Below are 275290 nucleotides of genomic sequence, written 5' to 3' on the forward strand. Positions count from 1 at the left end.
GATCCATTCATATCCATTTAACTCACAACCATACTGGAAACAAAATCGATGAGGGTGCCTTTATTACATGTAACAAGTTTACCTGTAGCTTCATGACATCACCACAAGCTGGTGCACCAACCAGGCCTGTCCCAACATTCTTTGAATTCTTATTCAAGGATCCAACATTTCTGGGATTCTCATAGTGATCCACTACCTGTACAGAAGGAATGGGAATAAATCACAATTTGAAAAAATATTTTAACTACAAAGTAAAATTATACCAACAGCTTATAATTAGTAAAAAAATCCAAAAATCAGTTCTCTCTTTTCCAAGATTACCTCTCATAATGCAGCGTTCATTTGAAAGGTTGACGAGCAACTTTCCTAGAGATACATGTCAGAAGCGTGATGTAATACCTGGATGAGTGCAGCTCCAACAACACAAGTAGCTTGACACTAACCAGGTCAAAGCAGCTAGTTTGATTGACATCCCAGCCACCATATTAACATGCACAGTGGCAGCAATGTGTTCCATTAACAAATGCACTGCAGCAACTCACCAAGGTTCCTTCGACAGCACTGTCTGACAGCCACTACCTCAAAAGGACAAGGGCAACAAATGCATGGGAACATCACTACCTCAAGTCACACATGACTCTAAATCAGTGTGACATCAATCTTTTTTCACTAGCATTTGGTCAAAGTCTGAAACTCCCTTCCGAACTGTAATTTGAGTGTTTCAACATCACTGGGCCTGCAGCAATTCTAGGAGGCAGTACACCACTGCCTTCTCAAGGGCAGTTAGGAGTGGGCAAATACTGACCTACCTAGTGATGTTCAGACTGAAAGAATAAACAATCCATCTACTACAGATAAGTTAGTCTTCACGCTTAGCTCTGAAGGGCAAGACCAAAACTACAGAATTCTAACTGCATATCAACATCACATGAAAGCAAACTGATTAAAAAGACTGTCAGCTCCAATTTACTTCTGTTTTCATAAGTACAGAAAGAGACCTGATTACACAACAATGGCTACTCTCTACAACAGAGTATCTGAGCCCTGTACCATAAGGTACAAATGCTTGTGACGCTTTCCCTATTAATTAAGCGCCTTCAGATATTGAAGTTCCATTTCTACAGAGATTCACCCATCATCTGCAGACCTCTGCCATTTTCCACATCAGCCCACACCAATTTCATTTTCCATAAAATTACCATTCTTATATCTTATGGTGTCATCCATGACTCAGTTGGGAGAACATTTGTGTCAGAAGGTTGTGGGTTTAAGTTTCACTGCAGGACTTGGACATAAATATCAAGGTTGATGCTCAAGTGCAGTCCTAAGGGAATTCTGCACTATTGGTGCTGCCACCTTTTGAAAGATATGTTAAACCAAAGCTTGCCTTCTAAAAGATCCCATGAACTATTCCAAAGTAGTCATGATGTGGAGATACCAGCGTTGGACTTGGACTGGGGTAAACACAATAAGTCTCACAACACCAGGTTGAAGTCCAACAGGTTTATTTGGTAGCAAAACCCACTAATTTTCGGAGTGCAGCTCCTTTGTCAGGTGAGAGTTCTGTTCAGAAAGAGGGCATATAAAGCCAAACTCAATTTACAAAATAACGGTTGGAATGCGAGTCTTTACAGGTGAGCAAGTCTTAAGAGAAACAGACGTCAGTGGAGAGAGCATTAAGCGTAGGTTAAAGAGACATGTATTGTCTCCACATAGAACAGTAAGTGAGATTTTGCAAGCCCGGGCAAGTTGTGGGGGTTACAGATAGTGTTGATCCCAGTTGAGGCTGTCCTCGTGTGCAGAACTTGGCTATCAGTCTCTGCTCAGCGACTTTGTTGTGTGTCATGAAGGCCACCTTGGAGAACGCTTACCCAAAGATCAGAGGCCAAATGCCCGTGACTGAAGTGTTCATAGAAACCTTACAGTGCAGAAAGAAGCCATTTGGTCCATGGAGTCTGCACTGACCACAATCCCACCCAAGCCCTACCCCCATATCCCTACATATTTATCCACTCATCCCTCTAACTTACGCATCTCTGGTCATGCTAAAATTGCCTCTTGGTGTCCTATCAACCTAACCCACACATCTTTGGACTGTGGGAGGAAACCCATGCAGACGCGAGGAAAATGTGCAAACTCCACACAGACAGTGATCTAAGCTCGGAATCAAACCCAGGTCCCTGGAGCTGTGAAGCAGCAGCTCTAACCACTGTGGTACAGTGCTGCCAACATTCCAACACTCGAAAACACTCTTGCCTGGTGACTGTCAAGCAGTGTTCATTCACCCATTGTCATAGCATCTGCATCCCCCACGACGATGGCATTGCTGCAACTAAGTACTCAACGCCGACAAATGCCAGCTTCCAGATGCAATTTTACAACTCATCCTGGACCACAATGTCTTCACCTTCAACAACCAGTTCTTCATCCAGACACATGGAACAACCATGGGGACCAAATTTACACCTCAATATGCCAACATCTTCACGCACAGGCATGAATAAGACTTCACCGCACAGGACCTTCAACCAATGCTATACACTAGATACATCAATGACATTTTCTTCCTTTGGATTCATGGTGAACAATCACTGACAACTATATGATGACACTCCATCCCACCAGCAGATTCACCATGGACTATTCTCCGGAATTGGTTGCATTCTTTGACACACGCATCTCCATTAAGGAGAGTCACCTCAGCCCCTCACTGTATCACAAACCCATGGATAACCTCATGATGCTCCACTTCTCCAGCTTCCACCCTAAACACGTTAAAGAAACCATCCCCTACAAACAAGCCCTCCGTATACATAGGATCTGCTCAGATGAGGAGGATCGCAACAGACACCTCCAGACACTGAAAGCTGCCCTCGTAAGAACAGGATATGGCACTCAACTTATCGACTGATAGTTCTAATGCGCCACTGCGAAAACCCGCATCGACCTCCTCAGGCCTTCACGACACAAAACGAAGCCGAGTCGCTCAGCAGACGCTGATAGCCAAGTTTTGCACACGAGGACAGCCTCAACCAGGATCTTGGGTTCATGCCACATTATCTGTAACCCCCACAACTTGTCTGGGCTTGCAAAATCTCAAACTTCCAGTCTGTAGACAATACATATCCCTTTAACCTGTGCTTAATGGTCTCTCCACTCAGACGGTCTGCACCTTTAAGACTTGATTACCTGTAAAGACTCGCATTCCAACAATTATTTTGTAAATTGAGTTTGTCTCTTTATATGCCCTGTTCGTGACCAGAATTCCCACTTACCTGACGATGGAACAGCGCTCCGAAAGCTAGTAGCTTTTGCTACCAAATAAACCTGTTGGACTTTAACCTGGTGTTGCGAGACTTCTTACTATGACCATTCCAACGAGCAAGGACATTATCCACAGTGCTCTGGTCAATATTTATTCCTCAACTGCAAGGCTGCAATCCCTCAGACATAGGGCAATCAGCTTCTAAACTCATCTGAGCCCTTCACTCTAAGAACAGGAATTTGACGTATGGACAAGAGCATACAAATGTTGGAATAGTTAATACATATTGTAATTAAATCTGTAAAAAGATAATTTAAAAATGTTTATTATTCATTAGCAAACAAGCAATAAACCCAAAATGGATCGTTTAGACAATAAAAAGAAACTCAAATTGAATCAAGTTTGTATACACAAATTGGCTCCTGTTTCCATTACAACCATGACCAGACAAGTACTTAATTGGCTGTAAACTGCTCTGAGATAAATGCAAGTTTTTTCTCTTTACACATCCATTCCAATCTTTCACCTCCCTCCCAGCCCCATCCAAAACATACTGTCCCCCTCCAATCTATTCATTTTTCCTTTAATCATAGAATCCCTACATTGCAGAAAGCAGCTATTTGGGTCAATGAGCCTGCCCCAACTCTAAAAAAGATTCCTCCCCCTGCCCTATTTTCATAGCCCTGCACACTTACCTAACCTATACGTATTTGGCAGAGAATGCTGGAAATGAGTCAAGACAGCAAACATAGGATTACTCCATTAGTACACATGACAATTTCAGGGTGTTAGTCCCGGGATAGGGAAGGGTTAGTTAAGGACCCCTGATTAATAACCTCTATCGAGATGTCAGTCCTGGGTTAATGTCCCCCACATTAAGCTCTATCAGGGTCTTAGTCCTGGGGGAAGGGAAGGCTTGGTTAAGGTCCCCCTGATTATCCCCAGTCTTGGGCCCCGCACTGTCTGAAACCTCCCGGCACATACAGTCTCAGCGTGGGAGACCCTCGCATGCCACCGCTGTCGTTTCCACTCGCACAGCCCGGTTTTACCTTCTTGTGGTAGGCGGCGGCGAGGGGTGACCGAGCCCGGAGCGCAAGGCGCAGGAGGAGAGGGCCCGAAGCTGCTGCCACTGCCATCGCTGCCCGAGACCCGACTGCGTCACAGGCCGCCTGTCCACCCGAGAGGCGACGCGATTGCGGCATCTAGCGGCACAAAGGAAGAGACATCGCCACGCCCAATCACCATGGCAACCTCAAAGGGGGCGGGGCGACGTCGTTACGAGACGTCACCGCGCTCAACCACCATGGCAACCTCAACGCGGGGGTGGGGGGAGCGGCATATTCCAACCTCTCCCTGGCCCTTCTTAACAGTGCAATCAATAGCAAAAGATGGACCAGTCATTCCATTATATATAACAACACAACTAAATTGTGCAGCTTAGGTGGATTGGCCATGTTAAATTGACCCTTAGTGGGGATTAGGCCCGGTAAGTCCGTGGGGTTAGAAACGTAGAAGAGCAGGAGGATGCCATTTGGCCTTTCGAGCCTGCTCCGCCATTCATTACTAATTCTCCAACTCAATAGCCTAATCCTATTTTCTCCCCATAACCTTTGATCCCATTCGCCCCAAGTGCTATTTCCAGCCGCCTCTTGAATACATTCAATGTTTTAACATCAACTACTTCCTGTGGTAATGATTCCACATGCTCACCACTCTTTGTGTGAAGAAATGTCTCCTCATCTCCCCGTCCTAAATGATCTACGCTGAATCCTCCGATTCTGGAATTCACCACCATCAGGAACATCCTCTACATCTACCCTATCTAGTCTTATTAGAATTTTATAAGTCTCTGTGAGATCCCCCTCTCATTCATCTGAACTCCAGCGAAAACTATTCCAACCTCCAACCTAGTCAATCTCTCCTCATACATCAATCCCACCATGCCCGGAATCAGCCTGATAAATCTTTGCTGCAGTTCCTCAAGAGAAAAGAAATCCTTCCTCAGAAAAGGAGACAAAAACTGCACACCATACTTTAGGTGTGGCCTCACCAAGGCCCTGTATAATTGCAATAACACTGTTACCATGGGTGGCACGGTAGCACAGTGGTTAGCACTGATGCTTCACAGCTCCAGGGACCTGGGTTTGGTTCCTGGCTCGGGTCACTGTCTGTGTGGAGTTTGCACATTCTCCTTGTGTCTGCGTGGGTTTCCTCTGGGTGCTCCGGTTTCCTCCCACAGTCCAAAGATGTGCGGGTTAGGTTGATTGGCTATGCTAAATTTGCCCCTTAGTGTCCTGGGATGCGTAGGTTAGAGGGATTAGTGGGTAAAATATGTAGGGATATGAGGGTAGGGCCTGCGTGGGAATGTGGTTGGTGCAGACTCAACGGGCTGAAGGGTCTCTTTCTGCACTGTAGGGTTCTATGATTCTATGATCCCTGCTCCTGTATTCGAAACTTCTTGCAATGAAGACCAACATACCATTTGCCTTCTTTACTGCCTGCTGCACCTGTATGCTCACCTTCAACGACTAGTGCACAAAAACACCCAGGTCCCGCTGCACACTGCCCTCTCCCAATTTATAGTCAATCAGATAATAATCTGCCTTCTTGTTTTTGCTTCCAAAGTGAATAGCCTCACATTTATCCAAATTATACTGCATCTGCCATTGATTTGCCCACTCACCCAACCTATTCAGATCATTCTGAAGGATCTCTGCATCCTTGTCACAATTCACCCTCCACCCAACTTGGTATCATCTGCAAACTTTAGATATTATATCTTGTTCCCTCATCCAAAGCATTAATATTGTGGATAGCTGGTCTCCCACCACCAATCCCAATGGCACCCCACTAGTTACTGCCTGCCAATTTGAAAAGCATCCATTAATTCCTACTCTTTGTTTCCTCGCTGCCAATCAGTTTTCAATCCATCCCAATACATTTCCCCCAGTCCCATGCACTTTAATCTTGCACTATGATCTCTTATTCGGGATTTTGTCAAACGCTTCCTAAAAGTTCAAATATGCTACACGAACTGGCTCCCGCTTGTCAACTCTACTAGTTACATCTTCAAAGAATTCCAACTGATTTGTCAAGCATGATTTTCCTTTCATAAATCCATGCTGACTCTGTCTGATCCTGTCACTGCTTCCTAAACGCTTCGCTATAAAGTCCTTGATAATAGATTCGAGAATTGTCCCCGCTACCGATATTAAGCTTACTGATCTATTATTCCCTGTTGTTTCTGTACCTCCTTTTTTGAACACTGGGGTGGCATTAGCTACTCTCCAATCCGCAGGGACTGTTCCTGAGTCTATGAAATCCTGGAAGATGATCATCAATGCATCCACTATTTCTCGAGCCACTTCCTTAATTACTCTGGGATGTGAGTTATGGGGATAGGATAGGATTGTTGTCAGTGCAGGCTCGATGAGCCAAATGGCCTCTTCTGCGGTATAGAGATTATATAATTCTATGAAAATTCTTGAAGGCAGTTCAGAGGAGGTTCATCATATTTATTCTGGGGATGAAGGGGTTGACGTATGAGGAGAGATTAAATAGTTTGGACATGTACTTGTTAGAGTTTAGAAGGATGAGAGTGCGTCTGATCCGAGCTATATAAAATTTTACAAGGGATTAATGAAGTAAATGTAAATCAAATGTATCCTCTTATGAGGCAAGCTAGAACAAGAGGTCACAGGTATAGGTTGTGAAGCAGTAGATTTAAAACTGAAATGAGGAGGAATTACTACTCGCAGAGGATGGTGAATTTGTGGAACTCGCAGCCCCATAGTGTGAAGGAGTCTGAATCATTGAATGTTTTCAAGAGTGAGATAGACATATTTCTCAAAAAAAGGAAAGAGGGATATGGGGAACAGGTGGGGAGGCGAATTTGAGACCAGGGAGAGATCAGCGATGATCCGATTGAATGGCAGAGCAGGTTCGGAGGGCTGAATTTGCCTAATTCTGTTCCAAGTTCTATGTCCTATGTTTCCTATGAATTGCTTTGAATTAAACTTGGCAGGCCCATCAGCGTCTGCAAACAGGACAACGGTTGCTGGGACACTGACTGATTTTGGTTCTGGATTTCCAGCATCTTGTTTAACGCATAATAACATCAAGGTTTTTCAGGGTACAATTAGCCTGTCTCATCTTTGGGTAGATCCGAGTAATAGTCACAGCTGAATTTATCAGCTATGTTTCGCAGTAAACTTGAAATGTGTGGAACTGTTTAAATGCAAAAATAATGAAATGAACTCAGGGGCTTGATGTGAATTATTGTCACGTATTGGGATACGGTTAGAAGTATTGTTTCTTGTGCTGTACTGTTCATAGAGTACATGGTGAAAAGGAAAGAAGTTGCAGAACGTAATGTTACAGGATGTAGAAGATCAATTTTTTGATTTGATTTATTGTCACATGTATTAGTATACAGTGAAAAGTATTGTTTCTTGTGTGCTATACAAAGCACACCATTCATAGAGAAGGAAATGAGAAAGTGCAGAATGTAGTGTTACAGTCATAGGTAGGGTGTAGAGAAAGATCAACTTAATGCAAGGTAAGTCCATTCAAAAGTCTGACAGCAGCAGGAAAGAAGCGGTTCTTGAGTTGGTTGGTATGTGAGCTCAGACTTTTGTATCTTTTTCCTGATGGAAGAAGGTGGAAGAGAGAATGTACTGGGTGCGTGGGGTCCTTAATTATGCTGGCTGCATTGCAGAGGTAGCAGGAAGCGGAGATGGAATCAATGGACGGGAGGCTGGTTTGCATGATGGATTGGGCTACATTCACAACCTTTTGTAGTTCCTTGCGGTCTTGGGCAGAGCAGGAATCATACCAAGCTGTGATACAACCAGAAAGAATGCTATCTATGGTGAATCTGTAAAAGTTGGTGAGAGTTGTAGCCGACATGCCAAATTTCCTTAGTCTTCTAAGAAAGTAAAGGCATTGACGGTCTTAACTATAGTGTTGGTATTGTGGGGTGGGGGGGGGGTGTGGGATGGGAACCAGAAGATTGTTGGTGATCTGGACACCTAAAACTCGAAGCTCTCAACCTTTCCAATTTACATACCAACATAGGAATTAGGAGCAGAAGAAGGCAGATTCATCCCTTCGTGCTTGCTGTGCCATTCAATCAGATCATAGCTGATCGCTCCCTGACTTAATATCAGATAGGTCCATTCAAAACAAGAACATGCTAGGCATACAGGACGGGGCATTGCTCAAAGTGACCGGTGGAGAATGTGCTCGGCCAATTCTAAAGGCAGATAACAGCAACCTCAATTTCACAGCACAGAAGGACACAACCTACTACCATTAACAAAACATGGCACCCTTACTAACATGGCCGCCTCAGATGCCCGCCAGTCCTGATTTCATCATCTTCAATCAACGGTTTGATGAAAGCCCGGAGTCGCGATTTTATGACGTCTTTATTAGCCCAGTCTATCCCTTGTCCTCTGGGGGAAGAAAAATCAACTTTCTGCTGCGAAACGCGGAGTTTTACATCACTCTGAAGTTTTAACTAAAATAAAGAATGATTCTATTAGAGGGAGATGTCTGTTTGGGAATGTGAAATGTTCTGATTTGGATCGGGCGTCGCGGCCTTTCCCGCAGTGGCGGGGATGATGGCGGCGGCGGCGGGGAGTGAGGATCTGGAGCTGGGCAGCGGGGGAGACTCGGAGGAGGAGGAGGAAGAGGAGGAGGAGATGGGAGACTCTTCCGAGGATGAGCAAGAAAACGAGGCGGAAATCCAGAGGCTGGAAGAGCAGGTGCGGCTCCAGGAAACCCGAACCCGCGGGATTTAAACTGAGGCCCAGCCGCAGCTCAGCTCAAACACGCTCCAACCCTACCCCCCTTAGCCAGACCCCCCTCCCCTTCCCAACTCCCCCCTCCGCTCGCCCTCTGACTCTCCCCTCCCCTCCAGATCCCCCCTTCGCCCCCCTCCCCTCACCCACAACCCATCTCCCCTCACCCCCTACCCATCTACCCCCTCCTGCCCCAGATTCCCCCCTCCTGCCCACTTTCCCCAGCCCCACTCCCGCTCCATTCTTTTTCCCCCAGCCCTGCACTTGGACCCGCCCCAACCTCCTTCACTGATTCTTCCCTTTCTCTGTAGTGTATCCACCATGAGGGAAAAAAATAAAACAAATTGATTAAATGTTCAGGAAGTGGGAAATTAAATCCCCTGAAACCTACCTTAAGGATCACTTGGAAAAACCACTTGGCTCATCAACTGAGAACTGGAAATAAAGCCAATTGCCTTTGCTCATCAGTGAAGAGAGAACATATGAACAACAAAGCATTTTATCCCTAGTTGAAAGACTGGGATGTATCTTTGAGCAGCTGTGAACAAGTGATTAAGGAAATGAACAAGAATTCCAAAGGATTTGAAGCGAATGTCTCTTCACACAATAAAGATCCTGTCATCATTGCTAAATCACTGGTTATCCTGATCTCTGCTGAAATTAAGTTTCAGAAATTCAGCACCTTGGTTAGCTTCACAGAAACAGATATTTCAGCTAGTGTTTATTTGCTTTCGCACAAAAAGATTTGAATGCTAGATCTAATCAGCTGGTTTAAAACGAGTGTGTTATATACATCAGACCCTGGCTCTCACCAGTGCAAAGAGCTTACTGTGTTCAGCCACAGTGAAGTACATGATATATATTGGCAGGATTTACTGTTGTCAGCTGAAACATTGCAGAGGGGAGGAAGGATGTGCTGGCCTTGGAAAGGGTCCAGCGGAGGTTCATAAGAATGATCCCTGAAATGAAGATCTTGTCGTATGAGGAATGGTTGAGGACTTTGGTCTGTATTCTTTGGAGTTTAGAAGGATGAGGGGAGAGGGGGATCTTATTGAAACTTACAGAATACTTTGAGGTCTGAATAGACTGGACGTGGAGAGGATGTTTCCACTAGTAGGAAACACTGAGGGCACAACCTCAGGCTAAAGGGACAATCCTTTAAAACAGATGAGGAATTTCTTCAGCCAGAGAGTGGTGAATCTGTGGAATTCTTTGCTGCAGAAGGCTGTGGAGGTCAGGTCATTGAGTGTCTTTAAGACAGAGATAGATAGGTTCTTGATTAATAAGGGGATCAGGGGTTATGGGGAAAAGGCAGGAGAATGAGGATGAGAAAAATATCAGCCATAATTGAATGGCAGAGTAGACACGATTGGCTGAGTGGTCTAATTCTGCTGCTATGTCTTATGCAAGATATCTGTTTAAAAATCCTTTAGGGTTTTAGGTTTATATTCGAAATGTTGACGCTGTGAAAGTTTTCTAAGTTGCTCACCTTATGTAAATAATTTTCACAACTGTTTGCATATTTTGGCTGATTGAGTTTCCAGTGAATAGTAGAAGGTGCTTTATTCTGTGCCCCATTTACGGTCATGTAGCCTGATTGTGGTAATCACCAACTGTTTCTGCCGCTTTCCTGTAGTCAAAACCACTTTTTGACGCCGAAATGGAATTATTCTTAATAAAATGATTCTGGAGACACATAAAGATACAGGCAATTTACAAATATTTGTAATTACTATCTATAGTATATATCGTGTGATCGTGGAGAGGATGATTCCACTAGTAGGAAACACTGAGTGATCTCCCTGCCAAGCTTCAGGAAGACGACAAAATAAACAAGAAAACTGAAAACCTTGCAGTGTGCAGAACAACAGAAAAGATCTGAAACAGAATGCTGTAGATGGTGGAAATTTGAAATAATAACAAGAAATGTTAGGGAAAACTCAGCAGGGCAGGCAGTATCTGTGGAGAGAGAAACAGTTAATGTTTCAGGCTGGGGATCTTTCATCAGAAGTGGGAAATGTTAGCGATTTAATAGACTTTGTGGATGGGACAAGAACAAAAAGAATATCTGTGACAACAGGAGAGATTGAATGGCAGGAGGGTTGGTCTTAGAGGGCCAGAGGGAATGGTGACTGGGCAAGAAAAGAAGAGATATCCCTGGAACAGACGTTCAGTTAACTGAAAGGAGAAAGAACGAAACAAGGAAAAAAATCAGAACAGAGTTAGGATCTGAAATTGCTGAACTCAGCGTTGCGTTCAGAAGGCTGCCGAATGCCTAATTGAAAGATGAGGTGCTGTTCTTCAAGCTTGTGTTGAACTTCGTTGGAACAGTGCATGCAGGCTGAGATGTCAACATGACAGTGAGGAGAGAGTTAAAATGACAGGCCACTGGAAGCTCTGGGTCATGCTTGCAGACTGAATGGAGGTGTTCAGCAAAGCAGGCACTCAATCTGTGTTCAACCTCTGCACGGTAGACAACAACAGCACTGTTCTTGTCAGCGTGTTTGATAACAAATCCACAGTGGGTCTGAGAGAATGGAATGCAACGAGTTCAGAGGGAGACACTGAAGAAAATGAGACAGCCGATGTCATGCCTGGAGTGTGCAATCAAAAGATTAAGAGGATGGCACGCTGGCACAGTGGTCAGCACTGCTGCCTCACAGGGACCTGGATTTGATTCCCAGCTCAGGTCACTGTGTAGGGTTTGTACATTCTCCCTGTGTCTGCATGGGTTTCCTCCAGGTGCTCCGATTTCCTCCCACAGTCTGAAGATGTGCAGGTTAGGTGGATTGGTCTTGCTAAATTGCCCCTTAGAGGACTAGATAGAGTAAATGCGTGGGGTTATGGGGATAAGGCCTGAGTGGGACTATTGTCGGTACAGACTCAATGGGCCAAATGGACTCCTCCTGCACTGTAGGGTTTCTATGATTTCTATGAGGATAAGAGGGTGGAGGGAGAATATTGGGGAGGGGTGGACCCCTGCCCAAAGAAGTGGGCAGGGCGACAGAAGAAGAATTCAATGTTAAGAGAGCTCAAAATTTGTTAAACTGAGGGCAAAGGGTTAAAGCTGAGTCCTTTGCTGAGGACAGGTCATTCAGCATCAGAGGAGAAGTGGTGCAGTGGTTAGTACTACTGCCTCAGCATCAGGGACCCGGGTTCAATTCTGGCTTCAGATTATAGTGGAGTTTGCACATTCTCCCAGTGACTGTGTGGGTATTTTCCAGGTGCTCTGATTTTCTCCAAGAGTTGTGCAGGTTAGGTGGGGTGTTGGATGAGGTGAAGAATGAAATTAAACTTTGGAGCAAGATAGTTCTGAGATGGTGTGAGTTGGTGCTGCTGGAGAGAGAGGTTGTACGTGCATGTGGCAGTGCATGACAGTCTGTGGATGTCAGGATGCAGCAAGGGATGGCACAGGGGTTAGCACTGCTGCCTCACAGACCCTGGGACCTGAGTTTGATTCCCAGCTTGGATCACTGTCTGAAGTTTGCACATTCTCCCCATGACTGTGTGGGTTTCCTCCCGGTGCTCTGAGTCCAAGGATGTGTGGGTTAGATGGATTGGCCATGCTAAATTGCCCCTAAGAGGACTAGCTAGGGTAAATGCATGGGGTTATGGGGATAAGGTTTACTTGGGATTGTGTTTGGTGCTGACTCGGTGGGCTGAATGGCCTCCATCTGCACTGTAGGATTCTATGATTCTAAGATTAAAAAAGATGTTGAGTAGGAATCAAGAATGGCTTACACTTTAAAATGGCTGCTCCTAACCTGCATTCTGAAACTTGCAATTAAATTCCCATCAACAAACATCCCTAACCAAAAATCATTGAACTCTGATTGATTTCATGTTGACTTAACTTAGACTTCCTACTCTTAAAGCTACACAGCTCCATCTTTATAGAAGAATGCATTGTGCATTACACTGTGTAGTAGACCTGCACGATAATGGAAAATAGTGTATCGTTTGACACAGTAATACCAAACTTTTCTGTTTTTGTATAAAACACTTTTTTTTGATGGCTTACGTGATTTTACGCTCCTTAGACCATTGACCAGGATGCTAGATGTAAAGACTTGAGACAAATTGCTTGATTAGCCATAGACGAAGCAGACATCTGTTTGATCTGATGTGTGTGACAATCTGAGAATCAAACACTTGATTTATAGACACTAATCAGTTATTACACTGTTAAATAAAATCACAGATGTGTGATAATACTCTTTAGGACCAACTGGTAACATTGATACGGGGACAGTAGTGATTTATTTGTATTCTGTTTCTTTTAGCTTTCCATCAGTGCCTATGATTACAATTGCCACGTGGATTTAATTAAATTGCTGCGTCAGGAGGGGGAGCTGGAGAAATTACGCTCTGCTCGACAGAAGATGAGTGAACTTTTCCCGCTTACTGAAGGTAAAATTATAATCAGTGTATCTTGCTGAAACCCGGGTTACTTGTAATATCTTTAAATCTTTAAAGGGACATATTTGTAACCAGCCAGCAGCTTAGAGTTTGAAGAATGAACTCACTTTCACGAGATCTTTATTGTAGTTTCGAATTTCGATATTCTGCGACCTGTTTCCTGGCAATCAAGCATGTTCTGATCATGTTTACAAAGATCATGTTGTCATGAATAATATTGTTTGTGAAGATTCTGGCTCTTTGTTAATGGGGAAACAAATGTAATTGTGTTTTGCAGAGCTTTGGCTGGACTGGCTGAAGGATGAAATTCGAATGGCAGAAGAAGCAACTGACAGGGCAAAAGTTTATGAGCTGTTTGAGAAGGCTGTCAACGATTATATTTGTAAATTCCTCCTCTTCACATTTTGTCTGTCAGTCCCAACAGTGAGCAATCACAGGTTTCTCTGATCAAGTCAAACCCCATTCACTAGTGTCTTGCAGATAGGTTGCACCTGTTAGCTGAGCAGAGTGTTCATTCTTTCCACTTCTTCCAGTGAAGAGGGATGGGGAGAAGGAAAGAGAAGTTGGGCTTTCTAAAGTTATTAGTATGTTCCTGGAAATAACTTACAGGAACTGTGCAGTTTCAAAAATTGTGCTGTCCTGAAACTTAGCTCTCCTCTGTTGCATAAATTGAGCTTTAAATTTGGTTCTGGTAAACTGAAAAATTAAAAACTCAAGCAGACAAGTAATCAGATATTTCATTTAACTGGGAGTGATGATATGGTGCTACAACATGATGCAGTTCTCCATATTAGAAACTATTGTAGACACTGTGATCACCATGTTCTTTTCACTCAGATTTTAAACTTGTCAAACTATAGAACCTGCAGAGACCAATAAAAATGGTCTCCAGTTAGTGCACACTCAACTTAGTTGTCAAAGCTGCAAAGAAATCTCCGTGAATTGGTTTGTGATAATTTTGCCGCCATTTCTTATTCTTTAAAATCCTGACATTTTATTATATTAAAACTCATCCCTCTGGACAGAAAGCAGACTTTTGGACAGACTCCACAATGTAGTGGGCATAGTTAATTTGACTATAGAATAACCAGCATGTAAAAGTGAATGAACACTTGGACTCTGAAATAATGCCATGGGATGGATTCAAGTATACAATCACTTGGGATTGTATAAAGTTCCTCTCTAGCATTTTAGTGAGCATATCAGCCTGTCTTTAATAATTACGTTAATGCCTCTGGTAAAAGTAGAAGAATATGAACAAGTAATTGTGATCAGTTACCATGCAACATAATTATAGGGACTAGGTGGACTTGTATGTACAGATTGTTCCATAGTGGAATCAGCAGTGTGCAGGCTTTGAGGTCTGTCTAAGAGACCATACTATGTCTAGCATAATAAGTTTTACTACAGTTGTGAAGTTCAGGAGTGTGCGCTGCTCTATGTGAGGTGGCATTCCCCCTTATTCCTGTGGGAAACCGGGTTTGTTGTGTATGCGACACTTAAATGGAAAATTCCTCTTGATGTGGGCACCTGGTAATAAACGTATGGCTTGTTTGTCAGAATACACGTACTGGTTTAATTCTGTTTTGATACACATTGATGTTGACAAATATTTTTTATTGCAGGTCCTGAGATATGGCTAGAATATGCCCAGTACTCCATTGGTGGAATTGGTCAGCAGGGTGGTATTGAAAAAGCTCGTGCGATATTTAATCGAGCCTTAACTGCTGTTGGACTCCACATGACAAAAGGAGTAGCAATCTGGGAGGCCTTTAGAGAGTTTGAAAATGCTATTTTAGGAACCTTACAGGTGAGAGAATGAAAATTTTAGATTGATAATGTGAACAAATGGTAAACTTGTAAAGACTGTTGCGTGGAGTTAGATACAAACTAGAATCGTAGAATCCCCACAGTACAGAAGGAGGCCATTTGGCTCATCAGGCCTGCACCAAGAACCATCTCACCCAGGCTCTTTCCTGTAACCTCACGTATTTATCCTGCTAGTCCTCCTGACACTAAGCAACAATTTAGCATGCCTGATCAACCTAATCCACACATCTTTGGACTGTGGAAGGAAACTGGAGCACCTGGAGGAAACCCATGCAGACATAGGAATAACATGCAAACTTCACACAGTGATCCGAGGCTGGACTTGAACCTGGGTCCCTGGTGCTATGAGACAACAGTGCTGATTATTGTGCCACTGTGCCACCCCAGGCGAGGAAGAAATGATTCGTTAGTTGTGCAAAAAAAAACGAGATTGTAAACATTGTTTTTTGTTTGAACTATTCATCTATGAAAACCTATTTAAACTGAGGTTTCTTGAACGAAGAACATAAAGAACTCGGAGCAGGAGTAGGCCATCTGGTCCCTTGAGCCTGCTCCGCCATTCAGTAAGATCATGGCTGATCTTTTTGTCGGCTCAGCTCTAGTTATCCACCCGCTCACCATAACCTTTAATTCCATTACTGCTCAAAATATTCTGAGCTAGTTTACTCTCATAATCCATCTTACTTTTCATTATAGCTTTTTTTGTGACTTTCTGTTGACCTTTATAGATTTTCCAATCCTCTAGTTTCCTACTAATCTGCCACTTTGTAAGCATTTTCTTTCAATTTGATACCCTCCTTTATTTCCTTAGATATCCATGGCTGATTATCTCTTTTTCTACAGTCTTTCCTTATCACTGGTATATACTTTTGCTGAGCAGTGTGAAAAATCACCTTAAAAGTGCTCCAATGTTCGTCAATTGTCCCACCATAAAGTTTTTGCTCCCTGTCAACTTAGCCACTTTGCCCTCATCCCACTGTAGTCTCAAGCAGTCAGTGTGAACACATTCCTTTTTGTTGGGAGGGATATCAATACCAGGGAGAATAACTTCCATTTTCAGTTTCCTATTCTGCCTGTAGAGTGTACTTTTAACTACAAACCATAGAGCAGCAGCACAACACATCTCTTTGCCACATTGTCATTCTTGCGCTCTGAAAGTGCCAAATTATGGGCTGTTTTTGGTGCAGATCCACGTCCAGATCAAAAACTGGATTGAAATGGCCCAAGCTCATTTTTAACTGATAAGAAGTATTATTATTATGCCCACACTGGGTTTGAACTTGGTGAAAAAATGTCCACTGATCGATGGCGACACTTGTGCATTATCTACTTAATTCATTAGCTAGGCAGTGGTATTGAATTTTCCTTCTATGGAGAAAGGGAATGAGCTTTTTATTCAGGCATTTAAACCATGTCTGCATTGGAACCTTGAGCATAACTGTGGAGGCTGAATAATTCTAGAATGAGTAGCAGAACTTGAATCTAAGATTGCTAATTCTCATTGAAGTCTTTCTCTAGATAATTCTGTTTCATACCCTGTACCTTGTTGGATTAAAAAATATTAAACAGAAACATTAGTGTTTCACTATATAACAAAAGAAATAATAATAAGAGATTTGTATAAGTGATTAAGAAAGAAACAATGTATACTGAGGTATAGAGACATCGGGCCCAATTTTACCATCGCGTTGTGCCTGTTTTTGGGGCGAAAATCTCGTACAGTTGAGTGTGAGGTGAGTAGCGCGATGCATGCCTACCTCCGCATTGGTTCCCCCTTTAACAAGGCCTGAAAATGGCTGCGATCGGGACCGTGCCCAGAACAGGCGTGACAGCCATTTAAATACATTTTCATGCATTTAAATTGACTTAATAGACTGCATGGCCAACCTTACTGGCACTTCCCCCTTTACCACTGCATTCACCCATCCCAAATTGGTGCAAAACATACGTGCTTCATATAAACCTGATTTGGGTGCTCCAGTTAGTGAGGAGTGGCTCTCTGCTTGAGGTTAGTGGGAGAAGAGGTGGGTTCGATGACTGTCTGTTTGAAATCGGTAGGGGTGGGGGGCAGGGAGAAAGTGGGTTCATCAACTTCTGCTCAAGATTGGTGGGGAGGGGGTGAAAAGGAAGTCCGCTGCCACTCTGCCTGTGATCAGTGGGGGTGAAAGGGGCTCCATTGCCACTCTGTCTGTGATCAGTTGTGGCGGGGGGGGGAGGGGCTCTATGCCACTCTGCCTGTGAACATTGGAGGGGGGGTGCTCTGCTATCACTCTGTCTCTGATCAGTGGCGGAGGGGGGTCCCTACTGCCAGTCTGCTTGAGATCGGTAAGGGCAAGGGGGGGGATCCACTGCCACTTTGCCTGAGATCATTGTGGGGGGAAGGGGGGGTCAGGGTTGCCTGCTGTCAGTCTGCCTGAGATTGGTGGGAGGGAAGGGGGGCAGATACTCATGATCGCTCTGGGTGGCTGGGGTTTGTGGAGGATAAAGGGGTCAGTAATGTTGTGGAGCATGTCTGTGGGGGTCAGGGGGTGGCATTATCTGGCCTGGAAGCAATGTGGCAGGACAGCAGCATTCTATCATTTTTTTTTTCTGCACATGCACAGTTGGGGGCACCGATCGGAACTGCAGGGTTTCAGGTGCGTTAAGCCACACCCACAGGCTTGTGCAGCGCGATTTGGAATCACTGATATTTTTGCAGGCAGATTGCGTTTGGGGGCGCCTCAGAACGGGCCTAACAGTCTGAAATGCTCCCAGTTTCAAGTCCGCCCAGCACTTAAATCAAAATGGTGAAATAGGGCCCACCATGGGCAGTTGGTCAATTGCTTTAAAAGCAGTCTGCTGGTATCAAGGTTTTGACTTTTTCTCCTAATTGTGGTGACATGTTAAATGGTTTACTCTGAAAATAAAATGTTTAATGGATTGGGGCTCAGCTCCATTCCTCCATTTCAAATCCACTAATTGCCAGTTTCATGAAATGAATGTCTTCCCTCTCTCAGCCCTCTGCTGGCAGCGTTTTGACTCCAGAACAACAGGAGATGGTGAATGCACAACTGGACCGAATCCACACACTCTTCAAGAGGCAGCTGGGTGTCCCTTTGCTTGGTAAGGTGCTTTTAAATTTGCCCATGGCTTAGTGCATATCTGTGGGAAACATGGGAGTCATGTTTGATTGATGTAGGGTAGGTGTTAGATAGATACTTGTAACATCTCATAATTGGAGTAAGAGTATGGATTACTTGGAGGCAAAGGGATTCTGCCCACAATGCCCAATGCTTCCAAAAGGCAATCAAAAATTATATGTGTGCGTCAACCTTTTATCATCTTTAACAAGAAGATTAAGTAATCTTATTTTGTCTGCATTATCCACACTTTTCACCAACGGCACTAATTGTTCCTCCAATACCAGGAACCAACCAGTTATGTCAAGCTATCCTTGAATTTTGTTTTTGAGCTCCAGCTTCCTCCACTTTTAATTGACTTTGCAACATGTTCTACAATATTTACAATTAATTCCAAATGACACCTCCCCAGTGAGTTCCAAATGCAGTCAAATAGTCTAGAACTTGTTGACAACTTCAGAAAATAAAACTTTTGTTGTTGCTGTTTCTCCCCATCTTCTCTAATTCCCGCTGGCGTTTCAGGTAGTGCGTTCCAGACCTGAACCATTGTATGAAAGTTTTTCTTGCATCACTTTTACTTCTTTTGCAAAACACTTTAAATCTATGCCCGCTTGCTCTTGATTCTTTAACGAGTGGAAACAGTGTCCTCCTCTCTACTCAGTCCAGCCAGCCCTCTTGTGATGTTTAAACATCTCTATCAAATCTTAGTCTTCTTGTCTCCAAGGAGAACAATTAATTTTGTGGAACCACTGTCTGAAGTCTATACTTAACCACGAATATTTCAGTCTTTTCTTGATCGGATTGCTTACTGCCATATGTTTGTTTCCAAATAGATATGGAGACCACGTATGCTGAGTACTTGGAGTGGGCTGATAAGCCTGATGAATCTGTGACACAAGTGTACAAGAAGGCCCTACAACAGATGGAAAAACGAAAGCCCTATGAAGAAAGTCTGGTACAGTTTAATCCTCTTTTACTCTAGCATTTGAGTCCTGGAGGTGTGCTCTTGTTTAAGGTCTGTTCAAAGTGTATTCTAAAAGAAGTTCACTGTTTTCAAGACCTTGATATTTTTTGCTACTTTGCACATTTTAAATAAAGGTTTGCAATTTGGCAAGTCAGACGGAAAAAAAAGGTAGATTAAAGAGAAAGACAGATGGAGTTTATTTTCAGTCCAGGATCATGTAGTGGCCAGAATGGTTATATTCCATTGATAACTTTATTTAATTTGGAGAGCATTTAGCCACTAATTTTGTTTAATTTGATCAGCTTTGGTCATGTATATGCTTGTGACAAGTAGCTGACGTGCCCAAGCTCTCTGATTCCATATCATTTATTAAAGATGGATATTCTGATTCCCCAGTGGAGCAGCACAATAATATGAGTAAAAAATGTGGCTATTAATCTACTATTTTTCCCCACTTGTTAAGTTCTTGTAAGTGGCCTGTCCAAGGTGGCAGTGGACCAGAAATGTCCTCTGGATGCTGGGAGTGAGAACCAGTCGATCCATAATAGATTTATGCATCTCTTTGAGGCCAGTCTACTTTCCCTTTTTATTTTGGGAGCCTGGATAAAATGACCAGGTTCTGTTTCTGTCAAGGGTTTTAAATGCAGGGCTTGCTGAATGATCCTTTATACTTCTTACTATGGTGATTTGATTTGCCGTGAGAGTTATGTAACACTGATCCTAAAACCTGATGATATATTGATGGACTGCTGCATACATTTACACCCACTTAGGTTGTAAGGCCTTTGTGTACATTTGCATCACAAATGAGTGATCAGAGCCTTGTATTAGAATTGCCCAGCAATACTGTTGTGGTATGGCTTCTAATTTGAGGAATTAAGTGCTGGTGCAGGAACAAAATGCTCTAGATGCTAGAAATCTGAACCAAAAACAGAAGATGTTTGAAATACTCAGCATCATCTGTGGGGAGAGAAACAGAGTTTCTGTTTTTATTCCTGTTGTTATTGATGAATTGGATATTGTACAAGCTAATGCTGCAGTTGCCATATGATGAACACTGAAATATTTGATCTTGGAAAAAAATACACCTAGGATTTATGTTTCCCAAATCGTTTTTGTTTATTCTGTTACAGTTGATAGCAGACCCTCCAAAGCTGGCAGAGTATCAAGCTTACATTGACTTTGAGATGAAGGATGGAGACCCAGCACGGATCCAGATCATCTTTGAACGAGCGCTGTCTGAGAACTGTTTAGTGCCAGATTTATGGGCACGGTTTACCCTGTACCTGGTAAGAACTTTCTCTGAGAAATTGATCTCTGAGTGCTAGTGTGAGCATTGGGCCAGTTTTGATTGTCTTCAGCGGAGCAATTTTACTGGTATTTGTGAATGGACGTTGGCTGAGAGATCAGTATTGGTCAGGAGACAGGGAAAACTCCCCTGCTGTTCTTGAGCTAGTGCTGTGAGATATCTTTCATCCACACGAGGCAGACCTAGCATTAGTTTAATAGAGGCCAGAAGAAATTGACTTTAATGCAAAGGATGATCAATTTAAAGATTGGAGGCAAAAATGCTGACATCATTTAGGAACCAATTGAATATTGTAATGTGAGATTTTCAGATTATTCTGGATGGATGGATTGGCTGATTGCTCTGGGAGTTATGTAACATTGATCTTAAAACCTGATTGTACCTTGATGGACTGCTGTGTACATTTATTCCCATTTAGGTTGTAAGGCCTATGATGGGCTGATTGGCCTTCTACATCTCTACGTACTTGTACGTTTGTGGACTTCGTAAATGTGCATGCTTTCTCCACTAATTAATCTGATGACAAGTACAGTAATGTGTTACACTTTTATAATGGAGAAGTACCATTGTCCATGGAGAGTTAAATGGAATGGTTAAATGCTCCGTGGTCTGTACAAAAAACCTATAGTGCTACCTGCTATCCCCAATTAAATGTTTGCCATTTCAGATTCCCACATCTGAGTTTGTTTGGACTGTAGACAAAGCTTCCCCCTGGTTATCTTGATTGGAAAATATGCAGAACCTCTGCACCATTAATCCAGCATTTGCTGGAGCTTCCTTGATGTGCCATGAATTGACAGAATCACTTGCCAAATCCCCTTGGTGTACAGAGCACCCACCTCACATAACCTACACTTAGTTGGATGTTATTCAGAACCCCTGTTCTCCGATCCACTTTTAAATAAGCTACATGCAGAATGCCCCTTTTAATGGATGAGATATGAAGTGGCTCGCTTCTTTCACTCACCTTTATTAGGACAGTGTAATGTTTCCCTAAGGTCTGTTTTCTCTGGTTTTCAGATTCTGCAAGTATTGTTTCTTATTGCAGACTGAATAAAGTGGATTGACTCCATGTCGGTGAAATGGTGCATATTATGTTAGAAGAGTTCTGGGCTGGATTCTTTCTCTTGTTCTGTACATTATGATGCTGTTTTTCCTCTCTATCAATGATTATTGATTTGATTCAAACTGCAAATCTCTGTTTGCCGTTCCAGGACAAACAGCTGAAGATCAAAGATCTGGTTTTGTCTGCACATGAGCGAGCTGTTCGAAATTGCCCTTGGATAGTTGGGTTATGGAAACAATATCTTCTAGCGCTGGAGCGACACAGAGCCAAACACAAGACGATAACAGGTAACCTTGAACTGAGAACAGTCCATTGCGTTAGAAAAACCTTAGTTTCACTTGGGCAGAGAGAGCAGAATTCCTTCTAACTTCTTTTTATAAATCTTCTCCCTTTTCCATTCAGACTGAACGAGAGGGAGAATTGGAAACAAAACTCTCACCCGTTTGGTTAGGTTTGCCACCAGTCAAGCCATCTGTGGGAAGCTCTTTCGTTGCTTTCTAATCGTTGTGCTGAGTTTATGGATAATTATACTTTTAATTGGGTGATCCATGCCAAAACAAAATATTTTGAACGTTGGAAATCTGAAATAAAAAAAAAATCTGGGAAGGCAGCATCTTGGAAAGAGAAAGAGAGCTAACATTTCAGTTCAAGGATTTTCCGTTAGAACAGAAGATTTACAGTGACAAGTATGGAGACAAGGAATGATGTGGGCGCAGAAAGAATAACAGAGCGGGTACATGATAGATGGAATGCAGGAGTGATTTGATAACAAAAGAGGTGATGGTGCAAGGAATGGTGCACTGGATGATAATTTGACAGGTAGAAAACAAAACAAGGATGTAGTGCCATCGGTCAGAATTGCACAATCATAACAGCTGCTGTCTGAAAAAACAAACAGAGGTTATGATCTCAGTGTGGAGTCCAGAGGCTGTAACTTGTCTAGTCCTTAACCTTGCGTTGAGTTACCTTGGCACAGCATAGGTAACAGAGGTCAGGTTAGGAGAGGGATACAGAACTAAAACGATATGGCCAGAAGTTCATGGTCTTGCTTATAGAATGAAAATGTTCCACAAAGCACTCACTCAATCTGCCTTTCTCTACCAGTGTAGAAGAGACATTGAAAATACATTTGAACAGGTACGTTAATAAGAAAGGTTTAGAGGGATATGGGCCAAATGCAGGCAAATGGGATGAGTTCAGTCCAGGAAACCTGGTTGGCAGGACGAGTTGGGCTGAAGGGTCTGTTTACATGCTGTATGACTCTATGACAAGAGCAATGAGTACAATATAGTAAATTAAAAAAAAATGTAAATCTTTGATTCTTCAGGATGGATTGTGGGAAAGATGAAGGGTGTCAGGAGAAGGTGTGTGGCAAGGTTAGAGGGCACTGAGGATCATTGAAGAGTGGATCAGTGTGTAGCGGAAGACATGTCCCCTTCAAATGTTGAAAGGGTGGGAGGGGAAGAAGTGTTTGGTGGTGGCATCTGGCTGGAGGTGGTGGAAATGGTGGAGGATGGTTGATAGAGTGGTAGGTGAGGAACTCTATTGTGGCTCTCGGAGAGAGGAGAAGGGGAGGGAAGAGAAGAAATGCAGAAAATGGGATGCGTGTGGTCGAAGTCCCTTACTCCATGATGAAGGGAAATCAACGTCAAGGTTAAAGGAGATAAACTGTTCTGAAAGATTGCATTGTTGTAAGGAGTGGGATGAAGAAACTCGTAGAATGGAGTAAGGCCTTTATCGAAGTAGGGTCAGAGGAAGTGTAGTCAAGCCAGCTATGGGAGTCAGTGGATTTATAGAATAAATTTATAATGAATAAGAACGTAAGAGCTAGGAGCAGGAGTAGGCCATCTGGCCCCTTGAGCCTGCTCCATCATTCAATAAGATCATGGCTGATCTTTTCAAGGATTTGTCTTCAGTTACTTGCCCGCTCACCATAACCCTTAATTCCTTTGACATTAATCGCCAATTAGTCCATGCATTTTCTGAATGTAAATGTTTGTAAAGTTTTAGATAATTGACTTACAACATAAATGACATTGCTGTTATTGGTTGCTACCTAAAGGACATAATTTCTATGGAATTTACCATGTTTTTATTGTTATTGGTAGAGACTTTTGAAAAAGCATTAAATGCTGGGTTTATCCAGGCTACAGACTATGTGGAGCTTTGGCAGGCATTTCTGGACTACCTGAGACGGAGAGTGAATTTCAGCCAAGGTAATAACATAATAAATGACTGTCTGCTTCTCCAGTATTATCTCATTGACAGTGTTATCAAACAGCGGCCAAGTGTAAATATGGTAACGACAATAAAATGTTACTGAGAATAGTACCTTCTTTCCTTGGAAATAAGATCTAATTTGAGGCTAGTCAGTTTTTCATTAATTCAGGAAAGTAGAGACATCCTACAGATCTGCTGAAGCTAGATGCAGATTTAAAGTACGAAGAATGAAAAGTTATTTAGTGAAAAGCAGTCAGTACCAGATTGTGGGATGGAAAATATTGGATTTGGGAGAGTTGTTATAATACTGAGGACCTTTCAGAAAAATGGAAGGTGTTAGAGATTGAGGTGCTGTAGTATGGAGTTAAGGTAGGCTGAGATAAAACCTGCTGGTGTGATGAAGTACATGATGGTGAAGAAGGGAGCTTCACTAAGACAGAGAAAGTTTTTGTCATCAAAATTAAGAAGATGAGGTGGGGTAAAGCTGAATGATGTAGTGAGATTAAAAGTAAGTGGTCTTGGTGACAGGGTGACAGCTTTGAGATTCAGCTATGGGATGCACAGCGACTCGAGTTTGTATACAGCCTAGCTGAACATGAGGAAACATCCACATGGTGCTAAGAGAACAGGAATTTTGGTTAGGGTTAAGAACAAGCCTCATGGTCTATGTATTGTTTGCTTGGAAGCAGTTTTGGCTAAGACATGACCTAATATCAGACGAGCTGATATTAGAAAGATGGAGGTTAAGGGGTGACCTAATAAAAGTTTGTAAAATTATGAAGGGTATAGTTAGGGTGAACAGTTGGAAGCTTTTTTCCAGGTCAGATATGACAAACACAAAGGATCACAAGTTCAAGGTAAGGGGCGGTGGTGGGTGGGGGGAGCAAGGTTCAATACAGATATGTTTTTAAACAGAGGGTGGTGGGGGCCTGGAATGCACTACCAAGCAAGGTGGTTGAGGCAGTCAAGCTAGGCTCGTTTAAGACTTGTCTAGATAGTCACATGAACAGACTGGGAATAGAGGGATACAAACGGATGGTTTAGTTAGTAACACATGATTGACGCAGGCTTGGGGGGGCTGGAGGGCCTGTTCCTGTGCTGTATTGTTCTTTGTTCTTTGAGCTGGACAGCAGGAAATTAGTATGGATTGAGTGAAATGATGCAGTGATAGAATTGGATTTCATTAGTGTATGTGGTCACTCAAATCAGAAATGTGGATGATGTCACAAGAGATGTGAAAGGAGAGGTCAGGATGGAAACTTTGGAGGCTCTGGAGGTCATAGGGCAGATGTTGTGTGGGTGGTGGAGAAAGCTTTGTATTTTGAAGATTCATTAGTTGAGTTGGGCAGGTAGCAATGGAGCCAGGTTAGCGCAGCCCTGTGAAGCTGGCATATAGGGGAAGGGTGTTGGAGGAGGTTGGTGAGACAGGACAAGTGAGTACTTGGAGAGATTGAGCATTGCAGGGAGGTACAGGCCAAGGTTATCATCAGTGTCTTTAAGTGCAATCTCAATACTGTGAGCTGGGCAGACACTACATTGAAGAGAATCAAACAGGGAAAGATAGGAATGAAATTGGGTAGCAACAATACATTTTAAATACCTTAGATGTCGCTTATTTCTCACTCAGTCCCCACGCTTGTCACAAGGTTTCTCTCTTTTTTTCCCGTTCCTTGTCATTTTGTTTGAAGATTCCAGTCAAGAGCTAGAGGAACTCAGGTCAGCTTTCAGTCGTGGTGTGGACTACTTGAAACAGGATATAGAGCAACGTATGTTTTCACTTTTATTTTTTAAAAATAAATTGTCAGTTATTTATTACAGGGATTTACTCTCTAGCCAAAAAGACTACTTTGTATTTTAGAACATGAGAAGCAAAAGTGGGAAATGGTCATTCCATCATGATATCATGATGGAAAGACCTATCAGAGCTATCCTTTTATAAATCTATGCTGGCTCTTATTCAGTTATTGCTTTACATGTGGTCTCACAGCTATGCTTTAGAATGGATTCAGTTATTTTACTTGTTATAAATGCTGAGTTAATGAGCGTGTAGTTGCCTAATTTAGAATTGTTAACTTTCTAACTATAGGATATCATATTTCCTTGCTCCTGTGGTGAATTTTTTCAGAACTAGAAACAGGTAAACATATGGAATAAATATGTAGGTAAATAGTTATTGGGCACAGTTGGCTGAATTGCCATCCTGTGTACTGCAATGATTTGTGATGACAGCTAGTGTCCCACATGAGGGATGGCACGGTGGTAGGAACTGCTGCCTCACAGCACTAAGGACCCAGGTTTGATTCTAGCCTTGGCTGAATGTCTGTGCGGAGTTTGTGTGTTCTCCCCTTGTCTGTGTGGGTTTCCTCCACGTGCTCTGGTTTCCTCCCACAGTTCAAAGATGTGCAGGTTAGGTGGATTTGCCATGCTAAATAGCCCCCTACCAGAATGTGTAGATTAGGGGATTATTGAGGTAAATGCATGGGGGTTATGAGATAGGGTGGGATGGGTCTGGGTAAGATTGGACAAGCGGTGTAGACTCAGTGGGCCAAATGGCCTCCTTCTGCACTGTAGGGATTCTACGATCTTCTCTGGTGACTTTCAGAAACTGATAAGATGTATTTCTAACTGAGAACTTTTATTTTGGTCTTGAGTTTATTTTTCAGAGTCTATGGCGTACAGAAATTGAATAGAAAGTTAGTATGATCTTCTGAACATTGCTAGAAAATATTATTTTCCTGGTTCAATTATTTTGACCATGGCTATTTACAAACCTGTTTATTTGCTCTTTTACCATATTATTGGAAGAACATTTTAATATTTCTGATTAAGGATCATTAAATCCTGGAACACGACATTAGTTCTATGTTAGGGCAGTTGTCATTGAATAGGAATTGAATCACTTTAGAGGAAGATTTAAGCAGCTATTACTTGAAGGGTTTGAGAATGAACTGCATTTGCAGCAGTTCAGCTAATGAGCACAGGGATGTTACTGGCTTTATGAACAGTTATAAGTTATATTCTATTATTCAGTACTGCAGCACAAGTTCCTTGCTTAGTAATATGGTGCTTCTATTTCAAATGGGCAAATTTCAGCAGTTTATAATTGTTAATTCCTTCACCATTTGTTAAATGTGTTGATTTTCATCCCTTATATTGGTCAGGAAAGATATTTGACCAGTTGCCACCTATCTACCCATTCAAAAGGTAAATGGGGGGGTTCCTAATTCCATCCAGTATTTCTCCTTGATTTAGGAGTGAATCTGAGTTATTGACTGGAAATTATTTTCAGTCTTTAAATCTGGTGTTTTTAAACTATGGCTGATTTAAAAATTGAAGTAAATTCTGGCCTCCTTGCAGGATTCGGTGAGAGTGGGGATCCCTCATGTACAATTTTACAAAATTGGGCAAGGATTGAGGTAAGATTACACCTGGAACTAGGGAGCTTCTGAGGAAAGGTTCTGGATCCTTTTTGTCCTCGGCTTTGACACTTTGGTTTCTGTATCTCAGCTTAATTTCATAGCTGAGTTCTTAGCCATTCATAATGTCATGAATATCAGTACTAGTCTAATTAGCTAGATTTTTATGTTGTATTTGAATTACACGGACTCCCCAAAAATAAATTAATAAATGCCGTCCATGCTATACCATTGTTATGCTGAACGTTTACCTTTATATTCATCAATCTTTCCTTCTTGTAGCCTAAGCGACTGCTGAAGCAATATGAGCTCGCTTATCTCTGAAAATCCGTGCTGACTCAATACGTGTCCTATATATTAGTTATGCAAGGGATAACTAGGTAATTTGTCAGGCTATTAAAAGTGGAGGTGGTGTTCTGCCGCTGTGTGTCCCTAGAGATAAGAACAAATGGTTTGTGCTGTGTACTTCTGGGTGAGAGCCGCTTTGTATGTGCGTTGATGACACACAAGGTCTACTGCTTGTGTCTCACAATTAGAACATAGAACATAGAACATAGAACATTACAGCGCAGAACAGGCCCTTCGGCCCATGATGTTGCGCCGACCAGTTACAAAAACAATGACCCACTAGCCTATACCAATCCCTTTTCGTCCATAAACCTATCCAGAGATCTCTTAAACGCCCCCAAACTAGACGCATTTACAACTGCAGCAGGCAGGGCATTCCAATCCCTCACCACCCGCTGGGTAAAGAACCTACCCCTGACATCCGTCCTGTAGCTACCCCCCCTTAATTTAAAGCCATGCCCCCTCGTGCTAGCTTTCTCCATCCGAGGAAAAAGGCTATCACTATCCGCCCTATCTAAACCTCTAATCATCTTATATGTTTCAATAAGATCCCCTCTTAGCCGCCTTCTTTCCAACGAAAACAACCCTAAATCCCTCAGTCTCTCCTCATAGGACCTCCCCACCATACCAGGCAACATCCTAGTAAACCTCCTCTGCACCCTCTCCAACGCCTCCACATCCTTCTTGTAATGCGGGGACCAGAACTGCACACAGTACTCCAAGTGCGGCCGCACTAGAGTAGTGTACAGTTGCAACATTACACTGCGACTCCTAAATTCAATCCCCCTACCAATAAACGCCAAGACACCGTACGCCTTCTTAACAACCTTATCTACTTGATTCCCAACTTTCAGGGATCTATGTACACACACACCTAGATCCCTCTGTTCATCCACACTATTCAAAGTCCTCCCGTTAGCCCTATACTCGACACATCTGTTGCTCCTACCAAAGTGAATTACCTCACACTTCTCCGCATTAAATTCCATCCGCCACCTCTCGGCCCAGCTCTGCAACCTATCTAAGTCTCCCTGCAGACTATGACACCCTTCCTCACAATCTACCACACCTCCAACTTTGGTGTCATCAGCAAATTTACTAATCCACCCAACTATACCCTCATCCAGATCATTAATAAAAATTACAAACAATTGGGACCAAGGGGTTTGTTTCTGACTTAGGTGGGGTGGTTTACACTATTATTCATCCCTGAGCTTGAAGGTGATTGGTTTTTGAAAAATGTCATGAGGGTGGTTTATTTGAACCCGGGGATGAAGAGAGAGGTGGTTTATGAAGAGTCTTTGGGGATGAAGAAAGTTTATTTGTATTGTGTATTTGCCTATTGGAAGGTTGACCTGTTATGATTATTGCTCATCCCTTCTTTGTGTGCTTGTAATTTTAAATTCTTTTCTAGGCAAGACTGTGTAAAAATATGCAGAAAGCTCGGGAACTGTGGGATAGAATAATGACCAAAGGAAATGCAACATATGCCAACATGTGGCTGGAATATTATAATTTGGAGCGGTAAGGACATTAGTCTCGTCAATCAACAGTTTATTTCTTCCCCTCCACAAATTTATCTTCCATCCGTACTTGAAGGTACTGTATGACATGAGAGTTTGGGGTACAGGATGTTCTTTGGTACTCTGTCACAGTGGGCATTCTTAACAGGCACAAGTTGCACCCAAATTGTATGAAACTGAGGTCCTAACAGAAAGGACAGTAAAAAGAAAGAGGGCTTGGATACAATAATAATATAAAGATTTAAAAAGGGGATGGGAGCCAAAGTTCAGAGAACATGTAGGCATGACAATAAATACTGAAACGCTATAGGAATTAAAAACAGAATATCTGATGAGAATGAACCAGGACTAATGAAATGTGTATATTATTAAAAATAATTCTGGCCACAGGGATAGAGAGGAAATTAACTGTGGCCTTGGGGAAAATGCATGACTGGGCAAAGGAAGTGAGAGTGGATCTGTGGGTTCCATCACAGGTGCCATAACTGTCACAGCTTGTATGTGTATCTGTATACACTAATAAAGAATTTACTTTATTTTCTGTTCGCATGTTATGATGTTGCAGAGCTCATGGTGATCCCCAGCACTGCAGAAAGGCTTTGCATCGAGCAGTACAATGTACCACCGACTATCCTGAGCATGTCTGTGATGTGTTGCTCGCCTTCGAGAGGGTGGAAGGTGAGTTTGTGCATAATGTAAGTGTCCGATAAAGAGTACCAGGGACCTTAAAGTTTATTATGTGGCTGAACATAAAGTGAGTGTGTGTAATGTGTCAATGAAGTCGTTAACACAATCCTCACTTCTGTTGGCTGAGCAAATTAATATTTGGGCTGAATAAGTGAAATGAGATTTAACTTATTATTTTGCATTGAAATATGTGAAGTGTTATTTCTGAGAGAGTTGTTTCAAAGGCAGTGGATAAAGGGTCTCGTGGAATTCTTCCAGGAGCCTCTTGCTCTCAAGGACCCACAGCAAATACTGTCATATTCCCATGGACTCGTGCAATTGTTGATGTGCTTCTTTGACCCTTTCACAAATATTAAAACTTTACCAGATTCCCTCCATTACTGATATTGACCTATATCTTCATGTGACTGTTTTGGCTAGAATAACTGCTGTGACTATTTCAAATGAGTGTGACAGTATCTTGTTAGAAGACAGATTGTCAGGGCACTTGACAGAATCAAGATCTAAGAACTGATCTCACAGCGGTCAAAAGCTGTTAAGTATAACCAAAGGTGGACTGATTCTATACTCTGCACATTCCTTTCCCAAGCCATGGAACAAATGCCCTTATCCAGGAAAGGTTTGGAACTTTCTGTTGCTGCTTTATGTAGAAATTGAGAGGATTCTGACACATTCTAGCCCCAAAAGTGCTGAATTTTCTTATTCCTAATTTCAATGGCCCATGTGCTTCTGGGGAACAATCTATACTTCATGTTGGGGATCATGGTGCCTTTAAGAGTTATATTTTTCAGGAAGATGATTTATTGCAAAAACCAACTAGCTTCCAGGAACTAATGTGACCAACTGCTTGGGAGATAAATAATAGGAAAAGAATTCTGACAAATGGCAAATGGAGTTTAATTTAGACAAACACGAGGTGATGCATTTTGGTAGATTGAACCAAGGCAAGACTTACTCAGTTAATGGTAGGGTGTTAGGGAGAGCTACAGAACAAAGAGATTTAGTGGTACATGTTCATAGCTCCTTGAAAATGTAGTCACAGGTGGACAGAGTGGCGAAGAAGGCATTCAATGCTTGGTTTCATCGGTCAGAACACTGAATACAAGAGTTGGGACGTCTTGTTGAAGTTGTACAAGACATTGGTAAGGCCACAATTGGAATATTGTGTGCATTTCTGGTCACCCTATTATAGAAAGAATATTATTAAACTAGGAAGGGTGCAGAAAAGATTTACTAGGATGCTATCGGGACTTGATGGCTTGAGTTATAAGGAGAGGCAGAGAGGCATTTTTCTGTGGAGCGTAGGAGGCTGAGGGGTGACCTTATAGAGGTCTATAAAATAATGCGGGGCATAGATAGTCAATATCTTTTCCCAAAGGCAGGGGAGTCTCAAACTAGAGGGCATAGGTTTAAGGTGAGAGGGGAGAGATACAAAAGAGAGGCAATTTTTTTTCACACAGGTGGTGTGTCTGGAACAAGCTGCCAGAGGTAGTAGTAGAGGTGGGTATAATTTTGTCTTTTAAAAAGCATTTAGATAGTTACATGGGTAAGATGGGTACAAAGGGTTATGGGCCAAATTCAGGCAACTGGGATTAGCTTAGGGGTTTTAAAAAAAAAAAGGGCCTATTTCCACGCTGTAAACCTCTGTGACTCTAAAGGGGTAAGCAAGGTGTAATTTATAGGGAGATTACATTGTGTGTGGTTCTGTTCTCAAGCAGTTTAGTTCAGAGCAAGTATGCTGCAGGAATCACCTCCTTCAAACAGAATTCTGTTGAAAGTCTGGGTGCTGGCTAAAAGGGTTTAAACCCCTGACAACTAAAGGATGCTATTAGCAGTGAGTTGGACTCTGGGATAGGCAAGCTGAGAAGATTAAGAGTGCTCCTATATGCAAGAATTCAGAGTTGGAGAACAAGTGGATCAACACTTAGATGAATATTTGAAACAGTGGTTAATCTTCCAATTTCTGATCAGCGTCTTACTTGAGTTTTTTAGGAGAATAAATCAAATGGGCATAGAAGGAAATTTAAATTAAGTTTGGTTAAGAGTACAACTAAGTGTTTTACTTTTAATATCTTTAATGTAACAGAATATTTTGGAATGTAGGTTTTAGTAGTCAGGTTCTTTGATTTTTATGTAGTAGAATTATTTTGATTTAAACAGTGAACCCATGGCTCTATTCTTTTAATAAATACTTGGGTTTTTGGATTTCCAAACAAAGATACTGATCTCTTCTGAGACCATAAGAGTCAGTAAACAGCCCCAATGATTCTGAGTAAATGCAGTGCATAGTTTTGACATTCAGCCATCCAGATGGGAAAAATACCAGGTTCAGTTCCTGCCTCATGATGAATTGGCTGTTTCCTGTCTTTTGTGGAAATATTACAATGCCTACATTCTAAGGCAGAAAAAGCATTGTGTTCCTGCTCCTGATTTGCTATCCAGTGACTTTGGGTGGAAAGTGGGTGTTAGGTAAGGACAGGATCAGTCTCTGCTGCACGCAGTCAGGATGTTACTGTGCAGCAATATCAAGTTCACTCTAATATGATCTCTCCAGATCATTAAGTTTTTTTTTAAAGAGTTGCAAAATATTAAATAGCTGGTTTTCACTCGCTGTCTAGACATGCGCTTGAAAAATAGCTATTTGTATGAAATGCGAGAGGGCTGGAATACCAAACCAGTGTACCAAGCAAAAATAGTTGTCTTCGGGAGAGAAGAGCAGGACATTGTAGACAGGAGAAAGGAAGTCCAAAATCATAATGAACACGCTATTATGACAAACCATCATATTGTATATAATTAATGAAATGTAAGCCTGGCTCAATTAGTTTCACTCTTGTCTTTTAAACCCCGCAGTAAGCTTGAGCATGTTACCTGAATGACACCTTAGTGCTGTGCATTGTCAGTCAATATGTTAAGCTGAGACCCAATGGGTATAAAAGATGTAATATTACTATTTGAAGAAGAGCAAAGAGTTATCCCATAATCCAGAGAATGTTTGTCTTTCACTGAGCATTATTTAAAACAATTATCTGGTTATTTATTAAATTACTCCCACGTCATACAGTACCTTCAATTTGGTTGCCACGTTTGCCTCATAAAGAAGCTATCCATCAAACATAATGCATTGGTTATCATTTGTTTTGAAACATCCTGAGGACGTAGTATATTGCTACATAAATTCAAGTTCTCCCTCACCTTTCATTTTTGTTCTATACTGAAGGTATTCACTCTATATTCCACAGAAACTAACCATGTTTCAGTAACTTTGCCAGGTGGTCCTCATTCATGTGTGACCTTCATGTGTAAGTGAGCAGGTACTAGACCGAAGAAGCGTCACTGCTCAATCAGATCGTACACTCAACCAGCGTCCAACACATACAATCAGCAAATGTCACTTTATAGTAAACAGGAACAGTAACCAAAGCTGATCTTCCTCCTCCAGCCCAGAAGCACTCAGATTAATTGTAGCAGTCTAACCAGTGCTCTGAGGTCAGCTGATTCAGTGTGGTCCCAGTTCTGGGATGATATCTGCTCTATATGTCTCAGTGACTTGGTGGAAAAGATTGCTGAGCTGGAAGAAATCAGGTTTTTATCAAAAGTTTTATCACCCTCTTTTAAACACAAGTCAAAGTTCAATGTTTTGTAACAGCTATGGTCAAGAAATAATGTTGGTTCTTCTTAACCTTCAGTAGTTTTAGAGAAATGTAAGCAGGAGTAATGAAATTCATTCTGAGTAGTAAAACACCTTTTTATCCTTTTTCAGGCTCTTTGGAAGATTGGGACCTAGCTGCAGAGAAGACCGAGACCAGGCTTAACCGAGTTAATGAGCAGAGAACCAAAGTAAGTACTTAGTGAATTGTGTTTTTTATCAGGTGAGGTCAATTTTGGAGATATTAGGAGAGATTCACCCAGTGCTGGGTATGGAATAGTTTCTATTCCATCATGGATTAGTCATGCACTGTAGAACATGCACAGTAATCATTGATATTCATTGAGAGCCTAGCATATAACTTCTGCTGTTAGGGCTGGCTGTAGGAGGATGCACACAGTAAGAAGTCTCACAACACCAGCTTAAAGTCCAATAGGTTTATTTGGTAGCAAATGCTTTCGGGGCTTTGCCCCTTCGTCAGGTGAATGGGGAGTTCTGATCACAAACAGAGCATATAAAAGCACGCATTCAGTTTACAGAATACTGATTAGAATGCGAGTCTTTACAGCTAATGAAGTCTTAAAGATGCAGACAATGTGAGTGGAGATAGCACATCGTGTAGGAGGATGAGCAGGGGTGGCTTCGAATGAAACTCAACCTCTGAATTCATCTTGTGTGTGTTCATTAGGATTGGAAACTTCATTACCAGCGACTAGAGCTCTCTCCCACTTTTGGCATAGATTCTCAGTAATGCTAACTCCCAGATCCAGTGTGTGCAAGTTCGGTGCTGAGTAAAACACCTTCGATGCTGTATATATGCTAACTGACTCTCCAGTCAACACAGCAAACTATTTCTGGACAAAATAGGGAATTTCAGCACATCGTGTATCAAGGAACGTTTTTGTAGCTAACACTTGAGAAATGGTTTGTCTGGTTTAAACTTTTATGGTTGCAAAATCTAACTGAATCAATACTAGGAGACTTAATGTATTGCAGCAGGGTAGTTAATGTTTTAATTACAGATGAAAAGAAATAAAATGTAAATATTGGAAATCTAAAATACAAACACACTATGCTGGAAATAGATACAAGATAATCAGTTAACATCCATAAAGAGAAAAAGCAGGCTTTAACATTTGGATGTGGACCTTACATATGTTATAATCCAGGTCAGAAACTTGGTGTTTTATGAAGTCAGCCTAGACCATAAGTTTTACACTTTGAATTTGGCTAGAGTGAGCATGAGATGTTTCACTTCAGGCATGATTCAAATGACCCAGTAGGGAGCTTTTATCAAACAGTCTATTTAAGAACACAGTTACACCTAGAAAGAAAATTAATGCTAGCTTTTACCAATTACAAAAAAAATCATGATATTGCATAAACCTTAACCATTAAATACACTGTTCCATACAACAAACCTCCTTATTAACATATACCTGCCACAGGTTTAACACAGAAAATAAGAATACTCATGTGATTCTAGACCTTAGTCCTTTGGCTGGAGAATTGAAACTCTGACTTCCTCGTTCTGGAAACTCCCAGCACCTCGAGGTAGAGACAATACTACTGATGGTCTCCAGCCTTTAGCCAACAAACTATTTACAGCAAAATTTTCACTCCAGGAAGGCAAGAAAACTGCTTCCAACATAGCACAATTTCTAATAGGGAGAGAGTCACAGAAATACTGCCTTTCAGTCTGAAGTCCAAACACCTTCCAACTAATCAGCAACCAAAACTTAAAGTAAGAACTCTTGGGAGAGAGAAAAAAAACTGTTCCATCTGACCTGTCAACCATTCTTCCCACAGTACCTCAAATAGGTTGTAACCTTCCAGAAAGTGCATTAGGTCCAGATTAAAAATAAACAAAATCTCATTTAACCCATTTAAGCAGCAATGAAAGGACATCTAACTTGGCAGCCAGTGCCAGAGCATAAACAAAAAGCTTGCTTCCAAACTGCAGGGAGAATAGTTAAAAAATAAAGGCACAGTACCATCACACATTACAAGGATAAGTAGACACCTTAAAACTTTAAGTTAAAGAAGAAAGGGGGAAGAGGGGAGAGCAGATGAGCCACTAAAACGAAAGGAACATACTGCAAATGCTGGAAACTTGAAATAAAAGCAGAAAATGCTGCAAAACACTCAGCTGGTCAAGCAATATCTGTGGTGAGAGAAATGGAGTTAATGTTTCAGTCAGGGTAGTTCATCAGAGTTAACAAGCCAGTTGTGGATGGAGTCAATGGATTAAATCCTTAGTAGAAGATTTTCGGATGATATAAAAGATTATCAGTGAGGTGTTGGAAAGATATAAAAAGAACATTCAACTGGTTGAGAAAATGAAAAGATTTGGACTGATGTGGATAAACAAAAAGTGCTGTAAATGTAGCAGGTCTGGAATTCAAACAGGACGTGCTGATATGCCTAGGGCCATTTGTCCATCAAACAATTGGATCAGTCCTTTGGTGTGCACTGTGTTAAGATGAAAGGTATTCACTCCCATACACCAGCTCTGTCACTCTCCCACATCACCCCACACTTCCACCACCTCCATCCACTAAACCAGTAGCAGACCCACCCCACATGATCAACATTTCCTGTCATAGAGAAGATATAGCAACCTGGCTGGAACACAAACCTCAGGAACTGTATGTCACCTTGTCTGAATGCTGTTTTTAGTAACTTAAAACATGTAATTGTAACTGTTTCTTAGGTGAATGGCACTGGAAGACGGACATGGCTGGATCATACTCCAAGATAGCTAGTGATATTTATTGGCATTTTTGCCCTCACTCGACCAGGCAATCTGGAGATTAGCTGTAAATATTATTAAATGGAAAAAACTTACCCCTTGAGATAAGTTTGATTTTTTTTTAACTCCTATTTTTAATGTTTTGCCCAGGCTGCAGAGAAGGAAGCTCTGCTGATAAAACAGGAAGAGGAGAAAAATATGCAGCGGAAGAAAGGCAGATCTGAAAAGAAAGCCGCGAAAAAGGCCCAGAAACAGGCATTACCTGGAGACAAACGCAAAGCAGATGAGGAGGAATGGGGCACCCAAATTGGTATGGCACCCTGTGAGAAGACTAACTCATGGCTAATGAATGAGCTCCATTCTATATATGCTAACATTTTAACAAGGGGATATCTGGTAGAGTGCATCAGTAATTGGGGCAAGAATTTAATCTGAAACTATAGTGTTCTAACACGGGGAAAGTTTAAGCTTTTGTTCTTATGGAAAATTGCTGCTGTGTCAAATGTATCATAAAATTCCTCAGATTACAACTATATGTTCTTTGAGGTGAAAAAGGGTAATTTAGTGATTACTATGAAATAACTAGAACATTGAAAAAGTGAGAGAAATGTGCATTAACATAATTTCAATTGGATATCTGGGATTGGGAAATTTAGTACTGACCGAGTAATCACCACTAGAACAGAATATTCTAATTTTAGGTACTTTCTCATTCTGCACTCAGGAAAAAACATGACAGACCACACTTTTAGTATTCAATTAGTAGTAGATTTCTTCTGTAGAATAGAATCATGCAGCACTGAAGACAGACCTTCCACTCATTGTATCTATGCTGACTCTTGAAAGAGTAGTTATATTTTAGGAAATGAGAGTTGGTTAGAATGTAGCAGTTTCTTTTTAAAAAAAGTCAGCTTTAGAAAAAAATAAGGAGACAAAGAGGTGTTAGAAGCTCTTGTCCTCCTTTTGAAGAGCTCATCAGCGTCATTTTCTCCACCAGCTCCCTAACCCTTCTCTCATTTTCCCACAAATCTCTTATCTTTTTATAAAATGCCTTTGAAAGTTTGTTGTGTTAAAGGAACTGAGGGTGGAATGTTCCGATTTTTTTCTGTCTGGGAGTCACCTCGGGTGGGAATAGTGGAGTGTATCCCACTGGCTGCACTGCTGACTTTTCCCACCATAATTTTTAAGCAAAAATATCAAGGAGGCAGGTCCCACGTCACGCTGGTGGGGCAGGCCCTGAAAGAAAGGTGCCCTGATGTCAGAACAATAAAAACAGACATCTTTAACAACATAATCAACCAACCATTAACAACCCTTTTGCTTCAGTTTATATTCCCATTGTCCTGCTCCATTTATGACCACAAGAGGGAGATTTCTACTAATTCGTCTTTCAATTTCAGATCAACCAAATAAAAAGCCTCGAGCTGGGGAACTGGAAGAAGCTGAGGAAGAAGATATGTCAACAGAATGTGGTCTGTTTGGTCGTAAAAGCAATACAAAGGTACTGGAGACTCCAGCGCTGCAAAAGCAGAAAGCTGCAGCTGCCACACGGAACAAAGTTCTCCATGATAACACCAAGGATGACCTGACTGTGTTTGTCAGTAATCTCTCGTACTCGATGCCCAACCCCGAGGAGCGGCTGAAGGAGGTATTTGAAAGCTTTGGCCAGATTGCAGACATCCGCCCTGTTTACAGTAATAGGGGACTGTTTCGAGGATATTGTTATGTGGAGTTTCAAGAGGAGAAAGCAGCTACCGATGCCTTGCGGCTGGACCGCCAGGAGTTAGAAGGTCGGCCAATGTTTGTTTCACCATGTGTTGACAAAGCAAAGAATCCAGAATTTAAGGTACTTCTTTTGGTAACTGTGATGTGGTTTTTTCTTTGCTTGTAAACATTTTCCATTGTCTGTGCAATCTTTCTTTCAAGAAGTCCCAGTTGGCTGAAATGAAGTGACCCACTTAACTATAGGTCTGCTTGTATTTCCCAATCCCATTGGCTTGTTTGTGATACGGTTCAAAAGAATATTAGGCAAGAAACTTGAGGTGCAATTCTGATAGAATTCTGCTCTCATTTCATTCTTCTGAGATGTCTCTTTCAATCGTCTCTCAAACCTTTGTTTCTTTGAACATTTTAACAGTGCAGAATGGTGAATTATAGCTAAGAAGACAGACTGGGTAGGCTGTGGAAGGAATAGAGCCAATGTTTTGAGTCAGGATGACCCTTGGCTCTATTCTCTCTCTAAAGATGCTATCAGACCTGCTGAGATTTTCCAGCATTTTCTGTCTTTGTTTCAGATTCCAGCATCTGCAGTATTTTGCTTTTATATTTCTTGGTTAGGCTGGTACTGTTTCTTTGGAACAGAGAAGGCTGAGGGGAGATTTAACTGAAATTATTTTAATTGTATAGAATTATGAGGGGGCCTGGATAGTGAACCTATTTCCTCGAGTAAAGTAGGTCAATAACCAGGAGGGTATTGATTTAAAGTAATTGGTGGAATTAGATTAGAGTGTGGTTGAGGAGAGGTTCTTTTTACCGGGGTGGGAATCTGGAACTCTGCCTTAAAAGGATGATGGAGTCAGAAATCCTCATGGCATTGGAGAAATGCTGTGATTCAGAAAGTAACATCCTCACCCCTGGATCACAAAGTCCTGCATTTAAGGCCCACCTAAAAACTTATGCACTAAAATCAAAAGCTGACTGTTCAGTGCAGTACTGAGGGAGTGCTGTACTGTTAAAGGTGTCATTTTTCTCGATGAGACATTAAACTTAGGCCCAATCTGCCTGGATCCTGTTGGCACTATTTCGATGAAGAGCAGGGGAGATATCGGCATTGTCCCAGTCAATATTTATCCCTCAATCAACATAACATTAACAGATTATCTGATTGTTATTGCACCGCTGTTTGTGGGAGTTTGCTGTGCACAAATTGGCTGCTGCATTTCCTATAATACAACACTGATTACACCTCAAAAATCTTTAATTGACTGTAAAGCACTTTGAAATGTCCAGTGGTTGTGAAGTGTTCCATAACTTTCATGGTTCCAGATGAATTGCTGGAAAGTAGGGTAGGACAGGACATGTCATTTTCAACTGGTACAGACATGATGTGCAAATAGTTGCCTCCATAAATTTCTGAGATTCTACTGTATTATTTTTCCACTTCCTTTGTCACATCTCTAATTTTCCTCAATTATGTTTCCCATACTGTGAAAGACAGCAATGAGGGACTGGTGCATACAAAATTCACGACATTGAACAGATGCAGCAGAGCTTTAAAGAAACTCTTTTTTTTTTCTTAATGTTTTGTGCTTTTTCTCCAGGTGTTTAGGTACAGCACCAGCCTAGAGAAACATAAGGTCTTTATATCAGGTTTACCTTTCTCCTGCACTAAAGAAGAACTGGAGGAGATCTGCAAAGAGCATGGAAACCTAAAGGAGATCCGCCTTGTCACTAATCGCTCTGGAAAACCAAAGGTACCTGTTGCATAGTGGCCTATTAAAAACCTGGTGTGTGTCACTTGCCTGTGAAGTAAAATCGTTTCAGATCTTGAATAAACTTTCAGTAACTTCCCCCTCTGGAAAATTGATGAAAATCAAAGGAACCACATGCCCTTAAGCCTGAGAATTGTAAATGTTCAATCACATTTCCTTACTAATAGTAAATCTTTTCCATGCTCCACTGCTAAGTTGGCCTCATGCCTGTGAACGCTTATGTTGGCTGAAAACTATTTGTCCTCCTTCAGAATCAAGTCTGAGATTTCATCACTCTGATATGCAAAGATACTGGCCAGAAACAACATACATTCATACGTGGGCCTGTTCCCTTCAAGAAAATGAAATATGTTCAAGCCTTGCATCTTTTATTTTGAATTACCCGAGAACTTGGGCGCTTGTAATTCCTTGTTGCATTTTCCACAGCAATACTCTGATCAATTGGGTACGGAGGGATATGGGCCAGGTGCGGGCAATTGGGCCTAGCTTTGGGGTTTAAAAAAAAAGGGTGGCTTGGGCAGGTTGGGCCGAAGGGCTTGTTTCCATGCTGTAAACCTCTATGATAGCCTGTCCCTTTCCTCGTTATGCAAACATACTGAAATTTTTTCTGGGACAAGTAGTGCCCTTCTGATAGGGCATGAGTTGCATACTCGGCCACAATGCTATTATTTCAATTAGAAAAGTAATTGCAACATGAAAATGTGCATCAAAGTGTTTGCCCCAAGCAGCTGTCTTATTGTGCATTCCAGATTTGAAGATTGCACATTTGAGCTCTGCCACCTCTACCTGTCAGCCCAACCCAGGGAATGAAAACTCCCATAAGCTATTTAGCTTTGTGTCATTTGAGCCCATGTAGAGGATTTGTGAAGACCTTTTTCTTTCATTTCTGGCTTTGTACTTTCTGGATCTAAATGTTTCAGCCCAGTATGATGGATATGCATCTACCCCATTAGATTGGCCACTGTTTCCTGTGAATAAGTTATTCCCTCCTGAAGTTTAGTTTTTGGTGTCTGCATAACAGTTCAGTGGCACAGTGGTTAGCACTGCTGCTTCACAGTGCCAGAGACCCGGGTTCGATTCGCGGTTTGGGTCACTGTCTTTGTGGAGTTTGTACTTTCTCCCTGTGCCTGCGTGGGTTTCCTCCGGGTGCTCTGGTTTCCTCCCATAGTTCAAAGATGTGTAGGTTAGGTGAATTGGCCATGCCAATTTCTCCCTCAGTGTATCCGAACAGGTAGTATTAATGTAAGACTACTTGAGACCAATAAAAAACTTTAATTTCACTGATTATTGTTTCAGGGTTTGGCATATGCTGAATATGAGAATGAAGCCCAGGCCTCCCAGGCTGTTCTTAAAATGGATGGAATGGTGGTTAAAGATCACACAATCAGCGTGGCCATTAGTAATCCTCCACAGAGGAAACAGACTAGCAAGGTCGAAACTAGTCGATCGTCTGGCTCTTTGCTCCCGCGGCAGGTGTATGGAGCGTAAGTGCTGATCAAACTGTTGAAACTTGTAGAGGATGATTCAGTTAGGATTGACCACCAGAATTAGTTGCCTCGTCCATTTGAAGAAGATTCCAGAAGTTTATCTCCAACAATAATCACATATGAAGAACATATTTTATAAATGTTGCATTTTGTTTTTAAGGCAGGCTCCTGTTTCATATGTAGCTCAATTATATTTAGTCTGAGTTTTATAGTGATGACAGTGTGAACTGGGACAGGTGCCCAACTATTTCTAACTGGGGAGTAGGTGTATGTGTCAAAATCAGCAATGCAAATGATTAGACAGTAACAATTTTTTCTTTCTAATTATATCTCTTTTTTCCAGTGAATTTTGATAGAGTTTTTCTAAAGAATGTTACTCCTATAGGAACAATAATTTACTTGTGTAAAACTGATCTTTTGCAGTTTGTAGCAATAGGGAAAAAAAACTGAATTGTTGTGGCATGGGATGGGTTGGAACTGGGCATGGACACATTTATAGGCAGAATAAGAACTAATCTTGTGGGTAAATTGTAACATTGGAGGGGCTAGTTTAGCCAGGATTGGTCTGAGCAAGATCAGCATTGGGAGAGGTTGTGTGTGTAGTGACATGACACAAGTGCCAGTGTGAGTTTTGATACAGGTTGAAATGACAGAGGATGAAATAACTAGGGGTACTTCAATAATGAAAAATGTCACTGTTTGAGTATCTTGAATGAGAGGTGGGCTGTAAATGAAAAACTTCAATGGTACCAGATGTTTAAGGGAACAGTTTAGCAGATAGGTTTGGACAAGGGATGTAGTGAAATGTGTAACTGGAGAGTTTGGGGACATGTGGCATCTTAGAACAGCATTTGACATAGCTGTTAAGTTCTGGTCAGATCCTTGATGTCACTGCACTTATCTAAAAAGAGATTAGAGAGAGAAGATATTTTTATGATGGTTTGATATAGTATGGGGGGGTGGAAATGAGATGAAAAATTGTCACGCGATGACAGGAAATGGAGCATACAGAAGACAGGGAGACATTCATTAGAAAGGCAGAACAGCTCCCATCCAAAGTGGGAGCTGACATGGCACATGTGGGTGGCTGAATGGGAGCCTTGACATAAAAATAGAAAACTGAACTAAGTGTGAATGTCGCCAAAAATCCTTTAAATTGGGCTCGAGGATGAAAATGTGTCCAGAACCTGCTGCGTTGTCAAGTTTGGAATTGCATGTTGACCCATGTGAACTCTTCCATTAACACTGATATTCTTCTAGGAGGGGCAAAGGTCGAACGCAACTTGCACTTGTACCTCGTGCATTACAACGCTTGCCTGTATCTGAAGCAAATACTGAAAATGGTACATTGAGGGATCAGGATGGCAACTCGAAAGGTGATTCCTCTATAATGGGAGAGACCAAAAAGATGACCAATGCAGACTTTGCAAAGATGCTGCTGAAAAAATAACTTGTGATTACAGCATACATGGCGAGACTGCTGAAATTCAAGAAAAAAATGTGAACTACCTTTAAGAAACAATTTGCATCGTTGAGCATAAAGCTAAGGATTCTGATGAGCAGTACTGAAATGTAAATAATTTTTTAAGGGTTTGACAAGTGTTAAAAATATCCTTGATGGAAGCTCCATGTTGCTTTTCTCCGTAAGTTTTTTAAGCAGTTGCTCTTATGTATTTACAGAGAATGGCTTGTATGTCTGTTTTATTTACAATATTGTGTTTTGTAACTGCTACTTGGTTAGTTTTAAACATGGGTCCTGGAAGCCACTGTTGTTTCGTGTTTTTTGGCAAAGCACTGTGTATGTTACAGCAGAATCACTGGGACCATTTCATTGTTACTTTGACTACACCTTTTGATATATTGCTGTGAAATTTTATATAATTGCATTGTAATGCAACATTGGTTAAAGATCATGTTTCGGATCCACCAGGTAAAGATCACAGAGGATTAAGATTGGGTTTATAAGAAAAGTTCATTGGTTCAAAGTGAAAGCAATGTGCTTAATTAAAACTGTTTCAAACAAATTACAAATCTAGATTGATAAACAAAATCTATCCTATCACTATTGCTTCTGTACCAGAAATGAGAACTTGTCTGGGGCTCACTCTTGATTTTGTCATGCTTAAGTTTCACTCCAAAGATTTGTATGTAGAATCTTGGTTGATGCTTGGTGCAGTACTGAGTGCTGAACACTCTCAGTCAGACAAGGTGTTAAACCAAGTTTTCCTCTGCCTTCTTGCATGGATGTAAAAGATTAAATTACACTGCTTTGAAGAGCAGAAGAGTTTACCGATATTTATCCTTCAGCCAATAACACTAAAGTGATCTAGTCATTATCATATTGCTGTTTGTGGGACTGTATGTGCAAATTTTTCACAATATTGACTTCACTTTAGAAGTATTAATTTGCTGTAAACCACAAGACTACCTTGAAAGATGGTGGCTCTGTCTTTGACTGCACTTAGAATGGAAGTTACTAGCCTAAGAAACAATATCACTTTGTTTCCCCACTGTCTTCCCAAAAGGGTAGCGAACATCCAGTACTAACATCAGTCAGTCCACATCCTTTTAGAAAATATTTAGAGTGGGCAGGGTATGCAGTGGGAGAGAAAAAGAATGCAAAACTAAAATGATAGCTTTGGCTTGTAAGTGACAACTGGGTAAAATTAAAATCAAATCAGTTGAATGTGGCAGATTCAGTAATCTTCAAGCATATTACAGCTTGTGGAAATCTGAAACAAAAACAGAAAATACTGGAATATTCAGCAAGCAGGAACCATCGGTGAAGAAAGAAACAAAATTGACGACATTTAACATCTGTGAGCTTTCATCAGAACTTGCCTCCTATTATAGGTAGGTTAAGGTGCTGTTGACAATTAGTCAGCCCAATGGATGATGAGGGCTAGAATTTTTCTCACCCCAAATAAGCTCTTTGATCTGCAATAACCCTCAGTACATCATTGGTCATTCTTGTGCTAATTCTTTTGCTTTGTCAAGTATTTCCCAAACCACATTGCAGCAAAACTTGAAACTAGAATTTCAGGCCAGTCACTGTCAAAATAAAATCTGTTGAAGAAACATTTTGGTCATATGCATCCCACCCTCAATCCCTAGTTCCTGTTTACCAAAAAAACCTCAAGGCTATCATTAATGGCAAAATATTTTATTTTTACATCTTAAATACTATATATATATATATTTCTATGTTTTAAGTTGTTTAAATAAGGTCTATTTATACAAAGTGCAATTTCAATTCACAAACATCTCACTGGCCAACTGGGTTATTGTCCAACAAAGTCTGTTCACACTCATCCTTTGATTATAATCCTATTGATTTTGATTTCTCAAGTACAAGATTTTAATTAAAAGACCACTTGAAACAGTGAAACAAGAACAGTTTCTCCTGTAGCCACAGCAACTGATTATTTGAAGGAATAATGTGGAGCTCTCAGTTTCTTAAATAGCAAAATTGCCTGCAACTAACACTCCAGGAATCTCAGTGCTGGATAAATTTCAACAATGCATACTAATAATCTTTTGGCATTTTAGAACTGTGCTTTACAATCTACAATTAGTACTGTTTGGCTTAAACAAAGGACAGAGAGATATATCAGAACACCCGTCCCAGCTTCACCGCATCCTGCAATTTTAGCAAGAACCAGGCTGGTTGGATAAACCCAGTGAAATTCTATAGCTGTGCTAAAAATTTCAAGCCACCAAAAACAAAAAATTTACTTCATGACACTAAACATGAATTCACTTTCTCAAAACAAAGATGCCAGAGTTCCTCGGAGTGAGCTACGTGAGCCAAATGCAAGTAAACAAAAGCTGCTGCCTAGGCAGTGGTGGCAAGAATTTGCAGTTCTTATTTGTTCCCCCCTCTCCTCCCCAAACTCAAGCATTCCAGCCTCTTGCAGATTCTCCCTCTCCAAATTGTGTGCATGACATTTTACTTTGCTGTTGGGGAAATTATATAATCCAATCTGTCACTGTATGCTTCATTTGAATATTGTGAACATAAAGAGCAGGAAAAGATTGGCACTGTAAAATAAACACTTACAATTGGGGATAGAAGAGACAGTGTAGATCAGAAAACAACTAAAAAATGCAGTCCCAGCTTATTTACGGCAACAGAATATGACCAGTTTAAATCACAACCAGTATAACCCAAAATACATCAAATTAGGTTCAAGGCTTTTCTGGCAGCTTTAATCTGTAGATCCATGCTGGTAAGTAACTAGCATTGCAAAAGCAGAAAAACAAACTTGCACGACTAGTTCGGGATCTCCTGATCAAGCCAAGCAAAAGCATAACATGAACAATTGGTCAGGGGGAGAATTTGGCAAGTTTCTAAATGAATTTAACTAAAGTTTAGACTGGCAATGTTCACACTAACTCAACCAGAATCAATAATTAACAGTGTGTTAGTTTTTAATTAGAATTGTTTGTGTATAATCTGAATGGTTGGGATTGGCTTCAGGTAAACCTTTATCAACAGGGTGATCAGCTGTTGCAATCAGCAGTAAGTCAAGTGTCATTTCTGTACATTTTCCAATAAAACGAATAAATGGCCTTACATCTCCCTCGTTGGCCAAGTCTAATGCACTATAATACTCAGCTCGCTGCTCCTTGCGAATGGTGACAGGTGGGTAACCTGCCTGCATCAGAATAAGATTCATAAGTAATCGGGCTGTCCTTCCATTCCCATCTACAAAGGGATGGATGTAGACGAGTTTATAATGTGCAAGAGCAGCAAATTCAACAGGATGTAGACTCATGGCTTCTTCAGAATTTAACCACTGGATCAGCTCCTGCATTTGTTTCCTTACATCCCTTGGATGGGGAGGGATGTGGTGACCCACAAAGACTTGATTGGTACGAAATCTTCCAGCTTCTACAGGGTCAACATATCCTAAAACTCTTTTGTGAATCTCTAAAATATCATCAATATTAACGGATCCGATTCTGGATACTAAAGACTTGTTGAGATATTTCATGGCTGCATCAACTCCTATAACTTCATTCTGTTCTACCAGGCTTTTCCCAGGCACAGCATATCTTGTTTCTATGATGTGCCTAATCTCAGACAGGGTCAGTGTATTCCCTTCAATAGCCACAGTATGATAAATATGATGGTAATAACTTTCTTCCATTACACGATGCAGTGCTGCATTCCCTTTGGGTATCGCCATCAATTTTTTAACTTTTCGGTCAATAATACTAAATTGTTTTTGGTCAATTTCTTCCACCAATGGCAATGTCCTGTCACGGTTGACCAGTGCCTTCTCGTCACACGGAGAAATAGTCAGAGCTTTTGTATATAAGTGGTCAGCCTGAATAACATCCTTTTCCTCTTCCATGAAGATACCCAATTCATTCAAAGCATCAACATAATTGGGGTCCATGTTGAGGGAATGCATGAATAGTCTGTATGCCTTCTCTCGCTTCCCCAGACGTTTCATTTCCAGAGCTTGGTGCAGAGCAGCTTTAGCTTCTAACTGGATTTCTGAAATTAAAAATCAGTTTATAATTTAGATGGAGCCAAATGCAGTGTATTATACAGAGCCTGATCTGTGGATATTTTGTAATAAAATGGTAACACATTAGCCCAATCAGATCCTCAGCCAACTGTAACCCTGCAGACTGCAACGTGTACTTTACAAACATATAAATTGAGAGCAGGAGGAAGTCACTCAGCCCCTCATTCCTGCTCTGCCATTCAATATCATGGCTGATCTGCTTGTAACTTTATCCCTACATTCCCACCCATAACATTTCACCTCTTACTGAACAAGAACCTATCTACATCTGCCTTAAAAATATCCAAAGACTCTACTTCCACTGCCTTTTGAAGAAGAGTTCCAAACATTCATAACATTGAGAAAAAAAATTCTCATCGTTTCTGTCTTAAATGGGTGACCTTTTATTTTTAATGAGTGACAAATATGAATCTGGGATGGTGTGTTGGCTCTCTGGTGCCAGGGTCAAGGATGTCACGGAGCAGATGCAGTAGATTCTGGGGGTGGGTGAACAGCCAGAGGTCACGGTCCACATTGGTACTAAAGACAGAGTTAAGAAGAGGAATTAGATCCTGAAAGCAGATTTTAGAGAATTAGGAAAGAAAATGTGAGATCTCAAGAGCAGTAACCTCAGGATTACTCCCCATGCCATATGCTGGTGAGCACAGGAATAGAATTATTGATTGACTGAATATGTGGCTGGAGATTTGGTGTCGGAGGGAGGGCATTAGATTTCTAAGGCATTGGGACCAGTTCTGGGGCAGGTGTTACCCATACAAGCTGGTACAAGTTACACTTCAATAGGACCTGGACTAGCATCCTCACAGGGAGATTTGATAGTGCTGTTGAGGAGGGTTTAAACTGGCTTGTCAGGAGAATGAAAACCTGAGGGATAGCTCAAATTGGAAGAAAGTAAAGCTAGTAACAGGAAGTAAAAAAGTGGTAAGTGAAATAATGATGAACATTGATTAAGCTTAGAATATGAAATGTCAAAAAGACAAAGTTAAGGGCACCCTATCTGAATGCACACAGCATTCATAGAATCCCTACATTTCCATACTGGCAATTAGATCATAGCCATTAACCTCTATTTGTGCCTTTAAATAATCAAACTTGTTGGGTGGCAGCACATTGACAGAATGGTTAGCACTGTTGCCCCACAGTGCCAGGGACCTGGGTTCAATTCCAACCTCATGTAACTGTGTAGTGTTTGCACATTCTTCCCATGTCTGTTTGGGTTTCCTCCCACACTCCAAAGATGGCAGGTTAGGTGGATTGGCCATGCTAAATTGCCCCTTAGTGTTCAAAAATGTGTAGGTTAGGTGGATTAGTGATGGTAAAATGTGTGGGGTTAGGGCAGATTTGTCAGCCTGGATAAGATGCTCTTTCAGAGGGTCAGTGGACAGAATGGTCTCCCTCTGCATAAAGGGATTCTATGGAATAACCTTATTGTGAAGGAACCTTAAGGGATGAGTGGCCATATTATGAAAGAAGTTTGCACAAGGTTTGAAAGTGAGGTAATTCAATCTGAAGCCAGGGTGTTAAATTTGAACAAGGAAATTATGAATATATGAGGATCAAATTTGTTAAGGTAGATTGGGAAAATACATTAAAATGTTTAAAATACACAGGCAATGGATTGTCTTTGAAGAATTATCATATAGTTTACAGCACGTATACATTCCTTCAAAGCACAAAAACCCAAAAAGATGTCAGTCAATGGCAGTTAACAAATGAAGTTAAGGTCTGTACAAGATTAAAAGTAAAGTTTATTTATTAGTCACAAGTAAAACTTACATTAACACTGTAATGAAGTTACTGTGAAATTCCTCTAGTCACCATAATCCATCATCTGTTCAGGTCAATGCACCTAACCAGCATGTTTTTCATACTGTCAGAGATAACTGGAGCACCTGAAAGAAAGCCATGCAGACATGGGGAGAATGTACAAACTCCACAAAGACAGTGACTCAAGCCAGGAATCGAACTTGGGTCCCTGGCACTGTGAGGCAGCAGTGCTAACCACTGTGCTACTGTAAGAAAAGACCTAACAAGTTTCCAGAAATAGTAGTAATTTTAGAATGCAACAAAGGAGCAGTACAGGGTGATATGGTAGCACAGTGATTAGCACTGCTGCCTCATAGCACCAGGGGCCCAGGTTTCATTCCCGGCTTGGGTCACTGTGCGGAGTCTGCATGTTCTCCCCATGTCTACGTGGGTTTCCTCCCACAGTCTAAAAGACGAGCTGGTTACATGCATTGGCCATGCTAAATTCTCCCTCAGTGTACCCGAGTAGGCACTGGAATGTGACGACTAGGGGATTTTCACAGTAGCTTCATTGCAGTGTTACTGTAATTTTACTTGACACTAATAAATAAACTTTAAACAACTTAAACTGATAGAGGAATGGAAAATAGAATATAAATGCAAACTAGCAAAAAATATAAAAACCACTGTAAAATGTTTCTTTATATGTAAAGCTAAATGATTACTTGTGTCCATCTTCACTGAAGAAGATACAAGCAGTTTCCCAGAATTAGAGATCCAGGGATTAGGGAGAATGAGGAACTGAAGAAAATTATTATTAAGAAGGTTGGATTGTAGGAATTAAGGGGACTGGATGTTGATAATGCGCTGGGACCCGACATTCTACATCCCATTGTGTTGAATGTCATAGCTATGAAGATAGTGAGTACATTGGTGATCATTTTCCAAAATGCAACAGATTCTAGAACAGTTTTTGCAGCTCAGAAGGTAGCAAATGTCAGCCCACTATTTAAGAAGCGGACGAGAAAGAAAACAGGGAACTACAACCTGCTAGTCTTATCAGCAGTAAGGAAAATGCTAGAATCTATTATAAAGTATTTGATAAATCGTGGATAATAATGATCTGATTAGGCATAGTCAACGGACTGATGAATGGGAAATCATGCTTGATGAACCTGTTGGAAATTTGTTTGAAGGTGTCATTAACAGAATTGATAAAGAGAAGTCGGTGGACGTAGTATACCTGGATTTTCAGAAGACTTTTATAAAGTCCATCCGAGGAGGCTGGTTAGCAAAATAAAAGCACATGGAATAGGAGGCAATATGCTGGCCAGGATTAAGGATTGGCTAACAGACTGAAAACAGGGAGTAGGAATAAACAAGTAATTCTCACATCGGCAGGCTGTAATTAGTGGGAAACCACAACAATCAGTATTTGGTACCCCAACTGTTCACAATATATATCAATGATTTAAATGTGGAAACCAAATATAATATTTCCAAGTTTATGGATGACATCAAGCTAGGTGGGACTGCATGTTGCAAGGAAAATGCAAAAAGGCAAAGAGGATTTGGACAGACTTATTGAGTGGGCAAGAACATGGCAGCTGGAATATAATGTGGAAAGATTTGTGGTTATCCACTTTGGTAGTAGAAATGCATGTACAGAGTATTTCTTAAATGGTACGAGTTTAGAAAGTGTAGATATATAGAGGGAGCTGGGTATCCTTGTCCATAAGTCATTCACTAAAAGCTAACATGCTGGTGCAGCAAGCTATTAGGAAGGCTAATTACGTTAGTCTTTATTGCAATAGGAGTAGCAAAATCATGCTCCAATTGTATAGAACCTTGATTAGGTTGGATCTGCACCTGGAATTGTGCTTACAGCTTTCGTCCCTTTGCCTTAGGCAGGATATTAATGTTAAAGAGGGAGTGCATTGAAGATTCACCAGACTTTTTCCCCAGGATGGCAGTACTGTCCTACGAAGACACCTTGGAGAAACTGGGTCTGAATTCTCTAGAGTTTAAAAGAGTGACAAGTGGTCTCATTAAATTCTACAAAATGCACAAAGGGATAGAGAAGGTAGATGCAGGCAAGATGTATTCCCTGGTTGGCGAATCTAGAACCAGGGGACACAATTTCAATACTTAGGACAGAGATGAGTTTTTTTTTTACTCGAGTGTTGTGAATATTTAGAATTTTTAGAGGGCGATGGGAAGCTCCTTCACAGAGTACATGTAAAGCAGAGATTAACAGGTTTCTAAATACCAATGACATAAAGGGATATGGGGATAGTGAGGGGAAAAAAGCATTAAAGTGGATGATCAATCACAATTGTATCGAACGGCAGAGCAGGCTTGATGGGCTGAATGGCCTACTCCTAGTTCTAGATTCTCCAATAACAGGAAACATTCTTTTTACATCCGCTTGTCAGACCCGTCAGAATCTTCAACCAAGGCGTGTTTAATTTTTCTAAACTCCAGTGGATACAAGCCTAGCCCGAATAACCTTTCCTCTTAAGTACCTGATTGTAGAAATCGGGAAAAAATTATCTGCCCAATGAGTATTCAAAGAGTGGCAGAACAAAAAAATGCAAAATTTGTGAACTTTATCTGATGGTTCAGCACAGAACCAGGCAAAGGCACTTAGAACTGACAAATTACAGCAGCTTGGCAAGCAGTAGAAATTGATTGGATAAATGTTGCAGTATTTAAACTTTTCAAAGAAGGTTGGAACTATTTCTTAGGTATCTGCCAAGACAATCACACAGAACAAAGAATGGTGTTCCAAGAGCAATTTGACTTGATACTAGACAGCATATAGATGTCCACCCACCATTGCAGCGGTCATTATATCTGACTGAATCACAACAACAGTCAGGTTGAATGTGAGAGCGCAATTACTTCATTTTAAAAGGGCACTAGATCCTCCAAAGGAAAACTATGCTTCTCACATCGCACTTATTTAGGTTTTCTGTCACCATTCATGCTTATTAACTAGTAAGTGAATCATCCTAAAAATGACTAGTTACCAGTTCCCCAACTGCAGAGGGCATGCCAAGACAATTTCCTGTTCTATAGAGGGTAAATAACAAATTCAAAAGGAAACACTGTCATTTTTAAAGCATAAAATATTTAAAATTCATTTTTAAAACATTATAAAATTCAATTATAGTCACACAGCTTATCAGATAAGCAACATAGTGCAAACTGTTAACATAGTCAATAGTATATGCCAAATGGAAAATTACTTTAGGACACGTGTATAAAAAAATTCACAGATTGGACAGATAGCAGCCATCTGGAACAGTCTACAGCTGAATAATCTCAGCTCTGCAACACTCTGCATTTCTGCTCTCCCTCAGCTCTTAAGTATAATCGATGGATTCTGTTACCTTCAGATCAAGAGGATAGAATAGAATAGAATAGATACAGAATAAAATAGAATTAATGATCAATTTAAATAAATTGCCTGTTAATTTTTCTTTGTGGTGCAAGGGCAATTTATTTAAACGTGTGGGTCTTTTTTGTGCAGCAACTTAAAGGGCCAACCGTGGCTGCTTGATCAGTCTTCCAACTTAAACCTGCATTCATCACAAACTTTACTGCCTGCATCTGAACTTGCATCAAATGCCATTCACACAGCGCTTGCTGACCTACACTGGTTACTGGTCCCTCAGTGTTAAAATTCCCAATTCCCAATCTCTCTCACTTCCTCTAGCCTTATAACCTTTAAAAAAAAGTAATGATGCATTCCTCCTATACTGGTCACTCCAAAAGCTTTGACAAAGGGTCATCTGGATTCAAAATGTCAGCTCTTCTCTCTCCTTACAGATGCTGCCAGACCTGCTAAGATTTTCCAGCATTTTCTCTTTTGGTTCCATCAGCCCCCCACTGGCCGTTGTGTTTCAAACTGTGCAACTTCTGGAATTCTTTCCCACAATCTCTCCATCCTGTTTATACTCCTCTAAGTCTTTCTTCAAAACCTACCTCTTCGAACAAACTTTTGGCCACCCTTTGTCTCAGTGGCAAAAGGTGAAGTTTTGCTCCAATATTTTTATTCGTTCGTGGGATGTGGGCATCGCTGGCTAGGCCAACGTTTATTGTCCATCCTGAGAGCACTTAAGAGTTAACTCAACAAGTCAGACCAGGTAAGGACGATAGATTTCCATTCCCTAAAGGACATGAATGAACCAGATTGGCTTTTATAACAATTGTTTCATAATTGTAAGCTTTCAATTTCATATTTTTATTGAATTCATGTCCCACTGTGGCAGATTTGAACCTGGGTTCCCTGTGTATTACCCTGGGTCTCTGGATCAGCTTTGACAAATGGTCATCTGGACTCGAAACATAGAGTCATGGAAGTTTACAGCATGGAAACAGGCCCGTCGGCCCAACTTGTTCATGCCACCCTTTCTTTTTAAAACCCCTAAGCTAATCCCAATTGCCCACATTTGTCCCATATCCCTCTATACCCATCATACCCATGTAACTATCTAAATGTTTTTTAAAAGATAAAATTGTACCCGCCTCTACTACTGCCTCTGGCAGCTTGTCTAGAAAAGTCAGCTCTTTCCTCTCCCTACAGATGCTGCCAGAGCTGCTGAGATTTTCCAACATTTTCTCTTTTGATCTCTAGATCACGAGTCCAGTGACAACACCACTACCACCATGTGCCATGTAAATGCAGATTTTCAGTGTGGAGGTAAAGGAGCAACGAGTTGCTAAGGGAACAAGAACAGAAAGTGCTGGCAACACTCAGCAGGTCTGGCAGCATCTGTGGGGAGAGAGAAACAAGAATTAAAGACTCTCCTCCAGGCTGGAAACACTGACTGCTCGTTTCTCCACAAATGCTGCGCGTTTCCAGTATTTTCTGCTTTTGTTTCAGATTCCAGCATCCTTCTATTTGTATTTAAGTTGTTGAGGGAACTCAGCACTGAGTGTCCAAGGGCAGTAAGTGTCCAGGCAGAGACCAGGGGAGTCACTGCGAGGGGGAAAGCAACTACTCCATGGGAGTCTCCCTGTGGCTCCTTCCCGCCCTTAACCGGCAGCAAGCAGGGCCCAGCCGCGGATCCCGGTCGCCCCATTAACCCCCCCCCGCTCCTACCTGGACCCACTTTCTGCCGGAGGGACCAGGCCTCCTCCAGCTGGCTCAGCTCCACTCCGCTGTAGGTCAGGCTGAGGCCGGTGATGGGATCCTCGCCCAGGCCCACCTCCAGGAGACGGCATCGCAGCGACCACAGGCCGCCCCGGAGCTGCGGCAGAAGCAGCGCGGTCAGCGAGCCGAGCAGCACGGCGGCCGCCGCCGCCACTGACACCCGCTTTCCGCTCGGGCCCATCGCCAGCACTGCTGCTGGGCTGCCGCTCACCCGCCGCCGCCTCGAGTCATCGCCAGCTTGTCCCGCCCCCCTCACCGCTCATTTGTCAGCTGGCGGGTATTTCTAATCGCTCATTGGCTAAAGCTTTGATTAACATAGGTATGGTCCAATGAAGAACAGAAACGTCGGAAACGCTCAGCCAATCGTCACTCAGGGACCTGTTAGTTATCTGCGCATGCTCCAACTGGCAAAGTTACATCAACAATGGGACGTTTAAAGATGCTCAGTGTTGTAAGTAGGCTGACATTGACATTGCAATGTAAGTTACTCTGAAAATCACCCAGTCGCCACACTCCGGCTCCTGGTCGGGTACATAAAGGGCATTTACCCTAATACCTAATCATCTAACCAACCTATCTTTTGGACATTGGTTACTGGTCCGTCAGTGTTAAAATTCCCATTTTTCCGTTCAAATCCCGTGGAAGGAAACCCACGCAGACACGGGGCGAACGGACACGCACACGCACCCATTCCGAGAATCAAACGCAGGTCCACGGTACAGTGAGGCAGGAGTGCTATGCACTATCCACCACGTCCTGGCATGGTAGTAAAGTCCAGGCAAATCCTCGTCTAGTACACAGTTTGACTTGCTGAGTATTTCCAACATTTTCAGTGTTCCATATTTCCAGCTTCTGCAGTATCTGAGCAATAGGAGAGGTGACAGCCTAATAGTATTATGAATAGACTATTAATCCAAAAATTTAGCTAATGGTCTGGTGAGCTAGGTTTGAATCCTACCAGAGCCAATGATGGAATTTGAAGTCAGTTAAAAAATATCGAATTAAGAATTTACTAGTGACCATGAAACTATTGTTGACTTTTCAGAAAAAACTATCTGGTTCACTAATATCCTTTAGGGAAGGAAAGTTGCTGTCCTTAGCTGGTCGAGACTATATGTGACTATGGAGCCACAGCAAGGTGGTTGACTCAAATGCCCTCTGAAATAGCCTAGCAAGCTATTCAGTTGTAGTAGCATTTCATGATAGTTTACCACCCTGTTTTCAAGGGCAATAAATGCTGGCTAGCCAGTACCACCCATGTCCCACCAGTGAATTAAAAATCCAAGTACAACTTTCATCCTTTTTAAAAGTGCACCTAGCTGAAACTTTATTTGTATCTTGGAGTACTCATCCCCCACCCCTACACCCCCCACTCCAACTTCTTAGTCTGTCCTATTCTAAAGGGCACCATACATTTAAGTCACTGAGCTCAATTTGAGAGTGTCATCCAACAAGATCTAGAGCCTATCCCTTCACTGCCCATACTAGTCCCAAACGTGACAGAATAGAAGAACTGCAGAGAGAAAAATAATCGCACAGAACCAAAGAAAACTATTGCAATTAATTGTGGACTTATGGCAAAAAAATTCTTCTCTTCATTGCTCAGATCCCAACAACAAATTAAAAAAATGTAATCAGGTTTGCTTGTTTGGCTGGGTGAAAATGGCTCGAGTCAAAAAGCCTGTTTGATTTGGTCAGTCTTGTACATGCAAGTCACTTGAATATAATTGACAAATATTGAAATCCCTTTAAGGTTCACAGAAAAACTCAGCTGTTTAAATCTCAGAATCTAATAGTCAAAGCTATTAGCAGCTCAATGGTCAATGTACAGAGGCACTGTATAAATGTATCATTCATTCTATTAAATTGTTTAGGATTATTGCCAGATAAGTACATTAGGAGGCAGGAACTCCACTGAAGTCTGCCTTACTGAGACAGTGGCAATGCCATTGGCAGGGTCACACAAGCCAAATGAATGGCAGCTGCATCCCCAAAGATATCCTCTATGACAAGTTGTACTATTGACACACGACTAACAAGTCACCCTTGTCTGTAATACAAGGATGTCTACAAGCAAGACTCCCAATTACTGGGATTAGAGTAGATGCATTGGAAGCAAAAGGAGGCAATGGCCTAATGGCATTATTGCTAGACTAATCTAGAAACTCAGCTAATATTCTGGGGACCTGGGTTTGAATCCTGCCACAGCAAATAGCGCAATTTGAGTTCAATAAAAAATAACTGGAATTAAGAGCCTTCTGATTACCAGGGTTCACCAACGTCCTTTAGGGAAGAAAATATGCCATCCTTACCTGGTCTGGCCTACATGTTACTCTCAACAAGGAATGGGTAATAAACGTTGGCCAGCCAGCAATGCCCATGTCCCACAAATTAATTTAAAAAAGGCAGAATGGGAAGTCCTTGCACTTGATCAAAGTGTTGGAGGACAAGCAGTCAAGAAAGGAGCAGAAAAGCTTGCTGGTTTTTAGGGAACTATTTGGTCGATGTATTTCAATGCACCCAAGCTATTATATACTATTTTTCTGTGACATGCATAAAATTGAAGCAAACCTATCTTGTGCTTAGAAATGGGTCCAACATTTTATGTAAAAAAAATAAAAAAAATTTAGAATTACTGACCTGGAAGACAGAAAACTGAGTAAATCCTATGAAATATATTGGTAAGTTATTGTATCCAATCAATCCTATTTGCTAAATATTCAATTACCTTGGTTCTTTCAATAAATTTTAGCAATGTCTCATTTTCAGTTGACAAAAATATATTGGAATTAAAATCAATAATATTTCATAATAATCAACTCAATTTCTTATTGAAGTTGTCTTTGATCAACTTGATGTCTGTCATGAGCACAAACCCACCACCGCATATTAGAGTCTTCAATCAAACTACTGATAAATCCACACAAAAGTAGAGTTTGTTTGCCTAACATGAAGTGTACTCTGCCTGTAAAGTCACATGCCTCCATAAATTGACCAAGCCCTGATAGAGTTTAACCAGCTGAAAAGTCACTGATCAGAAATGTTAACTGTGTTTCTTATTATAAAACGTGCCACACTCACTAGCATTTAAAAAAAATTACAAAATTTGCAATGGAAGGTTATCTTTATTCAAAATGCCCATTGTTGGGTATAGTATCTGGAAACCACAGCAATCCCACAAAAGCATCATTAACCTGCTCTCTCCAAATCTTTATTCAAATTGATTAGCATGGTTTGGAGTCCTTAATGTGCACAGTGGTATCAAGGGACTTGGTATGACCAACAGATGTGTAAAATCCCTTGGTATGGGCATCATCACACATTAACAGAAAGTGAAATTTGTTGCATTCATATAATAAGAGGTTACTTCAAAGTCCACATTGTTTATTCCCAAAAAATAAATGAGATGTGTGATGTTAAGGCAAAAATCCTGCAGTAACATTGCTGATAAATGAAATAAAATATTGCTAGATATGTCACAAAAGGCATTGAGATTGTGGATGGCAACACTGCAGGACTGATGGTCATATAATCAAGCTGCAAGTATCTTTTATATCATTCTGAAAGCCAATCCTTAAAATAAGATATAGCTTTAAAAAGTTGGCTCATGTGGACCAAGTACTCTGACTACAGTAGCCAAGATTTTTCTGAGACTAGATGTGAACTTTTCATGAGCTGTTTTGAAGAGCAGAGTAGCAGCAGATTGCCTGTTCGTAGCCACACAATGCATTTGACTGAGGGATCAGAAGGGGTAAATCTGGCCACACATCAAAGAGCAGAAAATCTTTAAGATGACTGAATTATGATAATTGCAAACCATTATAATAACTTACAGAATAACTAGCGGTGACTAAAATTTCCAACTGGAAGAAAACTTGTAGCTCCTTAAACGTTCAAAGGGTCACTCACTATAAACTGTGCAGGCACATTGTCACTATTATGCTATTCAAGATAAGAACATAAGAACATAAGAAATAGGAGCAGGAGTAGGCCATCTAGCCCTTCGAGCCTGCCCCGCCATTCAATAAGATCATGGCTGATCTGTCGCTGCCCAGTTCCACTTTCCCGCCCTCTCCCCATAACCCTTAATCCCCTCTCTTATCAAAAACCCATCAACCCGTGTCTTAAAAATATTTAGTGAGGCAGCCTCCACCACTTCAACAGGCAGAGAATTCCAGAGATTCACCACCCTTTGAGTGAAGAAGTTCCTCCTCAACTCCGTTCTAAACCGCCCCCCTTTTATCTTGAGGCTGTGCCCCCTAGTCCTACTGTCTTTTTTGAGCGGGAAGAGTCTCTCCACCTCTATCCTAAAGCAGTTTCCAAATTAGTGTTTCTTGTATATTCATGAATTAAATTGTTTCTGTGCCCTCCCTTTACCGGATAAACTGGTAAATATTTTACGAAGTAAATATCTGTGCAGGTTGCCAAATTCAATAAATTGCTCATCCTGTTTTGTAATAGGGAGAACTGATTGGTGGGTAATATAAAGAATCTTCATCCCTCAAAGTGCATAACCATTATGAAATTGAAACAGCCAATGGTCTCCCGTTGTATCCAGACATATTACTAAAACTGTTAATTCAAAGCAGAGAATCAAATCTAAAAAGGCAAGCGATAATCTTCTTCACGCCATAAAATAAAGCAACATTAAAAAAAAATCAGACTCTTTAAATTTGCGATAAAACACCATATATGAAAATGACAAATTTATTTAGATTTAAATAAATCATTCTGAGGCTACAGAAGAGTATATGCCATGAAAGCTTACAAACAGGTAAGCACTACATTTTCCACACCCAGCTTTGTGGCATCATTTCTTAAAGCAATTAAAGTCTGGCTTTAAGTGCTACTTTACAAATTCCACTTGAGTGTACAATCAGAAGTATCTACCATTACCGCTGAAGGATAACAGTCACTTTAAACAAAGGATGAGAGGACAAAAAACAGATCAGACTGTTCAAAATAAGTTTTAGCAGCATTTTAACTTCAGTTCTAAACCCCAACGGATGTTACTTTGTGTATTCAACACATTCAATTTGTGTGAAATCGAGCACCAGGATGAGGTGGATTCTTAATTTCAAGTCCGACATGGAAAAACTACAGATTGCAAGTAAAGATGGCATTATATTAACAAAGCAATTAATGTACTGATAAAGTGCAGTCTCTCGTATCATCACTGAAACAGTTTTAATATGAGTTCTGTGTAATTAGTCATGTTATGAGGAGGTCCTACTGTGTTGTGGCAGGCTTACAGTATGGAACTTTTAGTCGCTTTCTTAAAAAAATGTACAAATGATTCCAGGATAAATCAAAAGCACAGCACTGGTAAAATACCTAGCTGCAATTTGCATGAACACAGTTGGAACTGTTGTTTCCCGTTTGTTACAATCAGTTGCTGTTGTCCCTAAATGGATCTTTCACGCTTCTTGGTGGTGGGGAACATGTGGCTGATACGAAGATACCTTGCAATCCAAATTGTGCTGCAATGATTGTTCTACCATTGGAGAATTAAGCAAGAGAGAGGGGGACAAGGAAAGAGTTTGCATAAAATGCACTAAATGATTACCTGACAGCTCATCATTCTTAATGATCCAACCATGAGGTTAATTTTCAAAGTCAAGTGGGGAAAAAGCACTTGGTGTTTTTACCTGTATATCCAACTGGCCCACATTTTTTAATATATATATAATTAAACAGCTCATCTATTAATAACAAAGTAACAAAATTGATAAGAGTTAGCATAAGCTTCATACAAATGCTAAACTTTTAATTTTCTTTACATCTTTGAAAAACGCCTACAGCACTTGCTGCTTTTTAAAACAATATTGGAAAAACATCTCTATTCATGGTGGGGCAAGGAGCACTTAATGTCTTTTAGGAAAGAGTGCTATATAGCTAGCAACAGCATCTTGACCTCTTTATATACAAAGAGAAAAATAAAAAAGTGCTTGCATGAAAAAAATGAAATGACAAGTAGATGTCAAAATATGCATTTAAAACACAATCCCAGAAACCCGTATCATAACCAATGGCACCTATCTAGAACTTCTCGTTTCTTGACCTCCTCTAACCTTCATTCGCATTTCAGAATCACAGCAGAAAAAGGTTAATTCACCAAGCTCAAAGGAAATCCTGTTTCAAATAGTACAGGAAAATGTTTGAGCTTACAATACATTGTGTAAACAAAGCTTAAAATCTCTCATTCCTTCAGTGCCCATCAGTTCACTGTAAATTCATTTTGCTGTAACCATAGGGCATTTATAATACTTTCTGTACATGCCAAAATTCAATTTGTTTTGTAAATAAAAGGAACATAATTAACACTGATCTATTTTAAGATGTTACATATTCAATTAAGCCTGTAGAGGGAGTAGTGTGCTGATGCAATTGCCCAACAAAATTTGTTTACCACTTCTGCAAGTCTAAGGCCTTTGGTTAATACAGTAATATACTGCACTGCCCAATCACCACAAGCCACCATAAAATAAACTTCCAAATAGCTTTAGGTTATTTTATCCAAATATGTCTCCATCCACCACATCCTGTTAGAACTTCCAAGCAACACTGTGCATTCAGTCCTATCTCAAGTGCACAGTAACCAAAGTGCTTGGCTTCTTGTATACCATCCCATAAATGTGCGTGTTTGTGGGAGGAAAGGCATTGCCTTTAGTTTGAAGTAGCTGCAATGGGTTTGTCCAGTTCTATCTCCAGCGTGGACCCATTTGGCTGAAGGCTGCTGTAGCAGGACTTACAGACACGGCTAGGCTCAAAAAGCTGCTGACTCGGCACTGGGATCTTCTGGTTGCAACAACTTGAGCAAAACACATTCCCACAATTCCTTTGAAGGAACAAATAGGCAGTTTGTTAATTAAGGTTGTATTTCATCTTTTTATAGAAAGTTTTGTCAAAAATATAAGGGAATATTAATCAAATTCAGCTCCTAAAAGTAAAGTATTTAGCTTTTGAGCAATAATTAGTGACATTGCATGCACAAGCTTCATAATTACCAATTGCTTTGAAGAAAAGTTAATACAAATACTTCCTTGAATAAAATGGTAACCCTCTTTCAAACTTCCAAGAATCATTTCAGTAAAAGTGCATAAAGCCTAAGTTTAAGTATTTCCCTTCTGATGATTCTGCAACATTAGTAAAGCTGCTCCTCGTAGCAAAAATTCAAAACCCAAAATTTTAAACATATCCTATTTTAATAATTTAAAATAGCTAATTCCAAATAGGGAGGGCATTATTTCAATGCAGAACTCCTACTTTTCTGTTTCTGTTACAAGTTCTCAGGGTAGAGGGCTATGCATTAATTTATATTATCAGGTTGCTTTTCTTTTGGTGAAGTATCAGATTACCTTTCTCTAAAGCTCACACATGACATTCATTTTACTTCCTGAAGGAGGCTGTTTATATAAAAAAACTTTGCACTGGTTATTGAACTGGTGCTCAATCAAGACAATCATATAACGGCTACAGCATGGAATGCACCCATTCGATTCATCGAGACTGAGGCAAAAATTTAGCTATCCACTGCTCCACCCTCTTCCTCATAGCCCTGTTACAATGAAATCAATGAGTTGACTCGCAGAAGGCAAAGTCTAAATGTACTCATGAATGTTGGAAATATGAATTTTTGTGGATTACAAACAGAGGCCTTTCACAAGTATTTCATAATCAATGGCTAAAATGGTCTAACATGAGATAGCATCTTATAATTTCAACAGAGCGCTGTATATCAAATGAGATCTCTCCCGGGGTGGAAAAGAAGTGGCAAGGAAAAGAAGTGGCATCCAAAAGTTTCCAAATTGGGGGTGGAGAGGTGACAAAGAAAATTGAACTTGGAAAGTATAATTTGGTAAAATGTTGTAATCATTTTTGAAGAGCTTTTCAATTTAAACCATTTTATAAACCTCACATCCTTTAGGTTAGATGAGCCACTTAGACCATTTTTATTTAGAAAATGTACAAAAAAGCTGACCTGTTTTGCAATTCATTGGCAAAATTAGGTCTCAAGTTTCATTACACAAAGTACTGGGTGGTCAAACATGCAAATTCAATTAATGAATCAGTTGATAAACACACTTCACACACTGCAACTGTTGGTAATTATCACACATCAGTTATTTGATTACTTCATGGAATAAAAAGGGAAACTCACGATATTGCAACCAACAATCAAAAATAAAAGATCTATTTTGAAGGTTAACATGCAGTACACCAATATTCATCAGCCTAATATACAGAAAGTTGAAACAACTTTTCAAAGCCAGTTGTGAAGATAAAGGCAGATAAAAGATATCTTTCCTGCTGATAACCAGGATGCTATAGCCTTTTAATTAGGTCACAAGACTGGGGAAAGTGTAAGAAGATTGCACAGTAAAAAAATAAACAGAAGTTCAGATTATGTATGGATGTACTAAAGTTGAATAATAACATTACCACGTAGGAGTGTCCCTAATTGGTACGACCTTGGTTATCAAGCTGATTTGAAGCATAATGTGATGAAATGTCAAAATATTATGTGTGGGTTGTGATCAAGCAGAAAAATATTCAAAAGGCTTCATTTATTTAATGTAATTTAATGTGTGTGGTGGAGAAGAATGTTAAATCCAGGTATCTCACTTTTTCTTGCTTAGCAAGCTGCATAATTTTAAAATGGGGAGATGGTTCAGGAGTGCCTGGAAAATACCTAAATTGTTTGCCATTCTTTTCTGAATTTCTAAATTAATCTGAATTTAATTAAGCATGGTTTCAAAATGCTTGGGATGTTCAGCTAATAGGACACAAGTAAATGTTAATTCAACATCACCAGGAAATGAAGACAAACAAGAGACAGAGAAGACTGTTGAAAATGCTCACCATGTGTCATCAACAGGCTCCCTGTCCCTGCAAGACGGAAAAAACAGCTCAGAGGGAAACTAACTAAGGAAAAGGTGCAAATCAGCAGGGTAACAGCGAGGGAATACAAACAAATGAAAAACGATATGCTGCTACTTTACAATGAAAGAAGCATATTAGAAATAACTAAATTACTTTGCCAATAATATCAAGAGGAGGCTAACTCTATGTAGTATTAATTCTCAAAGCAGAAGCAACATTTTGAAAAATCCCTTCCAAAAGATTACTTGTTTAACACTCACTCTAAAAAGAATCAGTGTCATGGAAGATATATTAAGCAACCGTCCTCCAATTATATACTGCACTGCCTTCAATTAGAAAACATTGAAAGGCTTTTGGAAAGATGCAGCTTAATCCGGGATAGTCAGCATGGATTTGTGAGGGGTAAATCTTGCCTCACAAATTTGACTGAATTCTTTCAGGAAGTAACTAAGTGTGTAGATGAAGGTAGAGCAGTTGATCTCGTATACATGGATTTTAGTAAGGCATTTGATAAGGTTCCCCATGGTAGGCTCATCAAGTGAGTGAAGTGGTGTGGGATAGAAGGAAATTTGGCCGGATGGATAAGTAACTGGCTGTCTCATAGAAGACAGACGGTGGTGGTAGAGGAAAAATTTTCAAACTAGAGGCCAGTTACCAGTGGTGTACCACAGGGTCCTCTGCTATTCGTGATTTTTTATCAATGACTTGGAAGAGGGGGCTGAAGGGTCGGTTAGTAAATTTCTGATGACACCAAGATTGATGGAGTAGTGGATGAGGTGGAAGGCTCTTGTAGGCTACAAAGAGACATTGATAGGATGCAGAGCTGGGCTGAAAAATGGCAGATGGAGTTTAACCCTGATAAGTGCAAGGTGATTCATTTTGGTAAGATGAACTTGAATGTGGATTACAGGGTCAATGGCAGGGTTCTGAGGAATATGGAGGAAGAGAGAAATCTTGGGGTTCATATCCACAGATCTCTGAAGGTTGCCATTCAAGTGGATAGAGCCGTGAAGAAGGCTTATAGTGTGTCAGTGTTTATTAACAAGGGGTTTGAGTCTAAGAGTTGTGGGGTTATGCTGCAACTATACAGGACCTTGGCGAGACTACATTTGGAATATTGTGTGCAGTTCTGGTCACCTCACTATAAGGAGGATGTGGAAGCATTGGAGAGAGTGCAGAGGAGATTTACCGGGATGCTGCCTGGTTTGAAGGGTAGGTCTTATGAGGAAAGGTTGAGGGAGCTGGAGCTTTTCTCTTTACAGCGGAGGAGGAGGAGGAGGAGAGGCAACTTAATAGAAGTTTATAAGATGATGAGGGGGATAGATAAAATGGACGTTCAGATACTATTTCCTCGGGTGGATGTAGCTGTTACTAGGGGGCATAACTATAAAAAGTTCATGGTGGGAGATATAGGATGGATGTCCGAAGTAGGCTCTTTACTCAGAGTGGTCAGGGTGTGGAATGCACTGCTTGCTGTGATAGTGGAGTTGGACACTTTAGGAACTTTCAAGCAGTTATGGATAGGCACATGGAGCACAGCAGAATGATAGGGAGTGGGATAGCTTGATCTTGGGTTTGGATATAGCTTGGCACAACGAGGGCCAAGGGCCTGTACTGTGCTGTACTGTTCTATGTTCTAATACTTGGGCACGGTGCAAAAGGGTGGAATCAGGTGACCAAAGGCATGATTGAAATCCAGGCTTTAAGGGGTCCAAAGGCAGGGAGAAAGGAAATGAAGTTAAGGGGAGCTCAAAAAAGTCAGACTGAGACAGGTATCAGTTTAATGGAAAAATCATTAGGATGTCAGAGGCTTTTGAGATGAGCAAAAATGCTGGCCTAGCCTGCAATGCCCACATCTTATTAGCAAATAAAAAAGATAGAGAGAAGGTGAAGCCATGGAAGGATCTGAAAACCAAGATGAGAACATTTTAAAATTTGAAGCTTTGCTGAACCAGGAGCTAGTGTAGGTCAGCAAAGACAAGGGTGATGGGTGAATAAAATGTTTTCATTTTTATGCCTTTTCTCTGTAACATTCTTTAGCTATACAACCCAAGAGCTTGTTTTCCCTCAATTTTAGCCTCTTGTACACTGCAGATTTCCCCAGTCCAACATTGGTGGCTGTGCCATCACTGTCTGGGTCTTAAGCTCTGGAATTCTCTTCCTAAATCTCTCCACCTCTCCCCCTGAAAGATCAATCTTTTTGTCACTTGTCCTCTCAAAAGATGGTGTTCTCCCTGTCAATACTTATCCCTTAATCAACATCACTAAAAAATTTGATTATGTGATAATCATATTGCTGTTTTCAGAACCTTCCTGTGTTTATATACTGGCTGCTGCATTTTCCACATGAGAACAGGAACTACACTGCAAGAGTACTTCACTGATTGTTCCAAAATGCTGTATACTCTGAAAGGTGCTACATACAAACAAGTTCTATTTATCCCCTAATGTGGCTCGGTGTTGTAACATTCCTGTATAGTGCCAGGAGTCCAACGGAACCAATGTGCTACACTGCAATGCAGCTTACTGCAGATGTATCATCCAGAAAGGAAAATGCTTCCCAATACATCTTGCTTCACTGTTGAAGGAAGCCTGATTCACAATGCCACCCACTTCAAAACCTATTTCAACTATTTTATAGCAGGATGGCTAGATCACAAACCATGTTATCAAACAATGCTCCAATTTAAAAACAAAATATTTAATTCATAATAATAACCCCCTACACTCAGGGACAACTGGAAGGGACACTTGTTCAAGCTGGTGTAACAGGATAGTACAAGCATGTAGTGGGATGAAAAAAAACTAGTAAGAAAGATGTGGCCACAGTCCTCTTAAATCAGTCACTGGTTTATAAAGAAAGGTTATAATAGTTCTGGATTTTTTAGTGCTAACTTCTTTGAGTGGGCTGTTTTGTAGCTGCTGGCAACATGCATGCTGATCATGTCTTGTAAATCCTTGAGATATACAGAACCCCTCCAAGGAAATTATGTTCAGTTTGAGAAACATTATAGGGAAAAGCTTTTACTTGTATAATTTTGCCGAGTAAAAAGATCCAAAGGAAATCTGTATGCAGATGGTGAGAATGAATCTTTGAGAATTAAATGGTTGAAGGATCAGCAATGTGATCTCCCAAACGTACAATTACAGTTTTAATTTCTCTACAGCGCAACAAGTTCAGGCCACTTAGCATCAAGTGGTAAACTTAGAATCAGCAAGCTACCGAAATATACATTTGTCATGTAAAATGCCAGTTCCTTTTAAAATTATAGCTAGTAACAAAAAAAATGTTGCCAAGATCATAATGTGGATCCACGCCATGATCTGCATGCTGGTCATAAAGACCACAAATGCACAATTTTCAGTAACCAGTATTGTCAAATACAATGGCCTTTTTTTTCCCTCTGAATAGGTTGTTGTCATTTTCTCAATATGTGCCATGTCACATTAGTTTGAGGTAACTAGCACTCCATTTGAAGGCAAAACTAGACAAAAGAACCCCATTTAACTAAATCTGTACAATTTTTTGTGCATAGTACCTGCAGTGATGTTTTCTACTAGCCAGCCAAAATCGACTTTCACAGCCATAGCACTGTGGGGCCAAATGATCAGGATACCATCGCGTCACCTAGGAACAGACATTGTGAAACCAAGAGAAAAGCAATTTCTGAAAAAGTTATACCACCTTAAACTGTCAAGTTTTGTAACAACATTTTAGATTTCTGATAACATAGGTATAATTCTTATCCCTTTGTGAATTTAAACTGCTGTGTTGTGGGGCAGAGGGGTTGGGAGATACATAGAGGCCAGATAGTATTAGTATCATTCTCTTATAGTGCAAGATATTATCTACCCAGTTCTGTCCTATTCAATATGTATAGACAATTCAATGCACACAGATTCAGGGAGAAGGAAAACCTGCTTCACTAAATTTAAGAACATAAGAAATAGGAGCAGGAGTAGGCCATCCAGCCCTTTGAGCCTGCCCCGCCATTCAATAAGATCATGGCTGATCTGTCGTGTCTCAGTTCCACATTCCCGCCCTCTCCCCATAACCCTTAATCCCCTCGCTTATCAAAAACCCATCAACCCGCGTCTTAAAAGATGAGTTTTTCCTCTAAATAACTTGATTATATTTCAACTACCTTGCTCCCATCATATTTAAAATGTAAACAGATAAACATTTGCTTGGGTATCTATTCTCATTCTGAAATGATCCTTGGGAGCAATGCAGTGTTTACCCAGTTACATCATATGTATTGAACAACCCTTAATTAAGATACAAATTAAAATTAAGTTTACAAAGAAGCTTCATGAAAATTACCAGACGGTGCCACTCAAATATCCGATTTTAATAAATGTGCATTGTAAGTTTTGAGGGAGTATTTTACATGAATAGAGCAGTACTTAGTAAGAATGGTAAGTTACTTGCCATATCTTGGTAATAGCACCCAGCTAAAGATCTACCACTGTGATGCTCCCAGTACAACTCAATTAGACGAACTTAAATGCATTGACATTCCTCCTCCTCCTCCACCACCCCCCGCCCCCCCCACCAAAGAATCGAAACACCTGAATGTCAATGTTATCCCAGTTAAAATACATTCAGTGCACGAATAGGGCAACATATAACCGCAAGTATACATCCAAGTTCACAGTGGTTAGCACTGCTGCCTCAGAGTACCAGACAGACTCGGGTTCTGCCTCAGACGTGGGTTCAATTCCCAGCTTGGGTCACTGCCTGTGTGAAGTCTGCACATTCTCCCTATGTCTGCATGGATTTCCTCCAGGTGCTCTGGTTTCCTCCCACAGTCCAATAGATGTGCAGGGTAAGTGCATTGGCTATGTTAAATTCTCCCTCAGTGTACCTGAATAGGCACTGGAGTGTCATAACTAGGGGATTTTCACAGTAACTACATTGCAGTGCTAATGTAAACTTATTTGTGACACTAATAAATAAAAAGAAGTTCTCACCCACTTCTATGTTACAAAGTATTGCGCAGGTTTTTTTTTTGAGTAGACCAAGAATTAATTTGGCACAGATGATGACACTGGAGCCAAATTAACTTCGCAATCATCCTAAAAATTCTGACTTCTAAATCCTGTATTGTCTTCATTGTACAATTTCTAATGTTGGAAGTTCGCATTCTTCGGTTTCAAAATCCCTGGTCCTTTTCACCTTCTCCTTAATTCAGTTTAATTCTTGACTTCTCATTTTCTTGTGCACTCTATTGTTTCTTTAATCTGTGTAACAGTTCTCAAACTCAGTTTTTAAATATTAGATTAGTGCTATCTACAGCACCTCATCCTGAAAATTACCTTACTTTGCCCTCCACCAATATTTAATCATCAATTGTCCAAGACTTGGATTTATTCCACATCAAATCTATACTCTTTCTTCCTCAAATAGTTTATTTTATCTCGATGTATACATCATCATTTTGGACAGCTTCCATTTTCTTGTTCAAGATGTACTTCTCACCTCCGTGTCCTGCTTTTCCACTTGCTCCCAACTAGTCTCAGAGAATATTTCTGTGCTGCAGCGGGATAAGCAATTCTGATCCATATTGCTCTCAGAGTCTGGGATAGAGGTCTAATTTTGGAACAAAGACAATGATAATGTATAATTTATATCTACAAAAAGTACTTCCATCCAGCACCATAAAAATACATTGTGACAACTAAGTGGGAGATCATTTTCTAAATTGCTAATAGATTTAGAGTTACACAATTTTCAATCAGTGCATTTTATAAGAGAATTAATAGGACTTAGACTGTCAATGATGAAAACACCCAAAAATTTCCTCACAAATAGCAACATTTTTTTACTGAACATAAATCAGTAACATTCTCCACAACTGAGGATTAATTAACGATTGGGTATCTTAGTATAGCAGGAATTCATTGATTGAAAGAATGTTACATGAGCACAGAAAAGGCCATTTGGTGCATTAAGCCCAATGTACCTTTTGTCCTGTGTGAAATTACATATCCCATAATGGCACACAAGTCTGTGTATCTTGAGTTTTTTTAAAAAGCTAAATTTGTTAAAGCTTGTCAGATATAATTTTATTACTTAGTGTTGATAATGGCAGGTTGATACATTTCACTTCAAGCCAATTGAATATAATTCTAAGTCTTCTGCTCACATTGTTAAAATCTGAATTCAGATTTCAGTCACCTCATTGGTTTATTTTCACGTGCATGGTCTATTTATGGAGAGTCAAATTTCAAATAAACAAAGTGTCATCTTCCAACTATGACAACAATCTCACTCCAATAAATGACTGCACTATAAGGAACAAAGAACAATACAGCACAGGAAACAGGCCCTTCGGCCCTCCAAGTCTGCGCCGCTCATTGATCCAACTAGACCATTCGTTTGTAAAGTGCCTTAAGTTGTAATTTGTATAGTTTGTTATTTAGATGTTCAACCTTGTGACATTTAAATCAGTTTTAACTTAAGTGGTATACTGTTCCAACAGTTGATCTTTATTGTCATGTCTTAATAAGTAGAATTGGGAGCAAACTCATTTCATACAGAATTCAACATGACACTTTATTATTACTTGTTTCAGAAGACAATGACCTATCCAAAGGTACAATTCCACCTGTGGCCATTCTACATGTGTAGGATGGAGAGGGTGTGATGACAGGCTAATGAGATGTACAGATTATCACAGCCATGCTTGATCCTACCTTCATCAGATATCAAAACATATATGAACTTTCCAACCGGGATGATTGCACAACAGTGAGCAAGAGACCCAAGGGTTTTTTTGTCTTTAGAATAGAACACAGACAATAGGAACATCCTGATAGCCTTGGATGAGATAACCTAAATCTACATTGATCAGGGTTTAAAGTCTGCATAGCTCCACACCACAGGACATAATACATTTACTTGACAAGTCTTCTGGCTCTTTGAGAAGCAGTGATAGCAAATCAGGTATTAAAATAGCCTCAATGCGTAAGAGGTAAAACAACATTCATTTTCTATCACATTAAATAACTACAATAATACATTAATCAGTGCAGCAGGAATAACTTCCAGGCAGGACTGGTGTTGTACATTGTGAGAAAGGATGTAAATAATACTCAAAAGTATTAGATTACAAGGACAACATATCAATGCTACCTTCTCAGTATCGACCCATCAAATAAAGAATTTGAAGCAATGCTTCAGTGATTGTTACCCAAGACTTCCCATGAGTGAAAAATATTCTCAATCAGAAAAAATATATTACCTGTGGACATTAAGTAACGATCATCATAAGCGTTTTACGCTAATAGTTTCCAAAATTATTCCTGGATGTATACACTATTTTGAAAATACAAAAGTTTAAAAATGTTATGCCAATGGATTTTTAAAAAATTGTCATAAAACCGTATTTTTCACTCAAACAGCCAGTGAACATGGCTTTTGTTGTATCTGCTTCCTAGGAATGTCTAAAAAAATTCCAAAACTGCTGAATATTTGAGCATCATTAGCCAATTAATCAGCTTTTCATGGAATCTTTCGCAATGACATGACATGACATGAGAATGCCTTTTGTCCATAAAAGTACACATTACAAAGACCACTGTTACAAAAATTAAATGTGGTAGTATGCCACAACGAAAAGATCCCAAACATCTCCAAATTTGTCCCACTTCTCTCCTGAAGGTGTTGTCTCTTGTTGGGAGCCAAGCTGACTTGAAGGCAGTAGGATTTCCAACATGCATCCTAATTCCCACGATCACTTGGGGACACTGGCTGATATCTGTCTTTGCAGTATTTTTAACAAGGGCGGCTTGTTCTTTAAATGCATGCATGTTTTTAAAATTTAAATTCGTAATTTTTCTTTTTCCTTCTTCCTTTTCTAAAATGTTATTTTCAACCTTCCTTTTCTTCTCTCATAAAGGCTTTGATTTTTTGCTGGAGTTTCCAAGTGAACGGCTTTAATGCATGTGGCAGACAGAAAGCACTGGGAAGCCAATCACTGACTATCAAAATGGAGCAGAATCCCATTCCTGCCTAAGGTCCATTTTTAACTTGGTATATAGACACGGGATTAAGAGATTCAACATTGTTAGGTATGCCAGAAGGACACAGTACTTGCAGTTGTTTCAGGAATTAGAAAGTTCACACAGAAAAACATGACTCAGTTAAAAGGCAATTAAATAGAGAGAGTGGTGAATTCCCAAGAGCAAGTACTAAACAATTGGAATGGATAAGAATAAAAGCTTTTCAATAAGACCCAATTCTGAAGATTCTACTACCAAGGAATCATCCCGACAAAATAGATACAATTTAAAAACGTATACTGGAGACACTTATTTTCTTCAATACATCATGTAGTTGTTGTATGATGCCTCCATACCTAGCAATCATACTGTTTCCATGTCAGTGACAATGTGCATTTATCAGAAAGTAATTGTCAATACCTATTAAAAAGAGTACCTATTTAAAAAATTTAAGATCAATCTCAATGAGGAATGTCAGAAAAGACTTCTGGATATTAATCAACAACAATGCAGTTTTATTTTCATGTCGCAGGACTTTTTTTTCATTTCAGATTTCCAGCAGCAGCGACATTTTATATTGTAGCACACAGCTTCAATATAAGAACCTGTTTTTAAATCAGAATCATTACTACAGGAGGCCATTCGGCTCAACAACACTCCCACCCAGGTCCTATCCTTGCAACCCCATGTATTTACCCTGCTAACCTCCCTGACACTAAGGGCAATTCAGCATGGCCAATCTACCCTAATCTGCACATCTTTGGATTGTGGGAGAAAACACGTAGACATGGGGAGAACGTGCAAATTCCACACAGACCCAGTACCCAAGGCCAAAATCAAACCCTGGTCTCTGAAGCTGCGCCACTGAGCCAGCCCAAATAGCACTTTAATAGAGTATAGCAGCCAAAATAATTTCCCAGAACTGCTATCAGATAAAAGTTGGCACCAAGCCAAACAGATAATAAAAAAGGAATTGGAATAAATAAGTCTTTTCCCAATTGGCAATAAGTGATTAGTGGGGTACCGCAGGGATCTGTGCTAGGACCTCAACTATCCACATTATATATTAACGATTTGGACAGGGCAACTCAATGTATGATCTCCAAATTTACAGATGATACAAAGTTGGGTGGGAGGGTGAGCTGCAAGGAGGATGCAGAGATGCTTTAGAGTTATTTGGACAGGCTGAGTGGGTATATGCATGGCAGTAAAATGTGGATAAATGTGAGGTTACCCAAATTGGTACAAAAAAAAAAGGAAAGCAGATTACTTGAATGGTTTAAATTGAGGAAGGTGGGTACTCATTGAGACCCTGGTGTCCTCGTCCATTATTCACTGGAAGTAAGCGTGCAGGTACAGCACACAGTAAAGGAGGCAAATGGTATGTCGGCCTTCATAGCACAGGGATTTGAGTATAGGAACAGGAATTTTTACTGCAACTGTATAGGCATCGGTGAGGTCACACCTGGAATATTGTGTCCTTATCTGAGGAAAGATGTTCTTGCTACATGAGTGTGCAGTGAAGGTTTACCGGACTAATCCCTGAGATGGCAGGATTGTCATTGGAGGACAGACTAAATGGGTTAGGATTATATTCATTTAGAAGAGTGAGGGGAGGGGAAATCATATAGAAACATATAAAAAATTCTAATAGGATTAGACAGGGTAGATTCATAAGGAATGCTCCCAATGGTGGGGAGTCCAAAACTACAGGTCAGAGTTTGAGGGTAAGTGTAAATATTTTGGGACTGAGAGGAGGAGAAATTTGTTTGCCCGGAGTGGTAAATCCATGAAATTCACTACCACAGAAAGTAGTTGTGGTCAAACGTTGTGCAATTTCAAGGAGGAATTAGATGTAGCTCATGGGGCTCAAATGGATCAAGAGATATAGGGGGATGGCTGACTCAAGGTATTGAATTTGATGATTAGTCATGATCATAATAAATGGCTTGAAAGGCCGAATGGCCTATTCCTGCTGCATGTTTCTATGCATATAAAGCTTGGTAAAAGGTAAATTTTAAGGGAGAAGAGTGAGAGATGTTGTTTAAGGAAGAAATTTGAAAGCTTAGATCCTAAACTGCTGAAGGCATGGCCATTAATGGTGGAGCAATGGATACTGCAGATACACAGGAAGGTTACAGAGATGGGGAGTGGTGAGGCCCTGAGAGATTTGAATAGCAGGAGGATTTAAAATTCAGTGCATTGTTGGACTGAGAGCCAATACAGCCTAGATGTATGAATTGAACTTGATGCAAGTAGTGTACAAGCATCAGAATTCACACAAAATGAAATTTAGAGTAAAGGTGGGAGACCTGCTGGTGAGCATTAGAATAAACAAGTCTGGATGCAACAAAGCCATGGATGCGGGTTTTCAGTGTTTTTGTGCTGTTAGTATTGGCGTTCATTTGACTGATGCTTAAATAAACCTGATTATGGTCCTAAAAGTAAAAATACAAAAAAGTTTAAACTCTCCCTCACCTATTTACATTCCCCTAACCGATTCTTTCTTTGCTATCACTGCATTTGTCCTCACTTTTTCTCCTTATGCTAATTTTCCATTTTGTCATTCACCATCACTTCCAAAATGCTGAATTTGTCTGTTTTTGGATCTCCTATCATCAATTCTGGAGATGGGACTGATGACCCAACATTTCTTGATCAGAGCCAATTTGTTTCCTAATTATGCCAAGTATTTCAAAAGTTTGCCTATACATGTCATTAGATTGGTAATCTCAATCATTTGAAGTCTTTGAGAAAAACATCAGGCATTTAAATCATTTGATAAGAAACACTGAAGCAAATTCTCTCATCAGCCTTCCATAACAATGCACAACAGTAGCTCTTACTTAGAGAGTTGTTGGTTATGTAATGCATATACAATTCAAATGCATTCCAGTAAATTCTGTAGATCTTTCAAAACTGATCAAACCATAACCCTCCATTCTGAAACTTAAATACTAATTTTATACCAAATGTAAAGAAGCTATTTTATTCAGTACGATCTTCCAATAAATATATACAAACTATTAAATACACAGAAGTAGATTCCAAAGAGTTGTACAAAATAATTTGAAGAGAGTGCTATTGCAACTGTAAAATTTTAGGTGAACATTAGTTAAAATTTGTTAATTGTTTTTATTACCCACGTCAACAAAATAATTGTAATAATTATGCACTCATTTCAATCAAAATGTCAGCACAAAATACAATAAAAACCGCAGAGACATGCATGTACATCATTTGATTTATATTTTGTAAATCTGTATTTTTCATTTATTCTCATGTGATGATCTACACTTGAAAACAAGTAGGAGCAAGAAAACAAGCACACTGCTTAGCCAATTTAAATGGTGAAATTAAATAATTACATTTGGGGGTGACAGGTTCTATCACTCCACATTCCACCATGCTTTGTGTAATAGTGGAAATGACGACCAATTTTAAGTCAGTTTGTCATTGTTTGGAAAATTAAACTCAGAACAACCATCTCTGCCAAACTAAATTACTGGATCAATTTCCTAATAAGCACATTAAAATGATAAGATCCGTAGCCATTTATACCAACATCTAATAAATAATCAATGTTAAACTTTGAGCATTATAAAAATAAAAAGCAAAAATATTTTTAGTTTTAATCATATTGGAATATTTATTGTGCAGTATTTCCCAACAGTTTTGTGGTGTTACATACTGGGAGAGCCCATTTATTTTAAGTCTTGGTTTCAAAATTGTGATGTTCACAATGGTAGGGATTGTGTTGTTATTTAAATTGCAAGCTATACGAAATTTTACATCACTATTTTAATTATAGTATATACATTATTTGATCGTCTTTCTGTTGCTCTGTTTAAATTATCACTCATTCTCATGTCACTATTGTATCACAACTCGGATATATATGAGATGGAAAATTGCCCCAAGACACTTCAGAAGCGTGATCAGAAAATGAACATAAGACAAGGAGACATTAGGATTGGTAACCAAAAGCTTGTTCAAACATATTTGTTTAACAAGTGACTAAAAGGAAGAGTTGGAGAGAGAGGTGCAAAGGTTTTGGAGTTAGTAGAAGATTATGAAAACAAAATATTGTGGATGATGGAAAGCAGGTGGAAGAAAATAAAATTTTTTTACATTAAAGATTTTAGGCAGAATACATTGCCACTCATAGTAGGTGAAAGAGAAAAGGGTAAATAAAAAGAGGCCAGATGGTGGAATTAGAAGTTTGGGGTTTGTAAGATTGAAGGAGGTTAGAGATAGGAAGAAGCGAAGTCATGAAGGAATCTAAAAGTGCCAAAAATAATTTTAAATCTGGAGGTGTTTGGAACCAGATGCCTTACTGGATTTGCAAAGAGATAGTTGAAATATGGCAGGACATGGTGCAGGATGGGATACAGGTAGCAGAGTTCAGAACAAGTAAGAGTTCAAATTTAGAGTGCAGGATGGAAAGCAGCCCAGAGGAGCAATGAGATAACAAAAGACACGTTTGAAGGTTTCTGCAGTATATATGCTGAAGTAGGGGCGGTCGTGCATTACAAATGTTGCAACAGTCACAGTGGCTAGGATGAGGGATGGATTTGTTGATAAGAATATGGCATTTATGGCAGGAACAAAAAATTGTGGTTCTGGTCTTCGTGTTTAACTGGAGAAAATTGTGGCTCAAAGACTGATGTTGACAAGTATGAAATAAGATAGAGGAAGTGAAGATGTTAAACGATTGAGTTGTGTACCAACTGCATACATGTAGAAGCTCACCCATATCTATGGACAATGCTGCCAAGGGAAGCACTTGGATGGAAATGGTCAGGATCACCAAGAATAACCCTTGAGGTACTTTGGAGGAAATGTGCAAAGTTGGTTGAGACAAAAATCAATTAATGAAGGTAATCTGGCTACAAACAAATATATAAGAATGAAATCAAATGAATATAGAAAGAATTTGTATGATATCCTTTGCTGTAACAACAAGTCACTCATCAAGAGCAAACGAAAGCATGAAGACTCTCAATAGACTATTAGAATCCAGACATTGATACAGTTAACCAAAAGCACAAGCCAGTGTATAAACAATGCTATTCAGTGTCACATTGAGAACAAACACCCGAGGTAGAATAGTTATTCACAAACCATTAACATAAAACCCAAACTATCAGATTAAATTGAAAACCAAAGATCTGATAGTTTAATCACAACTACGAGTTGTACACAAGAAAACTGTACAGTCAGCATTTAGAATGTAGGAAAAGAGAAATTTCCTATACTTACCACTTCATCACTAAAATCTCCATTAAAACGCAGAGATGAATTGCTAAAATGCTGGCACTCCAGCCTGCTCCACAGTTCTTGTACCTGTTTTTTCAAAGTTTCTACCTCTTGTTGATGACCTGCCTCTATCTGACGAAGTCGCTGTTGAATAACATCATTGTACGTGGCCAGCCCATCATCATCCAAATGGCTTCGTGTAGGCTGATCTGGGCTTGCTACTGGCTGTTGTTTTCCAGAGTAGTAATGTGGCCACTTGGATTGAGGGTTTCTAAAATGGCCAGATGGAAATTGCAAAGAGCTGCAACTAGCTGCTGAAACCTGTCTACTTAACACCATTTTCCCCCTCAACTCCTCTCCATTTATACAGAGTCCATTAGCTGTGATATTTCTTTGAGTACCACTTCCAAAGTCTGCTGCTTTATCCATTACTGTATTTTCACTATTGACTTCTCCGTTAGGAACAAATCCATCTTTACATTCACTTAAAGACAAGGCACAAGGAGGAGGCTGTGTACTCTGAATGCTTTTATCTGAAGTCCTATGTGGATCAGTTGCAGATCTTGGTTTCACTACCATATCCTGGTTTTCAGGTATAAACTGAGAAAAACTATTTTCAGAGTCTACAGCAGGTACCATGGTACCATTGGCCCTGGTATTCAAAATAAGTTTATTAGAGTAGTTTTGTGGCACTTCCTGCTTTGCTCCATCTTCTGTTAAAGTTTCGGTAGAACTTTCCAAAGTAGAAATCTTCTCCTCCAGCTTGTCTGGAGTGGTTAAATATGGTAAGCAAGGTTGTGTTGCAGTATATTGATTTTCTGTTTCAATATATGAGTCAATAACATCCTCTGCTGCAGTACATGGTTTTGTATAATTTGATGGGTTATCAGTTGCAACCTTATTGAACTCAACATCTATATCAGATAACATTTGATTCTGATTAATAGAGTTTAAGAACCCATCCTGGGTCTCTTCTTCTGAGCTTGAAATAAGCCTAGAAATAGGCTCAGTACTTTTTATTTCATTAAGAGCCAACATTTCTGAAGAGTCTGTGACAAATGTCACCAATTGATTATTCAGGGCACTGTCAAGCTCATTTTCACTACTTAAAACATTTGCGACTTGTTTTAATTCTGTTACAGTTGCATCCTTTGACTGTTCCTCTAACCCGCTATCTTCTTTAGAAGCTTCTTGCAAAATATTTTCAATTTGACCTTCCCCAACACCAGCAGCCACAGAAAGTTCAGCTCCTAAGGGATTCTTTCCCAGTTTTCCCAATTCCAGTACTTCACTGTTAAAGGAATCATCTAGTCCATTCCCATCCATCATTCCCCCTATTCCAACACTGTTAAGTTCCAGTGACTTGCGATGTTCCTGCCATTTCTCATTTAGGCTTGGATCACTGGATCGTCTATTTGCTGTAGGTCCAGGATTATCGCAAACTGTTGTCAAGTTGTCAAATGATCTAGTCTTTGGTAACCTTTGATAACAAAGATATAAATTTAATTAATTAACTACTTAATATATTAGTAATTTATCCTAGTTTCTTTTCACCTACACAACTGACTGGAAAATGGATGTGCTATTAATAGTCAAATAGTGATTAGTAAAAAGGGATGGTAAGCTCAGTTGACTAAAACAGCAGTGCAGATTTATACCAGCGGCACAGGTTCAATTCCCATACTGGCTGACAAAGCTCATGGAGGCCAGTCTCCTTGCCTTGCCTATGCTCAATGTGGAGTGGTGCCCCTCAGGTTATACATCATTTGTCTCTTTCTAGCAGAGAGATGCCTATGGTCAATTGGTCCTTACAAAAAAACCCTAAACATTTCTGTTTTGTTGAGTTGCTAAATGTTATTCAAATAATTATAGAAAAAACTCAAAATTAGTTCTTTCCTCTCTATAAGCCCAACATTATATTCATCAGTAACAAGATTAGGCAGGCTATTTGATGCATCTAGGTTGCTGAGTTAGGGTTTTACATTGTTCATTTGATAAAACTGACCATATTTCTTTCACACATGGAACAGCAAAATGGACCAAATTTTCATACTTGTAAAATGTTGGCACAATTATCCCACAATGCACCCAAATAGCCACGTGCCCTTTGAAGAGCACATCTCGTCAAAGAAACTTTCACTAAAGAAACATTTAAGAAATGCATCAGCATGAAACTAGAGCTGGTTTCATGCTGTGATCCACAGCAGAATCTTTGCAGTTTTCAAATTCATTAAATTTAAAATCTACATTTAAACAGGAGGAAACAACCATTCATTACCTTTGCTGAATTTTAAACAACAATCTCTTTCAAAGAAAACGTCGACTCATTGGTTTCTTTCGGATGCAACAAAGCAGATTTCTGCACTCACCTTCTTTCCCAAACACACTGGGGACGATACTCCCAACCCGCTGTGCTGCTTTAGAAGCGCAGTGGGCCAGGAGACTAGAGTGGAGGCCATTTCATACGCTCCTTGTGTCTCTGGCAGACAGATTTTTGGCATCGCCAGCTCCATGCCAGAAATTGGTGCAGAGTTGCGTAAGTGATTTAAATCAATTTTAAATACTATTTAAATATTAGTGGGCCTGGGATTGAAACCTCCAGGCCTGCTAGCAACAACCCCCCTCCCCAAAGAGGGTCAGATGCCAGGAAGGGGGAGTGCCCTTTGTGCACTGCCACCTTGGAATGCCAGCCTGGGCCCCTGGCACTGCACATGCCCAGGGGTACCTTGGCACTGCCCATCAGGCATAGACGTATGCCAAGCAGACAGGGAGTCCCGCTGCCACACTAAATTTTTGTGTGACAGAGGGAGGCCAGCGATTGGAGCTGGGATTTAGCCTGCTGGGAAAGTCGGTAGCGGGATTGGGAGATTTGGGCTGCGGGGAGGAGATATTGAGATGGACTGGGGTTCAAGGTTGGCTTGAGCATGTTCGGGGGTTGGGGGGGCGGGGCAGTGATGTGGGGGTTGCTGTGCTGGCCAGTGATCGGGAGGCTCCAAGTGTGGGGCCACTGCGCATCATAAAACACTACAGCCACCCGCTGATCTTAGTGCTGACAGATCAGCACAAGTGCAGTGGCCCACACAGCACTATGCTACCAGCCTCTCCAGTGGGAATAGGCCCTGCCCACTGATTTCTGGAGTGATTCACGCTAGTGCACTCAGCAGTGCATAGAATGTGGGAGGTCCATTTTGAAACTCCTGCTGAAAAAAACCCAGCATTACTTACTCCAGTTTTTACATTAATTCAACATTTAAAATTTTTTTGGAAGAATCACCACCATTGTTTTGTTTTAAGGTTAAGGCTTAATGTTCACACAAATTCTTAGGGTCTGCCATTCCTTGGAAGTTCGATCAGTCAAATTGACACTCTGCTCCTTTTTACTTACCTTAGTCGGGAGCTGCACAGTTCTTGTCTGATCTTCCGACTCAGGTGAGAAAAGTGCAGGGCAACAGCGCAATAGTTTGAGAAGAGAGTTGGATCCATCAGAAAAACCATCAATTTTTATTGCAACATAGGCAGGCTCCTACGGCAAATGCCATGCCTTCCTTGCATGCAAAGTTACTGGGAAGGGGGGTTGGGGATTGGCATTTCCCAGAGCATCTTTTAGGGTACCACCTGGGTACAACCCCTGGAGATTGACCATTCTGGCCCAATGTATTTGGTCTAATTTAGCATCCAGATGCGGGCAGTCAACTGTAACAAACATTTAACTGAAGGCAAGTCAACATTAAATGGTTTATTTAAGTGAATCATAAATTATTTGGTAAATTGCCATTATTTATTTAAATTTCTTGCCAATTAAAATTCAATTTAGGTGACACTGTCAATAGAGATACAGCAGAAAGTTGCAATGGGACACATGATAGATGAAGAAGGGTTAAAAAAAACGTGTCTGATGGAGCTCAAAATAGCAAAGTATGAGGTCATGCACTTTTTACCTAAAGATGGATCACAGTATCTTCACAATGGCAATAAGCTAGAAACTTGTGAAGAATTAGAAAATTTGGATGACCAAGAGCTAGTGAACAGGTACAAAAATTAAAGTTAATGAAATAATGACTTATTTCAAAAGGATTAAAATACAAAAAGATTGAAGTTACATTGCAGCTTTTAGAGCACTCCATTTAGATCTCATTTGGAGTACCACATTCAATTCTGGACATTACCTCAGGAAGGATACACTGATCTTTTAGGGGTGCAATACAGATAAACCAGAATTATTCTAAGTGTTAAAGCTCAAAATTAAAGGATTTGTACTTCCTTGAAATTGAACAATTAAGGGGTAATCTAATTGTGATGCTCAAGATAATTAAAGGATTTGATAGGATAGATAGAATTATTTCCTTTGGTGGAAGGAGATAGAACAAGGGAGCATAATACCAGAGTTAGGGCATTTAGGAGCAATGTCAGAAAGCTGCTCTTCACAAAAAGAATACTGCAAATCTGGAACTTCCACCACAAATTGAAATTCATTTTCTCTCTCATGGAAGGCTACTCAAGCTTATGGAACCAACAAGAATAAGATAAGATACAGATTAGCAATGATTGAATTGACTGGCAGAACAAGCTTGAGAGATTGCATTACCTGCTCCAGTTTCTATATTTTAAGGATAAATTAAAATGTTGCCGTACATAGCACCACTAAATGTCAAAATATACATTAACGTATGTCTGTATTTCCAAATTTAAAATATTAAGTCAGCTTTGGAAGAAAAATTAGATTGCCAAATAACTTGGAAGAGTTTTGTGAACAAGAAATCACTGTGAAAGCTGCTTTTCCCAAATGGACAATGCAAATCTGGAACTTTCACTCCAATTTACTTCAAAAGGTTTCCCTTTCTCTGACATTTAGAAGAATGAGTGGTGATCTAATTGAAACATTCAAGATTATAAAGGGACTTGACAGAGACTGAAATATTGTTTCCACTGGCTAGGCAATCTAGAAAAGAGGACAGAATTTCAGGATACTGATCATTAAGAACCTGGATGAAGAGAAATTTCTTTACTCAAAGACTTGTGAACCTTTGGAATTCTCCACTCCTGAGGCCTGAAGCTGTGCCATCACTGAATATATTCAAGGCTGAGATTGACAGATTTTTGATTTCTCAGGTAATCAAGGGAGAAAGTGGAACTAAAGGTCAGCCATGATATGCAGAGACGGAGGAGGCTCAGTATCATCTTCTCCTGCTCTGAATTCATGTTATGTGAGAGACAATTTAATTGTTGCATTTAATATATTTAAGGTAAGGCCATATACACGGATCAGCAGATTAATGACTGAATTTTTGCCAACTGATTGCTTAATCTCACAATATTAGACATCCCTGCTTGTTAACAACACAAGTTGTAATGATCTTACTTCACGTGAGCAGATTCTCAGCTTGAATTTTACCTTCCCAATGGCTGATCTTCAGGGATGGACCTTGGAACTGGATAAGGTGCACAATGGTCATCAGCAGGAGTTGAGGGAGATGAATTGGGGATGTACACTGCACTCCAAAGCATCAAATTCCTTACATGGCACACTGGATGTAGTACCTGGTTTAGAGGTTGAAGCATTTTTATTAGGATATAAATGTTGACCTTCGAACCTTTTAAGATGCTTGTATGCATTAAACAGAATCTAATTTATATTGTATTGTTTTCTATCAAGAAAGATTGAGCACTAAGTATTAACAAAAAAACAAATAAGCAAAACATATACAGTCAAGATCTTAAACGAAATGTGATCAATCTTGATCCCAGGAATGACAAAAACAAAATACTACAAATGCTGAAAATCTAAAATAAAAACAGAAAGATTGTGAATATTCTGCAGATCAGGCAACATCTGTGGAGGAGAGAAACAGAGTTAACACTTCAGGTCGAGAACATGAAAGGTCAACACTCTAAATGAAAATTGTAATCTTTAAGTGTTATTGTTATCAGAGTACAAGAAATGATTCAGTTTCTCACACGTTATTTCTAAGTATTGAACAATGTTAAATTATTACTGTCAAAGATTCTATACAATATACTTGAGTATCCAGAAATGCAACCTCACAGATTCTACAAATCAGAAAGCTCACTTGAAGATAGAATTTTCGATCTAGCATTATCTGACTTACTTCATTAAAAGCGAATGTACTGATACTTGACTCAATCTTCTCATTTCTCCCTACCAGAAACTCAACTTTCTGCTGCTTGTGTTCTTACAACTGGATTTCTTCATTTACCCAATTTCTATTCCTATTATTTCTAAATGGTCCTTTAATGAATACATTTATGAAGGAAATTAATTAGTAGCCTCCACTTCACTGACAAAGTGCTTGAAAAATAATAATGATTGATGAAAATTCCCAAAAGTATTCTAAAAGACACAGGTCAGTTGCAGAAACTGAAAATGACAAGTTATTCATTTAGATGTTTATGTAATAACAAAGCAAAAGCATGCAAACCTTACCACCTAACTGGCTTTCTACATATGCATGTCTTTTACTGAGTAAAATGCTGAATAATATTTTGATGTAATGATAGATAATTTTGTATTGAATTAAAGAAAACAAATTATGTACCATAATCTTACAGAAATGAACGTAAGCAAACGTACAGTTTCAGATTGTGAGGTGTACAGGAGATTTTTAAAGGCTTTGTTAGCAGGCCTCAATAGGGACCAAACAGAGCAGGTTCTTTCCTGAGTATGTTTCTCTTCACGCTCCTTTGCGCTGTTGCACAGGAATGTTCCAAAAAGGCAAGAATATGTGTGCTGCACCAATTTAGCCTAGAATAAGCAAAAAGGAATAAATTAATAAAGTAATTTATGTTCAATTTTAGTCACCTATTCCAGAAGAAAAGGAGTACTGAAAAAAAAACTTACAAGGAATGCTTCATTAAACTCAAACGAACAAGGGAACTGCCTCTGTAGCTGATGGACACAATCCAGCCATTGAAGAAACACAGGACAGCGTTCATTAAGGTCATCGGAGTTTTCACCATGGCCACAGCGATCAGCAAATTTATGACCAAAATCTAGCCACTCTGTTTCCACAAGTACTTGAAAACCCTGTAAAATATGTAGCTGTTTTCATTAAAACTTGTGCAAGTAGCAGTATTACTGGTGGATATTCATTAAGATTTAAAAATTTACCATTGCTTTGATTCTGGAACATGAACAAATATTATAGATAAGTTACTTTTGTTGTTTGTTGTAATAACACGGCCGCAAACAAATTACTCATCTAGCTGATCTGGTAATGTGTTTATAACTCGAATAAAGGAGAATATGCTCAATATTTTCAACATATTTCTGCAAGCCTGAACTAGCCTTTTTTTTAAAAAAAGCCACACAATGTGAAATTACCATTTGGAATTTCAATCTTTTCTTTAAAAACATACCAAACAGAAAACAAATGCAAAGAAAGTATGCGTTACAATAATTTTTATTTTCAATTTAACTGTAGTATTTTCAGAGCAAAACATGAACATTTAAAGTTTAAAAGTTTATTTATTAGTGCCACAAGTAGGCTTACGTTAACACTGCAATGAAGTTACTGTGAAAATCCTCCATTTGAGTCTCGAGTGCATCTCATCACCATTGTTGATGGCACGCAAATATTTTAATCAATCAAATCATTTCCAAATGTGTTCATCCTGAAGATTGTTCTTATTTCACAAGGAAAACATACTTGTTTTAAAGTTCAATTAAACACAGCTTTTAGAAATGTACGTGCTTCGCAATACCGCTAATATTTTCAAACTTGAACTTCCCAGATCGGCAGTGTTTAATAAATTGCTAATATAGCCTTTTAGCATATAGTTCCGATAAAACTTAGCAGACACCCACCTCTATGGTTCTGTAGTAAGGGTCCAGCAGTAATTTTGATAGAGCCACTATTTGTGGTGTTCGGTCCCAGCCATCAGAACAGTGCACTAAAACTGGCCGCTGGTCACGATCGACTGCATTAATTACAAGTAGTGCTGCTTTTAAGAGCATGGATAGATGCTGAAGCCATTTGGTACCTTCTAAAGCTGATAACCAACTGCTGATCAAAAATCAAAACAATCAGGAGTACATTTTAGATTAATTTGTTTCCCTCTGCATCGAACAAATAAGACATTGAATTTCATTATTAGAGATAAGACTTCAATTTGGCCACACCTTGGTTTTTTTTGCATTTAAAATACTTACGTTTTAACTACAACTTGCTAAAACCAATGATTTAAGGCAAAACCGTTATTTTGTCTGATATATAAATTATGTTCACTTTCCATATAATTCAAACATTATAAGCAAAAATAAAACTTAAATGTTTTCCAACCTTTGAGCGAAGAAGAAAAAATTTAAAACTTACTTGGCAGGATCTGGCATCTGTGTGCAGAGAAACCTCAATGACTGAAAACTCTTCCGAATAGAGTGGATATTTGCCATACCCATGAACACTACTTCACAGTTGGGGTAATATTCTGCAAGAGAAATAACATTTGGAAAATGATAAGTTACATATATTTTAAAAAAACTATTTTCTGTAATGCCAACACTTACAACGAAGAATGATCTTATTCTTCCCCACTTGGATTTAATCATTTCTTAGACATATTCCAGGGCTGTTTCTGCCAGTCCACAATTTTCTCCAATGAAGTTTAGTAGCAAAAAATATGCAGGCAAGTGCAATCAGATCTGACGAACAGTGTAAGGCAAGTACAGAAAATGTATTTGTTCTGTGTACAGACCCCAAACCCTTTCCTTAAACTTTAGTGCATTTACCTTCCTGCCACAATACTTCAAACATTGTGTTCTTTATGGGCACACATGCGTACTGTATTTTTTAATGCTCATCTAAGCAATGGGGTAGTGGGGGTGGGGGGTAGCAGCAATTGAGAGACGAAAACGTCTCCAACTCTTTTCTGCCCAGTGTAAGTAAAAGATGTAAAGCCGGGGCCTTGACTTCATCGCAACTGCGGAATAACTCCCCCTCCCACCTCTCAATCCAACAGGGTAAATGTATTTCCACATAATATGCTTCTGTGAAGATCACAAGTTAATAATTAGACTCATTTTACTTCAACCATTCTGAATAAATTATCTAAATGGCTCTTAAAGTAATGCTGGAGATTTTCCCTCCACTACTAGGCAAACTCAAAGTTGTGGTAAGGGAATTGTGGCCAAACCATGGCTTACAAACGAAGTTAGAGATATCAGATTCAAGGAAGAAACATAAATCGGCAAGAAAAAGCAATAGGCCTGAGGATTGGGAGCAGTTTAAAATTCAGCAGAAGAGGACCAAGGGATTGATTAAAAAGGGAAAAATGAGAATATGAAAGCAAAAAGACAGGGGACATAAAAACTGACTGTAAAAGTTTCTATGGGTATGTAAAGAGAAAAAGATGGACAAAAACAAATGTAGGCCATTTAAGTCAGAAATGGGAGGATTCATAACAAGAAATAAAGAAATGGCCAAGGAATTAAATTCAAACTTTGCTTCAGTCTCCACAAAGGAAGACATAAATGATGTACTAGAAGTTCTGACAGGAACAAGTTTTAGTGAGGAGCTGAAGGAAATCAGCATTAGTAGAGAAATGGTTTTGGGGAAATATATGGGATAGAAGGTGGATAAATCTCAAGGTCCTGATAATCTTCATCTCAGAGTACCTAAGGAAGTGACCCTGGAAATAACTGATCCATTGGTGGTTATTTTCCAAAATGTTTTGGACTCTGGACCACAGATTGGAGCCTGCTACTCAAAAAGTGAGTAGAGAGAAAACAGGGAACTATAGATCAGTGAGCCTAACACCGATACTAGGGAAGCTGCTACAGTTCATCAAGGATTTCATAACTCAGCATTTGGAAGGCAATGGTATAATCAGATAAAGTCAGCATGGATTTATAAAACTAAAATCATGCTTGACCAATCTATTAGAATACTTTGAAGATGTAACTGGGAGAGTTGACCAGTGAGGACTAATGGATGTGGTTGATTTAGACTTTCAGAAGGCTTTCGACAAGGTGTCACGTAACAGACTATTACATAAAATTAAAGCATATTGATTGCAGATAATGCCTTCAGATGGATAGAAAACTGGTTAGCAGATAGGAAGCAAAGATTTGGCATAGATGGGTCTTTTTTTGATTGGCAGTGACTAGGTGCAGTTTCACAGGGACCTGTGCTAGGACCCCAATTGTTCACATTATATATTAACGATCTGGAAGAGGAAACTCAATGTATTATCTCCAGATTTACAGATGAGACAAAGTTGGGTAGGACGGTGAACTGTGAGGAGGATGCAGAGATGCTTCAGGCCGAGTGTGTGGGCATCCGCATGGAAGATGCGGTATAATGCGGATAAATGTGAGGTTATCCGCTTTGGTAGCAATAATAGGAGGACAGATTACTACATGAATGGATGTAAAATGAGGAAGTGGACACTCAATGAGAACTTGGTGTCCTCGTGCAACAGTCACTGAAAGTAAGCACGCAGTAAAGGTGTCAAATGGTTTGTTGGCCTTCATAGCAAGGGGATTTAAGAACATGAATACGGATGTTTCGCTGCAATTGCACAGAGTGTTGGTGAGACCACACCTGGAGCAGCATGTGCAGTTTTGGTGTCCTTATCTGAGGGAAGATGTCCTTGTTATAGAGTACAGCAAAGGTATATCAGGCTGATTCCTGGAATGGCAGGTCTGTCACACAAGGAGAAACTAAGTTGGTTAGGATTATATTCATTGGAGTTTAGTAGTGAGAGAGGATCTCATAGAAACTTATAAAATTCTAACAGAGTAGATTCAAAGAATGCTCCCAATGATGGGGGAGTTCAGAACTAGGGGTCAGAGTTTGAGGATAAGGGGTAAACCATTTAGAACAGAGGTGAGGAGAAATTTCTTCACCCAGAAGGCGGTGGAAGTCTGAAATTCACTATCACAATGTAGTTGAGGCTAAAACGTTCTGTGATTTCAAGAAGAAATTAAGATGAGGTCACATGACAGGAGGTTGTAGTCCAAAAAATTTATTTGAAATCACAAGCTTTTGGAGCACTGCTCCTTTGTCAGGATAACCTCACATTTATCCACACAAAGGTTCAACAAAGAACAAACAGCCACGAATGAAACAAAAAGAAACAAATCAGAGCGCCCCCCCCCCCCCCCCCCCCCCGCCCGCCACCATTGGCTTCTGGTAGGCTCACTGGTCAACTTATCAATAGCCAATGCTCAGGGGCAGGGGTCTGACTGGTCAATTTGATCTGTTTTTTTCTGTTTGTGGGCAGAAAAGCAGCTGAACAAGCAATGCAGCTGCCTGTGCAGTGGAGTAGCGGCAGAGGTAAATACTGCTACTAAGAAAGAAAAATTAGGTTGTCAGAGTCAGTCACATCGTGAGAATGCATTTAAGAAAAAGTAAATCCAGGCAAATAAATTAAATGCTATGTGAGAGGGGACTCATGGTGAGTGGGGGGTACTAAAATGTATCAACGTGATTAAAATGTTTGAGGTTCCCTGATGCTCTTGGGAGGTCACAAGGAGTTCCATGACTGGAAATGTTTGGGAAATCCTGTTGCAGGTGGTACACACTGCTACCATTGTTCGTCAGTGGTAGATAGGGTGAATGGTTGTTGAAGGGGTGCTAATCAAATGGGCTGCTTGTCCTGAATGGTGTTGTTGGAGCTGCACTCATCCAGGCAAATACAGAGTATGCCATCATACTGCAAGACTTGTGCCTTATAGGTGGTGGACAGGCTTTGGAGAGTCAAAAGGTGAGTTATTGTTTTTATTAATTACCTGTGAAATACTGATAGATATAAATTAGTTACAGTAGAGAGATAAGGGAGAACATTCATTAAATTTGTATAATAATCAATAGACAACTTTTTGATCCAAAAATCTGCCATTATTAGCCTCCAAAGACTGGTTTGCCATTTCTATAAATCTTGAAATAAAAGTTGGACCAGTTTCAAATGTTCTATCCAGCATTCACATTATTATTCACATTTTCATGCTGACACTCACCAGGGCATTCACACCCACCGCCCTTTGCCCTGTTAGCCACAGCTGCTGCGTATGACCTAGCATCCAATATTAAAAGCTTATGTGGTGGACTGCATAAATTTTCTACTCCAGCTGGATTAGTCATTGAAGAATCTAAAATAAAAAAGACAAGTAAGCCTAGTTCAAAGCAGTGATACGAAGTATGAACAAGAAAAAAAAACCACATCAACAGAAGTGCCACTAAAACAATATGACATTAACCTGAAACACAACATTTATTCTACTGCTCAGCAATGTGCAAAAACAAACCATTACAACTCTTACCAAATTCCCCATCAGACAGGTCACTACCATTAGAAAAATCTCGTATACAGTTTCCATTAACATGTTTGGTGGGACTGCTGTCCATGGCACAAGCTTTTGCAACAGACTGTATTAGGTGCTCATCATCTGCATTCCTCCAGCCCCACCAACTGACTTCTGGCTGACCACAACGTGCTATCACTGCTCCGTTGCCCTGGTGCCTGAAACAGCAGAAAAAAAGTATTTATGAAGTATAAAAGTTTTTTTTATTAGCGGTAATGATTCAATTGAGATTGAGTTTAGATTGAGTAAGTAGATCTGGGAGTTTGACCTTTAAAGACAAATAGATTGGGTAGCATCAGCCTACCCCACACACGGTTCTAGATCACAGCTAAAACAGTGGGGAAACAAAAGAACGCAAGTTTGGTAATTTTTTTTGTTTATTTGCCCGTTTATTTGTAGGGGGAGTAAATAAAAACAAAGAAGTATTTTGTCGACCACAGAACCAGTTTCAGATCAGTAGGATAGATCCAAGAACAAGATGTCCACTTAACATAGTGGAGAATGTTAATAGACATACATGGAACCTGGGAATCCTTGTGCACGAATCACAAAAACTCAGTCTGCAGGTGCAGCAGGTGATCATGGCAGCGAATGGAATGTTGGCCTTTATAGAGAGGGGGATAGAATATAAAAACAGGGAGGTCTTGCTGCAACTGTACAGGAACTGGTGAGGCTGCAACTGGAGTACCGTATGCAGTTTTGGTCTCCTTATTTACGAAAGGATATATTGGCCTTGGGAGTACAGAGAAGGTTCACCAGGCTGATATTGGAGATGAGGGGGTTAGCTTAAGAAGAGAGATTGAATAGACTGGGCCTGTACTCGTTAGAGTTTAGAAGGCTGGGGGGGGGGGGGGGGGGGATCTTATAGAGACTTACAAAATAATGAAGGGGCTTGATAGGGTAGAGGTAGAGAGATTCTTTCTGCTTAGAAAGGAAAACAAAACTAGAGGGCACAACCTGAAAATAAGGGTGGGGCAGTTTAGAACGGACTTGAGGAGGAACTTCTTCACTCAAAGGGTGGCGAATCTCTGGAATTCTCTGCCCACAAGTGGTGGAGGCTACCTCGTTGAATATATTTAAGTCACGGGTAGATAGATATCTGATAGACAAGGGAATTGAGGGTTATGGGGAGAAAGCAGGAAAGTGGAACTGAGCCACTTCAGATCAGCCATGATCTTACTGAATGGCGGGGCAGGCTCGAAGGGCTGGATGGCCTACTCCTGCTCCTACTTCTTATGTTCTTATATAAAAGATCCATGCAAAAGGATAAATTTCCCATTTAAAAAAATGGTTATAATGAATGATTGCTGGGACATGCATTTGTGCCCATGGTCTACTATTTCACTGTTTAAAATCTTGGTTGCTCTGCTCTGAGGAGACGAAGTTCAAGTGTTGAAGTGTAAGAAAGTATCACAAATCTGTTCTATCTTTGTGTAGCAGGGTCATGAGTGCAATTGATCAAAACCAATTGCTATTGGTCTTAAATGGAGATTGTGGCGAAAACAAAATAATGGAAAGAATAACAAAAAAAGGTTAGATTTATTGACTTCTTACTGGGATCTTTGAGGTAATTTTCTGCCACGTTTGCCTACATAAAATTATCTCAACACGACTGTGCTTGCCCCAAAACCAGAAAATCCCACCCAAGGTCAAAGGACATTTCCACGGTCCGCTCCTCATCCTCTATGATTCCCGTGGTGGGCAGAACAGGAAAATTTGCCCCCAGAAAGTAATTCATGAAGTGTGGTGTGCTTGTAACATCCAGAAGACATGGTATGGTATACAAACTTATGTGCTTTTTGCTTGGGCATAGTCACAAAAATGACAATTGTTTAAATAATTGCTAAAACCTTTAGAAAGGCGAAGTGTTATTTTTAAGTTTGGCACCTCTTTGTCTTTCAATATCTGCGATACATCTTTCTTAACTTTTTGTAAACTGATGACCATCTTATAGAGAGAAAGCTAAACACTGAACAGGACAGGACAAGTTAGGTCAGCATGGTAGCAGTCCAACGTAATGTTAAAGTGGTGAAAAGAAGTTTCCAGGTCTATGTGAGCTATTGTTGATGCTTCAAATTCCACATAACACTCAATGTGGAATAAAGGAAACCTTATTTAAGTAAATTAGCAGCATTATCAGCTAAGCTCATTCTTATAAACCAGCGGCAACGAGCTCACTGGCTGAACCTAGACACATGTCTGCTTCTCCAAAAGCAGAACAGTACGTATTGTCAAGACACAACAGTTAGACAAAGTAACAAAAAGGTGTAACTACAGCATTCATCTTCAGCTGAAACTGCACTAACTTTTCCTGTAAAGTTTTTGTAAACTCTCTCTTCAAGAGAAAAATATATCAAGAACAATGTGGTAACAAAATAATTAAGAAAACCTTCCAAAACAGGCACATGGGTACAAATATACCTAGAAAAAAGTAGCATAGGGTTAAAAGGCATGCAAAGCTTGCACCCTTTTGCTTTTCTTTGCATTTGTCCTATCTTTTGATTTTCCATATTCACTAATTATAATTAGTTTCACAATTGCAAGCAACACAAATCAAGAACGCACCATCTCTTAATACTTTCAGCTAATGCCTTACTGTGACAGAAAGGGGGAATTGAACACGAGGTAGCCAAGATATGGGTGTAAGGAACATGAAGAGAATTCTGAGGATAATTTTAATGATTGTGCAAGCAATTTCTCAAATAGGAACTGGACTGCTGCAGATGGGAAAGCATGTATGTAGTGATCTGGGTCAACATTGTGAGTGCCCAAAGCTGCTCAGATGAAATCATCAAGTCAGATAGCCAGTTAAAACTGAAAACAAACTCACCAGAAAAGTGAATATTCACTAAATAGGTGTTGAACTTGAAGTCATAAACAACTGTGCAAGTACAACTTGGATGCATGCAGATGGTTCATGAATTGCAATGTTCATAAGGCAATTGAGGACATCATTATCGCAGTTAGACAGCAGTCTGTAACTGCGTAGTAAAAACAAAAGCTTACACAAGTGCATACCATGCTTGGACAGTACAGTCCCTGTCTGTTCATTTTCAAAGGCATGTTGTCTGGTGAGAAAAATTTATAATCAGAAGAAGTGGCAGAATTGTTTGAAGTACTGGGATGACCAGGTTGCTGTTGATGGACAGATGGTCAGTTCTATGACCTTTTCACATTTCGTATTTCAATCTTTTGTTTTATCATACAGACATTTCTCCCCAAAAGAATGACATGTTCAAATGCACACTTAGTGCTATCAATTATTCACCTGTAGACAACACTTGGAATCCTCTTCCATGATCTAAAGTTTCCAACGCTCTCAAGCTCTTTATCAGTTAACCAAGCTGGTACAAGTAACTGCTGTGGGTAACTAGCACACAACCTGCAAGTTAAGATGAACAATGTTTTACTTTAATGTTGACAGTCATAGAATCATAAAAGCCTACAGTGCAGAAGGAGGCCATTCAGCCCATTGAGTCTGCACCGACTACAGTCCCACCCAGGCCCTACCCTCAAATCCCTAAATATTTACCTGCTAATCCCTCTAACCTACGCATCTCAGGTCTCTAAGGGGCAATTTTTAGCATGGCCAATCAACCTGACCTGCACATCTTTGGACTGTGGGAGGAAACCTGAGCACTTGCAGGAAACCCATGCAGACACGAGGAGAATGTGCAAACTACACACAGACAGCGACCCAAGTCAAAGAATATAAAAGACAGTACATGAAAAGAAACAAGTTTCATTCACATAACATGTCAGAATGTATTCATAGAATAGTTTATCACTTTCTGGAACTTGTTGCATATGAGGATGGAAGAAGTAGAGGTGATAAATGATTTACAAATAAAATTGAATGGGCACTTGAGGGAGATAAATTTGAAGGGCTACAGGCATCAAGCAGGCAATGGGACTTTTAAGATTGCTGTCCATGGATATGGACTCAATAGGGCAAATAGATTTCTTCTGTATTATAACTCATGAAAATTACAGATACATACAGTAACCACATACTATGTATGCCTGTTACACTTATTCAGACAATGATAAAAATGTTATTTCAGACCTTTCAATCATGCAAAATTATCAAGAAAACACAAAGGAAGTTTTGCTACTTGAAAAACATGTCCTTTTGTTAACCTAATTAATAAATTCTAGAATTTATTAACAGACTAAATTTTGTGTTCTGTTCAGGGATTAAATTAATTAACTAATGAATCAACATTAATTTAAGGCAGTTGATAAATTATATGCATCAGGTTCCAAAATGCAATAAAATGTTATCATACAACACAAAAAGACAGTCTGAACCTAATGATCAGAATGATTTTCTACAAAACGTGAAACAACAATGGCAAATCCACTCATACTTTCAATGACTTGCAATAACAGAATCAAATATTTGTGCCCATTTGGTCAACACAAAAGTTGGACAGCATCATGGCAAGCATTGCTGCCTGACAGCACCAGGGAATCAGGTTCAATTCTGGCCTTGGATGACTGTTCTCCCCACTGTCTGTGTGGATTTTCTCTGGGTGCTCCTGTTTCTCTCACAGCCCAAAGATGTGCCGGTTGGGTGGGTTGGTCATGCTAAATTGCCCCTCAATGTTCCAAGATGTATAGCTCAGGGGAGTTAGTTGGGTAAACATGTAGGGTTACAGGGATAGGGGCTGGTTAAGATGTTCTATCAGAAAATCAGTGCACATTCAATAGGCCGAATGGCCTCCTTCGCTCTGTGGGGATTCTATGATTGAAGAATTAAGCAGCATTTATAGGAGCAACAGTTGTAATAATGCTCTTACTTGTATTTATCATTGATGTTGGTAATTCTCCATGCATTTTGCATATCAAAGCACATTCGTTCGACCTCATTTTTAAATCTTGAGGCAACATGCTCACCTGAAATGAATAATGGAAAGATTACAGAAATTGACAACTCAAGGAGCTTTCCCTTCTGTGCCTTCATAAGCTCAGTAACTTCTTCAATTATTTAAAACATTTGTATTTCAAACTTCTGGCATACGTTATCTATTCAATCTTCACTGTGAAGGAGAAAATATAATGATAATTGAGAGAGATATAGTAACAATGACCACAACATTGAAAAATGTGCCATTACTTATCTGGCAGGTATTAGGATCATGATTCCAAATGAGTTAGTAATCTTTTGATACCTTACTCAAATGACTATGCTTCAAAGTTGTGTAGTGTTCATCATTATTTGACCATGGGGCATCCAGAGTTCACTCAATGTCCATTAACAAACATTTTGCAGCAAGGATCTTTGAACAGCGATCAAAAGAAAGGATCTTAGTTGATTTTTTTCTTTTCCCTAATTTAGTGGCATTGAAATGAACTGTACTGCTTCTAATACAATCCTAGCTGAAATATCTAATTTCTTAGAGAGTCAGTAATAACTTTATATTTCAGAGGTGACAGTATATTTTTCAAATAATAATGATTTTGAATTCCAGAGCTGAATTCCAAGTGTTTTTGGTTTAGAAACAGCAACACAGCAAGTGAGGGAAGGAATAGGAGAAAACCATTGTTCATTTTTAATATATTCAAGCAACAAAAGCAGTTTTTGTCAGTCAAATTCACAAATGTTGTTCCTGATAACTGCAACTACTTTGCTATAAAACCACTATTGTCCTGAAGAAAATTGTATGGTGAGGTAATATACTTTATATCCAAATTATTTGCAGAAATTAACACAGACGAACAATACCTGGTCGACATAAGTTTCCATGTTGCTCTTTTTCACTAGCATAAACATCCATACACCAAGCATGGTAAGCAAAGGCAAAGAGGTCTTCTATCCTTCCAGGTGGTCGTATAACATTGCTTATGCGTTTTACCCACTCTTGACATTGTTCAAAGGTAGAAAACTGACACCTGTTCATGTTTTTAATAAAATTGTTAGTACAAAAGGGGTTCAACAGCAACTAGTAAAAATTACAGAAAAATAACATTTAATGCTAATTTGTATGTCATCTATTTTATCCCCAAGACCATTCAACAGGTTTCTTGTTAATGTTCGTTAGGTCTTATATAGCTTAAGCTTAGGCTCAATCAGAGCCATCACCTTTGAATCAGAAGAGTCAAGGCTCTCTCCAGATACATGAGCATATTATCTAGGTCAATACTTCAATGCAGCGCTTAACCAGTGCTAAATCCGAGACCATCTTCTTCATAAGTGGGCATAAAAGATCCCTTGATATTGTCCAAAACAACAAACAAACTTTTCCTGATGTCCAGGTGAATATTTATCTCTTAATTGACAGCATTAAAACAAATTGTCAGACCTTGCCGTGTGCCAACCGGTTGTCACATTTCACTATGTTGCAACAGTACTAACATTAATTTGGGCCAAAGTGGAAAAGGTGAAATATGCTCTTACATGGATAAATTTTCTTAACGGCAAGTATACTGTTTGGTTTTATGAATTTACTTATGAAATTATAATAAAGGCAAAAGACTATTTGCTAATCTTCCTGATTTTTTTTAAAAGAGAAATTTTAGGTTAGTTTAAGTATTAATATTAATTTATATTGCACAACTTAATTTCCTATGGCATTACACACAGGGATTCAAGATGGAGTGTAATGGCAAACGTTGGTATCAAAATTTGATACCAAAATTATATTGGTCATGCAAAAGGAAGGGCTGTTTTGTAGACAAAGTGTGCATAAACAGAAACTTCTAAAATATTACAGACAGGACTCAATAGGAAAATTATGCTGGAAGACTACACTTGAAAAAGGAAACTAAAGGCTCAACTGTACTGCCAAAATATTTCCAGAACTACAGTTACCCACTGCCCACAGGCACAATGCATCCTCAGTACACAAAACAGTACAGGTTTGCACTTAGCAATTCCCCATGTCACAAATTCACACTTGTCAGGTCACCATTTGGATTGAGATCTCCTACTCTGCACCTCCTTGCAACTATTTATAAATCAGTTTCAATAAAGGCATGACACAGGATAATTGTGTTTTAAATTAAGTTGTGTATGGCATTTTGTTTTAGGGCAAGGAGGAGGCAGAGATCCACAAAAACCCAAGATATTTAAAATCTTGTCCAATTTAACAGGGGATTGCAGTAACAGTCCTAATAAATCAGTTAAGTACTTCAACTATTCTTTTCCTGCAACTCATTTAGGTGCAATTACCCCAATATTTCACATGCATGTAGTGTTCACATGATTAACTTGGAAATTTTAATAGATGACCATTTTAAAAATCGGAATAACTACAAATATGTATAGTTTCCATAAATATGACATTAATAAATCTAAAGAATATGCCTTTTACCCAAGATACTTAGCATTATGTTATATATATGAAACTGAAAAGTTAAAAATCTGGAAACATAAAACCATCTATGATCAAAATTCATATACCTGATAACTTTGCAGTCTTTACAAGTTAAATGAAGTTGGAACATCTCACGACATTCAACACTTTCGATCAGCTGCAAAGGAACCTGTCAAAAGCACCAGACAAAAATAGGTCATTTTACCATAACTTATACTGAACACAAATCCTTTAAAGGTAATCCACTACAGATAAACAAACTGCAAGGTGAGCAGCTATAGGTAAATCTACATTGAGTCACCGGGTATCAATGGGAACAAAAGAAAAAGGATCAGTCTTTAGCTTTTCTTTTCCTAAAATTATAAGCTAGCAATTTAACAGACTTTGCATTCTCATTAAACATATTCTGCCAGATGGTCCAGCTAAAAATGATTATTCATCATCTTTGACCAACACAGGGAAATCGCTGCAGGCTTCATTCCATTCCTTGCATATTATATAGGCCTCCCATTTAACATCATCTCAAGGTTATATCATATTTCTGAGGTGAGTCTGTGTATGTGCATATTATAGAACTTCAACATCATTCCTTCTTGCTTGCACCTCCTGCTGTTATCCCTTCCTGAATCCTATCCGATTCACATTTCAAAGTAAAAGAAGAAATATTGGTTTATGCCAATTGATTTTTCATTATACATTCTCTTTTCACCCAAATCAATTGATTATTGTTAATCATTTACAAAGTACTATTCTCTCTGATAATCAAATGACTAACTTCTGCTGTTTCTATATCTGTAGAGTTGTGATTTTCTACTTAAAATGCAGTCACTCTGTCTGCCAGTTGGGCTGTAAATGCATTTTACTGTACTTGCACATTTTTGGATCCTTTAGTCTAAGTAGTTGGTATTGGAGAAAGAAAATATATGTCCTTCTCATTTCAAGCATTAAACATGCCAATTTTGAGAAGACATGTAGTTCTGTTGTTGCTGTCAAGTTATTAGAACCAGTGTTGAGCATGCTGTTTGTTCAGGTTGTATGACAAAGTCTTGCATGATGCAAAGTTGTGCATATACCATCCAAATTAATGATGAGCTATTGTTTTACCTGCCTATTCCCTACCTAAAAGTTTGACATTATTTGCACTCATTTGACATCAATTACACTCTGAGGCAATCATTTAATCACTTGACATCAATTAGACTCAAAACTCATCATTTAGCAATTATTTAACATTACAAGTAGCATAACTCACATCAATGTCACAATGTCCCAAACTTCAGTCTTGGATGACTGTTCTCCCCATTGTCTGTGGGGGTTTTCTCTGGGTGCTCCTGTTTCTCTCTCAGCCCAAAACCCCAGGATGAATTTCCTCCCATTCCCCCCAATCCCACCCACACTGCAGAAAAATGTTCTTCTGCATCCACTTCAAACTTGCAAAACTCAATTCTTTTACATGGGATGAGCCAACATAAGGCGTAACTTGCTGCCGGGGGAGGTAGTGGAAGCAGATACAAGAGCGACTTCTAAGGGGCATCTTGACAAATACACGACTGGAATGGGAATAGAGAAATATGGTCCCTGGAAGCGTAGGCAGTTTTAGTTCAGGCGGGCAGCATGGTCAGTGGAGGCTTGGAGAGCCAAAAGGCCTGTTCCTGTACTGTAATTTTCTTTGTTCACTATTAGATCATATGACCAAAGTTTTGGTCAAAGAGATTAAATTGGTTTTAAAGATTCAGGGAAAACCACAGACCATTTTCACCACAATGCAAGCTCTGACCCCTGTTTAATCATGCTGCAGACATCCGGAAGCCTGTGGGAAAAATCCTAGCATGGAAGTCTGAAATAAAAAAATTGGATTTTCCAGGCCCAGCAGTTGTGAGCCCCACCAGAAAATTCCAGCAGGAACATCTTGGTTTTTTTTGGATTTTTAGACTTAGCAAAGTAAACGCAAATGAGAAAAAAGGCCCCACTTGCCCCTTCCCCCAGATTGCAGAAATTCTTTTCCACTCTTTGCCAAGCCCTTTATTGCACCCTTCACATTCCTCTTTTCTTTCCCCTCTTACCTTCCTCCCCCATCCAAACTTGAGATCTCAATTTCCAGAAACTACATCTTCTAATCAGCTTTCTCTAGTTTTGAAGCCAGAGCAGGAGCAGTGAGGATTATCACAATGAGTTCAGTATTGAGGAGGTGGGGTGGTATTTTCAGGTGAAGTCAGCAGGCCCTGCAGCTTTGGCTGGGTCTGGAATTCAGAGGGACTCAAGGTCCAGAGAATGGAGGGAGAAGTTGGGCAGCAGGGCTGTAGAATTAGATTCGACTCTGAGGTGGGAAGAATTGAGACCCTAAGATCTGGGTGGGTGGATGTGATGTATAGACCTGGAGACTAAAATGAATCAAGAATTAATGCGAATCTGATGGCGCTATCAAGCATGTACTGTATAGCAGTATGTTTTTTTTAGATTAAATGAAAAATAAGATCCAGATTTCTTCAGTTTAGGTAATTAATTTCCTTGTATTTTTTTCCAATGATGGTTGCTCATTAGATAGTTTTGAGCACAATATCAAGTCTGATGGCAAATTCATTCCACATGACAACTTTGTCAAATCATAATTGAGAGCATTGTGCACAGAAATTATGTTGAAATGGTCAGTTTGGGAACTTTGATACAAACCATTTAATCATTAGTTGGTCTGGGGCTCAAATTCAATTAACAAAAAGAGCAAAACCAATGTTGCGTCACAAAACTTTGCATCTGTTCATTATAAATTCCCAAGTCCATATACAGACTGGAAACTACTTATGTAGACTTAAAAGTGGGGCAGCATCACTACCAAAATATAATGCAAACATTAAGTTTATATGGGTGATTTCCAACATACATGAGGATTTAAAAATTCAGAATGGAATATATAAAAATAAGTACATGGAACACAAGAACAGAATGTATGATTTTAAAATGGACACAATTGTTTGTGCATGTCTGGTCCAATTTCCTTTACTTTTTAACGTGCTTTATCTGAAGCCTGTTCTTGGTCTTTGTTATTGCAGGTGAGGAACCCATGACCAGCTGGATTAGTATCAGTACCGACGGTGACAAAAAGGTTCTAGGTGACAAGCAGGATGGAAGTATTACAAAACTGACCAGATTGCAGAGCATCTACAAACCCCACCACACTTGTGCTGAGGGAGGAGGCAGCAGTGCCAGAGTCCTCCCATGGCAAAATACACTTTACATGATCAATAGTTCAGTGTAAATGTTAACATCATCTAAATGTTTGCATGCAACTAATTGACTGGTACTATCTGATTGACCTTAACAAATAAAAATTGTATTTGCAGTTTTGCCTCATGAATAAAAGGTTACTAGTGTCCCATTTATTGAAATCAACGGACAATGCTGTAATGGCAATATATGCCATAACCAATAAGGATATCCGGTTTTTAAGTTTCAAGATATGCTTACAACTAAAAACATAGATCATTGTACTGCTATCAATATAACCAATTCACACGACAAGCGCATTATGTTTGGGATCAAATACCACATCAGTGAAGACGTGTTTCATAAATATACTTCTCAGCATCCGGTATTAAAATAAGTTAAAATGTACAGGTCATCCATTCCATTGCTTGATGATATCTTGCATCAGGAGCTGAAATCGTTAGCAACCATCTAGCTCAAACTCAGTTCTTACTCAAAAAAGCTGGCTCCTCAAGCTTGAGCTTCATTGGAACACTGCAGTAGACCAAGGCCAGAGACATCAGCATGAAAGGTGGAAAATTAAAATTCAGGTCACTGGAAGCTTAGGGCTATATTTACAGACTGAATGGACATGTTCTGCAAAGTCCATTACCAAATCTGCATTTGGTCTCCCCAGCGCAGAGGGCATTGTGAGCAGCAAATACAGCTAACAAAGCTGAAAAAGAGTAAACAAACATTGCTATTTACCCAGAAGGATTATTTGGATAGTGATGAGGTGGATGTCGAAGGGCAGGTATTGCAGCACCTGTGCTTGCATGGAAGTTTCACAGGAAGGTGACAGATGATTGACGAATGGACCAGGGTGTCATGGAGGGAACGGTCCTTTTGGAATGCTGGAAAGGAAGGGGATGTGTCTGGTGGTGACATCATGCTGAAGGTGGCAGAAATGGAGGAAGATGATCAATTGAATATGGAGACAAGTGGGCTGGAAGCGAGGTCAAGAGGAACCAGTTTGTGATTTTGGAAGGCAGAGAAAGGGGCAAGAGATATGTGGGAAATGAGTCAGACATAGGCAAGGGCTCTGGCAACTATGGTTGCAGGGGCCTAGGAGTGGGTAGGCGAGTGTGTCCTCAGTTGAGGAAAAAGACGTACCAAAAGTGCCAACTGCATCATCAGAATAGATGAGATGGAGACAGAGAAACTGGGAACATGGACAGGTCCCTACAAGAAGTTCTCAGGAAGTTTAGACAAAATGGTACGGAAATGGAGACGGAAGTTGAGGAAGGTTAGGGAGGAGTCAGAGATTGACCTTGTGAAAATGAATAGTGGAAACTGAAAGGAAATGTGATTAAGGTTTCAGTGCAAAAGCAGAAAAGCATCAGTACAGTCAATGTTTCAGAAAAAGAGGTGCAGGAAGATTGAAATAGGGAATGTTATATATATCCCACAAAAAGGCAGGCATAACCATAGAAATAACTTTCATTTGTAGGAAGTGAATGGAGTCAACAAGTCGTTCAATGAGAGAATAGGCAAAGGAACATTGTGGCAGATAGCCCTGATTCTTCAGTTTAGTTGCTTTGCTTATCTTGATGGAAAAGTTTGCATTCAGATAGATGCAGAGGATATCTGATAAAGAATGAAGATGACAGAGTAAGAAAACTTTTTTTTACTCTTCCTCTTTAGAGGGAAGTGCTTCAGCTTAAGATCGTATTGAGAGAGAAACAACAGGCCTATTGTTGAGTAACTGCTGCATCATAAGTTGCTTAAGTTCCCACATTGCAATTCAAATCTATCCAGAAAACATTTACTACAAGATATTTTTGTTCTGCAATTCCCTTCTCATGTAAACTGTTAAATTATTTGCAACCTGCAGAAACACACAGCTGCCCAGAAAGCTGCTGCTGAAAAGATTTTCAGATGTGGTTATTTTTTATACCATTATTCTTAACAAATTGCACATACATTGGGAGAGAACCAATTTGCAGAATTATGGGGAAAAGATGGGATTGAGGATAATTTGGACAGGGCATGATATAAAAAATTCTTTTGATGTAATACTTTAAACTAGACTAAGAAGAACATGGTACCAGCTACTATTGTTAAAGTCAGTGAAGTGTGTGTGTGTGTGTGTGTGTGTGTGTGGGTGGGGGGGGGGGGGAGAGAGAAGAGAGAAGAGAGAAAAGAGAGAGAGAGATTGATTAAATTGCCAGCTCCAACGCACCCGATGAGCTCAACACATTCTATGCCTGTTTTGAGCAGGTGGTCAGTGAGAGCCCTCCATCCTGGAAATCACGGACAAACCTGTATCCAAGTCAGAGCAACCTTCTCAAAAGTTAACCCACAGAAAGCAACTAGCCCAGATGGGGTACCCGGACGAGCACTCAGATCCTGCGTGGACTAGCTGGCGGGGGCATTCACAGACAGCTTCAACTTCTCTTTACACCAATGAGGTCCTTACCTGCTTCAAGATGATGACCATCATCCTGGTATCAAAAGGAAAACCAGGCAGCGTGCCTTAATGACTATCGTCCTGTGGCTTTGACATCCATCATTATGGAGTGCTTCAAAAAGGTTAATCATGGCACAAATCAGTTCCTGCCTCTCAGACTGCCTGGATCCACTACAGTGCCACAACAGGCCCACAGCAGATGCCATCTTCCTAGCCCTGCACTCAACCCTGGAACACTTAGATAACAAAGACACCCATGTTAGGCTACTATTCATAGACTAAAGCTCAGCTTGAGACTCATCTCCAAACTTTGTGGCTTGGGGCTCAGCTCCAACCTCAGCAACTGGATTCTAGAGTTCCAAACCCACAGACTACGGTTAAGGATATGCAACAACACCTCCTCCATGATCATCCTCAATACCTGTGCTCTGTAAGGCAGTGTCCTCAGCCCCTTACTATACTCCTAATACACCTATGGCTTTACAGTCAAACTCCCCTCCAACTTGATTTTCAAGTTGCTAATGATGCCATCGTACTGGGTCAGGTCTCAAACAATGATGAGATGGAGTACAGGAAAGAGAAATAATCTGGTGAACTGGTGCAACAACAATCTCTCCCTCAACATCAACAAAAGGAAGATAAATTATTGACTTCACAAAGTCTACATCAATGGGAGTCAAGTAGAATTGGTCGAGAGCTTCAAGTTATTCGGTGGAAAGATCACTAACAACTATCCTGATCCCTTCATGTGGGCACTATAATTAAGAAAGCCCACCAATGCCTCTACTTTCTCAAGGGAATTAGGCAAGTCAGCTACAACTCTCACCAACTTCTAGAGGCATCATGGAAAGCATTCTTTCCGATTGTATCACAGCTTTGTATAGCTCCTGCTCTGTCCAAGACTGCAATAAACTATGATGGGTCATGAACAAAATCTGGACCATCACTCAAACCAGCCTCCCATCCATTGACAGTCTAACTTCCTGCTGCTTTTCAGGACAGCCAGCATAATCAAGGACCCCACATACCCCGAACATTCTCTTTTGCCTTCTTCTGTCAGGGAAAAAAAAACAAAAGTCTGAAGATACGTACTAACCAACTCATGAACAAGTTCTTCCCTGCTGCCATCAGACTTCTGAATGGACCTACCTTACACTAAATTGATCTTTCTCTAAACCCCAGCTATGACTGTGGCACAGCATTATGCATGCGATGCTTTGTTTGTATAGTGCACAAGAAACAATACTTTTCACTGTATACTGATACATGTGACAATAATAAATCAAATACTTTATGCATGAACAAACTGAAGCTTAAAGTATTTCACATATCTATTGCATCATAAAAAAGAGAGTAGAGTACAAAATTAAATTAGACTTGCTCAGAGTAAATACTTCACAGGTTCATGCCTTATTTAAAGCTATTACCTAGCTTTTTTGAAATTGGATAAAATATATAATCGCAAAAGGTCCACAATTCATAGCAAGTTTCTACTTCAATGTTATGGAAAGTCAGCCTAGTTATTATTTGTAATGTAATTAACTTGCTTGTTAGAAATGTGCATGCTTGTTCAATCCTGAAACAGCTTTTACAAGGTTAAAGTATCTGATAATTAGTTTCCTGAATTACAAGTCAGGGATCTAATCAAGTTAAGAGCACACAAATTAACCGCAGGTGCAAAGATTATCAATTTAAAACCAGTAAAAACATGAACCGTGAGATTAGCAGGAATTTCTTCAGAGTTGTGGAAGACTGTTTTGTCACAGGAATAGTAGAAGCAGATAATATTGCATCTTTAAAGAAAAAAATAAATATTTGAAGCAGATGAAGGTAATGAGAAGAGGTGGAGCAGTGTTTTAAGTCCTGATTTTCTCTACCATAGAGCCACCACTGGTATCAGAAGGATATAAGTAATAGATTATTCAACAAGATCACAGTAAATCTTCTATCTTAATTATACCTTCCTGCACTATCCCCATATCCCCTATTTAATTCAGCATCTAAATATATCTTCTTAACATCCAACTTGTCAGGATCCTTAAGAATTTTTAATGTTTCAATTAGATCACCTCTCATTCTTCTAAATTCCTAGTCTAATCACTTGAAATTGAAAACTCTCTCATCCAGGTAACAATCTACTGAACCTACATCACACTAAGGCAAGTCCTTCCTTTGCTAAGGAGACCAATACTGGACGCATTACCCCAGATGTGGTCTCACAATGCCCTGTATAATTGTGGAGACTTGTTTACAATTATACTCCAATCCCTTTGCAACAAGTGCTAACACACCATTTGCCTTCCTAATTACTTGCTATAACATGTCCAGTGATTCACATACAAGGACAGCCAGATCTCTGAATGCAAATATTTCCTAGTCTTTCATTCAAAAGTATTTTGCTTCCTTATTTTTCCCATCAAATGGATGACTTCACACTGCACCACACGGTAATCAAATTCACATGTTCTGCTCAATCTATCTATATCCCTCTGCTGTCTCTTTGCATCCTCCTTGTCACTTACTTTTCCCAACTAAATTTAGTATTGTCAGCAAATATGGACATTATAATTAATATTAATGAGTAGCTTTTATACACAGTCCCTCATCTTGGGTCCAAGTACTGGTCCATGCAGTATCCCACTAGTTACCCCGTTCCAGTACAAAAATGTACTGTTTATTTCTATTTGGTTTTCAAGTCCTCAATCCATCATTGCCCCAATCCCACAAATCCTAATTTTATGCAATATCCTCTAGTGTAGCACCTTATCAAATACTTCAGAAAATCCAAATACACTACATTCAAAATGTTACCATATTCTGAACAATAAATTCAACAATTTTACCTAACTAGCCTATATTTTCTATTTGCTCTCTTCTTTCTTTAACAGGAGTAACGTCTGTTACTTTCCAATCTTTGGGAACTATTCCAGAATCTAAGAAATTCAAAGTTCAAATCCAATACATCCACTTCCACTACAAATCTCTCTTTTAAAATCCTAGGATGCAGATTGTCTGCTGAGGAATTTATCACCACTTAGTCCCATTAATTTTTCAAGTAATATTCCTTGACATAAATTGATTTCTTAAAGTTCCTTTTTTTTTTAACTAGACCTTTGGATCCTCATCATTTCCAGGATTTTTTTTATCTGCGTGAAAAGTAGATCAAGTATCTATTTGATGTCTCTGATCTTTTCTCACTCCCTATTATAATTTTGTGTCCTTGTCTCTAATGGGTGCATTTACTTTCTCTAGCCTCTTCCTATTTCTAAACAAATGTTTCTACATCTCTTGCTTGTCTACTCTCATTCTCTTTCATCAATTTCTTGGTCCTCCTTTGCTGAATTCTAAAATCCTCCCAATCTTCAGACCTTTTTTCTCTCTTTGGCAACGATATAATTCTCTTGCTTTGATCTAATACTATTTTGAACTCCTCACTAACCATGGTTGAAACCTTTTTATTTGAGATTTTGTGCCATGTAAATTATGTACTAATTCTTTAAATGCTAGCCATTGCTCGTCTACCGTTACCTCTTTTAATGTAGTTCCGCAATCCATTTAAACTCATTTACTCCTTGGATCTACATAATTTGCTTTGTTTAGATTTAAGAGTCCAGTTTCGAAATTAACCAAATTACTTTCAAACTCTATCATATTACAGAATTCTAGAACAAAAGGCTCCATTCCCTGTATTTCTGTGTAAAATTCAACATCACCAGATGAATCCCAAACCTGGTTTACTACTTCTTTATAAACAGGTATTACTTGCTAATAACCATTTTGAATATATGCCAGGTGGGATTCCATTATGATGTTATTTCTCCAAATTAGGGAAGTTTCAACACAACTTTAGACCAATAATGCTTTTTATTCTACTTGAGTTTACAGGGTCCCACACAACAGTGTATTTCAAGTGACAAAACTTAAGGGTCCTTAATGTGATTACCAAGCTTATTACCCCACTCTACAGAACAGAATTAAAGAATATTGGCTGTTATACATTAGTGTGACATAAATTTTATTCTATTACTTATTAATCCTGATGAACCAAAAAGGTTTGTGTGCTATTAAACTGCAACTTCTATGATTGACAAAATTGTCACAGTCGAGATGAAACTCACCTTATAATAGTAGTAGTCCAGGAGCAGAAGTGAAACAAGAATTATATGAAACTAATTTGAACATAGATATTTAGCAATACCAATGCAATATTAAAACCTCTAATCAAAATATATAAACACATGACACTAGTAAATTTTAGATTTCTTAAATTTCCTAGCAGCAAATTAAAAAATGCAGGTTTCCTAGTTTGCAATCATGTTAACACAATTACAGCATGTTAAGTTACAAACCAGATTGCCCTCCAAGTTAACAGCGGCACGTAGCTCTTTTAGAAATACTTTCAGTCATTAAAGTTGTCACATACAAGAACACTTGAATTTTAAAAAGGGCAGGATCCAAAAAATAAATCTTCGGTGTTTGGGAAATCTATGCTACCTTGCAGCATTTTCATATAATTGCTTTTGTCATTGGGAGGATTTTTTTTATTCTTTCTTCACAGAATGCGGGCATTTATTAGCCAACCCTAATTGCCCTTGAGAAGGTGGTGGTGAGTTACCTTGAACTACTGCAGTCCACGTGGTGTAAATGCAGCCACACTGCTGTTAGGGAGGGATCGCAAGATATTAAGCCACATATGTGACAACTATCATGATGATATTCAGTAGTTAATCAAATACAAGTATAGTTTTAGACCCAGAACTTGAATAACTAAGCCAAGGTGCCAATAGTATTTAGGTAAGCATCTTAAATACAAGTCTGGTCATATGATGGACAAGCACATTACAAAAATCAATCATCCACCTTCGTTGAGGACACAAGGTGCCATCTTTTCTAATTATTTAATTGTGTTAAAACATTGTTTACCACGTTACTGCTATTTTTGTTACATCAACGTGAACTTCTTTCAAGTAGCTACTGGCTACCAGAAGTTAGTTTGCACTTGTATCATAAAAAGCAAAGCTTTCTTTAGACTTTTTGATAAATAATCATATTACTGCACAAAATGTAGTCTCAATTATTTTTATAGTGTGTGCAAGTCAAGACTTTTCAAACTAGACATTTGAATGTCAAAATTATGAAAATGTCAAACAAGAAATGGTACAACACTTCAACATCATGCAGTATAAAATGCACATTCATAGGAAACTGCTTGTACATTTATATAATTGAAATCTAATTAAGCATGCAAATATACTGTAAAACAACTAAATACTCTTACGTGCAAAGAAGTAAGCCATGAATTGCTCACTCCTTTAACTTAACATTACAGATCCATGTCCAAAATCTAGTACCCTCAGGACCCAGGCCGCACCAGATTTTCCAGGGTTTTGGGTTACCCATAAGTGGAATAGGTAATTTATGTGCAGGATTGAGCCCCTCTCCAAGTTCATCAGAGCACAGTTTACATGGAAGCTACTGTTAAATGTTAAAAGAATGTAACCATAATTATAATCACTAGACTGTCACCAGTTGTAACAGTCTAATTAATCCTGGAGATTTGGAGAAATGTGCTGCAAAGACTGTCAGGTATTTCATTGTACAGACTCAGGAAAGGACTTGCATTTCTTTTATAAAAACTATCCTTTGTTTTCTTCTGACATCAAAATCACTCATATATTTGTTTCTCATCATAGAAGCATTCATCCTTCAAAATAATCTCTCTGCAAATGCAAACGTATGTATACCAGGGCACAGAACTCTGGTTGAATTTCTGTTCTATAGTCAGAGGTCCTGAGGCCAATTGTATCATTCCTATAACAATGTTCTCAGAGATCAAGTGATTTAATATAGATTAGGAATTGAACTTAGGCTTATTTATTTTCTGCTTTTACCAACTGTGCTAAGATCCTGTGTGTGCACAACAAATCGCTGATTTCACCCTCTGGGATCAGCCCAAGAATGGCTACTTCATTTCCACATTTACTTTAGCCAGGAAGCTACACTCAGATATCCTGAAAGAAAAATGGTTTTCAGACAATTCCGAATTTTGAATTGTCGGATTGTGGATAATGTACCTGCGCTGCTGATGCAGTTCATACATTTTGCTGACACACACAAATATCTTGTGCACAACCTCTACATAATTCTGGCAAAATACTTAAACAGGAGCAAGAAAAATGCATGTGCAAGGAGGAATTGCACTTAAAAGATTATGGGCAGAGAAATTCAGCTGTGCTAAAGTGGCTCAATTTATATTGCATGCATATGAATGGAGAACAAAACTACTTGTCTGATATAGAGATGGATCAGAACAAATCAAGTAGGTTATTAGAAGTGTACTATGTTCTTGACTTCAAGTGATCCAGGAATATTTGCAAACTTGGACAGATTTAATAGAATCTAAAATACGTTGCATGTATATTATGTCTTAGGTCACTTCGTAAATGGACTGTGATTGCACATAACTACAGATTGATGGCGAGGTCATAAACATAATAACAAAGTTCCATACACTGGTAATTTTTAGGATTCTATCCATAATACTCAATGAAGGCGACAACCTTACAGAATTAGGCACTTTGTTACTTCGTAGAAGGAATAAATACATGTTCTTCAAATTAACTGTTCGTGTTCTTTTATGGCTAATTGCTTCTTCAAAGGTGAAGACAACTATTTCAAAAATAAGCACAACTTCCATTTTGGTAAATTAAACAAACTGAAATATCAGATCCATTTGGTGTTATAAACAGTTATAACTAAAATGGTAATTAACTTTCACTAAATTCTTCAGGAAGCGCCATTCACATAAACCACTTAATAACATTGAAAAGTGACTGAACAAAGTTGGTAGCACAACTGTTTTCCAACACAACAAATCCATTGCGCTGAAATAAACGTTCAACTGGCAAAAACCACTAATGTCCTATTTCCTTTGTGGTTATCAAAGTGATGTCACAATTGAATCTTGTGATCCAAAAGCTTCTCTAAACAAAGTTATCTGAAGAACAAAGGAAGAAAACCAGATTTTGGTTTCATTAAAGGTGTATGTAATATCCAGAACATTGTTTCAACCAAGCGTCGTTATTCGCCCAAGTGTTTGTTTAATAGTCCGTTTCTTTAGTCGGACTATACCTTTCACGAGCTGCAAAGTAATTTACTTCATCGGTGAATGCTCAAAGCTATATTCTTTTTACTGTCGTGCTAAACTGAAAATAGTATCAAACTACCTTTAAACTCCTATTCTCCCAAATAGTCAGAAAAACACCAATCCACGAGGCCAAATATTTCAGGCTCAAGCAAATACTGTTAACTATGTGAAAGAACATGTTAAGTCAGCTACAAACATTTAGCTCAGATACTACTAACAGTTTTTAAGACTAAAATAACAAATGGTTTCAAATTCTAATAATCCCTTTGCAAATCACTGAGAATTGAAAAAAACAACTGAGACATTGGTATGGCTGGCTAGGCCAAGATTTAGTGGCCAACATTTTTATTGGCATTCCTAATTGCCCTTCCGAGGTGGTGGTGGTGGTGATGAGCTGCCATTTTGAACTACTGTAGTCCATGAGATGTAGGTACATTCGGTATTGTGAGGGATGGAGTTCAAGGATTTTCACCCAGTGAAGATATATTCCTAAATCAGGATGCTGTGTGGCTTGGAGAGGATTAAGTGAAGCTGTTCCCATGCAACTGCTGCCCTTGTCTTTCAAGACAATCAAGGTCAGGGGCTTGGAAGATGCTGTCGAAAGATCCTTGGCAAGTTGCTGTGGTGCATCTTTGAGATGGTGCACACTTTTGTCATTGTGCATTGGTGGTGGAGAGAGTGGATGGGTGCCAAACTGGGTTGCTTTGTCCTTGATGGTATTGAGCTTCTGCAGTGTCATTAGAGTGGCACTCACGCTGGCAAGGGGAGAGTAAGTATTTCATCACACTGTTGACTTGTATTTTACAACTGGTAGACACATTTTTGGAGAGTCATGGGGAGACTTTCTCACCATAGAGTTGCCAGTCTCTGAATGGCTTTTGTAGCCACAGTATTTAAATGGCTGATTCAGTTCAAATGTCTAGTTAATGATAACACCCAGCATGTTGATAATGGGAAGTTCAGTGGTGGTGATGCCACTGAATGTGAAGGGGAGAGGGTTAGATTTTCGCTTGTTGGAGACGATCATTGTCTGGTATTGGTGTGGTTTGCTCGCTTATCAACCTAAGCTCAAATACTGTCCAACTGTTGCTGCATCTGAACAATTGTCAATTTGTTTAAATCAAGTGGTCAATTACGTAGGTTACTTCAATACTGGAAGGATTGCAAATGGTGCTGAACATTTTTCGCTAATGGTCACACATAGATCTGACCTTATAACGGAAAGGAGGTCATTGATGAAGCAGCTGAAGATGGTTGGATCGAGGATGTTACCCTTAAACAAAATCCTGCTGTAACGTCCTGGGACAGAGATTGACAACAACCATTTTCTTGTGAGTTAGGTATAACGCCAATCAGTGAAGGCTTTTCCCGGATTTCTGCTGACATCAGTTTTGCTAGGACTCCTTGGTGCCATACTCATGTCAAATGCTGCCTTGATGTCACTCTCACCTCATCTCTGGAGTTCAACTCTTTTACCCATGTTTCGATCAAGACTGTGCTGACGTTAGGAGCTGAATAGTTTTGGTGGAACCCAGACTGAACCTCAGTGAGCAAGTTATTGTTGAGTATGTGCCATTTGATAACCAAAGTTGCTGCAGTTACTTGGCAGCACTGTTGAATTAGTCAACATCTGACACTTTTATTCAAGATTAAGTCTCTAAGTATCAAGTTGTCAATTAAGCCTGTTTCAAAGATAATGCTGACCCCATTTGAAGCATAACAGTTCACCTGACCAGGGCTTGTACATCCAGCAACTGCTAAATGCTGGAACCTTACCATATTCTGGACATAACCAGTTCTATCAGATCTCATATACTGCTGCTTTTCTTGTGAAGCACATTTTTATTTTGACTCATTCACTCAAAGTAATTTACGTTTTGGTTATGAATTATTTAATGCAATGTTGCCATTTTCAGTGGAACTTCTATCACACCAGTAGATTGTGTAAAACTGTTGACCATATTGCTCCCTATTAGGCAAGGCAAAGAAAGTCAATTCAGATTCTGTTTAACTAAGTGTGAATAATTCCAGAGATAATGCATTCTTCAAAAAGCAGGTTCTGTGGATAAAGTGGAGTTTGTGCCTCCCCAAAGACAAAGCAAATCAGTCCTACCATAAAAGGCAAAGATGGTTTTCCTAGTTACAACCTGGTTGCTCAACAACTGATTTATGCAAGCAGCAAAGAGGTTTTCTGGACACAAGTGAACCTTTGTGTTTGGCTAAGAAGCATGCTCATTTTCTTCCATTAACCCTTTCCCTTCAAAGACATGGAGCATCGTGAGAATGAACCAGACAAAATATTATTCAAGGAACAGAGTGGTCAAGTAGATTGTTAACTACAAACAATGACAAAGCTACTGTTAACAGATCATTGATAATGTCTAGGATCTGAGCAGGTCCTACAAAATTCCTTCTGAAAGCAATACAGGGAAAAAAAACTTGAACCTTTCACAAACCCGAGGTATTTCAAAGTTCCCTCAAAAAGCAATGAGATAAATGTTTTTTGGCGACACTGGTCAAAGGTCAGAGCAACTGGAAAATTAATCTGTGTATCCAGAGTGCAGACAGATCCTTAGTTAACATCTCATTGGAAACACTGCACGTGTACCACGACAGTACTCATTTAGTACTGCACTGAAGTGTCAGCCTAGATCAGCGGTTACCAACTGATGTGCCATGGAGACCCTAGTGTGCCACAAAAAAAAGATTCAAAATGATTAAAATTCATTTAATTGAACTAAAACTAACCTTAGCCTTCACCTCTATGGTCAGCACCTCCAAGGTCCGACGAACTTCAGGCTTCCTACGCAAACGTGGCTGGGAAAGAACCGTGTACCCACGGTTTAGATTTTTTTTTACTTTGGTTAGGCCCGTGCCAACTGATGAAACTTGGAGCTTAAAACAAAGATCCTATAAGCCCACACAAAAAGAAAAACTTAAAAGGGTGCAAAGACCCTGGGAGAAGTGAGACAGATGGAGGGAGATTTAAAAAAAAGCATAGGACATGGTAAAGTTAAAAACAAAGTTCCCAGCAAGGGGTGCTAAATAGAACCCAAATTAAGGAAAAAAAGCTTTGAATTCGAGATTGTGCTGCAAGGAACAGAAAATAAAGTGGGCCCAGGAGAGTGCAGGCTCAATCGCCCCAAAAATACTTTTTCTAGAGGGCAGTTCAGAGAAGAAATGAGGTGTGCCTCAGCCTTTTTTTTTATATAGAGGTGTGTCATTAAATAAGAGGTCAGAAACCACTGGCCTAGATTATGTACTCTCATATTTGGAGAAGGGTTTCAGCCGCAACCTTATCACTTGTGGGCTATGACTAAACTACATCCATATAGATAAACTGTAATGTTTCCAGCTGTAAAATTCAAATATTTCCACCATAAGATTCAAATTTATTAGCATTTAATACAAATCACAAATCCAGAGGTATGTAATAATCCTTGTTTCTGAGGAATGAGATATTGGAAACACATTGGAGAAGTTGAGGATTTCACTTCTAGGCTGCATGATGAAATGTATGAAGGTGAAGAATCGATAAGACAATAACCTAAACTAAATGAATGAACAAAATGAGTATGCTTCTTTTTGCCAAAAATCTTAAATGTGTTGAGTAACAATACTGATTCAGACAGACTGGAAGATTCCAGATTTGATCCTGTGTGTACTGAAATAGTTCATCTTAGTCTCAGTGCCAGCAGGGGCATAACAAATGGCAATGTCCAAACACTTTTTTGGAGGATGGGAAGCAAGTTGGGAGGGCTGGAGAGGGTTACAATAAGCCAGTATTCTAGCATCTGCCTGTTATCCAGAGGCTGCTGCGAAGTGCATGGATCATTTTATGACGACAGTAGTTTTTTAAAAAACTTTATACCTTTCTCATTTACAAAGCCATTGTGCAGAGTGGATGGAGCAAGCCCCTAATCCATCTCCTTCCTTGCCTAGAAGCCACTTTAAACTGAATCCAATTTATGGTCCTGATAAAAGGGACATACTCAATTGAGGCTGACAAAAACAGGCATTGCACCTGATCTCACACTCGAGTCTACGCTTGATCTTGGTCAAAAGGCCGAGATGGAGGACAAGGTCAGGATTGTTCCCTACAGTTAAACTGCTCAACAATGATCACTAGCTTCACAAATATGCAGCACAAATGGATCTCCTGAACCACTTGGAAAAGATCCCACAGTTGCTGGTTCTCATGTAACCCAACTCCAGAATGCTTCACCATTTTAACGAGGGAAGATGAATTTTAAAAAAGATAGAGTAATGAAGTTGGGAAAACATGGGAATGTCCCTTTCATGTTTCATATTACAACATAGTTTTAGTATTTAAATGAGCCTCTATTTAATTCTCCTCCTAGATAACAAAACATATTCTCACTTATCAAAAGCCTATCCAAGAGCAGCAAAATAGCCATATGGAACATGCATCATTAATTCAAGAGTGCTGAGACAGGCAGTGCAAAAAAAAAACAAGCAACTGATTCCATGGTTTGGACTGTCCATGCGTTCAGCTTAATGCAGCTGATAAAGGAACATCTGGCATCGATGGAACAAATATAAAGTGTAAGAGAATTTTGAAACAAGTTTAATACATTTTCAATTATAGCCACTCACTCAATTAAGATATATAATTACTGGCATAAATCAATTTAGTTAGGAAGTCAGTTTTAATTGAAAACATATTAGTTTGTAGCATAATCTTGCTCTGAACTGCATTATAACAGTGATAGTCTTAATTAGTATGATAAAAGGTTGCAAATCCCTCAGCAGTGTTTTTAGGGTTCCAGTAAAGCATAATAATGGGCACCAATATTTCGATATGTCCATTTGAAATGTTTAATTCATGCAGCAATATAATGTGTAGATTTTGCCGTCCCAAACTTGAATTGTTTCTCTGGAGAACACAGTTGTATAACAGTAGGATGAAGTAATCATGCTTGTCATTAATGGAATATCAGTTAGAATGAGTAATTACAAGAATCAAACAGTGAGTTAAGTTGGACTTATTCCTACAGTACACTGCTATCAATACAATAATAAGGCTTAGTTACAACACTGCTTCAGGAAATTCTATTATCATTACTATGCAATGTTTGGTTAAAAATCACAATTTAACTCAATCGTGCATGAAGGTGTGCAATGCTGCAATGCACTGTCAGCATTATGCTATAACAATTTCATCAATGATGCTAGAGTTACTTAAATAAATCATACTTACTGTTATTTCACAAGAGGTATTTTGATAAATATTCTATACAGGAAACCAAAAACAAAACAGAAAAGCTAAATCTCTTTGCTCTGTAAGCTATAAAGTAGAATTCAGAAAGTTAAAACACTTCTATTCTGTACATTCATTTAACAGAGCAATGCATATCCTCTACTTGGATTAAACCCAACAGACTAGTCCCTAATGCAAACATTTTTCCAGTTACATTATTGAAACAAAGTTCTCCACCAGTCATAACCCTTAACTCTTTCAAGTTCTCTCTGCATTAGTAAGAATGTGCAGCCAAGTTACAGTATTTGCAGAATTCTGTAGAGTAGAAATGTGCAATCTAATGCACAAATTCTACTATTTCTCAATTTTACCCATGCCATGGAGCACCTCTTAACTGGTCCCTCCTGCGTAGAATCATTGATCAGTGTAGGTGAGTGCTTTTAACCAAAATTGCTTGCCTCAAAAACCTGCAGGCAATCCTGACTTTTTGACAGGAATTATAAAATTAACAAAGCAGTACCACCAGATTTCTTAGCAGGCTTAACTACTTTCCACCATCCTTAAGTCCCAATGTCTTATCTGAGGTACAATATAATGTTGCTGATAGGACAACGACAACAACAACAGTTTTAATGCACTATGCTCCTGCAAAACAGCTCACAGCAGTTAGTGTAACAATACCTGAACTGGAAGTTTAGTTTCTTTTTGGAGTATTTGTAAAGGGAAGTAATTTTCTTAATAATGTTCACTTATTTGTGCTAAGGCTAAGAGTGTGAAGGTAGTAATCAATAGTTAGCCAACTGATCTTGAAAGATCAGAAGGCTCAATGGCTAGACTAGAAAATGACCATACTCTGTGACCATACTCTCAGACCTCAAAACCAGCAAACAGTTTTTCTCACCATGTTCCAGACAAATTGGTTAATGACGGTACTCCCTTAACTCACCCAAGTCCTGATGTTACTGCTGTTAATCACCACAAAGAGGAGCTATAATGTGTTTTAACTTATTTATTACTTGATGTTACTCTAACTCGCCTGCTTGCTTATGCTCCAATACTTCTACTAGCTTCTGCAATTTTGGGCAGAAAGAATCAGAAGAGGTAAAAACAGAAGAAAGTAGATTAAGGGTTAGGAAAACAGTGCACAAGAATGAGGAGTGATTTTGAGAACAAGACTGCAGGAGGGGGAAGTGAGATTGTGGAGGAGAGTGAACATAGATTGCAGAAAGTATGATGGGGTGGGAAGAAGATTGTCAATGTTGGGGAGATGCTGTGTATGGAAATGATGGTAAAAGAACTGAAGGCACACAGAACAGGGACATCAAAGAAGTGTGGGGAAAGGGAAAATAGCAGAATTTTTAAAAAAGGGACAGAAGCAAAATGAGATAGGTGGCATGGTTAAAGATGTCAGGAAATATGTAACAGCTTGGAAATTGGATGTAGCATTTAATCACGAATCTGCCTGATTTAAAAGGGATTTACACTGACTACACTGATCCCATTTATTTGTTGGGTCACAAGGATGCAATCATGTTACTCCAAAAGGCTGGATAATCAATCTTACTGTAAAGAACACTTAAACCCCCCATGTATTTGCTAAACAGAGCAAAAATGACACTTTCTTTTTATTTTGCTCTTGCATGCATATCCCTCTATAATATTGTTTTTCTTGTAAAAACACAAACTAGTTTATTATCTGCACAAATTACCCAGAAAAAACAGATTTCATAACATGTGGCAGTTAAGTCCAAATCCAATAAAAATTGACTTGGACAGCTGTTGATCATTCAAAACTTCTTTCAACACTTACATTCACGACTGTTTCCTTAAATTTGATGTGCAATCTGTAGTTAGACAAAGCAATAACTGCATCCTCGGCACGTCCTATGTATTCTGTACTTTCTCCATGAAGTTCAGGAAAAGGAACCTAAAATTGGGAAGCAGTTATTACGCAGATTAAGTCATGAACAAACAAAATTCTACAACCTAATATTGCATCTAGTTATACAGAAATTTGCTGACATAATCTTCACTCAGCCTTCAAATACATAGCCAGTACATCGGTGCAGCTCAGATGGAAATTTAAAACAAACTCACTTTGTTATAGAGAGTACTTAACTCCTATGAAGTCAGGCAGACAGTGACTCCTAAAATCTATATAATAAGAACATAAGAAATAGGAGCAGGAGTAGGCCATCTAGCCCTTCGAGCCTGCCCCGCCATTCAGTAAGATCATGGCTGATCTGAAGTGGATCAGTTCCACTTTCCCGCTTTCTCCCCATAACCCTTAATTCCCTTGTCTATCAAAAACCTATCTACCCGTGACTTAAATATATTTAGCGAGGTAGCCTCCACCACTTCAATGGGCAGAGAATTCCAGAGATTCACCACCCTTTGAGTGAAGAAGTTCCTCCTCAACTCCGATCTAAACTGACCACCCCCCCCCCCCCCCCGCCCCGCACCCCTCCCCTTATCTTGAGGCTGTGTCCTCTAGTCCTGCTATCCTTTGAGCGGGAAGAATCTCTCTACTTCTACCCTATCCATCCCCTTCATTATCTTATACGTCTCTAAGATTCCCCCCTCATCCTTCTAAACTCCAACGAGTACAGACCCAGTCTATTTAGTCTCTCTTCATAGTCCAACCCCCTCATCTCCGGTATCAGCCTAGTGAACCTCCTCTGCACTCCCTCCAAGGCCAATATATCCTTGCGCAAGCATGGTGACCAAAACTGCACACAGTACTCCAGCTGCGGCCTCACCAGTGCCCTGTACAGTTGCAGCAAGACCTCCCTGCTTTTATATTCTATCCCCCTCGCTATAAAGGCCAGCATTCCATTCGCCTTCTTGATCACCTGCTGCACCTGCAGACTGGGTTTTTGCGACTCATGCACAAGGACCCCCAGGTCCCTCTGCATCGTAGCATGCTGCAGCTTTTCACCCTTTAATTAGTAATCCCTCCTACTATTATTTCTGCCAAAGTGGATAACCTCACACTTGCTAACATTATACTCCATCTGCCAGGTCCTCGCCCACTCGCTTAGCCTATCTAGATCCCTCTGCAGACTTTCCACACCCTCCGCGCAGTTTGCTTTTCCACTCATCTTTGTGTCATCAGCAAATTTCGTCACCCTACACTCAGCCCCCTCCTCCAGATCATCTATATAAATGGTAAATAGTTGAGGCCCCAGCACCGATCCCTGAGGCACTCCACTAGTCACCAACCGCCAATCAGAATAGCACCCATTGATATCAACTCTCTGCTTCCTATTAGACAACCAATCCTCTATCCACGCTAACACCTTACCCCCAACACCGTGCACCCTAACCTTCTGTAGCAACTTTTTATGAGGCACCTTATCAAACACCTTTTGAAAATCTAAAAAACACATCCACTGGTTCCCCTGTCTACTGCACTAGTCACATCCTCATAGAAATCCAATAAATTCGTCAAACACAACTTCCCCTTAACAAATCCGTGCTGCGTCTGCTCGATCAAACCATTCTTTTTTTTAGGTGCCTCGCTATTTCTTCTTTGATGACGCTACTTCTTCTTTGATGATATAAAACACTAACATTTAATAGTCTGGTACTTCAGAGCCTCTACACTACAAAAGCAGCATTTTCCAACTGAGATGGGGGAAAATCAGGAAACTCCTGCCATTTGATCCTGATATGTCTGCTGCAGTTTACTGGTACCACTCTCGCCTGCGTCAGAAGGTTATGGGCTCAAGTCCCAATCCACATTGGAATACAAAATCTAGACCAACACTACAATTCAAGATTGTAAGAGTGCTCCAATGCTTCACTGCTGAGGTATTGTCTTTTGGAGGTCCTATTTGTGCACTTGGATGCAAAAGAGCCAACAGCACTATTTTGAAGAACAGGGTGATTTTCAACAGCATCCTATCCAATTTGATCCCTCAACCAACATCATAAAAATAGATTGGATTTTCATCATAATAATACTGTTTCTGGGACCTGCAAATTGGCTGCCACATTCCAACAACAACTGCACTTCAAAAAAAAATTAATTGGTTGTAAAGTATTCTGGGACATTCCATGGTCAGGGAAGGCATTGAAAGGCAAGACTTTCATTTTGTTTTAAGTATCCACTCAAATCAGTGTCAATACGAAATCAATAACTCCAAAATGGGTTGGAGTTATTGATCTTAGTATCATTTTGGAGCATACCATTTGGAAACCCGATACTGATAAATGAAGGTTGGTTAAGCAGATCATCACTTACCATGGAAATGATCAGAATACCTCACTTACAAATGGAAAACTGGATGAAAATCTACAGTACTTCCAACTAAATCCATATTTTTCTTCTGTACCTGGAGGTTTTCTTCTTCTCTAATTAGCTGTTTTCTGGGAAAGATCTGATTGGCTTGGATACATTCCAAACTATGTTGTCCTTCTTCATCCTGAAAGAAGGATTAGTTTCCTTTTTAGCCAAACAGTACATATTATATTTTCCCAGTTAATTTACAATGGTCATTCCTTTTGTATGATGGAGATATAAAGATTACCTATTTTGAGGGTTGTATTATTCAAATGCATACATCCTCCTGACATCAGCAGATTTGTCAGAACACACAGGAACGAGGGCATATTCATTCTGGCACATTTGGTTTATGATAGCATCAATATTCACAACTATTTCCCAAGAAAATTTGCCTTAATACACCTAAACAGAATTGCTGTAAGTATATATGCTGTAACCTTTGCAGTCCAGGATGCTTGGTACCTAGTCAAGAATTTCCTGGGTTATCGAACGACATTAGAATACCTAACCACAAATGTGAGAATTGGAAAACATTGTAGATATAAATATTTACCTGAAACATAAAAGTGATCAATTATAAAACAGTAATGAAAATAGTTTCACTGAGCCAAATACTGTATCCACCATTTTTCCACTCCTAAAGCATTGTACTAAAATGATACCAATGATATTGTGGGAACAGGTGGACCTGCTTAAAACATCAGATAACTGATGAATCCAAACAATGGACTTTGAACTGAGGATGTTACAAAGTATTATTTAATTGCTTTCTGCTAACTACTGATATCAGTATTCAGAAAGTATCAACAGATGAGTTATTATGTTGTACAAGCCATTTTACAAAGCTGATTTTTAAAAAAGTACCATTACCATTTCCAATCAAGGACAGGCTACCCAATCATAATTGTTTTTCCAAATGCATTCTTTCTGGTTGCTAGGTGCTATTGGAATGTTCCCCTTCTGTAAGAAACTGCCTTCCTTCAAGTGTTCTCCTTGCTAAGCAGGACCAGAAACACACACACTCTGGTGAATGTGTAAGTACAAACTCCTTAATGATCTACCCTATATAACTTCTAATGGCTTGCTCATTGTAAAACAAAAAAAGTATAAGCTATCTCCAAAAGGAAAGTCTATTTACATAAAATCACACAAGAAACTAAGCTTACACACTGTGAACCCTTCAAACTTTAGTTGGGTACGTCACGCTGTGTAGAAAATATCAGTAACCAGTGAACTGGGCAGTAATAGACTGACCACTATCTATCTAAATTATTTAACACCTATTTTAACTGTGCTTTGAGGATGTATTTGAAAAAATATGGTTCAGTTGCCATGGTTTTTTAAGTGCCAGAATCTGCAAACAGCTTTAAACTAAAATTTGAGCTTTACAAGATATGGAGGTTACGCACAAAGTTACCTGAACCAGTCATCTACAATGGATATGTTCTGCTCTGCCACTTAAAGTTGCCATTTTGGAACTCTACCACTGTAAATGAACTTAGAACCTACTCAATTGCACTGAACAATGTTTTGAATGAGGACTGCAATGAATTAATCATCTAGCTAAAGCTGAATATGAAGCAGCTAAAGTCAGAAGGAAGGCTGCAACTCTGGACAGGCACTTTACTAAAATCCTCCATGTTAAATTGAAGTCAAAAACAATAACAATTTATTCCCTTCATCAAACCTCACATACTTCGTGAAATTATTGAAGTTTGAGGCAAAAAAACAGGTCATTGTCACTCACGGTTGCTATTTAATTTCTTCAATGTACAATGTGGCTTTTATTTATAAAGGAAACGTGACCTTTATATTCAGGATAGTTTGAGAGCTTCTCATCGTCTCTGTTGCAACAAAATAGCCAGCTTATAGAAACTTTCTCCAAGACCTGGGAAACAACTTATATTTATGCTGCAACTTTAATATGGCACCCCAAGGCACTTCACAGGAGGAGTATTATAAAACAATATTTGTCGCCAAGTCACAAAAGACAAGAGTGGAGCTGATGGCTAAAAGCTTACCCAAAGAAATGGAGAGGTATAAAGGGTCAGCGAAGTTAAGGAGGGAATTTCAAAGCTTAGAGCTAAAGCAAATAAAGGGACAACTACCAATAGTGGAGCAATTAAATTCGGGAACTTCAGAATTAGGTAACTACAAATATCCAGGAAGATTGAGGCTTGATGAGATTGCAGAGTAGTGTGGAGTGAGGCCATGGAGGGATTTGTAAACAAGATTTTTATTTTTAAATGAAGGCATAGCTTGATGCAAAGGGGCAGTGCAGTGGCTAGCACTGCTGTCTCACAGCACCAGGGGCCCGGGTTCAATTCCAGCCTCGGGTCACTGTGTGTGGAGTTTGCACATTCTCCCCATGTCTGCGTGGGTTTCCTCTAGGTACTCCGATTTTCTCCCATAGTCCAAAGATGTACAGGTTAGGTTGACTGGCCATGCAAAATTGACCCTCATATCAGGCGATTAGCAGGGTAAAAATGTGGGGTAATGGGAATAGGGCCTGGGTGGGATTGTGGTTGACGAAGGCTTCTGCACTGTAGGGATTCTATGATTCAAAACCAACGTAGGACAGTAGGCATAGGACATAGAATAGTGTAAGGACACAGCGGAGTTTTGACTGACCTCAGTATACAGAAACCAGACCAGTAGATGTTGGAATAGTCTAGTATAGTGGTAACAAAGGCATGAATGAAGCTTTCAGCAGATGGGCTGAGCAGGAATGCAGTTGGGTAATAGCTTGAAGGTAGAAATAGGTGGTCTTGATGATGGCATTGATATGTGGTTGGAACTCCTCTTGGGGTCACATGTCAAGGTTACAAATAGTCTTAGTTTCAGAGAGCTGCAAGGGAAAGGGGTGAAGTAGGTAGCTAAAGGTGGTCATTTGGAGCAGGGGCCCATAACAATGGCTCCAGTCTTCCCAATATATAATTGGAGAAAATTTCTGCTCATCTAGTACCAAATGTCAGATAATTGTCTGAAAATGTAGCAATAGCAGAAGAGTCAAGAGCGGTGGCAGTGTTATAAAACTGGGTACCCCCAGTTTACACCTAAAAGATAATACTGTGCTTTTAGATGAAGCAGCTGACGGGCATACTGAAAACTTTCATGTAGTTACTGAAAGTTTAGAGGAACATCCAAAAATTAAAGAATTTCCTTCCTGAATTCAGCTTCAGTCTGCCACCAGATAACAAGAAGATCCCTAACTGCACAAAATATCAAGTGAGATTTTCCTGCTTCCACACTTAACTGCATTAGCAATGTGACTTTGAGTTGCTAAGGGTGCTGATGTGAAGGTAGTAACAGAGGACATTTTTATTTGAGCCTTGCTTCCTCCCTGCCTGACACTTTCAAAACTAGGAGTAAAACTTTGTCTGCCAGAAAAAATAATCTATCTTCCTCAAGCAACGAATAACTTCAAAAAGAGAATTTTAATTAAAAATTTGCTCAATAAACTTAAGGAAACTATTTGACCCTTTGCACATGGATAGCTATTTAACAAAAATGGATAGTTAAATATTTAACCAGGCACTCACTGTTGATACCCAGTTTTCTCACCATCCACATACAGAAAATGAAACTGACATAGTTTTAAACATGACTTCATGCACAAAGTTCTACTTTCACTTGAAATTAGAAGTTATTAAAAATACAGGTAGCTTATGCAAAGTTGCCCAAGATTAATTTATTTTCACAAGCAACGTAAAGTTAAATTTTATTTGCACTACTGAACTGGTACCAGCACTGACGCAAGAGATAATTCCATACCAATCAGCATTATGAAGCAATTTTCCATTAAATATTCACAGCATCATTTAAATAAGTTTCCACTGCATGTTGATGTAATTATACTAATTATACTTGTATGCTGAGGAAGAAAGCACATCACTTGGCTCAGAAACCTCAAGAGTGTCATTTCATCACCTGTTGCAGGGCCAAGCCTCAGATTTTTAATGCAAGAAAGATTTTCCATTTAGGATGTACCTTCATAATTGTGTGCTGAAGTCAGTGATAATTGAGCTCAAGGTCAGCTTGACTCTCAATTGCTGATAAATAGGATGTTGATTGTGAAATTGACTATTTTAAAATGGCAACTCACAATAATCAGAATGAAGCGATAGCCTGTTGCTGAAAAAAAAGTTTTATCCAGTAAGTCAATTGGCTGCAGCAAGGTGGCTGGACTCCCAAGTTTGACAGATATTCAAATGCAACCATTCTCAACGAAGATGAAGGGTCAGCATTCAGGAGTACTTGATTACCATAGAATTCCTACAGTGCAGGAGGGGGCCATTCAGCCCATCAAGTCTGTACCGACCACAATCCCACCCAGGCCCTATTCCATAGCCCCATATATTTATCCTGCTAATCGCCGATGCCAGGATCAATTTAGGACGGCCACACATCTTTGGACTGTGGAAGGAATCGGAACAGCCGGAAGAAACCCATGCAATCATGGGGAGAAAGTACAAACTCCACACAGACAGTCGCTCAAGGCCAGAACTGAACCAGGGTCCCTGACGCTGTGAGGCAGCAGTGCTAACCATTGTGTCAGCCCTATGCCAACTTCCGGCACAGAGCTGGTAAATTATTCCAGGCAAGTGTCAACCAGTCAAATGAAGAATGTGATTGAAACTGCTTTTTCACTATTTACATTTATGATTTGCTGTCCTTGCATTATGTTGTTTTCAAATATTTGGGATGTGGCAATGGTTTTGAAAAAAATGGTCTGTTTAAAAAACTACGGCATTTGCGTTTTAACTTATTTTAAAAAAAATCCAAAGCAGTGTTGAAATTGCTCTTTTGCAGCATGGTTTTATAGGATGGCATAATATAGCAGTCTTGTGGAGATATAAAATTTCTAAGGAAGTGTTCACGGAATACAAAGTCTCTAAAGGATAAAGACCAATTCAAGAGAATTCACTGGACATAACAGACTACACTATAAAAACATCACAAAACTAGTAACCAACTCACCATGTCAATTCCACAGTTACACGTTAGGTATTATTCCTCAGTATCACTTCGCTGTACCTCAGTCTCACTCAAGCTCAAATCTGAAAATTCATATTAAAACGAGATTAATGATGCAACTTCATTTGGTCATTTCCCAATGACAAAGTAAAGACGAAAACAAATTACTGTAGTACTGTGTAAAGTGGATTCTGACATTGTGTGTGTATTGTATTTAAAAAAATCAACTCAAAAATGCAATGGTCTGCAAGACATAATTCAAATAAATGAACTTACAAGTTTATCCTTCAACAGTTTTACATTATGCTTCTCACTACCTTCAAACGTGATTTCCATATAGTTTTAATATCCTAGTAAAATAATATTTGCACATTTATAGCTAAAAATTAATGACTATTTCTGAAGTAAGTTTTGTTCATGAACTTACCTCAGTGTATTTTTTCTGCCATCATCTGATCAAGGAAGAGTGCCCCCAAAACTATTGCAGCCATCTATTAAGCCATCCCTAAACCAGCATCACAGAAAAGATAACTGGTAATCTGCCTTCATTAATCAAATATAAGTTGATAAATTTGTTTATAGAATGGAATATTAATTAATTATCTAACATACCACCCCACCCACCATAAATGATAAAAACTGAATGATGATCAAGAATTGTCAAATTCTGGTGATGCACACACAATACAGTTGTGCTCCAATCATGGAAACCAAAACAGATAGAACACAAACAACAGAAATGTTGCTCTCCAGTTGCAATATTCATGGAGCAGCTAAAGATAAATGCGCCTCTTTTTGTTATAGCCCATTTTTCTTCCACTCTAATTCTATGCTCCAGTTTTTGATCCATTGCCATATCCTTTCCTTACAATTGCCTCATATACTCTTTTTGTTTGTCTGTTGATTCTTCCATTTGCCTCCTTTCACCTCTGCGTGCTACCAATTGGCTGTATGCATCACAAATACTTTTCACTGAATTTGTATTGTTACATTTTCAGAAGATGAAAATACGCTGATGGAGTCCATGTAGGGCAGGGAGGAAAGTTTTGTCCTCTGGGTAAGAGAAATTAGGACGTAGAGTCTGTAATGGGAGGGACCAAGGCTCAAAATCGAGAGAGAACTGGTGGTTGCATTTAGGTGCAACAGGCTTTTATTGCGTTTTTTGATATCATAGTAAATCAACGGTAACTGAGTGGCCTGGGAATCACTGCAAAATATGTTTGGGGGAGAAAGTCAGTGGCTATTGTTAAGAAGCTTGGATGGTCAAAAACAGAGACAGGAAAGCAGAAACAGTGGTTTGTGAAACTCCAATGGAGGCAAGAGTTGGAAATTCATGAGGAGGGAATGAGTGCAGCAGCTCTGATATGTAACTACCCGAAGTATGTCCTATCCATAAAATATCTAACCAATCCAAATACTGTCAGTCATTCAGCCTCATCCCAATTATCAGTAAAGTAACTGAAGGAGTCAGCAATAGTGCCAAACAATACATTCAAGACAATAAACATCACCTTCATTTTATGCCTGCTTTTCAGAATGTCAATAAGCTCTTAAATGACTGAGAGATGGGTTCTGTATAATTGACATATCTGCAAGCTGCAAATAGGCATGGGGAGAAAAGGGTAAGCATAGGAAAGGAAGGAGAGGCTGAAAGAACACTGGTTTATTCTTACCAAATTCTGACTAAGCCAACTCATTATTAAAAAAAGGAAGTGCTATGCAGTTCTAGTCTCCATATTATAAGGATACAGATAGACTGCAAGGTGCAAAATTTCATTATGATACCTGAACTGAGGTTATGCTTATCAGGTAAAATTGAATAGGCTGCACCTCTTTTCTGTAGAAAAAAGGAGAACATGATAGAGGCACTAAAAATTATGAAAAGGGACTGATTAGGTTGACATCAAGATGATGTCAGATTTTCGCTCTTAAGGCAGGTAGCATGAATCAGAAAAATTCTTGGCTTGCTCTACCCACCTCAAGTAAAAAACCCCATTGAACCCGATTTTCACTCAGGCGTGTAGATTGGATGCAGCCACGAGAGCTGCCATACCTGGTTCCTTAAATTTTAGGCTATCTAATCCTCACCCCATCACCTCCCCCAGCCACTTCCTATGCTATCTCCATGCCACCTATCCACCCCACTATCTCATCACTATCCTTAACCCTTCCATGCTAATTCACCCAATATTCAGTATTGGGAAACCTCATAAGCTTTGTTATGATGAATTAAAACAAAGGTCCAAATATCTATTACAGCTTTCATTGTGCTAAATAGACACCCCATTCAAAGTCCATTCAAACCTTTAAAATTCCCTCAATTAGACAAAGACAATACATACACTTTCAAAGAGGCCCACATTTAATGACTGTATTTATTACACACCGTCGCCTCAAATCACACCATTCATTCCTGTTTACAAGCTGGCATATTAGTGTTAACCCGTTTTGCCCACTACACCATAGCCAAATGAAACGCTGCAAGATTTCATTTGGGAAAACCAGAGGAATTGAATTACTCCAAGGTTTTTATCTCCATCTTTTGCAATCCTGCTTTTTAAATTCTTGAACCATTTCCATAAAACAATACATTGAAATCACAACTCTAAACTGCCAAATTCTTAACACATCCAATTACTTTATTCTAAAAATGGATTTTGTGATTCATGACTCACCAAGTTGTAGTTATTCTGACTTTTTCCCCTACCGAAAACCTTATTTCTTGGAAAAAATCACATTGAAACCTAAAACAAAAATTAATTTTTTTTACTTTTAATATTTTAAAGCTATTGAAAGCATTCTGACTATATCAATGTTAATCGTATAACCAAATGGTACTTGCAAACACACTCAATGATCAAATGGTACAGATGTTGCCGTGCAAAGCTTGTCACACACAATTTGGTATCATCAGTAAATTTTGATACAATTCCCTTAACTGTCAAGTCAATCATATGGAAAATCAAGAACATCATACTTCTCTATTCCGGAGAAACTCCTTCGCACTTTTTGCTTCCAATCATCTATCATGCGATATCTTGTCAGCAGCTTATTCAAACTCAACATAAAATCACCCACTGAATTATCTTCACCCATTATTTTTCTGAAAAATTCTACAAGTTAGACAAGTCCTTGATGACTGACCATGATTAGATCATACCTCTCATTGTGCTTGGCAATTTCATCACATTAAAAATTAATTAGTTTACACTCTCCTTGCTTAGTTAAATTTTATTTTTTGCGACAGGGAAATTACATTTGCTATTCTCCATTGTACTGCTAGAATTCTAATTTGTAGAGAAACTTTGAAAATGATATGCTAAGCCTTTGTTATTTCTTCCTCAATTTATTTCAAAATCCCAGATTTGAGAACACAAACCATTTACGAAAGTGTATTTTATATGAAAGAGTTGAGAGATAAATGCCAGCCTAGCTGGCGATGCCCATATCCCGTGAATGAAAAGAAAGATGCTTGACAGAGTCAAAACAAATATTAATGCTAAACCAGGGGGTAATCATTATTGGTTGAAGAGGTGAATTTTTCTTTGCCAGCAGGGTCATGGCAAGGCAGAAGAAGGAGTTGCAGAAATTAAGACTGATATAACAAAGCTCAACAGTGAGGCAAATACACTTGTGTTGCGAAGATTAGAGCAATGATAGAATATTGCCATCAAGAAACAACATCTCCATTACCTTACTGTCAAAAGAAAAATGATATACTTGTTCAGAAATCAAGCCAAAGAATAAAACAAGAATTTCATGCCTGAACTTTTGGTTTTGACCTTTACAAGTTCCAGTTAGATGAAATTGTTCTGTTTTTGTTAGCTAGAAGTCGTGTTTAAGTAAAGACACATTCGGAAATCACTTGTGACATACATGGGAATTAAGAACATAAGAACATAAGAAATAGGAGCAGGAGTAGGCCATCCGGCCCTTCGAGCCTGCCCCGCCACTCAACAAGATCATGGCTGATCTGTCGTGGCTCAGTTCCACTTTCCCGCCCTCTCCCCATAACCCTTAATCCCCTCTCTTATCAAAAACCCATCAACCCGCTTCTTAAAAATATTTAGCGAGGCAGCCTCCACCACTTCAACGGGCAGAGAATTCCAGAGATTCACCACCCTTTGAGTGAAGAAGTTCCTCCTCAACTCCGTTCTGAACCGCCCCCCCTTTATCTTGAGGCTGTGCCCCCTAGTCCTACTGTCTTTTTTGAGCGGGAAGAGTCTTTCCACCTCTATCCTATCCATCCCATTCATCATCTTATACGTCTCAATGAGATCTCCCCTCATTCTTCTAAACTCTAACGAGTACAAGCCTAGTTTATTCAGCCTCTCCTCATAGCTCAACCCCCTCAACTCCGGTATCAGCCTAGTAAACCTCCTCTGCACTCCCTCCAAGGCCAAGATAAGAACTTACTTGCATTACTTAATATAAAATGATTAAACTTTTGTCTGTTTTACAAGAATCCAACTTTTTGATCTGCACATGAGCTGGATTGCATTTTGTAGACTGTGATAAACAATGCAATTATTTGGCTGGAGACACAGAAGTGTTAAATTAGTAATACACATTAAAATAATGCACACTCAGTAGACAAATGAGCTGCAGTAGTTGAGCTGGAGTTCTATGTTATTTAAAGCGTTGCAGTACAGGTTCCGTTTTCGATTTCCTCTATAGCCAGGTTTGCATGTATATGTAACATGCAACATTTTGAAGTGATGAACCATCTAACCAGGATGAGAAAGCTGCAACCTCACTTTTAATTTGTCACACAAGTTTTACAACAAGGTGGATCAAGACAGCTCTCCTATATTCAAGATTTCAAACTCAATAAAAAGGAACACTTACATTTATTAGCTCATTTTCTGACCACCAGGTGTCTCAAAGCGCTTTCCAACCAAAGAAGCGTAGTCACTGTTACGTAGAAAATTAGGTAGCCAATACACATAGCAAAATCCCACAAACAGTAATGAGATCATGAGTGGAATTTTACTCTTTCATCCATCATGGGAATCATAACAAGCAGCATAGCGCTGAGTGGGCCACTGTGCATGCACCGATCTGTCAGAATGCCGATCTATGCATGTGCAGTGTCCTGTCCCATGTCCCCCGCACATTGCCGGCCTCCTAAACACCTCCCCACCCACCTCTCCCTCTTGATCACTGCACCGCTGGCCTCTGCCGGAATTCCAATCTCTTCGTTCCCCAATCCCCAGACAATCCTGATATCACCCATTCCCCCTTCCCTCCCCCTCAACCCCAGGCACCCCTGACCATCCCAATGACCAGCCTTGATCACCATCTGGATCGCCCTGACCCACACCCCCAAACCCAATGGCCAGCACCAATCACCACCTCCCTCCCCCAGCGATCTCAATTGCAGAATGGCAGTGGGTCCCCCCCTTCCCCCACGATCGTCCCCAACAGGCCCCACCCCCAATATGTTCCACCCCTGTGGCCCCAACCCTTTGGCACTGTCCAAAGGGTAACCCCCTTACCACAACCTCCAGGGCGAGGGGGGAGGGAGGCCTCAAAGGCCTTTGTCCAGCAGGGTTCCCTGGTAGTGGGCAGCGGTCATAAATGCCACTGGAGGGAACCATGCCCTACCGGGGTGGGAGACACTAGTGGGCCCAGAGAATTCAGTCCTGGGTCCGCTAATCATATTGAAATTCTCATTACAATTTCTTATTTCTGGCATGGAGCTGATTAGGTTTAAAAAGGCACCTGGGAGACTTGTGACCACTGTTCTCCTGGCCTGAATGTTTCGTCCAATTTACAATAATTAGAATGCAATATTTCCAGAATGGCCTGTAAAATTCTAGTCTCTGAGCCAAATCTGGTGTCTAACCCAAGAATTTAATCACCGTTTTAAAAATTTTTGTTCCAAAACTATTGCTTAGGAATTCAGTTCAGGTCACTGAAATTTAAGTTATGCCAGAGGAGAAATTTACTGAATTGTTTGTCCCCTGTTCAAAGTTAACGTTTAGATTTCAATGTGGAGGAGTGTATGGAAATGGTGTTTTCAAAGCAGTGACAAATGACAGCCACCAAATTTCAGCTTTCACAGCAGTGCGTTTAGTCTGTGTGTGAGCAAACCCTTGGGCAAGGCTGGCTGACTCTTAACGTATTTTAATCAGAGTGACACTAATGTGTAACTGAAAACTTTAATTATGGATCCATACGTTCCCTGGAATTTGCCTCAGAAAGCAGGGCAAATACGCAAGGGCAGCAAAAAGGACTGAAGCCATATAAGGAAAACATTCCAATAAATACCCAGTACTGCTAGCTGCTTTCTTGCCTGTAGCAAAGGGCTTGTTCTCAGTAATTGTGAAAAAAGGTTATTTTATACACTTTGGAGGCATCTTCAACATAAATTGAGGTTTGATCTACCAGATCAGCACAAGTGCCATTAAAACCGTCTTAGTCTAGAAGTCAAGTTATGAGGTGCTGCTGGCCTAGTGGCATTGTCGCTTGACTATTAATCCAGAAACTCAGCTAATATTCTGGGGACCCTGGTTCGAATCCTGCAGATGGTGGAATTTGAATTCAACAAAAAATATCTGGAATTAAGAATCTACTCATGATCGTGAAACCATTGCCGATTGTTGAAAAAACTCATCTATTCAGTAATATTCCTTAGGGAAGGAAATCTGCCGCCCTTACTTGGTCTGGACTACGTGACTCCAGAGCCACAGCAATAGAACACAGAAAAACTACAGCACAAACAGGTCCTTCAGCCCACAAGTTGCGCCGATGATATCCATACTTACTAGGCTTACCTATAACCCTCAATTCTATTAAGTTCCATGTATTCATCCAGAAGTCTCTTGTAAGACCCTATCGAATTTGCCTCCACCACCGCAAATGGCATCCACCACCGAGTGAAAAACTTACCCCGATATCTCCTCTGTACCTACTCCCCAGCACCTTAAACCTGTGTCCTCTCTTAGCAACCATTCCAGCCCTTGGAAAAAGCCTCTGAGAATCCACCCAATCTATACCTCTCAACATCTTATACACTTCTATCAGATCACCTCTCATCCTTCGTCTTTCTAAGGAGAAAGATTGAGCTCCCTCAACCTATCCTCATAAGGCATGCCACCCAATCCAGGCAACGTCCTTGTAAATCTCCTCTGCATCCTTTCAATAGCTTCCACATCCTTCCTGTAATGAGGCGACCAGAACTGAGCACAGTATTCCAAGAGAGGTCTGACTAGGGTCTTATAAAGCTGCAACATTATCTCCTGACTCCTAAACTCAATCCCTCGATTGATGAAGGCCAGTACACCATATGCCTTCTTAACCACATCCTCCACCTGCGAGGCTGATTTAAGAGTCCTATGGACCCAGACCCCCAAGGTCCTTCTGATCCTCTACGCTGCTAAGAGTCTTATCCTTGATATTATACTCCTTCATCCCATTTGACCTGCCAAAATGGACCACTATACATTTGTCCAAGTTGAAGTCCATCTGCCACTTCTCCACCCAGCCTTGCATCCTATCAATGTCACGCTGCAACTTCTGACATCCCTCCAAACTATCTACAACACCACCAACCTTCGTGTCATCAGCAAACTTACCAACTCATCCCTCCACTTCCTCATCCAGGTCATTTATGAAAATTACAAACAGCAATATGGTTGACTCTCAACTGTCCTCCAAGGGCAACAAGGGATGGGCAATAAAAACTAGCCAGCCAGTGTCCCATGTCCAATGAACAGAACATAGAACACTACAGCACAAACAGGCCCTTCGGCCCACGAGTTGCACCGATCACATCAACACCTACCAATCTATAGACCTATCTATAACCCCCAATCCCATAAAACCCCATATACTCATCCAGAAGTCTTTTAAAAGACCCCAGCGAGTTCGCCTCCACCACCACTGACGGCAGCCGATTCCATTCACTCACCACCCTCTGAGTGAAAAACTTACCCCTAACATCACTTCTGTACTTTCCTCCCTGCACCTTAAATCTGTGTCCTCTCGTAGTGACCATTTCAACCCAGGGAAATAGCCTCTGAGAATCCACCCTATCTATTCCTCTCAACATTTTATAAACTTCTATCAGGTCGCCTCTCAACCTTCGTCTCTCCAGGGAAAAGAGACCCAGCTCCCTCAACCTAACTTCATAAGGCATGCCTCCCAGTCCAGGCAACATCCTTGTAAATCTCCTCTGTACCCTTTCAATAGCTTCTACGTCTTTCCTATAGTGAGGCGACCAGAACTGCGCACAGTACTCCAAATGAGGCCTGACAAGGGTCTTATAAAGTTGCAGCATTACCTCCCGACTCCTAAACTCAATCCCTCGATTAATGAAGGCCAGTACACCATACACCTTCTTGACCACCTCCTCCACCTGCGAGGCCGATTTAAGAGTCCTGTGGACCCGGACCCCAAGATCCTCCTGCTCTTCAATGAATTAAAGGACAAAGATGACAAACACACTGGTCACAGACTTGTAGCAGCATAATGGAGAGGAGGACAACAAACAGAGCTAATTTGTCAGAGGCTATACCCAGCTCAGAGGATCTATAGAGAGATGATAAGTTTCTTCAACATGTCTGAACAGAGCGAGTAGCAAAATGGTAGACATCATTGGACTACTTATCCACAGACATGAGCTCAAAACCTACAAAGTAATTAATGAAATCAAAATCTAGAATTAAAAACCTATATCAGTGATAGTGACCAGTATCAGGAAGTGACCACAAACTACTGGATCCCATCTGGTTCATGAATGACCTTTAGGAAAGGACATCTGCCATCCTTACTTGGTCTGGCCTACATGCGATTGACACATAACTGCCCACTGAAATAGTCTGGATTGCCATTCCATTGCATTCAAGAAAATCAGCCCACCACCATCTTCTCACGGACAATAAATGCTTACCTCGTCAGCAATGCCTGCATCCCACAAATGTTGATTTAAAAACAAAACACAGTGACAGACATTTGCAGCCAACTGCCTTCCTCAACTTTGCCTCTGGATCCCGCTGAAAGGTATCTGCGGGGTCTTACAGTCAGCAGCCCAGAAATGCATTAGACAGGCAACTGATGCCAACTTTGCCTGTGACTATGCCAAGCATGATGAGCCAAGTGCTTGGATTTGCAATACTTGTTGGCTCTCCATAGTTGCAGGGTGTCACTGACTGCATGTGACAAGTAAGGCACTCACTGAACATCCAGGCATGTTTGCCAAACAGATGTGCTTCTGTTCTAAGTATGCAGATTCTTGAGTAGCTGTCATGTTAGTTTCATCCTGTGGCACTCCACCTATCTAACCTTCAATACCTGGAATTAGAGTTACCAGTTGGCTGCTCAGAGAAAAGAGACCTCCCACTTAAGAATGAGGCTCAGATGTCTCATTGAATGATTCATTGATATGTTTGAGGAGAACTTTGGATGCCTGGATTTGAGCTCTGAATGCTTTACCTTGTATGGTTGGGATGCTGCAGTCTATATGGTGTCAGACACCAAGAGTGCTGTTAGAAGGGAGTTCCAAGATTTTAACCCAGCAACAACGAAGGAAGGTAACATTGCTCCAAGTCAGGATAGTGTACAGCTTGGAGGGGAAATTGCAGATGGTGGTGTCCCTTTGCACCTGTTGCCCTCGTCCTTTTTAGGTGGTAGGGGTTGCAGGTTAAGAAAGTGCTGTTGAAATACAATACCCAATAAGAATTCTGTTTAATAATAATTATTGCTCAGACTCTACAGAAAAATTAAATCAGTATCAACTGATTCCAAAAAGCAGGAATTTTAACTCCCATGCAGGACATTGACCTGTAAGAACAAGAGACCCAGCCAACTGTAATGGTCAGATTTCATCAAGAAACCAGCCAGGAAGATGATTTGAAATGACAGTCCAGCCATCAGTCAGAAAGTTTGCAGATCATACCTGTGTAGACAGAGGATTATTTCCCCCTGTCCCCACCCAGCAAACAAAACTGTTCTTCCCCAAACTTCCTCCTGTTCGTTTCAGCCATATTCCTTTTCTTATGCAAGCTAACATTAAAACAACAAGCATATCCTGATTAAGTTGTTTGAACTCAATCTGCATATTTAGAAAAGAATTTCACTGTCTTTGGGACTGTGTGTTTGACTCCTGAAATTTAAAATTACATTCATCACAATCAAAGCCAGAAAGTCAACGGGCACGTCGCCTGCTTCATTTCAACAGTCCCTTGCGTAGATTTTTTTTTTGCGGGGGGGGGGGGGGCAAATGCAGATTTTAACCTTTCAAAAAGCAATGACTAACTCAACAGGGTTACAATCTTTTTCTCAATGTTAAAGATAGAAGTGTTACAAAAATTTTTTGCTCAGATGAGAAGATACATCTAATAGTGCATTTATTCCATGATTGGCTAAAGATACATAAAAAAGTTATGCAAGCACAATTTTTGTTCAGCCTATTTTAATTTAATTAAAAATCTATCCCTCATTTTCATATTCTCTTCAATACATGTCACGTAGTACATAAGCCATTCTGAGGTGTTCTGGTCCCATGGCTTTTCATGGTCTGGTGCACAAGGAAATATCACCTTAATGGAGGGAAGGTACACTTTCCAGAATATGCAGAAAGATACGCAGAGATTGTTGTTGCATTTACTATCTCATGTTTCTCTGCAAGGTTCTCTAAATTTTCTGCCTTGACAGATGAGGAAGTTACCTCAGACAAGGCCTGATTTCAGAAAAGCTGTGTGGAAAGGGATGTTGTCCTGGAAGTGATTTTAGAGGTATGAAAGAAAGAAAAAGATCCCAGCTGAGGAACACAGCCAATCAAATTCAGAGGAGACAAAAGGAAACTCAGCTGTCAATTTTCTCTCAGCAGTGTCACAAACAACAACAAGATACACCAACACCTCTACTTTCTCAGAAGACTAAAAAAACTTGGCATGTCAGCTACAACTCTCAACAACATTTACATAGCAGCACAGAAAGCACTCTTTCTGGTTGTATCACAGGTTGGTATGGCTCCTGCCCTAAGACCGCAAGAAGCTACAAAAAGGTCGTGAATGTAGCCCAACCATCACACAAACCAACTCCCATCCATTGACTCTGTCTACACTTCCCACTGCCTTGGCAAAGCAACCAGCATAATTAAGGATCCCATGCATCCCAGCCATACTCTCTTCCAACTTCTTCCTTTGGAAAATAGATATAAATGTCTGTAGTCATGTACCAACCAACTCAAGAACAGCTTCTGCTCCGCTGCTGCTGTCAGACTTGGTAATGGTCTTACTTTGCATTAAGCTGATCTTTCTCTACACCCCAGCTATTACTGTAACATTACATTCTGCACTCTCTCATTTCCTTCTCTATGAAGAGTGTGCTTTGTCTGCATAGCATGCAAGAAACAATACTTTTCACTGTATACTAACACTTGTGACAAAATAAAATCAAATCAAAACCAGAAAATATATTTTTGCGATATTTGTTGAGGTATCCATTTGGCCAGGAGAACTCTTTTTTGAACAGTGCCATGGGATCTTTTGTCAGCCTTGAAGGTGAACAATGCCTCTATTTATGATTTCTGGCATCTGCAGCAATTTACTAAAGCTTCTGTTCACCGGATACACTTCCTCCTCAACGGGGAATATCTGATTTGTTCAAGTGCAGAAAGTATTAAGGTAGTTACAGCCAAAACTTGGCTTCCAATTGAATTTTGATTCCTCCTAGGTTAATCATCAATTGCGCCTGAGTGCTGCCAGTGTACCCAGCTAGGGGGCTTCGGATTTCCTGGGCTTCCACAAAGAGCTGGCTAGTTTCTCAATTTCCATCTGTAGTCTTGACCCAGAACTTCCAACATTTTTCATTTTGAACTGTCATTTTGTCGTGCACATGCGACCTCTCCAAATTTGCAACTTCAACGTTCAGCACAAGTGTAGATTAAAATGCATACTCTAAAGCTGCATTGTCATGCACTGCTTTGCCACATGTTGCACTACAAATCCCCAGGGCCAGGTTTTAGTTGAACCAGCTGATTTGGCAAGAACTTCCCCTTTTAGCTCTCACAATTGCCATCAGAAGCCCCATAATAAGATAACCTTGTTGAATGAGGTGTAACTGGGCTTTTAAAAGTGATCGAGTGGTAACTTGCTGGATAACTAAAATGCCGTTGGAAAACAACATGCAGAACTTTGAGAAATATATTCATTAGGATTAATTACTAGCTAAAAAAAAAGTTTCTAAAAAGCCTTTTCATGATATTGTAGCCCTAATCTTCAGCTCATGTGTATATCCTAATCTCTGTTTCACTCCAAAGCGTTTTAGTGATTTCATAAGTGTTTTTCACTTTGTTTGGTTGGGAGTATTCTTTAATGTGATTGGCTGCTTGAATAACTTAAAAACATCAGAGCAACCCAACGTGGGAAGCTCTACAAAACGACACCAGTCAATTGCACAGACAGAGTTGAAATACTTGCTGCAGAGATTTCTGGATCTCAGCAAGGCTATGGAGATTACGAAAATGCAAGCCATCATCTTTGAGTGAACTTAATCCTGTGCTTTACATCGCAAAGGAAAAACAAAATAAGTTGTATTTATATAGAACTTCCATTAACACATTTAAATGTGGCAAAATTTCCCAAGGCATTTCAATAGAATTAGAAATAAAAACTTTTACCAAGCCTAAAGGGGATGACATCAAAATGTCTGGTTAAAGAGATAGGGATTAAGCAGCACCTAAAATGAGGAGAGACGGGTGGAGAAGTGAAAGTGTGTATAAGACACCAGAGCTGGAGGAAAACAGAACTCTCAAAGGGTTGTAGGACTAGAGGAAGTTAGAAATAGGGAGGGTCAAGGAGAGGGACTTAAACAGGAGAATCAGAATTGAAGTGTTATTCAGTGTTGTACAGTTTCCTTGGCTGAATGCTTCAAAATGTTTCATATTTCAGTTCATCCTGTTGTAAATACATTGGAAAAGTGAACTGCAATTTAGAGTATTTGTCCTTTAGTTCATGAAATGAAAGCTAAACAAGTTTTCTTTTCAGCTTTTGCATTGTCATATTCACCATCATACTGTGCCCAAATTCTACAAATTTACAAAATTGCAGAGGGCAAGATATTTTGCCTAATACAGCACATCACACGACGGGTTAACCAACTCTGAATCAAAATAACGAGATGTCCTTGAGCTGCAGTGTGTGTGCAAGCACGGGCTGATTATTTGTACGATAATACTATATCATTCTTCCAATCTTTTGTTACTTATCGACTAGTTTTTCTACTTTGTTACAGACAACTGTCTTCAGTTGTCCCATTCTACAACCCACTTTATCTAATTCTTATTCTTGAATTAATATTGCACACATTACACTTTCAGAGTAAGTCCTCAATATACATCTTGCTTCCCAAGTGTCAAATTGACTTTAAAAAGCAACCATTCTGGAAACAGATCATGTTTACATCAATGTAGACCTACTCCGAGATCCCTTTTTAATTAAGTTTGATTGGCAGCTTTTGAACCTGCACACAAAATGCACTTCTGTTACATCTATAACTTTTAAGTTTCAATTGCATTTCATATGGGAAAATAAATGAACCAAGGATTTAGGAGAGCTGACTAAAACTAGTTAAAAAGTGGATTTTGATGGGACCATGGCCATGCAATTAACTTGCAGCTTGTCACTGCCTTAAAAAAATAAGCAAGGTCATCCTTAGTGTGCAAATAATGTTTCCAAGTAACAACACGTAGCAGAGGAATGCACCAAGGTTAGAACCTTGAGACAGATAGCAGTGGAACCAGTTAAGGATGATCCCCAAAGAACAGCACATCATGATTGCCACTTATAATGAAGAATGTTGTCGGCAGACCCGTGAATAGCAGCAATTCAAAGATGGAATTGAGAGATCGGTGGGCACTAGCAGTCTGTTCATGATCTTAGAAAGAAAAGGCAGGTTGGCATGGGATGATATTTGGAAAGGAGGGTTTTTTAAGGCTGACGGATGTTGAATTTGAAGATGGAGGGCAAGATGTCTAAGTGAAGCTCACGAATGGGGTAAGGAACAGTAATTAAATAATCAAGAGTTAGTGTGCAGAGTCCCATGGATAAAAATAAACAAGTGGGGCAGCGAAAGTTTAGGAATAGGTGGAAGAGTGCAAAATATAGGGTCAGGACTAGACTGGGGAAAGCACTGAAAGAATGAAACAAAAAAAACAAGCTCTTTGCATCTGGTGCAGGAGGAAGAAGAATAGAGAAGAGTCCAAAATTGTCATGCTCCAGAGTGAGCCTTGAAAACAGCAGGATTTGGTAGTTGGCGAGATGCAGTATTCTTTCAGTATTTAAATTGGATCTCAATGACTGATCAGAGCTGTATGCTTTTATTTGGTACATTACAGATTCATTTTAAATTGTTTACATTTGTGACAGATTCGATATTCAAATCCTTAACACAATTCTCAAGTATGAGGGCAGACAGATCTAAACTACTTATGATGCTGAGTATACTTGGCAAGATTTTTGGAAGATTGTACCAAATAGCCAATATGCTAAACATAGTTAAGTATTCTTCATCCTTCAATGTAATGATAAAAATATTGTTTTTATAAACAGAAATACTGTACTTTAAAATAACATTTCACACATTTTAGCTGAAGCCAAAAAAGGCCCCAAATTCAGAAATCCTGCAATCCGCATCACTTGTAATTAAGTGAATCTATTTTGGAAAGCTCATAGATCAATGAAAGAATATCTAAAACTGCATAATGCTTCAACTACATGTTTTATATTATTTTGTATATTATGTCATTTAGTATAAGACCGAAGAGTCTCACTTTTACATCCTGACTACGCTGTCACCTTTATTGACCAAAGCGTGGTAAGTATAGTTCCTCTTCCCTATTTAAAATTTAATTTTACATGCGGATTTTAGTTTTAATTTTTCTTCAATGCTATAGACTACATCTTCTGAATATTTCAAAAATCTACGCAATATTTTTATTTCCTCCTTCCCCAGCCAACATTTAAAGACTGGGATTCTCAAAAATATTCCAAACTTATCAGGGCTTTAAAGAGAATTCTTGTGACACTTGAGGGTGCAATTTCATAACCATCTGCATGACTTTGCTGCATTCTGCAGCATATTCACCAACTCAAAAAACATTAAATATTTTCAAAACTGATAAAGTGTTTGTGTGCCAGAATAACTTATCTATTTATAGCACATATGCTTCTGTACTTCATTCTCCTCTCCACACCCAAAAGAATTTGCATAAAGTAGTTCACAGCACCCCCCAAAAAAAATTGCTTTTTAAAGAGACCGAATAGGCAGTTCCATGGACAACGGAACTTCTACCAGCATTTTGGGAATCATTTTCCACAATTCTATCTTTTCTAAAGATGTGCATTGGCTTTTGGCAACAAAATGCCACTTAGGTTGCACAAAATTCCAGAATTTTCTCAATTTGATTCAGCTGGTAGTGTCCTTAACTTGAAGCCAGATATGGTGAGGTCAAGTTCCAGTCCAGTGTCAGCATGGATTACTTGAAGGTTGATGCTTTGTTGGACAAGATGTTGAGCTCAGCTCATTTGCTGATCCAGACTGTGGCGTGAACCCTTGAACGTGCATCTGAACTAATTGAAGGAGAATGTGGATATCCTAACCAAGGGCAGCATGGTGGCACAGTGGTTAACACTGCTGCCTCAGAGTGCCAGGATCCTGGTTCACTTCCCAGCTTGGGTTACTGTCTGTGCGGAGTCTGCACATGCTCCGAGTGCTCCGGTTCCTTTGAAAGATATGCTGGTTAGGTGCATTGGCTATGTTAAGTTTTCCTTCAGTGTAGCTGAACAGGCACTGGGGTATGGCAACTAGGGGATTTTCACGTAACTTCATTGCAGCATTGATGTGAACTTATATGTGACACTCAAATAAAAATAAACATTCCTCCCTCAAGTGAGCATCACTGTTTAACTGTTCACTCATTGCAGTGTACAAAATTATTGCTGAGTACCAAAACTAGTTAATTTTGAAATACTCAATTGTTTTCTAAGTGTTAAGATGTTTTATAAATTCCTTTTGCATGGAAAAACATTCCCAACATATTTACAGCAACTCAGTACATTGCACAGATCTGACACACCACATGCATATCAGTCAAAATCACAAACTTCCATGTAAAATTAAAATTTAACTGGAGAGAAGAGAAGATGCACCATAAATTTTCTGACACTGGTCATTAAAAGGTGGCAGCACAAGTGTGTGTGTGTGTGTGTGTGTGTGTGTGTGTGTGTGTGTGTGTGTGTGTGTGTGTGTGGAGAGAGAGAGAGAGAGAGAGAGAGAGAGAGAGACCTGGAAGGTTGATGGCGATCTGGACACCGAAAAACTTGAAGCTCTCGACCCTTTCTACTTCGTTCCCATTGATGTAGACGGGCATGTTCTCCTATTCCTGAAGTCAAAGACAATCTCCTTCATTTTGTTAATATTGAGGGAGAGATTATTGTTGCTGCACCAGTTCACCAGATTCTTTGTCTTGTCATTGTTTGGGATCCAACCCACAATGTGGTGTTATCAGAAAACCTGAAAATTGAATTGAAGGGGAATTTGGCCACAATCACGTGTATAAGAGTACAGTAAAAGGCTGAGGATACAGCCTCGTGGGGCACCGGTGCTGAGGATGATTGTTGCCTATCCTTACTGATTGTGGTCTGTGAGTTAGAAAGTTCAGGATCCAGTCGCTGAGGGAGGTGCCAAGGCCTGGGCCTTGGAGTTTGGAGCTGAGTTTTGTGGAATTGTGAAGTTCACTAAAATTTGGATCTGCCTATCATGGAACTGTTCTGATGAAAATATAACACATCATGTAGCAAGGTGCACATTTCGGGAGGATGAGATTGACTTTACTAATTTTTCCCCTTTTCACCCCGGTTAGCGCCACTCCCCCAAAAAGTGATTTATTTTACTGCAATAAAGCCTTGAAATATTATAATGCAAAATCCGTCTGTAGTTAGTTCATGATCTTGACAATAACAATTACCTCTTAGGCTTTATTTTAAAAGTAACTTGTGGTCAACATTAGCACATTAAAGACAGAAAGACATCCCAATACTTGCTGGCTTAAAAGCTGACCTTACACAGGTTTTACATTTCAAGATTCCAGGTTTATGCAATTATTGCAAAAAACAGAAAATGGGCACTTAAGCATTTGGTTCTAAAATTTATCATCTTGTTAATCACCTTAAAAGGGACAGAAGGCTTAGCTGTATCAATAGGAAGATGAGATTTAAAGAAGTGCAAAAAAAGCAATAAAAATCCTGTAAAGTAACAAATCAGTGACAAAAGCATAATTTAATTCCATTGTTCTATAATGCTGACATTACAATTCACAAGTAATCTATGTCCATACATGGCAATTCTTCAGTTTTAATTCTGCTTTCACAAATGTAAAATTACATTGTAGAAACCTGTGAACTTCATTCTTAATTGATGACCCCAGTGTTGTCTGGACTTTGCTCGAAATATATTGCCCTTAAAGCTTAATTTTGGCACCCATACTAACACATGTCACAATGCATACTATTATCTAATGCTTCTTTATGCAATAATGTTAAACATCAAATATATGCTCAAAGATTTCATTTCTAAATGACGGTAGGAACATTACATTAGAGAGTATTTGTCAAACACTTCAAGAATGAGAATACCTTATTATTGTATAAAAGACCCTTTGAAATTGTTTTGATGTTAAATTTTCTACTCAAGCAGAGGCTGAGTTTTCTACTCGTATGCTTGATATTCAATAGTGAACAGAAAATAGTGAGTTGGCATGTGCATAAACAGAAAAACCCAGCCAAAAGTTTAAGTTTCACAAAGTAGCATCCTTGCTTTTCAGATATATAATTGTGGGTTCAAATCTTCTGCGAATGATCAAGGCTGACTTTCCAATGCAGCACTGAAATAAAATGCTACATTGTCAAAGATATTATCTTTTGGCTGAAATGTTAAACGAAGATAGGAACAAAAGTTCTTTGTCACGTACAAATTGGTTTTTGGGCTTGTTTTATAAAACGATGACTGCACTTTAAAAAGGAGTTAATTGGCTATGAAATTCTATGAGGCATCAGAAAAACGTGCATACATATATGCAAGTGCATCCTTTTCAGATCAAACAGTTTCAAAAAAAAACAAACTGCAATTTTAAAAACTTTTATAAACTGCACTTAAGCTCTCTTCTAAGATTACACAGTAGTTTCTTCCACAGCCAAACTACAATTTACAAAGTAAGTAAAAAAAAACACTGGTTACAACACAATGTAGTTTCCAAGATTCATACATACAAATTTTTAAAGATTTACGTACTATAAAGTTGTACTGTATCTTAGAATATGGAACAGAATTTCAAAATTTATTGATGCTACCTCATTTGGAAGAGTGGCAAACACAAAAGATATTTAAAAATTGACTGCAACAGGTCACAGACCAGCAGAATGAGAACATAAGAACATAAGAAATAGGAGCAGGAGTAGGCCATCCAGCCCTTCGAGCCTGCCCCGCCATTCAATAAGATCATAGCTGATCTGTCGCTGCTCAGTTCCACTTTCCCGCTTTCTCCCCATAACCCTTAATCCCCTCTCTTATCAAAAACCCATCAACCCGCGTCTTAAAAATATTTAGCGAGGCAGCCTCCACCACTTCAATGGGCAGAGAATTCCAGAGATTCACCACCCTTTGAGTGAAGAAGTTCCTCCTCAACTCCGTTCTAAACCGCCCCCCTTTTATCTTGAGGCTGTGCCCCCTAGTCCTACTGTCTTTTTTGAGCAGGAAGAGTCTCTCCACCTCTATCCTATCCATCCCATTCATCATCTTATACGTCTCAATGAGATCTCCCCTCATTCTTCTAAACTCTAACGAGTACAAGCCCAGTTTATTCAGCCTCTCCTCATAGCTCAACCCCCTCAACTCCGGTATCAGCCTAGTAAACCTCCTCTGCACTCCCTCCAAGGCCAAAATATCTTTGCACAGGTGCGGCGCCCAAAACTGCATACAGTACTCCAGCTGCGGCCTCACCAATGCCCTATACAGCCGCAGCAAGACCTCCCTACTTTTACATTCAATCCCCCTCGCTATGAAGGCCAGCATCCCATTTGCCTTCCTGACCACCTGCTGCACCTGCAAGCTGGGTTTTTGCGACTCATGCACAAGGACCCCGAGGTCCCTCTGCACCGTCGCCTGCTGCAGTTTTTCACCCCGTAAGTAATAGTCCTTCCTACCATTCTTCCTACCAAAGTGGACCACCTCACACTTGCCAACATTAAATTCCATTTGCCATTTCCTGGCCCATTCGCCCAGCCTATCTAGATCCTTCTGCAGACTCTCCACACCCTCCGCACAATTTGCCGTTCCCCCTATCTTGGTGCCATCAGCAAATTTTGACACCCTACACTTGGTTCCCTCCTCCAGATCATCTATATAAATGGTAAAAAGCTGAGGCCCCAGCACTGACCCCTGGGGCACTCCACTAGTCACCATCCGCCAATCCGAATAGCACCCGTTGACCCCCACTCTCTGCCTCCTATTTGACAACCAATCCTCTATCCACGCTAACACCCTACCCCCAACTCCATGTCCCTCGACCTTCTGCAATAACCTCTTGTGAGGTACTTTGTCAAACGCCTTCTGAAAATCTAGAAAGACCACATCCACCGGCTCTCCTCTATCCACCGCCCTAGACACGTCCTCATAGAACTCCAGTAAATTTGTCAGACACGACTTCCCTTTAATGAAACCGTGCTGCGTCTGCTCTATCAAGCAATTCCCTTCAAGATGCCTCGCAATTTCCTCCTTAATGACAGATTCTAACATTTTACCCACCACAGACGTTAAACTAACCGGCCTATAATTCCCCGCCTTTTGCCTGGCACCCTTCTTAAACAACAGCGTAACATTAGCCGTTTTCCAATCATCCGGCACTTCCCTGGAATCCAGCGACGTCTGGAAAATAACCACGAAGGCATCCACTATCACCTCCGCCATTTCTTTCAGAACCCTCGGATGCATTCCATCCGGTCCTGGGGACTTGTCCACAATCAGTCCCTCCAGTCTGTCGAGCACCGCCTCTCTAGTAACAGTAATGTCATTAAGACCCTCCAGTCCTACCACCTTTCCATCGCTAACACCCGGCAAATTATTCACGTCCTCCTCCGTGAAGACAGAAACAAAAAAGTTATTCAATACCTTAGCCATATCCTCATCCCCTACCACTAGGTCCCCTTTCTCATCCTCTAAAGGACCAACATTCACCCTAGCCAGCCTCTTCCTTTTTATATATTTATAAAAACTCTTGCTATCCTTTTTTATATTAAGCGCTAGCCCAGCTTCATAGTTTCTCCTACCCTTCTTTATCAACTTCTTTGTCAATTTTTGTTGACATTTAAACCTCTCCCAATCCTCATCTCGCCCACTACTCTTAGCTACTCTAAATTCCTCCGCTTTTAATTTAACACTTTCCTTCACCTCCTTCGTTATCCACGGCTTATTACCTCTCTTCCTACTGTCCTTTTTGACCATCGGAATAAATTTCCGCTGAGCACCAAGAAAGATCTCCTTAACGATCCTCCACTGCTCCTCAGCAGACCCTCCCTCCAACGCACTCCCCCAGTCCACATTCGCCAATTCTTCTCTCATCCTACTGTACTCCCCTCTATTCAAACAAAGGACGCGTGTCCGGGAACCCACTTTCTCCTCCTCCATCTGCACCAGAAACTCCACCATACAATGATCACTCTCCCCAAGAGGATCCTTCACCACAAGGTCCCTAATTCTACCCGCCTCATTACATAGCACCAGATCCAAGATAGCTCGCTCCCTCGTCGGCTCCAACACACACTGTTCGAGGAAACTATCCCGGCAGCATTCCATGATCTCTTCCTCGAGCCCCCCGCGTCCAACGTGGGTCGACCAATCAATATGCAGATTGAAATCCCCCACAACTACGGCCGTCCCATTCCTGCACGCCGCACTTATTTGCGTGTTAACAGCCCGCCCCACATCCAGATCATTATTCGGGGGCCTATAGACGACACCCACCAGCGTCTTCCTCCCTTTGCTGTTCCTAATCTCCACCCACAACGATTCCACCCTCTGCTCCTTGGCTCCAATATCATCCCTTGCTACCACCGTGATGCTATCCTTAATCAGCAGAGTTACGCCCCCCCTTTTCCCTCCTGCCTATCCTTCCTAAACACTTGATAGCCCTGTACATTCAGCTCCCAGTCCCTGTCACCCTGCAGCCACGTCTCTGTAATGGCCACCAGATCGTATCCATTTGTGTCGATCTGCGCCACCAGCTCATCCACTTTATTCCGAATGCTTCGTGCATTCAGATAAAGCGCTTTCATCCCAGCCTTCACCTGGACCCTATTTGCCGTAATGCCACCAACCATACTCACGCCCCCTACTCCCTCTATTATTGGGACATCCTCGGCCTCTTCCCTTACCTGTACCCGCTCCTTAACTTTAGGCCTCGTAACATCACCTACCCTCGCCTCGCCTCGCCCCCCCCCCCAATTAGTTTAAAGCCCTGTCTACAGTCCTCTTTACTCGATTCGCCAGCACTCTGGTCCCAGCACGGTTCAGACCAACCCCATCCCGCCCAAACAGGTCCCACCTACCCCAATACTGGTGCTAATGCCCCATAAATTCAAACCCATTCCTCCCACACCAATCCCTGAGCCACCCATTCACTTCCTTAATCCTGTCAACCCTACACCCGTCTGAACTCGCTTCAGGTAGTAGCCCAGAGATAACCACCTTGTCGGTTCTACTTTTTAATTCCATTCCCAGCTTTTCATACTCCCTCCCCAGATCCTCAGTCTGCATTTTGCTTACGTCGCCGGCACCCACATGTACCACAAGGAGACACATGGCAGGTGGAATTTTAACAGAGAAGTGTGAGGTGATGCGTTTTGGCAAAAGGGTTGGAAAGAGGCAATGGACTTAACAGCACAATTCTAAAACACGTGGGAACAACAGAACCTGGGGTGTATGTGCACTGATCTTTGAAGATGGATGGCCATATCGCGAGAGTGGTTAGAAAAGCTAATTTCATCTTGAGCTTCATAAATGGAGGCAGTAAGTGCAAAAACAGCAAATTATGCTGAACCTATATAAAGCTCTAGTTTGGCCTCAACTTGGGGGGGGGGGGGGGGGGGGGGGTGTGTGTGTGTGTGTGTGTGTGTGTGTGTGTGTGTGTGTGTGTGTGTGTGTGTGTGTGTGTGAGGTGCAGAGGAAATTTACCAGGTTTGTTGCAGGATCAGGACATTTACTTCCGAAGTTAGGTTTCTTGGAGATATGGAGGTTAGTTACAGGTGTGCAAGATTATGACAGGTTTAGGTTTAGATAAGTTAGACAAGGAAATTTTCTTCCCATTGGTTAATTGCACAAGGACTGGTGTGGGGGGGGGGGGGGGAAATCTCAATTTTCAAGCCCAATGGTACTCAAACTATGAATTGTGAACCCAGTTGGGGTCACAAGCTCCTCTGAGGCAGCAAATGGCCACTGTGGAGAGGAAACCAGTCCACAAGCTCTGGCATGATATCCCTGGACTCAGTGGATTGATGCTGCCAAACAGCAAGGGATGTACAGTGCATTCACTTTTAACAGAGTGCCCAGGACGTTTGTGTTTCAATTTGGCACAGACAGAAGACAGCAAATATAACCCAGTGATTGATTGGCTGAAGTATCTGGAGAGCGAGAAAAATCTGGAGGCAACGTGGCTGAGCTGGGAATGTGAGTGGCAGCTTTCTGCTCCTGTCTGCCCATTGTAAAAGCTACTGAACCCAGATTGGTGACTTTGCTTTACAGGTACTGGCAATAAAAAATAGTAGGTTACCAGTGATCCCCACATTCCTATAGGCATTGGCAACTCAGAAAACCTACATCCGACACTTCAAAGCGCTGGAGAAGTACACATTTTATAAGATCCTTCAAATCTGGCGACAAGAAAGGCAGTCTAACAGCAGTGTCCTCTCCCAAGCCAGCGTACTCAGCATTGAGGCACGAATTGCTCAAAGCCAATTCTACTGGTTGGGACACATTTATAGGCTTGACATCAGACTACTTCGAGAAGAGAGAGGGGAAGAAATGCGAGTACTGCATGAAGTCACTGAGGCAAAAGTCGAGACAGCACACAAAACTCCAAACGCCACCTCACTGTATCACCACCTTCGTGAGAACTTCCCACTCACCTAATGAAGGAGCAGCGCTCCGAAAGCTAGTGGCGTTTACTACCAAATAAAGTTTTACTTTAATCTGGTGTTGTGAGACTTCTTACTGTGTAGCAGAATCCACAGTGAAACTGTAGCCTCAGATTAGCAACACTATTTTGTGCCATTTGGAATTCTTAAAGTAAAAAAAATTAACTAATTTCACATCAAAATCAGTGATGTCAAGGTGGCTCTTAAGGGACCTTGGTGTGATAGTACTACAGATCAGCAATGCTAAATGCAAATGTGAATGTCAGTAGCATCCACAGATTCCTGGCTAAGATCCATGAGATGTAATAGATCAAATGAAATTTTGAACTGATGAGTACATAAAACAACATTTTTACAATACCTTAAAATACAGATGTTCACATTTCTATGTGGATCTAAAACATTAATTACATACTGAATGTTATTATGCTCTTCATTTTTGTTTTTGCTGGTGTCATGCAAGTTTAAGCATCAAAATGGGGTCACACTAGAAAATAGTTTGGGAAGCACTGAACTACAGGATGCACTGCAGCACATTAAGGTTATTTCTACAGTATCTCTCGATTTCCATCAAAGGAGGACAAGAGCAACATCACCTCCAAATCATCCTTACATGGGCTTATATCTCTGTTTCAACATAAGGGGAATCTCAAATAATGATCTAGTTGACAATAATATGAGCACCAGAGCCCAGAGGAGAAAAGTGATGCAGAATAAAAGATCGATCATCACCTTTCCAGGGCAACTAGGGTTGGGCAATTAACAAACCAATCAAATACACATTAAAAGAAAGAAATAAAAGTCCAAATGGGCTGTTAAGGAATTTCCAGGACACAAAATAAGGGGAGGAAGTAAGTATGTCTTTTAGGGAAGGAAATTTGCTATCCTTACCTGGTCCAGAGCCATAACAATGTGGTTGACTCTCAACCGCCCTCTGAAATGGTCTAGCAAGCCACTCAGTTGTTCAAGGCGGCAGTTCAACACCACATTCTCAATGTTAGCAAAGTATAATGTGGGAAAATATGAAGCTGTTCATTTTGGGAGGGAGAACAAAAGAACAGTATTTTTTTAATGGAGAAAAACTGCACAAAGTTACAACACACAAGGGATTTGAGGGTACTTGTGCATGAAACAAAAGTGGCACACAAGTACAGCAGATAGTCAGGAAGACTAATGGAGTGTTGGTCCCTATTTCAAGTGTGTTGAAGTATAAGAGTAGGGAAGTCTTGCAGCAACTGTACAAAGTACTGGTGAAACTACATCAGGAATGTAGTGAGTAGTTTTGTTTCCCTTATTTAAAGGGAAGATTATTTCATTAGAGGCAGTTCTGAGAAGGTTCATTTGGATGATTCCCTGTATGAAGGGATTGACTTTTGAGGAAAGATTAAATAGGTTGAGACTCTACTCATTGGAGTTTAGAAGAATGAGAGTTGATCTCATTGAAATATATAGGATTAAGGGACTTGACAGGGTAAATGCTGAGGGGATGTCTCTTTTCATGGGAAAGTCTAGGACCAGAGGACTGCTCCAGAATAAAGGGGTGCCAATTAAAGACTGACAAGGGAGAACTTCTCTTCTCAGAGAGTTGAGTATCTTTGAAACTCCTTGCCCCAGAGCTGTGACAAAGTTCTTGTGTATATTAAAGGCTGAGATAGATAGATTTTTGATCAGTAAGGGAATCAAGGGTCAGGGGACAGGGCAGGAAAGTGGACGTGAGGAATATCAAATCCTATTGAATGGCAGAGCAAGCTCGAGGGGATGAATGACCTACTCTTGTTCCTATTTCTGATGGTCTAACTGACTTAAACAGAAATCTGTTTTCACATCTTTCTATATTTCAGTGTCAAATGAATGGCTATTAAAAATAGCAATGAATTATCAGCTACAAAAGAAAAACAAAAATCAGGATTAAAACCACAGTCCCACTTCATACTCTGCCTCTGGTTTTGGCCTCCACAGTAACCCTTACACTGAGAGAAACTGAAAGGTTTACAATGCTACAAGTCGGAAAATCTCATCTACAGCTGGCATCAATGTTCATTGTCAGGACTAAGCATTGTCGTGTGATGCAGCCAATGAGAAGTAAATACCAAATCAATGAATGCCTGCTTTGCATGCACATTCACGTATGAAAAGATTGCTGACTTACTCGTTGATTCAATTGAACCAGTCACAGAAATCCACTGAGCAGCTCTTTTTGTGGCTTTCCAGTTCTCCACAGGGCCATGGGGAATGAATGAGCACTTCTATATAACATGCACCATATTCTATGAATAAAATGCAGCCAGAAGAACTACAATAGTATATTTCTCCTAATAAAAATTACCATTATTTTTGAAATGGCAACAAATGTAGGAATCTTTTTCACTTTGGTACAAAGTCAAAATTCAACAATATTCAGAATAAAATGTCTGAAATCAAAATGTATTTTAATGCCAACCCATAAAAGAGCACCCACAATTGAAAGTGCAAATTTTCCAGCTGTCAAAAAAAAACATTTTGGCCCGAGAAAGATTTCTCATTAGTATTGAATGATGGGATAGTTGTGTTGTGCATTTGCATCCAATAAAACTGGATTCAGTCTGCCAAACGCATTTCATACGGCCCCTAATTGACAGAAGAAAATTTCATTACACCAATTGAGGTTGAGTTCGAAACTAAAGGTGAATGGACAATCTCCTATATAGCCACACAATAGTCTCTATTCTATTGCTTGCTGACATTACTCTGAACACCATGCAGATTTGACTTCATTATTTTTTATTAATTGACAACTTTTTTTTCCACACAGCTCTTCAGCAAGTCAGGATTAATTTATTTCAAATATCTAATCAAACATGATACTAAATGACAACATTGTTCTTTCTCAACTCGTTAAGACTTCTTTCTACACTCATCACCAATCCTGAAACTAAGGCTCCAGAGACTTTATGCTATGATAATTTTAAAATATATGAAATCCCTAAAAATGAGTCTCAGGAATTTAATTAACTAAGGGAATCTCAGATAAAGGCCACACAAAAGCATTTTGAACAAAATTCAGTAACAAGTGGAAGCAGGAACTTAAGCATTCCCCCCCCCCCCCTCAGATTCTTTGGCCGACAGTTACTTAGACTATGTGTGATGATGTGGAGTTGCCAGCATTAGACTGGGGTAGGGACGTAAGTAGTCTCCACACCAGGTTAAAGCCCAGCAGGCTTATTTGGTAGCATGAGCTTTGGCAGTGTTGCCCCTTCATCATCAGGTGAGTGAGAGGTGAGGCTATGAGATACTTTCAGCAGCACAGCAAAGAAGACCTGAGCTAATACAGGCCAATTTGTATACATGCTGTACCTCAAGATAGAAAAGGGTCCAAGGTACTTTGAGAAACAGAAAACAAATAAGAAACAGACTAGACAAGTGATTGAAATATTGCCTAAAATATGTTTTTAGATTTTAAGCTTGGAAAAAGACAGAAAGAGACAAGTGATCTATGGTGCGAATTTCAGAGCATCAGGACAAGGCAGCTGATGATTTTCCTGCCAACTGAATACAGAAAAGGCAGAGCTGGAGGATCAAATGATGTAGAAGGGGGTTTATAACTGGAAGAGGCTGCAATGATAAAGTTGGGACAAGGCCAAATAACAATATGAAGTTGAGGATCTAGTGAACAGAGTTAAATTAGGTCAGTAAGGGTGGGAATGATGACCAAGCAAGTTTTTGTTTTATTCCTTCACAGGTTGCGAGGGTCACTGGCTAGGGCAGAATTTTTATTGCCCATTCCCAACTGCCGTGTGAAGGAGCTAATGAACCACTTAAAAACAGTTGCAGTCCCTGTAGTGTAATTATACCCACATTGTTGTCAGGGAGGGCGTTCCAGATTTTCATTTTGCGACAGTGAAGGATCAGTTCCAAGTCAGAATGGTGTGCAACTTGGGAGGGGGAAGTTGCAGGTGGTGGTGTTCCCATGCAACTGCTCTCTTTATCCTTGTAGGTGGTAGAGGTTGTGGATCTCAAAGTATTATCGAAGGAACCTTGTTGAGTTGCTGCAGCGCACCTTGTACATTTGTGGTGGAGGGAATGATGTTAAAGGTGGTAGATAGGGTGTCACTCAAGTGGACTGCTCTGCCGTGGGTGGTGTCAGCTTTTTGTTGCACTCACCCAGGCAAGCGGAGGGTATTCCATCACACTCCTGACTTGTGAATGTGGACAGGCTTTGAATAGCAGGTGGTGTTACACTCAGAATTCTGTTATGCAGCATATATGTTGGATGATACAGCTAACTGAGCTTGAACAAGTTGGTGATTCATGCGTGAAATGCAAGATCAAATACTTGCACAGCCTGGGTTGGCCTGACAGGGGACAGAATGGAGTAAGTAATGTTTCAGTGTTTACGATGGGATCCAGAAACAATGGCTTTGGCCTTCCCCATTTTCAATTTCAGGAAACAATGGGGTCATCTTGATTTCGTACAGCACATAAGAGATTTAAGTAATGGAAATTGTGGAATAGGTAAAACAACTGTATGTGGAAATTGACCCCTGTGCCTATGAACAATGTCACTGAAGGCAAGATGCAGGTAGGTCAGAGTAAACTCTTGGGAGAGGACTCTGGTGATGATCATGGGGGGTAGGAAGAGTAACTATTGTTGAGATATACTGGCTATGTTCTGATAGTGAGGAATAGAACCACATGGGAAATTCCATGGATCTAGACAACAGATGACAAAGGATTACATCATGATAGATAAAACAGTTGTCAATCACATCTTATGATATTTATGATATCAGGGTAATTTTAGTTCAGTGATAGGGCAGAAGCTAGCCTAAAGGTATTACAACTAGGAGACTTTAAATGTCTATGAACTAAAGCAAGAAGAAAGGAACGTGTAGATATTCAAGAGCGGCTGTAGGTATTTAAACTACGATCACTATAACATGTTTAGATAGCATATTTAACACAGTAAAAGGTGCAAGGAATGTAATAAAACAAATAGTGACACCAAACCAAAGGAGGTATTAAGACTGGTCACTAAAAGCTTGGAGAAAAAAGGAGGTTGAGAAAGAAGAGAATGCTGGAGAGCAGGGGGTTGGTTTGGAGAGATAATTCCAGAGCTACGGCCAAGACCATGCAATTGTCGATGGTGGAGTGAAATGAGTGGGGCATACACTTCAGGCCAGACTTCTTAGAGAGTTGTAGGCTTGGTGGTTAAAGGTAGGGAGCAGCTAGGCCTCGGAGACATATGATGCAAAATTTAAAAAAAAAATCAATGTGTTCCTGGACCAGGAGCCAATGTTTACAAGGCTCAATGTATGGTAATCAATATGGTCATTAGTTTAACCATACAATTGAGAGAGTCTAGATTTAATTACTAATCTATGCCAAGTTTGCTGATCTCAGTAGGCATCAAGAGGAACAACAAATGGCTTCAGCAGGCCAGGTCTGGGAGTTCTGAAAGTAAACCATCAATTCCTGCTTCCAATCACTCTCAAGTGACTCACACTGAAAATACACGTATGCTCTTCAATAATCATAGGATCTGGTTCAGGACTAATAAGCTGCCGAAACTGTCAGGGCTCACATGTAAAGAATGGCTCCTTACATGCAGTATGAATAAAACCAACCACTGTTCTTCAAACTGTAGCCAAGGAATAGGCTAACATCTTCAGAAGGAAGTTTGAGAAAAGTCAGAAGAATAAAATGGCCAAGGTACAAATACCAACAAAATACACATCTTTTTCAGAGGGAAAACTACTGCTGCCAAGGCCCCTACGTGCTCATTACCATTGGATTCAGATGCACAGTAAATGTCACCCTACCTGTTGAAGAGCTTGACACAATGATTATATCCATTTATCAATCAGATAGTCAGAATTTAGTTAAATTGTCCTGGATAAGAAAACTACCAGTTATCTACTTTGTTTTATTCATTTACGGAATGTGGATGTCACCAGCATTTATTGCCCATCCATCACTGCCCTTAAGCTGGATGTGAGCTGCCTTCTTGAAATGCTGCAGCCCATGATGCGTAGGTACATCCACAATACCGTTTGGGAGGGAGCTCCAGGATTTTGACCCAATGACACCAAGTCTGGATGGTGATCGACTTGAATGGAACTTCCAGTGGTAGTGTTCCCAGGTATCTGCTGCTCTGGTCCTTCGAGATGGCAGTGGTTGGGAGTCTGGATTGTGCTATCCAAGAAAGCTTGGTTAGTTCCTGCAGTGCAACCTGTAGATGGTACACATAGCTGCTGTTGTCAGTAGTGGAGGAAATGAATGTTACCCTTTCCACAAACAATCAAGTGAGCTACTTTTCCCTGAATCCCAGGCACATAGAGTAATTCATTACATTTCTGTCTTGTGCCTTGTAGATGGTGGACAGACTTTGGGGAGTCAAGAGGCGAGTTGGGGTTCCTACCTTTGACCTGGTTTGGTAGCCACAGTATTTATACGTCTAGTCCAGTTCGGTTTCTGGTCAATGGTAACCCCCAGGATATTTGTTGACTGTGGGAATTCAGCAAAGGTAATGCCTGTCTAAAATACTTCTGGGGGAAAAAGCTAACATGACAATCAATTTAGGTCCTGGCACTAATACACGACAGGCAAGTTAACAAGTTATTGTCGATATTATTCACTTTAGGTTGATCATGATACATGCCATATAAGCTGCCAAAAGTCTTAATTAGAGCTCAAAGAAACCAAAGATCAACAATATGCTGTCTCCAGAAGTAACAGTTTAATATATATGTCAACATGTCTCAAAGCTTTACAACATTCATTACCTTCGGGATTGGGCATATTTTGTTGCAAAACGTTGGTTTTCTTATGCTACATTTGGAATCATGAATCAATGTTCAAATCCAATGAAGCGGACAACTACATAGTACAGTGATGTATTTCAAAACAATTCCAAAAAAATGAGAAAGTCAAGGAGCATCGTCTAAAATGATAAAATATTCCTAAATCTAATCGTTCAAGGAGAATTAGAAAGTTACGAGCAAGTTACAGGGTTACAACAACAGTTTAGAGAGTAAGCAGTTCACTCAAACCACAAAAGCAATGCTCCCTTCATTAAGGCATTTTCCAATATCCCTCCTGCATGTCTTTGCACTCCAGACGTCCAATTTTATACTCAAAAATACACAATAAGTTGAGTTTTCTTCAAGTATGGCGATTACGTACGTTGAACATCGCCTGCAGCCATTAATTCATAGATGCAAATTTATTCCCTTATTGCCCTTGAGGTGGTGCTGAGCCACCTTCTCAAAATATGACTGAGCGGCTTGCTAGGCCATTTCGGAATGCAGTTAAGTCAACCAAATTGTTCTGGGTTTTGATTCACATCTAGGCTAGACCTGAGAAGACGACAGATTTCCTTCCCTAAAGGACATTAATGAACCAGACAGAACCTGGTAATTTCATGATCACCATTATTGATATTACTTATTTTAAATTTTGGATTTAATTCACTAAATTTAAATTTCCCAGCTGCCACAGAGCAATGTCATGACTCTGGATCATTAATTAGTTTATGCTTCTGGATTAATAGGCCAGTAATATAATCATTATGCAATTGTACCCCATCTATTGGTTAGCTTCCTATCATAGGAAAAGGATTGTTTATAATACATAACGAAGACACAGTTGTAACAATATTTGCTATAAAATTTTATTGAAAAATTACATTATAACATTCATGTGCATCTGGAAATTTATAGATATCAATCCCATTCTAAGCTGATCCAAAACTCTTGTTTTAACCACTCTCCTCATTCCATTCTTCTGCTACCTAGCAGAATTATTATAAACAATCCTGGTACATCATTTTGAAATAATCATACAGGGTCAACATTTATTTAAGTGATAATTAAAATTACAGATCGGTTAAAGGCATAATAATCATCCATAGCTAATTGAATATTCTAATTCCTGAAACTCTCCTTAAGTTGTTAAAAGTCCAAGCTAATTTTTAAAACTTGCATTTTAATTGTTCACTTATAAAATACTGAAACATTGATCACCATTACCATAACAAAAAAGTAATGCACACAATAAACAAAAGTCAAAAGTCAAGCAAAGGCAACAATAACCTCCTGAGACTTCACAAGGTATTAACCAGGACAGCAACCTTCAAGTCGTCTCTGAAAATCATGAGATTGATAGCAGCTTAGACATGGCCTTTTTGTCTATTTGTGACTTTTGCCATTTGAATTCATATTGCACACTCTCACCATGATTTGTTTACCGCTGTCTTGAGGGGTGTCAGATTTTACTATAATGTGAAATTAGTGACAAAGAAACTTAAAAAAACACAAGAATAATTGGTAAAGCTTACAAAATATCTGTGAATGTTTTGTTTGAAAATAATACTGGATTTGTAAATGCTGCATTATAAATCTCAGTAACACTAACAGGTAACTCAGAAACTAAATACCTTAATCATATAGCAGTGCGAATTATAAACGGCTTTGTGAAAAAACTGTAAGTTATAGCAAAGGTTAGTATTTTGTTTTGATCTCCAAATTATGTATCCCGTGTATTGATTTGACGAAAAAAAAGAAATAAGAATCGATCCTGACACAAGTACAAAAGCAAATTATATTTTTTCAAATTGCAATTTTATTCGCCCGTTTACAATATTTACCGGGATGAATGATCAACGTTCGTACACACAAATCCAAAAAAAAAACCAACTGCAGAAAAAAATGTCAAACCTCCCACCCTACATCATGAAAAGCGAACTAGATAATGCATCTGTCATTTAAACATCCGAAGAGGCAAAATGTGGAAAGTAACCTATGTATTTCATTATAAACAAACCGATGAGTTAAAAAAAACAAATCCAGCCACGTTGGACAGCAGCAACCACATCAGCTGAGCTGCACCAACCTCCCCCCATCACGCAACTAATCACCATTAAAGTCAGCGCAAGACGTCCCATTCAATATGAAGCGGCTGCTTCATTTAATTTAAAAGCGGCCTCCAGACTATCATGCATTCCACCCAGGGGCCAATTTTTCAGTAGGACACGAACAAGTCATCAGAGAAACAAACGGGTGTACTTTTGAAAATGAAAGGGCAAAGTCTCCCCTCCCCGGACGGTGTATTCGGCGCATATTCCCGAACGCTGTCAAGATGGAGGGCGGACACCCTGAGAGCAAACAACTTGTAAACTAACCTGAGGTGCCAAAGCGGCCACCGGCTTCTTTCCCTCCGCCGCTTCCAAGCCGAAACAAAACGAGAGGCTGTCCCTCCAGGAACAAGGGGAAAGCAGACGCCGCAACCACCGAAGCTGCCCCCGTTTGGTTTTCACCGAACAATCAGCATTCCGGTTTGTTATTACTATTTTTTTCTCTCTCCTACCACAGATAGGAGCTGCCTGCTCAGAACATGGCGGCGGGAGCGGGGAGGGGAACGTCTACTAAAAACACGACGTCATGCGCCGGCCCGTCAGCCGGTCGATCATCGCGGCGCATGCGCCGGGCAGCCGGTCGGCCGGCGGTCCGCAACGCATGCGCCCGCGCAGTACCGGAGCTAACCAGCGCCCCCTCTGGTGATCGAGGCAGTTTGCAGCGCTGATTTGTTTCGAAAAATGACTCTCGGTGATGCCTGAGACCAGGCGGCGGGCAGAGATGCGCTTGCGTACTTGGGCTCGCACTGCCCGATGATGACCCTATTGCCACGTTAACGCCATAGAAACGCCTTCCGAACCGGAAGTACTTGTTGGACAGCAGATGTTCGGAGAGGTACAGTTCTTTGCTGAAAGTGTCGTTACTCCCGAGGTTTCATTTCAACAGGATGATTTTGTGAATTTTAACTCATTAATTAGGTTCCAATTGTTTGTCAAAAATAACTTATGATTCTTTTTGTCTTGAGGTCGCATATTGTCGATGCGTAACATAGAAAAAGTAAAAATGCAGACACCCTGTCCAGTGGGAACTTGTAAATTAAAGACGCTGTTCTAGTTTGGCTTTAGTTTATTTATTAGTCTCACCAAGTAGGCTTACTTTAAACTGCAATGAAGTTACTGTGAAAATCCCCCAGTTGCCACACTCCGTTGCCTGTTCCGGTACGCAGAGGGAGAATTTAGCGTAGCCAATGCACCTAACCAGCATGTCTCTCAGACTGTAGGACGAAACCGGAGCACCTGGAGGAAACCCACAAAGACTCCACATGGACAGTGCTCCAAGCGGGGAATTGAATCTGGGTCCCTGGTGTTGTGAGGCAGTAGTGCGAACCACTGTGCCACCGTGCTGTCTCAGTTGTGATCCTGGGGCAAAGCAAGTAGTATAAAACAGATACACGATTTTGCAAACAGTGTGTCTAGCTAGATCACTAGATTCCCAGTTTTCCAGAAAATTACTCATGTGACATTGCTGTTCACCCGAGTGCAGGGTGTCGAAATTTGCTGATGACACCAAGATTGGGGGAAAGGCAAATTGTGCGGAGGGTGTGGAGAGTCTGCAGAAGGATCTAGATAGGCTGGGCGAATGGGCCGGGAAATGGCAAATGGAATTTAATGTTGGCAAGTGTGAGGTGGTCCACTTTGGTAGGAAGAATGGTAGGAAGGACTATTACTTACGTGGCGAAAAACTGCAGCAGGCGACGGTGCAGAGGGACCTCGGGGTCCTTGTGCATGAGTCGCAAAAACCCAGCTTGCAGGTGCAGCAGGTGGTCAGGAAGGCGAATGGGATGCTGGCCTTCATAGCGAGGGGGATTGAATATAAAAGTAGGGAGGTCTTGCTGCAGCTGTATAGGGCATTGGTGAGGCCGCAGCTGGAGTACTGTGTGCAGTTTTGGGCGCCGCACCTGCGCAAGGATATTTTGGCCCTGGAGGGAGTGCAGAGGAGGTTTACTAGGCTGATACCGGAGTTGAGGGGATTGAGCTATGAGGAGAGGCTGAATAAACTAGGCTTGTACTCGTTAGAGTTTAGAAGAATGAGGGGAGATTTCATTGAGACGTATAAGATGATGAATGGGATGGATAGGATAGAGGTGGAGAGACTCTTCCCGCTCAAAAAAGACAGTAGGACTAGGGGGCACAGCCTCAAGATAAAGGGGAGGCGGTTTAGAACGGAGTTGAGGAGGAACTTCTTCACTCAAAGGGTGGTGAATCTCTGGAATTCTCTGCCCGTTGAAGTGGTGGAGGCTACCTCGCTAAATATTTTTAAGAAGCGGGTTGATGGGTTCTTGATAAGAGAGGGGATTAAGGGTTATGGGGAGAGGGCGGGAAAGTGGAACTGAGCCACGACAGATCAGCCATGATCTTATTGAATGGCGGGGCAGGCTCGAAGGGCTAGATGGCCTACTCCTCCTATTTCTTATGTTCTTATGTTCTTATAAAGCAATTGTGAATAATTTGTATGGCAGTCAAGACAAAGGAAACCCTGAAGGGGAAGGTGTAAAACCTGGATACTGGATTCATTGCTAAAAGTAGAGCAGAAATGTTGTTTAGAAAAGTCATTTGGGAAATTTGGTCTGTGTTTTGGAACGCAAATTGTTAATGAAAAGAAGATTTTACAGCATGCTTTTGGGAATGGGGTTTGGGTACTTTCATATGACAATCATCTGGGGGGATTCTGAGGAGAAATCCACAGACACTAACTTGGGTTCAGAGTAGAGTGTGTGTATTTGACTATAACCAATCTGTGTGCTTGAACTTGGATTGTACTAGGACAGGACACTTTGTGTTAATAAGACCACTGTAGGTTAAGATGTACTTTGCAATCCATGTTAATCTTAAAATCTGTTTGTATTCATTAAGCTAAGGGGAGAGTAAAAGAGTATTGAACAATAATTCAATTTTTCATGTTGTTTTTCCTTAGACCAATTAGCGGTCCTGTGACTCTGTCGCTCCATGTTTTCTTAAAGTGAAAGTTGCAGGCTTTTGAGTCAAGGTTGCATTCTGGGACCTTCCAGTTCAGTTATAACACCAATTGGGATTGTAATACAGTAAAGTCAGTGTGCATCTTGTGGTGCTTTTGATTCATTGCCATCTTGCTCTGATTTTACATACATGCATGAGAGAGCTAGAACCACACCACCTTCATAGCGAGGGGGATTGAATATAAAAGTAGGGAGGACTTGCTGCGGCTGTATAGGGCATTGGTGAGGCTGCAGCTGGAGTACTGTGTGCAGTTTTGGGCGCCGTACTTACGCAAGGATATTTTGGCCTTGGAGGGAGTGCAGAGGAGGTTTACTAGGCTGATACCGGAGTTGAGGGGGTTGAGCTATGAGGAGAGGCTGAATAAACTAGGCTTGTACTCGTTAGAGTTTAGAAGAATGAGGGGAGATCTCATTGAGACGTATAAGATGATGAATGGGATGGATAGGATAGAGGTGGAGAGACTCTTCCCGCTCAGAAAGGATAGTAGGACTAGGGGGCACAGCCTCAAGATAAAGGGGAGGCGGTTTAGAACGGAGTTGAGGAGGAACTTCTCCACTCAAAGGGTGGTGAATCTCTGGAATTCTCTGCCCGTTGAAGTGGTGGAGGCTACCTCGCTAAATATTTTTAAGACGCGGGTTGATGGGTTTTTGATAAGAGAGGGGATTAAGGGTTATGGCGAGAGGGCGGGAAAGTGGAACTGAGCCACGACAGATCAGCCATGATCTTATTGAATGGCGGGGCAGGCTCGAAGGGCTAGATGGCCTACTCCTGCTCCTTTTTCTTATGTTCTTATTATTTTCACCTAACTTGTATAACCTGAAGTATCCTGTCCAGGTATAATCCAGGTTTAGGAGGAGTAAAAGTAACATACCGCTGAGAATTTCTCAAAATACCAAAAAAAATTAACATTCATCATTCTGTTTTTTCATAAGCCAGTGGAAAACACGTAGCATTTAATGCAACTGTACAGTGATAATGCTGTGTCGGTGTATATCTGAAATTTCCTGATGCCTTGTACAGGTGGTATTCGGTGGTTGTTATTGATGCACTAATATTTGCAATTTACAGCTGAATTTCTTTTTCACTACCCAAGAACTATCACATGAGCTAAGACAGAGGAAAATGAATCCTTGGGGACAATTCTTCCTTTTGATAGTTTTATCAAAAAATGCAAGAGTCCTAAAGAGGTTTTTGTGAATGTTAGCCAATCCAATTCACTTCATGATAACAAGAAACAACTGAAGGCATTGGATACTGCAAAGGCTGTGGGCCCTGACAGTATCCTGGCAATAATACTAGCATGTGCTCCAAAACTAGCCATGATCCTAACCAAGCTATTCCAGTACACTGGCATTTAGCCAACAATGTGAAAGATTGTCCAGGTGTGCCATGTTTACAAAAAAATTGGACAAATCTAATCTGCCCAATTACTGCCCCATCAATCTCCTCTCAATTATCAGCAAAGTGATGAAAGGTATTGTCAGGAGAATGGCACTAAGTGAATTGCTCTTTCAGAAATCAGATGCAGACACGATAAGCCAAATGGCTACCTTCTCTGTAACAATTCTGTAACAGCACTATCGGCACTGACACAACAAAAGCCTGCTCGTTTGTGCTCAGTTTAGATTTCTCAAAGGCCGCGAGGCTCCCGACTTTATCACAGTCTTTGTCCAAATACAATGCTGCAGTTGTTGGATGGCAGTCATTTCAGTCTGAGACATTGCTGCAGGAGTTCCTCGGGATTCCAGGTTGAACCATCTTCAGTTGCTTCATCAATATCCTTGCTTTCTTCATTAGGTCAGAAGTGGGGATGTTCACTGATTGTATGATGTTCAATACCATTTGTAACTCAGATACTGAAGCAGTCCATGTCCATATGTAGCAAGACCTGGACAACATTCAGGCTTGGGCTGCTAAGTGAAGTAACATTTCATATAAGTGCTAGGCACTGACCATCACCCCATGACATTCAGTGGCATTATTACTATTGCTGAATCCCCCACTATCTACATCCTGGAGGTTGTTTTTGGGCAGCATGGTAGTACAGTGGTTAGCACTGCTGCTTCACAGCTCCAGGGACCTGGGTTTGATTCCCGGCTTGGGTCACTGTCTGTGTGGAGTTTGCACATTCTCCTCATGTCTGCGTGAGTTTCCTCCAGGTGCTCCAGTTTCCTCCCACAGTCCAACGATGTGCGGGTTAGGTTGATTGGCCATGCTAAAATTGCCCCTTAAGTGTCATGAGATGCGCAGGTTAGAGGGATTAGTGGGTAAATACATAGGGATATGGGAGTAGGTCCTGGGTGGGATCGTGGTCGGTGCAGACTTGATGGGCAGAATGGCCTCTTTCTGCACTGTAAGGTTTCTATGATTTCTAAACTGAACTGGACCAGCCATACAAATACCATGGCTACAAGAACAGGTCAAAGACTTGGAATTATACAATGGGTAAATCACTAACTCTCCAACACCTGTAAACCAACTGCAAAGCAAAGGTCAGGATGGAATACTGTCTACTTGTCTGGATAAGTGCAGCTTCAGCAACACTCAAGAAACTCTATATCATCCAGGACAAACAGCTTGATTGGCACCCTAGCCACTGACTTAGAATTTCACTCCCACCACCAATGATGATATAGTGGTATAGAGACTTACAAGATAATGAAGGGGCTAGATAGGGTCGAGGTAGAGAGATTCTTCCCGCTTAGAAAGGATAGCAGAACTAGAGGGCACAGCCTCAAAATAAGGGGGTGGGGCAGTTTAGAACAGAGTTGAGGAGGAACTTCTTCACTCAAAGGGTGCTGAATCTCTGGAATTCTCTGCCTATTGAAGTGGTGGAGGCTACCTCGTTGAATGTATTTAAGTCATGGGTAGATAGATTTCTGATAGACAAGGGAATTAAGGGTTATGGGGGGAAAGTGGAACTGATCCACTCCAGATCAGCCATGATCTTATTGAATGGTGGGGCAGGCTCGAAGGGCTAGATGGATTCCTCCTGCTCCTATTTCTTATGTTCTTCTTACGTGATGTACTGCAGCAGCTCCTCAAAGCTTCTATGACAGAACTTTGCAAACCTGCAACCTCTACCACCGAGTAGGACAAGGGAACAGATGCACAGGTACACTAGCACCTGCATGTTCCCCTCTCGGCACATGTCCTTCTGATTTGGAACTATATCACCTGTTCCTTCGTGGTTGCAATCAAAATCCTGGAACTTCCTTCCTAACAGCATTGTGGGTATATCAGCACCAGATAGACTGCAATGATTTAAGGCAGCTTACCTGCTCTAGATCAATAGGGATAGGTTGCCAGTGACATCCACATACCCTGGAAGAAAAAATATATACAGAATTTAAAATAATTCAATGTTTTCATAGCTTTTTATTTGGTTAGAAAAGCTTGCATTTCTACAGTGTCTTATTAAATTTCCAGGATGTGAAGTGTTTCAAAACCAACAAATTTTTTTTTGTGTGGGTAAACATACCTAATATTTGAGGACATCAAGATCTCGCAAACAGCAAATTAAATAAGTAAACAGTTAGTCTGTTCTTTGACGAATGTTAATATTCCTCCCTCAGCAGACAAACATCCTGTTTTTTGAATTGTGGCATGGAATATATTATGATCAAAACAGAAGGCAGATGGAACTCAATTGAATACCTGATGTATGAAAGCTGGCTGGCAACGTAGCACTTCTTCAGTACCCCAGTAACACAATTCCATCAGGGATCAGTAACCTTTCTTACCTGAAGTCTAAAATAAAAACTATTGGGAGTTGCAAGATGAAAATTCAGCATTTCTAAATCAAATACTTGGCAAATTGCCAAGTGTCTCTGGTAAAATGCATAATTTCCATATCCTAAAATACATGTATTCATTTTATGCATTATTAGAAAACAAAAATTAAATCAGCATGATTGATTTAGCACGTTTCTGACGTTTTTTACCATCATTTGTCGGTCAAGTTGTCTTTAAAACAAAGTTTAACTAAAGATGCATAGAATTAAGACAATGTTTTTGAATATTGATACTTATCGGTTTGTCTACATTACATAAAAGGTTGGGTGAATTTGTAACGATCCAGCAAGTTGCAACTCACAATGGACATTCAAATAGGCTTTTAGTGGATCTTTGATTATTTTGCCAAATTTGCATGCAAAATTCAATAACAAAAGTAGTAACATTTAACTTGAATGGTTTTATTTGTTACAGTTCAAATTGATGTGGTTTCTGTTATTTTTAATGCCAGCATTAAGGAAAATACATCATGCCTCAGACTCTGCCTCTAGATCAATTGCAGCTACCTGAACTGGACAAAAGGACTGGGAAAACCCAACAATTACCAGCACTGGTGAGTTCAATGCTTAAATCCTATCTCTAACAGTACACCATTGCAAGCTATGTTAAGTTTGTTCTCTAGTGACCTATCCTTGAGTTCTCTCCTCCTCTAAAGATATTGGGTAAATTTCCATATGTCCTTTGATGTACACCCGGTTCAATCTCTCACTACCCCTCTCTCATTGTATTTATAGCCGTTTACGTTTGATGAGCCACAATTTCCTCCGATTAAGCATTGGAAAGACCAAAGCCAGTACCCTTGGCTCCTGTCATCACACTTATATCTGTGCACCAATTCGATTGCACTTTCCAACGTTTGTTTCGAGTTGAGCTCTGCATCTTATTTAACTTCCAGCTGAATTCCAAAGCCCATATCCTCTCCATCGAAAAGACAGCACATTTCCATCGCTATAAGGTTGTCTGCCTTGCCCCTATGTTTAGAAACATAGAAAAACTACACAAACAAACTCTTCAGCCCACAAGTTGCACCGAACACGTCCCTACCTACTAGGCTTACCTGTAACCCTCTATCTTACTAAGTTCCCTGTACTTATCCAAAAGTCTCTTAAAAGACCCTATCGAATCCGCCTCCACCACCACTGCCGGCAGCCGATTCCACGCACCCACTATCCTCTGAGTGAAAAACTTACCCCTGACATCTCCTCTGTACCTACTCCCCAGCATCCTAAACCTGTGTCCTCTTGTGGCAACCATTTCAACCCTGGGAAAAAGCCTCTGAGAATCCACTCGATCAATACCTCTCATCATCTTATACACCTCTATCAGGTCACCCTTCATCTCTCCAAGGAGAAAAGACCAAGCTCTCTCAACCTATCCTCATAAGGCATGCCACCCAATCCAGGCAACATCCTTGTAAATCTCCTCTGCACCCTTTCTATGGCTTCCACATTGTTTCTGTAATGAGGTGACCAGAACTGAGCACAGTACTCCAAGTGGGATCTGACCAGGGCCTTATACAGCTGCAGCATTATCTCCCGACTCCTAAACTCAATTCCTCGATTGATGAATGCCAGTACACCGTATGCCTTCTTAACCACAGCCTCTACCTGCGAAGCTGCTTTGAGCGTCCTATGAACCCAGACCCCAAGATCCTTCTGATCTTCCGCTCTGCCAAGAATCTTACCCTTAATATTATATTCTGTCATCCTATTTGACCTACCAAAATGAATGACCGCACACTTATCTGGGTTGAAATCCATCTGCCACTTCTCCGCCCAGTCTTGCATCCTATCAATGTCTCGTTGCAACTTCTGACATCCCTCCACACTATCCGCAACACCTCCAACCTTTGTGTCATCAGCAAACTTACCAACCCATCCCTCCACTTCCTCATCCAGGTCATTTATAAAAGTCACAAAGAGCAAGGGTCCCAGAACAGATCCTTGGGGCACTCCACTGGTGACCAACCTCCATGCAGAAAAAGACCCATCTACAACAAATCTTTGCCTTCTGTGGGCAAGCCAGTTCTGAATCTACAAAGCAATGTTCCCTTGGATCCCATGTCCCCTCACTTTCTCAATAAGCCTTGCATGGGGCACCTTATCAAACGCCTTGCTGAAGTCCATATAAAGTACATCTACTGCTCTTCCTTTGTCAAAGTGTTTAGACACATTCTCAAAAAAATTCAATCAGGCTTGTAAGGCATGGTTATCTGCTGCTGAAATAATCATCTGTATCTTTATTACTTCCCAGATTAAATTCCTTAAATGCTTTCTTGGTTAGCTTTACATCCTGAGTACAATGTAAACTTCAGCTCATTCAAAACTCTGTCACCTGTATCCTGTTCCATTCACCCATCACTCCTGTCCCTGCCTACTTACATTGTCCCCTTCTTGCAGCACTACCTCTAGCTTCAACTTTCAGTTGCCTTTGAAATGATCAAACATCTATGCTGCGCATGAATTCCTACCCATGGTGCACAACATTCAGTTGATGTAATAGTGCTTAGGAGGCAGATGAAGAAAAGGATGTCTTCATGGGCTCCGTGAATGTAACTGTGTGGCCCTGAGGTTTGGACAACCCTACGGTAATTTATGGTGCTGCCTGGAAACACGGGCAGTGTTCCATTTTGCAACATTTGGTATCATATGTTGAAACCTTTCCTGTACTATTCTATAAAGCAACGTCAACATTTTTTGGCCTTTTACCAAAAAGAATCAGTTTTCTTTCCTTGCACATTTTCTTTCTGAAGAATGCTGCTGGGACGTTGTTACTTGTGTAAAATACCATAGAAATGTAAGTTGACAGAAGCAGTTGAGAATTTTAAGTTAAATATGAAACAAAAGTTCTAAGTTAAAATTTCTGGCTCAAACCACTTTTCTCTTAATTGCTTGAGGCTTTAGTTTTTACTTGGGCCATTGAAATTGACTTCGATTTTGCCCAAGAAGTGTTTTTTTTAGTGAAAACTAGGCCCTAATTTTGCTGTGTAATGATGGCAAAACTGTGAGCCTTCACTTGCAGTGAAATTGAACACAACTTTTGGCATCTACACATGTACAATTAAAAATAGAAATCACTATCAGTGCTGCCCCACTCTTCCACAGGGTTGCAATTAAAGTTCTTGCAGATTAAATTCAATTCAAAAATCACTGAATTAAGGTGGAATTCAATTCAAAATCACTGAATTGATGCAAACTTAAACTTTCTGTGTTATTGTTCTTGCATAAAGCTATGCTTTGTTAAATAGGATGTAACTGAGATTTTAACAGAGTATTAACTTGATAATTACTGTTAAACACTAATTATTGTTAAGCACTCACCAGCTCAAAAGCTAATTTCACAGTTACGAAGTGTCAAATATTTCCATTTCATTATATTTCCATGGATTTTTTAAAAAAAGACAGAAGTTTATGAAATTTCCGCACCTCCTTACACCTTTCACTCAATTATTATTCCAGTCTCTGCAATATTATAGAAAGCGAATGACAGGTAAAATTGGCCTGTTGTTTTCTAGATTGTTGTCTCTGAAAATTCTTCAATGTGATGGGCTGCATATGTTGTTTGATGACATTGCCGTTGCTGGATGTCAGAGATCCCCTATAGATTGTGTCAAAGTGAAATTAATATCAGGAAACATGATTTCCACACCATAGAGCTTGTGGCAGAATTCTAAGAGGCAGTGGAGAGTGGCATCACTTGGCAGCTGACTGCAAATTCAGAGCTGTTTTATCACTCTTGGGAGTGGCCACATACGTGATTCAGTAACTTCTGTGAGTTATCCAATCAGTATATCTTATGATATGACGGATATATCTTCCATCTCATTCCATTCTGTGAGAACGTGCCAATAGGCCAGCTGAGAACTGACAGAATTCGTTCAACTATAACAAGATATTTTGTGAGGTATGTCAATGTGACAAATTTGTACATTTTTACAACGGAATCAAGCATTCAATCACGAGTTACTGAGCTGGTAAGAATAGCATTAATTTCATTGTTAATCTGTATTTTATATTATGAGAAAAACCTTTATATGTATTAGATTTTTATATCCAAAATGGCAGTCAGTTTGGCATCACCTCCTAGCAAAAAAAACCCTTCATTTACTAACATAGAAGATTTAACCAGACAAATTGTTTCACTAGTTTACATTAACAGTTCCTGGCAAAAAGAGAAGTTCTGCAAAAGGTTATTTGAGAGTCACATTGTCTCAGATACCCAGATAATCATGCCTTCTGCTTGGAATTTTCTTCTTGTTCATAAGAACATAAGAACGTAAGAAATAGGAGCAGGAGTAGGCCATCTAGCCCTTTGAGCCTGCCCCGCCATTCAATAAGATCATGGCTGATCTGTCGTGGCTCAGTTCCACATTCCCGCCCTCTCCCCATAACCCTTAATCCCCTCTCTTATCAAAAACCCATCAACCCGCGTCTTAAAAATATTTAGCGAGGTAGCCTCCACCACTTCAACGGGCAGAGAATTCCAGAGATTCACCGCCCTTTGAGTGAAGAAGTTCCTCCTCAACTCCGTTCTAAGCCGCCCCCCCCTTTATCTTGAGGCTGTGCCCCCTAGTCCTACTATCCTTTCTGAGCGGGAAGAGTCTCTCCACCTCTATCCTATCCATCCCATTCATCATCTTATACGTCTCAATGAGATCTCCCCTCATTCTTCTAAACTCTAACGAGTACAAGCCTAGTTTATTCAGCCTCTCCTCATAGCTCAACCCCCTCAACTCCGGTATCAGCCTAGTAAACCTCCTCTGCACTCCCTCCAAGGCCAAAATATCCTTGCGTAAGTACGGCGCCCAAAACTGCACACAGTACTCCAGCTGCGGCCTCACCAATGCCCTATACAGCTGCAGCAAGACCTCCCTACTTTTATATTCAATCCCCCTCGCTATGAAGGCCAGCATCCCATTTGCCTTCCTGACCACCTGCAAGCTGGGTTTTTGCGACTCATGCAGAAGGACCCCGAGATCCCTCTGCACCGTCGCTTGCTGCAGTTTTTCGCCATGTAAGTAATAATCCTTCCTACCATTATTCCTACCAAAGTGGACCACCTCGCACTTGCCAACATTAAATTCCATTTGCCATTTCCTGGCCCATTCGCCCAGCCTATCTAGATCCTTCTGCAGACTCTCCACAGCCTCCGCACAATTTGCCGTTCCCCCAATCTTGGTGTCATCAGCAAATTTCGACACCTTACACTCGGTTCCCTCCTCCAGATCATCTATATAAATGGTAAATAGCTGAGGCCCCAGCACCGACCCCTGGGGCACTCCACTAGTCACCATCCGCCAATCCGAATAGCACCCATTGACCCCCACTCTCTGCCTCCTATTTGACAACCAATCCTCTATCCACGCTAACACCCTACCCCCAACTCCATGTCCCCTGACCTTCTGCAATAACCTCTTGTGAGGTACCTTGTCAAACGCCTTCTGAAAATCCAGAAAGACCACATCCACCGGCTCTCCTCTATCCACCGCCCTAGACACATCCTCATAGAACTCCAGTAAATTTGTCAGACACGACTTCCCTTTAACGAAACCGTGTTGCGTCTGCTCTATCAAGCAATTCCTCTCAAGGTGCTTCGCTATTTCCTCCTTGATGACGGATTCTAACATTTTACCTACAACAGACGTTAAACTCACCGGCCTATAACTCCCTGCCTTTTGCCTGGCACCCTTCTTAAACAACGGTGTAACATTAGCCGCTTTCCAATCTTCCGGCACTTCCCCGGAATCCAGCGACGTCTGGAAAATAACCACCAAGGCATCCACTATCACCTCCGCCATTTCTTTCAGAACCCTCGGATGCATTCCATCCGGTCCTGGGGACTTGTCCACAATCAGCCCCTCCAGTCTGTCGAGCACCGCCTCTCTCGTAACAGTAATGTCATTAAGACCCTCCAGTCCTACCACCTTTCCATTGCTAACACCCGGCAAATTATTCACGTCCTCCTCCGTGAAGACAGAAACAAAAAAGTTATTCAGGACCTCAGCCATATCCCCATCCCCTACCACTAAGTCCCCCTTCTCATCCTCTAAGGGACCAACGTTCACCCTAGCCAGCCTCTTCCTTTTTATATATTTATAAAAACTCTTGCTATCCTTTTTTATATTAAGCGCTAGCCCAGCTTCATAGTTTCTCCTGCCCTTCTTTATCAACTTCTTTGTCAATCTTTGTTGACATTTAAACCTCTCCCAATCCTCTTCTCGCCCACTACTCTTAGCTACTCTGAACGCCTCCGCTTTTAATTTAACACTTTCCTTCACCTCCTTCGTTATCCACGGCTTATTACCTCTCCTCCTACTGTCCTTTGTGACCATCGGAATAAATTTCTGCTGAGCACCAAGAAAGATCTCCTTAAAGATCCTCCTCTGCTCCTCAGCAGACCTACCTTGCAACGCGCTCCCCCAGTCCACATTCGCCAATTCTTCTCTCATCCTACCGTACAGAAAAGCCTTTGTTTTTCAATCAGAATATTAAACCAACTTGTCAAACAATATAAATCACTTTCCTTATAATTATGCATTAGATATGAACAGGGCTACTTACACTGTGGCTTTGTTATTAATGTGGGATCCAGGAAATACCACTGCCCTGAAGATTAATTTTAATCTATATGTTGATTTCTCCCTTACTGTTGCTCCCCTGGGGTTTGAATTATGCTGCATTTTGTGGAGAGGAAATCTCATCCTGAAGATGCAGCTGCATTCAATCCACTAAAGCAACTGCATCACATGGGTGTTGGAAGTGTTGGCTACAGCCAGGTCAGAGAAGACAAGCTATTGGAATTGGTGGGAGGTTAATGGAAGTGAGGGTAATGGCCAACGGTGATTGTCTAATTGGGTGAAGGGCAATAGCTCCACAAAGTGGAATGCAAAGATGAAGCTAGACAACTTCAAAACGACTTTGCAACAGAATGCCAGTATGTATCCATAGGAGCTCACAATTTCTCCAAGACATGAGAAAATCCTGCAGTTTTTGCACCATTTTGCAATGGTCCAAAGTACCAACTAAATTCCTACAGAGATGCATTGAGCTTGTTCCCCATTGTTCTAAAGGTAATCGCTCTGGCCAATTCTCTTCAAATAACTTTATATGCGGAAGCAAATAATAAGACTATGCACATAAATTGGTTTCTTGTTATTAATTGATCTGGACAGTTCCGCTAATGCATGAAGAGGCACACACAAGGTCGCATTTGTTTGTACTTGCCTCAAAGTATAATTGTGTTCTTTGTGGTTTGGCCCAATCCAAATGCAGAACCCAGCATTTTTTGTCAAGTCATGTGCGGGGAAAAAAAGTTTGTGACCAATATTTCAACTCATCTGAATTTAAATATATTGCAAAGATAAGTTTTTAATACTTGCTGCAAAAACTGTGCACACAATTGAAGCATCATGGAAGGCATCACTAAATTATGTGAAGAATTAATGAATATAATAAGAACTAGTACCTTTTAGTTAAATCCCATCATATTGTGCACACAGGGACTCAAATGCTTTACAAAATAAACTAATGTATAGCCCATTGTCACAAGAGATGGGGAATCACTCATAAATTTGTAACAGCTTATGGGAATCTACAGACATTTTCAGATCAAATGCAAATCTTCTCAGTTTTGAAGTTCTGAAAATGTGGATTGGCTAACAGAAAATGATTAGTGAGCACTTTGTATTATTGCATTTGTACACGATACAAAATTAAACAAGATCACAAAATGTCATCTCTGAAAGCTGATCAGATAGAACTGCCAACATCATAAAATTGGGGCAGGAAATAAATAATATCATTCCACATTTGTGTTTGTCTTTTTTTTAGTATACTGATAACAGGTTTCATGTAAAAGTACCTGGTGAAATTCCTCAATAATAAATCATTTGTTTAGTGAAGAGCTTAACTCTGCAGTCAGGAATCTTCTAATTTGACCCTCTGTCTGCTTGGATAATTCCCTTTTGCCAAAGTAGAAAGGGAATTTTGTTGGGGTTGGGGTAGGTGCTCAGTTCAGTAGTGTGATAGAATATTTTGTATGCAGCCTCTCCCTTATTCTGTAGCTGCAACAAATAGTATTTACAGAATGCTTTGCAACAATTTGCAAGCTTACTTTGACAGAAATTCCATCCCCATAGACTACTATTTTTAAAAAAAAACAAGAACAGCAAAGTCATGAGCATGCCATCATCTTCAAATTCTCTAAGTAATACCTGAACAAACAATGCCAATCCTTCATTTTAAAAGAATTTAATGTCCTGAAATTTTGACAGTGGGAATACCATCAGCACAAAGACTGCAAATGCTCAAATAGGAGGATTACCACAATCCTAGGGCAGCTATGAATAGACAATAAAGGAAGCGTTGTCTGTCAGCCAGAGCTAGAGATAATTTGTCCCAACTTGGTTACTGTGTAGCTGCACACCATACTTAGTTGCTGAGCTATGGGGGAATGAAAAGAAAGACTTGCATTTATATAGTGCCTTTCATGACCATCAAATTTTCCCAAGCACTTTACAGCCAATTAAGCTCTTTAGGAGTATAGTTAGTGTTCTAATGTAGGAAACATGGTAGGGAATCTGCATGCAATAAATTTGCACAGACAACAATGTGGTAATATTCCAGATAATACGTTTTTGCAGTGTTGATTGTGGGATAAATAATTGAGCACAACTCAGGGAATAACTTGCTCCCTCTTTGAAAGAGTACTATTGCATCTTTTGCAGAGAAGGTACAAGGAATTTAAGATCTTATCCAAAAGACAGCACCTCTAATGGTGCAATATTCCCTTAGTACTCTCTGGTGTGTCAGTCTAGATTGTTTTCAAATCCTGGGGTGAGACGTGAACTCCCAACCTTTGTAATTCATTAAAAGCATTAAGCAAAGAAATATCTAACATTATTAAATTCATCTCATTAATAAGAGAATAAAGTGACCATGCTGATGCAGCCTTTACTTTAATTCACAGTTTGTTTTCCTGCCTCCCTGTGTGGATTATATGTTTTCTGCCAATGATATTCCTTAAGTTTTCTGATATGTTGCCTTTTAAAAAGCATTTAGATAGTTCTTTGGGTAAGATGGGTATAGAGGGATATGGGCTAAATGCAGGCAATTGGGATTAACTTAGGGGTTTAAAAAAAAGGGCAGTGTGGACCATGCTGTAAACCTCTATGACTCTATGATGTGTTGAGGCACCAACTGTTCTCTGGAAAATTTTTCTTCCTTTGTCCTGTGTAACTGACAGACTTTGAAATCAACTTGTACGTTCCTGGGAAAGCAATAAAAATATTTGCAGTGTTGAGTATCAATTGGTATTTTTCATCATTTCTGTTCTATTACAGGAGAGATTTTAAGACACGTTTTTCCCACAGCCATGGTTAGGGTAGCTACCAAATAGATAACCATAAGAAGTATGTTTGGAAGGTGTCTAACAAATATTTGCAAGATCAAATTCGATCTAAAAGCTGAATTTTGATTCTTGTATATAATTTATTGTTTATCAGTTATCAAAGGTATTGTTTATGAACATCAGCATAATAGTCTGGATTTTACGTGCTCTGCTGAGCATGTGTTCGGCGTGGGGAACGAGTAAAACACTATCACCTTACCATCCACCCCTTGCTTCACGCCGTAATACAGGGGGTGGATGAGTGTCAAATTTGGCAGCCTGCTTGCCATATTTAAATAAATAATCATGGTTCAGTGGAGGTTGTCAATGCTTGTGGAGGAAGTCAAATGGTAGTGGGCAGGCCATTTTTGAAAAAACATTTTCAAATTTTGGGAAGGAAGGATGGTACCATCTTTAGGGGGTGCCCATTGCACATCAGATGGTTGCTCCCTATAGATATTACCTTCCTTTCTTGCTACCCACCTATTCTATAAATCACACTGCTCTCCTCCCTAAACTACCCAAAACATCCCTGACCAAGTTCCCAGACTTACCTGGCTTGCAGTCCTGGCAGCACTCATTAATGTAGTCTTGGCACAGGAATTAAGAGTAGGACTTCTTCTCCAGTAAGGAATGGAAGTCTCTCTGGCTGCTTATTTGTCCACCAGCAGCACTTATGGCTGCAGGGCACCACCATATAAAACGCTGACCAATGTTTCAGTAAGTTATCCCTGTGTTTAGTCCAGAAATAACAGTATTAACTCTTTGTTATTGGTATTGTCTAACTATATATTGCCACTAATTTACCTGCTTTATTAATATGTTAATTTAAGTTCTCACTGTGTGATCTGTCTCTAATAAAGATATAAAACTTTTTAGTAACTCCTTTCAGTGATTTTTGTTTTCTTGTCATAACCCACATGAAATAGGAGTTGAAGTAGGCCATTCAGACTTTGAGCATGCTCCATTATTCAATAAATCATGGTTTTTTTCATGTTTCAAGTTCTGCATTCCCATTTACCCTTGCCTAACAAGAATTTATATGCCTCTGCCTTATAAGTATTCAATGACTCCACCCTCTGAGGCAGAGAATTCCAAACTTGTGCAATCCTCTGAGGGAAAAAAAATTCTCCTCGTCTCTGCTCTAAAATGTTGACCCCTAATTTTAGAACAATGCTCCCTAATTCTGGACTCACCCATGTTCTACCTTGTCAAGACCATTCAGGATCTTATTGCCTTGAACTTTTTATGCTCTTATTTAAATAATGCTCTCATTATTTAATCGGAGTCTGGAAAAGGGATGATTCCTAACGGGACAATGGAGACAACATTTTAACTATCCAACAAGCAACTTTTTAGTGGCTTGTTAAAGAGCAGTATGAATGTGATTACTGTGGAGCCTATTTAGAAAATGGTTTATTACTGGGGAGTAAAAAATTAAGCAAATTAGATATTTAATAACGTATATCGAGTTTTCCGGAAAAAAAAGAACTGGCATTGAAGCTTTTCACCTTGTACTCGTCAGGACAGATTTGCAAGAATACCAAATCTCAAAAGGGGAGCAATAATGCATGTTAGAAGCTACATTTATTCACATTTGAGGTTTTGTCATTTGCAAACAGAAAGAAAATGTCTACATACAGCAGCTTTTTCAACTAAACAAAAGCTTGGGGGTAGCCATTCCCTCACTCATTCCCCATGGCAATGCTTTGACCAATCAGAGTCAACCTGTCTGGTTTGAATTTGAATAATAGGTTGGCAGTTAATTGTTCCCTGGTGTATTCTCCATGGCAATGACTCTACCAGTCAGCACCTATTGCTCATGAAACATAAATTGTTGTTCCCCTTTGAGATATGATATTCTTGTGACTCTGTCCTGATGACTGCAAGATGAAAAACTTTAACAGCATCTCACTTTTTATTTCAGCACTACTTGAGCTCTGTATCACCATGATTTTTATATTCCTAAATGTGTATTCAGCACCATCACTTAAGGTTTGTTTTATTTCTCCAAACAAACAGCATCCAAGCAGGAAAGAAGATTGTTACTTTGTGTTATACAAGCCCCCACCTCAAGATGGCACACCAGTTCTGGTGGAAGAATTTCTGGAACGTGCAAACTTCATTGCTGGAGATCTGGATTGGTTGCTCACCCTTCCTCACGATAAATTTTGGTGTCAGGTATTAGAAACTGTTTACTGTGTCAAGTCATGTCATTTTTGCAAGTAAATATTTTCATTTCTAAATGTTACGGTGAGCCTTATGTGTTTGCTTCTGTTGGAGCTACAAGTTAGTAATGATCAATACATTGCAACTCATAAGTACAAAATTGAAGTGGGTTAATAGACAAATAGAATATATATTGGACTGGACATGAAATGAACTTTGATTTTGAATAACACGGCCACTTTGAAAAGTCCAATTTGAGAGAGAAGTTTGACATGTTCAGAAATTGTTTCTTAATGTGAGCAGTAATTATGTCATTTGTATGATGATTTCATTTAGTTTTGTGTTAAGTTGAAGAAGAATATGGTCCTTTTTATTTTTACATAATTTCTAAAAAAACTTACAGCATTGATCTTCTCTCCTTTCTTTCAGAAAGTACAATGATAGTGTGTATAAAGTAACATCTTACACTGAAATTTTGGCAAAGTTATTTCCAAAAAATTCACTTGATTTTATACTTCTACTAATTTTAGTGGACAATAACTAATCTTTGTGGTCAGAAGGTGGAAATGGATTGAATAACTTCTGGATTTAAAAACCAAATATTGCATGAACATTCCCAAGATCAAGTTCCCAATCACTCGATTTAAAAAAAAATTCAAGTAAACCCCTGTTTATAGTGTAGCTATTTGGAAAACCCACATAGGTTTATTGTTTATTCCAAACCTGCTACAATACTAAACTGTTTGAATGAGACTTAACTCTGTTTATTCAGAATGGCATATTTTAAGAGTTTTTTCTATAAAGCAATAGATTGTTAAAATTAGCATTTATTTAATAATGGAAACTGTTTATATAAGCTTGTCATATTGTAATTAAAGCCCAATACTAATGATGATGCTTCAACAGATCCACTGGGAAATGAGTGGCCTAGCATTGTGGCAAGTTTATACAACCAATTCCATTGTAAGTGGACGTTGGGATTTGTAATGGAACAAGTTGATGCAAAGTGTAAAACTTTGTTTTATGAGAATCCAAATTCCTTTCTCTTCACTTTTAGGTTATTTTTGACGAAACCCTGCAGAAGTGCTTGGACTCTTTCTTGCGTTATACGCCTCGTCAGTATGATGAACTGGGGAAACCAAATCCAGCCGTAGCAGAGATGCAAAAACGTCTCCATCGCAGTGTTTTTATGACCTATCTGAGGATGTCCACCCACAAAGAGTCCAAAGTATTTATTTTGGTTTCTCCCCAGAATATTTCTTTTTCTACAACTTTTTAATGGGAGTTTGCATTTGGCCATATACCCATGACTGAACATAAACGTACTATCATGGACATTTGTAGTGAAGCAATTTTAGAGGCAGCAGTGCCAGGGTTTTGGGTTCAATTCCAGCCTCAGGCGACTGTCTCTGTGGAGTTTATAAGCTCTCCCTGTGTCTGTGTGGGTTTCTACTGGGTGTTCCAGTTTCCTCCCACAGTCCAAAGATGTGTGGATTAGATTGATTGGCCATGTTTAATTGCCACTTAGTGTCAGGTAGAAGAGCAAGGTAAATACATGGGGTTACGCCGATTGGGCCTGGGTGGGATTGTCGTCGGTGCAGGCTCAATGGGCCATATATCATCTTTCTGCACTGTAGGGATTCTGTGATTCGAAGTTTCAGGAAAATCAGTTGAGTAGCTTTAAATTTTGCTAAATCAAGTTTTTTTTCCAATTTTGTTGATAAGTAAGTCTGCAGTTGATGCCCCCGCTGTTTATTTGTTATCTTAAAAGTATCTGCAGGTCATCTGACCACTGGGGGCGGTCCTGAAAATCCTGCCATTGTCTGATGTTGACTTGCTTGCACTTTCAAACAGGGTTTCACTGAATAACAATCTTGTACTGCGGTTAATTGGACCATAGAATCTTTCCAATAAGGCCACAAAATGAGCATTCACTTTATAGGGCATTTTCCCATTGTTTTTCCCATTTTTTTCTGTCTGTTAGGTTCTAAGTCAGGAAAAATAGACCATGAAGTAATTAGTTTATTTATAGTTTTTTTGATACTTTGAAGCATTATATTTCAAATAATGTTTGCCTAAACGTGTAGAAGAACTTGTGGCAAACTAGAACATGATAAATCTAAATTGCAAATAGCTATAAATAGCGTGACATGCAATTAAATTACAATGAATAGTTTAGTGGCTTTCTCTAAATTTTGAAGGCAAGTGCAATTCTTAAATTCATTTCTAAACCTAAACATGTTTTTTCACAACGTTAGCAATATATTTGTGTCTAAAGCACTTACTGTCTATTTCATTATATAACAGCAGTTGGAGATTAATGGAATTCTTCACCAATAGTAAATTGTTTACGTTTTTTATTCTTTATTCCAATTCAATCCAATCAAATCAAATACAATTCAGAATCCCAACAAGTTGAGACATTCCCGATCCAAGCTGACAAGACAGGGCTCTCAGCTCCTGTCTTGGGCTTGATTTACATGATCCAAGCTGATTGGAGTAGGTATAGCTCCTCCTCCAAGGCTTGATCTCATTTTCATCTTAGCCAAAAGGCCGAGGTGCCGCTTTAAAAAATTGCTTCAAATGAAGCTAAAAATGTAACCTAATGACTTCAACCAAGTACAGCATGTCGATACTACACTTGATCTTAGCCAAAAGGCCAAGAAGCTAATTTAGATGAAAGTACATTGTGTAAAAGTAGTATTTGGAAATGTTGACTTTGAACAGACTTCATCATCTCGCATATTCTCTTTTAAGTTATTTGCACTGGCGGGTTTTGGATGCAAAAATACATAAGAAATTCTGCAATGACTAATTGCCAATTATTAATTATCTTGTGTAATGAAACAACATATTTGTGTGAAACCTGAAGTTATCTAATCAGGCAAGTAAAGCTTAAGACATGCACAATGTGAGTATTCTTCCCTAGAATACATTAAGATAACTGCAGTGCAAGTACAAATGTGACCCCACATTATATCTCAGTGATATAATTCCTTTGAAAATGTTTTGTTACTCAAAAAGCCTTTATTTTAGAACCCTACTGCCTGACTACATTGCACAATCGTCTGATAATATATATTTAGCACTTGTATATTCTTGTGTTAACTTTCAATCACACCCCGTTCACCTGCAAATATATGAATATGCAAAGAAAAGACTAGCTCATTCATCAAGTCTGTTCTGTACTGTTATGGTGTATCTATAAATTGCCCTGAAAGAAACACTGCGAAATTCCTCTCTGATCCTGAAAGACACTCAAACAATTTCCAGAAAAATCACAGTACATCTTGAATAACCCACCAACTTTATATATGAGTGTGTATGTGTGTCTGTGTGTGTATACAATACAATATAAAAACCAGTTTTTACTCTTTCAATAATTTCAAAGTTTATTGGTTAACTTTAGGGCAGGGAAGTCTAACTAAATTGTGACACTGTGTATCTCATTAATTTAGATGCATGGGAACACTGCAATGAGGCACAACCTCTGTCCAATAGAATGATGTCATTTGGATTTGTCCCTACAATCTTCAGTTTGCTGGTTCATCAATATCATTTGTGTTAAACTGTTCTCAAGAAAGATATTCATCTGTTTTTCCACATGTACGGCTCCCCTTAGTATAACCAGGCATTTGATGAGTTCTGTTTGCTTGTGTTTCAGTCCTTCTCTGCAGGGAATCAGAATTCATTAATTTAACGGGCAACAGAACTGAACCAATCTGAGTGCTCTAGAAACAGTAAATGAGGATTGCTTATTAACTTTCCACATCGAACTATGATCTACTTAGCTTTTAGTAAGTGGCTGAAGGTCAAGAGATGCAAGGAGCAGCAGCTGTTCTGAAGACCACAAGTAGATTTAAACTTTATTAGAACTATGACTGCCATTCCTATGATATATATCACTGTCTTACATTAGGAATTCCCTTGTGTCACTGAAACCGCTTCGGTTGGGAAATCAGTTAATTTGAAATGAGACAGTCATTGAGAGGGATGCTGCTGAAAGTATGATCAAAGATCTCTGTTGGAAATGGATTAACTAATGTGCCTTCGGGTACTTTCATTAGACAGAGTCTATTAACTGCACGTCAAAAATGTAACCCTATTTTATTTTAAATGCTTTTGATACCAAATACATTTCACCGTTCTGACTTAAATCAAGATGTGTGAAGATTTGACTCTCATATTTATCATTGGAGAGCTAATTTGGCGTTCCCTTTTTGTAAATTGGCTACACATATTTACCCTACTGGAATTTTTAATTTCAAAAGGTTTTTGTTCTTGTTGTTCTTTTAAAAGGAGCACTTTATTACACCTGAAGCTTTTGGAGAAATAATATATGATGGATTTCTCTTTGACATTCCAAAGATCTTTGACTTGTGTGTAATATTTGGAAAAGGAAATGCTGCTCTCCTTAAGAAGATGATTGGTTAGTCTGAAAGAACTGCATTTTTTTAAACAATCAAATTAATTATTTTCTGCAAGTTTCCTTTGGACTTTAATTGTGTTTCTTTTTAACCATAGGAAACATTTTTAATCAGCAACCAAATTACTTTAATGATCTGAATGAAACAGTGCCCACGATCCTTCAGGTAACAAAATTGATTTGTGTATAATATATTTGGTTATTTCACTGTAAATATTGCCTAGATCCCCTTGCAAGGTTTTTATAAGTTTGTAATGAAAACCACACAGCTCAATGAAAAATAACCACAAATATTCATATCTGGAAGATTGCTAAGTTAAATGTTTTTTATGAAAAATTGAAATGAGGAAGAAGTTCAAAAAAAAGTTACAAAAAGAAGAATAGTGATGCATAAGCATTTTGTAATTTTTCCTTTGGAGCATAAATCCAACCCTTATCTGCTGACTATGGCCATCATATGTGGAGTGAAATAGGACATTTCCATGTGCATTTTTACAGAACATAGTTCACAGCACAAAATAGTTCCTCGTATTAGCACTTAATTACATACTTTACAAATGTCAAAATCTATCCAGATGATGTCTTATCACCTAAGGCCTATCCAGATTAGCGATTTATGAGCAAGCCTTCGAATAATACTGTTATCTAGAGAAATGTGGTTTGTGCTGAGAGATTTGTAAGGTTTAATGTTAGCGATCACTTTTTGTCGAATAGGGAAAAGATCATGCTGATGCCATGAGCAGTTGTCCCAGGGTTGGATTTAGGCAGTTGTTGAAACAATGTGGTATGAACATCACTTTAAAGTTACCTGGTCAAGAAGAAGAAGGAGGCACGCGGAATGCATCTGCAGCTGGGATCAGATGGATCCGTTGAAGAGTATAGAGGGTTTAGGATTAGAGTTAAGAGAGAAGTCAGGAGGTCAAAAAGGGGACACAAGATTGCTTTGGCAGATAAGGCAAGTGAGAACCCAAAGAGCTTCTACAAATACATGAAGGGCAAAAAAGTAATTAGGGAGAGAGTAGGGCCTCTTGAGGATTAGCAAGGTCATCTATGTGCAGATTCACAAAAATTGGATACAATTCTAAATGAATCTTTCTCATTAGTATTTACTGTTAAGAAAGGCATGGATGTTAGGGAACTTGGGGAATAAATAGTGATGTCTTGAGGAATGTACATATTACAGAGAAGGAGCTACTGGAAGTCTTAAAACGCATCAAGGTAGATAAATCCCTGGGACCTGATGAAGTGTATCCCAGGACATTGTGAGAGGCTAGGGAGGAAATTACGGGTCTCTTAGCAGAGATATCTGAATCATTGACATCCACAGATGAGGTGCCTGTGGATTGGAGGGTGACAAAAGTTGTGCCTTTGTTTAGATAGGGTTGCAGGGAAAAGCCTGGGAATTACAGGCCGGTGAGCGTAACGTCTGTAGTGGGTAAGATGTTAGAAGGTATTCTGAGAAATATGATCGACAGGCATTTTAGAGAGGCAAGGACTGATTAGAGATAGTAAGCATGGTTTTGTGAGTGGAAAATCATTGCTCACAAATTTGATTGAATTTTTTGAAGGGGTAACCAAGAAGGTAGACGAGGGCAATACAGTTGTTGTTGTCTGCATGGACTTTAGTAAGGCCTTTGACAAGGTACCACATGATAGGTTGTTGCATAAGGTTAAATCTCATGGGATCCAGGGTGAGTAGCCAAATGGGTACAAAATTGACTTAATGACAGAGGGTGGTTGTAGAGGGTTGTTTTTCAAACTGGAGGTGTGTGACCAGCAGTGTGCCTCAGTGATCATTGTTGGGTCTACTGTTTTTTGTCATTTATATTAATGATTTGGATGAGAACTTAGGAGGCATGGTTAGTAAGTTTGCAGAGAACACTTACCCAAACATCAAGATTAGTGGTATAGTGGACAGTGAAGAAGGTTATCTAGGATTGCAGAGGGATCTTGATCAATTAGGCCAGTGGGCTGATGAATGGCAGATGGAGTTTAATTTAGACAAATACAAGGTGATGCATTTTGGTAGATCAATCCAGGGCAGGACTTACTCAGTTATGGTAGGGTTTTGGCGAGAGTTATAGAATAATAACAGCTCTGTCACTGCCCTGTCAGAGTATGGTACACTATCTTTTTCATCCCATTGGAAAGTTCATGGCAGACACTGATGGCTACAGTGAAGAAAACTGGTCAAAAATAAGATTCATTTCTTGAAATTAATAATCTGTTAGATTGTATGCAGCATAAGCAGTCGGTAGAAATAGCAAACTTTGGGTTTCCTCCAGGAGCTCTTGTTTCCTCCCACAGTCCAAGGATGTGCAGGATAGTTGGATTGGTCATGCTAAATTGCCCCTTAGTGTCAGGGGAACTAGCTAGGATAAATGCATCAGGTTAAAGGGATAGAGTCTGGGTGGGATTGTGGTTGGTGCGGACGCGATGGGCCGAAAGGCCTCTTTCTGCACTGTCGGATTCTGTGATTCTGTGATAACGAGATCTAGGGGTACAGGTTCATAACTCCTTGAAAATGGAGTCACGCATGGACAGACTGGTGAAGAAGGCATTCAGCATGCTTGGTTTCATTGGTCAGAACATTGAACACAGGAGTTGGGACATCTTGTTGAAGTTGTGCAAGGCATTGGTGAGGCCACACTTGCAATACTGCATACAGCTGTGGTCACCCTATCATAGAAAGGATATTAGTGAACTAGAAAGTGTGCAGAAGAGTTTTACTAGGATGCTACCAGGACATGATGGTTTGAGTTATAAGGAGAGGCTGGATAGACTGGGACTTTTTTCCCTGGAGTGTAGGAGACATAGGCGTGATCTTATACGAGTCTACAAAATAATGAGTGGCATATATCAGTTAGATAGTAAACATCTTTTCCCAAAGTTAGGGGAATCTAAGACTAGAGGACATAGATTTAAGGGGAGAGATACAAAAGAGTCTGGAGGGGTAATATTTTTACACAGAGGGTGGCAAGTGTTTGGAACAAGCTGCCAGAATTAGTAGTAGATGCGGATACAATTCTGTCTTTTTAAAAAGCATTTAGACAGTTACATGTGTAAAATGGGTATGGAGGGATATGGGCCAAACGTGGGCAATTGAGACAAGCTGAGTGGTTTTAAAAAAAAAAGCATGGCATGAACCATTTGGGTTGAAAGGCCTGTTTGCATGCTGTAACCTCTATGATTCTATGATCCATGTTGTATTTTTCTTGGAATGTTTGAGTGCAAAAATAGCAGTCCACTCCTCAGCACTGACATTCTCTCCTTGAGCAGCAGAAAATTCACCTGTTAATCACTATATTTATACAGTTCATCATTTTTATTTAATGTGCAATTTTATGTGTTCAAAATAGCTGAATAATTTTGAGTTCAAATCCATTTCTCATCTTGTCTTCAAGGTGTGGAGTACTATTTGTGAGAAGTGCGGCTTAAAACTGGAAAATTATTCCCATGGACCTCAGAAGATTGATGCCCAAACCAAAGTTTCACTCATGGATATGCCTGTACAGGTATTGCTCAGGCTAAGATGTTGATTTTATTTCATTTCGTAACTAAAACGTACATATTATAACTTTACTATGGAAATGAGAAACCAACTTTTTCTTTCAAAAAAATCACTGGTTAAATATTTTCATTTCAAGAATTATGGTACAAAACCTCTTCTATTATCTATATTTTACATGAATGTCATTGTAACGTATGTGCTTTTCATAATAAGAAATATTTCATTGACTTTCAACGAACAAAGCCTCTGTGATAGAATTAGTTACATCTGATTGTTTTAAATATCAATCAAACACATTACTCTTCTATTTTGCTAGCACTACATGCAGTGATAATTTAGCTTTGCCTTAATTGTTTAATCTGTATTTTCTATTATATGCATTCTCGCTTACACAGTGCTGAGTCACATTGTTGTTAACAACAGTGTGTTATGAAGGAGTGCTCCTGACATGAGTACGGTTTTGTTTTCCATTGATATTGAAGATCTTCCACAAACATGGAGTCATCTTAATTTTATTTTAACGTCTACATGAAAAAAGTTAATCAAATCCTGCTAATCCACACATAAATGTGCTCACCAAATAAATATTCATACCTGTTCTTCCAGCATATAACCATCAACTCTGCAATAAACATTTTTCTGACTGCTCGTGTGTGTAAATGGTTGGTGTAGCGGTGTGTTACATAGTTTAAGAATTGCTAACATTTTATTTTGGGGACTGTGTTTCTCTGATCTCTGGATTTATTGATTGAATAGCAAAGCTGGTTTTGGTCACTATTTTGTCTGGATATAGAAAGTTGTGGGCACCAGAAATGCCTTTTACTTAGAAAACCTATTTATTTCAAAACTTGCAGTTCATTCAAACTTCAGAAACTATGTGTGGTTTCCTTAGTATTTTATGCAAATTAGTTTGTATTTATGGATAATGCAATGGCAAAGTCTTTTTTGTTCCAGGAATTTAAGGATATATTGTTGTATCTGTGCGACACCTGTACTACGTTGTTTGCATTCTTGGAGATTTTTCCTGAAGCTAGCAGGACAATACAAAAGCATGACTTCATTCATAGGTATGAAAGCATGTTATAAAACATATGTCTTGAATTGCATTTTGGTTTACTAAAATGTAATTTAATATTCCTTCTCTGTTCGGAGTGATAAGAACAACATTAATTGTAAATAGTCTCACAACACCAAGTTAAAGTCCAACAGGTTTATTTGGTAGCATGAGCTTTCGGAGCATTGCCCCCTCATCAGGTGAGTGAAGAATTGGGTTCACAAATAGGACATCTATAGACACAGAGTCAGTTACAAGGTAATGGTTGGAATGTGAGTCTTAACAGGTAATCAAGTCTTTACAGGTGTAGACAATTTGAATGGAGAGGGGATTAAGCATAGGTTAGAGGTGTGAATTGTCTCCAACCAGGGCAGTTAGTGAGATTTTGCAAGTCCAGGCAAGTCAAGGGGATTACAGATAGTGTGACATGAACCCAAGATACCGGTTGAGGTCGTCCTTGTGTGCAGATTTTGGTTATCAGTTTCTGCTCAGTGATTCTGATTTGTCGTGTGCCATGAAGGCCGCCTTGGAGAACACTTACCCAAAGATCAGAGGCTGAATGCCCTTGACTGCTGAAGTGTTCCTCGACAGGAAGGAAACACCCCTGCCTGGTGATTGTCGAGTGGTGTCCATTTATCTGTTGTTGTAGCGTCTGCATGGTCTCGCTAATGTACCATACCTCGAGACATCCTTCCCTACAGCGTATCAGGTAGACAATGTTGGCCGAGTCACGAGTATGTACTGTTTACCTGGTGGATGGTGTTCTCATCATTTCATGTGGAAACACCATCCACCAGATACACAGTACATACTCTTGTATGTATTCAGCCTCTGATCTTTGGGTAAGTGTTCTCTAAGGAGGCCTTCACAACACATGACAACACAGAATTACTGAGCAGAAACCGATAGCCAAGTTCCACACACATGAGGACAGCCTCAACTGGAATCTGGGGTTCATGTCACACTATCTGTAACCCCCATGACTTGCTTGGGCTTGCAAAATCTCACTAACTGTCCTGGCTGGAGACAATTCACATCTCTTTAATATGTGCTTAACCCTCTATCTACTCACATTGTCTGCACCTGTAAAGACTTGATCACCTGTTAAAACTCGCATTCCAACCATTATCTTGTAATTGAATTTGTGTCTATGTATGCCCTGTTTGTGAACTCAATTCTTCACTCCCCTAATGAAGAGGCAATACTCCAAAAGCTCATGCTACCAAATAAACCTGTTGGACTTTAATCTGGTATTGTGAGACTACTTACTGTGCCCATCCTAGTCCAAAGCTGGCAACTCCACATCATCATTAATTGTAAACAAGTATTATTTTTCTATTATTGTATCTTTCTGAATTTTACCTCATCTCTCAAATTATGAGTGGCTCAATGATTTATTGGCATTCTTCTGTTGTTGTTGCTCTTGAATAGCAACTTGACTGTTACAATGTGGGCTTTTTATAATGGTGATACTCTCATTTTGAGGAGATGGCCTAGTTGTGTTTGAAAATGTATTTTACAAAATATTGTCAGGGAAGGACCTTGTAGCTCTAACTTTGACTTGGCATATTACAGCAATATGTTGTGATATCAGGCTACTGTCAATGTTGTTATCTGTTTAATTGTAATGCAGGTAAAGAATATTTTAACTAGCACATACAAGCCAAAATAGTTTAGGAAAATATTTAGTAAAAATGACTAATTTATATAGGAGTTTTTTTTCTAATTTTTCTCCATGAAAACTGTTTCTTTCATTTCTTGCAGGTTGACCACGTTTTATGAAATAATTATTCCTGAGCTAGAAGATGCAATCAAAAAGAGACGATTTGATGAAATTAGGTAAAATGTACTGCATTGAAAATGTTCTTGGGTTTCGATTTCTGCCCTTTTTTATTTGCTGTTTACTTTATCCAAACTTCCTTGAGCTTTCTATGAGAAGAGTCTGAAATGCTCTATTCTTTGTGGAACTCGGTGACAAATTAACCTGGAACGAGATAATTTTACAACAGAGAATTAGGCTGTTCAGCTCACTCTGCTAAGAACTATTCCCCTGAGTAGCTTGTGTCTGTCCAGGACGCTGGATGGCATTCAACTGTCATTGGCTCCCAATTGGGAGCCCATAGTTCCCTGTTGCTTTCTCCAAGGCAATGCCTCAGCCAATCAGAGTCAACTTGCATCCTTTTCCCCTGTGGTGTTATTTGTTATCTTTTGAAATTTGGCATTCTTGCATTTGTCTTGATGAGTGCAAGATGAAGAGCACTCTACATTGGCAGCCAATGTAGAGTGAAACCAGCCTGTGACTGGATGGGCAAAATGTCATAAGCTGTCAAGTAAGTTTTTAATATCTGTTAATGGCTGTGGTGCTTAAAGTTCAATGGGAATGAGTGGGTTGGAGCTGCCGAGAACCTGGCCTAATCGGGCTGGGGTAGCTGTCGACTGTCGGGCAGCACTTTTGGTGGGGACAGTGTATAGGAACTGGCTGCTTGTGTCTGTGCACGCGCGTGGGGCAGGGGTGGCGGGTTGAGTGCAAGATATTGAGTGACTGTGTGGTGAGTGAAAACCTTCCTTTTCCCACTCACTGTCCCCACCACACACCATTCACGCACACGCTCACACTGACCCTCTTGCACTATGTTGGTTTTTATTACCTTTTATTGCTCTGACATTGCTGTATTTTGCTGAGCAGTTGTTCTTTGCCTTAAAATATCAAATATTTTTTGAAGTTCAGTTTATTGCTTTGTCAAACCTCATCATTCCAAAATTTGCTCATTGGCCCCTTGAGTGAGAGAAATAATGCAATTGTGCCCCAAGATAAAAGATTGGACAAATCTGGCCTAATTGGTTGTCTGTCTCCAGAGAGTGGGCTGCCAACTCCCGTAGCAGTCCACTTCTGGGAAACTTGTAAGCAGTACAACTAACTGAACCTCCCTGCCCAGCTACCTCTGTCTCTGGGATAAAATTCAGCTCATCCCTACCATCTTCCAACCTCTCCTTTAAATTTATGCCTGTTGATTGTGCCCTCTAGTTACCGATTCAGTAACCAGTAGAAATATTTTTCAATGTTTTCTCATCAATATACCTCAAAATTTGAACAATTTAATCAAATTTCCTCTTTCCTTCCTTTGTTCTCGTGGAAAGAATCCCGATTTTTCCTCATAAGTAAAGTGTTTCATCCATATAATCATTACAAATTTTTTTCTAAAACTTTCTTCAAATCCTTGATGACTTTGAAGTCAGGTTCCCTAAACTTGCACAATATTTCAGCTATGCTCCCAGCCAGTGTTTTGTTATTGGGTTAGCATCAGCTCTTTGCTTTTGAACTCTTAACTTCCGATTTATAATGACAATGGCCCCAAAAATACTTTTTAAATCAAGTAATCATAGAAACCCTACAGTGCAGAAGGAAGCCATTTGGCCATCGAGTCTGCACCGACAACATTTCAACCGGGCCCTATCCCTTTTAACCCCACACATTTACCCGCTAATCCCTCTAACCTATGCATCTAAGCGGGCAATTTAGCACAGTCTATGCATCTAACCTGCACGTCTTTGGACTGTGAGAGGGAACTGGAGGAAACCCACGCAGACATGGGGAGAACATACTTCCAGCTTTAATAAATTTATGCATCATAATTGATTTGCTGCTCCTCTTTTAGAGTGTTGCCCTTTTCTCTGTTGTATGGTGTCGATTTTCTGTTCCTGCCCATGTTGCAGTCTCACATTTCTCCAAACTAAATTTCATCTAATCCTTATCTGCCCAATTTACCAACTATTTGTCCTTCTGAATTAATTTAAGTATTCTTCATTGGCAACCATGTAATTGAAGGACCTTACTGCGACAGACTCTGAAGTTGTTTGCCTTCAGTAGGAAACTCTCATTCGTGACTTGAGGGATGACAAACTTATACGTTATGCTGAAGCGTTGAATTAACTGAAACTTCTGGTCAAGTACAATTTTCATTTGTGGAAGCTTTAAAATCAAAATCTTGCTGCTCTTAATTTATTTTGTTTAATGATGTGCCTGTGATAGATCTGTCACCTGTTTGATTATGAACACACGCGGATTACTCTTTTTTTAGTTTCTTTGGCGTATCTTGTTTTCCAAGTGGAATGTTCAGTCCTGCCTGGAGGAATACTTTGTTCCTCAGTATTGAATCACACTTGTGCCGATCAGGTGTATGACTGCTATCTGCATTTTAAAATGCTCCACCTTGTGCCAATAACCTGTTTTTGCCCCAAACACTTGAAGCATTCCTGCTACACAATAATTATCTTTTACACTTTAATCACTAGCCCTCCAGATGATTTATGAGCATCTTGCCAATTTATGAAGTGTTTTGTCTTAGTGCTGAGTGAATGCAGACCGTGGCAGAACTGGGTTGGTACAATTTAATTTCAGTAGTGTTATGACCATAGTGAAAAGGGAGATTTATATTCAAGTCTTCTGTTCGAGATTTAAACCTGGAGCCTTGGGGTGAAAGGCTAGATCCAATCTACCCACCCAGTTTCTGTCTCAACTTTTGAAATATTCTAGACTCGTAAGATTATTGAAATATACTGATATTAAATATTCACAGTGGCCTGAAAGGAGGAGTAGCAATGTTATTGTGTAGAGCAAGAATTGATGAAAAAGATCCATTGGTTAGTAGGTGTTACAATCTGCTTGTCTCTTTCTCATTGCGTGTAAATTTTCTTCAGTTTGCAGAGCGACTTGTGGAGGAGGCTCTCACACTCGAGGAAAAAAATGATTGAAACTTTTCATCTCATCATTAACTACATGTGCCTTCAGCCTATACTAGAAAGTGGGTAAGGAAGCAAGAAATCTAAATACACTTATTCTGGTGTAAAATTATGTTGGCTCATCCACTATAGATATAAGCTTTCCAAATTAGAATTTGAATAATGTACATTTTTCCTGAAGCTGTAGATTTGTGTAAAGCTGAATTGGCCAAATGTTCTTATCTTATGATATCTGGAACATTCGTTTACTTATCCTGGGAACAATCCAAATGGTATGCCACAGCCTTCAGAATTTATGTTAATTCTACTTAGGATTTCAGCAATTCCTCCAAGGTAAGATTCTATGGGGTCCTTCCATTATATACATGACCCTCCACCTTGTTTTTTTTTTGCAAATCTCACAACTATGGATGCCTCAGCTCCTTGTTTGGGTTGTCAGCAGATTCTGCTGCCTCCCCAAGTTTTCTCTGCTGACTGCCTTCTGCCACAAGGCTCTGAGAGGATCATTGTAGGTAGATTGCTTCAATTAGCTGTAAGCTGGATCAAATCTTCTGGCTGCTTTTCTTTCATGAAATTCAAACTAAGAGGGAGCCCCAGCCACATTCCAAAGAGTTTGATACTTACTTTGGTTGAAATGAAGGCTTAGGTATGTATCACCTCCAGTTGGCTCTCTCACTGATGAGATACAGGCTTCATCAAAGCCAAGCTACAACTGCCTCTGTCTGTGTTCCCAAACTGAATTGCCTGCTTCTGTCCTTGAACACACACAAATAAATCAAACAAAAGAACTGCCTAAGCAAGGCTCCACTTTGAGTTATATCTTCATAGCAACATGGCGCACACAGATTGTTCCCAGGTAGAAATACAAGTTAACTACTTCTTAATTCCCAAATTTTTCTTGATTCTAGGAAACAATATGAATAACTTCTATCTTTAATGGAATTCTATTACACTCTTTCTCAGAATTGCTGGCTTTTAATTTCATTTATGGAGAAGGCAACAGACACCCCAGCTCTAGCAAGAGGTCCATAAAATGGTTAATTTATAGTTCAGTGTTTAGAACACTCCCTCTGACCTTGTAAAATAGCCATGATGTGGAGATGCCAATGTTGGACTGGGGTGGGCACAATAAGATGTCTCAACACCAGGTTAACGTTTAACAGGTTTATTTGGTAGCACAAGCTTTTGGAGTGTTGCTCCTTCGTCAGATGAGTGGAGAATGTCGCAATCTCGACTTCAGAGTTTAATTTTTAACACAAATGCACATTAACACGAGATATTTAACTGACAGATTGACTTTATTTTACTTGCTCGCAAGGGGGGAGTTTCTTGATATAATGGGTCAGAGATACCACCCTACCAGACAAAGATAATCATCCCAGTTTATACAATCCTGCAGCTCACAGTCAGTTGGATACAATCCAATCAAAAGTGTCACAAATAACATACTTTTAAGTATTGATCCAATAGAAAAAAATACTGAACCAGCCTGATCTACGAGATCACGATACCTCGTGGGATACCCCAATATATCATCCCTAAGCCTGTCCTCTACTATCTTAGTTGGACATAATGCCTCTATTTTTGATAGCAGCCTCAAAAAAGCATCTTCACTAAAACAGTCTTACATTGACATCCTTTAGTTAATAAAGGGGGCCTACAAAAGCCATTAGTATTTATGGCCTTGTCAGTGAAGTTAACTGAATCTCTAAGGGATGTGGTCAACTTGACTTGCCTTCAGGATATTCCCTGATCAATTTGTTTATTGCCAACATAATGAAATACGTGTACATATTGCTTAACAATTCAATGACTGAGCTTTTTATGACTTCCTACAATTTCAAGGGGTATCGTCATGTTACCATTAATTTTTGTCAGTTCCCACTCAGTCTCCTACCATAACTCTTTCGTTAGCTAAGGCATTAATGCCTTTCTGACTTTTGATTAGAAACTGTGAAGGCAGTTTCATTACATCTCACTCTTGTATCACTTGTTATGATAAAGTGTCTGGTGAGGAATTAAATGTCCTTTATGGCCTTTGATTCAAACAGTTGGGTGCTTTAAAGGATTGTATCTAACATATGTTTAGTATCAAAGGGCAGTCTGTAACTGTGCATCAAAGTTTCTTTGTTTAACTTCTAAAAATGTAAAGAAGATATATGTATATGTATGGACTAATTAAAGGTATTACATGTACTTTGAAATATAAAGTATTTAAAACACTTAATTACAATTACTAACAAACTTGCTCCCCATTGATAAAGTGAATTCTACATCTAAGTTGATAAACAAAAACCCTTGCAGAGGCTGGCAATTTTATAGTAGCCCTTTTCTTCTCTATCTTTCCACAAGAGTTGGGTTCACAAACAGGGCATGTATAGACACAGAGGCAATTGCAAGATGATGGTTGGAATGCGCATCTTAACGGGCAATCAAGTCTTTACTGGTACAGACAATGTGAGTGGAGAGAGGGTTAAGCACAGGTTAAAGAGGTGTGAATTGTCTCAAGTCAGGACAGTTAGTAAGATTTTGCAAGGTTGTGGTGGGACAGAGCAGAAACCAATAGCCAAGTTCCGCATGGGTGAGGATGGTCTCAACCGGGATCTTGGGTTCATGTCACACCACCTGTAACCCCCACCACGACTTGCCCTGGGAACTGAAAGAAAATTAGACTAGGAATTAATGACTGGCTCAGCTCTCTCTTCTGAAGCAAGAAAATAATATTCTGCTGTGACAACTGTGCGAGCATGCTGAGCTTTGTTGTAATTTCTTTCAAGAAAATGAACCTTGGTGAACCCGAAAATGATCAATAAATGTTAATGAAATCAGTGGCTCTTTGGTTGATATTCTAAGTACACCAATTAGATGCTTTGGAGCAATATCAAGTAATCAGAAAAGAGCAAATTGATTTTTTTACTATTGAGTAACGTGCAGAGAAGTTCAGTGACTTCTGTGAGCTTATCAGTCATTTTAAGCCTAAGGAAACAACTTGCTTTTGAAGTGCTAAAAGCTATAAGATCATATATGTTTGGGATATGTACCCCAGCATCTGTTAAGGATAAAAAAAAACAATGTCTTTTAGAAGAGAGACGAGACACTTCCAGCTGTCACGTTTTCTATACAAGTTTTCATTAATGTATGAAATGGAATCATAAGGTTGTGGTTTTTCACATAAAGTTGTGTCGTTGGCTTATCTGTTGTTCTAACATATATTACGATGTCATAGATTTCAACAATAGGGTGTAGTGATGGGTGCCAGGAAATTAGGTATTTCGTGTTCTCCATGGCAATGTGGAGGTGAGACGTGTTGACTGGAGGTATTAGGAACACTACACTTGTCCAAAATCAGTGTTTGTATTGATTCCTGGGGCTTTGGGTTTTTTATTATTCATGGGATTTGGGTATTACAGCATTTGTTGTCTGTCCCTAATTGCCCTTGATTTGAGCCATTCAGTAGGCAATTAAGAGTCAACCACATTGGGTCTGGAGTCACATATAGGCCAGACCAGTTTAGGAGGGCAAAACTCCTTCCCTAAAGGACATTAGTGAACCAAATGGTTTTTTACATTACTGAGACTAACTTTTAATTCCAAATTTTAATTGAATTTAAATTCCACCAGGTGTCGTGACATGATTTGAACCTGTGCCCCAGGGTATTTTCCCTTGGTGGTAAATTTAAATCTGAATGCACTCTCTGGAACCGTGCTGTGGGACGTCAAAGGGAGCTTTTTCGTCTTTCTTCAATGGTGGCAAAGTTTCAGAGCTCACTAACCTTGTGGTTTGTGTCCAGACAGACCTCTTTCATAGTTCAGAACTCCTGGCCTTCCAATGGAAAGGATTTAAGGGACTGCTGACCTTTTGAGATAAAATAGCCTACTGGGTATCCTAATTTCCTGGCTCGAATATAGTTGAACAACTATTCATTGTTTTCAAAATGCATTTATGGGAATAAAATAAGCCATTATCTGAGGTTTTATTTTTCACTGCTGGTCTCCCTCTGTCATTAAGCCAAATCTATTGTGGAAATGTATTGACATTCATGAATAAATCTGCTTTGAGCAGTTACATTTTAAATCCTAAATTCCTGGGACATGCATGAAAATGACAAATTGAGTATTTTCAGTTAAATTTTCTTTCTGGGAATTCTGTAATTTATGATAAACTTTCCACTGATGCTAAACTTGGTAGTGTAAATCGGGAGTTGGGACCTTACCTCATGCCAAAGTTAATCAAGACTTCGTGGATTGGGTAGCCTTGTTTTGTTTCATTTTAACAATACATGGTGTGCAACTCTTGTTGCTGTTACAAAGAGTTTCACTGGGTCCCAAGGCATGTTGTAAACCTAATATAAAAGATAAATACTGTGAACCCTGGAAAACTGAAAAAGAAGTAGAGAATGCTCAAAATACTCAACAGATCAAGCACTATCAACAGAGAGAGAGACACATTTCAGATCAATATTTTTCATCAGAACCATTCTTGCAAAAAGTTATTGACCTGAAACACTAACTCTGCTCTCTCTATGGTTACCGTCTCATCAGCTGAGTTCAGCATTTTCTGTTTTTACTTTATAAACCCACCTTAGTTCAATATTCTTTAGAAAATAGTTTTTAGCTTCTTCCTTTCAGAGAGCATTTTGATACCAAGCAATCATTGATCCCTCTTATACTTCACTTTCTTCTGACCCTATCTTTCTTAATTGCATTCCTTGCCACATTTTCATTCTGATCATTCTCTTCTAATTCTGAATGATCTGTTCTTAGCAAAGGCCTTTGATTCATCACTCTACACGCACAAACACCACAAGACATTGGTGTATGTGAACAGGAACAAGCCACTTACTCCCTCAAGTTTGTTCCATCATTTGGTGACATCTGTGACCTAATTCCCATTTACCCACCTTTCACCAATATCCCTCAATTCATTCAGATATCAGAATAATGAATTAACAATATCTCTGATTTAAAATTAACAATTGATCTAGCATCAACTGTTGCTGGAAGAGAGTTCTAGACTTCTATCTTTTTTTATATATAGAAGTACTTTCTAACGTAACACCTGAAAGGCTGGCTTTAATTGTTAAGCTATATGCCTTAATCCTAGACTCCCCAATGAGCAGGAATAATTTTGCTGTACTTTCAGTCCTGCATTAATACCTTAAACTTCAATCATATCACTTTTTAACTTTGTAAATTCCAGGGAATACATCCCTAGTTTGTGTAACCTCTCCAATTAGTTTAACCCTTAGAGAGGATTGTTGAGCTATGTAAAGTTTTTGAGTGTTGTATGGCTATGTTTTTATTGCCAATGACAGACATGTGATGCGCCCTTGCGTCAGAGCAAATAATCACAGCTGTGTTTTCTCCCCTAGATCAGATAACTTGAGTTATTGGCACATGCATTATTTTGACCTCTACACCTGTACTTTGTATTTAAGGACAACTTTCCCATTCATTACTTTTTATCCATGGCAATTTAGTTTATCATGATCACATAAGTAAATAGTAAAGCTTTGCTTGGGCTCAGCAACTCATGCATGCACAGAAGTGTACATGAGTAGAGGTGTACTGGCAGGTTGGGTGCAGCAGAATGATTTTATTGCCCTTCCACACATGTGCAGGTCAGTATGCAAACTGGTTTCAATAGCCATTGTGCGTTGGCAGGAGTTTGTGAATTGTGCACAAACCAATTCTGTTCAGTATAAGAAATTTCAGTTTTAGGCAACTGCTTTGAATAAATAAAATATCACAACAGTTTTTTCTCCAGCTTTTTTTAAAAATAAGTTTTATTTTTCTATTATGTAGATCTGAACATATTCTGACTTTTATAGAAGATTTCCTTCAGATCTTTACAGCTCTGCTACACCAGAAGAGGTAAGAGTGCAGTCAAGTTCTGGAAAGCTTACAAAGAATCTCCATCAGATTTTATATGCTGCTTCTATTATGTACCCTGTATTTAGAACAATAACCGCAATTTATATTTATATAAAATTAAAGCTTTGTGGTCACCATTGCTGAGACTAGTTTTATATTTCAGATATATTAATTGAATTTAAATTCCACCAGCTGCTGTGGTGAGATTTGAACCAATGTCACTGCTTAGGGAGAAAAGATAAGAGAATGAGGATGAGAAAAATATCTGCCTTGATTGAATGGCCAAGTGGTTTAATTCTGCTCTTACGTCTTATGGTCTTAAACATAATTAAACATCAAGAAGGTAGGTTTGAAAGAGTTTTAAAATGTAGGGCAGAGAAGTGGAGAGGAATTTCAGAACTTGGAATCTCGATCAGTTTTGGTGTGGTCCAATTTCTGGTAACACAGCAAAGTTGAGATAGTGTGAACTCAGTGGGTAGTTTGTTCTCTTGCAGACAAAATGAGGGAGGGTGGGGGTGTCTCTGCTTAGCCCCAGTGTGTTCATACAATAAAAGGGAGATTGAAAAAGAAAATTTTACAGGGCAAAGAATAAAGAATTGTTGTTTCCCGTGAGGCCAATAGTGTATTCTGTCACAGGGAAGAGCAGGTTGAAGACAGATGCTGGGTTATTTATTTTTCAAATAGAGATGACTTCGACGATGGAATAGGCACATAGAGATGAATTAGTCTTTTAACTGCTGCTGCAGAAGTTCCACTAGAAATAGTGCAGATGGAAGCCAAGCATTAAAACCTGGATAGAGCTCTGGCTCTGAGCTGCTGCTTGTTAGTTGGAAGATGGTGGACTGATTGACAGTACAGAAAGTCAGGGAACTGGTTCTCCCAGCTAGGGGGATCATGTAACATGACTTGCGCTTGTCCAGTTTGGCTTTAACAAAGGATATGTATTCCTTTGTCTGGATTCATGAGATTGTTAATATTTAATCATTAAGAATTTGAAAGAGAGTTGCCAGGTCTTTTGTCCTAGCAGACTAGTTTTCTCAGTTGGCCGGGCTTTGCTTAGAAAATGTAGATGGCCTTTGTATAATTTCAGTTGGTTTCTGTAGCTCACACGTTCGTTATCATCTCTTCAGTGATAATGGAGTGTCAACTTCACTGTCAGAAAGTTCCTTTTCTATAAAAGCCACTGCCATCTATGGCTTCAGTCATTTTAAAGTCTTTATCCAATTTTAAAATGTTATAAATTAGCAATGATGGTAGATATATATTTTTTAAAATAGTATAGGTTTTAGCTCCATTACACTTGGACTATATCCTATATCCTCTGGAGAGAAAGTTTGGAAACTATTGTGGATTGAGTGGAAATGTTTAAAAAATTGATGACGACTTTGTCACAATATCAATACCTTGGCAGAAAACTCTCGATGACATTGAGAGAATCATTGGAAACTAAAGGAGGTTTACCCAAATTGCTGAACTCATCAAGATAAGCACTTTGCCGCCATATCAGTTCAGTGGTGAAAAATTTTCAATTCCTATGAGGGAAACATTGGAAGCTAATGTGGATTTACTCAAAATGTTTAACTCAACGGGGTAGGCACTTGGCCGCAGTATCACCTTTCTTGGCAAAATAATCCCGATTGGCATGGAGAGAAACTTTGGAAACGATTGTGAATTTAGTGAAAATGCTTAACACGTCGACATAGGCACTTTGCTGCAATAACAGCTTTTTGGTGAAATAGACTCAACAACTTTCAGCAGAACTTCAGAATCCAATATAGATTTACTCAAAATGCTTAACTCAACAGGTAGGCACTTGGCTGCAATATCACTGTTGTCAGCAAAAACATCTTTTTTTTAAGAAATCACAATGAGGAAAATACACAACCTTCTTGATAAATGCCTTAGATGTAGTGTCAAATTCCCAAATGGAATATTGTGAGTTGTAGTAGTGGTGGTCATTGTGCTTACATGTCAACTTTGGAGAAGATAATGTATTGCTCAGCATAACTCGTGCATTGATAATGTACAGCTGAGTATCTAATTTGGTGGATGAGAGAAGGGGTGATGTTGCAGGACAAATTCTATGCTATAGTAGAACCATTAGAAAAGTACAATGCAGAAAGAGACCCTTCAGCCTATTGTGCCTGCACTGGCCAAAGAAGAAAAATACAAAACTAGCCACTAATTTTAACCCATATTCCAGCAGCTGGTCCGTAACCTTGCAGGTTGCAGCACTTCAGAAACAGATGAGTTGAGCATTTCAGCCTCAACTACCAAGTCCTGCATCTTCTGCTGATTAATAACTGAACAGCAGCAGTAATTGTGATGAAGAAGTGCTTGCCTGATTCTTTTGTTCACTGGGTTGAATCTGCAGCAGCAGGTGGCAATAGTGGAAATCTAAGAGAGAAACAGCCAAGGGAAATAATAGATCTTTGCAGTTCTATGAACCACAATGGGCACTTCAAGCCATGACAGATGTTCAAAATTACTTTGACAAAATTGTAAAGGACACATGCATTTAAACCCATTATTTTTCTGTCATCACCCCAGAAAAGCAAGTCTGGTTTCAGAAGTATTCTTGGTAGTCATCATCTACTCCTATCTGCATGTTCTAAAATTTTAGGCATAATCGTAACAAATTATTCAGGTCAGTTATTTATTTTCAAAATTGTAAATGCTGTGGTTGGGCACAAGACATGTATGTCCTCAAAAAAAAAAATGTGGTTGTTACATCGAATTTCATTATTCCTTACACAGATTTCTGACAGACTATGATGAACAGTTTCCAGTGGCTGATGATATCAGCCTTCTACAACAGGCATTTCCTGCACTGTATCCTTTCATCTTTCGTTGGAAGCTTGTGATAGCTAAAATTTGGAATTTCAGGCTTAAGTTAAGACTGAAGGAAGAAAAGAAATTCTGTACCTTTAGTACTAAAAATGTGGCAAGATAATGCATTTGTTTATGATTCTTTAAAAAAAATTGGATAACTTAATCGACGTGTAGGTTTGCATACAATTTCTGTGGTGTTCTGTTGACTTTTTGTGAATAATTGGAGGAAATATACCTTTCCATTCTTGGAAATCACTTAGCAATCACTGTAAACACAGATGGAAAATATTGCAAGTTTCTTTTGATGGCGATTGGGCGTTATCCCTGCTTAGCCCAATAATAATATGATGTACATAAGTCCTTGACCTCCAATCAGCATTTTTAGGTTACATGCACAAATTAATGTCATAAAGAAAGAAAAACATAATGGAAGACATGGAACAATGATGCGTACATTGCTACATTGACAACAGCCTTCTGAACTACTGGATAAAATTTATCCTAAAAAAATTCAACCTACTTGATTCTGTAAATATTTTAGTATCACAAGTCGGCTGCAGCTGCATTTCGTAGAAACCTGTTGCCTTTTTATTCTGTTTCTTGGACGTCCATATCAATAATGCAGTCACCAGAGGCCCATTGTGCATTTCCATTCTGCCTGCCTGCCCAGCAATCTGACCATGACTGACTGACAAATGTTCTTACTCTCTTGTATTTTCACAGTAAAAGGCAAGAATATGCTATTTGGAGGAAATGTTATGTCAATTTCTGTGGCTTTAGTAAGCACTGCATGTAATGGAAACAAAGTCTTATTGCTATTCCAAAGAATTTGTGGCACTCGTTTCTGAAAAAAATTATTATTGTAAGGTGTTATGAGTACAGAATAGAAATTATTTGGAATGCTAAACCACTCACACTGAAGTGGTGATGAAGAGTGTTTCAATATGGAAACATATTAATCCTTTAAAGCAACTGAAATGAATTTATGGATTTGCAATGGAGTTATAATGGACATCTGGCAACAATTAAGTGAAAAAAGTTTGTACAGTTTTTAAAAGCCAGTATTGTAAAGAGCAAATTATATTTATGCAAGTTCTAATTGTATGAAAATCTTTTTTTAAGCTTCTTATTTCAATCGTGATAATCATGATGAGTGCAATGTATGCATCAATGTAAACTTTGACTTCTATTTATCTTAACTTGAACCATAGTGATGAAACTAGAACATCTTACATCATCAAAGCTGTTGACAGTGCCTGGGAAGCTAGTAGCAGAAACAAACCTACATTTGCTGCAGGGAGTGCTCAGATTTCACACGCTTCTGGTACCAGTCAACTTTCAGCTACAAATGGAGAAACAGAACAGCAACTTAAACAGCCAGAAGATGAAAATGATGATTATGTAAGTGCAAATAGAGTAAGTTTAATCATCCTTCTCCTATTGGGCTTGCAAGTTTATCAAACGACCAACTGAACTTCACAGACTAGAAATGTACCTGGTTCAACTTAGTTTTAGCTGCCAATAACAATATAATTGGTATTAGTAGCCCTGGGTTCAGGAGCGAATAATTAGAAAATGGTCCAGTCCCTCATTGCTACCAAGTGACAGTTGGCAAAAGTGTACCTGTGAAAGCTGGGCAAAGTCAAGATTGGAGTCTTTTGCCACTGTGAATAAACTGCACTCACTGTCAAGGCAAATAAACATACGAATTAGGAATAAGCTACCCAGCGTTTTGAGCCTGCTCTGCCATTGAATAAAATTATTTCTGATCTGGTTGTAGCCTCAACTCCTAATGCCCACCTACTCCGATAATATTTCACCCTCTTATCAGGAATCTATCTACCCTGCCTCAAAAATATTCAAAGACTCTATTCCTATTGCCTTTTGAGGAAGAGTTCCAAACACTCATGACTCTGAGAGAAAAATGTTCTCCTCATCTCTGTCCCAAAAGACAGACCACTTATTTTTGAACAGTGACTGCTAATACTAGAAACATCCTCTCCAGATCGACCCTGTCAAGATCCCTGGGATCTTGTACGTTTCAATTATTAGGAATGAGATCGGAAACTCCAAGGTGTGTCGTGACGTTAACCTAGACCCCAACTTTTACTTTTGATTTTAACAGTAGGGTGAGTATAAGGTACTTGGCTCCAGATGTGATGCAGTTGATCCACTAAGAGCTTTTATCAAAACAAACTTCAATTAAGAACACAGAGTATAGCAAAAAAAATTGCATAATTCTTAATACTTAAACATGACAAAGGAAAATAAACATAATGGAGAAAAGAAAACATACCTAACAGGGTAATTCCCACCTCTGTTTACTCTACACATTTGCTGATTATGGAATGAGATCCAGATTCTCTGTTGAATCAGCAAGTGTGATGAGAAGAAGCAATAATAATGTTCATATATCAGCCTGGCCCAGCAAGCCTGAATGTTGCACTATAGCAGGGACATTCTTCCAAAATTTTCCTAAGTCTACACTTTTGTTATCAAGAAGCTGAGTTTAAGGGGAAAGATGTTCAAGATAGACTCAAATAAATTGAGGAAAGAGCTGAGATCAAAACTACAAAACAGTTCCCATTCGGATTCACGTGTTTATTTGACAGCTTATGTGCTTCAAATGGCAGGGTATTTTCTTTCTCTGCTCACATTTTCTTTCTTCTTGACAACACCTACATCACTTTCATCGACAGCAGAGCACAGTCGCACTGTGACAAGTTTACATAGCTAGTTTCTATTTTAAATCTGGATGTAGGAATTTATAATTAGAAAAATTGATGCGAAGTGCATGCAGAATTAAGTTGCTTAATGTGTTTAATTATTTTAATTTAAAAATAATATAACTTGAGTATTTTGATAGGGTTTAGTAGTGAAATTAAATTTAGTCTAAATTAGATTAATAAATGTGTCAGATGAGATTAGAGCTATCTACTGAAATTGTGTTATTATTTACTCCCATCTTTTTAAATAGTGTGCAGGTGCAACAGCTGCTAAAATTACCGGAGTCGAACTGGAATCTTTAATTTCTCAAGTGAAGGACATTCTACCACACCTTGGAGAAGGTTTTATTCTTGAATGCCTGGAAGAATATAACTATAATGCAGAAAAAGTAATTAACAACATTCTTGAAGATAAAATAGTGCCTTCACTTTCCAAACTGGACCAAACTCTTGAGAGGTAAGAAAGCAAGATGCATATCTTTAGATTAAAACTTAGTTTGCAAAATACCACAGTTAGTTTGCACTTAAATGCAAAATCTTATGCCTGTGTCAAACTACATGTATATTTTATGATGACATAAATTTTTAAAAAAAGATTTAATTTTACTTTATGGTGAACATATCCACAGTATGGCTTGCAGTTCAAGTTTTCCTGCAATTCGTAGGCTGGAACTGTGCTTGACTTATTGGCCAGGATTAGTTTCCCAGCAAAAAACAGATTCTTTTGATGGTAATGTTCACACTAGTGCCTGAGTTCATTTGACAAAGTGTTCAGTTGCCTTTGTTGTAGTTAGGATTCTGGAACTGTACCTGATGCCTGGATTCTGTTTTAAAAACCTGGATCTGTCAAAGTCAAAACCAAAATCGCAAAGCTTAGGTTGTTCTGCTATTTTACGTGACTGAACACAGCTAATATAGTTCATCTACGTGTGAACCCATGCAGGATGTGCCAAACTCAACTGTGTTTAACTAGCATCTTCTCCAAAGCATTATTTTAACATTGTTAAAAGTCATGGATATAATATGCAGTTTCAGTAGTTATTGCATTTAGTTCTTATTTTCTTCAGCTGTCATACTTTGACTTAATTATTATTGTCACACATATTAGTATACTGTGACAAGTATTATTTATGTGTTGTACAAAGCATACCATACATAGCGAAGGAAGGGAGAGAGTGCAGAATTTAATGTTACTGTTATAGCTAGGATGTAATGAAAGATCAGCTTAACATATAGTGTCAAAAGTCTAATGGCAGCAGGGAAGAAGTTGTTCTTAGTCGGTTAGTACATGACCTCAGATTTTTGTAACTTTTTGCCTACGGAAAAATGTCCTGGGCGCGTGGCGTCCTTAATTATGTTGGCTGCTTTTCCGAGGCAGCGGGAATATTAGACGGAGTCAATGGATGAGAGGCTGGTCCAGTGGATTGGGCTTCGTTGACGACCCTTTGTAGTTTCTTGCAATCTTGGACAGAGCAGGAGACATACCACGCTGTGATACATCCAGAAAGGATGCTTTCTATGGGATTGATTTGGATCAGTGTATGATAGCAGCATTTCACAATTGAATATGTGGGAAATATAATAATCATAAGCAACTGCTGGAGGCCGTATGTACAGTTTTCCAATTGCATTAATGGTATTTTTCCTGCCCTCCCCTTTAGCATTCCATTTCTGTTTAATATTTCATTTTCACAAATTATCATAAACATCAATTAGTTGAAGTTTATATTGAGTGTTTTTTTTGAATGAACAATGTTTATATCTATGAGAAATAATTGGGCAATGTTTGCATTTCCGTGAGAAGTAGTTGAGTGACTGACCAAAGTACTGATACGTGGAAGCATTTTATGTTTGATTTCCACACAACCTAAACTGGAAAAGTTACAGCTGATCTGTAAAGCAGTATTTCAGTTTGTGAAAATTATTTTAATACAAACAGGACAATGAGTTTGAGTAGGATTTAATTAAACATGCATGTAAAAGCTAATAACTTCATTTTTATGCAGTTAATGTGTCCAAACTGACTTCTGTTATTTGTATTTGCAATTCAAAAATGGCATGGGATAAAAATTAAAGACATACAGATAATGCATGCATATTATTGATAAAGGCCTTCCATTTACTGATTTCATGAAACTTTGTTTATTATTCCAAGATCATGAAATAAAAACAGATGCCTCTCTGGTAATACATGGTCTATATGTGGCATATCCCAGATATTTTCTTTTTTAAACAATAAATCTTATGTGTTACCATAAGCAGCACTACAAGAGACAGTAATAAATAATTTAGTAATGAATAATGTCAGGAAATTTTGACAGGATCACTGCGATAACACTTAAAGTAGGAAGTCAGCTCCAGTCTGTCCACTGCAAAGAATACAGGACTCATTGTAAGCATTTTGTATTTTTTTCCCTTCCCTCTGACTGCCAGAGCATTAAGTTGCTTCAAGATCTACAGAATGACTCACAAGTCAATCTCCATCAGAGCTGTTGCTAAATGATCTGTCAGTGCATGTACTCCAGATACTGTGGCTGTGAAGGGTAATTTGCTTTGAATAAAAATACGCCCCAAACCAATTTCTAATCTTTTTAGATTAATGTGGAGGAGCTCCACAATCATATTCATGATGGCATTTACCATCTTATGATTCATGCTTTCAAAATTAAACAATAATGGTTAAATTTTAAGGGTATATGTATAGCCAAGAGCATGTAGACCGCAGGATTTAAGCTGTTAGATTTTCTCACACTATAAAGCAAAACAGTTGAGACATTTAAGCATCCTTTGATTTCAACTCAATTTTACAAAGTTTATTAGATTATGTAAATTCTGAAAACATAGTTTTCATTTTTATCGCTCAATATCCCCAGCGTCAAACATTGATATTTTGTAATTCTGTGTTCATAATTTTGCTAATAATTTTGTCATAAGTTGATATACATATGGTCTAATATCAAATTAAATTGCTGAATGAGATAGCAATTTTTTTTAAAGGACGTCTTATAAAACTTAATAATCTCCACTCTCAAAACCATTTTATGCACTTGTTTTCATTAGGCAAGTAAAAAAAGACAAGGAATCAATTCTATCAACAAGACTGAATGTTTATGACCATGATGAGTTTGACGTTTTCAGCAGGGATTCTGTGGACACATCTAAAATCTGGAAAGGCAAGAAGTGAGTTTGACACCCTAAATCACAGCTTGTTATTTAATAGTTATTGTGGAAGTGTTGGATTGAATTCTAACCAATGTTCCTTTAAGCTCCGTAGTTGTTCAGCAGCCTGAAAGCACCTGTGTAGGCAGCATTCATGTTGACTGCTTTAAGTTGTCCTGTGTGTGTGACTGCAATCAATTTAAAAGTGCTGTGCACTTAAACAAATCATCTGCACACTCTAAAAACAATCTTTATCTATTATGGTGACTCAGATTTCTATGTACTTAGGTAATAAGACAAGCTGCAAAACATTTTACGTTGCAACCCTTTGGTTGTTTAGAAATTTGAAATGAGCCAAAAGGAGATTAAATATCATTTCTCCTAATGACTCAGTGGTTGACTGCACAGCATGATGACATACTTTGTATTTTTAATTGCTTTGTTATTGAATGCTTTTGCATTTGCCTCCTGATGGAATGATAGGGTCTGGTTTGCAGTGGTCTGAGCAACTACTGACCAGACTGCTGTATGATTGGGCACAGATGTTGAAGAATGAGAGGGATGTGGTGGTGGAGGATGGTGGTTGTTGTGAGTCAAAATATATTGTATTGTTTTATCCCCAAAATTGAATTCCCCTCCCCTGCACATCATGGCCTTGTAGCTTAAATAAAAATTGATAACGTGCTACCGAGATATGCAAATCTATGTGACTAATCCTAAGATTCAATCAAACGTGGTAACTCCCCTATCATGGTTTAACTTACAGTTTCCTAAACTGCTGCGAGTGGGTGCAATCTGGTAAGTTCTTGAGCACAAATAAAAATACTTATGTGAGGCGGAGGATTTACATTGTCTTTAGCAATCAGACATCAATATCCATTCTGTTTCTCGGTGAGAAAGTGTACTCACATCTGTAGTTCTCCACTTGAGGAACTCCCACTTATGCACATGTGGCCCATCAGGTTGAGACAACTAGCAGGTGAAAGTGTTTCTAGCATCTTCAACTCTGAAATATGGGGTTACATATTGACATTTTAGTTTGATCTTTTCTTTTCAGATTTAGACTTAATGGTATTCCATACTCCTTATCAATCTTGGCTGATTTCAAAATGTCTAATAATCTTTTCAAATTGCCTAGTATACTTCGTACAGGTTTTATCGCTTGTGTGTGAACATCGACATGTTACCTCAGTCACTTAATAATGTGTCACTGGATCCTCTGATTAAACTAAAAAATAAAGTCACCATTTGGTCATTCAGACCATTAACTCTCATGTTTTATTCCTGGTTTGTTTCAAGTAAATAGATTTAAGTCAGTGTAGTAGTTGCATGGTACAGTTGCCTTTATTGCCCTTGGGGGAAATGTCAGCCAGAGTTTTTCCAATTCCTGACAGTTATCTACTGACCTCTGCTGGAAAAAGTTGGTTGAAGACTGTATCAAGTTTAGCAGAAGTGGTTAGTGTGGGAGCCAAGTAATTGTGTTACATGTCAGATAGTCTGCCAGTGTTCCAAGCTGGAAATTCACACTGCATGAATGATCATCAGGCAAAGCATCAGAGGGCTATTGGTACCAAAATAACATGCCAAGAGTCAGTCCCATGAGGACGGAAAAGAGAAAGAGAAAATTTGCAGCAGAAAATTACTGAATCAAATTTGAAAACTGGAATTTTGTTTTAGAATCAGAAAATTGGAGTAAGCCATTTGGCCCCTCAAGCCTGCTCCACAATACATTATGATCATGGCTGATCATCCAGCTAAACAGCCTGATCCCACTGTACCCATATCCTCTTCATCCCACATGCTGTATCTAATTTCTTCTTCAAACCATACACTATTTTGGCCTCAGCTGCTTTCTATGGTAGTGACTTCTACAGACTTGCCAATCTCTCTTGAGTAAAGAAATTTCTCTTCACCTCCATCCTAAAAGGTTTACCTTGTATCCTTAGACTACACTGGTTCTGGACGCCACCATCATCGGGAACATTCTCCCTGCATTTACCATAGTACTGTACCCTATACATTGTGTCTGTACTTCTTATGAAGGGAAGTGTGTCATTGAAAATTTTATTCTAGTCCATTCCATGCATTGAGCATTTGATTCAGCACAGATGCTTTTCACTCTGTCTTAATCATTTGCTTTAATCTAACCTTTAAAAAGTAATTTATTATGACATAAACATGGAAGTATCAACTTCTTAGAACGGCCATGCAGTTTACTTGGACAAAATTATTGATTAATGGCAGCCTTATGGTGTGAACTCATACTCAACAGAGCTGGATTGAAGTTGCAGATACTAAGGCCTGAATTTATGGCTGAGAGTCAGGGAGAATTTGTGGCTCAGTGAACCTGACCTTTAAAAATGGCTGCCTGCAGTTCCAATTTTTCAGTCAAGGTGGGGTATGGCATAGGCCAGATTAGAAGTCAAGGGAGTGGAACCCTGGAAGTAGTGAGGAGGATGCCAGGTGTGGAGGCGGGTTGGGTGGAAGATGTGCTTCATGGCTCCAATACTAAAGCCAAAGGTTTAAAAAATAAAACATCCCTCCAGTCGTCTCTCTCTCTCTCTCACACACACACACACACACACACACACACACACACAGACGTGCGCACACCCCCAAAGGCCTTATACCTATCATGGCAACTTTCCCAATATCCACCATGAACAGACTTCAAGATGCATGTAGAGACGAAATAAACATAGAACATAGAAAAATTACAGCACAACAGGTCCTTCGGCCCACAAGCTGTGCTGATGATATCCATACCTACAAGGCTTATCTATAAACCTCAATTCTATTAAGTTCCATGTACTCATCCAGAAGTCTCTCAAAAGACCGTATTGAATTTGCCTTCACCACCACTGACGGCAGCCAATTCCATTCATCCACCACCCTCTGAGTGAAAAAGTTACCCCGATATCTCCTCTGTACGCTTACTAGGACGCTTACCGGTAGTTGTAGTTTTTTTTTTCGGGTTTAAAAACACCTACCTCCGTGTCTCGGCCTCATTGTTCCTGTGGAGCTGAGTCGAGAGGCAGCGATTTTTGGGCGTGCGAGGAGGCAAAAATAAGGTATAATTTTCTGTTTATTCCGTTTAACTTTTTATTTTTAGTGTTAAGTCGCGAGTTTCGGCGGTTTTTTTTAAATTAGTTAGAAACCGGAAGTCGTCACTAGGACGCTTACCGGTAGTTGTAGTTTTTTTTTTCTCGTGCCCCTAACACTATAAATTAGTGCAGAGAGGATTCCCGATTCTCTACACTGGTAGAGAATCCCACCCTTCCACCTCCTCTAACCTAATTATAAGTGTGAGGGAAGTTTTTTTTTTATATTTTTACTTTTCTGCTGGTAATTGATTCAGGGATGGCAGTTCAGGCTGTAAGCTGCATCTCCTGTGGGATGTATGTAGTGAGGGACTCCCACAGTGTTTCAGGTGATTTTAATTGTGGGAAGTGTGTTAGATTGCAGTTTCTGGAGGAGCGTGTAAAGGAGCTGGAAGGGGAATTAGAGGAGCTCCGTATAATTCGGGAAGTGGAGCAGGACATAGAAAGGAGTTATAAGGAGATAGTCACTCCTAGGAATAAGTCTTGGGTCACTGCCAGGAAGAGGGGCAAAAAGCAGTTGGGGGGACAATCCCCTGGGGCTGTTCCCCTCCAAAATAGGTTCTCGGTCCTGGAGGCTACAGTTGAGGAGAAATCAACTGGGGATAGCCAAAGGGAGCAGGTCTCTGGGGGTGAGCCTATTGGCAAGCCTCAGGTGGTTAGGGGTAAGAGATTGGGCCTTGTGATTGGGGACTCCACGGTTATGGGGACGGATAGGAGAGTTGGAGGTAAGGGTAGGGACTCTGGGCTGGTGTGTTGCCTACCAGGGGCTGGGGTCCAGGATGTTTCGGACAGAGTATTCAGGACTCTTAGGGGAGAGGGAGATCAACCCCAAGTTATAGTTCATGTGGGGACACATGACATAGGGAGATTAAGGGAAGGGGATATTAAGCAAAGATTTATGGAGTTGGGGTGGAAACTCAAGGCGAAGTCAGAAAGAGTAGTTATATCTGGACTCTTGCCTGTACCACGGGATAGATTAGGGAGGAATAGGGAGAGGGAAAGTTTGAACTCGTGGCTGAGGGGATGGTGCAGGAGGGAGGGGTTCAGGTACTTGAGCAATTGGGGCTCATTCTGGGGAAGGTGGGACCTCTATAAGAGGGATGGTCTACACCTGAACCAGAGGGGAATCAATATCCTGGGGGGTAAATTTGCAAAAGCGATGCAGGAAGGTTTAAACTGATTCGGAGGGGGGGAGGGATAGTGAGGAAAGGGGGTGAAAGTGAGGGGGGCATAGTTGGGGAATGCAAGGCACGGCATAGTGGGGGTGGGGCGGAGCAGGGTTTGAAATGCGTGTACTTTAATGCGAGGAGTATTCGCAATAAAGTGGATGAACTTGCAGCGTGGATCAGTACCTGGGACTTTGATGTTGTGGCCATTTCTGAGACTTGGATAGAGCAGGGTCAGGAATGGATGTTGCAGGTTCCGGGGTACAAATGCTTTAGTCGGAGTAGAGAAGAAGGTAGAAGGGGGGGTGGGGTAGCATTGCTAGTCAAGGACTGTATCACAGTGTCGGAGAGAAAGTTTGATGAGGACTTGTCAGTTGAGGTAGTATGGGCGGAGATTAGAAATAGGAGAGGTGAGGTCACCCTGTTGGGAGTCTTTTATAGACCTCCTAAAAGTTCTAGAGAGGTTGAGGAAAGGATTGCGGAGACAATCCTGGTTAGGAGTGAAAGTAATAGGGTAATTGTTATGGGGGACTTTAACTTTACGAATATTGATTGGAGTTGCTATAGTTCTAGCTCGCTTGAGGGGTCAGTGTTTGTACAAAGCGTGCAGGAAGGTTTTTTGTCTCAGTATGTAGACAGGCCAACTAGAGGTGAGGCTATATTGGATTTGGTGCTGGGAAATGAGCCAGACCAGGTGCTAGACTTGGAAGTTGGTGTGCATTTTGGTGATAGTGACCACAATTCGGTTACGTTCACCTTAGTGATGGGAAGAGATAGGCGTGAACCTCGGGTCAGCAATTTTAGCTGGGGTAAGGGCGATTATGAGGCTATCAGGAGTGAATTAGGAAGCATGGATTGGATTAGGGGATTGCAGGGACTGGGAACATCTGAAATGTGGAATTTTTTCAAGGAGCAGCTACTGCGAGTCCTTGATAGGTATGTCCCTGTCAGGCATGGTGGATTTGGTAGGGCTAGGGAACCGTGGTGCACTAAAAGAGTTGAGTCGATGGTTAAAAAGAAAAAGGAGGCTTATGTTCGGATGAGATTGGAGGGCTCAGATAGTGCACTAGAAAGCTTTAGATTGGCTAGGAGGGAGTTGAAGAGTGAGTTGAGAAGGGCTAAAAGAGGACATGAGAAGACTTTGGCTGATAGGATTAAGGAGAATCCTAAGGCGTTCTATAAGTATGTCAAGAACAGAAGGTTGGTCAGGGCAAGATTAGGGCCAGTTACAGACAGCAGGGGGAAGTTGTGTGTGGAACCGGAGGAGATTGGAGAAGTATTGAACCAATATTTCTCTTCGGTGTTCACGCAGGGGGACATGAATATAGCTGAGGAGGACATTGGGTCGCAGGGGTGTAAAATAGAAAGTATTACGGTTGATAAAGAGGATGTGCTGGAAATTCTTGAGGGGCTGAAAATAGATAAGTCCCCTGGTCCGGATGGGATCTACCCTAGGATTCTCTGGGAGGCTAGAGAGGTGATTGCAGAGCCTCTGGCTCAGATCTTCAGGTCGTCATTGGTCTCTGGTGTAGTCCCGGAGGATTGGAGGATAGCGAATGTTGTCCCATTGTTTAAGAAGGGGAACAGAGACTTTGCCGGGAATTATAGACCGGTGAGTCTTACTTCTGTTGTGGGCAAGGTTTTAGAAAAAATTATTAGGGATAGGATTTATAGTTATTTGGAGTGTAATGAATTGATTAGAAATAGTCAGCATGGTTTTGTAGCAGGTAGGTCGTGCCTTACTAACCTTATTGAGTTTTTTGAGAAGGTGACCAAAGAGGTGGATGGGGGTAAGGCAGTTGACGTGGTATACATGGATTTTAGTAAGGCGTTCGATAAGGTTCACCATGGTAGGCTTCTGCAGAAAATGCAGATGTATGGGATTGTGGGTAATCTAGGAAGTTGGATCAGGAATTGGCTATCAGATAGGAGACAGAGGGTGGTGGTGGATGGTAAATATTCATCATGGAGTGCAGTTACGAGTGGTGTGCCTCAGGGATCTGTTTTGGGGCCACTGTTGTTTGTAATTTTTATTAATGATCTGGATGAGGGTATAGTTGGGTGGATTAGTAAATTTGCTGATGACACCAAAGTTGGAGGTGTGGTAGATTGTGAGGAAGGGTGTCATAGTCTGCAGGGAGACTTAGATAGGTTGCAGAGCTGGGCCGAGAGGTGGCGGATGGAATTTAATGCGGAGAAGTGTGAGGTAATTCACTTTGGTAGGAGCAACAGATGTGTCGAGTATAGGGCTAACGGGAGGACTTTGAATAGTGTGGATGAACAGAGGGATCTAGGTGTGTGTGTACATAGATCCCTGAAAGTTGGGAATCAAGTAGATAAGGTTGTCAAGAAGGCATACGGTGTCTTGGCGTTTATTGGTAGGGGGATTGAATTTAGGAGTCGCAGCGTCATGTTGCAACTGTACACTACTCTAGTGCGGCCGCACTTGGAGTACTGTGTGCAGTTCTGGTCCCCGCATTACAAGAAGGATGTGGAGGCGTTGGAGAGGGTGCAGAGGAGGTTTACTAGGATGTTGCCTGGTATGGTGGGGAGGTCCTATGAGGAGAGACTGAGGGATCTAGGGTTGTTTTCGTTGGGAAGAAGGCGGCTAAGAGGGGATCTTATTGAAACATATAAGATGATTAGGGGTTTAGATAGGGTGGATAGTGATAGCCTTTTTCCTCGGATGGAGAAAGCTAGCACGAGGGGGCATGACTTTAAATTAAGGGGGGGTAGCTACAGGACGGATGTCAGGGGTAGGTTCTTTACCCAGCGGGTGGTGAGGGATTGGAATGCCCTGCCTGCTGCAGTTGTAGATGCGTCTAGTTTGGGGGCGTTTAAGAGATCTCTGGATAGGTTTATGGACGAAAAGGGATTGGTATAGGCTAGTGGGTCATTGTTTTTGTAACTGGTCGGCGCAACATCGTGGGCCGAAGGGCCTGTTCTGCGCTGTAATGTTCTATGTTCTATGTTCTATGTACCCACTCCCCAGCACCTTAAACCTGTGTTCTCTCGTAGCAACCATTCCAGCATTTGTAAAAAGCCTCTGAGAATCCACCCAATCTATACCTCTCAACATCTTATACGCTTCTATCAGATCACCTCTTATCCTTTGTCTCTCTAAGGAGAAAAGACCCAACCCCCGCAACCTATCCTCATAAGGCATGCCACCCAATACAGGCAACATCCTTGCAAAATAAAATAAAGTTCTATAAAATAAAGTTTTAAGTGTCTATCATAGACTTCACCATATTGAAAAAACACTCATTCGTAAAAACTTATTTACCTCATTTGTGTTCCTTCAACTACATAAAGCTTTATAACAACAAACATCTAATTCAACTGCATAATCTATTGTAACAACAAACATTGGAATTCATCAAGCCTTTTCAAAGAGTCTATGACCTCTTGTAGATGTCAAATTAGACTGTAAACTGGCAGGCATCCTACTGTGATTACTGGCTGGTTGTGAAATTAGTCATGCAGCAGTAGTCAGCAATGGGAAGCCCTCAGGCTGATGTTAACAGAGTGAAATGGAAGGCAATGATTTTATTTTAGCACTCCAGACATTTTTTTTTAAAAGATTTAAAAAACATGACAGCTCCTTTTGGTAGGTTCTTTTCATAGTTCCTCTTGAAACTTTTAGACAGGTCCTCTTAGTAGATGCATTAGACAGTTGATCTTGACAGATCTGTTGACTGTTCCAATGAACTCGACAGTTAATGGGTTTGTGCACTTTTTGCTCACATTCCTATGTTTAAGAATTTCAAAGGACACCTAACTTCCCCAAACAGCATCTTTCCTGATCCAAAGCTGTCCTGGGACCAGATCCATAGGATACCGTGATTCCCAAAAGGGTTACTGTACTTTTCTAAAGGGTTACATTAGCTATCCAAGTGAACCTACAAAGTTCAGATCCACCCTTCCCAGGCCTTTTCTGCACACGTCAAGCTTCACACTTGTGGGCTACCAAAATCTAATTTGACTGAAGGCAACTGATGATTTAACTGGCCAGCTGCCTCTAATATGCACACAAAAAGCAAATGCTTCCTCCCCCCTCCGAAACTGGGTAACGATATTCAGGGTGGAACTTATGATTTTGGGCACTTCCAGTGCTCCATTGCAGTGAAAGTGTGGACCTAATTTACTTTCAGATCATTACAATTGAATTTGAAATTCATTTGGCTTGAATTTAAACTCATTCCATTAAGAGTAGGAGTAGGCCATTTGGCACCACGAACCGCCTCCGCCATTCAATAAGATCATGGCTGATAGGATTGTAACTTCAACCTTACATTCCTCTCTATTCCCAATGGCAAAGAGTGTCTAGGAGGTACATTCAAACACAACCCTGTCTCCAGACACCTCCTTTAATTTAATTTCAGCCCAGACAGTTTACCCTGGATCAAGGTTGAAACTAAAAAGTAAAGGCTGCCTGCCAAACATTAAAACAAATGGGCTACATAAAATTACATTAAATTGGATCTTTAATAGGCTAAATTGTTGCCTTGATTATGGGTGGGCATGCTTCTCTCTCTCTCATGTGCCCACCAACCAAAATATTGTGTGAATACCCGATGACTGACAGTGAAATTATTGTGGTTGACCCTTAAGCAGCCTCAGAAATTGTGTGGCAAGCCATTCGCTTCAAGGGCAATTAGAGACAAGCAACAAATGTTGGCATTGCTGGTGACACCCACACCCCATGGAAGAATACATTTATCAGAAATTATTCTATGGTTTGATTGCAGCAACTTGAGCAAGGTGCAACTTCTATTTTTGAACACATAGGTCACTGATTAATCTGAATTCATGAAATAAACTCAAAATATACCCACTTAACCATTGGAAAAGTGAATGCTGGATGACATTTGTGTCCTATTTTGCAGAAAAGGAAAAGGAGGAGCAACATTTCTTGATGATAAGACGCACATTGCGGAGCAGAAAGAAAGATATAATGCCTACAGTATAGTAGTGGAGAAAGTGCCAGTAGAAGATGGAGAACAGTTTTTTGCGGGTGACTATGATGATGAATATGATGACACTTATGATGGTAGCCAAGTAGGAGCAAATGATGTGGATTCGGATGATGAACTGATCAGTAGAAGGTAGGATGAATGAACATTATTGCAAAATGCCAAGACCTGGAAATAACCATTTAATTTTATGCATATATTTCCAAATATGTATTTTACAATAAATATTTATATTTAACTGTTAGAATATATTATTGTGACTATTAAGAAGATTATGCCAGGAATGTTCACTCACTGTTTTAAAAAATTTGGTTTCACAGATGAAATTCCATCACTATGTTTAATTATCTCCTGGTCAACTACTCAAAAATTCACAGAAGTAAGAGTTTCCCTTTACTATACATGGGATTCATCTCTCTCTGTTAGCTATTCTCCCCTGAATATTTCCCCTGATGGCTTCCTAGGATCCTAAATTTAGTAGCTACAGAGATAGGGAATGCATTGGCTGTAATTTTCCAAACATCCTTGGATCCTGGAGAAGTACCAAAGGATTGGAAAATTGCCAAAATGGCCCCCATATTCAAAAAGGGAGGGGGATGAAAAGCAGATAATTGTAGGCTGATTAGCTTAACATCTAATGTTGGCATCAATTATTAAGGAAGTAATAGCAGCACATTTAGAAAATCATAATCTAATCAAGCAGAGTTAGCATGAAAGGGAAATCATGTCAGACTAAATTATTACAGTTTTTTGAGGCAGTCTCAACCACAGTGAAAGAGGGAAACCATTAGATGTGTTTGTATTTGGACTTCCAGAGGGCATTCAATAAGATACCATACAAAATGTTAAGTCTTAAGACTAGAACCCATGGTGTTGGAGGTAGAAAATTAGCCTGGATAAAGGATGGGCTAATGGGCAGAAAACAAGTGGGATTAAGGAGTTCTTCTTCAGGTTTGCAGCCTGTAACCAGTGAAATTCCACAGGGATCAGTGCTGAGATTGCAACTATTTACAAAATATGTTAATGATTTGGAGGAAGGAAGCAAATATACTGTAGCCAAATTTGCACATGACACAAAAATAGATAGACAAGTTGAGAGGCATACAAACAGTTTACAAAGAGAGTGGTAAGTGGGCAAAAAAAATCGACAAATGGGGTGTAAAATGGGAAAATGTGAGGTTGTTCATTTTGGAAGGGAGAATACAAGAACTGAGTATTATTTAAATGGAGAAAAACTGCAGAAAGCTGCAACATAAAGGGAATTGAGGGTACTTGTGCATGAAACACAAAGCTTGCACACAGGTGCAGCTGGTAATCAGGAAGGCTAATGGAGTGTTGACTCTTATCTCAAGGGGTTTGGAGTATAAGAGTAGGAACGTCTTGCTGTATCTGTACAAGGTACTAGTGAGGTCACATCTGGAGTATTGTGAGCAGTTTTGGTCCCCTTATTTAAAGAAAGATATTATTTCATTTGGAGGCACTTCAGAGAAGGTTCACTAGGATGATTCCCATTGTGAAGACTTGTCTTATGAGAAAAGGTTAAACAAGTTGGGAGTCATTGGAATTTAGAAGAATGAGAGGTGATCTCATTGAAACATATAGGATTCTTAAGGAGCTTGATAGGGTAAATGCTGAGGGGATGTTTCCCCTTGAGGGTGAGTCTTGGAGCAGAGAATGTAGTCGCGGAATAAAGGCATGCCATATTAAGACTGAGATGAGGAGGAATTTTTTTCTGAGTTGTGAGTCTTTGGAACTCCTTGCCACAGGGAGCTTTGGGGACAGAATCACTGTATATATTTAAAGCTGAGTTAGATAGTCTTTTGATCAGTAAGGGAATCAAGGGTTTTGGGGAAAGGGCACGAATGTAACATGTGGAATGTCAGATCATCCACGATCCTGTTGAATGGTGGAGCAGGTTCAAGGGGCTGGAACAGTCTATTCTTGTCCCTATTTTTTATGGTACAAGTTGGCAAGGAACCAATTTAAGAGCCAGCAAGTGTATTACTGCACAGCTAAAATCGCAGTTTCCCAACAAAGAGAGGTAAATGTCCTGCTACTTGAGCTAAAGGCTTCTGCTCTTGAAGACATTAATTTCAAGGTTAGAAACAAGTGGGAAGGATCTCATCAGCCTCCAACTCCTTTTACCCTCTGTTCCCTGGTTTGTAACCACAGTTGAAGGATTTTTGGAAGAAAAGGGACCAATAGTGTCCAAGCAATTTGCTATTTTAAACTTGGAAAATAGTTTAATGTATGAGAATGTATTTTCATCAAATTTAAAAGGTAATAGGGAAAGGGCAGGAGAATGGCATTGTGAGTATTTTTTTGAGTTGGCATGTGCATGATGGGCCAAATGGCTATTTGTGCTGATTTATTCCTTTCTGTGTAATTTAATTTCTTACAATATATCTGTAGTAATAGTTTAGCCTGAGTTATGTGGTTATCCATTTTCTACCATCTAAAATCAAGAATACATTGGCCATAGTATGGGATAGCACATTGTATTACCAATAGTTTAAAGATTTGTTGTTTTCCTTGTGGCATGTTACCCTGGAAACTTTGCACTATGCTACCTACTGCAGATACTTTGTGCTGGCAATCAGAACATGAATAAGGAATATTGGAAATGTTTGAATAATAGCAGTAGATTGGGCTAATTACTTTGATTATGGGGCAGAATGAGAGGGTGTGAGTATAAACTGAAGCAGCACGAAAAATAAAATTGGAGATTAAAATTTTATTATGTTTGCAGAACCAGTTTCTAGCAAAAACTGTCCATCTGGATTAATTGATTTGGCAAAAATGCTAACCATCAGATTAGGAATGGATTTTTTCATAGTAACTTCATTGCAGTGTTAATGTAAGCCTGCCTGTGACTTAATCTTTTTACACTTTAAAAAGTCATATGTAAACGTGACTCACTATAATACAGTTTTGAGTTCCTACAATGCTACAACTGTGGAAAGATTTAACAGTGTGTCAAGCATATGGAGGCACTTTCCATTATAAATTTGAACGTAGGAATTTATAGTAGGGAGGGAGAGAAGTTGATGGTGTGAAACAATAGGTAGCATGATTTTTGTACATTTGCATAGATGTAGATTCTGCAGGCATTCAATTAGCCCTCCAGGAGAGGCGATGGCATAATGGTATTATTGCTAGATTATTAATCCAGAAACTCAGCTAATGTTCTGGGACGTGGGACCCCTGCTATGGTAGTTGAATTCAATTTTTTTTTAAAAATCTGGATTTAAGAATTGACTGATGACTGTGAAACCATTGTCAATTGTAAAAAAAAATTTGGTTCATTAGTGTCCTTCAGGGAAAGGAAATCTGCAATTCCTTACCTGGTTTAGCCTACATGTGACTCCAGAGCCACAGCAATGTGGTTGACTCTCTACTGCCCTCCAAGGGCAACTAGGGATTGGCAATAAATGCTGGCCCAGCCAGTGACGCCCATATCCCATGAATGAATTAAAAAAAGAACGATTTGCCAGTGAAGTTCATGCTGCTTCATTTATCATTCTCAGGCTGTGTTTCAGAGTTAAATTGTATTGAAATGGACAAATGTTCCCTTCTGTTTCTATTGCTTTATAATTAGAAGCCTAATTTTAATTCTGCATTTACTTATTTATTCTAAAAGTGCAACTAGAGTCGCCCTTTAATGATGCATTATTTCAGCAGGTCTTTCTTTACCTTCGCCATAGTAAACATGCCTGGAACTACAAATGTTTGTTTAAAAATGGACAAGCAGATTAAGGATCAGTGTCATTCATTGTACTAATTTTATAGATAAAAAGGTCCTTTATCAGCTGCAGATAAACCACATTTCATTGTTTTCCCAGACCATTTACAATCCCTCGTATTTTGAGACAAAAAGACGACGATGAGGAAGATGATGATGATGAATATGAAGAGGAAGCACCAAAGGTAGTACAAATTATATACAGTGACATAGTGGGATTTAGCACACTTATGGAAGCTAGTACCTATGAGTGTTGCAGAAATGTGTTTCTGGGACCAGAGTCCTGGTGAATCATGTAGATAGGACTTTAAACTAATTAGGGGGAGGAGGGTGCGAGGGTAGGTGAAATTACAGGGTCTAAAGTAAAGGAGAGGGTACAGATAAGGGAAGAGGCCAAGGATGTCCCAATAATAAAGGGAGTAGGGTGCGTGAGTAAGGTTGGTGGCGTTCTGGCAAATAGGGTACAGGTGAAGGCTGGGATGAAGGCACTTTATCTGAATGCGTGAAGCATTCGGAATAAAGTGAAATGAGCTGGTGGCGCAGATCAGCACAAATGGATATGATCTGGTGGCCATTACAGAGACATGGCTGCAAGGTGACAGAGACTGGGAACTGAATGTCCAGGGGTATCAAGTGTTTAGGAAGGATAGGCGGGAGGAAAAAGGGGGGGGGGGGGCATAGCTCTGCTGATTAAGGATAGCATCAGGGTGGTAGTAAGGGATGATATAGGAGCCGAAGAGCAGAAAGTGGAATTGTTGTGGGTGGAGATTAGGAACAGCAAAGGGAGGAAGATGCTGGTGGGTGTCATCTGTAGGCCCCCAAATAATGATCTGGAGGTGGGGCGGGCTGTTAACGCACAAATAAATGCGGCGTGCAGGAATGGAACGGCAATAATTATAGGGGATTTCAATCTACATATTGATTGGTTGACCCATGTTGGACGCGGTGGGTTTGAGGAAGAGTTCTTGGAATGCTGCCGGGATAGTTTCCTTGAACAGTGTGTGTTGGAGCTGACGAGGGAGCGAGTTATCTTGCATCTGGTGTTATGTAATGAGGCAGGTAGAATTAGGGACCTTGTGGTGAAGGATCCTCTTGGAAAGAGTGATCATTGTATGGTGGAGTTTCTGATGCAGATGGAGAAGGAGAAAGTGGGTTCCCGGACATGTGTCCTTTGTTTGAACAGAGGGGAGTACGATAAGATGAGAGAGGAATTGGCGAATGTTGATTGGGGGAGCGCATTGGAAGGTAGGTCTGCTGAGGAACAGTGGAGGATCTTTAAGGAGATCTTTCTTGGTGCTCAGCAGAAATTTATTCTGATGGTTAAAAAGGATCGTAGGAGGAGAGATAATCAGCCGTGGATAATGAAGGAGGTAAAGGAAAGTGTTAAATTAAAAGTGGATGCATTAAGAGTAGCTAAGAGTAGTGGGCAAGAAGAGGATTGGGAGAGGTTTAAATATCAACAAAGAATGACAAAGAAGTTGATAAAGAAGGGTAGGATAAACTATGAAGCTGGGCTAGCACTTAATATAAAAAAGGATAGCAAGAGTTTTTATAAATATATAAAAAGGAAGAGGCTGACTAGGGTGAATGTTGGACCCTTAGAGGATGAGAGGGGGGACTTAGTGGTAGGGGATGGGGAAATGGCTGAGTCCTTGAATAGCTTTTTTGTTTCTGTCTTCACGGAGGAGGACGTGAATAATTTGCCGGGTGTTAGCGATGGAAAGATGGTAGGCGTGGAGGGCCTGAATGACATTATTGTTACTAGAGAGGCGGTGCTCGAAAGACTGGAGGGACTGATTGTGGACAAGTCCCCAGGACCGGATGGAATGCATCCAAGAGTTCTGAAAGAAATGGCGGAGGTGATAGTGGATGCCTTGGTGATTATTTTCCAAACCTCGCTGGATTCCGGGGAAGTGCCGGAAGATTGGAAAACGGCTAATGTTACACCGTTGTTTAAGAAGGGTGGCAGGCAAAAGGCAGGGAATTATAGGCTGGTCAGTTTACCGTCTGTTGTAGGTAAAATATTAGAATCCGTGATCAAGGAGCAAATAGCGAGGCATCTTGAGGAGAATTGTTTGGTAGAGCAGATGCAGCGCGGTTTCGTTAAGGGGAAGTCGTGTCTGACGAATTTATTGGAGTTCTATGAGGATGTGTCTAGGGCGGTGGATAGAGAGCCGGTCGATGTGGTGTTTCTTGATTTTCAGAAGGCGTTTGATAAGGTGCCGCACAAGAGGTTATTACAGAAGGTCAGGGGGCATGGAGTTGGGGGTAGGGTGTTAGCGTGGATGGGGATTGGCTGTCATTAGGAGGCAGAGAGTGGGGGTCAATGGGTGCTATTCGGATTGGCGGTTGGTGACTAGTGGAGTGCCCCAGGGGTCGGTGCTGGGGCCTCAGCTATTTACCATTTATATAGATGATCTGGAGGAGGGAACCGAGTGTATGGTGTCGAAATTTGCTGATGACACCAAGATTGGTGGAACGGCAAATTGTGTGGAGGGTGTGAAAAGTCTGCAGAAGGATCTAGATAGGCTGGGCGAATGGGCCAGGAACTGGCAAATGGAATTTAATGTTGGCAAGTGTGAAGTTGTCCACTTTGGTAGGAATAATGGTAGGAAGGACTATTACTTACATGGTGAAAAACTGCAGCAGGCGACGGTGCAGAGGGACCTCGGGGTCCTTGTGCATGAGTCACAAAAACCCAGCCTGCAGGTGCAGCAGGTGGTCAGGAAGGCGAATGGGATGCTGGCCTTCATAGCGAGAGGGATTGAATATAAAAGTAGGGAGGTCTTGCTGCAACTGAACAGGGCACTGGTGAGGCCGCAGCTGGAGTAGTGTGTGCAGTTTTTGTTGCTGCACTTACGCAAGGATAGTTTGGTCTTGGAGGGAGTGCAGAGGAGGTTTACTAGGCTGATACCGGAGTTGAGTGGGTTGAACTATAAGGAGAGGCTGAATAAACTAGGCTTGTACTCGTTAGAGTTTAGAAGAATGAGGGGAGATCTCATTGAGACATAAGATGATGAATGGGATGGATAGGATAGAGGTGGAGAGGCTCTTCCCGCTCCGAAAGGACAGTAGGACTAGAGGGCACAGCCTCAAGATAAAGGGGGGGTGGTTTAGAACAGAGTTGAGGAGGAACTTCTTCACTCAAAGGGTGGTGAATCTCTGGAATTCTCTGCCCATTGAAGTGGTGGAGGCTGCCTCGCTAAATATATTTAAGACGCGGGTTGATAGGTTTTTGATAGGCAAGGGGATTAAGGGTTATGGGGAGAGGGCGGGAATGTGTATTTGTGTTAAGTCCACAAATGTGTATAAACTAATGATTCATAAAATTTCCCTGGCCTAAATATTTGAATGAATAAACACAAATGAGCACTGACTCATCTCAAATACAGTTACAGATCAGGCAGCTAACCATGTATCCATGTAATTTTATTCTTCAATAGAATTCTGTTCCAAATAAAGTCATTGTGAAGAATGTCACAAAATTAATGATGCTTATGAAAGTTCTATTGTCACCTGAAAAGTATAGAAAAATGTAAAAAAAAATTGTTCTGAATTCTAGGAGGAAGGGCCAAAGAGAGATCTGTTTGTACAGGACCCAGCATTGCTAAGGGAAAGGGCAGAGGCAAGACGTGCTACCTTCAATGCCAGAAGAGGGTAAGAATCTGGACCGCGAGAACAGTTTTATAAATGATTTGAAACTGAACAGTGGGTAAGCTAAGGTCAATGGATGTTATTAATTTCAGCTATAAGTTTATCTGCCATAGCTCAATTGTTCTTTCAACCATCCTTATTATCAGGCAGAACTTTATACACAACTACAAGATTCTGATGCACTTTTTAAAAAAAATATATACCAAACAGACCTCAGCTTGAGATTGTTGAATATCTGCCAGGTTTTCAAAGCACGCTTTAGCTTTTAATATGTTTCCACCTCTCTCTCTGCCATTTTGCTGTTTCATATTTTATAGCCATATTCATATCTCGTCTTACAAGTAAGGAACAACTGCAATTATTTTGTTTTAATCTTATTCATGTCAATAATTACAGAATTGTAGTTACTTCCAATGCATTTCTCAGCAAATTATCTTTACAAATACTTAATTGAAATGAATTCTTTGTGTATCTTCTGGTGACAGTGACTAATTGTAATGTTTGTTTCACTAAATCCCAGCTGCTTTGACTTTTAAACCTGACGCAGAAAAACTCATTTATTTTGGTGGGTACTCAAGTCCCAGTCCTGTTGACAAATTTTCTTTTGAACAGTCAGATATTTTAATTATGAAAAACTACTTAAGATTTCTGTCACTGTTCTCCGTCTGAAGTCGAATGCCAATGCAGTGTGCTCCCAAGACTGGATTGCTACCAGATTAACTCCTGCTATTACTTAGGAACCAGTTTCTTTGACCATTGAATGTGAATATCTGAGTAGCAAAGAAGATAACAAACCAACCATTGTTCCAAATAGTTATTCATAACAGCTTCCATTGTTGGCTGTAAACTGCATGAGCTGATTAACATTTCAATCCTCTCTTTGCCTTGGACACCCATCTGTTTCTCTGTCAAAGTTAGAGGAGTGATGTTAGACCAATGAAAATTAATGTTTAAAAATCCTGCAGCTGAACTGATACCAGGGACACGCAGCTTAAACCAATTTCTCAAATAGCCAAAAGTCCTTAATTGTGACCTTCCCTAAATGTTTTGGGACACTTATCCACATGAAAAGTGTGATATAAACAGAAATTGCTGTATCTTCATTCTGACAAGGAGCGTTTGATCTCTGCTTTCGTGCTATGGCCAGAAGACTGGATTTAAGAGTTGGTACTTTGGATTTCCGTGTGAATTTCCTTATTGTAACACATTAAGTGCATTAGCGATCCAGCTCCTTCGCATACTTTCCCCTCTCCTTCCCAAAAGTGCTCAACTGTGATATTTTTAGGTATAGTTGATTTCTCTAAGATGCAAACTGGAATTGGTTAATTTTACTATTGATTTATATATTGCTTTCCAGGTTCAAACATGACAACACTGCTGCTATAGGAAATATTAAAGGCCAGGGACAAACAAAAGAAACACTAATGGAGAGAAGAAAGAAAGAGGCCAATAAATCCCTTCGAGCTAATCATAATCGTCGATCACTTGCAGACAGGAAGCGGAACAAAGGAATGATTCCATCTTGATTTTTAACATTTCCCCCTCCGCCACCATGGAATTAGTTCACAGTCTTGCCTCCAATGACCATTTCCAACTAATGAATTGGGCTTTCATTTCCCAAAATTTTCTTTATCAAGAAATAAGGCACGTATTCATTTTTCTTCCAAGGACAAAACGTTCAACTGCATTTTGCTGCATAGTCTTAGTCATATCAACTGACAAATTTATCTTCTATGGGGTTGCAGTTTGACAATCAAACCAAACACAAATGAGTAGTGATGCAGTAAGAATATCAGCTATTGCAATATTGGAATAATATTTTTGTCTATTTACTGATATTTAAAAGGAGTTGCTCAGTCTTGCAAAGTCTCTGTTTATTTGGCTGCGTTCACTTGAAACTGTATTGCTAAAGCCTATGATATATTTAGCAACCCTGACATTATTGTCACACACAGTAAAATCTAGTAGTTAACAAACTTTTTGTTTTGGAATGTTTCCCTTCTTTGGGTGTATTAGTATCACAGCATTTCATAGCCTCAAAATGTTTCCAGAGATCCTGCTTTTAGATCTTTCATTGGCATTGTATATTTAATTGACACTATTAGACCTGGATCAGCAGTCTGGAATGTCTGATCAGAATAGATTTTTTTTTAAAATGCCTTGCTTGAAGACTATGATAGTGGTGCAGATGTGTCCTCCAGATGCATGGCTGAGTACATTTGGACATCAATGACTGCATTGAAAACATATTAAAGTTTAAATAGGTTTTCCCCTATATTATGGGGATAGTAATAACAGTTCTTAATTCTTGCCTTTGATATCAGATCAGTGCACCACTGCTTTTTTTTTTGCACACGCCAATTCCTTTGCTGTGGTTTAGAATTACTGGGGGTATTTACACAATCCACTTTAAATTAATTTAGAGTGGAAAGTTAAAAATATCAAATTTTTAAATAAAGACCAAGCCATCAAGTAGTGTGTGGTAGTTCTTTCTTTCAGTTGCATCATTGACAAGGCTGTACCCTGCTACAACTGTGTGGGCTGCAGTGTCTTCAGCATTCTGTTAATGTGAATTAAAAGGAAACAGTATTCAAGAATAAGACTCAACAGGAAACCAATTGTTTGAATGAAAAATAAAATCTGCTCATTAGCATGGACAAAAGTGATCAAAGGCAGAACAATGGTTGAGAATTTTAGACATTTATGTTTTTCAGTAATCATTTTCAACAAATTAACTCAGCATTAGTTCAGTTATAGTAACAATCCATTTTCCAGGGATTGACATGAAATAAGCTGTCAACAGCCTGATAAAGTTAATAGTCCTGGTGGATGGCATTGTAATGTTGGGCTGTTTAACAGCAGCAATATTCCAGGTGATGGAAAGCATCTTGTAGTACAGAATTCCATTTATTCTTCCTCACTTTTCTCATAATTGTGTTTGATGTGTTTCCAGAGTTTCTGCAAATAGAGAAAACATTTCACTAACTCAATTTTCACATTTATTGTAAAAATAAAATGACCAGCTTTGCAACATAAAAGATGAACTAGGAGCAACAATGGCAAAGAGATTTAATCTTAATTTTTCTATTCAAATTCAGAGATCAAGAATAGGGAGGGGGTGAAAAAGGCATATGGCATTCTTGCTACATGTTAGTTTGGGGGGGGGGGGGTGGTGTGTGTGGCGGCAGGGAGTGGGAGAATATGATGGTGGGGGGGGGGTAGGAGAGGGGAAGGGAACGGTGACGGTGGGGGGGGGGGGTAGGAGAGGGAAAGGGAACGGTGACGGTGGGGGGGGGGGGGGGTAGGAGAGGGGAAGGGAACGGTGGAGGTGGGGGGGGGGTAGGAGAGGGAAAGGGAACGGTGGAGGTGAGGGGAGCGTGAGAGAGATACGGGGGATATGGTGGAGGTCGGGGAGATGATGATGAGATTGCCGGGGGGTGGGGGCGAAGAGAGAGGATCGTACGTATAATATGGTACTGGCTGCAAGAGCAAAGTTCCTTCCACTCCACATCTCACGTTAGTGAGCCCAAAGCGGATTGACTTGAGTTGTTAAGCGAAGAAAATCTAAAATAAAAACAGAAATTACTGGAAATATTCAGCAAAGTTTGACTGCATCAGAGAGAGACACCGGAGTGAGGGTGAGGCCGGTGACCTTTCATCAGAAGAACAGCCCTGTGCTGCAAGGATGTTCTGCTGAAGGTGAAGCCTCACATTCCCATAAACAGCCCCTCCCCAATCTCACACTCACCCCCTGATTGATTCTCTCAAACACAGCATCTCCGGCTTGGTCGAACACCCTCTCGAAGAGGACGGCGCCCAGGATGATGCTGAGCGCGAAGGTAGAGCTTCTCTTGAACATCAAGTTGTAAACCTGCCTCAGCAGCGCCATGTTGTCCAGCCGCAATACACCCTCCTCCTGCTGCTGCAGCTGTCACCCTCCGCCGCGCTTCAAACACCAAACCACCGCGGTGAAAAATAAAAACAAAAGAATCACTCCCAGCACACGAACTACACCAATACACGGGCCTTTTTAAAGGGACAGAAACACGAGAGCGCGGGATTCTTTCCGACCTACGTTTTGCGCATTAATATTTGGAGTGTTGTTCGGCGGCCTGTGGGTAAAGCTGATCACGAGGATCAGCAGATTCGCCAGCTCGCTGTTCCTGGGAGTTGGGGAGGGTGGGACTGTGACCTGGAGCGGCAGATTCGCCTGGTTGCCCGGGGAAACGGTGAGTTCGGCCGGGGGAGCGTGCGGGGCTCGCGATGGGCAAAACCTATTTCTGCGATTACTGCGGCAGATCCTTTCAAGACAATCTCCACAACCGAAAGAAACACTTGCAAGGGGTTCAGCATCAGAGGGCCAAGAAATTCTGGTTCGACTGTTTCCGAGGTAAACTTTTTTAAAAAAAAGTTTATTTATTCGTGTCACAAGTAGTCTGACATTAACACTGCAATGAAGTTCCTGTGAAAATCCCCCTAGTGGCCACACTCAGGTGCCTGTTCGGGTACACTGAGAGAGAATTTACACCTAACCTGGGATGGCAGGGGGGAGAGGGGGTTGGGGGAGAGTCAGGATGGGGTGGTGGAGGGAGTAGAGCCAGGACGGGGTGGCGGAAGGGGGAGAGTTGGGACGGGGTGGCGGAGGGAGGCGGGGTGAGGGTAGGGATTCGGCATGGGATGGAAGTTGGGATAGGTGCAAGTCAGGTGCATTGTTCTGTGGGAGGAAACCCACACAGACATGGGGAGAACGTGAAGACTCTGATGGTCCCTGATGGTGTGAGGCAACAGTGCTAACCACAGTGCTACCATTTGTTGTTGTAGTGGTTGGGAGATGGGTTGTGCTCCTGAGGAAAGTTCTGGAAGAACCGGTATGATTGATGCCAGTGATAATTGAAGGGATAATGCACTTAAATCCTGTTTAATTAACATATCATTCATTGTTGATCTACCCATTAAGTTTTTATCTGGAGTTTCGGGTAGGTGAGTCCTGGAATTACAGTAAACTTCTTAAAAAGTTTATTTGTTAGTGTCACAAGCAGGCTTACATCAACACCGCAATGAAGCTATTGTGAAAATCCCATCGTCGCCACACGCTGACACCTGTTTGGGTACACTGAGGGATGTACCTAACCAGCGCATCTTTTGGACGGTGGGAGGAAACCCACGCAAACAGTGACCCAGGGCCAGAATTAAACTTGGGTCCCTGGTGCTGTGAGGTGATAGTGCACTGTGCTGCCAAAATAAAGGGTCTGAATTGGGAAGGGCCAATTTTAATAGGATAACACAGAATCTGGCCCAAGTGTATTGGGTGCAACTACTTGTACGAAAATCTGCATCAGAGCAGTGGGATTCATTCAAAAAGGAAACTAGAGAGAATATAGGACTAACATGTTACCGTGAAAGTGAAGGTTGGGAACAGCGAGACCAAAGAATTCTGGATGTTTCTGCATTTTGGGAGGATTAACAAGGCAGAGGAATATAAAATGAATGATCAGACTGTAGGAAGTACAGAAGATCAGAGTGACCTTGGTGTGCATGTCCGTAGATTTTTGAAGACAGCAGGACAAGTGGAGAAGATGGTTAAGAAGCAAGGAGATTATGATGGAGCTATATAAAAATGCTAGTTAGGAAACAGCTGGAGTATTGTGTGCAGTTCTGGCTGCCACACTGTTGGAAGAAAGTGATTGCACTCGATTAGGTGTAGAGGAGGTTCACCAGGATGTTGTCTGGGCTGGAGAGGAGAGCTATCGACAGGATAGGGTTGTTACCCTTGGGGAAGAGAAGGCTAAGGGGAACCTGATTGAGTGTATAAAGTCATGACAGGCATAGAAAGGATGGTTAGGAAGAAACTTTTCCCCTTAGCAGAGGAGTCAATAACCAGGAGGCATAAATTTAAGTTCGGGAATAGGAGGTTTATAGGCGATGTCAGGAAAAACATTTCAGCCAGAGGATGGTGGCAATCTGGAACTCACTTCCTGAGAGGGTGGGTGGTAGAAGCAGAAACCCTCGCAACATTTAAGAAGTATTTAGATGAGCACTTGAAATGCTGTAGCATACAAGGCTACAGACCAAGTGTTGGAATGTGGAATTAGAATAAATAGGTGCTTGAGGGCCGGTGCAGACCAAAAGGCTCCTTTCCGGGCTGTAAAATTCATTGGCCGGAATTTTACTTTCCCGTCTGCCACAGGAATCAGAACAGGTGAGCGGCAGACCACGGAAAGCTCCATTGACCTCAGGCAGGATTTTCCAGTTTCGGGGCAAATAAGGCTGGAAAATCCCGCCTGTTGACTTTATGACTACAATGTTGGTCAATGGATATATATTGGCTGGGACACCTGTAAGACCTCCCAGTTGTGCTATGAGATCTTCTATGTCCACTTAAGACAACAGATGGATCCTCAGTTTAAATTCTCATCTAAAGTGCAGCATTCCCTCAGCATTCTATTGGAGTGACAGCCTCCAAATCCAGTAGCAAGAGAGGCAGTCCAACAGTGGTGTCTTCTTCCAAGCCAGTTCCTAATCATTCAAAACTAGCTCTGCTGAGCAGGACATGCTGTTCATATATTTAAGCCAGACTCCCCAAACACCTGTTCCACACTGAACTCCTACAGCAAGATACTCCCAGGAAGACTGCAGAAACGCTTTAGAGATGTCCTTAAGAGATCTGTTGATTTATGGGAGTCCCTGGTCCGTGACTGACCAAAATAGTGAAGGTGCATTCGACCAGGCCCCAAGCAAGATGCTTCATCAGGAGCAGGCAGAGGTGTTGAGGCGTCAGCGAGAGGGGGCACAAACCTCCAAGCAGTTGACCCTGAAAGGATAAGCTGCATTGGATTTAACATCCATCTCTGAACTCACTGAACACAAACATAAATTTTAAACCAAGACTCTGTCTGTTCTCTTAAGTGAACATAGCAGATGAATGAAAATCTTGAGATCTAACAAAATAAAATTAATTTGTTCAGTTACCTTGAACCACTGACTTAAGTGAAAGGATGTTTTTCAGTAATGCTTTGTTTTTGCATTTTGATGATTGCTATGCAAGTTCTCTGGTGGGGCAGTGTTTGGGATCCTATGATTTGCCCTGGGTTAGGTGGGAGACTCCCACGACGATTGCTACTCAGTACTCCCTATTCAAAGTGCTTGTAGAATCATACAAGTTGCGGCAGAGAAGGGGATCATTTGGCTCATCATACTGGCAATTGAACTGGAACTATATTATCTTTCTTTTATCTGTTTCTTATATTTTTGAAGTATCCACCCAATATCCTCTTAATTTCGTCTGTTGTTCTGGTGATCATCTTTCGGTAAGGTAACAGGTTTCAACTCCAGTTAGGTATAATCCTCCAACCAATTTGCATCTGAAATCTTTTATTATTTTGACATTTTCTTATTGATCCCCCTTCAACCTCTATTCCCGTGTAAAGGCATCAAAGCCTTGAGTCTTTCATCGTCATTAATCTCGTTCTTAGAATTGTAATGACTATTTGCTGCCCTTTCCCTGGTTCTAATATTCTTCTAATGTAGATAGCGATTGCCCTCTGGCACCTTTTACTTAAACAAATTTTTTTTGAGTTTTGAAAGTGTCAGAAGATTGTTTGAATAGTTGGGCGATGTCACAGCCACTGTTACTCCTACCCTTACCGGCATGAGTTTAGTAGAGGTCACAGGATAATGATAATGATTTTCCGCTCCTCTACCAAGTGCTTCAAGGACGATGTAGCACCCCAACTACCAGGAAGACTGAGCTTAGTAATCAGAAATGTGCCTTTGTTATTTTGGAAAGGCTGTGATGCAAAATGTTATGCTTTTTTGAAGGAAGTACCATGTGCTCTGATATTGAATTTCAGATAGCGCCACAATCTTGGCAGAAGAACTTGCCAAAAAGCCTTGCAGAAAGTTTCTTCAATCCGGTAAGTGCAAAAATTTCAAAAAGATAATGCATAGAGACTGAATAATATAATTTGTTAAGCTCTTAAAATCTTTGAAACTTGCATCTGAACCTTAGAGTAAGAAAATTTTGTACTTTACTCCTTCCCAGAGGTGTGGATCCAAAAACACAGAAGTGCCGCTATCTTGGCAGTCAGTAGCATAATGCATCCTTATTCCTGAAGTCACCGCTGTCATGAGCAGTGAAAATGAGAATGTGAACATTACATGCTATCTTATTTCCACCTGACAAAACAACAGTAAACCTTCCTCCTTTGTGCGTTCCTAGAGTAGTCTCAGTTGCGTTTGAATGCTATACCTAAGTGGCCATTGTTTATGTGACTCTGAAAATAAGTGTCACCAGTCTTTCTGGCTACAGGAAGCTTCATACCTGCAGCCAATTCTGTCCTCAACAGACACTGATTCAGTACACTTCCAACAGGAGCTCCTGAATAATGAGCAAAAGTAAGAGTCTTGGTTAGTTTCCCCCTTCCCTTGACCAGTGGCAGTGACATCATTAAGATGCCAATTCCTCTGCTGCTGTCTGGCTGAGTTCTGCTAATTTGGCATTGTCTGGGAATTGAACCTGGATTGTAGGGCTCAGCTGACCCCTTGATTAACTTACTAGGCCATCGGCTGATTCTCTCTCAGAATGAGCACAGAATTAATGCTATTAAAGCTTTTAGTTGGTCCCTGGGGAGGACAGTTAGAGGTACTATAGTAAGTCCTCACTTAAGATTGTAGTTGCATTCCTGAAAAGTGCAACTTTAAGTGAAATTACTTTAAATTAGACTTTACCATTAAAACTAATACAAAAGCTTTAGTTGGGTTCTGTACAACTTTTCTCAACAAAAAAAATTAAAATCTTAAACTCTATAAATTGAAATAAGTTATAGTACTAAATTACTATATTGGTAAATGGAATAAGATGTAAATGAAATAAATTTACAAGTATAAAACAAGTATGGTAATTTTACTTCCACTCGTTACTGATCCTGCTGCCCAAACAGCCCATTTTCCCCATATCCTGTTCTCTGATCTCTTGGTGGCTGCAAACTCTCTCGCCAACCCTTCAGTGCATGGCCTTTCAAGCTCCCTAACCCAACCTTGCACTGTTGATCAACGGACTGTACTAGCTCTCCCCCCCGCCAATCCACCCTCTTGCTGCTGACCCACTGACTTGCCGGCTCTCGTCAAATGATTTATCTACCTGGAGCCTCTGTTTCCAGTGTGAGTCAGATTGAAAACTGTTTATGCTTCTGTGCATAGGTGTCCTACTATTGTTAATTCTATAATCTTTTTATTTTATCAGTTTATTTCCCATCCTTTTTTTATTAGTATGATTTCAATGAGTTTTTTTCTACAGGTCAATGTGATTTTGGTGCGAATTGCAAATTCTCCCATATGACTGATGAGGATGTTCAGAAGCTGAGACAAACTGTGGAAGGTACAAGCAAGCGAATCCATTGTGTAATAGATGTGAATTAATGGAGATAGTTTATGAAAACTATACACACTGACAATGTTTATTTTCAATCATTGGCAGTAATCCAATCATGGTTAATCCAATTACACGTAACTGCTGAACCTCTTTCGAAAACAGTGTTGTTTAGTACCTCTTCCTCTCGTCCCAAATAACAGTATCTAAGTGGTGTATTCATACCATTGATGTTTGTTTTTCCATTACGTTGGTTATCAGGACCCTTGCTGCTTTATGTGCCTCTGAGTATCTGTCAAAGATAAAGGGTCATCTGGACTTGAAACGCCAGCTCTTTTCTCTCCTTACAGATGCTGCCAGACCTGCTCAGATTTTCCAGCACTTTCTCATTTGGTTTCAGATTCCAGCATCTGCAGTAATTTGCTTTTATTCAATTCAAATAATTGCATGAGATACTAAATATTACTGTCAGTGCTCATGCAGAAAATGCCCACACACCACTTTTAGATAACTGTTAGAACAGTAAAATCGCTACAATGCAGAATGAGACCATTCGGTCCATCGAGTCTGCACTGACTCTCCGATAAAGCATCTTACCCGGACTCACCCATCTCCCACCACCCATCCTCCCCCCACGTGGCTAACCCACCAAACCTGCACACTTTGGACTGTGGGAGGAAACCGGAGTACCCGGGAGAAATCCACGCAGACTCTGGGAGGATGTGCAAACTCCACACAGTCAGCTAAAGCCAGAATGGAATCCAGGTCCCTGGCGCAGTGAGGCGGCAGTGATGAACAGTCTACCTGAGTACCTGTGTATCAATTTCATCCTTGTCAATTCCACAGGCAGCTACAGTGACTTGAATAATGTGTCTTTCTTATCTGATTGGAAAACTCTGTGGTGCTGTGAAGCCCAAGGAAAAATTGGATGTCACAGCTGCCTGTGAAATTCATTCTTCATTCTCCTAGCAGCAAGATTACTTGCGACTGCAGCAACTGATACATCAGCTGATTTGCTGCATGTGCTGTACCTGTAAACTTGTCTGGCTTTGTCTGGAGCACTGAAAAAGTCATTCTGACTCTGGGTGATGTAAATACAGTAGAATAAATAATTATCTTAACTCCTGTTCAAAAGACCTATTTTCATAATTCCCAGACATTTCACTTTAAATGAGGTTTTACTGTGTAACTAATCTAAAATACAAAATGTTATAAATCTTGTTTTCTGACTATGAATTTCCCTTCAGTAATTTATATCCGCTAAACAAAATAGCAATGGATCACAGGTAAGTATCATCTGAATTACTAATAGCTCCTCTGTTCTGAATTGTGGGTTTTTGCACTTGAAGGTAACAGAAGATGTCCCAAATCACACCTCATTCTTTTAACCTGAAGGTTTATAGTTTAGCTCATTTCGCTTTGAATAACCTTTACTGAAATTATTAGACGTTTGTTGCCAGTGATGCCCTTCTCTGTGCTCCCCAGCCCACAATTTCCTAATTTGATTCAGTGGACTCATACTGGCAAGCCCAAATGCGAAAAGCTCTTGCCAGCAGCTCCACAGGGAGTTAATAAGAACATAAGAACATAAGAAATAGGAGCAGGAGTAGGCCATCCAGCCCTTCGAGCCTGCCCCGCCATTCAATAAGATCATGGCTGATCTGTCGCTGCTCAGTTCCACTTTCCCGCCCTCTCCCCATAACCCTTAATCCTCTCTCCTATCAAAAACCCATCAACCCACGTCTTAAAAATATTTAGCGAGGCAGCCTCCACCACTTCAATGGGCAGAGAATTCCAGAGATTCACCACCCTTTGAGTGAAGAAGTTCCTCCTCAACTCCGTTCTAAACCGCCCCCCTTTTATCTTGAGGCTGTGCCCCCTAGTCCTATTGTCTTTTTTGAGCGGGAAGAGTCTTTCCACCTCTATCCTATCCATCCCATTCATCATCTTATAATAATATATCTTATAATAAAACCTATATTAGATCTGATGTAAACAGATTTGCATCGAGTGACCCATTATTTCAGATGTATCGTCGAAGGTTAATTCTGTGAACAAGTGTGGTTTTATTTTTTTTAAGTACCAAGTGATCTGACCCATTCCATGTGATGCAGTTCCATTTGGTGCATACTAACTTTGTTAACTTTATCAATTCAATGTGCCAGAGCCTAGTATAGTTTGGGGTATCAGCTGTTGATACCCCTCCCCACAAAATGAGCTCCCATGCTAGCTCATCCATTGTAAGTATGTAGCAGGTGAAGAGAGAAAGCTTTTCCACTTTAGAAATAACCATGCTGACTCGAAAAAATTAGTGCCAGGGAGACTAGCAGGGTAAGTAAGTGAGTTTATGGGGATAGGGCCTGGGTGGATAGTTGTCGGTCCAGGCTTGATGGGCCAAACAGCTTCCTTCTGCACTGTAGGGATTTTATGATTGTATTCATGAAATGTAATTGGAGATCACAATGAGTTAAAAGAAACCCCCAACTCTTCCAGCAGGTGTCACTGTTGAGTTTGTCCCCAAGTATACTACTACCATCTCAATGTAGAAATGTTCAGATCTGCCGGGCTGGCTCCAGAGCTTTTTAAGGAGTTCACTTGTCGCATACCCACGGTGTGTCAAATGTTTTACAACTGTTGGGTCAGTTTTTCAGTGCAGTTGTGTAGACACATGGTAAGATCACAAATAATGATTTAATGAGTGGTCTGATAATCTATTTTTGGTATTCGTTGAACGGCAAATGTTGGATAGATCTTTGGGAAAAGTTTTTGCTATCTGAATATTACCAGGGAATCCTGGAAATAGACGAGGACTCTGTTTAATATTTCATCTAAACAGTAGCAACTCTGACTGCAGCACTTTCTCAATATCATCATTTGGCAGGAAATGTTAAACCAAGATCCCATTTGTCTGTTCAGTTGAACTTCAAAGCTTGCAGAACATTCAGCAGTTTTGTCATCACCTTATCCAACATTTCGCCTTCAAATGTTTACATCACTCTTGCCTAACTTACTGATGTGATCACTTCAGTTACCTCCCGAAGCAGTCTGGTCCAAACATGTGTCACACTCTCTGAAACAGTTATAATTGGGTCTGTCCATTCTCCTTAACTCTTCAGAGCTTCATCCCATGCCCTTCATTATCATTTTCTGGCTGTTATTCATTTTCAATTTGTTGATGCCCTTCAGAATCTTGAATCCACAATAGAATTATCCCATTCAGCCTTCTTGAGCAAACCCAGATTTTATAAGTCTCTCTTTCCAACTTATTTGTTTGATGTTAACTGTAAGACCTGCAGCCCACAGTCGATTCTTAAGGCTAGACTCTGAGATGATTCTCTACTCCTGCTAGCTGAAGGTGGGATTGCTGCTGGTCTCTTGAATCCAGCATGAGAATACCAAAATGGTATTCTCACCAGGCATCAAACCCATTGTGAGTCTCCCTGCCCATCACACCAGCCCTGGTCAGGTTCCCATCCAGAGCAGGTGGGAACTTCATTACTATTCGTTCTCACTACTGTGAATCTCAATAACGAGCTGGAAGGCAGATTCTTTGGCTTCTTGGAATGCTGATGCTCCCCACTCTCACCTCCATCCTAGTGGGAAGTCCTGGTCCTGACAAGTGTGGATCTAGCACCTTGGATTCCGTGGGGAGGAATGGAAGTAAGATTTGTGTGCCCCTCAGCTGCTGCCAGGTTGCAGAGGGAAGATCCCCCAAAGGACCTGTGGGCTTGGGCTGGTGGGAAAGGAATCGACAGGACTCTCCCCGGGATAGAGATCTTGTGGCTGGACTTCCCATTCTGGTCCCTGAGAAAAATAGAGATCATTCTTCGAATGGTGATCTCAGGCAGCTTTCTGTTGAAAATCTTCACTCTTGTCTGTGTGTCGTGAAACCTTTGAAATGGCTTGGTCACTATAATATTCATGCCACCTGAACTCCTGGAAGTCATAAAATTCACAGCAGCATTCCATTGTACGGAAGGGATCCCCCATGCGCACTCTCAGGAGTATCAGGTGTTAGACCCCTTTGAAGTACTCTGATTGACAGGAGATGTCAGTTTCACTGGGGATTCCTTTCAGGCTTGAATGAGCTCTAGCTTGTCTGGCTTCTTTGAACTGCATTGATTGACAGGAGGCTGTCAGTTTCATCTGCTCCATTAGAGTTTGTTTATATACTCACCTTCTGTTCCATTGAGCTTTAGGCAGATGTTGACTGACAGCCCAAACCACATCGAAGAGGGGATTAGCTAGGTTCATTTGCATAAGGAGCAGATGGTGCATTTAGTTGCTGAAAGTTTTTTTGACTGACTGCTCCAAGGGAGATCAAAGTCTGCATTGTTGATGCAATCTGTTCATGCCTCGTTAACCCCGAAGAACTCTTTTCACCACATCTTTCCAGTCAGGCCCTTTTTCTTTAAGCACTGCAGTTTTCTTTCAGATGACTGGTGATGCTGAGAAGCCTAAATGCTTTGTTTACATTCAATTTCAAGCTCCACCACCTTTTAATTAGCCCTCTGAATGACAGGTCCAGGCCTTTCCACAGCATCTAGCAGGTTTGTTTGTTTTTCTTTCTCTTCGATTGAAGCTGAAGTGCTTCCTCTTCTAACCACAGCTTTTTTTAAGTCTTGTTTTGTCCTGAAGACTTTGCTCTTCTGTTAGAACAGATATTTTTTAACCTCTCATGTTGGAATGGCATGTCTGCACTTGAGGTTGCTTTCAGCTGTAGAAGAGCTTGGTACCACTTTCCCTGCCACCTCAGCAGTGCCACCCTGGCTGGCAGAGGACATGATCCCTGCCAGGGTGCACTGCCAAGGGCTGGGCCTGAGGGGAGCAGGGCCTCTGGCAACTCCATGTGTGTGTCTTCCATTTGGAAATGGCGGGGGGAAGTGGGTGGTTGGAGTTCCAGCCCTCTGACTCGGGGGGGCAGCGAGGGATCGCCTTCATGCCTGTGGGGGGCGGGTGGAGTGTGACTTGTCCATTCAAGGGTGGGATGGGGAGAAAGGCCCTTGGTGATGAGGGGCTGGGGGTGTTGCGTTTGTCAGTGGGCGGGGGTGTCATTTCCATGACAGCGAGGTTTATGGGTCTCTACCATGACCCTATTATAGGGACACTCTTTAAAGGTGGCACCCAATCTCTGTGAAGCCTGGCTGGCCAGTGTATTTTCCACTGTGCATATTTTTAAATAGTTAAGGTGGTTAAATAACACCTGACATTACTGTCAGTGTCAACTCGGGTTTTCCCACTGGCGGTATCTCTTTTTTAAAACGGAAAATCACAGTATTAATATTTCCTCTAGAGAGGTTTCAGTTTTCATGGGCTCTTTGGAAGATGACAAGATAAATACAGATGTGAAAAGTTAGTCAACTTTTCCATTCAAAAAGAGCCAGAAGGAAGTTCTCCCTGATTTCTGACACCCTTGCACACCTTGTACTTCTCTCAATCAGTATATCAAGCTTCTTCTTAAATTATCTTTCCTTACTATTCTACCCAGTAAATATTTCCATCTACTGTGTGGTACTTTCTAATATCAGTCCTACATTTATTTTTTGCTAGTTTGAATGTATGCTTAGTGTCTAACTGGTGTGGTTTAATTTGGAATGTTGTTCAGTATTCATCTTTCATATTTCATTAGTCACCATTCAAAAGCTGAAAAAAAATCAAATTTCCTTCACCTTTCGCATAAGAATCAGTCTTGTACTATGCTTTTCACTACCTGCTGAGAAGACTTTTCATTTATATCTTGAAGATCAGTTAGGGTACACTACTGAAGGTTTAGGCTGACCAAAGCATTGTGTAGTTTAAACATTATTTCCTCTAGTGTTTTCACTAGGTTTTTCAGTGTTCTGTTTGCTTTGTTGAGTGCTGATCAACAATTTTGGGCAGCCAACTGAAAAAAGTTGATGTGGAAAAAAATATTGTCTTAGAAATTTTGCAAATAGCAGAAGCAGCATTTCCAATGTAGCGAATTTATGGGTGGGCAGTAAAGAATGAACAAGGCAATGGGAAACTGTAAACAAATCATGAACATGAGAAGAAAAACGACAACAGAAAAACAGGAAAACTGTTTTGTAAATTTCTCACTCTGGCGTTCCCTTGAATTATAATGTAATCTTACAAATCCTTCCAAACGATTGAGTAAAAAGTACAAGAATGGAATGGTTTTATTGTTTGCATTCCTTCACTGCCATTGTCTCTTGAACATGCAACATCATTATATACATTTTTTTAACTGGGTAAGTAAAGTTATTAATTTCCTTGCACAAACTGCTTAAACAATTGTTAATAAATGTTTGGCATTTGGTTCTATCAATATGGTTGAATTGTATGTGTTACAGAAGAAAACAAAGTAGAACACAATGACGGACCAATCCCTGATATTGATGAATGGTTGGCAAAGAGAGCCAAGAGGAAAGAGAACAATCCACATGTCAGGTAATTCATATAAATCGCAACTGCAATGTTGGGCTGATTTTGTGATACAGTTGCACCTGAAAACGTGAACATGCTAATCAAAACAATCGACAACAACAGATGGGAATCTACAATGATTGGCATTGCAGCCTCAGAGCGCCAGGGGCCAGGGTTCAAATCAGGCTTCGGGTGGCTATCTGTGTGGAGTTTGCACTTTCTCCCCGTGTCTGCATGGTTTTCCTTTGGGTGCTCTGTTTTCCTCCCATAGTCCAAAAGGTGTGCAGGTTAGGTTGATTGGCCATGCTAAATTACTCCTTAAATTCAGAGAGATTAGCTGGGTAAATAAATGGGTTTATGGGGATAGGGCCTGGGTGAGATTGTTGTTGGAGCAACCTCGATTGACCGGATGGTCTCTTTCTGCATTGTAGGGATTCTCTGATTCCAATGAACAAGTAAGAGTTTGTTTTTTTTTGAAGGACAGATAAACACCAAATCTCTGCTGGTGTGTTCTGACTGGAGTTGAGGATTTACAGCAGCTACTTTTAGACAAATTCCTATCAACAATAATTAGCGTCTGATTAATTTTGGCAGTAATTTGACTTTGTGTTTAGTTGGTCTTGCCTTTTTAAAACCCCGATGTAGACTTAGCAAGCAGGATAATGCTTTGGCTGTCGCATCTTTTAATCCAGTTATTGTAAAACAGTGTATCCACTAAATTTACCATCAGCAATTTCATAGGTTATCCATATTTTATTTATATTTTGCTATTCCCCAAATGTTTTTTTTATACACGGGGACTTTACATTTACAAATAAATAAAATTGATATACCAGCTAAAGCTTTTGTTACAAATTCAAAAGTAATATATAAGCATAGTAAAGAAAAGGAGTAACATTACTTTGTGCTTCAAACATTGAATTAAATTGAACGTTGCATGCTTTTATAAAAAAAACTGTATGTCATTTTGAAGTTCTAACAAATCGTATTTATGGATTTGATTTGCTTAATAATGAGAACCTTTAGTCCTGAAGGATGAGGTGTTTTTCTATTCTTTCCTTTGTAACTATGGGCCCTCCTAGGTCAAATATGATGTCTGCTATTTTGTAAGCTTAGTCTTGTGTTTTTCACAACCCTGATGACCACATGTAGTGTAGGGATTGTCCAGGTGAAAGGTAGTGCTAAGATGCATGTCATTATATTTTGTAAACCACATTGGATATGAGAGAGGTTTTTTCATTTGGTTCGTTCTGGCCAAGAAGAATGCAGTGCTTCCAGTTTGCTGATGAACCCACTTGTCACCTATTTTACATTGAATTTTATGCGAGGTGGGGAAAAGAAATTCAAATTCCTTTGGTGTCTTGCTTGCTTAGTTTCCTACGTACATTTCAAATATGGTAAAAATGAGGATTATTTTTATATTTTTATGTGCACGTGTTTTGGAATGTCACATGGTATATACACATTGCAGTGAGTTGCATTATATAAGAATGGGTTTATAATTTTATACTGCATTTCACACATTTATTTGATATTCAGTGTTCCAAGTGGACAAACAAAGCAGCAGTGCACCACAAACATAAGTGAAAACAAATTGACAATGAACCATTTTTATTAACTGAGGGGAGATATTTTGCCACGAAAGTGGGAGGGTGCCTTGCTTTCTGAATAATTGAATGGTCTCCATTAAAAATGCTGATGACGCTTTAGTTTTCTTTAATATGCAAATCCCAGGATTTCTGTTGGTATTGTTATGTGATGATCAATTGGATGGAACTCGATGCTGGCACAGGACTCTAATCCAAAACCTTCTGACCCAAGTGGCAGGAATAGCTGAGCCAAACCTGCTCTTCTGTTTCTCTTGTGATTGACCTTGTGCAACTTGTGTTAATGTTTACTGTGATTAACTGGGGAACGTAAAATATTTTGGTACCTTTTTGAACACAGGAATAGGAATAAGCCATTCAGCTTCTTGAACCAATTCTAACATTTTAAGTGAGATTAAGATTGATCTGTAACCTAACTATATATACCTACCTTTACCCCATATCCCGTGAATAACAAAATATATTAATCCTAGATTTGAAATTGTCAAATTGATGTCACTTCAATTACAGTTTGTGGGAGAGAGTTTCAAATTTCAACCGCCCTTGTGTCAATGTGGTTGCAAATATCACTCCTAAAAGGTCTGTCTCTAATCTTCAAGATATACCCTTGAATCCTAGAGTCCTTAACTGGCAGACACCACTTCTATGTACCTTACTTTACTCCTTTTCATGCCTTAAAGCATGATTTGATTGAAGCTTTTAACTTTCTAAAATACAACCCTACTTTGTGTAATTTTTCCTCATACTTTTAATTATTGGCATCTGGTTATTATTTTGGTGAACGATTGTTGCACTGTCTCTGAGGCCAGTATATCCTTCCGAAGGTGTAGTTCCCTCTCGCAGTAACTTCATTGCAGTGTGAATGTAAGCCTACTTGTGACTAATAAATAAACTTTAACATTAACTTTAAAGACTGCTTACAGTTTCTTCAGACAAGGTTTAATCAGGACTTGTATAGCTGAAACATGACTTATGCACCTTGTGTACCAGTTTTCTAGATAAAAAGGTTAGCATTCCATTAGCCTTGTTGATTATTTTCTGTACTTCTTCATGACATCTTAATGATCTATATACCTGGACCTCCACTGTTTCTATCTTTTCACCATTTAGAAAGTGCCATGTTCTATTCTTTGCAGACCCGAAGTAGATATTTGCTCACATCAAACCCTTTAACTGTATTTTTCCCATTCAGTTGCTTCCATGTAAACTCCTTTTTTCACCTATAGTTGTTTGGCAGTGCGGAACTTGAGTATTGCTTCAAAAAAAAACATTTTGTTAATGCTTTTTAGTCTTGCACTCATCAGGATCAATATCAGGGGGAACAACAATTGTATATTGTATGAAAGTTGAGTGTAGATTGGTTGACAGTGGACTTTGATAGAAGCATTGCCATAAATAATGTACCAGTTATTGGTGAATGACAGTTAATTGTCAAGCATTGTTTGACAATTTAAACCAAGCCATTGACCCTGGTCAGGGCAAACTTTCTTGAAAAGAAAGATTGTCCTCATTTTACTTCGTTTCCAACCTTGAGTTGCCCTGCAAACTATCCAGTACCATATGCTATCTCCAGCCAAAACTGTAGAGGAGCACAGCTACAAGATTCCTCCCTTTATTATGTTTGTAATCTGATCCGTGGGAATAATCTGGTTTGATTTGTTGTCAGATTTTGAGTTCTGCAATGTTACTTTGTTTTTCCCAATTGCTTTCACTTGCTGCTTTTCATGACAGCTCAAATCAAACACCTTGCTGTTTAGGGACGTACAGAAACAAACCTAGTTTAACATTCGAGACAGTGAATTAATTTGTCACCATGCAGCATGATGAAGTTAGTCTGTCTAAATTGGCATATTGAATAATACAGTTTTAATTGAAAATATTAAACCTGAGGGGTTAGATTTTTATTAGCTTTGCATTGATTGAAGTTTTCATTCTGGAATGGGGTGTTGGTCATATAGGTTTGCAATTTGTTTTACCACATTTTGGGTGGAATGTCAGTGGATTGGTACAGTGCAGTCAAGACTTTAAAATGTGCATGGTTGTCCAATGCTTCATTAAAGTCAATGAAGTATTTTGATCACATCACTGCACAACATTCAAAATAATATAGTATGTAAATATTCTTGAAACTTTTTATGGAATATTTTTAGGTCTGGTGAGTTGCACGTGGTTATGTTAAGAGTACTGCTGTCTTTCAGTGATGCACCACTGTGCAATTGTGTTTGTCCGAATGTTGTTAGGGGAGTTTTAGCCTGAGAGGCTGCATTCTTGGCATAATATAAACATTTTTGCATTTGGGAGAACTTTTATTTTAATCAGTTGGTATTAATTTGATCTTTTTTATAAATAATTCCAATATGTTGTGATGACCTCAGGCAGAGTTACACTCATTATACATTGGCAATAATTTAATCGATCTATTGCAAAACCCATGAAAGTGCTCTGAGATATCCTTGGGTGCTGTTGGGCTGAGGGCATCTACTGACTTTTAAAATGCACCATGTAAACACAGATGGGAGAAGTTTATATGCCCCTGACAATAGCTATACTGTTGGGCACTGTAGTAAGAGATAAAATGAGCCTGCAACAAAGGTAATTAAATAATCATGGGGGACTTTAATCTTCATAGAAACTGGGTAAATCAATCAACCGAGGTAGTTTGGTGGACAAGTTCATGGAATGGATTCAAGAAAGTTTCCTGGAACAATACATCATGGAACCAATTAGGAAGAGGCAATTTTAGATCTTATCCTGTATATTGAGCCAGGATTCATTAGTTATTTCATAGTAAGAGATCTCTGGGGTGGAGTGATTATAGCATGATAGACTGTCACATCGAGTTTGAAAGTGACACACTTAAGATCAAAATTAGAGTATTATATTTAAATAATGACAATTATAAAGGTATGAAGAACTGGTGGCTATGATAGAATGAGGAATTAGATGAAAAGGTATGACAGTAGATGAACAATGGCAAATCCTGAAAGAAATCATTTATAATTCTCAATGAATATAACATTGAGAAGTTGAAGTCTATGGGAGAAGCGATCCATCTTGGCTATCCAAATGAATTAAGGAAATTTGATTAAAACAAGAGACTTGTAGGAGGGCGTTTTGAATTTGCATACAAACTGGAGTAAATCACGCTTTTTTTTCAGTGGGAGTTTAAAAAAGAATCTTCCACACTCTGTGCATTGCAGGGTGCCTCAGCGTAAATCCCGTTGGAAATCCCTGCAGAAAAGGCTGGCAGCATAGCGCTGAGTGGGCCACTGTGCATGATATTGGCACATACACAAGGGCCCTGTCTGCCAGCCCCTTGATTGCTGGCGAGCTCAACTGCTGGACCCCCAAACATGCCTGGGCCCAGCCCTGATGTTCTCCCCCACCCACCCAAGCAAGCTGCCTCCCTCACTCTTCCACCAATCCTGACTGCAGAGTGGCAGTGGAACCCTCACCATCTTGCTTCCCCACCCCCAAAATCAGGCCCTGTCCCCTTGGGCAGTGCCGGGGCCCAGGCTGGCACTGCCAATGCCAAGGGGGCACCCTTCCCAACTCCTGGCAGTTGACCCTCTGGAGGGCCTTGACTGCCACTCCTTCGCTCCTGCCATGTCAGGCTGCAAGCTGCCTGCAAGTGGAGAGCTATTCGCTAATGGCATGGAGATGTTATGTAAATTAGCAGTCACGTACATCATGTAGTTCCGTGATGCTTTCTGGCGCAGAGCTGATGGCACCGGATATCTGGTGCTGGGAGGCGTGCTCAGGCCTGAGCACTCGGCGCGGATTACGCAAATTGGGCACCACTTGAATCTCTTGGCTCGCTGCGCTAAAAAATCAGCGCAATGGGATGGGGGAATCACCCCATGATGTTGCCAAGAAGTACAGTAACTCTGAGGACTGGGAGATATTTAGAAACCAGCAAATCCTGAATAAAAGACTGCTAAAAGAGGATGAAAGTGAAATGACAGTAACAAGAAATATGAAAATAGATTGGAAGAACTTCCACAAGAATATAAAGAGAGGAGCAAAGTAAATGTGTGCTCCTAGCAACAGAGATGGAACATTTCAGAGAAAACAGAAAAACCATACGAGCAATAGAAGGAACCAAAGGTCCAATGAGACTAGGAACTTAAACTGATTAGTAACAGTAAAGAAATAGTACAAGACAATTTAATGAGACAAAAATACTGTGGACCTGATGGCCTGCATTCCAGGACTTGAGAAAGAAATAATAGATGCGTTGGTTGTAAGTTCCCTAGATTCTGGAACCAGTGGATTAGATAGTAGCAAATGTTGAAGAAAGGATTATTGAAGAAAGGAGCGAGAGAGAAAAAAACTGGGAACTACACACCAGTTAGCCTGATTATCAGTCATCAGAAAAAATTGCTTATATATCCATTCAGTTGTTGCTTTTTGCAATCTAGATCTGCTCTGTTTATTTTATGCTGTGCTATTCAAAAAATGTAACTATTAAAACACCGTCCAAGGCCCCATTGAGAAAACACATTTATTTGAGAAGCTGTGTTTATTTGGACATATACTGAGGTTTTCTAGAATGTACACTTTATGGAGAACCAAATTGTTCAGGCAGACAAACAACTAAACTGATGAAATAGCAAGTGCACCAAAGCACCAAGGAAATTAAGCTTTAGTGAGACAGGCTGTTTCCAAGGTTCTTTTGTGAAAATGGTGATTTGTTCTATTATCTGATGTTTATGTTGCATTGTGTAAGCATGTCAATAATGTTCTTTGTTTAATTTATTTCATGTTGGATTTCATTGCGTCACATCATTTAACGTTACAATGTTGAATTTCATCCTTTTTTGTTCTTTTACACAGTGGCTTGGAAGTGGAAAAAGAGGTTGATGACGAACCTGCTGTTTACTGGCTACCTCCAGGATATCATGCAGTTCATGAGCTACCTCCTTCTCTACATCCTCCACCTCCTGGAGGATGGAAGCCTGCACTGAATGTTGAATGGGGTTAATATTCCCATAATACTTTTTTTTGTCAGAAATGGGAGAGAAATAACACAATTGGTGATGCACTTGGACTTGGCATTCAATTTTAACTGAGAAATGTTACCTTAATTAAAGGATACACTCTGAATTGCTGAAAGGCTCCTAAGCAACTCTATTGCCATATGGACATGATACATTGAACACAGTGTGTTGTAGTGCAGCTTATTGCAACCAGTTCTATAATGTTTCAGAATTTGTCGATTATCAACAAAACGTAGTGTTAATAGCAAATGTAGTAATTTGGAATAATTCTAATTGAAAGTGTTTGAAACCTGAAATATTGTGTGCTGTTTGGTCTCCTTATCTGAGCAAGGATGTTCTTGCTATCGAATAAGTGCAGCAAAGGTCCAGCAGCTGTTTCCTGGGATGGTGGGACTGATGTATGAGGAGAGATTGAGTCAATTAAAATCATATTCATTGGAGTTTAGAAGAATGAGGGGGGAATCTCATGGAAACCTATAAAATTCTAACAGGACTAGACAGTATAGATGCAGGAAGGACGTTCCTGATGATGGGGAGTCCAGAATTGGGGGACATTGTCTAAAGGTACAATAGAATCTCTACAATGCATATAATGCTATTCAGCACATCGAGTCTGCACCAGATGTGCTGAATCTGGTGCAGACTCGATTTCAGTCTCTGTTGCTGTTCCATTCCCACACCCCTGCACATTTACCATGGCTAATCCCCTAACCTACACGTTGGATACTAAGAGGTTGTTTTTAGAATGGCCAAAGTATTATATATTTAAAAAGCTCTTGGAGTTAAAGATATCAAAGGATTTGGGGGGGGAAAAGCAGGAACAGGTTACTGAGTTAGATGTTCAGCCATGATCATAATGAATGGCAGAGCAGGGTGGAATGGCTTACACCTGCTCCTAATTTCTGTGTTTCTAAACAAAGTAGTTACTTTTTTTTACAACAAGCAAGTTTTTATTTTGCAACAAGACTGGCTGATGATTGTATCCTTTGAAAAATATTATAACTTGTGGTTACGGTAAAGCTATTTTTAAGCAATTAAAGCATTGTCACAGTTCTTGATTTTCTTCAGAATGCTTTGTAAAGCATCTCAGGTTTAAGCCTAAAGCCACAGATGAGACATGCATTCATGATATAAATGGTTAGCAATTTTATTATACAGAAATAACTAGCTACAGTACAAGTTGTATGAGAAATTTGTGCCTAATGTATTTATATTTCCATCTCAAGAGGAGCTGGTGGGGTAGTGGTAATGTTGTGGTACTGGTAATCAAGAGACCCAGACTAAAGTCCTGGGGACATGGGTTCAGATCCCACCATGGCAGCTGGTGGAATTTAAATTCAATTAATAAATCTGGAATTAAAAATCAAATGTCGCTATGACAACGATCATTGATTGTCACGAAACCTTTCTGGTTGACTAATGTTCTTTAGGGACGGAAACCTATCATCCTTGGTCAGGCCTATATCTCATTCCAGACCCACAGAATTGTGGTTGGCTTTTAACTGAAAAATCTGAAATGGCTGGAAAAAAAATCTTTGTTCAAGGGCAATTAGGGATAGGTAACAAACTATGACAATACCAGTGATGCCCACATCCTGTGAAATAACAAAAAAGTTTGTTTTCCTATTTGTGACATATTTTGTAATGGGAGGAAGAAAATATTTTGATAATGAAAGTTTACATGTGAAATGTTTTAGTTTACACTCTTCACAACCTATTTTTGGCTATATGGTTCAATGACATCACACTCATGTTTGTAATTGCCATCTGAAAAGCTGCTGATTTTTGCCATCTCACTCCCTGCAGGTGTCAGATTACTATGCACTTTATTTGGATGTTATGCATATTTTTAAAGTGTTCCCCCACAATGGCAATTCTGTGATCAACGCTGTACAAAATTGCAGCCATAGCAAGCCAGAATACCTCAATTGTCTATGCACTTGATTCTTCATGCGATTGACGGTTCTTTTAATGGAATTGGCCATCAGTGCCAATGCCTAAACATGCCACAAATGGAATCCTCCATTTTCTCTGAAACGATGTGTGCATTACCTCAGGAAATTCTGACTGACACACACACACACTTGTTGCTGCTGCACAAGTACCATTTGCTATTTGCCCCTCCAGGGTTCAGCATCTATGTACAACTGAGCAGAGCAAAGTGTTTGGTGCTCTCCAAAGGGAACTCTCCACTACTTTCCTTGTCTCTAGTTCCTGCTCCCATGTGATATATTGCTTATCATTTGCCACCCTATCTGAGACACTGGACACAGCACCTGCCCTGGTGGTGTGTGCAGCAGTTCTGGACCTCTTGTGAGGACTCCATGGGTTCATTCCTCATCTGCATTAGCTCCAGCTGTGCAGCATGAGCTCATGGTGAATCTAGGCAAAATAGGGCTACAGCCTAGCATTGTGGAGATTATGACACTTCGTGTATTGGTGGTATAGATTAGACATGGGTTTGAGTTCAATGCTGGGCGATCGTGTGATATCAAAGTTGTCACCCGATCTCCTCTTGGTGACTCCCATAGACAATATCCCATAAAGTTGCCTCCCTATCAATCTCCAGGCTTTCCTCCATCATAGTCAGGATGGTCATGGCTGCTGCTCCAACCTTGTCTCTCTGGAGTTATGTTTTCCTCCTGCAGTGAGAAAAGGCAGAGAGTTATGAGTGTGAGAGTAGGTTTGTGGGATGTGACTGATGAATGGGAATGAGGAGGCAATAGATTGTGGCTGAGTACGAGTGCTGTCTGCTGAAGTGCAGATTTGAGGAGGCCTGGAGGGAAATGAATGTGTGTATCAGTGTGAGGAATGTTAAACAGGTACATGCTAAGGAGATGAGAAGGTGATGGCTGCTAGCTTAGAGTTGCAGGGTGCTAATCTTGTTGTTCCAATTCCAGGTGATTGTGATCTGATTGTTGTCCTCTTCTTGCAAAACCTCTTGATTCAATAGTGCCATGAAAAATCTAGTATCTCTTTAAAACACCAGTTATTTGCATTTACTCTCAAAATAACCCATTGCTTTCAACCTGTTAGAATTTCTATGCATATTAGATTTGAATAATGAATACATAACCTGTTGGGCAAAATAATGCATTTAATATGGATAAAGATATGCCATTTCATAAATTACTGATTTTTAACATTCTGAAAGTAGAGTTTTTGTACTTCAAGGTTTGATCACACAGCAGATGGATTTTGTACTTCACAGCCTTAGATCCTCTTTTGATCTCTTGTTTGTTTAACTGCCATGGGAAACTTGTGTGGCAATTTTTCACTTTAGCTGATGGCTTCATCAAGTTTAACTTGCCTCTGGGTAAGAAGGATGTGAGTTTAAATGCATAATCTAGGTTGGCACTCCAGTGTATTACTGCACTGTTGGAGGTGCCATCTTTTCGATGAGACATTAAACCATGATTTTGCTGGTCCTCTCAGGCAAATGTAAGAGATTCCATGGCACTATGTTGAAGAAGAGCAGGGGCGTTCTCCCTGCTGACCTCCCTCGATAAGTCTCACAATCTGGTTATTATTACATTGCTGTTTGCAGGAGCTTGTTGCATGCAGAATTGGCTGATGCGCTTCCTGCATTACAGAGGTGACTATGCTTCAAAAGTACTGAGACAATGGTTTGGAATAGCCAGAGTTCATGAATGGCATGATCTAAATGCAAGTCTTTCCTCCTTTACGCTACAGTTTGACAGGAGTGTGGTGCCATATCAGTCAAAGCATTATTTAGTATTAGCATTATTAAGGAGGAAGCTCCCCAAGCATCCCCAGATTCAATGATGGGTGAACCCAACATGTTTGTACAAAAGACAAGGCTGAAGCACTTGTAGCTGCTCTCAACCAAAATGTCACATGATTGATCCATCTTGGCTTCCTCTTGAGGTTGCCAGCATCACAGACACCAGACCTAATTAAATTAAATTCATTCCATCTGACCTCAGTAAACCACAAAAGGCACTAGATACAGCAAAGGCTATGGGTCCTGACAACATCCTGGCTCAGCACTGAAAACTTCAGAAATAACCACACTCCCAACCAAACTGTTCCATTGCAACACAATTGCCAGGTATGTCCAGTTCTTAAAAATACATGGTAATTCTACTCTACCACCAATCAGTATATTCTCAATCATAAACAAAGTGATGGAAGATGTTGTCAACTGTATTATGTATCAGCACTTAATCAGCAATAAAGAAAATGATGGTGAATCTCAGCAGGTCTGGCAGCATCTGTAGAGAGAGATGAGCTGACATTTCGAGTCCAGATGACCCTTTGTCAAGGCAAAGCTTGGGTCACCTGGACTTGAAGCGTCAGCTCTGTTCTCTCCTTTTCTCCAGATGCTGCCAGACCTGCTGAGATTTTCCAGCATTTTCTGGTTTCAGATTCCAGCACCTGTGATAATTTATCTTGAACAGGTTATTGCTGATTAACTTAATCGATGCTCAGTAACCCAGACAACCCAGTGCAAGACCTCATTACAGCTTTGGTCCACACATGGACAAAAGAGCTGAACTTGAGGAGAGAATAACTATCCTTGGACATTAGGCATTATTTGACTGAGTGTGGCATCAAGGAACCCTATGAAAATTGAAGTCAATGGGAATCTGGGTAAATGCTTCAATGGTTGGCACATACCCACCAAAAAGGAAGATGGCTGTAGTTGTTGGATGCTGGTCCAAGGACATTGCTGTAGGAGTTATTTAGGACAGAGCTGTAGATTTATTGCGGTGCAGAGGGATGCCATTTGGCCCATGGAGTCTATATTGTTTCTCTGCTAACCAATCAAGTCAATTCCATTCTCCAACTCTATTCTTGTGGCAAGTTTATTTCCTTCAAGCCCTCATCTAATTTCTTTTTGAAATCAAAGCAGAGCATACTGGAAATACTTGGCAGGTATAGCAGAATATTTGGAGAATAGGCTGAATCATCTTCAGTTGTATCATCAGTGACTTTCCCTATGTCATCAAGTCAGAGGTGGGGATGTGTAATGATGATCGCAGTGTTCAATATCATTCACAACTCCTCATGAAGAAGTCGGTGTCTGCATGCAACAAGATTTGGACAACAAATTCGGGACTGATATGTGGCAAGTAACATTTGTGCTTGACGCTTGCGTGGAAATAACTATCTCCAGCAAGGATCCATTATCCAAGTCAATAGTTTGATAGAATACTCTTCAATTGCCTACAGGAGTACAGCCCCAGGACAACTGAGATAGGCTGGCCACTTCAGATCCAAAGACCTTATGCCCATCTTGAGTGCTTGCAAAACTCAAAGTGTCCAGCATTAAATGTGATTTCGCAGTTGGACAACATTTGCTAAACAATGCTGCGTGTGCTAAGAATGATGCTCCCAACTAATGTAAGATAATCATTTTGCTATGCAGTCCAGCACACTTATGTGTGCTAGAAGCTAGATATATTCTTTGCATAATGAACATTTTCACACATTGCACATTATAAGGAGAGACTGGGTAGACTGAGATTTTTTTTCTAAGGAACTCAGGAGACTTAGGGGTGATCTTAGAGGTCTATAAAATAATGAGGGACATAGATCAGCAAGATAGTCAACATTTTTTCCCAAAGGTAGGGGAGTCTAAAACTGGAGGACATAGGTTCAAGATGAGAAGGGAGATACACAAATGGTCCAGAGGGGCAATTTTTTCACACGGAGTGATGAGTGGAACAAGCTGCTAGAGGTAGTAGCAGAGGCAGGTACAATTTTGTCTTTTAAAATGCATAGAGGGGTATGGGCCAAATGTGGGCAATTGGTTTGTGGCTTTAAAAAAAGCAACATGGACAAGCTGGGCTGAAGGTCCTGTTTCCAAGCTGTAAACTTCTGAGTCTATGAACATGTACACATTGTACCTGTTCCAACTAAACAAAATAGATGACAGTCATTCACTGGTTCATTGCCCAGAGCAATGTCTTAACCAATCAATCAACCTGCCTGGTTTAATTTAAACAAAGCTTGGTGATTAACTGTCAGTCATCAGTTAACATTCTCCATGTCAACAATCAATCAGTATCCACTTGCCAAATAATCAGCATTCTCATGAAGTATAAATTGTTGTTCCCTTCACGCGTGGTATTTTTGCAAATTGTCCTGACGAATGCAAGATGAAAAGTTTCAACAGCATGCTTTTTTTTCAAGCAATACTAAAATATAAATCCCAGTTTCTCTTATTTCAGACCTTTTTAAATGAGAAGATGTTAATTATAGGCTTAACAGAGCGAAAGCTGAAAGGAATACATTGTACTCCAGTACCAAATATTTAAACAGAGACTCTTGCTTCAGACTTTTGATTCTTGTCTAACTTTATTAATGTATTTAAAACAAATCCACAATTTCATCAGATAGAACTTCATTAGCATAAATAAATACATCTTGAAATGATTCCTTTTGGAAGTAAGTTTTGGATGACAGTATTTTGTGAAAGCCTGGAGAGATGAGACGAGAATGAGTTACGCTATCCTTTTGAGCTGATTATCCAAATGCTGTTTAAATAAAAACTGAGCTTGTTAATTTACAGCTCTGCTCAGTCTCCCAATTTCTCGCACCCACAGCTAAATTCACAGCTCTGGTGGTTGACTAATTACTCGACTAACTAAATGTCGTTTAGCTGCTTTAGAAGCATGAAATGAGCATTATTGGGGTAGAATGTGAAGCAAAGTGCTGCAACTACTGGAAATCTGTTAATCAACAGGTCACGAAGTGCTGTCTCTTGCTGATTGAGGAAGGAATGCAATTACCACAATTTAAGGTTATGTCTAAATGTTTTTAATAAGTACAAAGGGCTACAAGGCCGGCTATACTATGTGTATTGCTAAGGTGCAAATCTAGACTGCAGAATCTTGAAATGCTGATGTCCCCTAACCATCCCCCCTACCCCACTTTGCCTTTTGATTAGGAAGAACATCACGGCAGTACTGAGAGGGGATATATCTGAGGGTTCGGCCACTGAGTCTATATGGGTAGAACTGAGAAATGAGAAGGGAGAGATCACTTAAGTAAGATTGTAATATAGGCCCCCAAATAGTCAGTGGGAAATTGAGGAGCAAATATGTAAGGAGATTACAGATAGCTCCAAGAAAAATAGGGTGGTAATAGTAGGGGATTTTAACTTCCCAACATTGACTAGGACAGCCATAGTATTAGATGGTTGGATGGAGAGAAATTTATTGAATGTATTCAGGAGGAATTTCTCATTCAGTATGTGGATGGCCTGACTTGAGAGGGGGCAAAATTTGACCTCTTGGGAAATAAGAAAGGGCAGGTGACAGAAGTGTTAGTGAGGGATCACTTTGGGACCAGTAACCATAATTCTATTAATTTTAAGATAGCTATGGAGAATTATAGGTCTGGCCCAAAAGTTAAAGTTCTAAATTGGGGCAAGGTATTTTGATGGTATCAGGTAGGAACTCTCAAAAGTTAGTTGAGGGAGTCTGTAGGAAGGCAAAGGAACATCTGGTACGTGGAATGCTTTCAAAAGTGTTAACCAGGGTTCAGGTAAGCACATTTCTCAGAGTGTAGGGCAAGGCTGGCAGTAGTAGGGAACCCTGAATGACTCGGGATACTGAGATTTGGTCAAGAAGAAGAAGGAGGCATGTCATGGGATCAAGTGAATCCCTTGAAGTATATAGACGATGTAGGAGCAGAGTTAAAGAAATCAGCAGGGGAGAAAGGGAACACGAAATTGCCTTATCTGCCAAAACAAAGGAGAATCCAAACAGCTTCTACAAATACATAAAGGCCAAAAGAGTAACTAGAGAGAGAGTAAGGCCTCTTAAGGATCAGCAAGGTCATCGATGTGCAGATCCACAAGAGATGGGTGAGATCCTAAATGAATATTTCTCATCAGTATTTACTATTAAGAAAAGCGTGGATGTTAGACAACTTGGGAAAATAAATACTGATGCCTTGAGGAGTGTACATATTACAGGGGAGGTGGTGCTGGAAGTCTTAAAGCACATCAAGGTAGATAAATCCCTGGGACCTGATGAAGTGTATCCCAGGACTTTGTGGGAGGCAAGGGAGGAAATTACAGGTCCCTTAGCAGAGATATTTGAAACATTGATAGTCACAGGTGAAGTGTCTGAAAGTTGGAAGGTGGCAAATATTGTGCTTTTATTTAAAAAAAAGGCTGCATGGAAAAGCCTGGGAACTACAGGCAGGTGAGCCTCACACCTGTGGTGGGTAAGTTGTTGAAAGGTATTTTGAGAGACGGGATCTACAGGCATCTGGAAACGCAAAGACTAATTAGGGGCAGCATGGCTTTGTGAGTGGAAAATCATGTCTCACAAATTTGAGTTTTTTGAAGGGGTAACCAAGCAGGTAGATGAGGGCAGTGCAGTTGATGTTGATGTTGTACGTGGACTTCAGCAAGGCCTTTGACTAGGTACTGCATGATAAGTTGTTGCATGAGGCTACATGTCACAGGATCCAGGGTGAGATAGCTAATACAAAATTGGCTTGATGGCAGAAGCCATGTGGTGTAGAGGGCTGTTTTTCAAACCAGTGGTGTGTCTCAGGGATCGGTGTTGGGTTCACTGTTATTTGTCATTTATATTAATGATTTGGATGAGAATATAGGAGGTATGGTTAGAAAGTTTGCAGATGACGCCAAGATTGGTGGCATAGTGGACAGTGAAGAAGGTTATCTTGGATTGCAACGGGATCTTGATCAATTGGGCCAGTGAGCTGATGAATGGCAGATGGAGTTTAATTTAGATAAATGCGAGGTGATGCATTTTGGTAGACTGAACCAGGGCAGGACTTAGTTAATGGTAAGTGGTGGGGAGGTTACAGAACAAAGAGATCTAGGGTTATACAGATTCATAACTCCTTGAAAGCGGAGTCACAGGTGGACAGAATGGTGAAGAAGTCATTCAGCATGCTTTGTTTCGTTGGCCAGAACATTGAATACAGAAGTTGGGGTATCTTGTTGAAGCTGTACAAGACATTGGTAAGACCACACTTGGAATACTGTGTGCAGTTCTGGTCACCCTATTATAGAAAGGATATTATTAAACTGGAAAGAGTGCAGAAGAGATTTACTAGGATGCTACTGGGATTTGATGGTTTGAGTTATAAGGAGAGGCTGGATCAACTGGAACTTTTTTTTCTGGAGCATAGAAGGCTGAAGGGTGATCTTATAGAGGTCTATAACATAATGAAGGCATAGATTAGCTAGATAGTCAATATCTTTTCCGAAAGGTGGGGGAGTCTAAAACAAGACAGCATAGGTTTATGGGGTGAGAGGGGAGAGATACAAAAGGGTCCAGAGGGGCAATTTTTTACTCAGAGGGTGGTGAGTGTCTGGAACAAGCTGCCAGAGATAGTAGTAGAGGTGGGTACAATTTTGTCTTTTAAAAAGCGTTTAGACATTTACATGGTTGAGATGGGTATAGAGGAATATGGGCCAAATGTGGGCAATTGGGACTCGCTTAGGCGTTTTTAAAAAAAAGGGCAGCATGGACAAGTTGGGCCAAAAGGCCTGTTTCCATGCTTTAAACCTCTATTACTATGACCACAAGGACGGCATAGTAGTACAGTGTTAGCACTACTGCCTCATAGCACCAGAGACCCGGGTCCGACCCCCAGTCTGGCTCACTGCACGGTTTCCCAGTGTCTGCGAGGGTTTCCTCTGGGTGTTCCAGTTTCCTCCCACGACTGAAAAGACATGCTGGTTAGGCTCATGTGCTGTGCTAAATTCTCCCTCAGTGTACCTGAATAGGTGCCGGAGTGTGGCGACTAGGGTATTTTCAGAGTAACTTCATTGCAGTGTTAATATAAGCCTGCTTATGACACTAATAAATAAACTTAAATGATCACAAAAGTGCAGATTCTCTGCAGACTGCTCAAAACTGGTTCGAAAGACGTCAGAAGGGACATCTAGCCCAACGTCAACTCCTCCTAAAAGACCAATAGAGACCAACTCTTTGCTGAAGAAAAGATTTGTGAAAGAACTTTTGCTTAATTTTCTTTTTTGTATTCCTTTCTTGCCACCATGAGTTGCTGTTTCTCACTTTTGAGTTGTACCCTCTTCAAATGCATTACCTAGATTCCTAGGTGCTAAGACTTCTGCTCATCCTTGGTGATTGTTCAAATGTTTGACACAATCTATTGAGACATGCCAAGCACAAGTGAGGCAACTTGGCTTCCTATTGGAAGTGGAGAGGAAAGATGGATTACGTTTCCTGAGACAATACTCTGAAAGAGAAGATCATAAGGTGAGCACCTATTAAGTTAGCTGTGGCTGAAAAGGAGTCATTGCAAAAAGAATAATACTGTGTGACCCATGCTTGTTAGCTGATCATAGCACAACTCCAGTCTTCCTTTTATTAGCTATCTCCTTAAATTAATGGCCAGGGGTGCACTACCTTCCACAGGCAGTATTCTGTGAGTTGAGCTTTAAACTGCAATGTTCAAGGCATTACTTCGCTGCATTGAAATAGTGCCCTGTAACACATGTTACACATTATGATAAAGGATACATTTTCTCTAAACGCTATTCCCTAGAGAGAAATGCACATGGAGATTTGGCCCATTTATCATCTACTTTGAATTTCAGATGGGTAGATTAAAGTGATTTCTAAATGGTGAAAGGTTATAACTGTGAAGGAGCAAAGCAACAGCCATGTACAGAACTCATTAAAAGCTAGTGGACAAGTACATAAATTAATTGAAATGGCTAATGGAACATTGCCTCTTATGTCAAAGGACTGGAATGGAAAAGGGTGGAAGTTATGCTACAGTTATATAAAGATCTACTTAGACTGCATCTTGATTTGATTTATTATTGTCACATGTATTAGTGTACTGTGAAAAGTATTGTTTCTTGCACGCTATACAAAGCATATCGTACATAGAGAAGAATGTAGTGTTTAGAGTATAGCTAGGATGTAGAGAAAAATTGAGGTAGGTCCATTCAAAAGTCTGATGGCGGCAGTGTTGAAGCAGTTCTGGAGTCGGTTGGTACGTGTCGTCAGTATTTTGTATCTTTTTCCTGATGGAAGAAGGTGGAAGAGAGTATGTCCTTGATTATGCTGGCTGCTTTTCTGAGACAGCGGCAAGTATGGACAGTGTCAATGGATGGGAGGCTGGTTTGAGTGATGGACTGGGCTTTGATCACGATCCTTTGTAGTTTATTGCGGTCTTGGGCAGAGTAGGAGCCATACCAAGCTGTGCTACAACCAGAAAGAATGCTTTCTATGGTGCATCTGTAAAAGTTGGTGAGAGTAGTAGCTGACATGCCAAATTTCCTTTAATCCCTGAATGTAGAGGCATTGGTGGGCTTTCTTAACTAGAGCATCAGCATGGAAGGACCAGGACAGGTTGTTGGTGATCTGGACACCTAAAAACTTGAAGCTCTTGACCATTTCTACTTCATCCCTGTTGATGTAGACAGGGGCATGTTCTCCACTACACTTCCTGACATTGATGACTATCTCCTTTGTTTTGTTGACGTTGAGGGAGAGATTATTGTCATCACACCAGTTCACCAGATTCTGTCTTTTTCCTATACTCCTTCTCTTCATTGTTTGAGTTCTGACCCACTATGATGGTGTCATCAGCAAACTTGAAAATTGAGTTGAGGGGGAATTTGGCAACACTGCCATAGGTGTGTAAGGAGTATAATAAGGGGTTGAGGGCACATTCTTGGAAGGCACCGGTGTCAAGGATGATCATGGAGGAGATGTTGCCTATCCTTATTGATCGCGGTCTATGGGTTAGAAGTCTTGGGTCCAGACCAGAGGGAGGAGCAGAGCCCCAGACCATGGAGTTTGGAGATGGTTTCATAGGAATAATGGTGTTGAAGTCTGAGCTGTAGTCACTAAATGGGAGTCTGACATAGGTATCTTTGTTATCTACGTGTTCCAGGGTTGAATGTATGGCCAGGGCGATGGCGTCTGCTGTGGACCTGTTCTGATGATAGGTGAACTGTAGTTGATTCAGGCAATCAAGGGAGCCAGAATTGATTCATGCTATGACTAACCTTTTGAAGCACTTCATAATGATGGATGTCAGGGCCACCGGATGATAGTCATTAAGACACGCTGCCTGACTTTTCTTTGGTGCCGGGATGATGGTTGTCTTCTTGCAGCAGATAGGGACCTCAGATTGTTGTAAAGAGAGGTTGAAGATGTTTGCGAATACCCCTGCTAGCTGGTCCGCGCAGGATCTGAATGCTTGTCCGGTACCCCATGGGTTAACTTTCAAGAATGCTACTCCGACATCTGCAATGGTGACCTCAGATACAAGTTCGTCCGAGGCTTCCGGGGTGGAGGGTTCGCTCTCGCTGACTCCTTGCTCAAAACGGGCATAGAATGCACTGAGCTCATCGGGGAGGGGTGCATTGGTGCCGGAGATTTTATGTGCCTTCATCTTGTAGCCTGTGTAAGATGCTCAGTTCTGGGCCCAATGCACCTCAGGAATTTTTTTTTGGAATCTGTGCATTGCAGATTATCCGAATGATATTGGGGCTAAAAGGGTTAAATTGCATTCCCTTAAGTATAGAATAGAGTGAACTAATTGAGGAGTCTAAGATGATTCAAGGGTTTGATAGGGTTGATAGAAACATGTTCTTCAAGTTGGGTAGTTCAGGAAAAGAGGACTCTAAAATAGACTTAAGCTTTTCAAAGATGACATTAGGAAGCCCATACGGGGAGCAGAAATGTGGAACTTCCTCACATCCTGTTGGGGCCAAATCAATTGAACAATTCAAAATTGAGATAGATTTTTGTTAGACATATGTATTAAGGCACATTGTGCAAAGGCAGGCAACTGGCGTTGAGAAACATTGTCTCTAAGTTGCGAGGCTAAGTGCTTGCACAAGCCGCACACAAGCAGACCTCTTTAAATTACTGCACATATGTAATAGTGCCAAAAATTTAAAAGGGTCATGTCCTTAAAGAAATCATCTGTGCACTTGAAAACAATTAGCGAAAGTTGGAGATGAGGTACAGGACAACCATTGTCTATTTAAATGGTGGAATAGGTTCAAGAAGCTGAATGCTCGACTCCTAGTCCAATCTCTGAGTGTGAAGTGTAAACATAGTGGGTACATTCATGTTGGTGCTTCTCCTGATGCAGCTGAAGATCTTGCTTATTTGGCCTGAAGCTGAAACTGCCACCATCTGTGTTGCTTGGACCTCTACTTCGACAGATGGGTTTTGCTCAAGGCTCGGCTTCATCCTCCTTTGTTGTATCTCCTGCAGCAGGATCTCCAAAGACTTGTCACTAAATGAAGCTCTGCCATTTCTGCATTGATTGTGCCAGCAACACTTGCTCCTAACTCCTACACTCCCTTCACATTAATGCAGGAAATTAGCACAGATGATCAATGGCACTTGGTGAACTGTTGTTGGTTCCATTTTGAGAGCCTCAGGCCTTGCTTCCTGCGCATATTTGCTATGCGCAGGAAGTGTATCGAAATAATGCTAAGGGATTTGCCTTAAAGAATCTGGAAAGTTTTGGTCGAATAAAGGTCTTGTATTTTATTGATTTTCTTCTCAAAACTGTGGCAAAAATGTTTTGTAACCCATTTATTAGTGAAGTATGAAATCCTTTTGGCAAAATTCAGCTCATTCTTACTAAACTTCCTGTATAATTTTCAAAGTAAGCATATTTTTGTTATATTGCCGACAGAAGGATGTCTACAAAGTTTCTAGTTATAATTTGGTTTTAAAAGATTATGCTCTAGCCATCAATGTTGGGTGGAAGAGTTGTACACTCAGCTCCTGAGTCTCTAATCTTTGAACCAATTAATGGAAACCAGATTTAACAGCAAAACACCAGCAGCCAGAAATGATAATTGGGAGAGGTGCATAATGGATGCCTGACCTCACCCATTTTATGCCAGAATGACCCTATGTAGTGTTTTCGATACTTTTATAGAATCATAGAATTCTACAGTGCAGGAGGAGGCCATCAAATCTGCACCAACCCCAATCCTACCCAGGCCCTAACCCCATAACCCCATAACCCCATGCACTTACACTAGTTAATTCCCCTGACACTAAGTGGCAATTTAGCATGGCCAATCCACCTAACCCGCGCATCGTTGGAGGGTTGGAGGAAACTGGAACACCTGGAGGAAACCCATGCAGACTTAGGGAGAACGTCCAAACTCCGCACAGACAGTGAGCCAAGCTGGGAATCGACCCCGGATACCTGGCGCTGTGAGGCAACAGTGCTAACCACTGTGATGCCCATTACTAAGACATATAACGATCTATTACTTTGCACAGACTAGCACACACCATATTTGCAAGTTTGCATTTTGCATCATTGTAACTTTAACCTTGCCAAAATATCATTTCCAAATGCAACTTTCTCCAGTTAAATTGATGATTCTCCAATTATGTTACTGATAATGCAGTTTACTGACTCAGAAAATGATTCAGAAAATCATCCTGAAATTTCTTGTGACCAGAGCATAGAAACAGCTTGTTCCACCGTTCAGTGAAATCAAGGCTGATTTGCATTTTCCCTCCATCCACCTGTTTGGGCTCCATAGTCCCTTGACACCCTTGGCCTGCAAAAATCTGCTATCTCAAACTATTAATTAATCTATCTTTTTCCACATTTCTACCACCTTTTGCATGAAGATGTATTTCCAAACTTTTCTTCTCATTGGCCTGACTCTAATTTAGAGGTTATGTTCCCTTGGTCTAGATTCCCCCTGCCATTGTAAAAATAATTCCCGCAATCTACCAAGTTCAGTTCTCTCCAAAAGTCTTAAATGCCTTAATAGAATCACCACTTGAACAATGATATTCCAGAAAGTACAAGCCTAGTTTTTGTAATCTCTCCTCTTAATCGAACCATTAGAATCTTGGTAACATTCTGGTGAATCTGTACTGTACTCCTTCCAAAGCTAATATATCCTTTCCAATGTGCAGTGCCCAGAATTGTACATTGTATGGCAGTGCTTTGATTAGCTAAGTATTTGGAAGATAAAGCCCTTGTCTTTCATCGCCATCACAAATTCTGTTGACAAGTTACCAACTCTCAGCCCTCTCTCTGGCAACTTCTGAGATTGAACCAGACTGCTTGAAATCTTGGTGACCCTGAGATAAGCTTGCTACCACACAACTGCACCATTGTTAAGTTGGCTTACTTTCACCTCTGCCTGCATCTCGGTCCCTCTGCTGTGGAAACCCTCAACCACTCCTTTGTTATCTCTAGACTTGAATATTTCAATTCCCTCATGGCCAACTACCTATCCTCCACTGCCTGTAAACTTAAACTCACACAAAACTCTGCTGCCAGCATCTTAATTCACACCAAGTCTTTTCTACCCATCACCCTTGTCCTCTCTGACCTACATTGGTTCCTGGTTGAACATTGTTGGAGTTTTAAAACTCTTGCGCTGGTATTCGAATTGCTCCGTGGTTTCATCCCTCCTAACTATGTAACCATCTCTAGCCCTACAACCCTTCCAAAGTATCTGTGCTCCTCCAATTCCACAGGCAACTGTGCCTCCAACTTCCAAAGTTCTGGAATTCCCTATCGAAAACCTTTTCTATCTCAGTCCATCATGCAAACCAGCCTCCCATCCATTGACTCTGTCTACACTTCCCGCTGTCTTGGAAAAGCAGTCAGCATAATCAAGGACCCCATGCACTCTGGACATTCTTTCTTCCATCTTCTTCCATCAGGAAAAAGATCCAAAAATTTGAGTTCATGTACCAGCTGACTCAAGAGCAGCTTACTCCCTGCTACCATCAGACTTTTGAATGGTCTACCTTATATTAAGCTGATCTTTCTCTACACCCTGACTATGACTAACACTATATTCAGCACCCTCTCCTTTCCTACTCCCCAAAGCACGATGTGAACAGTATGCTTTGTCTTTACAGCATACAAGAAACAATACTTTTCACTATATCCCAATACATATGATAATGATAAATCAAATCTTATCTCTTTCCTACATGGCTCAGTGTGAAATTTTGTTTGATGTCATTCTTGTGAAGCGCTTTGGGATATTTTACTGTATTAAAGACACTACATTAATACAAATTATTATTGTAACAAATCTCCTCTTCTGTATTGTAGCTCTTTAGGTATAAAGACTAACATTCTATTAGCCATTTTGATTTTTTTTACTTGATCACATTATCACTGATCAAATGAGTGTAGCTGAGAAAACAGTACACTCCTGAGAGTTTAGAATTGGTTCTTAATCTACTATAGGTAAAGGAGTTCATAGTTTGGTGAGTATCTGATAAATGGCTCTAGTCTGTTTCAGCATTAACATTTAAATTCATATGCAAACTGGCGGTGAAGTTACTTAAATAAATAAATAAGCAACATAAATGAGTGAATAATGTAACTAATTAAAACACGTTAAGGATGGCGGGACAGGTGATGTGTCAAGGCTGTAGCATGTAGGAGCTCCTGGATGCCAGTGATCCAGGGAAAACATGTCCGCAGCCAGTATTTGTGGCTTGAAGATCTTTGGTTCAGAGTCACTGAGTTGGAGGCTGAACTGCAGATACTGTGACACATCAGGGAAGGGGGAAAGTTACCTGGGTTCTTTGTACCGGACAGCAGTTACAGAAATTAGAATAGGGTCTCTTGATGTGGTCAGGGACAGGTGGATGTGACTGCAAGTGAGACGGAGGAAAGTTGGGGCTGTGCCTTTGGGACGGTCTCCACCTGAATCATGCTGGGATGAATATTGTTTTGAAGTGCACAACTAGGGAAGAAGAGAAGGTTTTAAACCAAGTAATGGGCCGAAGGGATCAAATGTGGGCAGATGTATTTCAAAGAGAAGAAACAAGGGAATAGAGGAGATTATTAATATGGGAAATGATAAACAAACAATGATAGGGGGTACAAATCCAAGAGTAAGATAGCAGATAAAGCTAGAGGATACAAAAGTAACAAAAAGACAAAACTAAAGACTCTGTATCTGGATGCGCACAGCATTTGAAACAAAACAGATGAACTGATAGTGCAAATAGAGCTTAATAAGTGCAATCCAATTGCTAAGGGTACACAGGTGAATACAGCTCTGGGGGACAGAGTCTTGTCCAGGCAGTATCCTGCCACTTCCCCCGGCACTACCAGGAGCAGTCTGAATCTGTGGGAGTGATGCTGAAAATACTGTTTCAGGAGCAGTGGTGGGGTGGGGAATTCTATGGTGGGGCAAACTTGCAATATATAGCTCTCTTTACTATTTAATCCATTTATACACAAAAGTTAAAACCAATTGAGATTCTTGCGGGACATGACAAGTCCCTCTCTTCCAATTAGATTAAATGTCTTTTTTAACGAATCATCTAACCAGGTCAATAATTTGCCTTCAATTCCATAAGCTTTAATTCTAACAGTCTGTCATATAGTAACTTATTGAATGTCTTTTAGAAGTCCAGATAAACTACATCCATAGTTATCCCATTCCCTACTACCTTATCCTTAAAAAAAAAATTCAAACAGGTTCATTAGACATGACTTACCCTTTACAAATGCATGTTGGTTCGCGCTAATCAACTTAATTCTGTTTTCCTTTCAAAATTACTAGAATGTTGCAGTTGGTAATCAATATGAAGGCACAGAATCAAAATTGAAATATTGGTCACACTTAAATTAATTAACACTTGTAGTAGTTTATCTTAATAGGTTTTTCCATTAGTTTGTTTTTTATCTGTAGAAACTATGTCACCAACCTATCATTTGAGAGAGTCATTAAAATAACATTATGTTGAGCGATGGCTTAGTGAGTAAGGATAACTGCAGCATGGCGCTGACTCCTGAGATTGGAATGATTTCTGGTTCTGGTCTCTGATGAGGGAGTGGAATTAATTGATAACGTTTACTCCATACAGCAGACTAGAAAATCACATTCTCTGCAATGCAAGAAGTTGATGGCTTCTGTAAGTTCATTCAAGAAAGGAAGTAACACAAAGAGTACAGCACTGATCTTAATTTATTAATTAGGGGAGGCGATGGCCTAGTGGTATTATCACTAGCCTACTAGAAACTCACCTAATGTTCTGGGGACTTGGGCTTGAATCCCACCACGGCAGATGGTGGAACTTAGATCCAATTAAAAAAAAGCATCTGGAATTAAGAATCTGCTGATGACAATGAAACCACTGTTGACTGTCAGAAAAACCCATCTCATTCATGAATGTCCTTTAGGAAGGAAATCCACCATTCTAAACTGATCTGGCCTATATGTGACTCTGGATTCACAATGATGTGGTTGATCTCAACTACCCTCCAAGGGCAACTAGAGATCGGCAACAAATGCTGACCAGCCAGCGACGCCAATGTCCCATGAATTAACAAAATAAAATTTGCAATTTACTGTACCTGAGAAATGCAAAGCTGCTGAATAAGAAGTTCCCTCAATTTGTGCCTAAGTTTAATCTTAATAGTCATAAAATCCCAATGAATATCCTAAAACAATCACATGTCAACAGTAGTGGCAGTAGGAAGCCATTTGGTATCCAACAGATAAAAGCACCTTATCATGTATTTATTTTTAAAAAGTGTTTCTACCTTGCATTAAGTTGACCTTTCTCTACACCCTAGCTATGATTGTAACACTACATTCTGCACTCTCTCGTTTCCTTCTCTATGAATGGTATGCTTTGTCTATATAGCACACAAGAAACAATACTTTTCATTGTATACATGTGACAATAATAAATCAAATCAAAATCAAATAAAAAAAGCATGATCTATCACTAATGGTATAGCATAGATTTTACCAGCACACCCATCCCAAAATCAGGGCGGGCGTGGCTCGCAGAACGGCATTCTCCGTTGACCTCAGATGCAATCTTATGAGCTTCGGGTGGGTGTGCCTTTAAAATTCCAGCTAAAGAGTTGAGATGCAAATGGGAGTGCCATGTTTGCGCTTTCCAAGGTCTGCTTATTGGCATACCCTCAGGATCAGGGTAGAATCCTGATGGAAATGGAAAAGTTAGTGTAAATTACAGGAAAAGGTACAATTAAATAACATTCTCAGGACTAAACATTATGCAAACCCTTGGATAGTCTCACTCCAAAGCTGAATGGGCAAAGGATGAAAAAGAAACATTAAAATGAAGAAATAAGGAAACCAAGGTGCATCTGCAGGCAAATGATGAACTCAGTATCCAGCTCCTGTTTGATGCTGCATAGGTGGTTGTGCACTGAGTAGCAGGCACCAACTCTGTAGGTCAGCATTGTAAGGAACTGCCTGAGAGGAATTGGAGTCAAGTTTCAGATTACAGCTACCATTGATGTCACTGGATGTACCAGACTCCAGCTGGAACATAGCTGTCCTGCAGCAGATGGCACATCTGTGCATCTGGCTCTGAGTAAGATCTTTTGAAGAATGTTCCCTCTGGTCATTGACAGAGAGTTTCCAGGTTCTGCCAGGTTGGCTGATAGAATCTTTATGGATAGCAAACCAATTATCATACCCATGATGGTATAACTCAGTGAATTTTCATCATTTCAGAGGAACAGGTTAATTTTTTTGTTGAACGGTACGAGTGATTGAGTCTGCAGATTTTGAATAGTGTAGATAATTGAACAGTAGTAGCTTGGGAACCAACTTCTGGTAGTATCACTGTGCCACCATGCTAGCATACTGTGGCACAGTGGTTAGCACTGCTGCCTTACAGCGCCAGGAACCTGGGTTCAATTCTAGCCTTGGGTCACTGTCTGTATGGAGTTTGCACATTCTTCCTGTGTCTGTAGGTTTCTTCTAGGTGCTCTAGTTTCCTCCCACACTCTGAAGATGTGCGGGTTAGGTTGACTGGCCACGCCCAAAATAACCTTAGTGCCGGGATTAGCGGGGTAAATATGAGGGGTTATGGGAATAAGGCTTGGATGGGATTGTAGTTGGTGCAGACTCGATGGGCTGAATGACCTCCTTCTGCACGGTAGGGATTATATGGGATTCTCCATATGAATTCAGTGTTACTTTAAAAGTTCTAATTGTCAAAAATGAGTGGTTGCAATGAAGGAATCTATGCAGGAAATCATAGAATCCTTATAGTGCAGAAGGAGGCCATTCGTTTCATCAATCTGCACCAACTCTGTGATGGAGCACTCCTGTAATCCCACACATTTATCCTGCTAATCCCCACATCTTTTGGACACTAAGGGGAAATTTATCATGGTTAATTCACGCAACCTGCACATTTTTGGACTGTGGGAGGAAACTGGTGGAAACCCACGCAGACACGGGGAGAATGTGCAAACTCAACACAGGCAGTTACTCAAGGCATGAATTGAACCCAAGTGTCTGGTGATGTGAGGCAGCAGTGCTAACCACTGGAGCAAGTTGGGCTAGTGTCAATTCGTAGTTGGGGACATATCAACTATTCCTTTTGCATGCTGGCTTTGTTTCTGTCTCCTGCTAGCTAGTGTCAGCTGTGGATTTCACCTGTGAGTCACAAGGTTGTGGTTTCAAGTCCTAATCAGAAATCTGAACATAAATATCGAGATTGACATACCAGTGCAGTACTTTGGGAGCCCTGTACTATTGGAGGCGTTATCTTTAGGATGTGATATTAAATCAAGGCCCCATCTGCCTGTTCAGGTGGATATTATAAAAGCTATCATGGCAGTATTAGAAGAAAGAGCTGTGTAATTCACTCTGATGTTATCCCTCAATTGATGTCACAAAAGGAGATTACCTGATCATGATTGCATTGTTGTTTGTGGGATTTTGTATGTTTACATTCATGCCATCCTTCTTACAATAAAGTTTCAGCATTAATGAATCTCTGTCCATTGAACCCTCTTCCATACCACCTGCAACTGCTTTTACCTAATCCACACCGTCACTGAAATCCTATCCATGCTTTTGTTAACTCCAGATCTGACTTCTTCAACACCCTTCCAGAAGATCTCCCAAGACTCAATTTAGACCAACTCCAATTCATTCACCATTGTCCATACCAAGTCACCAATCTCAGCTGACCTCCATTAACTCACTATCTTAAGTTTTATCTTCAGACTGTGAGTGAAGTCAGCGCTGACAGAGCAGAAGTGAAACCCACTCCCTCCTGCGATCCTATGGTTAACATGCTATCACTCTGGGTGGGTGGAGTGTGGGTGGGAACATGTTTTGGATTGGGGTGGAGGAGGGGGGAGTTATAACTGGAAGAGGCAACACCCTGAAGGAGGTTGAGGGAACTTTATCTAATAACTGCAAGTAGTTTTGTGAATAGTAATGGCATCAGCACCAGGAAAGGCAGATGGGTGAGTCTAGTGGGCCAAATGAACTCTCCCCTCCCCCCATCCCTCCAGTCCATTATCCTTAGCAATTTTGGTCCTTCTCTTAAGAACTCTCTTCATAAAACTTCTACCTTGTTGCTACATTTCCAATCGCTCAAAGCTTTCTCAAAGTTATTTGACACGGTTCTCTCCTAACTCTTCCACTATCCCTCAAACTCAATTTCTCTTCAGAGAGACAATGCAGAACAACATTCAAGGTGCTACAGAAATGAGATTGTTGTTGATGTTGCTACCACTGCAACATATGACATAGAATTTAAACTTCCTTACCTCAAGTTAAAGATGGGGAGGGTTTGACCTCCAAAATCATCAAGCTAGCTGCTGCCACTAATCTTGGTAAGTCAGCTGGGCCTTGGAGATCAGTTCTGGGAACCAAGGTCAGCAATCAGCATACAATAAGGAAGGTTTGTAAGACAAAGAGCAATGTAAGGAGCAAAATGTAACTCGGTATGTGTTTACACCAAATTCTAACATACATTTGGATTGGAGAAATAGTTTTAAGACGCTAGCTACAGCATGTTAACGAATTTGTCCATTTTACATTGGTGCAAAAAATGAAGCTTGGCTGGATATAATTTTTATGGTGAGATCTCATCCTTAAGGAGATCTCAATGGTTAATGCATAACCTCACTTTGTCCTGTTTCTTCGTGTTCTGTGAATTCTGGTGTATAGTTACTCAGGTATGTAGTTAAAATCCCAAACTGTATTTGCCTATGATGTGGTCCTGCCCTGTTTGTTTCAAGATTAGTACTTGTGAACAGGGGTTGGTTTAGCTCAATTGACTGAACAGCTGGTTAGTGATGCAGAGCAACGCCAATGGTGTGGGTTCAATTCCTGTACTGGCTGAGGTTATTCACGAAGGCCTCTGCCTTCTCAATCATGCCCCTCGCCTGACATGTGGTGATCGTCAGGTTAAATTGCCTCAGTCAGCTCTTCGGGTGGGTTGAATGGTCTGTTTCTGTGGTGTAAAAAAATAGATGTTTAAAAATTAAATACAAGAACTTCTGTTAACTTGAGGAATATTTTAAAATTCTTTCAGTTGTGAGAAAAATGTACTTTTAGTTAGGATTGAATATTTTACTTGAATTTTGTGCAGTTAAAAACTATATTAAGGATTTAAAATCCAAAGTGACATAAAGATTTTTCAGCAGAAAGGTATCACCCAGACTAGATATGTTTGCTGGAGACGGCTCCACAGGGTGTGAATTCCTGGGGCAAACACTATAGATTATTTGGCCTGTTTCCTGTTTAATCAACCCTGTGCCATAACATTCATCAGAAGCATCCTTGCCGTTGGCTGTCTGTTCACTGTTGATGAATAGTCATTTGATCAAATATAATCATGAGATGTTCAGTCATCAGTTTGCTTCGTTTCAGTACAGTTGTATAGTTGATGACAAACCATTTCAATCTTGAATGAAACCTTAGCCTGCGGTGGTATATCTGATTGGCAGGTGTGTCTGATACAGGGGAGGGAAAGTTCTTGTTAAAGATGTTTCTTGTACATCCTCTATTTCCTAACTTGAATTCCACGTTCGAGCTAAAGCTGATTAATGATGGTTTAGGAGTATTTGACTTTAAGTAAATTTTGAGAGACTCAAAATCTTTATGTAAAGATGCAAAGGTAATCATAAAGGTAAATGGATTGAGGGAAGTCATTCAACCCAACAGGCTATTTCCATTGAACTCTTAAATCTCTCTCATCATGCTCTTTAGAGATTCCAGACTCTTTTCCACCGCTCTCCCATCCAGATTGTTATTTCTTATAGTAGCTGCTGAAGAAGCACTTTCAAACATCAGTGCCAGTGTTTTAGTTTGTGCCTATCTTTCATAGGGACCAGTTAGCTCAGCTGGCTATTGTGTGATGCAGAAGTGTGTTTTCAATCCCAATACAGGTTATGATAATTCATGGAGGCCCTGCCTCCTTGCCTTGCCCGATTCTTGAGGAGTGGCATCCCTCAAGCTACAAGTAGCCAAGATGTCTTTCTCTCCAATGGAGAGAGATGTTTATGGTTCTTTGGGACTATGCCTAAATACAAATGTAGCTATTTTTCATATCCTGGTTTGTGATTTAACTTGCAATAGTGCTCAGAGTTAAACTTTACAATCAGTGAAAAACAACAAATTTTTTTATATGTTGAATCTTGTGATTTAATGAGAAAATCACAAGATTTTCCATCTTGTACCACACGTACCTCGAATTTATTCCCTATGGAAGCTTAAAAGCCCATTCATACCACAATCTTACCCCAAACCTCATATTTTGTTTTTGGATTAGTTTTAAGATCTGCAGCATTTATTTGCAGCTTTTTGATTTTTTTATTTTGGATAAGATGTTAAACATCCATCTCAGGTGGATATAAAAGACTCCTTGGTTCCATTTGGCCAACATGCATACCTCAATCAAAGTAAGTTTAAAAAAAAAACCTACTTTTTGTTTTTGTGCAGCCTTGCTGCACACAAATTGGCTGCTGGGTTTCCTACATCACAACAGTGCACAGTGACACAGTGGTTAGCACTGCTGCCTCATGGCACCAGGGACCCAGGTTTGATTCCCAGCTTGGGTGACTGTCTGTGTGGAGTTTGCATGCTCTCCTCATGTCTGCATGGGTTTCCTCCGGGTGCTCCAGTTTCCTCCCGCAGTCCAAAAAATGTGCAGGTTAGGTGAATTGGCCATGCTAAATTCTCCCTCAGTGTACCCAAACAGGTGCTGGAATGTGGTGACTAGAGGATTTTCACAGTAACCTCATTGCAGTGTGATTGTAATAATGTGCAGATGCCAGTGTCAGACTGGGGTGGGCACAGCAAAAAGTTTCACAACACCAGTTTAAAATCCAACGGGTTTAATTTGGTAGCACGAGCTTTTGGAGCACTGCTCCTTCATCACCTAATGAAGCGCTCCAAGGGCTTGTGCTACCAAATAAACCTGTTGACTTTAACCTGGTGTTGTGAGACTCCTTACAGTGTGAATGTAAAGTCTACTTGTGACACTAATAAATAAACTTTAAATTTCATAAAGCACTTCCTGAGCTGCGAAGCATTTCACTATTTGAGGTTTCTAAAAAACGCTGTATAAATGCAAGTTTTATTTCCCTCTGATGTGGGTACCTTCTCTTGTCAACAACACATGAACTGAAATACTTCATTCATTTATGCAATAAGTTTACGATTAAATTTTTGAACATCATGGCAGATGTTGTGAATAGTTCAGGCGCCAGGGACTAAGTCTTCAAAGAAAACAGAAAATCCACCAATACAGTCATTTAATATTAATAAAAGTAAAGGAGGAAAGACTTCTCCCTTCCTCAGAGTAACTTCACTGTGACGTTTCTGGGCTTCAATGTGAAACGTGTCAAGAAATGACAGCTCACTGCGCAATGGTTACTTGCCTGGGATTGAAGTCACAATACATTTTCTTCGTGTCAACAAGCTCGAGTGAACACTAGAACTGAGGATACCAATGACTGTTTATACTGTGGTGAAATTACTAACATGACTTGTGTCAAAAAGAAATACATCAGCGAACAAGCAACACATTCCTTACATGTTGAACTTTGTGATTTAATGAGAAAACCACAAGATTTTATTGTGGAAGGAAAATGTATGGCATCTGATCTTTAAAAAATAATCCTCCATGGGATGTGAGCCTCACTGACAAGGCCAGTGTTGTGGGGGCAGCATGGTGGTGCAGGGGTTAGCTCTGCTGCCTCACAGCACCAGGGACCTGGGTTCGATTCCCGGTTTGGGTCACTGTGCAGAGTTCGATGTTCTCCCCATGCCTGTGTTGGTTTCCTCTGGGTGCCCCGGTTTCTTCCCACAGTCCAAGAGATGGGCTGGTTGGGTGCATTGGCCATGTACTCAAACAGGCGCTGGAGTGTGGCGACTAGGGGATTTTCACAGTAGCTTCATTGCTGTGTTAATGTAAGCCTCCTTGTGACACTAATAAATAAACTCACACTACTTATTGGTCACCCCATGCCCATCATCTGAAGTAGTGCCCTGTTAAAGAGAAGCAATGAGAAAATGCTTTTGGAATCTGCTTGGAGTGACTAAGAGATTTTTTTCCGTAAAAGCCATGGGTCATTTTTCAGAAATGTAAAGCTGAATCAATTATTGATATTGGGAATGTATTAATTTGATTTTAGATTTGCGATGTGACTTTTGACTAATAGAACTTGGCAAGTCTTCCGGATTTACAGAGAAAGAACTGAGAAAACAGAAGTGCCTGAATTGACCTTGTTCACAGAACTGAATCTGACCTGAACAAGCTCTGAAACTTGGCTATAATGTGCGAAACATTCATTAAAGTGTTACTGTAAAAAACACCTGTGAAATATGCCACAGTCAGAGAAACATTAAAACGCTGTAATTTTTCGCGCTCGACAGGGGCCACCTGAGGTTCTAAATCAGCTTAGGATTAGGTGCTGACAAATAGAAAATTGAAATATTAATGATTCTATTATCACGGAGTAAAATAATCAATCCAATATAAGAACATAAAAGCTCGGAGCCGGAGTAAGCAATTCAGCCCCTCAAGTGTGCTCTGCCATTTAATACGATCATGGCTAATCCTGGCTCCACCACCTTGTCTCCTCCCCATAACCCTTCTTCCCGCTGCTAATTAAAAACCCATCTATCTCTCCTTAAATTTGTTTAATATTCCAGTGTCCATTGCTCTTAGGGGTAGTGAATTCCACAGATACATGACCCTTTTGTGTGAAGTAACTCCTTCTCATTTCTGTTTTAAATCGACCACCCTTTAGCCTAAAATTATATTTTAAAGTTTATTTATTCGTGTCACAAGTTGGCTTATGTTAACACTGCAATTAAGGTACTGTCAAAATCCCCCAGCCGCCACATTCCAGTGCCTGTTCGGGTACACTGATGGAGAATCTAGCATGGCCAATGCACCTAACCAACATGCTATTTGGACTGTGGGAGGAACTGGAGCATCCGAAGGAAACACGTGCAGACACGGGGAGAACATACAGGTTTCCCACAGATAGTGACCCAAGTGAGGGAATGAACTCGGGTCCCTGGCACTGTGAAGCGGTAGGGCTAACCACTATTTTCTTCCTGTTCCTTATCCAAGCCTATCATAAGCTTATACATGTCTACCAAATTTCCCCTCAACCTCCTTTACTTTGAGGCGAACAACCCCAACCTTTCCAACAACCTTGTAGCTAAATTTCCTCATCCCTGGAACCATCCTGGTAAATCTCCTTTGCATGTTGTCAAGGAACTCACATCATTCCTAAAGTGTGGTGGTTTGAACTGAATGCAATACTCAAGGGCCTGTGTTCGATTCCCAGCTCAGGTCACCGTCTGTGTGGAGTTTGAACGTTCTCCTTGTGTCTGTGTGGGTTTCCGCTGGGTGCTCTGGTTTCCTCCCACAGCCCAAGATATGTGGATTAAGTTGATTGGCCATGCTGAATTGCCCCTAGTGTTAGGGGGAATTAGCAAGGTAAATGTACGGGGTTTCAGGAATAGGGCCTGGGTGAGATTGTGGTCAGTGCAGACTTGATGGGCCAAATGGCCTCCTTCTGTACTGTAGGGATTCTGTAATTCTATTTGTAGTCTAACCAGAGCTTTACAAGGATTCAGCGCAGCTTCCTTGTTTTTGTACTCAATACCCTTTATTTGTGAAGCTCAAGATCCCATCTGCTTTGCTAACCTCAATGGATGGGATCTTCCTTTGAAGGTGAACCCCTCCCTGCTGCAACATTCCCTGGTGGGGGGACGGGTAAATGTCGTAAACACCATAGGAATCCGCGGGACTGGAAGATCTTGCCAGCAAAGGTGAGCCACCTCTACCGACAGACAATATAACATGACGGGGTGAAGGGGCAGATAATCTGCTCAATATGTCCTACCATCTTCAAAGATTGATTTCCTGTTCCTTATATTATTGAGAACAGTCATTAAATACACATGGTCTCTCCTGTTTCCAAAAACGTACCACCTCTCTGATCTCTGTATCCATCAGCCACTTACCTATGCATTTTGCTAACCTATGCTCTGATGCAGTGAACTGGTATCATTCTCAATGTTGGTCACACCTCTGAGCTTGGTATCATTGGCTAATTTAGAAATTGTTGCTCTGTATTCAAAAATCCAATCATTGATGAATAGGACACATAAACCCCTTTACCAACCCTGTGGCATGTGCATTTCCCATTGAATCTGTGCAGTTGACATCCTGGGCCTCATTTTTAAATTTTAGTTGGTAAAAAAGTGCCTAAAAAAAAAGCACAGGTGCTACATGCCCAACCAATCCCCCATTTGTCCTCCCACAAACTATGGTTCATTGAGAACAGTCTACCTTTTGAGACAAGATTGTGAGTTCAAGTCCCACTCTTAGAGGCACGGCACACTATCTGGTCAGATATTCTGGTGCAGTGTGGAGAGGTGTTGCACTGTCAGACATATTACTTTTCAGATGAGACAATAAGCCGAGGTCTTACCTCTGCTCTCAGATGGACATAAATTATCGCTTGACACTGTTTCATGGAAGAGCGGGGCAATGTTTCCTCTGTGCCCTGACCAACATTCATCTCTCATCCCAACATCATTAGCCAGATTATCCTCTGTGCTCAATTTGACAGCCACATTTCTCACATCAGAGCCTTCATTACTTGCAGTTGTAACTAGATTGGTGATTTATTTTGTGAGTGAGTTTTCATTTCTGTATAGTTTTAAGATGCTTCGAGAACAAATCAAAAGAATTTGAATTTACAAATGTATTTCGTGATTCAGGGAAGGCTTTTTAAAACCAGTGAAATACTTCTGAAGTTTAGTCACTGTGTAATGCATGAAATAGCTTAAATTTTAAATTAGATCCTGTCACTTCTGCTTTTTTTATGAATTCTATCACCTAGTGATGTGATGTGGTGGAGAAATGGCCATTGCAATGAAATGCACTAGTTGCTGCTGTTTAAACCTCAATTTTCTTCATGAGTGCGTTATCCATACTTGTCAACCTAACATACTGTCATCTGAAAACTGTGCAAATTATTAGGGAACAAGATAGAGTGTGAAACAAAAAGAAAAGTTCCAGGCTCCAAACAAAGTCAAAGATCATGATTTACCAAAACAATCCTGTCAAAAGCTTTATATCCTAATATTTGCTGGGCCAGTGTTGGTTGCAGAAAGTGTCTGTTAAGGAAATCTTCTGTATATTAACAGCAGGTCTTTATTTTATTAAATTAATCTGTGGAACATGGGCATCGCTGGCTGGCCAGCATTTATTGCCCATTCGTAGTTGCCGTTGGAGGGCAGTTGAGAGTCAAACGCATTGCTGTGGCCCTGGAATTCATGTAGGCCAGACCGGGTAAGGACAACAGATTTCCTTCCCTCAAAGGACATTGGTGAACCAGTCAACAATGGTTTCACAGTCAGCAATAGATTCTTAATTCCAGATATTTTTCCTTTATTGAATTCAATTTCCACTGTCTGCTGTGGTGGGATTTGAACCTGAGTCCCCAGAAGATTAGCTGAGCTCCTGGATTAATAGTCTAGCAATAATATCACTAGGCCATTACCTTCCTTGTTTATTAACTACTTGCAACTCCATACATATATACAGTAATGGGTGTAGGCAAGAGCCCCTCCATGTCTAAGTCGCAACATGTCTCTTCTGAACAGCATGTTGAACCTATGTCTGGGTGTCCTTCTTACATCACTATGTGCGCTGTAATGTACTGTGTTCCATGTTAATCCTGTGTATAGTACTGTATACTACTGTATCCTTATACTACTGTTTCCAAATCCCCATTTCAGAGCTCTTTGAATTTGACGTTGCACACATTGGTGTGCTTCTCTCAACGTTTTTTGTTCATTCATAGGCTGTGTCACTAATCTATAGAATTCCTACAGTGCACAATTGCCTTTCAGCCCATCGAGTCTGCGCCGACAATAATTTCACCAGGTGCCATCCCTGTAACCCCACACATTTATCCTGCTAATCCCCCAACACTAAGGGGCAATTTAGCATGACCAAATAACCTAACCCACACATCTTTGGACTGTGGGAGGAAACCCACGCAGACACGGGGAGAACATGTAAACTCCACACGTACAGTCCCCTGAGGCCGGGATTGAATTCAGGTCCCTGGTGCTGTGAGGTAGCCGTGGTTAAGTACTGTGTTATCGTGCCACCGGTGCCCATCCCCACATGATTGAGTGAATTTTAGAGGACAGTTAAGAGTGAATCACATTATTGTGGATCTGGAGTCACAGGTCTGACCATGGAGGGGTGGCAGATTTCCTTCCGTGAATGGCGTTGGCTAACCAGATGGATTTTTAGGCCAATCTATCAATTTGTGGCAATGATTAGTAATATGAGCTTTTGGATTGGGATTTATTTAATTAGCTGAATTTAAATCCCCCAGCTGCTGTGGTGAGATGTGAATACCAGTCCCCAGAACATTAGTCTGGGCCTTTGGATTACTGATCCAGAAATACAATCACTATGCTCAATAGATCTGGATATTTTCTCCTCGTGCAATATTGTCTCCTCACTCTTCTATCAGCTGAAACGGTATCACACATATTGTCACCTCCCATCATGTGGTGAGCCTCATGAAGGCATTTGCTTCTCTAGAAGGAGGAAGGGATAATCAGCAAGTGGCTTGTCCCGTTTATGTGGTCACGCCTCTCAATCGGTGGTTTGAAAGCTGGAATTGTCTTGGTTGTGCAGATGTGATCTCAGCCAAATTGTTATTGTGTGAGAGATTTATGAAGAAAAGAGCAGGAAAATACAGAGAGAGAATGGTGTCAATGTAGAATTGCAGCACCAGCAGTTGATGGGCTGAATTCCCCATTAAAAGGAGGATTGAGCACTGATGAATGAGAGATGGGAGGTAAGTAAAGGGCAGATGCAAATACTTAAAACAATGCTTGAAACATCAACACTGACCTTTCCTTATAGTCTAAACATTGTGGTGAACCATACTATGGTGTGAATACTTAACCCATTTAAATGGCAACATTCCTGACTGTAATTTCTGGCTGATATTTCCTCTTGGAAGTAAATGAGTGGCTGATGGCGCCACCACTAATGTCAAACCCTGAGGAGAGGAAAGGATGAGATTGCGGGGAAGAGAAAAATGTTCAAGTTGGAATGATTATTGATGAGGTAACAACCCTCATCCATCATCTCTTTTTCATCAGTTTCAATTATTTTTACAAACCAAATCATCTGTGGAGAGTTGCACAGAATATGCACCATGAAATGATAAATTTTGTGTCTTTTTTTTCCCCCTTAACTGTGCCACTGTAATTAGATTTGGAAAATAAAATGGCAGTGAAACTTATCTTTAAGGCCAGCTGCCCATTGAATCTGACTGTCAGTCCCAACAATAACCTCTCCGCTTAGGCAATGGCCAACATAATTTCAAACTTCACAGCAGTTTTGTTGAAATTCATCTGACAACAAGGATTGCTGCCTCGGGTCAATACTTGGAAAGGAAACAATTTGACATAGCTTCCATGTTCATATTTTACTGTTCCTCAACAGTGCAGAGGGCAAGTACTTGCTAACCGGTGTAGACCCAAGAAAATAAACTTCTTGTGTAGCTTTCTGGATCTATTCTCCAGGCACTTTCCAAACAGGCATAACATAGATTACCTAAGTCTACACCTCCCATCAGTCCTCCTAGTAATGTGCTTCAATACAAATGTGCAAACATACATACAAATGTATGATGGCTTGGTGGCACAGTGGTTAGCACTGCTGCCTCACAGTACCAGGGACCCGGGTTCAATTCTGGTCTTGGTTCACTGTCTGTGAGGAGTTTATACATTTTCCCCATGTCTGCATGGGTTTCCTCCAGGTGCTCTGGTTTCTTCCAACAGTCCAAAGATTAGGTTGACTGTCCATGCTAAATTGATCCTAGTGTCAGGGGATTAGCAGGGTAAGATATGGGGTTATGGGAATAGGCCTGGGTGGGATTGTGGTTGGTGCAGACTTGATGCGCTGAATGCCTTCCTTCTGCTCTGTAGGCATTCTATGATTTTATGAAATGGCCAGCTGGTTCATCTAACCTATCCTACACCACCATATCAGTGTGATATTCCATATATAATAATTCACAGGGATAGGGTGGATTAAAATTTTTAGCTGGCCAATTTATGCTTACACAGTACTAATAGTTTAGTGATTCATAGAATCATAGAATCCCTACAGTACAGAAGGAGGCCATTCAGCCCATCGAGTCTGCACCGACCACAATCTCATCCAGGCCCACCTAATCCCATGCAAAGTCTGCATGGACAATGACCCGAGGCTGGAATTGAACCTGGTCCTTGGCGCTGTGAGGCAGCAGTGCTAACCACTGTGCCTCTATTTTCCCCCCAGACTCATGTTCCATGATACCAACATAACTCTTATTATAATATTTTGTCGGCATCTGTTGAAAGAAATAAAAAGAAATACAACGTTTCAGGAAGTAATTGCCCTTTTATTAAACAATTTTCTTATACCAAATTTTGAAACGTATAACATTTTAATAAAAAAATTAAACAGAGATATATTTATTCAGTATTGCAAATAATTTAAAAATAAAAGTTTGTTCATGCACTAAAAGCAACTCACAAATCAGTTCTGCGTATATTTAAATAAAATTTTAAATCCAGACTTTAAAATACATGCATAACAAGTTAGAGTAATTTTTTTGTTTGGTCTTTGTTGGAATCAAATCAATCCAACATTTGCTTACTAAGTATGTTTCGGTGTTTAAAGTTCATCCACTTTGCATGTTCAAAGTAGCATTCAAGCTCATGAATATTGTTTCATTTGACTCAGTTCAGTGAAAATACTGTGACCTTTACAAATTGCACCATGCAGTAATTGTTTATTAGCACCTAAAGTATTGTCCGAAATTCAACTAAACTAGAAAGGGCATCGTTCCATTTTCTTAAAGAGCCTAGTGTCGCCATTAAAGAAAAAGCAGAGAGTGGCATTTCAGATGAATGCAGCAAGCATTCATATGAAACCATCCAACAAATTACCTTAGGTTCCCACTACACTGTACGACTAACAGAAGTCCAGAGTTTCACAGTGGTGTTAAATTGGCAGAATTCTGCACTTCCCACCCATTATGATGCGTTTTCTGGTGGTGGAGATAGCCCACCATTGGCCAGCTGTCAATGGGGTTTCCCAGGGAACCAGAGCCGAGGGTGGGTCCTGTTGGCAGGACCAGAAAATCTCACCAGCGGGAAAAAATTTGGCTCATTATAAGATCGTTATTCTTTGTACCATTTAACCAAAGGCAGCAAAAAATTTGCAGTTGCTGGTGACACTAATCCAAGGAGTTGACTTCCACTGATTTTGTTTTATGGATCTTCCAACTGGAAAGAAAACATTATGAAGAAGGTATGTTCTTGGTCAAGTACCAAAATGACAATTGTCCCAATGTGCTTGGGGGTCTGGCCTCAAAGGCATAAAGGCCCAGATGATTGCTCAGAAATGAGGGTGTTACCTACAAAATGAGGATATGTTTATGTCATGCATGAAAATTTACAGTCAAGAAGATCCAATTAAATCACCAAGGAATCTACCACAGCCTGAAGAGTTTTTGATTATCCATTATGGATTGGGAAGTCCATTCCTGTAGAGACACTTGACAATTCCCCAAACAAAAGCTCAGTTATCCACATGTGTGTACAGGAATTCAATCAGTTGTAACTGCACAGCTCTCTGGAGTTGCCTCCCACTGTTTGCCGAGCTAGGGCCAGTTTACCAGTTGCATTGTTTGCAGAGCTACCTGAAATCGACAGGGAACAAAAACCTAAGGCTGAGTATCAGATTTTACCCTTCGTGGAACCACTGACAAGCCTGGCTCGTTGCTCAGTCCCATTCCCCTGCGCTTGGTGAGTCCACCCGTAGGTCAGAGCTAACTGCTCTCCTATAGCACCAAACATTTTAGCTAAAAGGATGGCATTGAACATTGTGGAGCCAGAGCTTCCAACCTGTCCACATTGTAAGCGGGTGAGATAGAAGATGGTAAAACAAGCCAACCCTCTGTGGCTGACTCAGTGATTGAATATATAAGGAGAAAATGTTGGAAAATCTCAGCAGGTCAAGCAGCGTCTGTGAAACAAGAAATGGAGTCAATGGAGTTTGCCTTTGGGGTTTGGATTCCAATGTCAATGGAAATAGCTCTATGACAGCAGCTACCTCTGACCCACAGGTGGACTCACCAAGAGCAGGTTTTCAATTATGGATACAAAACTATAGATACTGGAAAACTGAAATGAGAACACAAAATGCTGGAAATAATTCAGTATATTGGGCAGCATCTTTGACAATGGAGTTAACAAATCCCAACGTGACAAAAAAGGGTCAGCAGTCTGAAATTTTAGGCTGGATTTTCACCCCCATGAGAGGATGGAGGCAGGTGGGTGCAGAAATGGACACCATCTGCTGGCGTATCAGTTTGTTGGCACTATCTGACCCTCAGGTTGTTTCTTGGAGATATGATTGGCTCTTGGGTAAGCAAATAGCCACTTAAGGCCAAAAACAGAGGCTGACTGATCCCCCGACGTGTTCCGGATAAGATTACCCTTCGGGAGGTGGCCTCCTGGTGTTAACCTGAGAGGGTCCATGCTGCGAGTGGATTACAAGGTCCTCCCCAGTGCTTCAGCTGCATGCCCCCTGCAGAGAGCTTTCCTGTCATGATAGTGGCCTATTGCAGAGAGAGGGTGCCTCAAGATGGCAAGCTGCTGCTCCTTCTGAGCTGGAGGACTTCCTATTGACCCTCCAGGTTTGAAAATCTGCCCTACTTCCTAATCAGAGAATGAGTCCACCCTCTGGCCAATAACTGGACAATTCAGGGGAAAATCACCACCAGGTTTTGTTTTATAGAATCCCTACACTACAGGAGGCCATTTGGCCCATCAAGCCTGCACTGACAACAGTCCCACCCAGGCCCCATCCCCGTAATCCCATATATCCACCCTACTAATCCCCCTAACAGTAAGAGTCAATTTAGTATAGCCAGTCAACCCAATCCGTACATCTTTGGACTGTGGGAGGAAACTGGAGCACCCAAAGGAAATCCATGCAGACACAGGGTGAATGTGCAGACTCCACACAGATGGTCACCCAACGCCAGAGTTGAACTCAGGTCCATGGCGCAGTGAGGAAGCAGTGCTAACCACTGTGCCACCATGTTTTCCCACATAGTGCAAGTTTGTGACATTCATTGACATTGGAATCCGAACCACAAAGGCAAACTCCATTGACTCCGTTTCTTGTTTCACAGACTCTGCTTGACCTGCTGAGATTTTCCAGCATTTTCTCCTTATATATTCTATCACTGTGAGTCAGCCACAGAGGTTTGGCTTGTTTTACCAACTTCTATCTCACCCTCTTCCAATGAGGTAAAAGCAAATTACTGCAGATGCTGGA

The 275290-nt window shown here is 40.2% G+C and overlaps 7 protein-coding genes and 1 pseudogene across 16 annotated transcripts in view; 3 read left to right on the forward strand and 5 right to left on the reverse strand.

The window, feature by feature from the left end:
• The window catches only part of iscua (iron-sulfur cluster assembly enzyme a), an 11233-nt gene extending 6750 nt beyond the window's left edge, over positions 1–4483 (reverse strand). Inside the window, exons 1-2 of the mRNA XM_080208362.1 lie at positions 4315–4483; positions 83–196 (exon numbers count right to left, since the gene is read on the reverse strand). Coding sequence (XP_080064488.1) covers positions 83–196; positions 4315–4467 — 267 coding nt within the window. The 5' untranslated portion in view covers positions 4468–4483. The remainder of the gene's footprint in view (positions 1–82; positions 197–4314) is intronic.
• Positions 4484–8816: 4333 nt separating this feature from the next.
• sart3 (spliceosome associated factor 3, U4/U6 recycling protein) lies at positions 8817–43380 on the forward strand. The gene is made up of 19 exons (XM_080208372.1): positions 8817–9033; positions 13353–13479; positions 13766–13870; positions 15114–15298; positions 18315–18420; positions 19271–19392; positions 20535–20690; positions 21925–22063; positions 23885–23992; positions 25685–25762; positions 27354–27412; positions 29175–29284; positions 29849–29961; positions 33734–33810; positions 36522–36681; positions 37772–38217; positions 39692–39844; positions 41159–41346; positions 42610–43380. Exons 1-19 carry the CDS (start codon positions 8887–8889, stop codon positions 42797–42799), a joined length of 2769 nt encoding a protein of 922 aa, XP_080064498.1. The 5' UTR covers positions 8817–8886; the 3' UTR covers positions 42800–43380.
• Positions 43381–43846: 466 nt separating this feature from the next.
• Positions 43847–54037, reverse strand: ficd (FIC domain protein adenylyltransferase). Its single transcript, XM_080208377.1, has 2 exons — positions 53746–54037; positions 43847–46855 (listed from the first exon to the last, which is right to left on the reverse strand). The coding sequence occupies exons 1-2, from the start codon at positions 53975–53977 to the stop codon at positions 45774–45776; spliced, it is 1314 nt and encodes a 437-aa protein (XP_080064503.1). The 5' UTR covers positions 53978–54037; the 3' UTR covers positions 43847–45773.
• Positions 54038–58487: 4450 nt separating this feature from the next.
• Positions 58488–155329, reverse strand: mtmr3 (myotubularin related protein 3). Of its 8 annotated transcripts, none has more exons than XM_080208365.1 (23): positions 155216–155329; positions 125542–125610; positions 123294–123371; positions 122870–122949; positions 117939–118028; positions 115412–115528; positions 113602–113634; positions 95670–95752; positions 93993–94159; positions 93067–93163; positions 91533–91646; positions 88223–88422; positions 87920–88051; positions 84276–84387; positions 83768–83963; positions 82802–82987; positions 82535–82705; positions 81338–81483; positions 75949–77425; positions 68162–68272; positions 66219–66307; positions 62659–62685; positions 58488–60634 (listed from the first exon to the last, which is right to left on the reverse strand). In XM_080208365.1, exons 4-23 carry the CDS (start codon positions 122870–122872, stop codon positions 60463–60465), a joined length of 3723 nt encoding a protein of 1240 aa, XP_080064491.1. In that variant the 5' UTR covers positions 122873–122949; positions 123294–123371; positions 125542–125610; positions 155216–155329; the 3' UTR covers positions 58488–60462. The 8 variants fall into 8 exon arrangements, with proteins under 8 accessions (XP_080064491.1, XP_080064489.1, XP_080064490.1 ...); XM_080208363.1 differs by having other exon boundaries at positions 83768–83966; XM_080208364.1 differs by lacking the exon at positions 123294–123371 and having other exon boundaries at positions 83768–83966.
• On the forward strand, positions 155254–220710 carry ascc2 (activating signal cointegrator 1 complex subunit 2). Of its 3 annotated transcripts, none has more exons than XM_080208374.1 (19): positions 155254–155368; positions 162171–162272; positions 173129–173287; positions 174333–174503; positions 177575–177704; positions 177800–177867; positions 181106–181216; positions 182167–182279; positions 184031–184105; positions 186965–187072; positions 192811–192879; positions 195637–195711; positions 196923–197127; positions 198689–198894; positions 201498–201617; positions 210753–210971; positions 214682–214766; positions 218144–218238; positions 219593–220710. In XM_080208374.1, exons 2-19 carry the CDS (start codon positions 162189–162191, stop codon positions 219759–219761), a joined length of 2262 nt encoding a protein of 753 aa, XP_080064500.1. In that variant the 5' UTR covers positions 155254–155368; positions 162171–162188; the 3' UTR covers positions 219762–220710. The 3 variants fall into 3 exon arrangements, with proteins under 3 accessions (XP_080064500.1, XP_080064499.1, XP_080064501.1); XM_080208373.1 differs by lacking the exon at positions 155254–155368 and adding an exon at positions 155691–155783; XM_080208375.1 differs by lacking the exon at positions 155254–155368 and adding an exon at positions 155691–155783 and having other exon boundaries at positions 196923–197112.
• Positions 175746–175946, reverse strand: LOC145356211 (U2 spliceosomal RNA; annotated as a pseudogene).
• A 209-nt stretch (positions 220711–220919) lies between the features above and the next one.
• Positions 220920–222168, reverse strand: uqcr10 (ubiquinol-cytochrome c reductase, complex III subunit X). The gene is made up of 2 exons (XM_080208378.1): positions 221984–222168; positions 220920–221193 (listed from the first exon to the last, which is right to left on the reverse strand). Exons 1-2 carry the CDS (start codon positions 222122–222124, stop codon positions 221143–221145), a joined length of 192 nt encoding a protein of 63 aa, XP_080064504.1. The 5' UTR covers positions 222125–222168; the 3' UTR covers positions 220920–221142.
• A 252-nt stretch (positions 222169–222420) lies between these two features.
• Positions 222421–241667, forward strand: zmat5 (zinc finger, matrin-type 5). The gene is made up of 5 exons (XM_080208694.1): positions 222421–222625; positions 226086–226148; positions 227531–227611; positions 233935–234031; positions 240451–241667. Exons 1-5 carry the CDS (start codon positions 222499–222501, stop codon positions 240596–240598), a joined length of 516 nt encoding a protein of 171 aa, XP_080064820.1. The 5' UTR covers positions 222421–222498; the 3' UTR covers positions 240599–241667.
• The last annotated feature ends 33623 nt before the right edge of the window (positions 241668–275290 follow it).

This window comes from Carcharhinus amblyrhynchos, chromosome 20 (genome assembly GCF_965287045.1).
Source record: "Carcharhinus amblyrhynchos chromosome 20, sCarAmb.v2.hapA, whole genome shotgun sequence".
NCBI lineage: Eukaryota > Metazoa > Chordata > Chondrichthyes > Carcharhiniformes > Carcharhinidae > Carcharhinus > Carcharhinus amblyrhynchos.

Coding starts and splice junctions, on each gene's coding strand:
- sart3 (XM_080208372.1), top strand. CDS start 8,887: ATGATGGCGGCGGCGGCGGGGAGTGAGGATCTGGAGCTGGGCAGCGGG. Junction 9,034..13,352: donor TCCAGAGGCTGGAAGAGCAG/GTGCGGCTCCAG, acceptor TGTTTCTTTTAG/CTTTCCATCAGTGCCTATGA. Junction 25,763..27,353: donor GAAACAGGATATAGAGCAAC/GTATGTTTTCAC, acceptor GCCTCCTTGCAG/GATTCGGTGAGAGTGGGGAT.
- ficd (XM_080208377.1), bottom strand. CDS start 53,977: ATGGGCCCGAGCGGAAAGCGGGTGTCAGTGGCGGCGGCGGCCGCCGTG. Junction 46,856..53,745: donor CCGGCAGAAAGTGGGTCCAG/GTAGGAGCGGGG, acceptor TTTTAATTTCAG/AAATCCAGTTAGAAGCTAAA.
- mtmr3 (XM_080208364.1), bottom strand. Junction 83,967..84,275: donor CAGATGCCAGATCCTGCCAA/GTAAGTTTTAAA, acceptor ATTTTTGATCAG/CAGTTGGTTATCAGCTTTAG. Junction 68,273..75,948: donor GAGATTTTAGTGATGAAGTG/GTAAGTATAGGA, acceptor TTCCAAAATTAG/ACCTCTATCCCAGACTCTGA.
- ascc2 (XM_080208374.1), top strand. CDS start 162,189: ATGCCTCAGACTCTGCCTCTAGATCAATTGCAGCTACCTGAACTGGAC. Junction 177,705..177,799: donor TCTCCTTAAGAAGATGATTG/GTTAGTCTGAAA, acceptor TTTTAACCATAG/GAAACATTTTTAATCAGCAA. Junction 195,712..196,922: donor CAACAGGCATTTCCTGCACT/GTATCCTTTCAT, acceptor CTTGAACCATAG/TGATGAAACTAGAACATCTT.
- uqcr10 (XM_080208378.1), bottom strand. CDS start 222,124: ATGGCGCTGCTGAGGCAGGTTTACAACTTGATGTTCAAGAGAAGCTCT. Junction 221,194..221,983: donor TTGAGAGAATCAATCAGGGG/GTGAGTGTGAGA, acceptor CTCTATTTGCAG/AAACTCTGGAAACACATCAA.
- zmat5 (XM_080208694.1), top strand. CDS start 222,499: ATGGGCAAAACCTATTTCTGCGATTACTGCGGCAGATCCTTTCAAGAC. Junction 227,612..233,934: donor GCTGAGACAAACTGTGGAAG/GTACAAGCAAGC, acceptor TATGTGTTACAG/AAGAAAACAAAGTAGAACAC. Junction 234,032..240,450: donor GAGAACAATCCACATGTCAG/GTAATTCATATA, acceptor TCTTTTACACAG/TGGCTTGGAAGTGGAAAAAG.